Source organism: Rhinolophus sinicus, linkage group LG02 (genome assembly GCF_036562045.2).
Source record: "Rhinolophus sinicus isolate RSC01 linkage group LG02, ASM3656204v1, whole genome shotgun sequence".
Taxonomy (NCBI): domain Eukaryota; kingdom Metazoa; phylum Chordata; class Mammalia; order Chiroptera; family Rhinolophidae; genus Rhinolophus; species Rhinolophus sinicus.
Genome location: NC_133752.1, coordinates 32,310,400 through 32,598,757, shown reverse-complemented (window position 1 = coordinate 32,598,757; position 288,358 = coordinate 32,310,400). Strand labels below are relative to the sequence as shown.

Sequence of the window (288,358 nt, the reverse complement as noted above, 5' to 3'; positions counted from 1 at the left end):
ATGACAAATTTATGTTCTCCAACATCTGCTGGGGCTTCAGTGGTACTGGCTGTCGTTTTATTGCTCCCCAGTCAGGTCAGTTTCAGTTTTCCCTCATAGCTGTTCCAAACGATCAACATGCTTGATGATCCCCTCATCCTAAGTGGATGTCCTTGTTTGTATATCACAGACAATACAGAGGTCCTCTCCTTCCCCTGCACCTGCAGCCTCACCCTGGGGAACACCCACCTTTCCCCTCCCTTTTTCCTGCCAGAGAAGAGTTATCTCCTGCAACCCTCTAGGTTACCACTTCTGGAAAATAATGAACACCATCTTCTCATGCATCTTCTGGGATCTCATTATAGCAGCCATTTCTCCTCACACCTCTGTGTCTTTAATCCATTGCCCTCTGCTCTCTGGTTTCTACCCTTTGCTATCTGCCCTCTGCTCTCTGGCTTCTACACACATATGCATGCACACTTAATTCTTTAATCATTTGAGCCTCTCACTCATGCTGCAAATTACCTTGTATATCAATTATCTGTTTACATGACAGTTTTCAACTGGTCTGGTGGTTTTTAATCATTGTTGTGTCACAGGTTCCTTTGAGAATATGATTAAAGCAATGGACCTTTTCCCTGGAGACATGGAAAAGGTGTACCTATACACATACTCACAAGTTGCACATACAATTCCAGATTGTTCACTGAACCCCACAGGAGTTATCACTGCCCTCCTGAATACTTCCAGTTTTACTCCTCTTCCAGGCTCATGGGATAATTACACTTCCTTACTGACTTAAGATTAGTCAGTGCTTCGGCCAATGAAATGCGAGTGGAAGTGATGTGTGTGGAAGCTTTAAGAGCCTGTACTCTATGTGCTATGCTTTCTCTTTTTCCTCTGCACCAGAACAGCTGGGTGCCAGAGAGAGACGGGTCCATCAGCACAGTCCTGGCATGAGGAGGACCCAGAGCACAGCGCCTAGCCAGTCTGCAATGGACATAGTGAGTGAGAAATAAATCTAGTTGTTTAGAGGGGCTAAGACTGGGGATGGGTGGTTAGTGCAGCATAACCTAGGCTGTCCTGCTCAACAGCAGAGCGCTCTCTATTAGATAGGAAATAATCTAAGTCAGGAAGATCCTTTCTAGGGGAGCTTAAGCTACCCCCCTTCCTGTCCCTAAACAACAAGTTCCTTTCCCCTCAGATTTCTACACTTTCAATTCTACCTACAAGACTCTTTCCCTGCTTCATCCCACGATTCTTCATCCTTCAGAACACAGTTTGTATGTTACCTCCTCAGAGAGATCCTTTTTGGCCTTGTTCCCACCACACTCTGGCCCCCCATTACTGTCATTCACATCACCTATTTCTGTCGCCCACAGAGCGTGTCACAGCCCATAATGATCTAATTTATTTTCTGTCTCTTAAGCTCTGAATTGACCATATCTATATTCTTGCTATCAACAGTGATTCATAAATACCTAACGTCATGCTGCTTTAGCCCCATATGAATTTAAGGGAATACCTCAAAATAAGGCGTGTTCTCATGTGTTTAATATAATGATAAAAATAGAACCATGAACGTTCTGAGCAAGTCACACTATTTAAACCGTTCTAAACTATGTTAATGGAAGAGAAAGCTCTAACTAAAAACGTTGGGCAAGCGTTCCAACATTTCGATGTGCATCAAGAGCAAACCACTGAACATTGGTAGTCACCCAGGAACCATTTAGAGGTCAGCTTGACAATTTGGGTTCTTTTCAGATAGTTGTGGCCAATAGCACTAACAACCTTTGATCCCAACCCAGTAAACAGTAGTTTTTGTAATTCACTGGCATGTGTCTGTTGTTTTTTTGTTCTGCTTGCCTTTTTTTATCTCTTTTACTCAGTATATGCACCAAGCATTCATGCTTCACAATGACAGTAAGAATTAGTCCTTAAGTTCCAGACAGTATGGGGTGGTTAAATCTTTGTTATGCATCCAGGAGTATAGGTATAATACCTTGTCACAAACCAAGTAATTCATATTTGTTCAAAGAATAATGAAAATTGCCAAATATTTGTTTAATTTGCCTTTATTATATACATGGCACATGATACAATGTCTGACAATTAAGTTCGTGGACTTGCCACCATGCGCTTACACTGGCAGCGCCGGACAAACAGCTCAGTAAGGTTTCATAACCTTGGTATATCAGTGTCTCACAGCGTGTTCGTGTCAACGTGTGGCGGTGTCTTGCTGAGTGGCGTTCATTATTGTTGTTGTATGTTTCTGTGTGCCATCACAAGAATGTTTGAGCTTGAATTAGAGCAATGAACAAACATTAATTTTTTTGCTAATCTTGGCAAGACTGGAAGTGAAATCAGGGACATGTTAGTCCAAGTTTATGGGGATAATGCCATGAAGAAAACGGCAGTGTACAAATGGATTAATCATTCTTCTGAGGGGAAAGAACACGGCACTGATGAAGAGAGGTCAGGGCGGCCAATAACAAGCAGAACTGATGAAAATATTGCAAAAACTCGTCAAATTGTGCATCAAAATCATCGGCTGACTGTGGGAAGCATAACAGACCGAGTAAACATAGATAGAGAAACAGTTAGGAAAATCTTAACTGAAAATCTTGGCCTGAGACAGGTGTGTGCAAAAATGGTCCCAAAGGAGCTCACCAATGAACAAAAAGCAAAGGAGAATCGAAGTTTGCCAAGACCTTTTGGAGACGCAAGACAATGGTTTGGGCCATGTTATCACTGGTGATGAAACATGAGTGTACCAATATGACCCTGAAACAAAGCATCAAAGTGCACAATGGAAGTCAGCCAATTCTCCACGATCAAAAACGTTCTGTCAGTCCAAATCAAGACAAAACAATGTTGCTAAACTTTTTTGATATCAGAAGGATTATTCATTATGAATTTGTACCAACTGGACAAATAGTTAACCAAGTTTACTAGTTGGAAATGCTGAAAAGACTGCATGAAAAAGTTAGACGAAAACAACCTGAACTTTTCGCCAACAATTCATGGCTCTTGCATCACAAAAATGCACCACCTCCCTCGGGAGTTTTTCATCAGTAAACAAAGAACTGTATTGGAATACCCTCCCTACTCACCTGATCTGGCCCCCAATGACTTCTTTTTTTACCGGAAGATAAAGGAAATATTGAAAGGAAGACATTTTGATGACATTCAGGACATCAAGGGTAATACGACAACAGCTTTGATGGCCATTCCAGAAAAAGAGTTCCAAAACTGAAGAGTGTCAATGCATAGCTTCCCAAGGGGAGTACTTTGAAGGTGACCATAGTGATATTCAGCAATGAGGTATGTAGCACTTTTCCTAGGATGAGTTCGCAAACTTAATTGTCACAGGTCGTATATTCCATAAAAGACAACTATTCTAATTTTAAAACCAAAGTTTTAGCCTTATTGTTTCACCTTCATGCAAAACTAACATGTTTATTGTTTTAGAATTTCAGAAATGTGTGACTTAAAATCAATATGTAATTTTTCTAATGTCATTGTCTTTAAAAAATCTGTTAAACAGTCTTGATATTTGATAAGAGATTCAGAAGTTGCAATGTTATCATTCCAACATACAATAGATTCTGAAAAATATTCACCTCTTCAGATATTCAATTTCATAAGCAGGAAGTTTGGGGATCTTCTGAACTAATTATTAAAATAAAATAAATTTTAATCTTGATAAATAAAAAAACAAAATGCTTTAAAATTGCTAAGAAGCTTAGTTTGGAAACAAAAATAAGCTTAGTTTAGGTTTTTTTTTTCATAAACTGTTTTTTGTTTGTTTTTGTTTTCTTTAAATTTCTTATGTAGCAGTGTGCATTGCAAAATAGTATCCCTTAAAATGTTGAGCATATCCACAACCCTATCTCTCATGCAATGTGTAATTGGTAGGTGATAGCGACATTTTTTTTTACTTCGATTTTTACAAAAATCCCCATGTGCAACTTAAAAATAACATGGATTTTTCAGGTTGGGTTGGGGTTTTTCTTCTTTCTTTTTAAATTGTTTTCTCTCAATTTACTAATTTTTAAGAGATCATTATCTGCCACTGTTTCAAGAGAATATGGGTAATCACATGGGACTTAATGTCTTTAAAATGGGACATGCTTTAAACATGTGTGTGAAAACATTTGCACATATATAAAGAGATATATTTTTTAATTTTTTTGCACAAAGGCAAGTCATTTCTTAATTTGTCACCACTACAACACAGCCTTCAAAAAAAATGACAAATGCTTCTTTTCTGTTTTACTGAGGCACTTCATCCAAATGCATAAATTCCATAGAAATTGTTGCTATAGAAATGCAAAGGTGATAAATAGTAATGAATTATGCTAGCAAAAACTGCAACTGAAATAGGGCAGTATCAAGGTATATGTTTAATAATGCTGAAATGCTGACTACATTTATTTCTGACTTTATGTATACTCCAAATTGAATGTTCTGAGTCCCAAACTGGAAGGTTCTTTACTACAAAAAATTACACATCTTAATGAAAATATTTCAGCAGGCGTTCCAGATTAGAAAATCAGTACATGCCAAAAAATTTTCCTTTGTACAAAAATAGTAAAATTTAACAAATAATGGATTCAAGTGATGCCAATTGCTTTGTTTTATTTCATGCAAAATTTCTTTATATGAAATAAAAGAAAGTGGGATTTCCTACACAAGATTTGCAGACATCTTGGCTCTCTAGAATAAATGCTTCTTCGAGTTGATTCATGTCTTGTTTATTTTACTAAGGAGCTTATTTTGAAATAGTGCTCCATGACAGAATTTAGAGTTTTTCATGATGTTTATTAAAGAAAAAAAATCATAAGTTAAATCTCCTAAAAAACATTTGGCTTATTTAGGTATTATACTTTAAATACCAAATTATTAACAAGGCATCTGGTAAATGTGAAGATAGCTATTAAACTCTTGTAGCCTTTGATCTTGCTAATTAAGTTTCATAAGACTTTAGAGAGAAAAGAGTTTTCAGTCATCTTACTTAGACCTTAGAGTTTTAGGAAAAAGTTATTTTTGCCCCTTGATACACCCTGCATTCCTTTTTTACTTTTTTTAAATTAAATTTATTGGGGTAACAATGGTTAGTAAAATTACATAGATTTCAAATGTGCATTTCTGTAATACATCATCTATATTATCAGGGCAAAGGGGGTCAAATACACCCTGTGTTCTAAAACTAAAATTACCCTATTTTTTAAAAAAAAATGTAACACTGATACACTCATTCATATTATAAAATTTAACTCCTAGTTGCCAATAAAATCAATACAGTCAGTTTAAGAAAAAGTGGGGAAGGAAAGAATAAGGGGTGGCATGTCTCTCTGAAAATATTTTAGATAATTAGTAACCTCTCTACACCTTTCTCTCCAGAAATGTTACTCTTTATGATTTATATAAGACTTCTAATTTATCCTGCTTTAGCAACACTATAACCAAAATTATTTCAGGTGCAGTTTGGAACTGTGGAGTAGCATGGGTTGTAGTTTCAGATAGGCAAGATTTCAAAGCCAAGTACTCACATTTACTATGGATTTTGGTGAAGATTTAACACCTTCAGTCTCCTTTTTCATCCATAAAATCATAAGGCACTTATCTTACAATGATCTGAATTTTATATCAATGCTCCATTGAAATTATCTTCATGAAGGTCAGCAATATGCTCTTAATTTAAAAATCTAGTAGACATTTAGCTCTCATCATATTCGATCTCTTTGCAATACTTGACTAATCACCATTTCATAATTCTTCAAACTGTTTTCTTACTTGGTTTCTGTGGCCTACCCTTTTCTGCCTTTTTTCTTATTTTCTGACTGTTCATTATCACTCTCTTTTGCAGTTTCTAGTCTCAATGCTATTAATTAAAGGAACTCTGTGCTCTTCTCCCTCTGAATTGTCTTCCCAACAAATTCCATCCACCGCTGCTCCTTTCCATGGCTTCATCCCCCACCTATATACCCTGACAACTGCCCTCTATGTGCCTCCTTTCCAGACCCCTGTCTCCAGCACGTAGTCCCCACACTGCTACTGCATTTGGACAACCTCACTGAATTGTTCTATTAGTACCATTCAAAACTTCCACCCCTTTGACCAAGACAGAAATCTAGAGCTCATCCCAGACTCCTTGCTCTCACATCCCCCTAGTCTATGAAAGCTTATCGAGTCTTCCTCTAAACTATCTCTTCTTATTCTTTCTGCTGCTGCTTTAGTCCAATTCCTTCTGTTTAGATCAATGAAATAGCTTCTACATTATTCAGAGTAGTTGAAATGTTGTAACAGAACATTTGTAACAAATGTGCTAACAAAACTCTCAGTGGTTCAGCACAATAAATATATTTTCCCTGGTCCTGTCACAATCTAGTGCAATTTTGGGGCAGGTTCTGCTCCATTCAGGTAACCAGGCTGCTTCCGTGTAGTGGCCACACCACCTCCTCGTGGCCTGGAGTCCTCTACGACTCCACTGTGTCTAGCAAGCCCGTGAGAGGAGAGAGAGGGTGGAGTTTTGGATATTATTTTGGCTTGGTTTATATACAATGGGAGCAGGGACAGAATAAATGCAATTAAAACTTCCATTCAAAAAGGGGAATGATGGCCGACAAACAGTGTTCACTAGTTCACTGCAATTCTGAAATCCTGCTTGGCAAGTTTTATGAAGTCCCCTACTCTGAGAGAGATTTATTTGATTAAACTTTAATTCTGCTCTCTGGGAATAATTCTGTTGTCCCTTTCCTTGGCCCTTGCTTTTAGGAGTTCTTACTGTCTATTTATTCCCTTTGGGCACAGCTTAAGTGAATGTTACCAAAAGTTTGCCAGTCAAAAGGTGATTTTACAGAGCAAATAGTCAAAAGTATATTTAGTCTGATATTTGGCAATTCTTGACAATACAAGTTCTTCAAAAACTTGGTAGGCTTCTGTTGTTGTATTTGCTTCCATCTATAATTCTCAGGTCTTTTTCCTCTCTCTCCCTCCTTCCTCCCCCTTTCTCGCCTTAACTGTAGCTAAAAGGCTGCATTTATTGGATTATTGTTTGTTATTGAAAGGCCACTGATCTTTGCCATAGAACTAAATCATGTTGTCCAACTAAAAAGTTTTGCTGGCCCTTTGAGGCTCCATGTGGATTCCGGAAGCCGTTGACTCTCCAACCATTTTTCACCCCAAGTCTTTGGACTCTCCCTATAGTTTTTTATCCAGCTTGAAATCTGTCTGGCCAGTTCTTTCTGAGTGCATCTCTTTTTTGAAACACCTTAGCAAAGGAAGCCAATAATAGCTATTACATGCTAACATTCTAATTCTTTTAAAACACTTCCCCCAAAGCAGTGGTTCTCAATGAGTGGTCAGCACAACCCTGGGAACCCCAAAGACCCTTTTAGTGGATCCAAAGGGTCAAAAATACTTCCATAATAGTACTAAGAGGTTATTTGCCTTTTTCACTGTATTGGAACTTGCAACAATGCTACAAAACCCATAGAGGGTAAAACTGTTGGTGTTTTAGCACACATCAAGGCAATGTTACTAAACCATGTAATTGTATCATATCATTGGACCTTGTTTCATATTTGCTGCCATGTACTTAGTTGTTTGTTTGTTTTTTTAAGTCAGTTTGGCTTAAGAATGCCCTTGATGAAACAATAAATATTATCTACTTTATTAAATCTCAACCCTTGAGTACACATCTTTTAAATATTCAGTGAGACCAAAAGAAAAGAACACATAAAGCACTTCTGCATACCAATATACAATGGCTGTCTGAAGGAAAAGCAATATGCGATTGTCTGAGTTGCAAACTCAACTCATCTCTCTTTTATGGAACGCCATTTTTACTTGAGAGAACAAGTGATAAACAAAATATGATTATTCAGACTTTGGTATTTGGCAGTCATTTTTTTTGGAAAATAAATGAAGTGAGACTGTCACTTGAAGGAGAGCAACCTGACAGTATTTTTTGCCAATGACAAAATGTGAGCTTTCAAGTGAAAATTAGAATTATGGAAAATTTGCATCCACCACCATGAGCTTGACAGTTACTGAATTCTTAAAGACTTTTCTGAAGAGTTCAGTGGTGATACTAACAAATATGATTTTTGAAAAATATTATATAATAAAAAGTGTGCTAACAGTATAACTCAATGAAACACTTTTCAAAGTAAACAATATAAGATATTACGCAATCACGCATAGGTAAAAGATCACTTTATAGTGAAAGTAAACCAATGGATTTTAACGTAGTAGTATGTGAAAACTTCACTGACATGATTTCAGATCCCACCTTGCAATCAACTTTTTAAAAAAATTATCACTTGTTGTGTTGTTATGTAGTAGCAAAGAATATCCACAATTCTCTGAAAAGGCTATTCAAATACTTCTTCAAAAGAAAATTGGTCTTCTAACAAGAAATACCTACACATCTGTGTGAGGCCAGATTTTCTTCATGTATTACAATATATCACAACAGAATGAATGAAGAAGCAAATGAGAATCAAGATATCTTCCATTAGGATAGACAGTAAAGAGTTTTGCAAAAATGTGAAACAATGTCACTCTTTTTACTAAATTGTTTTGGAAATACAATTATCATAAAATATGTCAGTTATGTTAACATAATGGATTTATGATTATTTTCAGTTCATTAATATTTTTAACTTAGTTTAATTTTAATATGGTCATTCCTACTCAGTATAACCCATAAACAAAAGCTTTTTGTGACCCTCAAGAATTTTTAAAAGGCTAAAAGGAGCCCTGAGAAGAAAAACCTTTTGAATCATTGTCCTAGGGAAGGGATCAGCTAACTATGGCCCACAGATAATATCCAGCTGCTTGCCTGTTTTGTAAATCAAGTTTCATTGGAACACAGCCACATCCATTTGCTTACAAATTATCATGGCTGCTTTCATGCTATAATAGCAGAATTAAATACTTGCAGCAGTAATGGTATTGCTCCCAAAGCCCAAAATACTTACTATTTGTCCCTTTACAGAAAAGGGGTGATGACCTCTGCCCTAAAATGTTGGTTCTCAAGCCGGGGTGGACATTATAATTACCCAGAAAACTTAAAATAATATTAATGTCCTTCCTCTCCTCCAAAACATGCAAAGAACAATTAAGTCAAAATTTCTGGGAGTGGGATCTGAGCATGAACAGTTTTTAAAATTCTGCAACTGATTCTAATATGTAGCCAGAGTTAAGAGTCACTGTTCCAAAGCTATAAGAATTTGGATATAAATCCTACCTTCCATGTTAATCTAGCAACAGCTTATTCAAGGTGTTTCCCATTCATAACATGGGTCACTGCATTTCAAGCCCCTAAAGTTAGGATCCTCACTGCCTACTGGATAAACACTAAGTCAATGCCACATTTGTTTTTGTTATTTCAACAGCACCCCACTGCTACCTAGGTACAAATTTCAATATTAATCGGGATAGACTATTTCCTGCAGCAAACACTTCTCAAATTTCAGAAGCTAACACAATAAAGGTTTATTTCTTATGCAAATCATGGTGCAATGAGCTTTGGTAGGGGGTCTTTGCTCCACAAAGGAACCCAGCTGCTTCTAGTTAGAGACTTTACCCTCCCTCAGGGTCTCAGAGTACACTGCTAGATCCCTCCACATCAAGCCAGCAGGTGAGAAAAAAAGATCATGAAGATTGGAGTGGAAGATGTTTTCTGGACCAAGAATGGAGACGGCATACAGAAATCCTATTGGCCAGAACTTAGTCATATTGGTCACAACTAAGTGTAAAGGTACAAAATGTAGCCTACGTTTCTGTCTAAAATGAAGAGCAAAAGCGGTTTAGTGAACTAGATTTATCCCTGTCACAATTACCTTCCTTACTAGTGTCATATCGAGCCCTGTGAAGTGCCTCCATGGCCCCTTGTGGTAACTGAATAAGGGCCTGCTATTCCCCAGAACCTGTGACTACATTATCTTACATGGCAAAAGGGACTTTTACAGATGTGATTAAGGCTAGGGACCCTGACAGGGGGAGATTATCTTGGACTAACCAAATGGGCGCAATATAATCACATGAGCCCTAAAAAACAGACAACCTCTCTGGACACAGTCGGCCTCCAGAAGCTGGGAAGAACAAGGAAAATTGATTCTCCTCCAATGCCTCCAGAAGGGAAGAAAGCCCTGCCAACACCTTGGTTTTCATCCAGTGAGAATCACGCTGACCGGACTTCTGACGCAAAGAACTGTAAGACAATAAATCTGGGTAGTTTTTCTCCACTAAGTTTGTGGTAATTCATTATAGCAGCAACAGAAAATAAATACACCCTTCTCTTCTGTGTTCTCACTGCTGTCCATGATATTCCCCAAATTTAAATATTTGCTTGCTCCTTTTCTCAAAAGTCGCCAATGGCTCCTCATTCATTCACTTAACGAATACCTGTTAGGCGACTACAGTGTCAGCACTCACCCTGTCCCAGGATTGCTGCATTGAGTGAGGCAGACGTGCTTCCCACTTCAATGCAGCTTAGGGTACAGTGACTACAGGACACAGTCTAAACTCCTGCATGTCATTCAACGCCTGCCTGAACTAACTCTGAACAACCCACGAACATCATCTCTTGACATTTTCTCTGCTGGAAGAAGAAAAAGTCTTACACACCTCAAGAGTCCGAATATAATGTACTCATTAAACTCCTTCTAAAATGCCATCGTCATCCATGGCCCATTTTAGGAACATCTCTGGCCACCGTATGAAACTGTTCTGCTCTCCTTACTCTTTGTTCACCCGGAAAACACCGACTTTTCCCTTCAAAAGGAGAATATCTCAAATACCAGTCCAGAAAAATAAGGTCACTCCTTGTAGACTCCTTCCCTCTATTACTTATTGCAGAGTTTTTTGTATCCAATTTGGCACTTATTTCACTGAATTGTAACTGCCCCTTTTCCTGCCCTCCTTATGGATTCTAACAGATTCAGAGAGAAGTTCCTAGTACATTTACTTTTAAATAAAGGCTGGAAGTTTTTTCATTCATTCTTTCTCTTCAAATAAGTTCATCAAAACACGTACTTCACCAGAATTTAATTCTGCAGGAATATCAACAGCACCATAAAACCCTCCAAACTGGAAAAACAAACAAGCGTCTAAACCTCTTTTGCAATATCTTTCCCAACATGGATCTCCTACCATGTTTCCCCCAAAATAAGACCTAACCAGAAAATAAGCCCTAGCATGATTTTTCAGGGTGATATCCCCTGAACATAAGCCCTAATGTGTCTTTTGGAACAAAAATTAATATAAGACCCGGTCTTATTTTCAGGGGAACATGGTGTCTATTTCAAAGAGCATCCTTCCTAGAGAAACATGAGATGGAGAGAAACTCTGAGAATCCTACATGATGACAATCAGACTGAATGTGGCTATTACAAAACTAAGATTCTGCTTGTTCTTCTTTTAGTATATTTCTGCAATTTATTTAAAATTTGTGAAGGTGTATAGTGCCTACAATTTCAACACATACCTGCAACAAATAACCCGCCAGTAGATTAAGTTTATATGAATAATTTCATTTGAAAGGATTTAGTCCATCTGCCTATAATAACTGGAGGGGAAAAAAGCAGTCTTTTTATAAACATTTCGAGTGTAGAACATTAAACATGTTGTGGAACTATTTTGGTGCAATTTATTGTTAAGGTTTTCTAGAAAAAGAGAGACACTGGTCTGTTTTATGCATTGACATATTTTTCTAGTACAGTCAACCACTCCACGCAAGAATCACATTCTATTTAATTGAGTGGACAGCACCTCCCTCATCAATTATTAAATGTCCCTGCATCTGGATATTTTCTGCTCACTACAGTGAACGTTAATATATTTTACTCAGTGATATATCTATAATGTATGAATTGTAATCTGTTAAATAATTTATTGTTTAAGGATAATATTTTGATAAATTCTTATTGTCACTACTGCAGAGCCATTCTGCAGTCAAATTTTAATGCATTTTCAACCACTTCTTGAACAACAACTATGTTGCATCTACTATGTGTAAAGTGAAGGGAGAGATAAGAAAAGAAACACCTGTAGAATAATTACAAGTTGGTGAATAGAGTAAAAATGTATTCTGACCATAGGGCCATAATTTCAATATATAAATCCAGCTGTCACTACAAGAAGTTTTCCTGAACGTTTTCACTTATCATATATTAACAACTCTCATCCGGAATCTAGCAGACATTGGATTCCTGCTGGCCCCGTGGGTTAGTTTTTCTGCACACTGAATAATAGTAATTACCTATTGTCCTCATCTGCATCTCCCAACACATCAGTTTTGTCGTGGGCATTGATTCTCTACCTAGGAGTCTAACCTACTAACCACAGGGTACACAGGAACTGAGGAATTATCTATCCCCCAAGAGGTCAGAAGTGCTGTCTACCTCTACGTCAATAAGCATTAAAAACCAACCAATGCATTAAGTCTAACACATCACAATGGCTATAAGGACCTTTTTTTTTTTTTTTTTTTTTTTTTTTTGAGCACAGAAATTGCAATGCTGAAGTCACAATTATCCAGCAATTAGGTTTACAGCTGTAGTTACCCTTTCAATAATCAAGTCTACCAAAATGTGCCCACACTTCTTTCTGCTGAATTTAATCAGGAAGATTTCTAAAGCTTTCATTTTTATGCAGGTTTCTGAAACCAAGGAAGCAATTGCATCTGAATGAAGTAATAATGACCAACCTTATGAAGCAGAAAGAACAATAATTTATCCATCTAACATAAGCCTAATTTTTTTTAAATAGGGTATTGCCATTCTTTATTTCCAAATGCAATATATTCTGAGTCACCATAAAAAAAAAAAAAATGGGCTGCCAGAAGAGTGTGTAGTTTAGTAAATAATGAATGTGAATACCTAATGTTTTAGGAATGCTTTCAGCTACAGGTAAACACCCTAACTAAAGTGGATTTTTGTTTTGTTTGATTAGGGAATATTTTTTGTTCCCATAGTGAGAAATCAGAGTGAGCAGTACTGGACTGGTTCAGCAAATCAGCCACGTCAAAGACTCTGAGATGTCCTTGACCTTTCCTTCATAATTACAAAAAAGGCTACTGCAGCTTCCACAATTTTACCCCTCTCTACTGGGAAGAAGGATGAGATAGTGAGAAAGGTGGTACCAATATCTGAAAATAAATGTTTCGTCAGGAAGATCCCAGAAGATGCTTGTTTGTGTCTCATAGGCCAGAATTTTGTCCCAAAGTCCCTGCTGGCCTAAAGGTGGCAAGAGAGAGGAGAGAAAAGGAAAAGCAGCTTCTGACACTGAGAAACTGCCCTCACACGTAGAGCTAGGCCTCCGTGCCGTCAGGACCTAGCGCAGCACTCCCAGTGGGCCTTGGTGTTCTGCTGCCCATAAACAACCTTCCAAATCCCCACCAGTGTCCATGATGAAGTGAGAAAAAGAAGGCAACTCCATGATCTCCTCTCAGCACAGAAACAAGGTATTATGCAAACCACATATCTCCATATCCTGGCTAATAGGGAGACCTGCTGCTCTTTTCCCAATGATAGCTTTGGACTCACTTTATTTTTTCCATCTTATGCATAAGGTTTCTGAAATATCCAATCCTAGAATTATCCCCAATTCCTGATAATAACCAATCCAGAGCAAAGCCACTTCTTTAAACCCTCCTTCAAAATCCCCTGAGTCCAGATCCTATAACAATCTTTTCAGACACCTTCGATGGAAATGTCCCACATTTTCCATGTGTGTGGTCTCCTTCTTTGTAACCAGTAACAAATCCAACTTGTTCAATCACAGGTGTGTGCCTGATGGTCTTTAGCTGGGAAATATTGACACAGAAGATGGGGTCAACCAAACAATGGTATATGTCACATCTCTGTTTCATTCTAGTCAATTTTTAATTAAAATGAAGTACCTTAATATGTCATGTTTCAAAATCCTTAACTGAAAAAGAAGCCAGCATACACAGAACAGAACATCTGATGAATAATCAAGGGATAATTGCTGTAACTAACTAGTTAAGTGACCCCGGTAAGTCATCAAAGGACAGAAAAGGAACTGACTGTACAAGAGTCTAGTGAACCAGTTAATATTAACTGTGTTTGAGAGATGACAAAATGAAAGCTCCAAGAGATTGAGGACACTTTCTTATTTACATTTGATAAGTAACAGAAGCAGCATTTGAACCCAGGTCCTAACTCTAAAGTCTAAATGTTCCCATTACCCCAAGTTGTCTCACCGAGGTTTAACATCTTCTTCTGTGTGAACTGCCTGGATTGTTGGACTACAATTTTAGAGGCCCATTTCTTAGAGGATGATTCATAATTTTCACATTTACTCTTTTTAAATCCTACCTGATCTCTAGATGAAAGGTGCAGGAATAATGTGAGGTAATGTATGTTTATGGAGTTTGGGATTTGAGCAAGTCCTTTGCTAAACAGCATGAATCATGAATTTGACCTACCATTTGAACTTCCAAGTTGAATTAATTTTCAGTTCCTTGTAATTAAAAATATGACAACTTCACTTAAGGAATGGTAGTTGTTATAGCAGCCCAAACTAAGATAGATATAAATGCATTTCTTTAAGACTCAAATATATCCAGTAATTATCTCTGACTGATGGGATTATGGGTGGTTTTATTTTCTTTTTATTTATCCACATTTTCCAGATTTTCTACCAGAAACATATATAATAATAATTTGAAAAATGTATAAAGTGAAGTTTTGAAACAAATACTAATATACCGCAATAAAAATACACTGTTCAGTATTTCAGGTGCTAAATTCACTTGTCCTTTAAAAAATAAATAAATAACCTAGACAAAAGACAACCTCTCTACATGCCATGAACTAGCTCAGAGATGCCAATCTAAGGGCCATTCTAATTCTAAGAACCGTGAACACCCTTATTCTAAGAGGTTTGTTTTTCAAATAATTGTTTTTGTTTTCTTCTCTGCTTTCAAATTTGGAAATCTAGCTTAAAATAAGTACTTTATGTGTAAACTTAAACATAAATTTTTCAAAAGAAACATTATGAAAATAAGTATTACCTTGTAAATTTTTTCATTGTGCTATTATCCAAATAGACTTCTGAAAGTGAAAAAAAAACAACTTGTTTACTTAGTATATTTGCTTTAACATGTTGCATTTCTATTTAATTTTTAAGCCAATGCAATGTTGCAAACCAACAATTGTGCCATGACATTTGGAAAGAAATGGTAACACCGGAGTTTGTTTTCAGTTCTTCTTTTTCCTTTGGGCATTTTATTTTTAAAACAGGAAGGGCTTTTAAAAGTCATCAAAAAGTGTGTGCCTTATTTAGCTGCTTCATTAATGGCATATATTTAAACCCTGCTGAAATGAGAAGTTGAAGAATTAATTTGCCCACATAGAAAACATTACAACAGCTACCTTGTATTAGTTATCTATTGTTATTTAGATTAGTAAACACTGGCTTATTTCATCTTCATAGCCGTACTTCAAAGCAGGTATGATTAACCCTGTTGTACAGATGAAGAAATTGAGTGAGCAAAGGCAGCCTGCAGAGACGGGCTTGAACTGAGATACCTGCTCTGATCTTTGCCATAACTTCCAACTCAGACTTTGGCCCAGGAAAAGGAGTGACTAACTGTGAGAGAGGATACCCTAGATCAAACCTGGCTTCAACTCCAAAAGTTGCAACTGGATTCACGCACACACCCACTTCCATTCCAAAATAATAGGTTCCAAAAGGCTCTAAGTCAAGCTCCTGGTAGACCAGAACCAATCTTCCCTTGATACATTTTCTTACCCACTAGGTTAACTCAGTCACACCCTCTCGATGTGTTATTTATCAGCCTTTCTTTGCACTTCATTGCATCTGAACTTTGCCAGCCTCATTCTAGGCCATCCTATAAGCTTTAACAACTTTTAAACTAAAAAGGAAAAATAGCTTAAAGGCACTGGTTTCCTCATAGGAAGTACCTCTGTTCCTATATTAGGAAGTCCCTCTGTTCCTGTGTAAGTTCTATGTAAAAAGGCTGCTCAACTTTCCTCTGACGAATCAAAGCTCCATGTACCAACAGATGTGCCAGTGTCTCTGTCTTGGATGCCTGAATCCAAGGCACTTGTATAAAAATGTCCTGTTAACAAAGTCATATATATTTTTAAATGTGCATAGAAAAATAGACTAAAAGGAAATAATTACACGTAAGTAGTGGTCAGAGCCACGAAGGCTATAGTACACATCACAACTCTAAGATAAATCAGTCTCACGGACTCCACGGAGAGGAGCACACCCTGTTGTTGTCTCACTCAGCCTCTCTGACCACGGTTATCCCTCAATGGGATGGATGATATTGGGTGATTTTTATTTGCCTAAGTAGAGAGATGCCACAATAATGATTCCATTTATGTTTTGCTTTTTAATTCCCTTGTGAAACAAATACCAGCGAGTCACCCACGGAGGATGAGTCAACTGAGGAAGTCACATATACTTTGAAGGCTAAGAAGGAAAGACGTCTGACAGCTAAGCAGACTTCCCAGGGTTGAAAAAATGGACGTGGACATAGGCCATACTGGGCAGGCAGCATACCAATCTTATCCCAGGATTTTGGCGGGGCTAGAGTCCTTCCAAAAAAAAAAGTTGATACGGGGGAGTCAACTCACTGGGCAGTAAGAACTGTAAGATTTTAACTTCAAGCGGAGGCAACCTGGATTGAAATTAACACTCAAATACCTCATAGGGCATGCCAGGTTAAAGGCCGTGAGAGCAAGACTCTCCTGCAGAGTCAAAGAGTGGTGATCATCCAAAGAGAGACCATCAGTTTTAAGAGCCACAGGGGTATGGCAGGAAATAATGGCAGCAAGAATAGCCACGGATGGAGTCAACACCAGAGCTCTTCCTGCTTGGGTCTGGAAATCTAATGGACTCCTAGGAGAGGAAGAAACCCACAGGAGAGATAGTAGGTCAACATATGGACGTTTGATCCTCTTTCAATTTAATTTGGAGAAATAAGAGGTTTGAAACTATGTGCAGTCATTGCTTCATCATGCCTTTCTTTATCTCGTGAGTTATCTGCAATGGGTGTACATTACTATTTTAAAAATTAATATTACTAGGTTAAAATTGTTAATAGGACCAATTATATAATCATATATATATGTATGTATATAAACTTACATATGTTAGTTTTGTAACTAAAGAATGTGCTATTGGTTTTAAGAAACACATTAATACTTTCAGGCCACAAATATATCATATAGAAAATATTACTTCAATGTGCTAGAAGAGATGGGATGATACTAGAACATATAGAGAGAAGATAGGCAAAACCCCGCAAGACAAAGGTTGCTTGAGGGTATTTGGGCCCTGATAATGTGGCACATCCCCTCATCTCCTACAGGAAAGTTTTAGACAGGGAGAATGTAAATATTTTCTGTTTATTAAATGACTGGTCCCATTTAAAGCATTTCTGAAGATTTCTTCCTGAAAATATTAATAATAACAACAATGACCTCCTTCCTCTTTCCTTAGGTTACTTTGAAGAGACCTCTCATTTACATTTGTGCCAAAGAGAAGTTCTTCTTTTCTTTAATGAACAAAAAGAATTATGTCCACTTTATACTATATATCCTCTTATCTACGTTTGTCATGACAGAATCTAGATGACACCTGTATGGGTTTTAAATTTCTCTTTACTGTTGCCCCCTGCAGAGAAGCTATATTTTACTCCACTCAAAATATTTATTGCCAAAGACTCTTACTACTCTTATGTAAAACACTCAATGGGAAATTTAAACACACACATATGTGCAAAGTTTGCACTTAGACTGTGTTTCAAATTTTACTTTGATTTCTGTAAAGTCATCCAATGATTTATTTTAACCTCTTTTATGCACAAGACATTCTGGTAACAAAATGTATGAATTACTCCAGAGAAAGAAAACATAATGTGAGGATGATCAAAGAAAAATCTTAATTCTGGAACAAAACATGTTATTAAAATTTACCACTTATAATTTAATTGTGTTGGTTAAAACCTTCTATTTATAAACTAAGACACTAGGAGGAAATAGGGAGGAACAGTATAGCCTTTATTATTATAATGCCTATTTTTAAGAACTGTAGTAAACTGCTAGTCAGGTGCTGAAGCTCAGTGGCTAAATCAATCAATCAATCAAAAAAACCCAAATATTTCAGGTAGACTAAAATCAGAATTGCCTGAAGGACTGGAGGACCCTCATTCCTTTTTTGAGTTAAAACTCTCCTACCTCATCTAACCATCCACTCCCATTGTGTGGTAGAAAACAATAAAGCTGAAATTTAAAGTCAAAATTAATATATTACAATGGATCTGAGAGCAAACCATTGGAACTAGTCAGACAACTTTCTGTGACGGGAACCCACAACTATGAAAAATTAAACTTCCTATAATTTTATAAATTACAGCAGGGATACCTGTAATTACCCACATAAATTATGACAAAATAATTTGCCCTTAAGGTGTTGGATTACATTTGAAGGGAGGCTGCCTTGTTTGCTATACTTAAGAAAGAAGGCATGTTGACACACAGAAGAATAATAGCTAATGCATTTTGGATAGCGCTGAGAAAAAAAGATTTTAAAGAAACCTGATAAACAGTACATAGGTGTTTTCTACAAGGAGATTCAATAAGCCCAACAAAACAAGTTATGTGTGATAGCCAAAACTACCTCTACACACACACACACACACACACACACACACACACACACACACCATCCTTTTCCACTAGCTCCTCCAACACAACATTAGCTGGCACACTGTGATCTAGAGTGAACCAGATCTGGTGTTTATTCCCCTTTTTGGATATGGCTACCACTGTAAATGAAGCCTGGCTCCTTTGAGATAGGAGCAAGTTCTACAGGAACTAAAAGCTACACAATGCCTGCTCCCAGAGAACTGGCAGAGCCTCCAAATGTTAATCCCATCATAAAAAGCAAACATCATTTCAGTCCTGATAAATTAGACACATAAGATGAAGGAAATGGCATGCATTATTCCTGTAACCAGTCATCTAAAGTAAATGGGCTCATTTATACATAGCTTTGCTATTTAAGAAATATTTGAAGGCAGACAAGCTTAAAGTATAAGTTAGAACATGTCACATCAAGCAACTTAGAGAATCCCATAAGTGGTGTGATGTTTTTGTTTCCCTGAGTGCGTAGTTCCCATTCATTATTCCAGGTGGAGGGGCCATTGGTGTCCCTGTAGCCCATTGCAAAATCTTAATGTAAGACTCTTCTATCTATAAGCAAGGTGTTTCTCTTTCTTTGCTTTACACAATACATGGACTCCAGAGAGCAAAGTTCCTCTAACACATTATTCCTAAGAGGGCTCTTGCCACCACCCTTCCCACAGAGTAAGCACTAATTCTTTTCCAGGATTTTGACATTTACCTACTTGAATACAAAGGTGATTTGAAAATTTTCACTGTATTTGTTATTTAATTCTAATGGGCCAACACCCTTCATAAACAATCCAGTGCTGTTCAAAACAGAAGTAGGTTATTCATCCTAGCTAAAAATATGGTGATCTTTTTAATAGGAATTGTCGTTGAATGGAGCTATTCTCTGGCTAGACCCATTAAAACCAGTCACAAGATAAAGAACATATGTAAATGTTCTTTCGTAGACAAAATATTCTTAATTGCCTAGATTACATTCTGTAATTCAGTTAAATAGTTTCTGAAACTACATGTTAGTAAAACAATGATGTATTGTTTCACTGTCACCTAGTACCTTAAAAGAATGTAGTATTGGAAAGTTTACTGGGTCAAAAGTGGGAAGACCTGATTGCTATTTCTAACTCTACAGCAATGTTCAGTTCTCCCTTTTGTCAAATAGTATATAATTCTAGGGGCTTAAGCAGGTCCTTAAAATTTCTCACCCAAAAAGGAATGCAAGCTATCCAGGAAGGAAGGAAGGAAGGAAGGAAGGAAGGAAGGGAGGGAGGGAGGGAGGGAGGGAGGGAGGGAGGGAGGGAGGGAGGGAGGGAGGGAGGAAGGGCAGAGGGAGCAAAGAACCACCCACTTGGGTCCTGCAACACCAAAGGAAAACCCTGTGATTTTATCCTCCACGTGGATCTCTAACAACACAACTATAGCCATCATTATTCACAGAAACTCTTCTGTGTTTAAACCTTTAAACAACCCACTGAATATTGAAGTAGGCAACCTGCAAATTGCTTTACCACTGAAACAACAGGTAAAAAAATGCCTAAGTATAATTGTAAAGAAAAATCTCAAAGTAAGAAATGAAGTTATCATATGTGCAATGCTGAGGTTTTGAGGTGACCTACAGAATTCATCTACAGTTATAATCCTTATAGGTAGATCTTTGTACGATTGCTCCAAAAAATGTACATTCCGGACCTATGCTGCATTAACTAGACTCCATCTACGGCAGCTCCTAGTTTCCAGTGCATATAGCAGAACAACACTCCACGAGCCAGTCACATAACCTATGTGAGAATGGCAATGCAAGAATCCTGAAAAAATGCATTTAGAAGGCATTTCAGGTCCGATGAATATCACCAAATGTTTTTAATTACAATGTCACCAGTATTTATATCTCTGTTTATCTCTCATTGCCTCAAGCCTTGGTTTCTGCTGATTAAATCTGTCTTAGTAACAGTTTCATAATATTGCTTCTAGATATGTAATGGCCATAGAGGCTCTATTTTCTGCTTAACATGTCCTAATGAATCCCCACGTTTTCATATTTTCCCACAGGAAAGCAACATGGTATATTAGAAACAAATTAAGGCATAATGATCTCTCCCCCCTCCTCTATCCTGAATAAGTCTCTGAATCTTCTCTATATAATCCTATATCCTTTCATTTTTAAATAAGTAAACCACTACCATGTTTTCCCCAAAATAAAACCTAGCCAGACAATCATCTCTAATGCATCTTTTGGATTAATATAAGACCCGGTTTTATTTTACTATAAGACCTAGTCTTATCTAATCTAATATCATATCATACCGGGTCTTATATTAATTTTTGCTCCGAAAGATGCATTAGAGCTGATTGTCCAACTAGATCTTATTTTGGGGGAAACATGGTATTTGATTTTAGCTTTTAAAAATGATGCCAATATCGGTCACATGTCTTACAAAGTTCTAGAACTTACTGCAAACTCATTAAAATCAACAATAACAAAAAGGAAACAAACCTCCAAAAGGTCAGAGCTTTAGCTAACTTACATATTCACTAAAAATTAGCACCACGTGATACTGAAAATGTTGGATACAACCTCACCATCAAATCTGTAATTCCAGTACTGCACACATGCACATACGTATTCACCACATAGGAAAAAACCTGGTTAAACTCTCAGAGATTTTCTTTGTAACACTTGCCTTAAAATGAATTTTTTTTCCCCAAAATATTATAAATCATGGTATTTTAGATCACCCAGTATCTGCCATATTTGGTTTAAAATGATTAGTATTTTAAAGGTAAGTTAAATATATTTTAAGAGAGAGTTAATATAATGAACACTTTAACATGGCAACACATAAGCAAATTCTGTGTATACAAGTGATATTCCAAAAATATCCATTGTTATTTCTTGTGTCATAATTAAACCTGAGGCACTCAGTATGTATGTGTTGACTGAGTTTTTGCAAATCCTCTTAAAGGCAGGCCATCCATGGGTTGGAAGACAAACAGCTTTCAGTCACTTGGCACTGCCAGGTTGTGGGGACACTTGCATCTCTCACCCTCAAATTTTCACTGAATTCTGAAGTTATATAGGCTGCTCCAGGATAAATCTGGATTTTGGTGAATAAATAATAGGTCCATCTTTTCTTACATTTTCCTGGTTATTTTGCTAAATAGGTTGCAAAATATGCCTCCCTCTGTAAGGCCTGCTGGGCAAGTATTTTTTCTAGGACATAAAACAGGAATACCAAGAAAATTTCATGATCACAATACAACCTAAAACTCTTGAAGTTTTCCATGGTTTATTACAATCAAGTACCCAATCTGTTAATTAGGGACTCATATTAAATACTGCGTCATTGTATTTAATATGAGTCCCTAATTAACAGATTGGGGACATATATATATATATTTCCATTTGAAGACTCTCCAAAATGTATCTCTTTTATTTTTTTCCCTCTAACTCTCTTTTCCCAGATGTTTTCAATCAGCCTAGAAAAAAACTGCATAAGCCAGTCAGGTAAAGTCTTATACATTTCCAAAAGGGTAGACATTATTAAATCCTTCAACTCCAAATGGAGACATCAGAAAGCTATCTAGACAATTAATGGTATTGTCACATATACTTTTTAATAAAAAATTATATATGTTAAAAACTTCTATATATGAAACATAGACTTATGAAGTTGATAAAATATAGTATAAATTATTCCAATTCTTATCTTACATTAGTCTTATTCCAAGCTCTCCTAGTGCTTGCATAATATAATTCAAGGTGAAAATGACTGTTCGATTTTGGGAACATAGTTTTTTTTTTCTATTAAACTCAGTCCAGACATAGGCAGTTTTAAAGAATGGGGTTACTTTTCATTTTTTATCTAAGACTCAGTTTGTATCAATGTTGACATAGATTATAGTAACAAAAGAGATAGCCATGTCTGTTTTTAAACAGTTACACTAATCTTCTGTGTATTATTCTTTGTACGCCCTTTGCCTGGTGAATACTCTGGAAAGATTTACATATGGTCCTAACTATACATCAGTAAGAACAGAAAATGCTCAGTTTTGATATCATGATCTAAGATAACACACCTTGAAAATTGCAGCATTCTTTTTTTTTATATTTCTGTTAAATCTCACAAAGTGGCTGATTCATTTTGTTATATTAAAAATGAACATATTTCAGAAGTGTGTGAAAGTTCAAATATCCTACAAGTGTATATGAGGCATTTCATTCAGATGCTTTAATTATCAGATTTTTATGTCACTTCTTCTATTGTGAATTTTATCAACAGAAACACATATAATCATAAACACTTGCAATCAGATACTATTAAATACTACTTATTGTACAAAAAAAAAAAATAACTACATCTTTGTTGATAAAACCTAAATTCCTAAACTTGCCTTTTTGAAAGGCCTCAAAGATTTTGCCACCAACTTTATCTTCCTCCTTCTCTGTGAATTACTGTGAGTTGCCCACCAGAGGCCAGTTTGCCTTTTTCTGCAATCAGAACTCCAGTCTATATAGCCCATCCCCAGGGGGTGAATTATGAGCATCCTAAGATGCTATGAGCATCATAATGCCATTCCCTTTGCCAGATAGCCATTTTTCCACCCACCTTTGCAACTAGGAGTGACAGTATTTCCTGATAAAAGAACAGATGTGGCTGGAACCTCCTCTTCCCTCTTATCCTGATATGGATATGAAACTTGTTTAATATGGTTGCGGCAGCCATATTAAAAACCAAAGGGCCTTAGGAGAAGAAGAAAAAGCCAAAAAATGAAGGAGGACAGAATGGAAAGCTAGAAAGCCTATATCCTTGAGCACTGGAGCAATGGAAACAAAGCCAACAATCACCTATCTCCTTACTGCTTGCTCTAAGAGAAAACACTAACCACTATGTATTTAAGCCATATTTTCTGTTACTTGCAGCCAAAAGCAGCCTATCTGATAACTTCTGCTTCACACCTGCAGTACATTCTCACTGGACCATTTCCCTTTGCCCCAAACATCAGACATTTTCCTACCTTCATACCTTTTCTCCACTTTGCATTGCATATAGCAAGTGTTTAATAAATATTATAAAATGAATGATGTGAACCAGTTGACTACATTTTAAGTTTAAATAAATTGTCCATGGCCAGATCAATCCATCCAAAATTATTCACTGACTAACTATGATGTGTAAGACATGGTACCACCATTAATTTAAATTTTGACCTTTCATTTCATCAGAACCATTCTATCCACCCCACATAATTTCTTGTGTTTTGCTTTTATAAAGAAACAAACCAAAGGCCTCAATACTAGTTTGCTATACAGGGTGCTTGTCTAGAGGACAGAACCAGCTCCCCTGCTGTGTGTCTAGCTCACTGCTGGTACTCAATGAATATTAAATTATAATAATACTGCTATGGGTATCATTCAGGTTCTCCAACATTGTTACAAATTTTTACTCTGTTTGTGAAGTGTGTGAGATCCTATAATAAAAATGTTTTATGGAAGTGAATGCAAATTATATACAGTTTGTCAGTCAGCTTAGCCAGGTCACATTAGGAACACATTAGTCTCAGATAAAGATGTATTTTAAAATCTTCTGTTAGTATGACTCAACTGCAGGAGTATAAGGTTCCTAATTTACTATAATAAATTATATCTCAAAAACATTTGCCATCAGACTGCAACTATTCTCAATTCTAGAAAAAAAAAGGAACCATTCTTTCTTACAGGAAAACCAAAATAGGGCAAAAATTATTTTTAAAATAAAAAAGTAAACTTAAGTCATACCTCTACTTAAAAGTATTCCTGGGAGATTTTGTTTTAATCATTTTTTAAACTACTGCATTTAGAGGAGCCATACAACTATTAAAGAAAAAGAAATTTCAAATTTATTCACAGAACTATTACTTCACAGGGTGCTGTCAAAAGTCCTGAGATGGTCCCACTGGCATTTGTTGTATCTCAAAACTTGCAAAGAAGTCTGCTTCATGCAATTTTGCTTGAAATTGCTATAGCTCATCAACCTAGGAATTATTAAAGCACGATAATCCCCACTGACCTTTTATCTGCTTGTTCCTTCACTCTGTTTCTGAAACTCTATCAAACACATTTTCCTTGCTTACTTAACTCTGTCTTCATAATCAGCCCATCAGCTGAAGACAAGAGAGGAACTCCCTGAATAACTCTTTTTTAAAAGTGTGGAGAAGTTCTTTAGGATAGAATAGTCTTCATTTAAAACCACCATTATTTTATTCCTGGGCATTTATCCCAGAGAAATACAACCTTATGTTCTCACAGAAACCTCTATACTGATGTTTCTAACAGCTTGTGTCTAAAATCCCAAAACTGGCAACAACCCAGTAGTCCATCCTTCAACAGGTGACTGGATAAACAGTCTGCAGTGCATCCATATCATGGAATACTACTCAACAAGAAAAAGAACAATACTTATACACACAACAACTTAGATCAATCTCCGGAGAACTATGCTGAGTGAAAAAAAAACAATCCCAATTACAAACTTATGATGCTATTTATAACATTCTTGTAATCACAACATTATAGAAACAGAGAACAGATTAGCAGTTGGCAGGGTTAAAGGTTGGGAAAGAACAGAGAGGAAGTGGGTGTGGCTGTAAAAAGGGCAACAAGAGGGACGCTTGTGATGAAAACATGCCATAGTTTGACTATAAGTATATCAATATCCTGTTTGTGACATTGTACTACAGTTCGCAAGATTTCCAACTGGGGGAAATTGGGTAAAGGAATCTTTACATAGTGTTTCTTACAACTCTATATGAATCTACAATTATCTCAACACGAAAAGTTTAATGTTTACCCAGCATCCATTCCATCTCCTTTTGACAACTCTCAGATGTTTCTTGGAACCACCTTTCCCTATTTTCAGCCCATGTGGTCCAGGTGGTATAATCCAACATTGGGCTTCATGGGTGGATATGTAATTTAGACCTGCTCAATCAGTCTAGTCCATTTCCTTCAGTTCAGTTCAGGAATGGCTATGTGATTCAAATTGGTGCACTGATACTCAGCTGAACTGTGGAGGAAAAGAAGCTCTCTTTACTGAAGTTGCTTAGTTTTATGAGATGAAAACCTTGAACCATCAGGGCCCACCGCATTAAGCCAACCAGAGAATGGAGCCAGTGCAGAGGAAAGCAGGGCCAAAAGATGGAGACCTGAGTCCTAATAAAATCTGTGCCCCTGAATCCACCCATCCTGAAGTGAGTATACCCTCTGGACTTTCCAGTTATATGAACCAATAAACACCATTTTTGCTTAGATTTATTTTTGAAGTTTAATTTAAAAAGAACTTTAGCAAAGGTTAGTATGACATTCAACATATAACACAAGTATTTCTGTAAGCAATTTAGTAAAGTTTGAAATAGTTTGTACCATAACAAAATCGTTATTCTACCAGTGAGAATTCTGAGTTGTACATTTTCTCTCTTAAGTTTAATGCCAGTTTTCCTCCCCTTCTGATCTTGGTCTCCCACTGATTTTCTTGAACAACCGAAGTGTTTTCTGTTGTATGCTGTAGTTTTTGTATTTTGCCCACTTTTCCACTGGGGTGTACATTCTTATTAATTTGTTAGAGATCTTTGCATATTAAGGACAGTAAGACTCAGTCTATCATGTACGTGGAAAATACTTTTTCCTACTGCCCATCTGTCTTTCAGTTTCACTTGGAATGTTTATTTCATACAGACGTATTTAATTATTTATACCTAAATTTATCAGTCTTACTCTTTTATTATTGTCAGCTTTTGTGCCACACTTTAAAAAGGCCTTCTCCAACCCCAATATTATGTTTAAAATCTGCCCATATTTTCTTGTTACATTTCTAATTTCTTTTTTTTTTAACAAGCATAAATAGTGTCAAGAGCACTATAGGAATGACTTTTTTTTTCCCAAAAAAGTTACATGTTGGAGAAACACTTATTTACTAATGCATGTTTTTCTCACTGATTCAAGATTGTAACTTTCACAAGTGCTGAATCCCTCTACATGTTTGGGTCTGAGGATGGACACTGTAGTTTGTTTCTTAACATCTATATCTTAGCTCGTACCACATTGTTTTAGTTCCAGCAACTTTATAATATATTTTAACATCTGGTTAGGCAATGTTCCTTCTTAATATTTTTCTTTTTCAGAATTATTTCATCTGTCCTCACATGTTTATTCTACAAAGTGAAATTTAGAATCATTTTGTCAAGTTCCTTACTACCCTCCCCACAGCAAATTGTGACTTTTACTGATAATACACTGTGTATAGAGAAAATTTAAATCAAATGTTTAAAAAAATTAAGTCTACTTTTTCTAAGGTATATCTCTCCATTTAGTCAAATCTTTTGTCATGTTCTCAGATTTTTTTGCCATACTATATGTTGTAATTTTATTCATATAGGTCCTGCACTTTTCTTAACACTTTTCTAAATATTAATATCATTTAGTTGTAAAGGTAAATGAAATGTTTTCTCCTTATATTTTCTCTGTAAGAAAAGCTACTGATTTTGTTTTGTAGCAAACCACCTTAATGGATATTCTTATTTTCTTTAAAAAAAAAAAAAAAAAAAAAAAGACTCTTTCGTAAATCTGCAAGGTATACCATTTTTTCAGTATATTCCAAAAAGATCAGTTGACTTAAGTCAGTTCAAGAAACAGTTGGGTGATTAGTATAATTTAAAAAGAAAAAAAGTGACTGTTGGTTTAAAATACATACACACACCCCTACACACATATCCACATACAATCGTCTATATTGGGTCATGCTTTTTTCTAGAATTTAAATATTAGCAAAAGCAAAAAATTCAGTAGCTTTATAAAGTGCTCACAGAGAGCTGCCTTCGCACTGCCATTTTGTTTCTCCACTGAGAATACATGTCCCTTAGAGTGATTGCTCCCAGAAACCACTCATTTTCAGTGATTCTCAAACATTAGATATTGCAATATACAAATCAGAAAAGGAAGAACATCTCATCTGATGCTTCAGTTACATTTTCTTTTACCAGGTTCACAACACTCACAACATATGATTAACAATGCACATAAACTTGGCTCTGTGATTTTGTGCTTAGATAATGATTGAAATCCATTAAACTATCCTTTTGTGGGTGATGATCTGTCAGCTGAACATCCAGCAGTTTCTTTTTATAGAAATATGATTTGATCTGCAATGTCCTGGAACATGTTTTTCCAGCTATTTGGCTTCGAGCTTATGCTAATTACCAAGCATTATCTCACAACTTCTGTAGCACACACAAACATTCAATTCACCTCCCTTTAGAAGCTTTCTCTGATGATGAACCAATGGAATTTCTACAGCGTTCACTGCAGGTACTACTTAAGTAATAGTTTTCTTTTTTTTAACCCTTTTGTGGTACTAAATTTTATTTTCCATGTGTCTTAACCTTCCACACCACTGCAAAGTTCCTTGGGAGAAGAGGAATTTATATTTGAGCTCCTACTAAGTGTCAGGCTGGTCTAATTGTTTTAAATATATTTTCTCATATTAAATATTGGTCTTATTGGCTGTTATATCTCCTAAGACACCTATTCCAACACCCAGTAAATAATAGATGCTTGTTACTTATATGACTGAACAGTCATATAAGTGTTTCTCTCTTAAATAATTTCCATTTTAGTAAAACAATAATTTTCTTATTGTCATTAATATTACTTTAAGTTGCCAGTATTAACAATAAAAGTTCATTGTTAATCAAGAAATATAAGGAATTTGGGGTTCTAGTTTTAATTACAAAGAGTCAATTTGTTTTTATTAGTGTTATATTTTCTCAAAGAAAAAACCTGAACTATAGCAGTGCCTTGCTGAAAGTTATAGAACATTCATTTTTCCTTTCGTAACAGCTCTTTTGACTAATAATTACTTAATAACATTAGTTAACTCCTCATTTTTCACTGATTCTGCTAGACATAGTTTGTATCTGAATCCTAAAAGTATAGATCAAACTCTTTCATCTGTACTTGAAACGAGCCTAATAATAGCAACAATTTACTGAGTGATTATAATGTGTCAGATACTGAGCCAGTTTTCTACATGTGTGATCTCATTTAATTATTATGACAACCCATGAGGTTGATGGTATTATTATTCTCATTTTAATGATAAGAAAGCTAAGGCTTAGAACAGTGAAGTGAGATAGAAAGCAAAGTCTGAACGCTTATCCATTTACATACAAAAGAATCTAAGAATTGAGTTCCCATTCGTGGCAGGAGTGAATGATCTCCCCTTCCAGTGAACTCTAGAAGAAATCAGGGGATGTCCATAGGATGGATTGCTACTATGACTTGATACAGAAGCTAGGATTGTGAGCTCTCACTGGAAACACTTTCAAAAACACTATCTCACTGAAACCCCACATCTATCCTATTGCATTACTGTTGTTCCCATTTAGAGATGGAAATGACTCAGTTACCTAGCTAGGAAAAAGGCAGAGAGAGATTTGCACCCAGGTTTTGTAGATCCAAGTCCAACACTCCCACCCACCGTTTAACTCAGGTCACACACACGGTGGCAGAAATGGTAAAACCTGTCCCTCACAGTATCGTACCCACCCTGTCCTAAAGGTTCAAATAATCCTCAGTGCAGACACTGTGGCTGTTTCAAATATGCATCAACCAAAGTAACTGCTAATTTCTATCTTTTTGTAAAAAAGCAAAATACAACCTTTTATCAGTGTATTTCCTTTTATATTCTATTTTTCTTCTTCCTGGATATCAGCAAAATGCCAACTGAAGTTAAAATGTTTACATTTCTGTAAATGACTTTTAGTCCATTTGATGTGCTATTCAATTTGACCTACATTTTATAAAATTAATTAGTTGCTTGAAAATGATAAATTGTTTCAGCTCACTTATTCTGTATTATCCAAATGTGCCATTCGCCATGGACTATTGTTTAAAGCTCTCCAGTTGCTTTCTAAACAGCCCTACATACTCCACAAGGCCTTACTTGTCCTGCGCCGTCTTCTTAGAACAGAGACAGCTATGCTCCCCTCTGTCCCTCCGTCTCCATACAGTTAGACTGGGGACATGAGACCAGTTTGGGTTGGTGGTCTGCATAAGTATGAAGTCATTAAACCTCACCATAAGGGTAGGTATTCTGTGTTTTCTTAAATTCTGCCAGTGTCTACTTGGTATCCAGTGATCATAGGGCCAATTATATATTTTTTTCTGTATTTTTAATGATTTCGCATTTGGGGGCTTCACATACCTGGGGAAAAAGACCCCTCTCCTAGGGCTAGCCAATTCTTAGAGCTAGCAAAAGTCTCAGCCAGGAACACGTCTCTCATACACAAACCAACCAATCCGGCTGTAGCCCCAACTACCTCCTTATCTAACTCTCACACACCAAACCAGTATTTCCCCTGCCCTATGTCACCCCAGGGCCTGACACCAGGCAACAAGACATCAGCTCTATAGCCTGAAGCCCATGGGTATTATTCCAATGGCTATTAAACCCAGGAGTATCAATCCATCCTAAACCGTGTGCCCTGCCCTTCCTTACCTTTCCCATGGAATCCTCCATAAAGGCTCTGGCCTAGACTTGCCCCTCTCCCTCTTGTCTCTGACCAAGACCTGGCCTTCCCCAATGGCCCTGTGTAATATTCGTGGCCCCCTCTCTGGGACGTGTGAGCAAATACATGTTTTCCTTCCAAGCCTCCCTCCTTTGGCTATACTAACTTTACCAGATCACATGTAACATGTACATTCTTGGAACAGAAGGTACAATTTTTAACCTCATTTTAGAGATGATGAAACTGAGGCAAAGAATGTTTCGATGAGTTGCCCAAGATAACGTGATGAGCCAAGATTCTAATCTGGGCAGTCAGGCACCAGCGAGCAATAAATCAGGGCTCTGTCTCCTTCTTGGCTCCCCTTTCCCCCTCTACTGCTCTTGCAATAGCACCTCACTGGATGGTTTTTCTTTGCATTCACTTGATGTGATACAAGGCCACTTGTATAGTTTTACAATGTTCTCAAAAAGGAATAGCCATAGATTTAGTACTCGAATTGGCAGTCTGCTCTGTTTTGGTATTACAAATCCTGGTTTTATTTAAAATTTTACTCAGTTTTCTTATTTTTAGTCATTAGATTTCTAGATACTGTGCTATTCCATTATCTTCTGGCCACAAGTATCCCTCAGTATTCTTGGCCATCTCTGACACAAATTTAGTCCCATTGTTTCTGATACACATAGAGAAAGGAAGGCAGAGTTAAGAAGATTCTCTATGAGTTATATTCACAAAGACATGTAAATTGGCATTTGGGAGGATAAAAGCTGCTCTTTTTTCTAGGCTATATCACATGTAAGTCACTTTTACATCAGTATTTCTACCACCACCATTATCAAAGCTCCCAGGATTTCTGTTATACTCAAGTAAGCTAATCTAACATGATCTGATATAAAACCAAATATTCTAGTGCCAAGCTCTGGTAAAGAAGAGGGCAAAAGTAATTTGTGTATTAGGTTATAATACACTGATTAATAATCAGTGTATTAGGTTAGTTTCCCCCAGAGAACAGATCTCAGACCTGTAAGTGTAACCCTTTAACCTCTATGAGTAAACCTTCTATTAACTCATTCTCCCAAGAATCCTTTGGAAAACCAGAATACTTATATGAAATTCTTAGACAATTCATGTGTTTGCCCTAGATCAAGACCAAGAGTGAGGAAAAAAGGTTTCAGGCTAATGAATGTACAATTGTTTTGCCTTGTGTAGATTCAGCCTTAGTGTTAATAAGAAAAGGTGTATTTCTAATAAGTATCTGCCACCACAAGAAGAAAGGTAAGCGAGCCTGTTATGGAAAACTGCCAATGCCCTAATCTCTTGTTTCCAAGAAGGGGCTTCTAGAGTAGCACTTCCTTCAGCTTCCCCACATGCCCCTCTGTGTTTTCCAAATAAGGAGGAAAGACACAGATGATTAAGGCAATTAGAACAGGAACTGTGTAAGTGTATCTCAGTCCTTGTACACTCATTCTTTCAGATCTATAGAGGATGAAGGGCTTTCAATTTGGGCAACAGAGAACAGTTCAGGTCCAGATGAAAAACATTTGGGGGGGCTCCCAAAGGATAGACTAACACAATCTTTATGGGACTTTGTATTCCAAACCAGCAGGTCCAGTTACTTAAATCACCTTCTACCCCCAACCCCAAACCCCCTCATTGTCACTGGCCTTCTCCCCCATCCTAACCTTCATGTGGTACATACACATGGATCAGGGCCCAGGCTTTCTTCCTGCAGCTCCATCCCCCTCAGGTGTCAGCTACTGGAGTGCAGCAGGGGTGAGTGTATGCTTAGAGGAAAACCATCAGAAACAATCAAATTTTCCAGTACTAAGGGGCCATCTAAGTTCCAAACACAAATCCAGTCTTAATAGTTGATCATTTGATCCTGATCTATCTGGATCTGTGTATTTCTCCATTACTTCCAAACCCAGAGGATTTATGGGGTAGAAGAAACAATCCCCCAGCTCTTCAAACCTCAACAGAACCTCTACAAAGGTAATCTAGAAAGCTGTAAGCTGTAAGCTTTTAACACTTACTTTGTACTAAAGAAAAAAGGAAAAAAAAAGACCAAAACCTCAGCAAAATCGAGTTTCCCTTACATCAGAAATTCATTTCCTGATAATATCAGGTACAGTTTCATGTCTTCATTCTGACTTTTACTTCATTGTTGAATCACAGAATCTCAGAAATTAAAATAATTGTATGGACTACTGAGTATATTGCCCAAGGTCGCAAAGCTAGTTATGGACAGAGCTAAACACAGAGTAATCTTCTCATTCCCCGTTGGGCTTTGTTTCCATTATACTAGACTCCTTTCTAGTGTTCCTTTGGTGAGCTGTTTCTATGTGCGTCTTTGTTCCTTCTTTAACATATGTTTTGTGACGGCAAGAAGATAATGTATTAAGCATAAAACATGAGAACTTGAAGCAGAATTAGAGAAAACAAATACCAGCCCTCTTTTCACTTTACTGATGAGGCACTGGAGGGCCAGAGAGATGGCACAGCTCAGCTGAACTACACCTCTTCTGAGTCTTAGCTCAGTTCTCTTTTCTGCACAGAAACACCCATGCTAACCATTGAAAGCCAAAGCTTCAGTGTTATCTCTTCCTGCTTGCCCAGTAGCAAAGAAAATAGTAGATATTTAACCTCCTAAAAAAAAGAATTGATGGTACGTTATTATAATTGTCACATAACTCTCTACAGAGATCATTTTATTGATTGATTTAAATTAGTTTCTCCTAAAACTTACTGTGTACCTTTTTGGTAATAAGATTTCCCATCCTAGTATAGACAACATTTAGAATACTAACCCCATTTCTGAGGTGGAAAAAAATTCAATGATGAATGCTAATGAAAACCGTTAGTTGTGCAAAACCATATTAAGTTGTTTCATTAATAAGACAGGGAATGTTTAATGAGGCATGTCTCAACAATAAACAACAACGATAATAAAGGGAAATTTACTGTTTCTCTGCTCCACTGAATATTTGTCACACATCCCAGAGCACTGGAAACTGAAATGGGAAATGCTTAATTGTTAGTGTATAACTAAAAAGGTAAAAAAATGTATAAAAGAGGTCAAATTACATTTTGGTCATAATTTGTAAAAAATAGATTCATCTCTAATGCAAATATACTAACTGAATAGTGTCACATGTATTATGCATGCATTTGTTGTCTCTGCTGAATCATAATGTGAATCTTGAGTCTCCTAAAAGGTTGTGACATTTTGGGAGGTATTTACTCAAGGACTGTGGTTTATAATTTTCACAGAAAATGCTGAGATAAATGAAGTGCTGAACTGCCTAAGAAGTGCCACAGTGTGTGCATGTCCTCCTTAAAGGACAGGCCAAAAGCACTGACAATCCACAGGGAGGCCACCACAGAGGAACATGAGTCAGTTCTCAAGGAACGAATCCCAGCTGGGACCAATCAGCGCTTCTTCTCCACTAACATGTGAGCTTCCCACCTAGACTGGGAGCTCCTTCTGAGTAGAGATGGCATGTCATACACCGTTATATACCAGCACAACCTGGATAAAACTGTCACTTGCCAGCTGCCCTTCTGAAATATCCTTTCTCTTCTCCGCTAACCTTGCCCTTTTTTTGAGCAGCTTCCCTGAAAACTCTCCATTCTCCCTCTTCTACTTTCTAGCTCTTCCAAATGTTGCTCTCAATATAAGCTCTGGAAGGGCAAGGACTGTTCCCGTCTTGTTCTTCACGGTACACAGTATCCAACATTAAGAAAGTCTGTAGCATCATCGATGGTTGGTGCTGAGTCTATTTGAGCACTTTTAGAGAAGAAATATTTGAGATGGCCCCATTCCATCCATCTTATAACAATTCTGATTGATAAATTCTTCCTCGGGAAACTCACATGTAGGGGTATTTTATGGGTGGGCAAGGTAGAATTCTGCTTCCTAGAAGCATGTTTTCTCCATGTCATTAAGAGTTGAGCAAAAAATGTGCCTCACCATTTTTCTTCCCTTCAGAACTACACAAGAATAATTATAAGTCTTTTCTTCAATATTCAGTGAATTGAAGATAAATAACATGTCCTCAACTCAATACGGTTCAGATTAAATATGGCCAATTCTCATTGCCCCTCACATTAACTTCTACCCATCACCCTTCCCTTTTCCCTTAATATATACCTCCAAAACTTGAGTAAAACTTTCTTACTTACTAATAACACTGGCAGGTTACTCAACCACTCCAATCATCAGTCTTTTCAGCTATAAAATGGGAATAATGCTACTTAACTCAGATTTGAGATTTAAAATACAGTGAACAGTAAATAACATACAATAAATTATAGTTATTACATAAATTCAGTACATAAAAAATATGCAAATGAAGTGTTTTGATTCCCAGTGAAATTTTTTTAAATGTCTCTAATAGAACAGCCACCAGCTATCATTCTGGAAAGAATATGATTATTAGAGGAAGACTGAAAAACTGACAAATAGTTTGAATCAATGCTAACCTATCTTAAAGAAAAATGAAATATCCACGGGTATTAAATAATGGATATTTCTAAATGAGAAAAAAATAATTAAGAAAATATCAATTTGTAGACCCGTTGAGAAGATTGTTGGAAGAAACTAGCATGGCTGAATAAAGTCCTGTCTGACTATTCTGATCTCTGACAAAGTGAAAGATTAGGTAAAATTAGTGACGACATGCCTTTACATTTTGACCATGGAGAATACTTATCCATAAACTAGAAGGTAAAATTTGCCTATTAAATAAAAATTATAGGGATATAAGCCTGATTGTAAAGCTGCACCAACAGTGTGGTTGATACTTTCTTAACTGGGAAACATATAATCAAGTTCCACAAACTTGAGTCATGTGGGAATCTGACCTGGGCCTAATAAAATTACATGATTGTATCCATGTGAGATTTGCATATGCATTTTCTGAACTATATCTGATTCCACATTGCCTTTTGCAAACTTACATTTTACACACAAGAATGAGAAAAGTGGAGAAAACAAGAAAACACCTATCTTATCTATACACAGAGGATCCAAGTTAAAAATATATGGCACCTATTTCGCTTAGCATAATAATCTCAAGATCCACCCATGTTGTCACAAATGGCACTATTTCATCTTTTCTCCTGGAAGAATAGTATTCCATTGTGTATATATATCACATCTTCTTTATCTAATCATCTATTGAAGGACACTTTTGTTGTAGAAAGAAAAATTCAAGAACCATATGATTTCACTGACGTGTGGGATATAAAACTGAAAGCAACAAAGGAACAAGACAAACAAATAAAGAAACAGAAACTCATAGACATAGACAATAGTTTAGTGGTTACCAGAGAGTAAGGAGGAAGGAAATGGTACATGAGTGTAAACAGGGTCAAATATATGGTGATGGAAGGAGAAGTGACTGGATGATAAACACAAAGTGTGATATATAGATGATGTATTACAAAATTGTACACTTGAAACCTATATAACTTTACTAACCATTGTCACCCCAATAAACTCTGATTTAAAAAATAATATGGCACCTTTCCAAATTAGAAGGAAAAAACAAGGCTTACATTTTTCATAGTCATCAAGCCCTCAAAATCCATTGTGTAAAGGGTGCAAAAAAAACAGTGCAATCAAAGTATACAATAGAAAGTTATTTTGTATGTTAACAAGTAAATCAAAAGTTAAAATTTCAATCTCTAAAACTAAAGTAACAGTCTGACCTAGCAAAGATTTACTTTCTAATTGTCTATCCACAGACAGACCTATTGTTGCTCAAGTGGCAAGTTACTGCTGTTGGTCAGAAACATTCTTGCCTTCGGTGTTGCACTTTTTTCATTCCCGGGGAGAAAAGGAGGGGGAAAACACAGAGCTCCATCAGCAAAGCTCCTGATCTTGTAGCTTTAGAAGGGGAAGCAAATACTCATTGTCAAATCTATAGGAAATATGTTCACCAAAGCAACCTTAGCAAAAAGTTAGCAGATCATGAATGTTAAGTTAGAAGTTATCCATCCCAACACTGTCCCACATCTTGTTTACTTTCTAGACAGAAAAAAAAAAAGTTTCCATTGCTTCTACAAATTGAAGTGGGAGAACAGACTTGGGCTCAAAATAAGAATAAGCTTTCATAACTGAAACAAGATGTGTAAAAGAGCTGATTAACTTCTCAACTGAGAAGAGTATGTACATATGAAGTATTATTAATAATCATTCAAGCAGTCCAAAAACGGAAAGTTTTACCTGAAAAGTTCTGCATGTCCCATCACTAAATGAGTTCAAGTAGTTCCCCCAGGACAGTGTCAGAGGGAATCCCTGCGCCAGATGTTCTGATGAGATTTCAAAAGGTCTTTTCAACACCAGAGAGGGGATCATACTAGAACCTAAATTCTTACTCCAAACCTATCCACTGATTTTATTTTTTAAACCATGGATGCCTGTGGCTTGTTCTAATTGTGTTCTAATTACAAAAAGTTGTTTCTAATGAACACTTGAAAGTAGATTATTTTTGTTCTTTAAACAACTGTAAAATGCTTTATAAATGGGAAAAGGTTAGAATAGTTTTTTAAAAAATCATGTAGTAAAAGAGAGGTATATAAGCTTTGCAATGAGGGAGGCCAGCACGTATTAGCTGTATTACCTTGGGCAGGATGCTTAACTCTCAGAGTCTCAGCTTCACGAGCTGCGTAAGCAACGATTACAATCCTGTGAATTTGCTGGGAGGACCTCATGGTTTAATGTGCCAAACTCCTATGGTTAAATGGCTGCCCTGTAAATGGTATTCAGTGTTATTGCTGCTGTTCTTATGAATAGAGAGTAAAATAAAGATCTTGTGACATGAACTTGTTTTTATACTGAGGAAGCATTAACCACCTTGAAAAGAAGAATTATAGTCTTGGGTTTCTGATAAGATTATTGTTCAGAAGCATTATTCATTAAACAAAATTTTCCTTGGAAATGGATGACGTGATACAGGAGGATGAAACCATTTTTTTTCCTTTCAGCCAGAATGTCAGATAATGTTACTTGTTCTTCAAATGAACTCTTCTGAGTCATGTTCCTGAGAAAAAGATGTGTGGCCTAAGCATCAAAGCAGGAAAAGAACAGCCTGCAGGAAAGAGGTCTGTTAGGAATGGCCATTCTTAGAGCTCTTGCAACTTTCAGGTTCCTGAAGACAAGAATCTATCACGTAGGATCTCACGTCAAGACTGAAATTTTGGGGAAAAAATAAATGGTAACATATTAAAAATCTCATCACATAATTCTAACCTGTCAGGCGCACAAGCAGAATGACCACCCAGTGTAGCCTTTTGTTAAATTCTAAACTTTCTCTGAGAAAGAAAATGGAGAGTTGCAAACTTTTCCCATATCACACACACACACACACACACACACACACACACACACCTTGATTTCACTTGAATTTCTTCCTCTTGTTTGATAAAGAGTGAAATCACTAAAAATTGCTGTGAAAAACTGGTTTTACAGTTGACTGATTTAATTCTAGGAGGAGAGGGAAGGATGCTCCAAAGTCGCTGTGTTTACCAGAATAACATCCAGTCAGACACATCCGTGGGGGATGAGAGCATGCAGGAGATTCCTGAGGGAGAAAGTACGGGGAAAAAAATAATAAACATCCTATGATTTAACTACGGGAAAAGCTTCTATTTATGGAGCAGAAGGAGGGCGAATAACATTAATTACCACTTTGGGCTTCATCCCTAAAGTACTTAGGACTGGCTTTCCAAGGGTACAGGAAGGGCCCAGACAAGCTACAAGAGCACATGGCACATTCTCTCACCTCCCATATCTGTACCTGGCACACTTTTTACCCCAAAGAAGCTCCTGGTCCCTGGTCTCCATTCAGAGAGCACAAACCAGTGCAGGATGCTGGAAGAGGAAGAATTGCTGGTACCACTAGAAGACAGAGGGATGGAAGGACTAGAGTGCTGTATTTCTCTCTCAATCTGTATTTGTCCAACTTGTAGCCTTCTAAACACAGGGAGCTGCCTGCCTGGATGGCAGTTAAGAGCAACCTGTGTGCTCACCTGAGTCAACCTCTTCAGTACTGATCCCAGTGTTCTTTCCCCCTTTACCATTCAAAAAAGCAGCCCATACTGACAGCTGCCACATCAGCATTCATTCTCGGTAGTCAGTAAAACCTTGTATTCACCCATCACCAGTGTCCTGGGTCAAAGCCGATGGCTTCTGTTTTCATTCTTCATTCTCCTATATCACTCCAGCTGATTTGGCATGGTTGACATTATGGAGAAATTTGAAGTTAAATTAGGACTGAAAGGATGAGTAGAATTTGCCCCGCATTATTCCAGGAGGTGACAATAATATAAATCACTCTTTTTACAGATGTCAGCTTCATGTGTCACCTTCACAATTCTTCCATATTACATACTTAATAATTTATTTAAATTGACTTTTAAAAACTTAGATATTTGCTTTAGTCTCAGTCTCAGAAATAAAAATCTGTCAAATCATGGATTTGAAGTACATATGTATTTTTCTAGTTTACATTAAATTTAAATGTATCACTGAACATTATTGAAGTTTATTCATTTACCACCAAAAATCGTCAGTGGGAAGCACTGACTTCAGGAACACTGAATTAATCAAATCAATGTATGCTGTGGAACACAAATGACAGATTTGCCAGAAAAAAAGAAAAAAGAACAAGTATTAAATAATGTTAGGTAGAAAGGCTTGGGCCAAATTATGCAGACCTTTGATATGAAAAACAAAAAAACAAACTAAAAAAAAAAAAAAAAAAAGGAAAGAAAAAAAGAAACCAGAGAGTGGTAAAAGGTGGGTAATGAAGTTAAAGCAATACTTAAAAGAAATTCATCTGCTAGACACAAACAGGATACACTAAAGTTTAGAAGACCTAGATTTGAGAAGGCAAGAAGTCTGTTACAAGTAGTAGCCAGGCCAGACTGTGACAGCCTAGACTAACCGGATGGACTCAAGAAAGGGGGAAGAGGATAGAGAGCTCAGGTATAGTAGAAAAAACAGACAAGAACTTGCAGACAGAGGAGAAGAAAACTGAAGGAAGAGAAGACATCAAAGATGACTGGGTTTTCCCAAGAGTGACAGCTAACGCCATTGGCAGATGACATGGGGAGTTTGAGATAAGACACCCCAGTGAAAACACCCAGTAAGCCATTAGTGATATGGTTCAAGAGATATATGAGAGGACAGGGCTACAGTGATTTGGGAGTCATCTGCAGACATTTGACAGATAAATTCATGGAATGATATGCACCCCAAGATAAAAAGTAAGAGGAGCCAAGTGTATTTCTATTCAGGAGTCCAGAATGAAGGAGCTAAGGAAGAAGTCCTTAATCAACAGCAACAAAAATCTACTCTAGAGCACATTTCTCAACCATGGCAGGACATTAGAAAGGGCGGGTAATGGCAGGGGTAATGCAGGTAACGCTCCCGATAGGTGAATGCAGGATAAGGTGAGGCCAAAAAGCAACAACTGCAGCCATGGATGGGGGTTCATACTACTATATTCTCAATGGCAGTTGCTCAAGACAGAAGAAGCAAACATCTGCCAACACCCCAACAAGGGGTCTTCCTGCACCACAATCTCACTGGCTGCCAGCAGAGACACAGGAAGTAGGATCCACAACACCCTCACCACTGGGCTTGTTAACATAGCCACAGCAGTTATGTAAAAACAATAGTGGCTAATGGCTAACTGGTCACAGCTGATGACCAACTAGTTACATGAGTGTTTGCATGTGTGAGTTATATAACCGAGCTGGCACCTTTCCACATGAGGCCAAGAGCCAGGAAACTACTCTCCTGGCCCTTTCCCAACAGAGGGAAATTTAAAAACAAAACGAGGGTCTGGACTTCAATCCCTAGACCACTTAAATACGCTTCTCTGGGACCATGAAATTAATATTTTTACCAAAATAAGGTTCTGAAAAGTATAAAAATTCTAGACAGATAAAAAACTTTTAAACCACGTCTCTTAACCTGCACTTTGAGAAGCAAACCAATTTTATAGAGCATTTTCTACACAGAGATAATAAATGAAATAAAGTACGTGAATATATTAATAGTGATTTTATCTGTGTAAGACTTCTGGTACTTAATTTTGTTCTGAAATCTCCTTTTTATTTTTTTGACAATCATTTTTCTTTCATTTTATTCACAACTTTAGTTGTTTCAGTTGGGAAGTTCTTTCAGGGTATCTAGTCTAGATAATCATTTTTAATAAAAAGAAAATATATTCAGCTATGCACTTTGCCAAGTTTGCATTTTCTCAACTGTTAATGCTTCTAAAATTTCAGGGCCTAGTAAGAAATTTTTTTCTGTATATATATATTTTTAATATTTTCTTAATACTTATTTGGATATTATCCATACTTAAAGCTTTCAGAGATGCTCTTAGGGAATTTGGTATTTACTCACTATTTAAAAGCTTGTAAGATCAAATATAAAAGAAACCAATGAAAAAATTTAAATAATTTCAGATTGGCCTTTGGTTTGGTTTTGCTGGTGGTGTTTTGATTACTTCACATTGGATAGGAGAGGAATAAACTCTTAAGTGAGGATGCCCATCTTAAATTCAGCTGTGCTCATCAAGGGAAATAACTGCCTCTGTCCCTCCAAGTGTCTTGAGTAACGATACCTGATACTTGTTTAACGTATTTTCTCAGATGTGAATTTGAATAGGTAGAGGCAATCCATTCAAATTGTATGTACTATATGTATAGATAAGGCTGTGTTATTGAAAAATTAACCCCATCATTTAGCCACCTCTTAGAACTTTTTCCACATAGTTAAAAACATCATTTTCTAAAACTCAGTACATCATGGTGAGGATTTAATAACTCTTTTGTGTTTCTGCTAGGAAGTTATAGAAATGTCTCACATTTTCATAGGGCTTACTACGTGGTAAGATGATGAAACTGAGACCAAGAAGAGTGAAATAACCTAAGATTATATAAGTTGTTTTAAAGAAGAAATAGTCCGTTATTAAGTTTTAAGTTAACTAGGAGACAGTTCACTAAGAAATCAACATGTAGAAAAGTGTTGTCAATCCTAGAACAGAATTTTTTTTTTCTTGGAAATCAAAATTTTTATATCATGAATTTGTTTTCTTCTTCTTCTTCACATTCTTTTAAATATACCCCGTATCCACAACCTCTCACTTATTAGTATTTACAGAACAATTTGTGTGCATCTTCTGCAGAAACACCCTTCAAATATTTGAAAATAGTGATTAGGTCCACTGCTAAGCTCTCTTTTGCGCCAAACAGTCCATTCATTTGACCTGTTCCTCACAGAGACCTTCTTCTCCTCCTCCTGGTTACTCTCCCCTGAACAAGGATTTCTAATGTTTTTTTCTGAACTCTGTGCTCTGCAAAAGTAACCATGATGTTTCAAATGAAGTTCAATCAAAACTGAGGGGGAGAGAAGTATGTCCTGCTTCACTTTTGATACTATCTCTCTTCATGCTCATTTCCTATTGGGATTTTTCTTATCCGTTCTAGATTCATTGCTGATGCTCTCCATGAATAACTCCAAGTCTTTCTCGCAGATGCTGTGGACAAGCCACATGACCCACTCTTAAATTTATAAATGGATTGTTTCTTTTTACAGATGCTAGGGAACATTAAAGAACTTTTTAACACATTGTTAGAGTGACCTAAACGTAGCAAAATAAAAACGTATGGAACCAAATGCTACATAGAATTCACTGAAGAAAATATAATACAGTCCGACAGTTAAGCCTTAGTGTTAATCCTACATAAAGATTTCAGAAAGTTTATATGATTATTTTCATACCAAAGGGATAATTTCAAATGATTCTTTGGTCTCCATACAGGATTTCTAAAGTCATCATAGGATAGCGTTCCAAATTTGCAAAACCAGGTCATATTCTCTAGAAATGTGCCCTTTCTTATAAAGGCTCGTTTTCATTTGATTGGGGGAGGGTAATGATATTTTTATCATTTCATCAGGAGGCAAAATTCACACTGCACTTTACATGTAGACAGGGATTTGGCAGGATGAATGGAAGAATGGAAGTTGCTCCAAGCAAGAGCCAAGCCATCAAGATCTCAAACAGCATTTCAAGCTGTTTGAATGAGTGGGCAGAACAAAGCTTGTGAGATTGTGATGGAGCAGTGTTGCTTTAATGGAGAGAGTGAACATGACCAAAGTTGAAAGAGAGACCAAAGATAAAGAAGGAGGGGAAGTAGCAAATTGAGGTGAGAAAAATAATAGACATCAAAATTATAAAGTTACAGAGTCAAGAATTAGGAAGGGATTGGAAGCAAGAAGAATAGAGGATGATTTACTAAAGAGGTAGAACAATTCACAGAAAATTACTAGCCTAGAATAGAACCATCAAGGGCACAGTCGTAGTTAAGAACTCCTGTTTCTTAGGAGAATTTTTAATATGTGAATATTTTCTCATGTTTAATATTGATTTAATATGAAATTAAGAAATATTTTACTTTCAAGAATCCTGGCTAAATGAGCTAAAGAGGGCATCTATCAAGAAGCAAGCAGGATTTCTCAACCTTGGTAACACATTAGAATCATCTGGAGAACATTAAAACAATTTTTTCATTTGATTTATTTTATAGTTGATTTTTTTAACTTTGTAAATGAAATAAAACAACAACAACAAGATAATGCTTTCTTTTTTCTTTCTTTCTTTTTTTCAGTTTAAAGCTTCACTCAATAGGGAGGCCTTACTAACCTGTGGAAAATTACATCTCTAGTTTTTTTACTTTTTTTTTTAACTTTTCTGGAGGATTAGGACTTTAAGACATCTTCCTTCCTTTGCAACTTCCTTATAACTTTCATATTGAATTTTTATGATGTCATGGTGAAATGCTTCTTCAGTGTTTCTGTACTGAATCAACACTGATTTCCTATTCAAATGATGTCCCAATGGAGAAAGACACACTAATTTCAAGATCTACATGGCTAAACAGTCTCAAGTTCAAGTTCCCCAACACTATCAATAGATTGGGGAAGAAAAGAAAAATGCTGATTAAAATACTGAAATGAAATGACTGGTTTCTAGGAAAAGCATGACTTACAGAGAAAAATAAGATACTTTGCATGAAAATATTCCTGCTAAAAATACAATTTTTCAGGAAAAGCATACCTTGTTGCCAGGAAAAGCATACCTTTGTTGCCAAGTGCCTGATAATGCAGAATTCATATTAAGTGTTTTTTCTAAACCACTTAAATTTAAATTAGGTTTTCTATTTGAAATTCTAAGATACAGTTAGTTGCATTTAGAATATTCTTACTTTTAAAAGGGACAAAAAATAACCAGGTATTCTATTTTCTTATATCAAAAATATATTTTTTAATTTCTTGCTCCTTTTTATACTTGTGAAACATTCTCCATCCACGTGTAAAATGGAAGGAATTTATAATTAGTTGATGCTGAATATTAACCTAGAGGTTAAAAATAAATATATTTCAACAATGTAGTACAGTGAAAAGGGGAACTGTTACAGAATTTGGGTATAATAACAGCAAAAGGTTTCAGCCTAATTAACAAATGTGAAACATGTAATTATTTTCTGAATCACTATGTTTTACCATTGAACTGTTCATCCTTCACTTTACACTACATAGATTGGTAGTTCGTGTATCCCCATTGACTTTTCAAAACAGAGCAGATTTGACTAAGTTAGTTTAGTTGAGTATCTTCTTTTCCTTACCAAGGATGGGCTCCCTCTTCTAATAGGAACTATGATGGCACCTCTCTCAGCTCTTGTTCATGTTTTTCTATTTGACCTGGTGATTCCCTACTTCTCTAAACCTAACTGCCCTTCCTTCAAGTATCACATCTTCCGTGAGACCTTTCCAACCATCAAGTTTACTTTTCTTCTCTTTCAATCTTACTGGAATCACAAACCCACAGCCAGTGAGAAAAGAAAGTGGAAAAGAGGCTCCAATGGAATGTCAGATAATTTGTCCTTTGGTGTTCATCATGGCAATCAGATTTAATGACAACACAAATGTTGTCTGGTAGCTAATACCTTGTTGAGAAGGAGAAGGGAATTCATATTTATTGTGTGTTGACTATGTGCAGCAACTTCCTACATGTCTTAATTAATCTACACACCTGCCCACTAGATGCCGCTCCATAAAGGATGTCTTTATGTTATACCTTACTAAGCACTCCTTTACAAATCAGGAGGATTCCGTGATCTGCTGCAGGAAAGAAAGGGTCAGTGTACCCTAAATCATCGCCATGGCAAACTTTCTCAAAATTCAATTGGTCACAATAAGATCACACCGCATAGTAAAGCAGTTACCTAGAAAAACATATTATGGCATCAGCATGCCTCAACAGCCTGATACTTAGAATGATGCTTTCCCAGTCATTCTACAGAGCTATGGTTTTCTATGTCAAAGTGAATAAAAAAAATTGGCTTTAAAATCCTTCCACACTGAAATAACATCTGCCCTACTCCATAGTGACTTCTATCAAAAATCTGAGAGAGTTAACAGATACAGAACAGCTAATGGATACGCTAACCATGCACGCTCTAGAACTCTAATTCATGTTCCTGAATCTTACACCCTAGGAAGCAGTATACAACAGTCCCCCCAACACTTACCTGAAGTTTCAGTTACCCATGGTCAACTGTAGTCCAAAGATATTAAATAAAAATTCCAGAAATAAACAATTCATAAGTTGTAAATTGTATTCCATTCTTAGCAGTGTGATGAAATCTCATGCCATCCTGCTCTGTCCCACCCTGGACATGTATTGTCCCTTCATCCAGGGTATACACACTCTGTACACTACCTGCCTGATATTCAGAAAAACCTCCCACTATCAAGGATCCCCAACCACTGACATTCCCTGCTTGTGACATCCAACCATCAACATCATCATGGCCCCATGATCCAGGATCACCCAAAGCAGATGATCCTCCTTCTGACATACTGTCAAAAAATTAGTAGTAGTTTAATGCTACGTCGCAATGCCTAAGTCATTTGCCTCACTCCGTCTCATCACACAGGCCTTGTATCATCTCGCATCATCACAAGAAGGGTGAGTACAGTACAATAAGATATTTTGAGAGAGAGAGAGACCACATAACTTGTATTACAGCATATTGTTATAATTGTTCTATTTTATTATTGTTATTAATCTCTTAGTTTACCTAATTTATAAATTAAATTTTATCATAAATATGTACGTATAGGAAAAAACGTACAGGGTTTCGTACTATCCACACTTTCAGGCATCCACTGGGAGTCTTGGAACGTATCCCCCGTGGATGAGAGGGGACTGCTATACACAGTCCTTAGAGCTTTAACATTAAATTTACGTCTTGTTTGGTCCTCAACTTCTCACAAACACCCCTAAGAAATCATCTTTGAAATCCATTGACACAATAGCTATAACATGCTAAAGTTGATAGCTATATTACCCAGGGCTCCGGTCAAAAAAAGTTCCTTGCAATTTAAGGCTGGGAAACATTTCTTCTGAGGAAGTAATTTCTTTCTTCCCTTGTATTCCCCTTTCTATTTTGAAAATATGGCAACTCTGAGACAACTCTGAAGTTGTATTAAAGAAACCGTAATAGCACTCATTTTGCAGAGAGATTTTTTCCTTGGCCCTAATTTTATATTTATATTTAGCTAGTTGTTTAAAGTTATCTGTAGCTGTCTCTTGCCCAAGGGCAGCCTCTACTCTGGCTGTGCAGTAGACTACCTCTCAATAAACCGCTTCCCTTTAAAAGATAAAATAAAATTACCATAATTACAAGTTCCTTTATATCCTATTTAGGACAGAATCAGGATACATATAAGTTTAATAAATAAATGTTAAGCACTTACTACATTTATGTAACTAAAGTAATTATTTATTCCCAACAATTCAATGAAAGTAAGCATTCTAAAATACAAACCTATATCACTCCCTGACTAAAACTTCAGAATAAAATCAAGTTCCTAAGTATAATTGGCCACTGGATTCTTAAAAGTGGGCACATTTTCTTTCTGTTTTCCCTGCCCTCTACAGAAAGTTCTGGCAGGCCTGTTTCAGGTCTTTTAAGATGTAGAATCAGGAGTTGAGTTAGACAAAGAAAGGACCAGAGAAGGAGAAGACTCGGAGACATTAAGTAAGTTTATAAAGAGCTAGAAGAGAAGGCGAGGGGAGAGGGAGGCAGAGGGTGGGAAGAGACAGATGAGTTCTGGATGCCAAGAAAATACTAGAGAATGACAGATGCATGAGGTAGTCCTGAGGTGTTAGAAAAATAATAGAAATAGAAAATAGGATTTAGAGTGGCAGGCAAATGAGGATTCATAATGCTCTTTGAGAAATGCAAGTAAAGATCAGAACTACTTAGTGACGTATTGTGACTGGATTCAGTTTCATATAGGCTGCTCCATAAAGATAATGGGGTGTTTGGAACCCTGGGTTCTATTTGGAGTATGTAAGTAAAATGCACAAATCTTTTAAATATTTATTTATTTATTTATTTATTTATTTATTTATTTATTTATTTTTTGCCACTGTGACTTCGCCTTAGTCCTCCACACTCACTGGCTCTCTGAGTTGCCTGTGGTTCACAGAACCCATCATGTTTTTTCTTACAGCTGAATCTTTGCACGTGTCAAACATTGTCTGCCACAGTGCTCACCATCGCCTGCCCCCCACCCCAGACCACACCCTACAGTTTCTTCAAAGTCAGCTGAAATAGTCACCAACAGAAAATCTTCCTTCCCACCTTTCCTACAGTCTCAGGTCTGATAGATGCATATCTGGGTAACAGAGAAAACACACGTCACCTTTATCAATGGCTTTGCTTATGCTTCTCCCACCACACTGGGCTCCATGCGGGCAGGATGGTGAACAGCAAGAAAATAAACATGTCTGAAGTGAAACGAGGAGAAGAGAAATGCATGGAATCAAGAACTCAGAGTGGTTATAAAACTAAACCTCTTTTCATAACATTTAGTGAAATATATTCCAGCAGAAAATGATTCATGAAGGACAAGTGATCTGGTTTATAGTGAAATGACTGGGATTTGTGCTACCAATAAAGTTTTGAACAAGTAGGGTGTATGTGAAATTACCAAAAGCTATTCTCTTACTTCCTAAGCAAATTCCTAAAGATAGGAAGGAGAGGAAAAGCAGAAACAACTTTGATTAAATAACTATCTAAAATTATGTAACTGATCTAAAATATACCATAAACAGACTTTCAGAAAAGAGGGTGGTATGGTAGCAGCAGATATCCAAAGTACTTCCTAGAAATTGAGCCAAACCACAAGGAAAAACTGAATAGGAAAATTTTGCATCAGAGTTCACATTGGTCAAATTTCAATGGCAGATACTAAATCTACTCTAGTTAACTTAGGCAGAAAAAAATTTTTTATGTGATTTTAGATTCTATCAGAATCATTAGAAAACTGAATAAACAAACTCCAAGTTAACTTTTTGGAAATGACTGGGAACGACACTACAGAAAAAAGCTATGAAGAAAATGGCAGCTCTATAATCAGGCATCTACCTGCAAAACTTAGAAGCTGCCACCCCATAATCAGGAAGCCACCACAAAATTGGATACTCCGAGATGTCATTTGCCTGCAAAAGCCAAAAGAGCCTGCACCTCACTTCTCTCCTCCAAAATTTCATGCAAGTGCATCTGAATGCTAAACCTAAATCACATTTAGAACTCCAGCTGAGAAAGAGGATAGGAAATGTAGTGCTTTGTTTTCCAGCTCTTGCATACAGAAAGGCACACTAGAAATAGGTGGAAACAGATATTGAACACCAGCCCAGCAGGTCATCCACAAGCATGTGAGTGCCTCCTCAACAAAACATGATAAAAGCTGCAAGGGTTTTTACTGGATGTAATGAAGAAGAAACTAGCTTGGAGGAATCATCAGGAATATACCCACAATTCCCCTTCCTCAAGAGTAGTAATGAGACATAGGAAAGAACTAAGGAAATCCTAGGGGAAAAGACATAAGTACCTCTAAAGTAGAGGGAGCAGGGCTAGAGGTAAAGTTGGCACTACTCAGCTTGCTTTCACTACTGTAGCAGACTTTTTCCAACTAGAAGTATACTCTCCTAAAGTATAAAAGCACTTCATATTTCGAGCAACAAGGTAGGGCTGGCCCTAATAGCATTATATGCCAGAGTAAAAGAGTATGGCCCTAGCACAGCAGTTTCAAATAACCAAACTATAGACACCATGTTCTCCTGTGGATATATTTACGAGGTTGGACAATTAAGTTCACAAATTCATCCCAGAAAAAGTACTCCATACCTCACTGCTGAATATCACTACAGTCACCTTCGAAGTACTCCCCTTGGGAAGCTATGCATTGACACCAGAGCCTAGTCCACCCTTCAAAGCAATTTTGCAACTCTTTTTCTGGAATGGCCATCAGAGCTGTCATCGTATTACACTTGATGTCCTGAATATCATCAAAATGTCTTCCTTTCAATATTTCCTTTATCTTCAGGTAAAGAAAGAAGCCATCGGAGATCAGATCAGGTGAGTTGGGAAGGTGTTCCAATACAGTTATTTATTTACTGGCTAAAAACTCCCTCATAGACAGTGCCATGTGAGCTGGTGCATTGTCATGATGCAAGAGCCATGAATTGTTGGCAAAAAGTTCTGGTTATCTAATTTTTTCATGGAGCCTTTTCAGTACTTCCAAATAGTAAACATGGTTAACTGTTTGTCCAGTTGGTGCAAATTCATCATGAATAATCCCTCTGATATCAAAACAGGTTAACAACATCCTTGCAACAAGTTCACGAACATAATTGTCACAGCTTCATAGCTTCCTTCCCACTCCCTCAGACTGATAAATGACTGATAATTTAACTAAATCCATTCAGATGAGCACCTGAAGGAAGAGTCGAATCATAGTCAAGTAAATACTAACAATATTAGGGAAACAGGACACTAGGACAGATCTGTTCAGTAATGAGCACATAAGGAGAAGCATACAAAATGGCAAAAAGAAGTCAGCTAGCATCCGCATTATCTTCAGGGAAATTAAAGAAAATTAATGAGACAAGAGATAGGGACAGAGTACAGAAGACTAGATATAAAAAGAACACCAACATTAAGGAAAAAAACAAATAATGGTATGGTAGCATTTTAAATGGCATTAGAAGCAACAAAGATCAATTTCACCTACAGAAACTAAACTCAAAGAATCTTTCAGAATTATATAAAAAGGATAACAACCAATGAAGTAGATAAATATACAAAAAAACACAACAACAACAACAGACCAGATATCTAATATAGTAGTAACGAGTACTCATTTAATCAGTGTTTTTGGACATCTTTTGACCTGGCGTAAAACAAAATATACTAGTATGTAGAAAGGTATTAGAAGAAAACTTTACTAAACTCAGAAAAAATTCAAGCATATAAACAGGGCTCACAATATACTAAGAAAAATAATTTAAAATAACCCCAAACTGTGTTACATTAAGGTGAAATACTGGGGGAGGGAGATAAAAAGAAAAATGTGGCTGGTCCTGGGCATTTTTGTGAGCATATTAGATGACAGGAAACAATGGGACAATTTGTAGGAAAATTTCAAAGGAAAAATTGTGAGCCAAAAATTCTATACTAAAATGACCTTGCTTGCATGTAAAGGCAAAAACATTCTCAGATATATTTTCTTTCAATTTTTGTTCACCACTCTTGCAATCTTCCTGAAAAAAAAAAGGTACTTAAATATTTCAGTCAACCAACCAACACAGCAAGATACAAATTTCAAAACCAAGTAAGTTGTGATCCAAAAGACTATCAGTCAGGAGGCAAGTCACAGAATACTTATCCAAAATTAGCTCTAAAAATTGATCTTTTGTAGCTTCATATAGTAAGCCCAGGGGTACATGATCGTCGATTTGCTTCAGTGGACTGGTGCAACAATTTCCTTAAAGACCAAGGCATTTTCCATCCAACCATTACTTGCTCTGAGCAGGATGGCTTTCAGCCTCAAAATTTCCACTTCCTGAATATATAGCTGATACCAGGACAGACATAATGCCTCACACACTCACAAGAGACAAGAGGGTAAAAAAGAGAGCTTTCTAATATATGCATCTCTTTTAAATTAAACATTCTTCTTTAGGAGTCACCCAACAATATCTGCTTATATCCAGTTGGTCAGAGCTAGGCCACATGGCTATCTCTAATTGGAAGGCAGAAGCTAGGAAAGTATTTGTCACTTTCAGGCTCTATCATACAGAGATGGTCTCAGAGTAGGAAAGAGGAGAAGTGAATGACTATAGACCAAGAGTATAGAGTCCACCATCATGTAAGCATAGTTAGTTATTCTAAAGTTCTGCTAAAGATTTGTATGTTAGTTCTTGAAAAAATATTTTTTTTTCCTAAAAATGTCTTACATCCAGACAAAACTCAGAATATACTGACAAAAATCAAACAGGGGCTTTGCAGTGGGAAGAAGCTTGTGGAGGTCATAGGAAGTACTAAATTTACAAATAAAATAGTCCCTCCCTCCTCCTCTCTTTTCTTTGTTGATAGGGAGATCATTATACACCAAAATATGCAATGCTTGCCCTTGGAAATGGTTAAGGGACAGGACCAGTGATCTAAAAATATACCAAGAACCCTCCTGTTAGTTCAGTATTTCTCTGACTCCCTACCCTCACTCCTTTCTCAGGAAGCACCAAAACTAAATTAGCACTATTTTAACAAATTCAGACATTGACCTCACACTTTTTGCCAGTGTTATTCACAAATACCACACGCAAGTGAGGAAGTTAAGTCTAGGCCTCACCCATCCACTTTGCCAACTCCAGGGAGAGAAAGAATCAGGAAGAACAGTTGGACAAGAACAGAGCCAACCCAGTAAAACCCTCCGATATGGGGAGAGAGAGGGGATTCACTGACAAAAGGAAACAAACATAGAAGTAGTACAAAAAGGCCTTATGTACCGTTTCTAAACCAGAGGAAGAGGGAAGCTCTGTGAATTGGAATGAACGTTCCAGCTTCAATTACAGATTGTGTCCCATGGGGAAAACAAGGAGATAGTCAGCTGAACTTATACAAAAGTGCCCGAGGAAGGTGAAGGAGGGGACCCATTCAAGCTAAGTTGGCTTTCCATTCTCACCTATGGAAAACTTCTGTTACTCACTCCCCACTCCAACCCCCTACTTGATGGATGGTATTGAAGACTCTTAAATCCATGTTTCTAACTCAACTGTCTATGTCCTTCATCCTGTCCCTCTCTCCTCCCCTGCATCCCCACAAGGGTCCCCTATCCACCATGGAACATCAATTATCTCCTCTAAGTTTCAATCAAGAAAGGAGTTAACAAAAGAAGGGGAAGAGGTGTAAAGAGTGGAGTTGTGGACAGACCCCATGAATTTTGTCCATTATTTCTCAGTCTTTGCCCAATGTGAAATATTTCATCCTAGTTTTTGAGGAGAAGAAGACTTCATACTCCTTTTGTTCAAGTCTCTCTCCTTCTCTCAATTGTCTCTCTTCATTCCCAACAGATGTTCTTCATGACTCATACTCCCGTGAAAACCAATACATTCAATCCTTAATGCCCATAACTATGTCAGGAGAAGTCTTATGCTTTATTGAGTCCCAGAACCATTAAAAGAAGAGCACTTTCTCCAACATTGAAACATAAATAAAAGCTAACCTGTTACATCTCCAGTATTTCCACAAGGCACCACAATCCACAGCTATGGTCACCTGAGCTTTTGGGGGAGGGGAAAGTGGTATGGAACAGGAAAGAAAAAGGAAAGTTGGGTGTGCCTCCAATGAGGATCCATCAAACCTGTAGTTTTAGAGAACCCAAGCAGAAGCCTTGTAGAAAGTGGACCACTTCCCAGCTGGCTCCTATTAAACAGGATAAGTTTCTGGATAAAAACCCTCTTCCTCCTCCTCTCATTGAGCACTTGAAAAACATCTATTTATCCATCAGGAGCCTGACCCAAGGGTTGTTCCTCTCCCTTTCCACCACATGAAAACTCACAATGGGACTGTCCCAAGGGCAGTGCAGGAGTTCAGCCACATCACTGACTACTATGGTCAGCTCCTGCATGAGTTCCGCATTTTTCCCTGCAAACTGCTGCCTCCTGCTGCTTCTCGAAGGTTCTCACCAGCACTGATGGAACAACTCTCCCTCTTTTCTACAACATGCAATGGGACTGGTGCAAGAAAAAAAAAAAAGCTCAAAACTCACCCAAGTATTCCACCTCACGTGTTCCAAGCCTTTATGCCCTGACCTGCCCACACACTCCCCTCTCCCTCCTTACCTGCTGTTAGCTTTGCCAGTTTTCTTTGTTGTCTGCTTCCCATCTGACTGTTTCAGGTTGTTGAGGATGTCAATCTCTGGGGAAAGAGAAAGGAGGGTGCATGGGTACCACAGATAGTAAGGGGCTTTCTCCTGGGAACACTTTCCTTCACCTTCAGATTCTTTTGTGGCGATTCCGTGGTTCCCTGGCATTTGCTCTGGCTGCCACTGCTCCTTCTTCCTCTTCAGCTCATAGTCACACTGCACCTTCTGGCTGAACAGCAACTGTTGGAGGTCATCAAGAGGCCATGACCACCAGGTGACCTGTAAGCTGAACCTGGGCCATCAGAGGCTCCTCATCCCATCCTTCCCCTGTCCTTACATTCTGTTCACTACTGTTCCCATAGCAGGAGCTGTTTTCAAGGATGCAGCCCTGAGAGAGTGATGTGTTGTTCAGACCATCTGGATCATATACGTGACTGAACCTCGTTAAGGCCTCTATGTAAACTTTTAATATTCTGGTGGGAGAGGGCAGAGATCCACTGTCTTCCAGCACGCAAAACAAGCCTCTTAGGTAAGCTCCTTTGGTTGTTAAGCTGCCACCTCTGATCTGGTATGGTTTGCCTCTTCAGTCTCTCCCTGCACTCCATGTACAGGGGCCAGTTTTCAAACCAAGGACAACCATTGCAGTCACTTCCTTTGGGGTATAAGGGGGCTATTAAACAGGAAAGGCACACACAGGACCCCAGAACCTCCAGTTGCGGGAAATAAGTCAACCCCTACACAAGTGGAGAAGACTAGGACCTTCCCTGTACAGTCACGCAAGACCACAGTCATGGGAGGCATGCCATCCTCCCCTGTTCCCTGAAGCAGAGACCCGATGCTCTACCTCTTGCCCAGCCTTTTCCAGGTCACAGCAGTCCCTTGTTCTATTCCTCAAGTACCTGTTATGGGGCCTGCACAGCAGCCATTTTCTGCTCACATATCTGCACCTGGATCTGGAGTGGGGCAAGAAAGGCAGGCCATTGTACTAAGATAGTGTTCTCAGACATTAGTGGCCATCAGCGGTCCCCGAAGGACTTGTTCAGACTGATTGATTGCAAAGCCACTCCCAGAGTTTCTGATCAAGTAGGTCTGGGGAGAGGGCCAAGAATTTGCAATGGTAACAAGCTCCCAGAAGGTATGATGTGCTGGTTCAGAGGGCACAGGTTGAGAACCCCTGCTCCAAGCCCTACCCTGAATACTTCTGCCTTCCCACCTTCCTCCTTCCAGATTCTAAGCACCATTCACTGGAAGGAAGTGACTTTGGACACTTTAACTCCTCTCTGTGCCCAATGTCTTATTCTAAAGCTTCAGGGAGTGATAAGACAATTGCTCACCAGAGGCCATTTTGTGGAGTGGTTGAGAATGCACAGGGTCTAAAGACAGAGCTGGATTCAAGTCCTGCTCCTGCCCTTTAGGAACTATGACCTCAGTAAGTTATTAACTTAAGAGCCTCTGCATACCAAGTGCTCTACACAGAGCCCACATAGAGCATGAGTGTAATCATCATCAGTTATTATCCCGGGAAAAAAATCTTTCCAGACAATGTCTGCTTTCATCAGTTTTCTCCTCATTATGCACTTTCATTCAATTTATCTAACACTCCAGGCAACTTATTATTTTGCAAAAACCCCAGGTGTTTCCAATGTTTGAGGTTTTAGAACACTGTCCACCCCAATGCACCTCCTTCAGCTTCGACAAAGTACCAGAACCCTCCATTCCTTGGAGCCAGGGTGAAGCATCTCACTGGGGTAAACTGGACCTAGTTGAGCCCCAGCAATGGAAAGTGTAGGTGTCTGGAAGTGGGAAAGAAAATAGAGAAATGCTAAGTAGACACAGGGGATGGGAGTCACATGGGGGGTGGGGGGAGGTTATCACTGAGATAAAGGGATTCTACCCACACAGCAGTAAAGCTATGTAAGCCAGGACAGAGCCAGGGAGATGGAAACTAAGTAATAGGTAAGGTCCTTGGCTGTACCTGGGATCAGAGACCCTTCCTCGTGATGCTCCATGATGCTTTCTGAAACTAGGAGGAGCAGGAAGGAGCAGGGTGTGGGGACAGAGCCAGGAATGTAGTTTCCAGGCTCTCGGCCTCAAGTGGAAAGGTGCTGGCTCAGGTAGTAAATGGTCATCAACTGTGATGGGATGGCCATCAGCTGTGGCTAGTTGGCCGTCAGCTGTAACCAGTGAGCCATTAGCCACTAATATAACTGCTGTGGCTATGCTAGCAGAAAAAAAATGGGGGCTAGCAAGAAGGTGGTGGCTGGCATGCGCAGATTGCAGTTATGATGGCGGGTTGCGGACAGTGTGGCTCCTGCTTCCTGTGTCTCCAACCCAGCCGCCAGCGAGAGTATAGTGGTATAACTCCCCTACCTATGGTTCCGTGGGTGTTCCTTTTTGGCCTCACCATATCCTGCATTCTTATGTGGGGAGCAGGAGCTGAGAACCCGCGGGCCACCCTGCATGACAAATGGCGCAGTGAGCAGGTCTCCCGCATGACACAGGGTTTCCTCCAGCTTTCTGCAAACCAACACAAGTCAAAGAAGGGCTGGAGCCTTACCCAAGCATTTCTTCCTTAACTTCAATAACATTCCCTCCTCTCATAATAAGAGTTTTTTAAACCAGAAAACACTTCAGGGATCAAATAGCAAATTTTCTTATTCTACCAATAACGGAAAAGACCCAGTCACACACAATAAGCAGCAAAGCCAGAAATGAACCCAAATGTTTTAATTCCAAGCTCATTTTTTCCATACAGTATTTTCTCACTCTCTAATTCATCTTCTGCCATCTCTAATCTATTTGTTTCCCAGCCAGCTAGCCAAGTAAAAGAATGAATTCTTGCCTACTTTAGCCAGTCTCAAAATGCCCAATTTCCCAGAACAAGTCTTTTTTGAGGCCCACTTGCTTTCTCTTTGGACAGTCTTGGGTTCTTCAAAAAAGAAAGGGAGAAGGAGAGAAAAAAGGAGGAGGGGGAGGGGGAGGGGGAGGAGGAGGAGGAGGAGAAATAGAAACTGAAGAAAATATCAGGAAAGTAGCAAAGTGGCTACTTCATGTCTTCCTACCTTATGAATTCTGAAGATTTTCAGCATGGAGACCCAGGCTCCCAGAGCCAACCTCGTTGCTCACGAGCCCTCAGTCTTGGCTCCACATTCGAACTGCTCGGGGAGGTTTTAAAACTCCCCATGCCCAGACCAATTAAATCAGAATCTCTGAATAGGAAACCCAGACAGCAAGATTGTTAAGGTTTTCCAGGTGATTCTAATGTGTAGATTCACTGCTCTAACAAGCCATATGTTAGTTCCTCTCCCAGGCTCTAAGGCCTATTGGCTGGTGGAAAAGCTTTCTGGGTGGGAAACAGCTGTGTGTGCGAGAGGGTCATTCTTGGGCAGCAATGTAAAAAGTACAGTTAAGCAGCCATCCATTAGAGAATAAAATCACACTTTACTTTTCAAATAAATCTTCTAATTGTATTGGATCAACCTTTCCTTCTCGTCTAGATTTTTTTCTCCTTTTCTGTTCTATAAAATTCTAGAGCTAAAACAATAATGCTGCTGGGATCTGTTCATCATTCGAGGTGGATGTCATGCCTTTTCTTAACAGTCTTCATTGAACCCATGGATCTGAAATAAACTATGCTTGCTCCCCTCCTCTGTCTGCTACGCTGGTTTCCTGATCCACTGGTTCTTCCTCTCCACTCCACCAGACTAGCATTTCCTCACCTAAGGGATCGCATGCATAGATGGAATCTGGGAAGGCTTCATAAGAGAAGCATTTGCCTGGCTATTGTTTATCTCTTACCAACTCAATAAAAGTATAGCTTGGGTGTTATCAGCTGGCTAGAACCTGAATAGCAGAAACGAGTTAAGAAGGCAGCTCATAGGGAGGAGAAAACACAGAGGCAGGAAACCATAACATATGTTTGGAAGCCCATGTCATTATACCAGAAGCATTCAAATATATAGCTGAGCAGTTCTCTTTGATTCCAGGTAAGCAAATTGAACTGTGTTGTACATGTATCTTTATAAATAACTTAGGAGAAGCAACATGCTGTAATGAAAGATAGCAGGACTTGAAGTCGGGTTCAAATCTGGTCTCTGCCACTAACTAGCCCTAGCTATGTCCATGGGGGAAGTTTTTCAACCTCCCTGAGCCTGGGCTTACTCACCTATAAAATAGGGATAATGATATCTACTTCACAGGGTTGTTTTAAAGATTAGTGTTCTTATATGTAAGTACCTAGTGTGGTGAGTGGGAATAATAAGAATTCAATAAATAATTATGGCAATAAGAGGAATAATCATAGCAATTGTATTTGTAGCAGCAGTGATTGTTATGGGACTATATCAACAAGAGAAATAGTTCTCACTTTATTTTGTTTAGTTTTTAGGTTGCTACTTTGGGAAAATTGACATGAATAATATCTATTGGCATGTAACTGAAACTTACAGTTATAAACAAAATTCCTTTAAGGAAGTGCTTTTCATTTCCGGTTTTAAAATACTAGAATGATATGAGAAGGTTTAAGACAACGTTTTTCAGTCCTTAAAGGTCAATCAAATGGTCTCTGGTGTTTTAAGCAATGAGAAAGACAGAGATCAAATGCTATAATGAATACAACATGTAGAAGTGGAGAAATTAGTATAAAACGAAAAAATTGGAAATCAAGAGAAACTTCTTGCTAAATATGTGAAGAAATATCCTATTCTTTAGCAGGATGTTTAGTAAAGCAAATAATGACCCAACACAACCTGGCAAAAAGGTGTATGAAAACTTCCTACTACTTGTCAGTGTATCAGGCAAATTACCAACAAATGCATAAATTATTTTCTAAATCAAAGAAAAGTATTAAATAGCTGTATAGCCTTAGAAATGTTTCTTAATCTCTCTGCTCATCTGTTTCCTCATCAGTAAAGTCGGGACAATAATAAATGAGAGGTTATTGTTATGTGTGTGGAAGTGATAACTGGGAGAACACATAAAACACTTAATATAGTGCCTATTATTTTGTTGCTGTGGTCTATCCTTTTTATCTCTGCGGCCAGGATTAAAGCGATTTCGTAGAGGGATCTGAAGACATATCAGAAAATAATAATCTAGCTAATTTCCAATACCTGATCCTGCCACAAGATTAGAGTGGAGTTTCAGGTATGTCACGTGGTCCTGGCATCCTCACTAATTCTCAGATTGTCAAACAGGAATTACTAAACTTAGGGAGGTACTTAACAAGACTTCTAATCAGCCAAGCTAGTTATGTTAAGGAATGAGAGCTCTTATCACCTTTTATGTCTGTTTTTTTTTTTTTCTAAAAGGTTTTGATTAGAATGCTGTGTTACAAAAAGTTTTTAATTTCTAACAATGGGAGATCCTTCCTAATTAGTCACCAAACTAGTCTTGTCATATCTTTGAACAACATTTGATGACTGTAGGAGAAGCTGTTAATGGTAAGAAGCACTCAGAAGAGCCTGCCAGAATGCAGTTTGCCGATGGGGTACTCGTCCTTAGGCAATGACCTCAATAGATTTTGCAAAGGGCGTGGTAACACTTTCTGTTCATTATTTATTTATTCATTGAATATTTCTTAAACACTTAGGAGTGACCAAGTGCTATAACAAGCAACCCTGAAATTCCATTGGTTTTACACTACATGATTTAGGTCTCATAACACAAAGTCGCATCAGACATTTGAATCCCATCAGCAGCTTTCACTCAAGCCATGACAAAATCCCAGATCCTTCCATTCATGACTCTGCCATGTCCTAGGATCTCTTCAGAATCCTCTGCTGGATATTCTACACTCAGCCAGACAACAGCCACAAAGAAGGAAACCTTGGAAAACAGATTGCCTGATCCCTAACAAGCTCAGCTTGGAGTAGATACACATCACTCTGTCCACCATGTGTTGGCAAGAATTAGTTACATGGTCCCAGCTAGACATAAGGGAAGCTGAGGACAGTAGCTAGGTAGCCATTTCCCAGAAAAAAGTGTACCCTGTGGAAGGGGGCCTAAGCTTCTGTGTTGCTCAGCTAACCACCACTGTCCTAAGCACCTAGGTGTTGGGGATAGATTGACTTAAAGAGAAAAAAAACTTTGTTTTATATCACTCTCATCATAGACTTACAGTCTAGTTCATTCTTACTCTAATTAGGAGTTCCCTCCTAATGACGCAGTGTGCTGAATAGTCTTTTATCAACTTTATTCTCATCCCCGTGTAGATTGTGGAACTATATGTCCCAATATCCAGTATCAGTCAGGGTTAGATTCTGCCAGTGAGGCATTCACAAGGATTTGAAGAGAAGCCATTTTTCTCAGCAGCAGCAGCTGCTTGCAGGCAGATGAGATCATGGTTGGCAGCACTGCTTGGCTTTCAGTGCTTCTCCCAGGAATCACCTGCTATATGCAGGCAGCTGAGATAATCAGCAGAAACTTCCAGTGGCTCCAGCCATCCTCCTGAGAATAACCCTCTTCAGTACTCCATGCAACTAGGATCATTCATTGATAGTGGCTCTCCTGCGATCCTGCACTTTCAAATGGGCTGAAGAATAATCTTCCAGACTTTTTCTCCCTCAGCAACTTCAATGCTCTGAATTAATCTTCTTCCTAACCCCAATACTACAGTGATTTCTGTTTTCTGACAAAACTTGAACAAAGTCAGGACTAAAAATTTCAGTACACTTATTCAGTAATTCAAAAACTATTTTTCACTGTCTGATGTATGTCAAGTCTTATGCTAGATGCTAGAGAATACAATTAATGAGCCAAATAAACTTCTGCCTTTATTGTGCTCATTTGTAATAAACTCAGTGAGAAACATATTATGAAACAAAATAAACCAATAAATGTATTTATTCTGAAAAAAATGCTTTAAAGAAAAACTATAGGGTGCTATGAGATAGTCCAACAAGAGGACTTTTTTCAAGAAGGGTAAAATAAGAGTTGGGATGGGTAGACTCCCACCATCGCCATCAAGTTAGAAAGGAAGAAAGGAATAAAGAAAATCAATAGTAATTCAATGCCACGTTGCTAGTCAAAAGAAATTTGACAGAATCCTAGGAAGTATGTGATTAATTAAATGTTGTTAATGCCTCTGAATGTTAATGATACGATGACACATCACAAGAGGTGGGTCACAATTTGTCAAGGTCACAATAAATATCTTTCAGAGAGAAGAAACCCTACTTGTTTTATGTAATAGGACAAAATATTTTATATTAGCTGTATCATTCAAGGATTTGGATCATCAGCAAAATGAAAAAACATTTCACTATAAATACACTTTTTAATACAAGTCAATGTTGGAATTTTAGAGTAAAATTCATTAGAGAAGGAGGATCAAGTAAAGCAGAGGAGATAATTGCTCTGAGTAGTTTTCTTGCCGGGAAAAGATGGTGCTTATATTCTTCCCACACATTAATTCCATTTGTCAGTCAATGGCTAAAATACTTAATTCATTTTATGTTTTATAAACTAATCAAGATTAAAGAAAGACCATCAACATTCACTATTGGGATGAGTATTGATTGTATGAAAATTATAAGATATAATTATCACATTTCCTTCTTTCTGTATTAATGCTAATGTTAACATAGTTCAAAATAATTAGTTAATACTATATTACGTAGTAGCTTGGAAAAAGAAAAAATCATGGATGGGCAACCATTGGGTTCCATATTAACCACAACTAGAACTTATAAAATATAAAAGTCTGCTTGGCTCTTTCTATATCTTTTCTGCTTTCAGGGATAGGTCTCTTAATTTACCTATTTTCATCCTCTGAATATAATCAAGGAGCTCTCTTATAACCTCTGTCTAGTAGTTCAAAACTCAGCATCTGGCCAGAGTCTAGCTGCCTACCCTATGGTGTTACTGCACAGAACCAGAGCTTCTTTATAAACAAGCTTCCAGGATATACTTATCAGTTCAACAAATACCAGGGGTGCCAAAAAAAAATGTATACAAAAAAAGTAGGACTTGTTATTGGTGTATATTGAGTATTATAATTTTAATACAATTTTTTCCTTTATTAAAATCTGTATACATTTTTGGCACCCTCTGTACTTATTGAACACTTTATGTATGTTGGGCCCTGGAGATATAACTGAAGAGGACATATGATCCCTACCCTAACAGAGTTTGTGAGGGGAGAGGAGATACAAGGAGGAGGTGAGACGAATATGAAAAGATATAAGGGACAACTAATCCAAACTTGACAGATTTGAGTTACCCATAACAAATACCTTCTAACCAAGACCCAAAGGAGGCTGAGGAAGTTATCCTGGCACAGAAAAGAGGCAAAATCTTCCAGCAGAAGGAACAGCATTGAGAAACCTGGAAGTAAGAAAGACCACGTCAGGTGTCCCATTGCAGAAACTGGGAAGAGTTCAGTGTGGCTAGATTTTAAATGACAGCACTGAGTGATATAATAATATATGAGATCAGAGAATTAAGAAGGAGTAGATTTTGCAGGACCTGGTAGACCATGTTAGAGAGTTTGAACTCTAAGAGCAATGTAGAGCCACTGAAGGCTATAAATTAGGGAAATGGTAGAATTAGTTTTCCATTTTGGAAATGTCATTTTGGCTACCATGTGGAGAATGAAAAGGAAGAAGAGGAAGACAGGAGGAGGAAGAGCCCCATAGAAGATTATTGCCATAATTCAAGTAAGAAATTTTGGTATTTTCATTTATGGCAGATCCTCTGGATTTACTGGCTACTATTGAGTTTCATCCAGAATTGGGTTCCTGACTTGCCCCTCACAGGCCTTTCTAAATGTTAAAGTCTTACTCAAAATTAGTCTCAATAGCTGATTTTCTACTGCGTAATACCAAATATACTTGAAAGCAATTGCTTGTCTCTCTGCTGATTGCCTTAACTATGTGTTTTCATCCAGGCCAGACTATATTCACTGACTGAGACCTGCATTTCTTGCCTACTGCAGACCTTTTCCTACATAACTCCTAGTAAACTACTTCCTATTTTCTGATGCTGACCTTTCAATTTGCTGTCATTCCTCTGTGAAGGTCCCTGCTCTCCAAGTCCTTACCATGTTGGCTTACTCTCCCTATGACCTAAACTCCAATTAAAACATTAGCAGTAGCATGGACTCAAAGATGCATCGACATTGATCTTAGAATTTTGAACCTGCCCTGACCTATAGTCCTTAGACTGAAATCTGGTGTCATAGAAATTTGCTAAACCTGTATTTAATAGCTATTTTGACCTAAATAGGCAAATTCATCTTTTAAATATGAGGGCAACTGTAAGTTTACAGGTACATTGATTCATTCATTCAGTAGTCATTGAAGGTCAGCCCTATGCTTAGAATTTGCTGCCTCTCAAAAGGATAAAATTGTCAAATGGCACATAATTCTTCCTTCCAAGAAGTTAAGCTGGTTGGGAAGCCAAAGAATATAAACACTGAACATTTAGCTAATAATATAACATAATTATCTCAAGACGATGAATATTGATTTCATCTGAATGCTTACTATGTGCCAAGCTGTGTGCCAAATGAATGATGTGTCATATATTTTTAATTATTATAATCATCCTGCAAAGCTAGTATTATTATATCATTTTTTAAAGGGAAATAAGACTCAGGGAAGTTAGGTGACTTGCCCAAGATTGTGCAGATAGTAAGTAGTAAAAGTAGATTAAATCCCAAGTCTGTTTTACCACAGGGGATTTGCTTTTTACCTGTATGCTATGGATGCTTGCCTTCTGATGCTCATGAACTGTTTTATATCCTAGTCTAAAACCCATTGTGTTCAATATATATATATATATATATATATATATATATATATATATATATATATATATATATATATATATATATATATTCTGAAAGGGAATATGGTGGGCTGAACAAAGACAAGGATGACAGAAAGCTTTCAACTTTCATGGTAATTCCAATTAATTTGTGGTGGCTGTCTTAAGAGGAGTTATATTAGTTGAAATAACTTATAAAAGTATTCTGAGGCTGTATTTGAGCTCAGTGGGAAAGAACACCATCTTCTATTTGTGATATCTGCCCTGATGTCAGAATGGAGAAGTTGTGATACTTGTACCTTGTTAGTAGCTATCCCTGTGAAAGGGAGTCCACAAAACATGAGCCATACGATCACCTAAAAACAAAAAAGACTCAAATGAATTTTGATATCATATACCTGTCCTGAGCTAGTCTTCCTTTTCTCTTCTCTTCTCTTCTCTTCTTCTCTTCTCTTCTCTTTTCTTCTCTTCTTTCTTTCTTCTATGTGTCACCAGGAAAATGACCTCCAAAATCCACTGGCTGATTTTCCTATAATATTCAGGGTAGGTACTTGGTACTTTAAGGAGAATCAATGACAAGGGAGGTATAATCTTCTTTCTTTTTTTATTATTATTATTTTTATTTTATTTTATTAAATTTATTGGGGTGACAATTATTAGTAAAATTACATAGATTTCAGGTGTACAATTCTGTATTACATCATCTATAAATCCCATTGTGTGTTCATCACCCAGAGTCAGTTCTCCTTCCATCACCATGTATTTGATAATCTCCTTTCTCAGAGAGCTTGCGGCATCCAGAGGAGACACATATGCAGTACAACAGAATACAAGGTTGAAAGCTAACAGATTCAGAAATCCAGGATGTATAAATTGCTGTTGCAAATAAGATGACAGAACCCCCAGATGAGAATAATATGGACCTTAATTGAATTAATTGGGCTTTAAGGAAGGAATATAAATTTAGAAAATATGGAAAGGGCATTTCAGGAGGAAAGTAGAATGGAACAGAAGCTGCAAGATCAAGGTGTGCTTGTCAAACTAGAAGTAGTTCACTATGCATGGAAAGTAAAATCCAAAGTACGAGGTAAGGATGAAAAAATAGGAAGAGTCCAGTGCTAGTGTCTTTCAATTCTACATCTTCACCGTGTCTGTATCCAGCAATCCAGCAAAAAGAAAAAAACTGAAAGAGAACTGTAAGGGAATAACATACCAGATCTGCATTTTCTAACATGGTATCCACTAACTATACATGGTTTTTGAGCACTTAAAATATGCCTAGTGTGCTGAGAAACTGAAATTTTTATTTCACTTAATTTTAATTAATTAAAATTAAAATACTATTTTGTGATGGAAGGAGAACTGACTCTGGTGGTGAACACACAATGTGATATATAGATGATGTATTACAGAATTGTACACTTGAAACCTATGTAATTTTACTAACCATTGTTGCCCCAATAAATTTTAATTTAAAAAACCCATATATTGTATTTGGTTATTGAAAATATTTAAGTAATTGTTTAGAATAAATGTTTAGAATAACTTGGGCATGTGATTTCACTTTTAACCATAAATTTCATGAAATATGAAAACAGATCAAGTAATTTCAATGAAAATTAATATTCGAGTTGAAATGTGCTATAAATGTAAAATACATACTGGGTTTTAAAATTTTCACCCACGCACCAAAGAATGTAAGATATTTCATTAATGGTTACATTGGTTGTATGTTTAATATTTTGAACATTTTTGGGTTAAGTCAAATATATTATTTAAATTAATTTCACCTCATTCTTTATACCTCTTTTAATGCAGTTATTAGAAAATTTAAAATTACATATAAGGCTCACCTCATTTCTGTCAAACAAAGTTGGACCAGACACTACAGAAAATCACAGGGACAGGGGAGTGTAGAGTGGAAGTGAAGCCCAAATTGATATAATTGAATATTTCAGGTAAGTTATTGCTCTAATTCAGTTTTTCTCAGGCATATTTTATTTCCATTATCCTTCCCTAAGGTGCCTTTTTAAACAATTTTTTCCTAGTCACTCCCCCCATGAAATTTGAACACCAAAGATATACTGTGTATCTGCTTATGTATCTTGGCCCTTTGGAGGACCACAAAACATTCTAATATCTAAGATATTTTTGCCCCACCTGTATTTAATAACTTGTCCCTTTGGGGTGGTATTGCTGCCACTGAGAATTTCTGTTTTCAGTGAATTGGGAAGTGTTAAGTGATTAGAGGTCCTAGTGAAGTACAATGTGCCTCAGACAGTGGGAGGCAATGACAAATGGGGCTATGAGTTAAGAGGGAAAGGAGTAAATTGAAAACTAGGAGCTAGAGGTAGTATAGTGAGGATCTGATACCGAGTACGAAGAATCACGATTAGTGCCTCACAATTATCCCACACACTTTTTTTGTCTATACCTTTGGATTATACATGTTTCTTGACAGGTATAAAGATGGGGCAGCATCTAACTCATGAACATGTCAATTGTACAATAACTACATATCATCAACATCAGAGGTGTTGTATATATCACTCATTCCTCCCATACGGATAGATGGCAATTCTATATGCGAGATGAAATGAGGAAGTTAAAAAGTATCTATAGCATGTGATAGCCTCATTTCTAGGTTTTTGGATCTGATAAAGTAAGCACTAGACCACCCACCACTGATTTTTGTCTTCCTCTCCTCTCCACTACTCGTGTACCTGTATTGGATGACAAAATGAGGATAACTGACACTAGAAGAAGATGTACCCCAAAATGCAGGGGAAAGATCATTGGTTGCCATTTTCTGTAAATGGAGATTTATGTAAATAAGATTCAAAGATTTTCCAGGGTTTTGCTACTACCGTACAAGGGCAGAGGTATCCCAGCCAACTGACAAAATAGTCAAGCTTTCTGGTCAAATCTATCCTTGTAGTGAAGATGACTATCACACTTCATGACAATGAAGCATCATTTAACTTAATTTATCCCAACTCAAGCAAGTTCCCAATTTAAATTTGGCTTCACAAAAGGGCCCTTCTATCCAAAAAGACTCCTCAACTGATCAACTGTTTTAAGTTTTCCTGTCAGTCGATAGTGATATTTTTCACTGAAAATTTATTAGCTAGCATTCTAGATTTTAAATAAGTCCATTGTATGCACTTGAAATATAGTATGTTGTAAATCTAAACCAATAAATTCCTCCCACTTTCCACCTGCTCCTCTATTTCCTATCAACATAAATAGCTTCACTATCCTCCCCTATCACCTAAATCAAATGCTGGAAAGTTATCTGAGAATTCTCGCTCTCCTTGGTCCTGCATTAAACCAGTCATTGTGGCCTGTCAGTTCTCTCACATATTTTTCAACACCATTGCTACTACCTGAGTGATTCATCAAGTCTGCCCAGTTTCTATAAAGGTCTCTTTACCACTTATTCTTCCTTCAAATCAATTATTGCCTTACACAGAAACTCTTTCAATTCAGACTGACATAACCAAAATAGCTAAAACCAAAAAAAGGGAATTTATTGACTCAAATAACGAAGAATGGTAAGAGTAGTTCTGGCCTCAATTGCAACTGGGTCTATAGACTCAAGCCTACTTTTGCATTTCTTTTTCCATCCTTCAGCTCTGGTTTTGTTAATATATTGGCCCTCTTCTCACCTACAGCAGGCAGGCTTTCTCCACCTGCTGGGTGTGGCAGACATAGAGATGCACCGGCCACATCCCCCTTCCAGACAGGACTTGCTGCCAGCTGCAGGGAATGCAATAAGCCAACAGCCTCCAGCTGTCAGATGCCTCACCTGCAGAAAGCCACCTCACTTGAGGTCACAGCTTTCCCATGGTGGCATGCATCTAGTGACTTACCGAGGCTGAACAGCCACTTGGGGCCCATGCAGGACCTCAGTGGGCTTTATTCACTCTAGAGATCCCTGCCAGGTTGGCTGAGGCTTTGCCAAACCTGCACCGCAATCCACTATGTATCTTTTCCATTCCTCATACAGGGGTTGAACCCTAATACACACCTGCACCCCAAACTCCATTGCTGTTTGCCTCCAGAGAACCAGCCTGAAATAGTGGGTGACCTGGCCTAAGTGATGGGACTTCACAGCATCCCAGCTCCGTGATGCCAGAATCAGGGCTCAGCCTTCCCTCTAGCTCTGATTAGCATAATCCTGAGGATGGATTCTGATTGGCCCTACTTGGTTCACATATCACTCCCTGGAGTAATTCCTAGGGCCATGGAGTTAGGGACTGTAGTTAATTCCCACCAAGACCGCATGGAAAAAGGAAGGAAGCATTATCTAAAGGAAGGAAAACGTGTGATCTTCCACACATCCAACTGAGAACTCTTTCTAAAATAGAGATCTAAATCTTTTTCCTTTATTTAAACACCATCAACTTTCCCCATTGCCTATAGCAGAATATTGGTGAAAAACATTCATCCTAACACAAAACACTCTAAAGGACACAAATTCAGCAAAACACCCCTCATTTTTGTGGGGCATATTACTTAGGAATGCTTTCTGCATCAAATAGGGTTATATTTTGCATAAGTAGGTATCCAGAGGAACGCAGCTGCTGCCTCTGGTTCAGCTGTTCCAAAGTGTCAAGGCCACCCAACATCCTGGCAGTTCCCATGGCTTTTCATTCATGGTTGCAACATGGCTGCCAAGGAGTTACCCATCGTGACCTCATTTAAGGCAGAGCAAAGCAGGCAGGGAGGAGACACAGCGAAGCTTTCCCAAACTCCTCCCCCCCACACACACACACGTACACACAAACTCCACTAGGTTTCTACTAAAGTTTATGGGACAGAAATGAGTCACATGAAAACCCCTAGCTGCAGGAGAAATGACTGAGAAAGTAAGGCTCTGTAGGAGTCAAGGGAGGAGAGGTTGGTATGTAAGCTAGATATAAGTAATGTGAGAACGTGAGAGGGTTAAGAATTGACAATGAAAAGGTTGTAGACTTGTAGGTTCCAATGAGGCAAAGGAATGTTTGGAGTTAGAGTACCAGATGGAGGAAACTAAGATGATAAGAGGTGGTAAGCAGACAGTGGAAAACTTGACATTGAGATTGTGGAGTTACTTGAAGTTACTTGTAATGACAAGGTATAAGGTAGGGGCATAGGAGTCAGGGGCTAAGTGGAAGAGTGAATAGAGAGCAAAATCAATGGAGGAGAGAAGGTCAGAAAGCAAACCAGGAGACAGCTCTGGCTTCACAGCTTTTACAGGCCCAGCGAGTGCCTGCCACAGAACAGACACTGGATAAAGGAATGATAAACTGACTGACTTCCCAGTCAATATTATCTGCAATCTTGATTTCTTTCCTGAGATGGAGACCCTCTTGTCAAAAAGCTGTCACCTGTCCAATGTTTGTTGGTGCCTAATGTCAGCATGCTCAAAGGTCAAATCATAATCCCTCAGTTTTGAGCACCCCATCCCTCTCTCGTGTTCTCTGATTAACTAAATGTACCCACCCTGTTTCCCCAAAAATAAGACCTAGCTGGACAATCAGCTCTAATGCAACTTTTGGAGCAAAAATTAATATAAGACCCAGTATTATATTATATTATTATTATTATTATTATTATTATTATTATTATTATAAAGACCTGGTCCTATGTTATAATAAAATAACACCAGGTCTTATATTAATTTTTGCTCCAAAAGATGCATTAGAGCTGATAGTCTGGCTAGGTCTTATATTCGGGGAAACACAGTAATTATCTCAGCCAGCAATCTAGTTGCCCTTGACTCCTCCTCCCTCTCACTGTCTACCTCTTACCAGTTATAAGGTTCAGTAATTGCTGACTTAGCATTATCTTGTTATTGTTTCTTTTTTTCCTCTGATACTTTGGTCAGACACGCACCATTTCTTAGGAGGAGTTTTGTAGGAATCTTTGAAATAATCTCCCTTATATAGAAATGACTTTTCTTAAAACTTTTTTATATTAAAATTTTCTCAAAAATCTCAAAAGTAACATGTGAACCCCATCTGTGAATCTAGGGAAAGATGTACACGTATGAAGTACCATCTCTTCCTCCTGCCAATGCAATGTGAATAAATTGGTATCCATCTTTCACATATCAATATACATAATTAGTCATTTATAAAATTAATTTTACTGATGTTTGTATTTTACAAAACGGGACAGGTCCGTACACCCTATATCCTAATTTAGAGATTCCTAAAGCCAGTGTCTAACACACTGATGTATCTCAGTAACTTGTGTGTTATGTTTTGATTATTTTGTTACCTTTGCTTATTGTATCCGTTGTTTAATCATATACTTATTTGCCTCTTAGATTCTTTTTTTTTTTTTTTTTTGCCTCTTAGATTCTTAATCATGGCCACTGTCCTCACAGTGCTATATCTTGTTCACTGAATTTCCCCAAAATATACCTTGTCACTCAGTGGCATTTCATTAGAGCTTTTTTTTTTTCAGTTTTCAGTTTTTATTTTTATTGATGTATAATTGACATATAATACTATATTAGTTTCACATTCATGATTCAATATTTGTATATACTGTGAAATGATCACAAGTCTAGTTAACATTTTTCATCATACATAGTTTTTTCTTGTATTGAAAACTCTTAAGATTTACTCTCAAAAACTTTTAAATATTCAATATAGTATTATTAACTAGAGTCACCATGCTGTATGTTACATCATCATGACATTTAGTTTATAAATAAAATTCACCCATTTCACCCACCTCCTGCCCCCTATCTCCAGCAGGATTGTTTTTTTTGGGGGAAAGGGTTTTTTTTTTGTTTTGTTTTGTTTTAGATTTCACATATAAGATCATGCATTATTTGTCTTTCTCTGACTTACTTCGTTTAGCATAATTCCCTCAAGTTTCATCCATATTCTTGCAAATAGCAGGATTTCCTTCCTGTTATGGTTGAATAATACGTCATTGTATACATACACACACATGCATTATTTGTTTTTCTCTGCCTTATTTCACTTAGCATAATTCCCTCAAGGTCCATCCATACTGTTGCAAATAGCAGGATTTCCTTCCTTTTTATGGTTGAATAATATTTCATTGTATATACACACATCACACTTTCTTTATCCATTCATGCATCGAAGAAACGCACATTGTTTCCATGTCTTGGCTATTGTGAGCAATGCTACAATGAACATGGAGGTACAGATATCTTTTTGAGTTAGTGTTTTCATTTTTTTCAGGTAAATACCTAGAAGAGGAATTTCTGGATCATATGGTAGTTCTACTTTTAAATTTTTTGAGGAATTTCCATACTATTTTCCATAGTGGCTGTACTTATTTACATTCCTACCAACAGTAAAAAAGTGTTCCTTTTTTTCCATATCCTCAGCAACACCTGTTATTCTTGGTCTTTTTGATAGCAGGTTTGAGGTGATATTTCACTGTGGTTTTGATTTGCATTTTCCTGATGACTAGTGACATAGAACATTTTTCATGTACCTGTATGTCCTCTTTGGAAAAAAATGTCTATTCGGATCCTCCACCCATTTTTAAATCAGATTCTTTTTGTTATTCAGTTGTATGACTTGTTTATATATTTTGGGTATTAACCCCTTACCAGATATATAATTTCCAAATATTTTTTTTCTCATCCAGTAAGTTACCTTTTAATTTTGTTGATATTAATAGTTTCCTTTGCTGTAAAGAAGCTTTTTAGTTTGACAGTCCCACATTTTTATTTTATTAGAACTTCCATAAGAAGGCATTTTAATTGAACAAAAGGTGGAGTCACAGAGAGCAGCTCAGCATTCTCACTCCTGCAGCTTCTCTGTTCTCTGCTGTGACCTGTGGAGAGTAACCTTTACTATAAACTCCTCATAGTTATGAGAATTATAAATTATCTGTGAATGGTTTCTTTTTTGAGACATAGTTTTAAATAATTGGACAATAGTTTTATGTGGTCAGCAGTTCAAGCAACTAGTGTTAATATTTTTGCTGAGTTTAACTCTATTTTCAGAAATACGTTTATTCTGTTAAGTATATCTTGCTCTAAGGCAGCTAAGACAGGTTTCTTCAATATTTCACAAATAAAGGCCCTTGTTTTCTTCCTTTATCAACTAACATGGAGAATATTTTGTTTTCTTGGCAGGCTGTAATGAGAAATAAAGAGTTTTTGGATCTCCTGGCATCATTCCTTATAAATGATAAATGATCCCTGAACTATTTTCTGAAGAAATAGGGTATGCAGAGTAGGCGTTCCTGGACTAGAGACACTTCTTTTATTGCAAATTAATATAGAACAAAAGATGGGAAATGAGACATTCGGACAGGGATTAAGACTTTTAAAAACAGGGATTCGGTGGAAATTGTATTGTTTCACTATGTGATATATCATATAAATCCCCTATACAGAAAAGAGTTAACACAGTTGACCTGACTTCTATCCTTTGAAAGTCTTACTTACAAGGTTGACCCTTGGATTATGTCTGAGAACTTGGATTTGGGGATGGAGGGTTCCCACTTTTTCTAGAACTGATTAAACTGTTCCCCTGTTCCTAAACTGTGCAAAAGATGTGGTTTATCCTGAATATCTGCTTTCCTTCTGAGAGTCTGGAATTTGGGTGCTAGGCAGAGGGTGCCTCCATGACCAGCCTCCAACAAAAACCCCAGCCACTGAGTTTTCAAGACACTTCCCTGGTTGGGAAAAGCCAGCATTCAGTTGTCACAACTTGTTGTTGGGAGAATTAAGGGCACAATCTGTGAGTCCACTAGGAGAGATGCTTTTTGCTTGCACCTGATTTGCCCCAGACTTAACCCCATGTGCCTTTTCCTTTGGCTGATTTTGCTTTGTGCCTTTTGCTATAATAAATCCTAGCCATGAGTACGACTACCTATTTGGGTCTTATGAGCTCCTCTATCAAATCAACAAACCTGGGAGTGACTGTGGAGCCATTCAACATAGCACCTATTGACTTTTACAAAAAATATTTCGTTTATAACACTTCTATTGGGTTTTCACTCTGTGCCCAAGTATTTTTTAAACATTGGTAACATAATAATGAATAAGATACATTCTGTATTAAGAAGCCTATGTTCCAGTGGTGTGGTTCTCATTCAAGGTTGATTTTTGTCTCCCAGGAATATTTGGCAGTGTCTGGGGATAGTTTTGTTTTGTACTACGGGGACAGTGCTAATGGCATCAAGCTAGGGATTTTGTTAAATATATTACAATATAAACAGAACAGCTCCCCCCCCACAAACACACACACTAAAGAATGTCAATAGTATCAAAGTTAAGAAACCCTGATCTAGTGGGAGAAACACATAAATAGATATTTTTATTAGAATGTAAAAATTGCCTATTGACTTTCTTTCTTCCAGGGGTACTGCCCTCTGTCCCACCTTGGCCACTCATTGTCACAACTAGGGTCCCCTACCTATAGTCTTTTCACTTTCTTTCAACCCTCACAATCTCACATGTCCCCTGATGAAGTTAAATACCATAGTCAATTAAGATAACCATTCCATTTTATATCCCACTATACCCCCATATCTAGCTCTCTTTGTAGACCTCACTTGGCCAATCATAATACTATGAAACCCAAGTCTGTGCCTATTCCAGACCCACAATGCAGCTGACATTGACTGGTTTTACTTTAAATTAGTGATCACTAACCATCAACTGGGTCCTAAATGCTGCCTTGCCATCAAGTCTCTGCAGTCCCTTCATCCTCTCATTTAACAATTTCATAACTTGTCCTTTTTCCTCAAATTTCCTGTATCCCCTATCCTTTGTGTACTCCCTAGTTTCTCAGGCCATTTCATTTCCCTGACAAAATAAAAACATTCAGAAGAGAACACAGGCTATCATGGCCACAGCTACCCATTTACACTAACTGGTGCCAATACTCTGTGTTCTTCCCAATACAAAGGATGAATTCCATTTATCAACCAGTTCTAACCCCTTCCCACACGCTTAAGGACGTCCCTCTAGAAACTCTATCCCTTTTTTCCTTCATTATCATTGTCCCCTCCCATTTTTTTATTAAAGTTTATTGGGGTGACAAGTGTTAGTAAAGTCACATAGGTTTCAGGTGTATAGTTCTGTCATACATCATCTATACCTCACATTGTGTGTTCACCACCCAGAGTCAGTCCTCCTTCCATCACCATATATTTGATCCCTTTTACCCTTTTTTACTGCATCTTTCCTACCAACATATTAATGTTATTTTCACTGTCTTAAAAACTTTTCCTCTGCTGACCCCATGCCTTCCACTACTCACTGCCCCATTTCCCTCCTTTTCTTCATAGCAAAACTGCTCACAGTAGTTGTTTGTATTTGTTACTTTGAGTTTTCATTCTTCTATTCTTTCCTGAGCCAATTCAGGCTTTTACCAGCACTATTCGCCAACACCTGCTCTTGTCATCTTCATATTATGCTGAAATGGGAAGTCATCTTCTCATAAGTCAGACAGAGGAGGGGAGCTTAGGGCCCTCCCTGAGCTCCAGGACTATGCTGACGCTTCTTTGCTAACCTGACTCTGCTCTTTCTTCCATGGAATGCATAGTCCCTCTCAATGCTCTGAATCATGACTTCACTTTTACATCCCCATGCTATGGTAATCGCTTTGTTTTCTTAGTGGCTCTGAGCTCAATTCCAATGAAAAGTAATCCAATTGGCCAGTTCATATTTTCAGGCCAGGATACATCATATAATATCTACCAGGCTATAGCCTATAGCTGATTTGGTTCAGGCCTATAGTGCCAATCCAAACAGTGGCCACACCTAGGGAAAACCAGCCCATCATGGCTTCTTTGAGTTGGCAGTTAAGGGGAGGCAGCTTTATCAAAGAGAGAGCACTGAGCATTGCAGACAATGTGACATAGCCAGTGCTGTGGCACTCAGTAAATTTTCAATTATTTCCTCCCTCTCCAATGGCTTGGATCACATACTGCCTTATAACATAGTAATCCATGTATACCACACGTGGCACCTGTGAAATGTAAGTGCTTCCATTCCAAGACTGTGTTTTACGTATCACCATATCTTTCAGCCCATTGATATCTTCAGCTTGATAAAGTCACCTTCAGGTCATATAAAAGGAAGATTTACACCATGAGGGCCTTTGGGCCTGAAGTGTGTTTTCCCACTTCTGACCACACTTCATTCTGTCCTCAAGACTGACTGTCTCTTCTTCTGATGCTACCTCCTCCTAGCCTCTATACTAGACTGAAAATTAGGGGTTTGGGGGAGAGTTTAGAGACTCTTGTATTTACTGCTCTGTCCCCAGAGCATTGCTCCATAGCCTAGCCCATCGTAGATGATTGGCAAATGTTAAGTGAATGAATAGCAGCTCATCATTGGTCCATCCCTTTGTCTCCATGTTTATTGCTCCCTGGCTAGCCCTTTGTGATACAACATCTTCTACTTATGGTAGCTTTGTCTACTTATTATAGTCTTTCCCACCTTTTTTCCTTACCTTGTCCCCAAATCCATGTTGGAAAGCCTGGCAAGATAAACTGCATTGAAAAAAAGAGGCATGCAATATATTTTTAGCAAATAAATGATCTTCCTGGACATGTAGCCCACGACCGTATAGGCCCAGAGCTATAAATATGGCTATCTGCTTTTCCTAAGCCCCCCATTACCATGCACAGTAGAAAAGAAATAAGTCCATTTAATAATAATGTAAATGTTACTACTAATAAAGAGCTACATTACAGCCAAATTGCATAGCTTTTACAGGATAGGGAAATTTTACTATGGTTCTATGTTCAAGTGTTTATTGTTCAGGTAGAGATTTGGGGCTAATATGGTCTCCAAATCATTTTTTCTTCTTTCTTTTACCTGTTAATACCCATATTTTGGAAACTTCACAGATCATTAGCTTCCTTACTAGAGGAAGAGAAATATTAACAGAAAAGAAACTAAAATTCAAATTGATTAACTGAGTTGTTTGCCCAGAACGCTGATAGTTTTTAAAAAAAATAAAGATGGGGAGAAAAAAATTGGCAGAAGAGGCAGAAGGCTGAAATCAGTTGATTAGAAAGGAAGTGTGAAACCTGACCCATGGAATTCCTTTCTAGTCTTCTCTGTATGGTAGGTCAGTTTTTCTGGCCAAGGGGAATACATATTCTCAGTGTGGAGCATTTCACATGTGTGAGAGAATCAGGACTGGGGGGAGATGGAATGGAAATGAGCCAGAAGAGTGAATTACACACATGTTTTGAGTTGAAGCTGCTCCTGGCAAGCTTTAAATTATGACACAAGTCATTTATAACAGCGAACGTAATTGGTAGAGGAATTTCTGTGTTAATCATCAGGAGACAGATTCAATAAAATACATTAAAAAAAAAATCAGTGCCAGCTTATATAAGATCCTCCCTCCCTTCCCAGATCAATTATTGGCTATTCTCTGTTGATGACTGAGAAATGAAGCAACTTCATTATCTGTTTTTCCATTGAAGAAAATCACGTAGCTTTGATTCAAGCACACCCATACAAGCTATTCAGGAGGTGTGTGGCTGCCACGTAGATTTCCGAGAATCAAATAAAATGACAAGATAAAACATCATTTTAGCTCTTATTTGAGAAGACTAAATCCTGTTTTAATACAAAACACATTTTTTTTGCTGTCCAGTTACTGTATTAAACTGAACATTTATGTCAAAGAAAATCAGTAAATATTTTTTGTGAAGTGTTGTATTTACGTGAAGTGTGGACTTGCATGAATCATACCAATGCAAATCACAAATATCATCCAAATGGAAAGACTAATCATAAATTTTAAAGTACAAATCAGTTGTTACACATGTTAATTTTCTCTTCCTAGTTCAATGAACTATTTTGTGTTATCATTTGCTGTGACTTCAAATCTAATTTGTAAAATAAAATGGTATCTTTTGGTTATTAAGTAGTCCCTCAAAGAACAGAACATGAGATTTTATTTTCTCCAAATATTCACACAGAAAAAGTAAGAAAGCCTAAATATGGCCTTTTTTTTTTTTTTTTTTTCCTATTTGCTACCCGTTCCAACTGCATTACTGAGGTTAGCTATCAGCTTTTCAGTAATTTTACTGAGATTAAGGTAGGCATCACAGAAAAAGATATGTTGGAGCTGAGCTTTAAAGGGTAGGTAGGGGTTATACAATCTGGGATAGGAAAATAGACAGATGGAACTGTATGAGATGACCAATTTAGTAACTGATAACAATTGATATTTCTCCTCTTGTTTCAGGCCTTGGTGATCTCATACTCATTTGGCAAAGCATGGTGTGGCTTATTGTATGAAGCTGATATCCAGCAATGCCTTCAGTGGTGATGGTACGTGCAGAAATGCACTATCAAGAGCAGTTACAGCAATACTGACATAGATACGCATCTCTATCTTCACTGGCTTGTTACATGGGAAAAAAATGATATGCCAATAAATGCAAATAAATGGTCTGCACAACATGACCTCTACTCTTAAAAAAAAAAAAAAGAATGCACTTTTTATTCTATTCACAACAGGCATTGCAAAATGAGGATTTATTCTTTTTCTGTCACAGAAAAATCTTTCAGTCTTTACTTACCTTCTGAGTAGCATGCAATTGTTGCTAGAGACTGTAGTGTTAGAAAGATAAAAAGGAAGGATACACACAAAAGATAGGCTTTTATTAAAATAATTTTAATAATTTTTAAATAATTTTAGATGGCTAATACTTTCTGTCAACTTAATTACCTAAAGCTTTGTAAAATACTCTTACGAATTTTAAAACCAGTTTTTGAGTCCCACTATTCACCAAGATGGTAGTGATGTAGATGAGAATATATCTATAATTCTTTCTAATCATGATATAAAACACAGAAATCCTAAAGAAAAAGACTGGCATATTTGACTACATAAAACCACAGTACTTTTATATGAAAAGATGCTATAACAAAGGTATAACACATATAAATTGGGAGAACATACTCTCAACATGCTTGGCAGAGGGTAAATATCACTTTACATAGAAAGCTCTTGCAAATTACTTTTTAAATAACAGAACCACCATTAAGCATATGAAACTATCCCCATTACTAATAATTCCAATTTAAACAAGAAGAAATTATTTTTACTGATAAAAAGGCCAAAATTAAAAAGAATAATAATGTCCAGTGTTGGTGAATGTAAGGGAAAATTAGCACAATCATGTACTTTAGTTAAAGTATAAATTACTATAACATATCAACAAGCTATTTAGTATCACTTCTCAAAATAAAGGTGCACAATTTCTTTGACCCAGAAATTCTGCTTCTATGAATTTATCCTACATAATACAGACACATATGGAACATATAAGTAGGATCACCTTCACAGTGTTTCTCATTGTAAAAAATTGGATACAACCTGCAAGTTTGTCAATAGGAATTGATTAAATAAATTACCATACATTTGTACAATAAGCATGTATCCATTTTGTAATTGCAACAGAAACTTCCAGTATGTAAGAGTAGGAGAGGGAAAGAAGAGAAAAATTGTTTAAAATGTTAACTTTGAAAATTAACTTTACCATAAATTACAAAAATTTGTGAAGTAAAAGATGAAAGCTTTGCTCATCACCATCCCCACTCCCACAGGTTGCCACTGTTAACCATTTGGTACGTATCCTTTCAGAAATGCATCTGTGTCTATTTTAGAACCATGGCCAACACTGATCTTACTAAAGCAAGATACAGGTAAATATTAGTTTTTAACTCTGATTACAAGGTACAAGAGTAAACAGCACCAAAATAATTACTCTTCTCAAGTGTGCTGCATCCAAAAGAATAAAATCACAGCAGAGGCATTGTCCAGCTATGCCTTCTCCAAAGACAAGCGTACTTTCTACACTTCCTCTGTGGTGTATTAAACGTCACAGACAACACAGGCAGTGCAGCTTCCTGAGCCTTAACACTTTTCTTCCAGATTTCCTAGTTTTCACCTCAGCTATTATAAATAATTTGCTTCCTTATTTTAGGCCAATCATGTTTTCTCATGTCCATCATCACTTCTTGCAGCAGCTCTTTTTTATTCTCGGCAGCCCTACCCTTCCTGTTACTCTTTATAATCCAACAATGTATTTAAATTGTTTTAATTCAACAAACATTTAATGATGGGAACAATTGCTATAATGAGTGGCTGACCCACAATTTCCATTTTAAACCAGCTAGTAACAGGAACTAGTTCAATTTAATATTTTCTTTTGAGTTGACCTGTCTTCCTTCACTGCCTGTGAGCCTCTCCTTACTTCCTTCTACCTCCTCTTAGTTCATTGCTTCCTCCTCCCTTCTCCCGTCTTCTCCCCTTCTCTCCCTCCCGACCATTCCTACCCCTTCTACCACCCCCATCAACCCTACTTCCTCTTTGTGTAATGTTTCAGCTACGCTATGTGTTAAAACAGAACTTGAGTATTGTTCTGGGGATGAAAACACCATACACACACACACACACACACACACACACACACACACACATATCAAGGCTTTAGCAAGAGAAGATCATGAGCACAAATGTTCATTATCACGCTTTCGGCTCCTGCCAACCCAGAGCAAGAAGGGACCACAGTAACTGGAGGGGGAAAAATCTTTCACTTGTAGAATTTAGGCCTGTGTATGCTGCCTTCTGTATAGAGGAACCACTTGCTTTGATCATTATCTTCCATTAAATGTTTTGAAACACACTGTTGCTTTCAGTTATACCATCGTGATCTCAATATCTTTAACTCCTTGTCCCCATGCACATTTCGCCTCTTCAGTCATTTGCATCTGTCCATTGTGACCCCTACCTCACGTCTGCGTTCACCCATTCCATTAGTGCAGTAGCCACATGCACCATCAACTGACTCATCAGTGTGTGGAGAGATGCTTCCAAGTTCTCTTTGAACATTCCTATTAATGAGGTAATGTTTTTATTGCTTTCCAATAACATGTGAAGGGTGAGGTTGAATGGAAATATGACAAACGAAACTAAGACCATGAGAGATAAGAAAGGTTTACTTGTTAGCTCTTAATATTTGGAAGTTGAAAAAGTCAGGTATGCTACTGAGACTTTATATGTGTGAGTTTGCAAAAGAAACATAGGCGGTGTTGTGAAGAGACATGTTGTGTCAGCCCTTTGAATACAAAACTTACAAAGAGAAACACCACAGTCTTAACTGGTTTCTTTATCTCTTGGCTCATTCTCATCTACCCTCTCCTTTTTATGGAGATCTTTCTAATGGCATTCTAATGTCCAAAATTTAAATCCCTTAGTGTGGCATCCATCCTCACACTCAGTCTTCCCTCCTGCCATTCTCCCACCATGTATCTATCCTATTGCCTTAGTGACTTGTTAGTATTCCCTGATGTCATTCTCTGTGATAGAACATGCTATCCCCTCTGTCAGGAATTCCTTCCCTGCTCCCCTCCTCCCCCCCATGGCTACTTTCCTCTGCCAACTATCTCTCCCCAGCTCCAGAGTCACCACTGTGACAGCGCCTGATGCCCTAGGCAACCAAAGGCACTCCTTTTTCTAGTCCTCTCATCCTTGCCCATACCTCCATATATATATATATATATATATATATATATATATATATATATATATATATATCCTATTGTAAATGTTTTGGTTAGCACATCCATGTCCTCACTATATTGCACTTTTCTACGATCAGTAACTTTTTATCTCTTTGACCTCAGCATCTAGAATGGCATTTGGCATTTAAAAGGTGCCTACCATGTTTCCCCAAAAATAAGACCTAGCCAGATAATCACCTCTAACGTGTCTTTTGGAGCAAAAATTAATATAAGACTTGGTATTATATTTATTATATTATATTATATTATATTATATTATATTATATTATATTATATTATATTATATTATAGACCCGGGCTCATATATAATAAAATAAGACTGGGTCTTATATTAATTTTTGCTGCAAAAAACGCATTAGAGCTGATGGTACGGCTAGGTCTTATTTTTGGGGAAACAGTGTATCAGTGAGGGTACTGACTTGCAGTCCACTAAAACCAACTCTAGCTAAGTTATGAGAAGGCTCAGAAAGTGGGCAGGAACCAAAGGATTCAGGGCAGCAGAACCAAAACTAAAGCCGTGTCATAATCATGGTCTAGTTATCTTGTTACCATGGGCCTGTGCCTCTTTCTCTGCTGACATCACTGCTGTGGACACATGGTGCTCACATCACTGGACTCTCAATACTTTTCAATTATCTCTAGTTCCTTGTTTCATTGCCTCCACATTCAAAATTCTGGGTGCAAACATCCAGATGGCTGAGCCTAGTTCATGAACGTATACCTTGACGTAAGAGTAGTGGTGATGGGGAGAGTAAGGAGAATAGAAATTGCACCCCACAGATATATACAATGGATAATTCCCCCAAAACAGGAAGGAATATTATTCACAGAGCAGCTAAAAAAATTTTAAATGCCCATAACAGTCACCAAATATTATCATGTTGTCACCATCAAGGAAAACAATATATTTAAAGTGCATTTAATCATTTTGAGTCCAGTTTTAAGGATAATGGAATAATTTTTATTACCTCTGCTTATTACAGAATGTGTAACAGAAATATAAATTTTGTTAGGCAGATTTATTTAGGCAGCTTTTTAAAATAACCTGGACTATTACAATATTTTTTTAAGAAGGGAGAAAGTGAATAGAAATCTAATTAATGTAATAGGTGAAGCCTGTTAACCCAGTCCATGTGCTAATTACATCAAAGAGAACACAATAGTTGCCTATAAGAGAAATGACCATGTCCTATATAGGGGTAAATATTATCTACTTAAATGTCTACTAATATTTTTTACAGAATGTCTCACATACATAAAAAATTATGAGACATTGGACAAGTCAGGGATGTGACACATAACCAAGAAAAAAAACCAAAACATGTCAATAGAGACATACTTGAGCAAAAACCCTTTCAATCTAGAATTCTTTACACAGTGACACTTTCTTAAAAATGAAGTTAAAGATATTTTCAGACAAACTGAAACTGATAAAATGTGTTGCCAGGAGACCAGCACTGTAAGAAATTCTAAAGGAAGTTATTCAGGCTGAAGAGAAATTATCCTAGATGGAAGACTGAATATGCAAAAAGAAATGAAAAGCACATGAAAAGAGTAAATATGTGAGCTAATATAAAAAGTTATTTGTTAAAATGTACTTAAAAGATGATAGCATGTTTAACGTAAATAATAATGATGATGTATTATTGGCTTTTAAACAGAGAATTAAAACATATGACAAAAAATGCACCAAGAATAGGAGGTGGCATGAAAGGCATTATCCTGTATAACGTTTTTACATGATTGGTGAAATAGTACAATATGAATTCAAGTTTGACAATGAAATATTAATTGACACACTGTAAATGTTTATGCTAACCTCTAAAATTATTGCAAAGAATAATCCAGTTGAAAAGCTACAGTTCAATAATAAAAAACATACTCAATCCAAACTGGGAAGAATAGGACATAAGGACAAAAAAAGAAGAAAAAAAAAAAAGCAGATGGAACAAATAGAAAACAAAATAGCAAGATAATATACTTAAACTAATATTGAGCAATTGTATTAAATATAAGTGGACTAAATATCCCCATTAAAATATTGTCAGACTGCATAAAAAATAAGACCCAATAATATGCTATTTACAAAAGACACAATTTAGATGGAATGTAATAGATAAGGAGAAAATTACAGAGTGGAAAGAGATATGCCATGTAAACACTAATTTAAAAAACTATATAAGCTACTATGGTTATATTAATGTCAAACAAAGTAGGCTTCAAAATGCAGATTCTTAACAGATAAAAGGAGGGATATTTCATAATGATAAAAAGTCAATTTTCATCTTGAATACATAAATATAAGTATTTGTGTATGAATCAATGTGTGTACCTAATAATATACTTTCAAAACTTATGAAGCAAAATTAGAATTTAAAATAATCCTACAATCATAGCTGGAGAGCTTAATACAACCCTTTCAGTAGCTGATAAATTAAGGGAAAAAAATACTAAGAATATAGAAAAGTTACACAACAATATTAATCAACATTTACATCTATGAAACACTATAGTCAACACCCGCAAAATACATAGTGTTTATCTGCACAAGGAACATTTACTAAAATAGAACATATGCTGGTAAAATGAGTCAAAAAATTTGTCAGTGCATTCAAATTATGCAGAATATGCTCTCTTACCACAATGAAATTATACTAATAAATAATAACAAAAAGGAAATTATAAAAATCTCACATTTTTTAGAAAGTAAGCATCTCAATTTATAAGTTAAAGAGGAAGTCATAGGGAAATGGAAAATATGTGAATTGAATAAAAATAAAATATAACATAATTAAATTTCGGAAAGGCAATTAATGCAGTGCCTAATAGGAAACAGAAAATTTGAATTAGAAAATTTAAAGTAAAACTAAGTTTACACCTCAAGAACTAGAAAATGAAGATCAAATTAAATCCAGAGGAAGTAAAAGGAAAACATAATTTTTTTTTAAGTAGAAATAAATAGAAAAGTTACATACAATTGAGAAATCAACAATGCCACAGCAGATCTAGGGATGTAAAGTATAGCATAGTGAATATAGCCAATAGCATTATAATAACTATGTATGAGGTCAGATGGGTACTAAAGTTACCAGCGTGATCACTTCATAAGGTATATAAATGTCCAGTCACTATGTTGGACATCTGAAACTAATATAATATTGTATGTCAACTGCAATTTAAAAATAAATTTTAAAAACTAAAATAAAAATTATGTCATGTTGCACCTGCAGCCCCATATATCTCATGTTTGCCATGTCTCTTGATTGCATCATTTTCTCTTGGGCTTGATTTAATCTCATATTGTTTTGTTCATCATGGCCCCTATGTGTACAAAATCCACTGCTAATGTTGCCAGTAAGAAAATACATCGAGTGATTTTCCTGGACACAAATTTAAAAGCGATTAAGGACTATGAAGGTAGAAAATCAGTGATGGCTATTCCTCCTAAGTCAAGTTTGTCCCATTCTACAATAGCTATGATCTTGAAGAACAAAAACAAAGAAATGGAAGCTGTTAAAACATCTGCTTCATTAAAGGCAATGAGACTAACAAAAATTTGCGAAGGGCCTATATCAGATATGGAGAAATTTCGAGTTACCTGGATTGAAGACCAGACACCGGAGCATATCACTCTCAGCACCATGAGAATCACAGCCAATGGAAAAAGTTTGTGATATTGAAAGCAAAGGCTGGACCCAACTGTGATGTTGAATTTACTGCTAACTCTGGGTGGTTTAATCAATTCAAGAATCGTTATTCATTACACAATATAGAACTGAGTTGTGAGTCTGGGAGTGCTGATGTGAATGCAGCTGAAGAATTTTTTGGAAACTCTAGATATGCTGATTCTGGAGGAAAATTACGTGCCACAGCAAATATTAAATATGGATGAAAACTTCCTATTCAGGAATCAGATGCCTGAGAGGACTGTTATCCATAAAAAAGCCCACAACAATGCCAGGTTAAAGGCTTTTAAAGGCAGGATTACAATTGTTTGAGGGCAATGTTGCAGGCCACCAATTAAAACCCTTTGTGATCTGGCACAGTGAGAACCCCAGGTACTTCAGGCATATCAATAAGCACACACTACAGGAGCAATAAGAAGTCATGGATGACCCAGCTCCTCTTCCAAGGTGCCCTCCTGAATTGCTGTGCCAGCAAAACTGAGAACTGTAGTTTGAAGAATAACATACCTTTCAAGATTTTGCTCATTCTTGATAATGCTCCCAGACATCCTCCTTTTATTGGTGAGCTTCATCCCAATATCAAAGGGGTATTTCTCCCTCCAAACACCACCCCTTTGGATCAGGATTTATAGCAGCTTTTAAGGCCCACAACCTGAGGCGGACCCTTGCCCAGGCTATTGCTATGACTGAGGATGACACTGAGAAGACGCTGATGCAATTCTGAAAGGATTTCATCTATGACGGCATCAAGAACCTTGCTTGGGCTTGGAGTGATGTCACCAACGAGTGTATGAATGGCATCTGGGAGAAGACTCAAAAGATTTGCCACAGAGGAAGTTTCAATCCTGTAAGCTCTATTCATCATGCCCTGTATCGGTGTACTATTTTTTTTTATCTTTTAAACAGTATTTTTACTGTACCTTTTCTATGTCCAAATACATTTAGATACACAAATACTTAACATTGTGTTACAATTGCCTACAGAATTCAGTACAATACCATGCGGTCCAGGTGTGCAGCCGAGGAGCAATAGGCTGCACCGTATAGCTTATGTGTGCAGTAGGCTGTATCACCTAGGTTTGTGTAAGTCTATGCTATGATTGCACAATGATGAAATCACCCAATGATGCATTTCTCAAGATGTGTCTCTACTGGTAAGTGCCATATGACTGCAATCTTACTTTACCACCTATCAGTGGTGTGAGGGAGCCTGTTCCTATCAGTTCTTACAGGCAGAGCCAGCTTCATAATTTGTAGGGCCTTGTGCAAAATCAAAAATACAAACCCTTATGGAGCAGGGAAGTCCATCTCCCCTTCCCAAAGGCCTGCCACCCCAACCCCCGGCAGATGGACAACCCTGAAAGAAACATTCAATACCTCAAAGGGGAGTGGGCAAGGGGTACCAACAGAGTTGCCTGTTGAAAATACTGCAGTACAGTCAGCCTGTGGCTAGGATGGCCAATGCTTTGCCCTGCCCTAAAATGCTACATAGTGAACACCTGACCCCCTCAAGCCATGATGTGGCCAGTTGGTCTCCTCAAGGAACTGTACCATTTCAGAGGTTCAGTGTGGGTATATGTTGCTGACAGATTGGAAATTTGATAATGGTTGTAGTAAGGTTAGTCATACTAAGTGGGAATCCTCCATGCAGAACCTCCATCCCTATCACCATGTCCGCTTTGCTCATATGCATATTGTTCCAGCAATGGGGTAGCTGATGACACTCTGCTGACATCAATCAGCCAAGTTATTTGATCTACTTTGTTTTTTAGTGTTTTTTCTGTAGTAGCTGCCCTCTGGCAAGGGTTAATAAGCAACATGAAGGTCTTTAAATTTTGTGTCTCTTTCTGTGTATCCATCCATATGCCTCTACATATATATTTTGGTCTCTGACCACCTAATCTTTCTCCTTACGAGCCAATGTCCGTAAGTCTATACACTCCTTTATGCAAACTATAGGACCAGACACATCACCCAAAGCTTCACCTACCAGGTGGATTTTTCTCTCACCACTGTCTTTCAGGACCACTGAGTATGGCTATAGTGAAGTTCTGACCATATGGACAGGCCACGATGTACCAAGCTGACCTATCCATAAACCAAGCTTGGGCTTTGTTTTCCTCAATCACCTTATTAAAACTAAATTACAACTAAAACTGTGAGCTAAGTGGTTGCTGGTGTAATAATGGCAGATGAGAGTCATGGAAGTCAGTTTGTTTTTGACCTCTGCTCATTCTCAATTGCAGATGTACTACTTCCATTTTACAATGGATTATTGCTGGGCCCACCAAATTGTACATCTCAAAGAGTCTGACAGACCCCAAATTATGATGGTCAGTTCTAAACACAAAGTCGTGTACTCCATTTCTACCATTCCTCACTAGCCTGCCAACAGTTGTTTTCAAATCACATAATTCTCTGGATGATTTTAATGTTCTTCATTTTTACTATGATGCACCTAGGTGTGAATTTTTTATAATTTCTTGGCTTGGAATGCATTGGATTTGTTGAATGAGTTTGGTATCGTTCATCATTTCTTGAAAATTCTAAGCTGTAATATTTTCAAATATTTTTTCTGCTTCATTCTCTCTCTTCTCAAACAGAAATTTCAACTAACTAACTAACTAACTAACTAACTATACATACATACATACATACATACATACATACATACATACATATATATATACACACACACATAATGTATTTGACTTCTCTGTTTATTCCCCCTATACATTTTTTTAATTTATTGGGGTGACAATTGTTAGTGAAATTACATAGATTTCAGGTGTACAATTCTGTATTACATCATCTATAAATCCCATTGTGTGTTCACCACCCAGAGTCAGTTCTCCTTCCATCACCATATATTTGATCCCCCTTACCCTCATCTCCCACCCCCCACCCCCCTTACCTCTGGTAACCACTAAACTATTGTCTGTGTCTATGAGTTTTTGTTTCTCATTTGTTTGTCTTGTTCTTTTGCTGGTTTTGGTTTATATACCACATATCAGTGAAATCATATGGTTCTCTGCTTTTTCTGTCTGACTTATTTCGCTTAGCATTACACTCTCAAGATCCATCCATGTTGTCACAAATGTTCCTATATCATCTTTTCTTACCACTGAATAGTATTCCATTGTGTATATATACCACAACTTCTTTATCCATTCATCTATCGAAGGACATTTTGGTTGTTTCCATGTCTTGGCCACCGTAAACAAAGCTGCAATGAACATTGGAGCACACGTGTCTTTATATATAAATGTTTTCAGATTTTTTGGGTAGATACCCAGGAGAGGGCTTGCTGGGTCATATGGTAATTCTATTCTTAAGTTTTTGAGGTACCTCCGCACTGCCTTCCATAACGGCTGCACCAGTCTGCATTCCCACCAACAGTGTATGAGGGTTCCTTTTTCTCCACAGTCTCTCCAACACTTGTTACTATTTGTCTTGTTGATGATAGCCATTCTAACTGGGGTGAGGTGATATCTCATTGTGGTTTTTATTTGCATTTCTCTGATGATTAGTGATGTTGAGCATTTTTTCATATGTCTATTTGCCATTTGTATGTACTCTTTGGAGAAATGTCTCTTCAGGTCCTCTGCCCATTTTTCAATTGGGTTGTTTGTTTTGTTGTTGTTGAGTTGCATGAGTTCCTTATATATTCTAGATATTAGCCCCTTATTGGAGGCACTGTTTGCAAAAATCTTCTCCCATTCAGTTGGTTGCCTCTTTACTTTGTCGATGGTTTCTTTTGCTGTGCAGAAGCTTTTAAGTTTCATATAGTCCCATTCGATTATTTTAGCTTTTACTTCCATTACCTTTGGAGTCAAATTCATAAAATGCTCTTTGAACCCAAGCTCCATAAGTTTAGTACCTATGTTTTCTTCTATGCAGTTTATTGTGTCAGGTCTTATGCTTAAGTCTTTGATCCATTTTGAATTAATTTTGGTACTTGGTGACAGATAGCAGTCCAGTTTCATTCTTTTGCAAGTGGCTATGCAATTCTCCCAGCACCATTTATTGAAGAGGCTGTCTTTCCTCCATTGTACGTTTTTAGCTTCTTTGTCAAAAATTATCTGGTCATATTTATGTGGTTTTATTTCTGGGTTCTCAATTCTATTCCATTGGCCTATGTGTCTGTTTTCTGCCAATACCATGCTGTTTTGATTATTGTAGCCCTGTAGTACAAGCTAAAGTCAGGGAGTGTGATACCTCCAGTATTGTTCTTTTTTCTTAAGATTGCTTTGGCTATTCAGGGTCTTTGGTGGTTCCAAAAAAATCTGATGATTTTTTTGTTCTATTTCTTTAAAAAATGCCGTTGGGATTTTGATGGGGATTGCATTAATCTGTATATTGCTTTGGGTAATATGGCCATTTTAACTATGTTGATTCTTCCAATCCATGAGCACGGAATGTCTTTCCATTTCTTTGTATCTTCTTCAATTTCTCTCAAAAATGTCTTATAGTTTTCAGCATATAGGTCCTTCACATCCTTGGTTAAGTTTATTCCTAGGTATTTTATTCTTTTTGCTGCAATTGCAAAAGGAATTGTTTTTGTGTTTGTTTGTTTGCTGTTGTTGTTGTTTATTTTTTAATTTATTGGGGTGACAATTGTTAGTGAAATTACATAGATTTCAGGTGTACAATTCTGTATTACATCATCGATAAATCCCATTGTGTGTTCACCACTCAGAGTCAGTTCTCCTTCCATCACCATATATTTGATCCCCCTTACCCTCATCTCCCACCCCCCACCCCCCTTACCCTCTGGTAACCATTAAACTATTGTCTGTGTCTATGAGATTTTGTTTCTCATTTGTTTGTCTTGTTCTTTTGTTGTTTTTGGTTTATATACCGCATGTCAGTGAAATCATATGGTTCTCTGCTTTTTCTGTCTGACTTATTTCACTTAGCATTATACTCTCAAGATCCATCCATGTTGTCACAAATGAGGAATTGTTTTTTGTATTTCTTTTTCTGAGATTTCATTGTTAGTATATAGGAATGCAATGGACTTTTGCACGTTGATTTTGTAGCCAGCAACTTTACTGTATTCATTGATTGTTTCTAATAGCTTTTTGGTGGAGTCTTTAGGGTTTTCTATATATAACATCATATCATCTGCAAAGAGTGACAATTTAACTTCGTCGTTCCTAATTTTGATGCCTTTTATTTATTTATCTTGCCTGATTGCTCTGGCAAGGACTTCCAACACTATGTTGAAAAGCAGAGGTGATAGGGGACAGCCCTGTCGTGTTCCTGAATGTAGAGCAAAGGGCTTCAGTTTTTCACCATTAATTATGAGATTAGCTGAGGGCTTGTCATATATGGCCTTTATTATGTTAAGGTATTTTCCTTCTATACCTATTTTATTAAGTGTTTTAATCATAAATGGATGTTGTATCTTGTCAAATGCTTTTTCTGCATCAATTGATATAATCATATGATTTTTGTCCTTTATTTTGTTTATGTGATGTATCACATTGATGGATTTGTGGATTTTGAACCATCCTTCTGCCCTGGGGATGAACCCCACTTGGTCGTGATGAATAATCTTTTTAATGCATTGTTGTATTCGAATTGCTAGAATTTTGTTTAGGATTTTTGCATCTGTATTCATCAGAGATATTGGTCTGTAGTTTTCTTTTTTTTGTGTTGTCCTTACCAGGTTTTGGTATCAGGGTAATGATGGCCTCACAAAATGAGTTAAGGAGTACTGTCTCTTCTTCAATTTTTTGGAAGAGTTTTAGCAGGATTGGTATTAGATCCTCTTTGAAGGTTTGGTAGAATTCACTAGTGAAGCCATCTGGTCCCGGACTTTTGCTTTTGGGAAGGTTTTGGATGACTGATTCAATTTCATTACTGATGATCGGTCTGTTTAGATTTTCCACTTCTTCATGGTTCAGACTTGGGAGGCTATATGTTTCTAAGAACTTGTCCATTTCTTCTGGGTTATTGAATTTGGTGGCACATAGTCCTTCATAGTATTCTTGGATGATCCTTTGTATTTCTGTGGTGTCCGTGATAACTTCCCATTTTTCGTTTCTGATTTTGTTAATTAGTGTCTTCTCTCTTTTTATCTTAGTGAGTCTAGCCAAGGGTTTGTCAATTTTGTTAATCTTTTCAAAGAACCAGCTCTTTGTCTCATTAATTTTTTCCATTGTCTTTTTGTTCTCTATTTCATTTAGTTCTGCTCTGATTTTTGTTATTTCCTTTCTTCTGCTGTCCTTGGGTTTCACTTGTTCTTCTTTTTCTAGTTCTTTAAGGTGTAATATGAGGTTACTTACTTGGGATTTTTCTTGTTTCTTGATATAGGCCTGTAATGATATAAATTTCCCTCTTAAAACTGCTTTCGCTGCATCCCAAAAATTTTGGCAGGATGTATTTTCATTGTCATTTGTTTCTATATATTTTTTTATCTCTCCTCTAATTTCTTCTTTGACTCATCTAATTTCTTCTTTGACTCAGTCATTCTTTAAAAGTATGTTATTTAATCTCCATGTATTTGTGTTTTTTCTTGCTTTCTTTTTGCAGTTGATATCCAGTTTCAAAGCCTTGTGATCAGAGCCTTTGTGTTTCAAAGCCTTGGTATGATTTCAATCTTCTTAAATTTGCTGAGGCTGATTTTATGTCCCAATATATGGTCTATCCTTGAGAATGTTCCATGTACACTAGAAAAGAATGTATAGTCTGATGTTTTAGGATGAAGTGCTCTATATATGTCAATTATGTCCATTTCATCTAATGTCTCATTTAGGCCTGCTATTTCATCATTTATTTTCTGTCTGGATGATCTATCCATAGCTGTCAATGATGTATTTAAGTCCCCTAGTATAATTGTATTTTGGCCAATTTCTCCCTTTAGTTCTGTTAGTAGTTGCTTGGTATATTTCAGTGCTCCCTGATTGGGGGCATAAATATTGATGACTGTTATGTCTTCTTGTTGTATAGTCCCCTTTACGATTATGAAATGTTCACCTTTGTCTCTTGTTATCTTTTTCACCCTGAAGTCTGCTTCATCTGATATCATTATGGCTACACCTGATTTTCTCTGGGTACCATTTGCTTGGAGTGTCAATTTCCACCCTTTCACTTTGAGTCTATGCTTGTGCTTGTAACTGAGATTGGAGACAGCATATGGTTGGATTTAGTTTTTTGATCCAATCTGCTACTCTGTGCCTTTTTTTTTGGTGAGTTCAGTCCATTTACATTTAGGGTGATTATTGATATGTGAGGATTTCCTGTCATTCTATCTTTAGTTTTCTGGTAAGACTGTGTCTCCATTTTTTCTTTGCCTTTTTGTTGTTGTCTATTATTTCTGTGTGGTGGTATTCTATGATGTTTCCCTTTGTTTCTTCTTTTATTACAGTATCTATTTCAGTTCTGGATTTTTTTTTAGTGGTTACCCTTAAGTTTATGTAAAAGAAAGTTTGATATTTACAGTATTCCATTTTCTTCAGCACGCTTACTTTCTCCATTCCCATATTCCGGTTCAGGCCTTTACTCTCCCCCTTTTTCTGTTTTGGTTGCCACAAATTGTCCCTGTTGATGGTGGTCGAATAACCTCCTTTAGTATTTCTTGTAGTGCAGGTTGTGTATTAGATATTTCCCTCAGCTTCTGTATGTCTGGAAAGGTCTTTATTCCTCCTTCATATCTAAAGGATATCTTTGCTGGATATATTATTCTTGGCTCATAATTTCTCTCTTTCAATAGTTTGAATATTTGTGGCTACAAATATCAAAGGATAATTTTTTTAAAAAAATTTATATTAAATACCGTTTTGAGACTGCAATTTTTCTTATACTTTCCCAAAGATAAAGAGGAGGTAGATTTATTACTAGTCAATACATACTCTGGGTGTAGAGTCCTTTGTGACCCCAGCTTTATATAAGGGGTTACTTACTAGACTCTCACTTTAGGTGACTTCCAGAATGTTTTTTTCCCTTTCTTGAATTTCACAATCTCACAAAAACCAATACTTGAGTTCTCATGCTGTGGTTAATGACCTCAAACAAACAAACAAACAAACAAATCCTGTTTTGAGTGTTCTCTATGCACTTATTTGAATACTCAGATATATCACAGTCTCTGGCCTGCATATTTCTTCTTCCTTGACATTAATGAATACAATTAAAGATTATATATATATATATATATATATATATATATATATATATATATATATATATATAAAATCTTCAATTGCATATTATATATAATATATATATAATATATAATATATAATATATATATATATATAATGTCTCCCAGCATTTTGTTTTCAGGAGGACAGTCCAGAGATGTAGTCTCACATTTCTCCAGAAATCTTTCTTGACCTTTTGCATACAACTTGTCAGTGTCCCATTGTCCTAACTGCTCAAAATCTAAGTCTGTTATGAATTATTTGGCAGCAAGTAACAAAAAATGATTAAATAGTTGCTACAAATAGTTGCCTTTTTACTTATGAAACAAAAAGTCTGGAGGTAGGTATTCCAGGCCAGTTCAGCTTCTCAATGACAGTAACAAAGACTCAGGCTATTTCTGCTTCTCTGCTCAGTCAAATTTAGTGTTTTGACTTTTATCTTCATTGCTTGTCAACATGGTTACTAGTTATTCAGTTGTTCCTTAAGTAATTAGTTCATTTTATTATATAAGCAAATCAAAGGGGGGGGGGGGAGCCAAAAGGACAAAAAGTTGGGCCTAAGTTTGCCCTTTTTATTAAGAAATAAAGTAAACTTTCTCTATTTCTCATTGGCAGCACTGAATTACATGGCTACCTTGGACCAATCAGTGGCAACGGCGCATAAGAATACCATTTCTAATTTAGATCAATCACAATCCATTCCCTGAAGTGAGGATAAGACCCTACTCCTCTTGAAATCAGGAGTTCTTCATTGTTACTGGAATAAATGTGGGTTCTGTGAGCAGAAAACAGGGAGTTGGAGAATGAACATTGATGAAAGTTTTACATCATGTCTGCCATAACATATAACACTTTCTCAGCATCTAGCCCTTATTACCTGGAGTGCCTCCTCTTCTCCATTTATCTTTTTACACAAGTCTTCATGTCCTTTACATCCATGTCTGGGGTTACCTTTTGTTAAGGCCTTTGGTGTGATCCTCTGTCCATGGAGCTTGCTGTCTTTCCACGTATCAACTGGTTAAAAGCTATCATAGAGTGCATCTTTCTTCTGAGTCTGATCACTTGCTGCCTTATGTTATTCTATCTTTCAACCCAGAGTGTAAGCTCAAGAGCATAAGTCATGTCTTATGTCACTGAGCCTCATACCTTGAACACACTATATGCTCAGTTGTTCCATGTCAATTGTTTACTGAAGAACTAATTGATTGTCTTATTACTTATGTCCTCCATAACCCCTTCTGCTTGGTCACATCATAATCTTTGACACTTATCCTAAACCTTAATCCCATGACCCTATTTTATAGCTTAATCTTATTGATCTCCGCTTTTAAACTCTAATTCACTACTCTTACATAGACATCCTGTCCTTCCTCACCCCTTAACAATGTAATGATTGGTTACAGGCTACCATCTCCAGCGTTGCTTATGTGGTTCTATGCTATTCTAGTTATCTTCCTGTTTCTTTTTCCCACTTCTTTGACTGGTTCCTCTTTTTACCTTATTCCTCTTATCCTTTTACGCTGTCTCCTGAGAGTTCATATTTAGACCTCCTTTCCTCCTCAATCTTTCTTTTGAGCAGATCCATTCTGATTTCGATGACTCCCAAAAGCAACAAGAGTAGTTCTACTAATTTCTGTATCTACTTGTTGCCTTATTGTCATTTTAAGCTCAAAGTTTCCAAAACTAAACTTATTATCTTTAGTCCAAACATACCATTTATTCTAATTTTCTATTTCTTCCAGTGGTACAATCACTTTTTCAGTCTTAGAGCGTTAAATGTTTGAGGTATTGCTACCTATTTCTGTCATGTTGATTTAATCTTTGAAATGACTCTAATGTCTATTGCTTCATTTCTCCTCCTTCTTCAAAATTCAGACATATTTACCTCAATTAATTAAATAATCTCAAACAATTCTTCCTGTCACAGATGCCGTTTTCTTCAAATTTTCCCTAAACTGATTAATCTGTGTTTAAAATTTAGCTTAAATGAAGTCGTAGTTCTGAGCCAGAAACCTTCAGTGAGTCTCCACGACTCATCACATAAAGCCTAGATTTGTGACACTGCCTTTCAGAACCAGCTTTAATCTGATGCCCTTGATGTATCCAAGTTAATTGTCTATTACCCCAAAATGAATAATGCTTATAGTAGAATAAGTTCATTTCACCTCTGTGCTTTTGCTCTGCCACACCACCACTTACCCTTCCCTAGTTTCACAACTTTGCTCCTGCTTCTTCTACGGAGGACTTCTGAAAATTACCTTGAATGAACATCAGAATCTTAGTTCTGATATTCAGGAGCCAAAAAAAAACATTTTCTCTGCTTTCAATAGTTTTGACTCCCTGATGAATGTACAAAAGAATGGATAACAAGAATTATGGGTTCTTTTTAGCAACCATTATTCTCATACTTTTCCTATAGTTTGTTAGGGTTTTTGTGGTTCCTGCCACTGTGACTGTCTCAGGTGCCACCCCCTCTTTTCTAAAGTGATGCATGTTATGAAATTTGAAGATGAAAAGAGCTTACTTGAAACCACTTAAATGACTGGGGATTTGTACATCCTTACATGAATCTAGTTTTGTTTTTAAAAGAGAGCAATTCCATCTGGATATTGGCCATTGAGGGGACTTTATGCAGGTGGCAGGCCACTTAACATGGTAGAGATTTCCTTCTAATTGTGTTCAGGCTGAATGCCTCCCACAAAGTAAGTAATCTGGACTGCTTTCTTCATTGTAAATGAATGTTCACACTGATATTTTTGTCTTTTGAAGATTGTTTATTGGAAAACAGTTTTATTTTTAAGTATCCGTTTCATTTGATCTTAATGTATTTTCTTTCCCAATAGAGCAGAGATATTTCAAAAATGTTTTACTTTAACGGATTGTATTTTTTTATCTAGACTAATCTCTTGTAAAAGTGAAAAGTGTCTACATGCTAAAATAAATGTGCATTTGAATGCACAATTGATTAACCAAGTTTCAAATAATTAACTTTTTAGATTTTGCATATGTATTTGTTGCTCATTTGACCATATAATAATTAATTAGCTTTAATTATAATGGATTGCACCTTCAAATCCTGCATGCATATTCTAATAGAATGACAGCATTTTATATCACTTTTTATATTTTAGTCAAACAGACAAGCACTCACAAGGAAAGGAAGAAAATTTTAAGGTGGGGGACATTTTACATCTGTGGAAGTTGGCATTTTGATTAATGAAGTGTTACAGTTATTTTTAATGTATTTATTTGGTGGTACATTCAGCAAAATTAATCCTGATAGATGAAATGTGTTTAAAGCACTGCTTACAAAATGAATGGTGTCTCCAAGCTAATAAAGTTATAAGTAAACAGGGGGAAAAAATGAAAACTTTAAAAATGAGTCAAGTGAAAATAAATGCCAGATTAAAAAATAATTTACTCTGTGTCTAGAGAGCCAAAGGGAACTCAAGTGCAAAGAATTTGACTTATGGACAAAGTGAGCAGCTGAAATATTTAAATATTAGCCTAATGCTATTCAATCATAATGGTGGGAAAGCTGCATAGAGATGGGTTTCTTACCTTCACTTGTCATATGTAGAGCTGAAGAGCAAAAACCAAACTTATGTCCTGAGTGGTATAGTAATAGTCAAGAAGAAAAGTATAACCAAGGCACTCATCACTAATTACTGGGGCCATGAGAATTAGGGAAAACAAGAGCCAGAAACAATGAGTTGGCTCAGGCATCTAATGAGCAATGTGAATGAGTACTGCAAACCGAGGCCAACTTCTCCACAGGAACTTTGGCCCATCTCACTGTTTGATTTTGAAAGCAGAATAGATCTACTCAAAATGATCATCACAGAACAGACACTTATCTACAAAAACTCTTCATAAAAGAGAGTTTCTATCTCATGAATAATCTGTTGAGTCTATATAGGCAATTCTCCCAAGATTTTAAAAATATATGAATAGCCAAGTTCTCACTTTTGGGAAAGGCCAAATAACTATAAATATTCTGCAGGGACTGGTACAGGGCTTTAGAGAGATCTACATGCTGCAAATGCTGGCATTATCACTTATTAACTATTTGGCTCTGGACAAGTTAAAAAAAATCTCTCTGTGTTTTGGTTTTATCATCTGTAAATGAAGATGGATTATACTTATTGTCTATATTTAATTTACTCACCAGAATTGAAGGTGTATGAGGACAACCATTTTAGTAGTGTTGTTCACTGATGTAGCCCAGATACTTATAAAGTATTGAGCACTTAATAGGTGCTCAGGAAATATTTGTTCAATAAATAAATTATCAAATATATAAAGCATTTTTCACACTTTCTAGCTCTTACATGTTCAATAAATTATATTTGGTAGCACCTCTACTTCTAAGTACAATGGGGTAGCTATAGCAGACTTACCCTTCTGCTGAAAGAAACTAAGAGCCCCAGACAATATCTGATGGCATTATAGGGCTACCAAAGCAACCAAGACTTGAGGGGACAGGATCAGAAAAGGAAATTACAGAGATGTGATCTAACATTCTGCATGTGCCTCTGTCCTATCAGAGCGTGGTACTGGGCAAGAAATGGTGGGGGAGAGGGTTGGTAAAGGACCCCTGCTAAGAGGCAAAGAATCCAGCAGACCTTATAGAAATCTAAAGTGTGAAAAAGAACAAAAATTGAAGTTTGACTTGCCCAGTGCTCAGAGGATTCCCCAAGAAACTAGCAGAAATTCACTGAAATGGGTAGTAAACACATTGGCAATCTCATGGTGCTGAGGATACAAGTATTGGAGTTTAGGACTAACCAAGAAGGAAGATTCCTAGTAACTACTTAGGGCTTTACGATGAAAATGCTACAGGGTTATACCTTAGCAGTGGTGGCAAACCAGAGGTAAGCCAAGCCCTACCCAAACTTCAATCCAGGCTCAAGTCAGCTCACATACTATTTTTATTAAGGTGATAAGCTCTTACGCTAGCTGCCTATAAAAGGATACGGATAGTCTTTTCTAGAAGGATGTGATCAAAAGAATCTATATAATCCCTCATATAAAATCCCATCATTTAATTATAAAATTGCTAGGCATTCCAAGAAACAAGACCAAGAGAGAAAAAAGATAATGAAAAAACAAAACAAAACACAGATATTGGAATTATAAGACATTGCCTTTAAAATACTTGTGATTCATATATAGGATAAAATAGATTATAAGGTGAAAAATTTCATCAGAGAACTGAAATCCAGAAAAAAAAGAATCAAATGGTTATTTAGAACTAAAAATTCAACAACTGAAAGTTAAAACAAAGCAGAAACACTCAATAGAAGATAGTAAAACAAAAATATATCAGTAGGAAATATCCATGCAAAGTATGAAGAGCAAAGGAGATGGGGCAAAAGGGATATAATTGACGCATGGAACACTTTGGCGACTCATAAGGAGATGAGGAGAAATAATGATACAACAATATTTTACGAGATAATGGCTAAAATTGTTCTAAAACTAACAAAAGTATCAGAACATAGATTCAGAAAGTTCTATGAACTAAGCAGGATAAATGCCAATAAAATCATGCCTAAAAAATCAGAGTGAAAAATACTAAAAGCCAAAGATAAGAAGAAAAAAATTCTTAAAAACGGCCAGAGAAAAAAAGATTAATTTCCTTTAAAGAAAGAATAATAAGAATGTTACTAGGTAAATTCTCAAAAGAAACTATGGAAACCAGGAAACAATGCAATGATATTTTCAAAGAGCTGAAAGAAAATAACTGCCAAACTAAAATTCTATATACAGTGAAAATATACTTCAAAAGTGAAAGTGAAATGAATACATTCCAATTGAAAAATTACTGAGAAAAATTTGTTTACCAGCAAACCCATACTATAATAAGTACTGATGAGAATGTCTCAGGAAGAAAGAAAAAAGATCCCAATGAAAACATAAAAATGCAGGAAAAAATAATGAGCTACAGAAAGGGAAAATGTGGATAAATCTAAATGTATATTAATGTACAAAACTATAATAATGTCTTGTGTTTATCCTAAATACATTTAAACTTAAAATGGGACCAATTACACAAAAAGCAGGGAGAGGACAAATGGAATTCAAGTTTTCTATTGTTTGAAAAGTGACAACAGTACCATTGATGTAATCTGTAAGGTAACTATTATAAGACTTATAAAAAAAAAAAAGACAAGTTTAACCTCATTGAGATAAACATAACACTAGACATAACAACTACACAAGGCACAATCTTTCCATATGTACGTGTAACCATTAGAAAAATTGACCTTATTAATCAAGTGTCAGAAATTTCAAATATTGAAGTAATTCAGAACATGTTCTTGGACAAATTGAATTAAACTAAAAATCTATCAGAGAAAGATAATTAGAAAATCCCCAGAAGGTTGGAAAGTAAATAATACTCTTAAAGAACCCATAGTTCAAAGAAAAAAAAAAAATCACAATTAAAATTTTAAACATATTTTAGTGAAATCATAATGAAAATGATATATTAAAACATATAGAATGTTGATTCAAAAATGCATAGAAAAATGTATAGCATTAAGTATACGTATTAGGAAAAATAGGACTAAAAATTAAGTTAATTAAATAAGTAGGCCATTAGACTGAGGTGGTTCTAATACCTTAGCAGCCTATGTAAGCAAACCAAACCTAAGCCTGTATAAGTCCATCAAAGTTAAGAAATAAATAAGACAAACCAATCACAAATAAGGCAAATGCTCAAACTACAGCCAATTAAGCAATTTCCTTCCTTCACTTTTCTGCTTTTTCTCTTCAAGTAAAAGTATTTTCCCTAGCTCCTGTCAGGGGAGCACTCCTAAGCACTTCTGGTTGGCACTGCCCAATTAGAATTGATTTTTTGCTCAAACTCTTAAAAACTTTAAATATGCCTCAGTTTATTTTTTAACACAATGGTGTATCTCAAAAAAAAAATAGAAAAATAATAGTTAAATATAAAGAAAGCAAATGAAAAACATAACACAGATAAGATTTTTAAATTTTTTTAAAAAGTGTAAGATACAGAAAATCAAACTCCCAAAAGATAAAACTGATAAAACGTACCTTCTGGTAATATTGCTGGGGTTTTTTTTGTTTTTTTTTTCTGAATACTGGTTACGTGAGTGTGTTTACTTTGTGACAAACCATCATGCTCTATATTGATTGTTCATCTTTCTGTATGTGTAAAAAGTTTACATAGGAAAAAAAAACACACCTAAGTTTGGCACACGGCCATCTGGCACATTCTGTGGTATCTATCCAGCACATACAAGAGGAGTATAATGAGGTAGGCAAAATCTATCTTTGCAAATCCTCCCCTCTTTTATCATTCTTCCTCCAAACTTCTCTCATCCCCAGTTCTTCATTAGTCAAGGCCAGCTTTCTTGAACCTGTCCTTTAGAGACTCCAACCAGAACTCCAGTATGTCTTTCTCCTCCTGGAGTAAGCGTCTCTAAGATCTTCCCTACTTGGTCTCACCACCGAAATGTACTTATCTCATTACATTAGGACAATACTGCTGGGGAAAAAAAATTTCTGTGATCAAAGAAGTTGAAGGAACACTGCATATTTCCCCTTCTTGACATTTATAATACACATTAGTTTATTGAAATTCTCAATGAGTCCTGCAGTAGATAAATCTGTTTATTTTTGTTTATCCAGTATTTTCAAAATGAATTTGTCTACAGAAGTCTTTTTTCACATCATGACACTCCTTCGTTTATTCAAATATTTATGGAGTATCTAGTATACGCCAAACACTGTTTTTATGTCTACAAAGGCACAAACCAGTCCCTGCCCTCAAGGAGTTTATAATCTTAGTGATGAGGGCAGATAGTAAAAACTAAAAATAATATGTAATAAACAACAGGAAGAAAAATTAAGCAGGGCATGGAGATAAACAATAACAGCTGAGCCTGGAATACGGTGGTACAGGAATCCACAGAATATAATTTGAGAAATTCAGCCTTAGATTTATACCTATGTGTTAACCAAAGTGAAAAAGACCTATAATAGGAGAAGACTTTAGAAAATCCTCAACACTCCCTCTTAACGCCCTCCAATTGATGTGTGCTCTCTACCAAAATACTTAGTCCTTGACTTTGAAGACCAACTCTATTGATGGGAATTACTGGCCAGGTAAAAGGGAAGACAGTGTAATGGGAAGATTTAAGAGACTCTGATTTAGAGCCCCTCAAATTTTACTTTGTAGATGGTACTTACTCGATGTATCCTAAGACAATTTTTCCTTCTTATAAAATTGGAGAAATGTAATGTTTACACATTTTATTGAACTTAAAAATCTCAGCTGTTCAATTTACCCTACATTAGTTCTCATTAGCAGATAATTCACTGGCATAATTTTTCCTCCCTATAGACATAGAAATTGGATTGCCAGGCTCCACGCTGTTCCTCACATTATTAAGTAGATCAATTCGTGCCTTCTTTTATTCACTAATTCACAACACCTATTAGACACCAACTGTATGTGCAGCTCTGTGTTAGGAGCAGGGTAAGCAAAAACAAATTTAACCCAAAGGAACTTTCAAGCACATTGTAGGCAGATGGTTAGGTACTTTCCCTTGTGTTTCCCAGCCTCTGTCTTAGGAAATCAGTAAAAGCTTCACAAAGAAGATATGTAACTCATTTGTTTCTCACTTTCCAAAGCCACAGAGAACACAATAAATAGGGGCAGATGCCTCAGATATATCTTAAATCTTCACTCATGAAGTCTTTGGATGGCTTTTAAATATTTAGGGTAATTAATGATCCATACAACAACGTTTTGTCCATCAATAGAAATAAGAGCTCAAAAAAACAGAACTTGCCCCTCATTCTTCTCACTGGAACGGGTCTGCTTATCAGCATTACCTCTAAATAGTCATCAGACCTAAAAGCAGATACTTGGAACTGGTTAGGACAGAGAGAGCAGCGATTCTAATCCACCACCTGAAGTCATATGACTCATCTGAAGTAGAAGTGATATGAAGCATCTAGCTCAGGAATCTGAAATTATGAGCATCAAAGAAAGTCATAATGATTGTACTGATGAGTCATCTGCCATCTGTTTCTCATTAAGGAAGATAAGTCAAGGTACAGATAACAAAGAGTAAAGCAATACCAAAAAATGTAAAATGGGCTGTTTTTCTAGAATGGTAAAAGAAAAATGACACGTAGAGAAGCTAGCACAAGGAGATTGACTTATTCAGAACCTCGCTGATCGGGCTGGGCAGATATAGGTTCTGTGAGATGTAAAACCTTTAGTAACTGATATAGCAAAGAGAAAGAGACCTATACCTTAGCTAAGCAGCAAATCGGGAGCCAAGAGACTCAATAGGTGGGTTCCAGTTTCCCAATTCAATCCTCTCACTCCACTTGCTGGCTGGACTTGCCATACCAAAGGCAGGAGAAGACCCTAATAAGAAGACTCCATTCCAACATGGGGAGAGAAGCTGATAGTGCAAATCAGGCCTCTTCTTCATGCCTCCACACCTTCAGCTCTCTCCTATGATTGATCTCCTTTGGCTACCTTACTAGGACAGTAGATAAACTATTCTGCGGAATTGCTCTATGTTCAACGAAACTTCTCATTCCACTGCTGTTGGTTTACACTGCTATTTTAGCACTGATCACACTGTACTCTGAGGCATTGTTTGTGCATCTATCTCTCTAACAGATGAGAACAGAAGCAATAGTTGACTCATCTCTGTCTCTCCGGCACCTAACAAAGTTCCTAGGCCAGAAGAGGCATTTTAAAAATCTTAGTGAATTGAATTTACCTGAACTTCCCTTTGATATTTCATGTGTGGCCTGTCATCCTGTGTGAGGATAAGGACTAGGTTACAATTTTTCTACAGAGCCCTTTGAAATTCCAGCTGCGCACTCAAACACTTAGCTAAAGGAGGGGAAGTGGAACATCTGCTATGTGATACACAGAGTTCTTGAGACTTGACATACATTAGTAAACAAAGATCCCCTGCCCTGACAGAGCTTACATTCAAGTGGGAAGCAAGAACAGAAAATAAATATAATAAGTAGACATGCTAGCATGTCAGATGATAAATGCCATAGAAAAGAAAAGAAAAAAAGAGTAAGAAAGATCAGGAGTGCCAGAGCATAGGGCTAGAGGCTGAAGAGTTTGCAGCACTAAATAGAATAGTCAGAGTTGGCCTCCTGGAGAAGGTGAGACTTGACCAGGCTTGAAGGAGGTCATGGAGTTAGACAAGTGGATATTTGAGAAAAGAGTATCACATTTTCTTCTCCCATCTCAGGAGAGGACTTTCAGCCAGTGCTGGCTGCCTTGGGACTCAGGAGATGTGGTAAACTTGCCAAACTGCCAGAGCACTTGCTTTTGGCCCACACAGTGAATTCCATAAGGGTTTAGTCATTTTCTTACTGTTGTATGACGTGGGAGACTGAGAACAGGAACAGAGAAAAGAGAAGTGCAGGACTCAAGAATGGGGTGGTAGTGGAGAGGAGAGGGAGCTCCACTCTAATATGAGATCAGGGAAGGCTCTGGAAATCTTGTGGGTAGTATGAAGTCAAATCTTTCCAATTTCCTAAAAGTTCTTCCCTACAATGAGTTTAAATTATTTACATCTGACATTTAAAACTCACAGTCTCTTTGCTGCCACCAAAGACTTCTCTTAACTGGTTTTATTTCCTTCAATCTATATTTCTTTGGAAACCAACGAAGAGCATCAAAACTACACTTTCTGGCCCAGGAGAGGGAATTCCAGTCTTATCACATTATCTTTCTTTGTTCCTTGGGACTTTTTCAACATAGCTAATAAAAATGTTGTTGAAAATGTATTCATTTAATTAAATATGTGTATTAACTGGTTGACAGGTTCCAGGTCCCATGTACCAAAGACACAAAGATGAGAAGATGTGACTCTACCACTGGTAAGAAGCCATCCTTAATAAACTTCTGAGCTGCTGCTGTGCCACAGGCCAGAACATAATGACTGCACATCACAAGAAAACAATAACATGTTTGTCATACTCTAGAAATAAATCAGTCAAAAGTAATAAACATTTCTTTCAATGTATTCTAAAGGGGTGAAACTTAAGAAAACCTGTGATTACCAATGACTATTTTATTACTGTTATCGTCCTTCACATAAAACTCTGAAACCCCAGCAACATTTAGCCGAGTCTCCTGATTCCTGTTAGTAAGTCTGAGTCTCACTGAAAGGCCTTAATCACCCACGTTTACCATATTATCACCAAAAAGGAAGAGGGTGGAAGCTCCACAAAAATTAATAAAGAAGACCTGGAGACAGTGAGGTGAGGCAGAGCCTTGAGGAAGGCACTAGGGACAACTATCAACACTGAAGATAATATGTGTCAGGGATTCAAAGACCACAGAATTCTTGGAGTGGCTCTTTGGGGAAGCATACAATTGCTGGGGTTGACTCCAGTGAAGTCTGCCCATTTGGTGCCGGTGGTGTGATTTAAGTAAGATGGATCTCAGTGGTCAGAGAAATAAGTTTACTTCAGCACAGATTCTTCAGAACTGAAGAATCTCTCCAAATTTAAATAACACAACATATAAACCATGCACACATGGTGTCTGCTGTCTGAGCAGGTAGTTACTGACTTGAAATGGCATTTCTCTGCTGCAGTGGAAATTGCAGACGTGTGAGAATGGGAGGAGAAAAGAAGTCTATCTGTCACAGACTGCTTTCTTTGTTTCATTCATTCACAAGACACATCTTTCTAAAAAGAATGTTAGGCTGCTTTTGTTTTGTTGCGGGGCCTATCCTGTTTCCATACCCAATAGCAGAAGTCCTAGAATTAAAGGCATCCTTTTTACCAGCCCGACCACAGATTCCACATTGTTTCCTCAGCTCTGCTCTCTCCTTAAATAATAACTCTCCCTGAATATGCAATTCAGTGTCCCAGTCTAAGACCCAGAAAAGAATACTGAGTCCTCTGCCCCTGCATATCTTCAAAAAAGGTAAGACAGCCCAGAGAAGCAGTAAAATGACAGGCCCATTGTTTGAGCCCAATGCTGGGACTTCCCCTTTTGCATAAGCTGAGTCACATTTTTCCTGTTGTCAACTTGAAGCATGTCCGTTGATGTGCGATAGGGCTATCTTGCTGATGTATAAAGCCAGGCAGACAGGTTTCCTTGCATTTGTTTGCCTTACCTTGGACTCTTACCAATTAGAAGCTGTCCACTGGCCAAAGGAGATAAGACATGGTTTATTAAAGCTTAGCTACTATATGGAATGAACTAATTTTTGACCATTTTTTTCTGTTAAAATGCTATCCGAGGTTCCTGCCTTATGCAATCTTACTGATTTTGACACAAGTCTTTTGGGATGTATATGTGCATTGTAGTCTTGATATCTGTTCAGTTGACACATGCTTTAAAACCACAGATATCTTTGATTGGCTGGGAAATTGTGAAAACAGGAAGTCAAAGGATGGAATCAACTGTGAAACAGCCATAACAAGTGGAGCTTTCTGCTTAAGTGCCAAGATGGGAATGCTGTTATGAGAAATGAACAAACAAAAAAATTAAATGATAGTATCAACATAATTCCAGCAGAAAAAGTGAGCATCCAGAATGCTCTAATTACTTTTTCAGGGCCTTATAACAATGAAATGATTTTTGCAGCTCTTTAGTCCACAATATTGTTTCTAGGCATGATAAAAATAAAAAATCTCCAAAATTAGTAGAGGAGTGTGATGACATTAGCTGGTTAGGAAATATTTGAGATAATATTTTTTGTCTGACAAACACCATCTGCATTGAGCTTTAAAAAAAAAACCACGGTATTTAAATTTAATCCCTTCATTTACTCAGCAAATATATATTGACTGCTTACTCTAGGGCAGGTCCTGTTGTATGCGTTAGCGTTGCGCTGGCCATAGCATATTCCCTTCTTGCTTATAACCCTTTGCACCAAGACTTGCCTTGTAATTCCTCAAGGCTGTCAATCATCCATTCTCCTGTGATCTTCTTCAATGGTGAATTCTCAAAGCAAAGGTTATTTGTCACCAATGTAAAGAATTCAAAAAGCCTCAAAGCAGTAGCTAGGAAGAATACAACCGAATATTAGAATGAAGTGAATGGAGCCATTTTTAGACAAATACACCAGAATTACTACTTTATCAACAAGTAATGAATTTAGGCAATATATTGCTTTTTAAATTTCAGAAGTGTAAATGGATTTAAAAAATACTTGGATAAATTTTGAGGCAGAACCACTGTTGGCAGTAGAATGGGGAAAGACAGTATTTACCACATATATGATAAATACTGTTCATCTTTTGAGAATTTCTATATAAAATATGCCATATAAATGATGTCATGTGCCTTCTATTCAGATAATTGACTTTTTTAAAGTATGATCAATATCTCTCAAGGTCTAACTCTGCCAGAAAATAATTAAAAATAACACAATAGGACATTTTAATGTCATCTTGTTGGAGAGAGAATAAAGAATTAATAATGAGGACTTAGCACAATTGATTGTTAGAAGATTAAGTCACAATGCATTTGCTAGTCTATTTGACCTTCACACACCATTATAAGAGACTGTTTAAGGAGAAAGTACTTTGGGGGCAGTTAGACATTCATTTTAGTCAGCCTTAATTTTATTCAAAAATCTGGTTTCTAGAAATTGAAAATCAAAACTGGAAGAAAGTAAATCTACTCTAACCTTCTCATCTTACAGATAAGGAAACTGAAGCACAAACAAATTAAGTGACTTCCAGAGGTCACAGCATTTAAACAGGGAAGAAAGAAGCCAAGCCAAACCAGATCACTGAGATACTAAAGCTTGCTTTACATCTCTACTGACAGGGAGGTGAAATAAAAACTGTACCCTAGAATAATACAGTTATCCTCCATCTCACATTGAGAAATGATTCCATTGGAGAACAGACGGGATCACTAATTGGAAAGCCACTTCATTGATTTTAAACTCATGGATCTGCCTTAAGAGATGTTACAGATGTTCCAGCCTTTCAGATGTTACATAATTGTGTCACATCCATGGAGCATTCCAGAGCTGCTCACCAACCCTACACTAACAAAATAGTCCTTTCTATTGTTTAATAGGAAGGCAAAAAGTGAAAAATTCTAAGTATAAAGACACTTCCAAGGAGAAATCCAGAGGAAATAGCGATAATAATGCAAAATATTCAACTATATAATTTCCAAGACTTTCATTTAACTGTATAGTCAAATAACACTATTATTCATTTCACAGTTATAGATCAATTTGCTCATGTGTGAAACCTATGAAATAACAACCATTTTCTCTTCAGATGAGTGACCTTGGTTTGAGTTACCCATACAATCTGATAAAAATACATTATTCCAGATGGACTCCGGTTGCTGGGCAGATGGAAAATTTTAAGTAAAAGACTAAAAACTTTGTTATCCTAAATTAGGTGGTCAGAGAGAGAAAGTATGCGAATAAAACTGTAACCCACATAATTTGTAAGTTTCCTGAATTTTTAAAAACTCTTTTGGGAGAAAAAAAACTTCAAAAAAGTATATATTTATACATCTTGACGTATATTTAAGTAAAAATGTCTACTTTTACAGTCAAATTTTTATCCATAAGTTGTAGCTATGCTAAACATACTTGTAATACAGTCACTTTCTGTTTTCCCATACTGAGCCTACTCACCTATAAACCAAGTTCACTCTCCTTCTATTATTGTGCAGTATCCCCCTCCCCGCCCCCCCCAACACACACACCTTAGGAATAGATGCAAGCTAAGGGAATATCACTGGTGTAACTGCAGTGAGTGACATGGGGGTCTGGGCTACCTGCCCATGTAGCTTACTTGTGCTTTCTCTTTGTTTGTGACATTTCTGAATATACATTTTAATCTAATGATATACTATAGCTGGGCCCATCCATAGTTATGACTTGGCCAGTATGATAGAAATTAGCTCATAATGGGCAGCTCACTTGGCAACCTATGGTCAAGAGTTCCATTTCTAGTATGACCCAATACCACTCCGGGAGCTGTTTTTCAAAAAGCATGTAATTCTCCACTGCACATAGAATGGCCTTGCTCCAGACTTCTGAAGGGCTGTCTTAAGTGTCTCCCACTAGAGGTTGCCATAAACTCCAAACTACACCTTCTCCCACCACTGACACCTCCAACACCATCGGGTCTGATGGATCACATAGCCCATGGACCTGGACCCCACTGCAGCTTAAACATGATGCAGAGCCCTTTCCAGCTCTGGTGCCCCTCACAGCTGACAGCCTTCTGTGTAAACAAGTGTATGGACTAAAACAACACTCCTAGCCATAGAAGGTGTTATCTCTAGAACCTGAGGAGAGCTACCAGGGGCAGTACCTCCTTCCATGTTTTGGGAATTCAAGATGTAGCACTTTGAGTTTCACACTGGGGAGCATAGTCTACCATGTCCCTGACCACTGCATCTACAGACCTCACTGAAGTGATAGTTCCCTAAATCTTCATCTCCCACACTCAGGGATGCTGACTCTTATTGTAGAGGAGTGGACTATCTCTGTAAACTTTAAACATTTAGGGAGGTCTACAGAGCCAAAATCCACTGGAGGCATCTATCCAGATGTCTTCACCCTATGTTTCAAGATCCCAGGTTTTCCCAATTGGAGCCTAAGAGATGTGCCTTGGATAAGCACCTAAATATCTTTGTAGCTTCTAGAACTCATCTATCAAGTTCTAAGTCTGCTCTTGAGCTGTTCCCTATTCCATTGCAGGAGATAAGCGTCTCTTTACAAGCTACCAAAGAGCCTCTCTGGCTCTCACTTTTAGTACATACCTCGGTTTATTGCGCTTCATTTTAATGTGCTTCACAGTTGTTGCAATTTTTTTGTTAAAGATTTTATTGGGGAAGGGGAACAGGACTTTATTGGGGAACAGTGTGTACTTCCAGGACTTTTTTTCCAAGTCAAGTTGTTGTCCTTTCAATCTTAGTTGTGGAGGGTACCGTTCAGCTTCAAGTTGTTGTCCTTTCAGTCTTAGTTGTGGAGGGCACAGCTCAGCTCCAGGTCCAGTTGCCGTTGCTAGTTGCAGGGGGCGCAGCCCACCATCCCTTGCGGGAGTTGAAACCAGCAACCTTGTGGTTGAGAAGATGCACTCCAACCAACTGAGCCATCCGGGAGCTCAGTGGCAGCTCAGCTCAAGGTGCCGTGTTCAATCTTAGTTGCAGGGGGCGCTGCCCACCATCCCTTGTGGGAGTCGAGGAATTGAACCGGCAACCTTGTGGTTGAGAGCCCACTGGTCCATATGGGAATCAAACCGGCAGCTTTTGGAGTTAGGAGCATGGAGCCCTAACCGCCTGAGCCACCGGTGGGTCCCCCAGTTGTTGCATTTTTTACACATTGAAGGAAAGACTCTCCACCAACAAAAAGATTAGACTTGCTCTATTGTGATACTTTATCGCAGAGGTCTGGAACCAAACCCACAATATCTCCGAGTTATGACTGAAATTTGTTTGTTTGTGAATGGCCCTCAGTTTCTCATGATCCCACAGCAGAGCATCAACAGAGCTTAGTAATAACCAGCCAAGCCTGCTGTCCTTGCATGTCCCATCCCCATATCTTTCAAATCCCTGAATCATCACACTTGCAAGAATGTTCTCCATTGGGAAGTTCCTGGAAGTCACCACTGATGAAATGTTCAGCACTTTGACTGCTATCTTGTGCCAAAGACTGTGTGTGTCCTGCATTCCCCTCAGGATGGGGTCCTCCTTGCTGGCTGGGCCGTGAGTGAGCCAGGCCCCAAACACATCTTACCACCTGATTTATCAGGCCACTTTGGGTATCAACTGAATTAACCCAGGTCAACCCAAAAGGAGACAGTAAGACAGCATTACACATACAAGATACTCATTGAGAGAAACTTTTGTGAACGATAAAGAGAGGAAGCAAGAGTAGGGAGAGCCTTCAAACGACAATGAGGAACTGACACCTGTAAAAAGAGAAACAGAACGCTTGTAATCCTGGCTCAGATGATCATCTGAGCAACTCTGTAACTCTCCCATCTCTTCACCTTTTGCTCACAAAGTTGTTAGAAGAACTGAAGGTAGATGTACATGGAAAGGCTTAGCTCAGCGTCCAGACAGAGAGGATCCTTAACAATTGTTAAGTTATATGGTTACCGCTAAAAATCAGGAATGATAAGTAGAGCTCCTGAGTGTCCTTAAATGAAATATAGTGCCCCTAACGTGTAGACAGAAAGACATGGAGGCCGCCTCTCATTTACAACCCCTATTTCTCACTATAATCGGTGTTAAACTATGTGTTTAAAATAGCACAAGGGATTAAATAGGAGGCACTTATCTCATACAGGCATGACCTCAACGTGTATTTTGTTTTACAATCATTATTACTAACTAAAATTCATCTCTCCTATTGTGTAATCAGAAAGAAGAAAAACAGCGCGGGTGAGACGAGGGTAGGGTAAGGCAAATCTGCACTGAGTGATGGTTGATGCCAGGTACTACTTTAGGGACTTTACAAATGTTTTCTTATGTCATCCTTACAACAGTCCTCTGGAGTTGGAATTATTATCCACATCTTATGTGAAAATTGAGGCTTACTGAAGTTCAGTAACTTACCCATAGTAATTCAGGTAATTATCAGAAATGATCAATCATTGAATCCAGAATCTTGTATGTTTCATTTTTAAAGACTTTATCTGTACAATTCTGTAATATATCATCTATACATCATGTTGTGTGTTTGCCACCCAGAGTCAGTTCTCCTTCCATCACACCAATAAACTTTACTTAAAAAACAAAACAAAACTTTATGTGTAAAATGGACCTTATACATGAATAGTACAAATTTTTTAGTTTAAATAATTATATTTCCAATATAAACAATAATCTTCCTGTTACATATTTGAAAATCTATAATGATTTTTGTCCCTACTCCTGCTAACACCACATTGTTTTAAGTAGTTAGTTGTTCATAGATCTAGTTTTCTCACTTAAATTATAAACTCCTTGAGTGCAGCTATCATGTCTAATTCATCACATCCCTAGTCAGCTAGAACAGCCCCAAATATCATTCATTCTTAACTTACATATGTTGAACCAAATAGGAAACAACTCAGTTAATTTTTCTGCTAATTCTTCAGTTATTCTCATATAACAAATTAGAATATTATAGAAGAAAACACACCCTCTTCTTTGTTCTATGAGACTCACATCATAATGGAAGGACCCCCTCAAAAGCCTAAAAACTCCTATTTGTTGAGAAGCTAAAGTTGTTTAACTAGCTTTTCTTCTTGGCTAAAGATAGATGTGGGTTATGAGACTGGACAAGGATCCTTCATCTCAGGAATTCATCCCCTGAGTGTCCCCACTATGTGGAGAGATGACCGATGGAAAGCATACAAGTAAAGAGTGCATGTCATTTGTGGAACAGATCATGAAGGAGAACTTCAGTAAAGCAGAGCCTTGGCAGTGGCTTTCAGAATTCTCATCGAGCTGAAGAAGAGCACAGGCTTTGGCGACAGACCAACCTTAGTTTGAATCCTGTTTGTGACATCGAGCTGTGTGACCTTGGACAAGTTGCTGAACCTCTCTAACCAGTTTCCTTGTGTGTAAAACAGAGATAATAATAGTGTTGTTGTGAGAATGAAAAGGAAGAGCAAATGTGAAGCCCTTGGCACATGGCCAGCACATGATAAATACTCGTTAAACAGGAATTTATACTCATTATTATTTTTTACTATACATGTAACTAGCTGTTTCATGTACCTGAGCTGAATGATAACCACATTTGGAACTCATAATTTCATAGATCTTTGCATTTCCACAGCACCTTTCATCTCAGAGGACCAAAGCCCTGGAAAATATTACTTCTTGTCTATTTATACTAGTAAAGGCGGGAGCATATACATGGCCTAGTTATTAAAAACAACTATAGGATGGACAGAGAACTAACTACATGCACAAAGTAAAACCAAGTAAACCCTTAGCAGAATCTAGATTTCTCATCTTCTAGGATTCCTCTTTAATTGGACAAGATTATTTGTTTCCGGTGACTAAATATTATTTTTTGGCAGTGTAAGTCAATGCTGCTGATCTATTACTCTTTTGGAGGGTGTTTGTTTTTTGAAAACTGCTCTCAAATTTTCTAAATGTGAATTTAAAAGTCTGTCAGTCTATGTGCTGATAACAGAAAGCAGATTGTAAATGTAACGAGATGCAATCAAGTCAAACAAATCCAATGAGAGTGCCAGAAGGCTTAATATTAGGACCGCTCTGTACACAGGCTTTTGCTAATGACAGAACAATTGTTTGTGCTGATTTGTAGCTGGCATTGATATGCAGACAGCAACACTTTCATCTGAAATCTAGCTCCAAATGTTTGTAATCCTGTCAATGAATTTGCTGCATCTGCAAAGAGCAACTCCAAAGAACCTTCCTAAATAATAAGAAATGGGAATACACAAGCATAGTCTCTAATTCTAAGTCCAGGGGGTTAATTGAAATATACAATGATTTTTCTCTTTGTCATTGTTTTGTCATCTACTGGGATGCCTGCACCTGAACAACTGGCATGCATTTTTAACTAAACACAGCTTTAAAATATTGGAATTGGTCAATGTTGAAGAGAAGTGGGTGCTAAACTGCTGAAGGATATTGCAAGATTCCAAAATCATCTAACATTTCCTTCAGAACATAAAGAAATGTAAATGTGCTCTGACTGCTGTTCACATTTACTGTGGGGACCAGTTTTTTATCAAACAGCACCTGCCTCTCTATTCAGAGATGTCTGCGTGTGAGGATAAGTGCAAACAACAAAGGCTTCGACTGTGGCAGCGGCTGCATCATTTCCTTGGAACTTGCCATTATGTGTCAGGTCAGAGATTGAGGTTTGGTGCAGCGAACAGAGCTTTTAATATCAGGTGAATGGATTTTTATAACAGGTTGGGAAGCTTTGGGTCTTAGAGAGAAAAATGGTGCTTTAAAAATAGTCACATTTCCTTTGTACCGTAATTATCAGTGCATGACGAATCATTTTTTATTCTGTTCCATATGAGCAAAAGGAAATATCCCCTACCCATCTCTGGGGGCTGGCCATTTTAAGAAGTCAAAATGTTCCCATATTTAATCAGTTCCTTGAGAATATGTAATTTACCTTGAAGACTGATCCTGAAACATCACTTTTAAAGGAGGATGAACAAATGGTACAGATTCATCAATTTGTCCAGGAAGTCATTGTTATATGCTGACTATTTAAACAGGTAACGTTGACTAAATTGGTGGCTTTTCCATAATTCCTACTGGAAAAACACTGACAACGTGCAAGTGACCAAACATCGAAAATTAGAATAATCAGCCTTGTTAAAAATAGAAAGAATGATAAAAATATGACGGAGTAGAACAATAGCCTGAGTTAAACCCAGCGCCGACGTTGATGGTGAGAGCCCAGGCAAATCACTTAATGCCTCTGAGCTTCCGTTTCCCCATCTATAGAGTGGAAATGGTCAAATGTTCCCTTACAGGGCTGTTGTGAGCAGGAAATGGTAAAATGTTTGTGAAGAGCTTTGCAAATGGAAAACATTTTAGGAGCATCAGGAAGGAGCAAGCGGAATGATAATAGTAACAACAATAAAATTATAATTGTAATGTTATTAAGTATAACAATGACAATTATTACTATTATTATTATTATTGTTATTATTGAAAATAGTGAGTCTTGCCCAGAATTGCTAAAATTAGTAGATGGTACAGCTCAGACTATGTTGTTTTTATGCTCTGGACAAGAGGAAAAGGAGACCCGCAGGCCCTATAATCCTATATAAAATAGTGAAGTCTATTTTGACTAATGTGGACTCCAGACACATTAACACGTGTTCTTTGAAAGAAACTCTACAGACTTTGAATTAAAGTCACATCTTTCTGAGAGCCTTTTTCAAAAGCAAAGGGTACGCTGGTAGAGGATCCTATTCTCCAAAGAGCTTGCAGGGTTTCAAATGACATTTGCCCATGGAACAGAGTGTGGGGTCACCTTAACTTGTCAAGGTCGTGTTTCTCTCTCAATACATCAATTGACCATATGCTTGTGCATTCTTACATGAAGTCGTCAGTCAGTGGCAATCATTCATTTTTATATCTCTGCTTCCAAATTCACAGCTTTCCATTGTTACAGAAACTGAAGATTTTTAAATAGCCTTCGAAAAATGTGGCAGGGATTATGGATTGAAAATTAGCACATATCTTTGCTTCTGAAACAAACATCTCAGGGAAATAAATGTAATTTTAAAACTGGATGCACTATATGTACAACTTACCACACTCACTTGCAGGTGATAAGTTGTGTGGTAAAAAGGTAAGGCAGCTAGTGGTGGTCACTTATGAAGAGTCTATACACACTACAGTTCCCCTACTCAGGGATGGGAGAAAGATGCAACTGGCCTATATGTTCATTGCCATATGTATGTATTTTTTCCTTTCCATTGGTGGTTGCATACTGTGTCTGCTTAGATAAGCTGGTACTACGTTTTCCAGAATCCCCATCCCTATATAGTCCTGGATAAGTGCTGGCCACAGCAGTTTTTGCATGAGATTTTGGAGGTGAAGTAAAGCAGCAGCCATTATGCTCAGAAGATCATGGTTACTCAGGTCAGGCAGGGACAGACGAAAGGTTCCAGTTTGTCCTGCTCTCCTTGATCTGTGTCCAGCTCCCTACCTGACTGTCTTTTCTGCTGACCAATAACAACACCAGGCTACCACCAACCACTTCATGATAAATTCACAGAGCCATTGGCCACAAAGAACCAGACGCCTTCTGTAGAATTCTAGTCCAGTCCCATTTCTAATTCCACACTAGCAACTGGACATGACTGGCTTCCTGAAAACTCTAATTTATTTACCCACTGGAGAGCTAGTTGAAGGCAGGTTCATACATCAACACAATAAAGTCATTGGACAACATTTGGTATAAGAGAAAAGCATGGGCTTCTAAGTCTTACAAATCTGTGTATTCATGGTAAGTCTTTCCTTTTGTAATTGTATGACCTTAATTTTATTGCTCCATTGTCTACCTTCAAGAGAAATGGTGAGACATCCTGCCTTGGTCCTGTGTGAAGACAACAGTACGTTCTCCCGTGAGAACTCTTAACCACAATCCAGTGTACATGCAGAGTTCAGACTCACACTCTCTGCCTGTGTAAGCCATAAAAATGCCAAGCTGAGAATTTAAAATGGCCCTCGGTTGTTAGCGCCTCTGAGGCACCTGGAAAGAGAAAAATATAGAAACTTCCCAAGGAAAAGCACCTTACACCCAGAACACAAAGTTTCCCAAATAAAGCTCCAAGAAACACGAGGTCACAATAAGGAAAAAGAAATCACAAAGCACCCAAGGAAACAAGCTGTCATTAGTAAGAGTCAGCAGGAACAATAAATAACAGAACCTGACCTGCAAAGATAGCAAATCATGAATTTAAAAACAAATAGTTATAGATTTTCTCCTGTGTGCCAGACTGTCCTCCATCTGGGATCAGGTGCATCCATGAGAAAAACTGAACTTTTGCCATTTTGGTGATATTAATTATCAATGTCTAAAATGTAAAGAATGTCTGTTTAAATGTTTTAAATAAATAAGGAGCATGTCAAAATTATAGGCAGATTTGATAAACAAATAGAACTTGAAAGAATAAAAACTAATAACAATCATGGAAAACAGAAACTCAATGGACAGGATAAGCCACTGGTTAAAAACAACTGAAGAGAGAACTCAGGCTTTTATCCAGAATACAACACAAAGAGACAAAGAGACAAAGGGATGCAGAATATGAACAGAACATAAAGAATAGGTGGAGAAGTTCTAGCATTTAACCACTCAGGGTTACAGAAGGAGAACATGAGGAATGGCGGGGGGGGGGGGGGGGGGGGCACAATAGTCCAAGAAATAATGGCTAAGAGTTTTCCAGAAGTGAAAGGCAGCACACTCTCAAGAAGCCCAACAAATCACACCAGGATTTAAAAAAAAAAAATTAATTTGGCAACAAAATTTAATGGCAACATTTTATAAAATTTGATGTAGGTACCAAATGTATATTAAAAGATGAGACAAAATCTTAACTTCTATTAAATCGTCAAAAAGGGTGAGGTAAGTGAGGTGCTCGAGGCACAAAATTGAAGGAGGGAAAATTTAGGGATGTGAAGGTACCAGGGCTGAGCCTTGCAGAAATCTGGCAGCGAGCTCTACCTTCAATTTTGTACCTCATTAGCCTCACCCCAGACAAATATCTGCTTTTGTTACCTAATATTTGGTATTACCTGATTGAACAAAAAAAATAAACTGAGCTCTTTTTACAAAATTTATATATATTTTTAAATCTGCTATGTTGTGATTTAATTTGCCTTCAGCATAGTTCGCCCTTTACAAATGTATAGTTCAATGATTTAACAACGTAACAACCTTCACAATCAAAATACAGACATTTCCATCATCCCAAAAAGTTATTGGTGCCCACCCCTGGTAGCTAGGAGGCCAATGAACTACTTTCTGTCATTATAGTTTAGATTTCATTTTTCATAATATCATACAAATGGGATCATACAGTATATACATTTTGTTTTTAAATTACAAGACGAGAAAAATATCTATGGCAGCACTTCTTTTAAAATGTCACATTACAGACAGGGTTATCTATAAAGGCAATAAGTAAAAAAGTTAAATTAGATATACTTGTCTCAATTTTGTTTCTCTTTCTACACTGGTTTTGGAAGTACTACAGAGATTTTGGTATGCTATATAAAAATTGTTATTAAATTAATGAAATGTAAGACTCTTCTACAGGACATCTTGAAGCAAATTTTAGACTTACCATTTTTACATCATATGTAACTTATGTTTAACTTTAGTATTAATTTTCTTTTTTGTCTTTATCAAAGTCCCATCATGGATATAAGTTATATTTAAAAGGTGCTTACGAATAAAAAGAATTTTCAGCTCTATAGTAATCAAAATCAATATAGTGGCTAGAGGTATTCATCCGGGTGACCAAATCACAAATATAATCACCTTATATCCAGTGATTGGTGTGTATGTCCACTCTACAAGTAGTGTATACACTCTACAAAACTTGTAAGGTGTTCAATTTTGAAAGAAAATTTCTTTTTTAATAGAGATTTACTACATTTGAAAATCTTTTCTAAACTTACCATCTAAATAAAAATAAAAATAAATTAAAGACACTGGAAACCCAAACAGATGTCATTACCATTTTTAATGATGAATCCCCTAAGACACTTTCATAAACCTTTGAAGATTTTCAAACCACAATTTGGGAGAGAGAAATAATGTTTACTTGGCATTCATGGGCCACTAATTACTGCATGTCACCAAATAAAAGTGCCCCTTTTGCAGGCATTCTTTCTGAAGTTTCTGCATTATTCTCCACCATATATTAGACCTCTCCTTCTTCCTTATACTCCTCTCATTTCTTCAGACCAACATTGTATTCTTTCTTCTCCTATCTAACTGGCTGGCCCATCCCACTTCTTTCTCCCTTCTCCATGGCCACAATAGGACTAAACCCTCTGCTTTTCTACCCAACTTCACGCTTGCTTTCCTTTACTTAATCTATTATGGTGATCCTGGACTTGCTTCCTCAGTTCTACTACATTCACAGATGCATTTCCTGGGGTCTCCTATCAGCTGGCTTCATTTAGTTAGACCAAATGGGGGTGCTGGTGGGAGATAGGGGTACATACAGGAAGCACTGAGGAAGACAGAAGGATAAAGGATGGAAGAAGCCAGGGGATCTCACTCTGTCTTGGATGCCATGTTTGATGTCTTGACTGGAGCTGGATGGTTCAAGATGGCTCACATGTCTGGTGATTTGTTTTGGCTGTTAGCTGGATTCTCCTCCATGTGACCTCTCATCTTTCAGTAGACTAGACTAGGCTTCTTCCCAGCATGGTGGTCAGAAGGTTTTTAAGAGGGCAAGACTGGAACTACAAGTCTTCTCAAGACCTGTACGTTCCAGAATTCACACAATGTCGCATCTACCACATTCTGTTGGTCAAAGCAAGTTACAAAGCTAGCTCTTATCCAAAGGGATAGAAAAATAGGCTTTGCTTCATGACGAGAAGAACAACAATATTATATTGCACAGGGCCTAGCCACAGGAAATGTCATTCACCATTATTGTAACAATTTACCCAACCCCTGAGCTCTGGAAACACACCTCCATCCTAAGCACAGCTTATGAGCTGAGCCACATGCTACTCCTAATATCTGGGTTGTCTCCTGTTTGTGTCCTAAACTCCATCACGCATTTAATCAATCCTTTACATTAGATTCCTTCTGGTTTTTGTGTTCCTGGCCAGACTCTAAAAGCACAGCTACTTTCTTATTTTAACACTGAGTAACTCAAATCTGAATGCAAGTTTGAGCTCTCCTCCAAAATCCAATCCTAAATTTCCATATTTCCACCTAGACTTCCTCTTCACCACCTAAATCCAGCATATCCAACACTTAAGTTATAATCCTGTCCTCTACACAATGATCCTTGTCATTTTCTCTACACTCTAAACCAGGGGTCGAATAACTACAGCCAGTGGGCTAAATCCCCCACTGCCAGTTTTATTGAAACACAGCCCTGCTCATTCATTTTTATACTGTCTATGCCTGCTTTCACTCTACAATAGCAGAACTGAGTAGTTGAAACAGAGATCATGTGACCTTCAAAATCAAAAAATATTTACTGTCTGGCTTTCTACAAAAAAATTCACCAGCCCATTTTCTAAATCTCTGGTTTCTTCTTTTCCTTCATGTACAATCAGGGACTAAGTGTTATCAATCTCAATTCAGGCTCTTTTCATTCATAAGTTATTTATATATTCTCTTAACTCTCCCTGTTTTCAACCTCCTAATCTGTTCTGCATATCTCAACTAAATTGATTGTTGCAAAATACCATTTTAATTGTCACTCACCTACTAAAAATTCTACAGTGACTTCTTTTATGCATCTGATAATTACAAACTCTACATTCTTCCACCAAATTACCTCAAATTATCCAGCAAAATTTAACTTGCACTTTTCCCAAACCATCTTCTTCAGTCTAGTGCATCTTCTCTTACTTGATTTCAGAGTCAATGAATATAGTAATTCTGCCTTACTGCTTCATAGCCCTAGCACCAAGCACAGTGTCTGGCATATGGCAACCAGGGAGTGTGTGTTGAATGAGTGTTCCCCGTGAATACTACTGATTTTATCTCTAGTTCTGTTACTTTATTTATATGCTCCTTCTACCTAGGATGCTCTCTTCATTCTTTTCCATGCAAACTATTTTCTCTAGTCTTAGTTTCTCTCCAAACTGTCCTAAGCTTAATTATGTCTTTCTTCATTCACATTCTGACACTAACAGTCCATATCATCCATTCCACCATCCACCACACACACTTCCATGCACAGGAGGATATGAAATTAGCCGTAATATTGATTCTTTAGATAATAAGAACATGTCATACATTTAAATATACATAACTTGTAACATCGTTTCACATACCTCACAGCTATTCTTTGAGATATTTCTTATCTTTGATTTAGGATTTGCTCAAAATTACAAGGCTATTAACTATTAAAAGCCAGAACAACATTTCAATTTCTAAATATACTCATATAACTTTAAGTCCAAGACTCTAAATTTATAAGGCTTTCTAGGAAATGTCAGATAAGTTATGTAATATAAGATTTTGTTCTATAATCATTTTGTAGCCGACATATGAAAAGATGTTCAACATCACTAATAATCAGGGAAATGCAAATCAAAACCACAATGAGATAAAACCTCACACCTGTCACAATGACTATTATCAAGTGTTGGTGAAGATGTGGAGAAAAGGGAACCTCATACACTGTTGGTACAAATGTAAATTAGTACAGCCACTATGGAAAACAGTACAGAAATTTCTCAGACAATTAAAAATAGAACTACTATACAACCCACAAATTCCACTTCTGGATGTTCATCTGAAGAAACAAAAAATACTAATCCAAAAAGATATATGCACCCCTATGTTTATTGCAGCATTATTTACAATAGCCAAGATACAGAAACAGTCTAGGTGCCCATTGAGAGATGAATAAATAAAGAAGATGTGATATATAAACACATAGATAATAGAATATTACTCAGCCATAAGATAGAATGAAATCTTGCCATTTGTGACAACATAGATGGACGTAGAGGGTATTATGCTAAGTGAAATAAGTCAGACAGAGAAAGAAAAATACCGTATGATTTCACTTATATGTGGATTCTAAAATAACAAAACAAAGAAACAAAACAAAACAGAAAGAGCTACATAGATACAGAGAACAAAAAGATGGTTGCCAGAGAGGAGGGGGGTGGGTGGATGGGTGAAAAAGGTGAAGAGGAAATAAATGATGCAAATTTCCAGTTATTAAAAAAAAGAGTCATGGGGATGCAATGCACAGCACAGGGCATGTAGTCGATAATAGTGTAATAATTTTGTATGTTGACAGATGGTTGCTGGACTTATCATGGTGATCACATCATAAGGTATATAAATGATTAACCACTATGTTGTACACCTGAAACTAATATAATATTTTATGTCAGCTACATTTTAATAAATAAATTTTAAAAATCGAATATCATTTTGTAAATTGAGAGATAAAATTATTTAAATAGAGAAAGAAGGAAGAGTTGGGGAAAAAAAATAGAAAATACTTATCCATAGGTTGTTACTCAGAAGAGAAAAAGTTTCTAAAACACAGAATCTAAAAATTACAATCTGTCCTTTCAATGTTTGTGAACAAAACCCTGGAGACAATACAGACATCCCTGGAAACCAACTCTTACACTTGTGTGCTGGAGCAGCAGTTTTCTACTAGCTTGAGAGGGCAGACTGCTAAACATTCAGCAATTTTGCAAACCAAGTCCAAATCACCCTTTGTACAAGCATTTACATGGAAATTGGCAAATGATGCAAATCAAGACTTTTTTAGAGATTTTTCAGCACATCACCAGGAGAGAGAGGATGATAATAATCAGAATAATAATCAGTAATGTTTGATAAAAAGACACATTAGTTTATAATGCACTGTGTTCCCAGCCATGTGCTAAGCACTATATATATATTCAGTGGAGGGCTAGCTGGTTATGCATAACTCTTCCCAACTCTGCATTCAGTGACCAAGTTTGTAGCTTGAAATCAGATGGGGAGAGTATTTACACCAATGAAATCAGCAAATACTACAAATCAGGACTTTTTACCCAGAGAACCAGTCATTAAACATTTCCCAGCACATCACTGATCTTAAGCCAGTCTTTTATAAGACAAAATACTCACTATTGGTCTCCTAATATATCATTCTGTGTTATTTCATCATCAGAAAACCTATGCTTGGGCAGAGGAAGGGAAAAGAAAAATATAAGACTGCAAAAGAAATTGACTATAGTACAACTGCGACACTCGAAGGTCTAGGAAACAATCACTTACATTACATTTCCTCCACCATTGGAGCTTTTGAGAAAAGTTGGCAGCACATTCTTCTCCTCGCCATACTATCTGCATCACTCTTGCCCTCTCCATGAAATCAGTTCAATCCCTTCACTTTAGCTTCTTGAGAATCAGATTATTTTTGATCAGACAACACTCTTAGCGATCAATAAGTAGGGACTTCTTACACCCAGACAATTAGCTATAAAACTGACCTTGGGCAAGTTCAGAGAAATATGACAGTGGTACTAAAGCAGAGGAAAGGATGGAATAAGGGAGCGAGAGCCAAAATTAAAAAAGAAATTAGAATGATACCTAAGATGGGTGAGTTCTGTAAGAGTTAACTTTCTGTTATATTAATAGGGTTCCCTTGATGATTTGAAATGACAACACAATGCCTCTGTTTGCCACTCCTCCTTCCTTCCCTAACAATTCTCAGTGTAACCCTGCGAGTATTCTGGGCCAGTGCACGAAAGAAAAAATATGGCAAGCTTCTTCTGTCATGTCTCCTCGAAAGGATAAAGCTTCTACATTTCTAGGACTCAGAAGCAAAAGTTAATTTTTAATTCAAGTTTATTCTCCCCTGAGGGGAAGAGCTGTCCATGATTTAGATAGTTTTAAAAATTTGCCAGCATAAATTTAAAAAATCCAAAAACTTGAAGGAGGAAAATGAAAACAGTAAGTGATAAGTTATCTGCCATGAATAACCACTGCTGGGTCTTGAGAGTGGGAGCGGGAGGTGTGCTGCTTAATCAGGCAGCATCCTCCCTGAATAGCAATGACCTCTCAGATGCTCTACTTAGTAGCTTACCAAGGGCCATTGTTTTTTTCTCCATACATTTAAATTAGCATCTGTAGTTCTCTCCTAGAAGGAAAGACTGCAGTTCTATGCTTCATTTTGAACACCCATTGATCTTGAACTAAAATTAAATCATGAATGAAGTATTATTTAAAAGTTGATAATCTTCATGCAACAGCACTCCAGCAATGAAACTAAAACCCCTTGAACAAGATTCTGCTGTATAGCCAAGAGTGCCATGGTTCTATTCCAGCTTCATAAAATTGCCTAGCATTTGTAATTTTAAATGCCTTCAGGCCTTTTTCTCAAGGTGATATTGTAATCCATACAACATTGAATGTGAAGTGATTAAACAATAAAACCTTGAGCTGATTTGGGGGCAGGGGAATAGAGTCCCATGGGAAGTGTCATGTTCCTACCCATATTGGGAGAGAGGGAGAGAGTCTCTTTTCTCTTTTCCTCTCTAACATCAACAAGAAGCAATGCCTATTTAAAGTTACAAATGCTAGACAATTTTATGAAGCTGGAACCGAACCATGGCACTCTTGGCTATACAATGGAATCTTGTTCAAGGGGTTTTAATTTCATTGCTGGAATGATATTGCATGAACATTATCAACCTTCAAACAATACTCCATTCATGATTTATTTTTAGTGGAAGACCAATGGGTGTGTATGAAGCACTAATAGTTTGCTCATTGAATGTTCAGAAATATATGAAAAGTAGTTACTGTACTATGATCTCAGAGACTGAGGAAATCTTCAGGGTACTCTCGTAGCTCTGGACTTCAGGGAAATAGACTAGCCCACTCTGTCACAAACAGGACAGAGGCAGATGTTTTTGTGAGTACACTGAGAATTGTTAAGGAAGGGAGATAAAACCAAGATGGAAGTTTACACAGGACTGTGGCATCAACAAATTAGTAAATAGTTGGAGGAACCTGATGTAATGTGTGACTAATAATCCTAAAAATCTGTGATAAATGATATATAGTAAATATAGATATATAGATATACACACAACGTCTGTTACAGGTAAAATTAAGGCAAAAGTATGATTACTGTTATCAATCAATTAGTTTTAAAAAAATGACAAATCTACTATTCTCTTTCAATTCATGTACAGGGTAAAAGAAAGAAATATTTATGAGTCAATTGCTGTGTTTCCATCAATGATATCACCTTTGATCTTCATTTCCAAATAGCACAGTAGTGGTCATAATCACAAACAATACTATAAGAATTTATGAAATTGAAAATAGTTTCCTACGTGTGATTTAATCTCATAATAACACTGAGAAAAGCAGGCTATTAGGGCAGACACAATAGCACTTAGAAGGAAGAAGAAAAGAAAGAAAGAAAGAAAGAAAGAAAGAAAGAAAGAAAGAAAGAAAGAAAGAAAGAAAGAGGAAAGAGAAAGGAGAGGAGGGGAAGAGGAAAAGCTGCCTATCCAGCTATATCAGTGTTAATCCTAAAAATATCTGATATCTCCTAACAAGTGTTCCAAGGATTAAGAGCCACATAGTTCTTTGAACTCCCCAATATTTTTTTTACAAATTCTAAGTAGTATTATCATCACCAATTTTTCTATAAAATTATTCACCAACTCATATATAGTAAAGTTGGGGAAGTTCAGAAAAAAAAACAACAATAAGAGCACAGTAAAGCACAGAGTCAAGAAAGTTAAGAAAGAAAGCAACAAGCACTAACTTTCCCTATAGTTCTTATAATCTTTCTCCATGAGGAAGTCTAACCAAGCATTAAGCTTACATTAAAAGTGGGGTGTGTGAAAAATGCGTTTTTGGAGACCAGCCTAGGGAAGGGAAAGCCCTCCCATTTTGTCCTTAGTTCAACTCCCAAGATCCCCAGCCACACCGTGTGAATCACACTGCAATTGCCTATGATATGCATCTGCACCGATGCCTTCCTTCGCTTCAGCAGGGAATTTCAAGCCCCTGCCTGCCTATAATAAGGGGGGAAATCAGTGCAACAATGTGACCGGATGCTGAAAAGCTGGCAGCCACGGAAAACAGTAGTGCATTGGGCTAATTTTCTTTTTCAGGGCTTTTTACTGTAAAGAAAATTGGCCTCCGTGGATTCAAAGAAATTCAACATTTGCATCCCTTTCTTGAATTTGATCTCTTTGTTTCCATTTTAGTATGGCCTGGGAAGTTTCCTGTGAATATGTAAACAAGCTTTGTGTTTATTTTAATCACTTTTTCCTCCTGTTTCCAGGCTCTAGATAACCCAGGCCCTCACTTGAATTCTGGTGGTTAGAGCAGAGTGGAACACAACCAAGTTGTAACCCAAGTCTCTTTTTGTTAGAGGAAGTGGTGAGATAAATAAAAGGATGGCATTTCCTAAAGCAGCTGAGACTCCTAGTAACTGGTTAATGAGCTCAATAAAGAATTAGCCAACTGAACAACTTTAAGGACAAAATGTTTGAGGTGACTAATTTACAGTTTCTGTCTGGAACCTAAAGACCCACCTAACAATCTCTTCCTTTCCTGTTAATCCTGACTATTATACCTCTACTTGGCTTTTCAGTGAACCACCTTGACAGTGTTGCCATATTCAGTATCTCTACTGCCTCTCGTCTGATTTATTAACCCACTGTAAGCTGGCTTCCGTCCTTCCTACCTTACTGAAATGTACAAAGACAGTGGTCAAAATGATCTGCTTATTGATAAATACAGGGAATGTTTCTTAAGACTTATTTTATTGAATTTCTACATGATATTTGAAGATAATGACCACTTTCTCCTTGGAGAAATTTCCCTTCTTTTGTTTTCCATGATACCATGCTTTCCTGATTCTCTTACATCTCAAATCCATAGTCTTCTTTCCTGAATACTCTCCCCTCATCCTCTTAAAAATGCATGCTCTTTGTGCTTTCCACTTCTTTTTTTATTATCGCATTTGTTCCTATGTTTTAAATATCACCTCCACATGATTTTCACATCTGCATCTCTGATTTAGGCTTCCTTCCTAAGTCCTTATGTTTTCACCTGCCCCTTCTTGCTGGTAGCCAGCTGTGGTCTTTATAGACAACTCAGCTCCTGCTGTCAAACTTCTATTTCAAGTGCCTGATGCTTCGTGTATTTCCTTGTTCTGTCCCCAGGGCCTTCTATAATGTCATAGGAGCTGGCTTTTCCACTGAAATAAGGGCAACCCACAATGTGGGAGTTGATAGATCAATGCTCCAGACTCCCATTTTTTAGATGGCTAATTCTTGGAGGCATCCTTTGTTCTTATCATAAGTCCCCTGTTGCCCAGAACACAAACCTCAATAAAGTACCTTACACTGGCTCTTCCTCCTTTGCTATCTCACTCTCCTTACTTGGCCACTCATGTTTTGTGGGATCACTCTCCAAATAAGTTAAACTACCTGTACATAATTTCTTGTATAAGGCATTGCTTTCAAGGAAACCCAAAGGTATTTGGTACCAGGAATGGTCCTAGAAAGCAGACCCTCAAAATGAGATTCTATAGCTGAATTACCTTGATTTAAATGATGCAAATAATCCAATTACTGGTGGTAAATAGGATGGTGATAAGACCTAACATGCTATAGCATTCAATTACTAACACTTTCATCCATAGTGAATGTGATAAAATACAGGGGAAAGGAAAAACATTGCACTGAATGAATGGGGCAATGATTACACCTTCCTTACCTGAAGAGCTTGTGAAGACCTCACCTGAGACAGATGCCTAGCAAGATGATATTGCCTACTTAAAACCCACCACAACCTCTCCTGATAGTATACAAACCAATAACTAAGGTCATGACTGTGCATTCACTCAGTAGAGAAATATAGTCCTTGCTCCAGAAGGAAATAGCTTTTTTACAGAAAAATATAGTACTGACTAATATGTACTGCCAGAAATTGGAGGGATATGTGTGAGCAAATTTTGAGAATTAAGATCAGGAGGCAGTATATAAACCTAAATAGGGGAGATTTGCTGACATTGAAGTACTCTTCCATTACTCAGGATTTAGTGTCTAAGAAACAACACCTGGTACCAGTCCTAACTCAGAGTTGGGATGCCTCCTTGAAGCTCAGTCACAATTATGGCCTTTAGTAATAAAGGTGGAGCTCCTGGAACTGTCTTGGCAGAGTATTAGAAAAAGACTTGAAAGGCTTAGGGAAATGGAAGAGAAAACTCATTCTCACTATGATTTGCAGGAGGGCCCAAAGGATACTCCCTTTACTAAGACAATAAGTGATAAAATTTTTATGATATCCCATTATATTTTTGAGAATTTCAATGGTAGCTCTTCTCTATAGGCCAGGGTATATAGTAGAATATGACACCATGGTATAACTCATTTTCATTGTGTCAAAGCAGACTATAGAATTCAAAAAAATCAGAGCAGGTGGTAGCATTTGATAGTCAAAGGCAAGGTGGAAGTGGTTACTGTAATGGGCATCAAATCCAGAATGGCGATCAGAGTATCCTGACCATTGTGTTCCTAAGGGTAAGATAGATGGGCAGTTGACTATAAACAAAAATCTAGGGCTGCAAAGCACAAAGCTGCTGTCAAGCACCAGTGGAAAATCACAATTATTCATTCAACTTTAAGATGGGATCCTATTCTCAGACAATGAGCCAATCATTGAAGAAAAATTGGTCTCCCTTAAAGATCCTTAAAGATCTCCTTAAGGAAAATATATTGTATATACTGCTACAACAAGCATATACAATAAACATCCCCCAGTTTCTGACCAAAAGGACCTGTGGCCATTTACCAGAGTAAACTGTGCACTGGGGAAAGAAGAGCTCTCTAACCTTTCAAGGACCTTTAGATATATTTCTGGGCTGACACAAATACAAGGAGACATGGAAGGTCCTCATGTCCTTTTACCCTAGTTAGAGTGAGGTGTTTAAAGGTCAGATAAAACCTGACCAAACAATGTCTCACAATGGTTCATAGACTCATCCTGTTGTTATTTCCCCTGTCCCTGGGTGTATAATTGGGATGGATATACTCAGCAGCTAACAAACATTCACGTACTTCCCTGAATTGTGGAATAAGAGCCATTAATACATGAAAGGTCAAGGATAAGGCTTTGAAGTACCCTTGTCCAGCCAAGGTAATAGTAAATCAGAAGCAATACCACAATCCATATGAAAATGGAAGGTCAATGCTACAATCAAGATGTAAAGGACACAAGTATCATTGTTCTCATGTCACTGTCTAGTTAACATCCTCATAGATGACAGTTGATTATCATAAATTGAATAAATGAGAGCCACAATTATGAGTCTATATGAGATGTGGTATCTTCACTGGAACTGATCAACACTCCTTATTCATCAAATGGTTTCACTAGGTATGTAGCCATTAATATGGTTCTTTGTAATTCCCATCAATAATGAGGATCAAAGAAATTCACATTTGTGTGCAAAAGATAACAATACACATTCACTGCCTTGTTCCAGGGCTATATTTTCCTGTTTTCTATCAGAATATAATACAAAGGCTGTGGATCATCTTGGCATTCTGCAGAACATTATGCTGGTATATTACGTTGATGACACTATGATGAACAGGAAGTTGTGAGTCGTCACATTGCCATAGCGAGATCATTCATGCCAGAGAGTCAGAGATAAAAGCTACAAAGGTTCAAGGCTTGCCATATATTTTGGAGATTTTTAGGGAGCCAATGATATATATATATTGGGACATGTCCTCACACACTCTAAGATAAAGGACAAGACATTGTACCTTGCAACCCTGCCATTAACAAAGAGTCAAAACATTTGATGGGTAAAACAGATGCTCTCAGAGACTTATACAGGGTACTTTATAATTTTCCATTTCTGTACATATAGACCTGACTTCTAACTGACAGCGCTGCAGGTTTTGCTTGAGGGCTCTTTTTATAGTCACCGGTGTGGGGAAAGCCAACAGTACAAGGTAATTAATGCCTCCCCAAAGCAATCCTCAACTAGTAATTGATGAGAGTTGGTGAACACTCCCTCAGCTGTTAAGTGGGATAAATTCTAAGTATTTTGTAGCACAAAGTCTCCAAGAGTTTCCCCCAGTGGATTAAGCAATCTCAAAGATAACTTGCTTGAAAATTAAACCTTTATGGGATGCAACTCAAACAGTGCTTGGAGAGAAATATATAGCTCTAAACACCAATATTTAAGAAGGAGAAAGATCTCAAATCAATAACCTAAACTCCCACCATAAAAAAAAACAACTAGAAAATAAAAGAGCAAAGTAAATCCAAAGTAAGTGAAAGGAAGGAAATATTAAAAATTAGAATGGAAACACATTAGAGAATAGAAAACAACAGAGAAAATCAATAAAATCAAAAGTTGTTTCTTTGAAAGAGCTATAAAATTGACAAAATCTTAGCTTGAAAAAGGAATTACTAACATTGAAAATAAAAGAGAGGACATAACCACTAACATTAGAGGGGAAAAAAAGGATTTTAAAGGAATTCTATGAACAAATCTAAATCAACAAATTAGATAACTTAACTGAAATCTATAAATTCCTAGAAGGACACAAATTACTGAAAGTACCTCAATAAGAAATAGATTGAACAAAAGGAGGAGGAGGAGGAGGAGGAGGAGGAGGAGAAGAAGAAGAAGAAGAAGAAGAAGAAGAAGAAGAAGAAGAAGAAGAAGAAGAAGAAGGAAAGAAATAGATTGAACAGACCCATAACAAGTAGAGATTAAATTAGTAATTTTAAACCTTCCCACAAAGAAACTCCCAGGTCCTGATGGCTTCACTGGTGAATTCTACCTAATATTTAAATAATTAATATCAATAATTTATATTTTTTTCCAAAATTATTAAAAGAAAAACACTTCCCATCAACAAATACTAACAAACCAAATATGGCAACATTAAAGTAGATTATATAATACAAACAAATGGGATTTATTCCAGGATTGTGAAGTTGTTTTAATATCCAAAAATAAATTAATGTAACAAACATTAATAGAATAAAAGACAAAAAACACATGGTCATCTCAATAGATTCAGAAAATGCATTTGGAAAAAAATATATAACATTCTTTCATAATAAAAATACTCAACAAACTTAAGGAATAGAAGGGCACTTCCACAACCTGGTAAAGAGCATATATAAAAAAAACTACAGCTAACATCATACTTAATGCTAAAAGACCTAATTAATGTTTCTCCTCCACAAGATCAGGAACAAGACAGGTTCCGGTCAAGATGGTGCAATAGATAAATGCTGTGCTTACTTTCTCTCACGACATCAAAATTACAACTAAACTACAAAACAACCATTATTGAGAATTGCCTGAAATCTTGTTGAACTGAAGCCCTATAACTAAGAACATACAGAAGAAGCCACCTTGAGATTGGTAAGAAGACCAGAGACACGAAATGGGCTGGTCGCACACCTGTGTGTGACCATAAAAAATCAGGATGGAAATCTCAGCTGTGGAGGTCCCTCCTGGAGGAGGAAGGGGTCCCAGCTTCTGCCAGCCCATTTCCAGTGCTGGGGACAGAAAGCGCTATAATTTCTGGTTGAAAACCAGTGGAGATTGTGACTGAATAAGAGGGAATGGGGCTGGACTCCCAGCTGTTCCTCTTGAAGGGACTGTGCAAGGAGTTACCCATTGATAGAATCACTGGCTCTGAGCTCCAGCACTGGAGCAGCATCTGGAGCAGTAGCAGGGTCATTTGAGCGGGGGGCAAGGGGGAACTAAGTTGTCTGGCTTGGCACGAGGGCTGGAGGGTCAGCTTTCTCCTGGATGGAAAAGCTAGTGGAGGCCACTGGCTCTTTGTTGAGACCCCCACCTTCCCAGTGAGCAGATGCAGGCAGCCACCATATCTGAGTCTCCATCAAGCTGGCTAACGCTGTCCATTAGCCACTCCCTGGTGATTCAAGACCCTGCCCACCCCGCCCAACTTTCAGGAACACCCAAGCCTCTTCCAGTGGCTTTTTCATACAAACCGCCTGCCTTGGCTCATGCTGCAGACTTTTCTAGGGTCTCTCAAAGATTCAAGGAACACAGACAAGCAGCATCTGGCTTGAGAATGTCTCATACCTCTGGCTGAGCAGCCCTAATTCCAGCAGTAGTGGCAGCTGTAATTCCTTGGTTCATGGCTTGGCCATTTGAAGCACTTCCAAGCAAAGCAAGGGTGGTGGACATCTGTGGATTGCTTTGTGGCTCCTGCTGGATGGCCCCGGGTGGAGCACAGGCTGGGGCTGAACTCGATTTGCAGTGGGTCCCCTCCCAGGTGAACCTGGGCCTAGTGCACCATGTAGCAAGCTTTGAAATAAGCTGGAGCATCACCCAGGCACCTCCAAGGATAACACACCCAAGTGGTGGATTGGGCAGGCACCAGAGCCCTGCTGAGGCAGATTCTGCTCTGTTGGGTCAGCCCCTGCACCACAACTCCTCCATTGTAGTCACGTCCAGTCCTCACAACAAATGAACCTGAGGGTCAATCCCTCCCATTGATGTGCAAATAGCAACCAAAGCTCAATTACAAGAGGGGGGCACACACAACCCATACAAGGAACGCACTTGCAGTGCGTGGATCAGATGACCTGGAAGACTGCACCACTGAGCCCCACTGCACACCTACTACATAAGTCCACTCTACTAAAACCAGGAGACATAATAGCCCTACCTAATACACAGATCCAAACACAGGGAAGAAGCCAAAATGGGGAGACAAGGAAAACTATCCCAAATAAAAGAACAGAACAAAGCTCCACCAAAAGAACTAAACAAAATGTAGAGAAGTAATCTACCAGATGCAGAGTTCCAAACACTGATTATAAGGATGCTCAAAGATCTCAGGGAGAACTTCAACAAAGAGATAGGAAACATAAAAATGGAGATAGAAAACATTGAAAAGAACCAGTCAGAAATAAATAATACAATAACAGAAATAAAGAATACATTACAGGGAATCAACTGTAACTTAGATGAAGCAGAGGACTGAACCAGCAATTTAGAAGATAAGGTAATAGGAAATATTCAATCAGAACAGCAAAAAGAAAAAAAGAATTTTAAAAAATGAGGAAAGTTAAAGGGGCCTCAGGGACAACGTTAAATGTACCAACATTTGCATCATAGGAGTACTAGAAGAAGAGAGATAGCCAGGAATTGAAAACCTATTTGAAGAAATAATGACAGGAAAGTTCCCTAACCTGGGAAAGGAAATAGATATACAAGCCCAGGAAGTGCAGAGAGTCCCAAACAAAATGAACACAAAGAGGCCCACACCAAGACATATCATAATTAAAATGCCAAAGATTAAAGACCAAGAGAATCTTAAAAGCAACAAGAGAAAAGCAGTTAGTTACCTGCAAGGGAGCTCCCAAAGATTGTCAGCTGATTCCACTTATATATGGAATCCAAAAAACAAAATAAACAAACAAAACAGAAAAAAACTCATAGATGCAGGGAACATTTTGATGGTTGCCAGATGGGAGTGGGGTTGAAGTTGGATGAAAAGGGGAAAGGGAATAAGAAGTACAAATTGATTGTTACAAAGTAGTTATTGGGGATGTAGGTATAGAGTAAGGAATATAGTCAATAATATTGTAATAACTATGTATGTTGCCAGAGGGGTGCTAGATATATTGGGATGATAGATGGGAAGGGGTTGCGAGGCAGTGTGAAAAAGGTGAAGGGATTAAGAAGTACAAATTGCAAATTACAAATAGTCATGGGGATGTAAAGTAAAAAATAGGGAATATAACCAATAACATGATAACAACTGTATAGTGCCAGGTGTGTACTGTTGAATAACTGTGATGTACACCTGAAACTAATATATTGTATGTTATCTACATTTTAATAAAAATCTTCGGAAAAAAAAAGATCAGGAACAAGACAAAGATGCCGACTTTTGCCAGTTTTCTCAACATTGTACAGTTGAGTACAACATTGTACTGGAGGTTCAAGCCCGGGCAAATAGGCAAGAAAGAGATATAAAATGTATCCAGACTGACAGGAAGAGGGAAAACTGTCTGTAATTGCAAATGACATGATTTTGTATGTAGCAAATTCTAAGGCATCTACCCTTAAAAAACTATTAGAAATAACAAAATTGAAGGTTGTATGATATAAGATCAATATATAAAAATCTATTGTATTTCTGTACACTACCAATAAACAATCTGAAAATAAAATTTAAAAGGAATTCCATTTACAGCAGCATCAAAATGAACAAAATACTTAGGAATAAATGTAACAAAAGTGCAAGGCGTGTACACTGAAACCTAGAAAACATTGTTGAAAGAAATTAAAGAAGCTTAAAAAAGTTCACTTCAGCTTAAATAATAGTAAGATAGCTCACATTCATAGATCAGAAGTCTTAATATTGTTAAAATGGCAATACTCTCCAAATTTATCTACATATTCAAAACAATACCTATTAAAATCCTAACCAGTTTTTGGTTTTTTTTGCAAAAGTTGACTACTACAATTCATATGAAAATACAAGAGACCTAGAATAGAAAAAATAATCTGTAAAAAGTAGAACAATGTTAAAAGATTCACACTTTCTAATTGAAAACATACCATAAAGCTACAGTGATCAGGAGCGTGGGGTCCTGGCACAAGGATAGATTAAAGGATCAATAGAATAAAACAGAGATTCAAGAAATAAACCCTCTCATATATACTCAACCAATTTTCATCAAGGGTGCTAACAAAATTCCATGGGCAAAGAGCAGTCTTTTCAGCAAATTGTGAAGGGAAAAGTGGATATCCACATGCAAAAAAATAATTTAGACTTTTGCTTCATACCATACACATACATAAAAATTAACTTATGGCTTACCTCTAAAACTCTTAAAAGAAAGCATGAGTAGAACATCATGACCTTGGATTAGGAAATGATTTGTTACCTATGTCACCAAAAGTACAAGTGACAAAAGAAAAATAATGATAAATTGGACTCTATTTTTTTAAAAAGCTTTTGTTCTTCAAATGTCACCATTAAGAAAATGATAAGGCAATTTTATGTGTCAACTTGGCTAGGTGTTCTGTTGTTTAGTCAAACACTTATCTAGATGTTGCTGTGAGAGTATTTTTCAGATGTAATTAATATTTAAATCAATAGACTTTGAGTCAAGCAGATTGTTCTCCATAATGTAGGTGAGCCTTATCCAGTTAGTTGGAGGCCTTAAGAGAAAACACTGAGTTTCCTGGAAAAGGAAGGAATTCTGCCTCCAAGTCGGCCTTCAGACTGAAGACTTCAACATCAACTCCTGACAGAATGTTCAGCCCTCCAGCCTGCTCTACTTGCCAGCCCCTTTAGGCTGCCTGGGCAACACAGAGGTCCTCACCTACAGCCTCAACTGCTTCAACCTGAGTCAGAGCTAGCATTCCTAGCTCATGACGTGCACCGTGATCACAGCCTAGGGCTTCACAGTCAACCATCTTGCTGGGTCTAGTTGCATCCTATGCTATGAAGTCTCAACCCCACACCAGTGGCCTGGCTTTGAAAGCTCTGGGGAGATCATCCACAGCCCACAAAGCAATCACCAGGCCCAGCCGTGGGACTTATGCCCTCATCTCCCCTCACAAGCCCCAGTGCCAGTGGTAGAGGGAGTAGTCAATTGCATAACCAACAGATTTTTTTCAAGAATCTCAATTTCAGTACAATTTAGGTGTTGCAAACTTCTTTTGGTGTTGCACTTTCTCCATCCCCTACTCAGTGGGCATCTATCTATACAGAAACTATCTATCTGTCATCTATCTCTATATATACCTCTCTCTCTGGAGAATGCTGACTAATACAACAACCTACAGATTGGAAGAAAATATTTTCATATCATTTATCTGATGAGACTAATTTTATCTCAAATGTATTTTAAAAATCCTTACCATTTAATTATAAAAAGACAAGCAACCTAATTTTCAAATGAGCAAAATATTTAAATAGCTATTTCTCAATAGAATATATGGACATGAATGGGCAATAAGGGCATGAAAAGATGCACATTATCATTAGTCATTAGAAAAATGCAAACCAAAACCACAATGAGACACTGCCTCCATTCATTACAATGACTAAAATTAAGAATTAGATAATAACAAATGTTAGTATACATTGTAATCCTCATACATTGTTGGTGGGCATGTAAAATGATGCAAACACTTTTGAAAACAAATTTGCAGTTAACTATTTAATGTAAAACAGAGTTATTACCTAACCAGCAATTCCATTCCTAGGTATGGACCCAGGAGAAATGAAAACATATCCATAAAACTTTGATACAAATATTCATAGCAGGATTATTCATGTTAACCAAAAGTGTAGACAACGCAAATGTCCATCAACTAATGAACAGATAAACAATATGTGGTATATCTATACAGTAGACTATTGTTTGTCAATAAAAATGAATAAAATTCTGATACATGCCACAACTTGAAAACAGTGTGCTAAATGAAAGAAGTCAGTGACAGAAGACCAAATATTGCAGGATTCCATTTATGGAATGTCCATAGGCCCATAAAATCAGTGAGTGGTTGCCTACAACTGTGTTGGGCAGTGGAAAGAGGGGTGTGAGGAATGGGGAGTGACTGCTAATGGGAATCAAGTTTCTTTTGGAGGTGTTGAAAACATTCTGAAATTATAATGATATAAGGACGACTCTGTAAATATACTAAAAAAAAACAACAAACATTGAATTATACACTTAAATGGTGAATGTTGTGGTAAGTAAATTCAATAAAGCTGTTTTTTAAAAGAAAATAAGAAAATATACTCTTTATTGGCTTCCTTCCCTATCTTGCCTCACTTTCCCATTCTATTTTCATTGTTTCCAGGGATGACCTACCAAACAAACAACTTGTACGTGAATGCTTTTTTCATTTTATACTTTCTGGGAGAATTAAAATCACTATCATAGGCCTCCTTAGATTTTGGAGGCCCCATATACCACACTTGAGACTACTAGTCTGATTTATATTGGAGTACCTAAGAAGGCTGAAAGTTTTGAGTGAACTCAGAGCAATAAGCCCAGGCTATGATGCAAGCCTCACTGCTACTCATGTCACAAGACCCAGATGGCTCAATGGTAGTAAAGATACCTATCGTGGTAGAAAAGGATGCTTTCTGGGGCCCCTGGCAAACCTCAATAGGAGAATCTCAGCACAGAACCCTCTGGTTTTAAAGCAAGATCATACCTTCTACAGTAGAGACTGAGTCACTCACTATGGCATACCCACTTATGCACCAGGTCTTCCCAACATGGGCTGGATTGTTTGAAAGCCACCAAATTTTGAGATCTGGATGTTGGTTGCATGGCTCCAATCAACCATGTAGTGAAAATATTAATAGTATATGGGGAGTCAGGCCTCAACAGGTCTAGAGGACACAAGTAAATTATGTGAATATGCAACCATGATCTATCAGTTACCCTCTACCATTGTGCCAATGGCTCTCCCTCAACACACAGCTATGTCCTACATCCACCTCTTAGGAAGAGAAATCTTGGGCCTGTTCACAGTCAGCTCAATACATCCATGTGAGATAAAAAGGCCCCACTATAGTTCCACACGTGCTTGTCCCTAAGGGACAATGAAGAAGGACAATGTTGTTTGGCAGAGCTTTGATCAATATGTGCATATATAGCTGCCCACTTTTTATAGAGGGAGAAGTGGTCTGAGGTAGGGGCATATAGAGACTCCTGTGCAGTGGATCACTGTTACCAAGAGGTAATAGAAGAATTGGCCCCTCACCATCACTGCCAATAATGCACTTGCAAAATTTGTACTCTGTTTCCCTGCAGTCTTAGGTTCTGTTGGATTCGTGGTCCTCACTCTGAAGTGGTGGCGAAACTAGGGAATTGTTCCACTGGGGAACATTGTAAGTATTCTTCTAAATCTGAAGCTATCATTCCTCATGCCAATGGACTAACTGGCAAAGAAAGTAGATATTCCACTGATGGCAACATTTGAACCTGATTCTCTTGAGGAATTAGAGGTGATACCAAATAGAGATAAAGAGAACTATACCTGCAACTTGAAACATTTGCCACAGTCTGTTGTGGTGCTTCCATGCCTGGTGATAATAGCTAACTGGCAATTAGAACAATTACAGCCTTGTAAGGGCAAAGTAACCAGACACAGACCCCTCAACTCAACCAGACAAGCAACCTAGACCAGCTCAAGCATTGGCTGAGGGCTATAAAAATCTAGCATTTGGTGGTGAGAAAGGGAAGAGATAAAAATCAATTATAGTCTGAGGAGAAGCTGAAACAACAGAGATTGTGAGTAGCTTGTACTACTAATTAACCTGAGCATCTTCCTGCCTTCTGTCCCAAGGGCTTCTGTAACATAGCAGAAGTGCCCATGCTGACAGAACTGCAGTGTAGCTTACCCCTGTGGATGCATCCTTCATCTCCACCCATCCAATCAATTCCTACATTCAGTTGACTCTACTTCCTATGTATCTGTTGAATCTATCATTTGAACTGTGTCTCTTATCTGGTCTCCATGACTTCAACCTTACTTCTTCCAAAACTTCTTCTCTAATGCCAAGACAGGCTTTTAAAAGTAAGTTATGTCTCTGCTCTTTCTTAAACCTTTCAGTGACTCCATATCACTTATAAGTTAGGGACTAAATTCCTTAGAATGAGCTACAAGGCCCTGGATCGTTTTTCTCTATTTATAACTCCAGCCTCACTTCCTGTAATTTTTTGCATCCTTAAGCCATTTCACACTCTAGAAAGATCAAGTAACTTAAACTGTCAAATACCTTGTAGTAGGCATTTAATACCCATTCTACTTTCTGGAAACCATAGTCTAAGTTCTCCCTGGGGACCACCCTCTCCCCTTGCCCAGCCTAAGTGCTAGCAATTAGTCCATAGTGATTGTCCCATGAATGGGCACTACCCAACCGGAGGCAGTAATTCATGATGAGATTTACTAGATACTGATTACTTCATTTGAGACCCTGTGTGCAGCCAAACCAGAAGCCACGTCTTCACCAGGCTATTTAAGTATATGAACCAAGACCTTCCATTTTTAGTTTCATCTCATTTGATTCAGATTTTCTCATGTTGTTCACCAAATTTTCATAACTAATGCACATACACTGCTTCACGCCTCCATATACTTGTGCATATAATTCCCTCAACCTTAAGTATCTTATTTAAATACCTTGGCTAAAAGTTATCCTCTTAGAAGTCTTCTCTAATTACCCAGAATGTATTTGTCACTTCTTTTGTTTTGTCCTCTCTGTATATGATATGTTGCTGTTGAATTTATCACCACATATAATATTTAGTTAATATATAGATCTCTCCTTCTGGATTATTAGTTCTGTTTGTTTCTTAAAAGAGAATGTGTGTGTTTTTTTCAACTAGCCCAATGACAAGCACATAGCATTCACTTGCAGTTATATATTGCTGCTTAATAAAACCTTCTCAAAGATTCATAATTTCTCTCTCTCTCTCTCTCTCTCTCTCTCTACCTCTTTTTTATTAGATTCTCTTAATTCTGTGGTTTCACTGGATAGTTCTTCTCTTTCATGTAGCATCATCTGGGGTACTAGGACAATTGGAAGGTACAAAATGACTTCACTCACCTGACTGTCAGTTGATAGGCAAGGAGCTCAGCTGGGGTTGTGAGCCAGGGGTCTTGGTTCTTCTTCACATAGGTCTCTTTGGGGAGCTACTTGGGCTTCATCACAGCATGGTGGCTGGGTTCCAAGAAACAAAGGCAGACGTCAGAGATCTTTTAAAGCCCAGTCTCAGAAGTTACACAGCATCACTTTTCCTAATATTGTTGGACAAAATTGTCACGGGCTATTTAAGATTCAGAGGGAAGAGAAACAGACCACCTCTTAATGGATGAGTAGCAAGATTATATTGCAAAAAAGCATGTAAAATGGGAAATATCATTGCAGCCATCTTTGAAAACAAAATAACACAATCAACTGCAGCACTCAAAAATTTCTGAATGAATAAATGAGAAAATGAATGAATGAAGTATTGTCACCTTTTATTCCTGTCACACTTCTCTTCCATCACTTTTCTATTTAGGGTTTCATGCTGTCACTATATCCTCTTGTTGGAATATTCATCTTTTCCTTTAATAAGAGCTACTATAATTTTAAATGAATAAAATCAGCATCTATCGTGTTTCCTGAAAATAAGACCTAGCTGGACCATGAGCTCTAATGTGTCTTTTGGAGCAAAAATTAATATAAGACCCAGTCTTATTTTACTATAAGACCGGGTATAATATAATATAATATAATATATCAGTACCAGGTTTATATTAATTTTTGCTCCAAAAGACGCATTAGAGCTGATGGTCCAGCTAGTTCTTATTTTCGGGGAAACATGGTATGTTATTTCATATAATTTTTCTCTAATATTCTCTTGGTAGAAAAAAAAACAACCCCTCTTATAAGCTTATGTTTCAGGACTGCATTGGTGTGTGTGTGTGTGTGTGTGTGTGTGTGTGTGTGTGTGTGTATGTGTGTGTGTGTTTACTTACTCTGTATCTTCAACAGTCCTAGAATGCTTTACTAGTCTAACTCAAATCAAATTTTAAATTTCTGAGTTTCAAGACCCATGCCTAGTTTTATCACTTTATAAAATACCTAGTACAATAACATTTAATAAATATAAAGAAAATGATAGTTTGGTTTGTAGCCAGATTCTTAAGCCAGGTAAAAAGTTTGTGACCCTGCTTCCAAGTCTCTGATATAAACTCTAGAAGAGTATAGACATGACTACTAAGCATAGATCAGATGTGTATTTTTTTTCATGTATAATAAAACAGACAAAAAGTGAAAACACTCAATTTTTGAGGATATGTGAACATTGTTAAAGTCCCCACAATTCCCTCTATCCAATGAAGTTATTTTAAGAACAGATGTCCCCAGGCAGAGGGCTTTTAGTTTAATTACTCATTTCCTGGTGACACATCTCTATGGTTTGTCCTTTTCAGTATAGTTCCTCTTATTCCTCTTCTTATCTTCTTTGCCTAACTTCTCTTTTGACTGGAGTGTTCCAAGATCTCATCACATCTTGTTTGCTGGATATCTTTGTAAATTGCCCTGCTTGAATTTTTGCCATACTCCCTTCCCACTCCAGCTTCTACCATGAGTCTTCTGTTTGTTTTGTTTCTCCTAGTTTTTCCTCATAAACCAATAAGCACAATAAGAAACTCTCTCCTCCCAATGTCTTTGAATCAGAAGCATTAGCAAATATATCAACCATCACTTGCCCTGGATCCACCAAACCAGGTCTAATTCCTATGGTCAAATCTGTGGATAAAACTATTTGGACATTGGCAAATAAATCTTCACAATATCTATGGTCAGGTTTTGTGAATCAAAGAATTTCTAATTATCCCATGATGTAGCAAAAAACCTACTAAACTGTTGGACAAAATTGCCACAGGCCAGACAAGATTCAAGGGGGAGAAAACCAGACTCTACCTCTTGTTGGATGAGTAGCAAGATTATATTGCAAAGGAGCATGTAAGATGGAAAAGAGTTGAGTTTAAGTCCCAGGTAGGTTTGCATCTTAAGTTACTGAGAACTCCGAAGGTGGGAAACCAGAGGAAGAGCAGCTTTTATAGTAGCCCAGGAAGATGGTTCTCATTGCCAACAGCCATCTGTGTACCATGTGTAGCTGTCCAGGAAGCATGTTCCAAGTGCAAGCTGGAATTTCTTTTCTGAATACCCAGAATGGCACATCTTTCCTTCATTTGCCCTAGGAGGTAAACTCATGTAATCAAGGAAATGGTACTAGTTACCTGCTTCTGAAATTTTGCAAATGCTTCTTATCGAATACAAGAAACAAGGACTTATTTTCTGTCTTAGGCCCCTATTCTACAAGGTAATATATGTAATTTATGTTTCTTAATCCTTGTTTCCTCTTGAGACACCAGAGAGAGTAATAATAGTTGATGCTAAATATGAACATCTTGGTGCTGCCTGAAACCTAGCCAGAGGCTGTCTCTCCCTCCTTCTTGTCATCTGCTGGCCATTGGAAAAGTTATATACATAGTACCTGGTTCTGAGTAGCTAATGGATACAAGGAAGGAGGGACTAGGATACAAACAAAACCTTTAAAAAATTAGGTACACTACAAAATTCACTGAAGTCACTAATGCCATGAAACAAATCCTCTGCTACTTCACCATCAGGGTTCCAGCATAGGATTGATTCCATTCCTGGGAGCACAGTGGGGAAATCAGTGTTGGCCCTAATAGGATGGGATAGTAGTGACAGGAAAAGGTGTGTCTGTGGCGATTTGAATGGCTGAGAGCTATTGGAATTTTCTCTGGGAATTTTTTTTTTTAATTAAAGCAATAAATCTCCTCATTACATTATAAGTAGTTAGAAATTTGCTTTTAGCAAATCCATAAATATGAAATATGTCACACTTAAACGAAAGGGAGATATTAAGTCAAATGCCAAAAGTAAGATATATAATTCCTTTGGTGTTAGCCAGAGGTAAGGAGGGCAGGCCTTGCTTTTAAATACACACCCTTCCATAGGCCCAGAAAACCACAGCATGTACAATCTCCAAAGTATCTATATGTGATAGAAGACAACATATTACATATCTTTCATAAACACACACAGAAGAGTTTTAGAAACACTTAGATTAAAAATAGGATGTGTTCCAAAATGTATTTGTAAATCAGGTGGGGACCAGAGGAAGAGCAGCTTGCACAGTAGCCCAGGAAGATGGTTCCCATGACAACAAACATAATATGAATGTGCCATTTGTAAGTCAAGAATCATCAAGATGTACAGCAAATTGCACATGCTCTCCAAGTCCCAAGGTGACGTGTATCACCTAAGTTTATGCAATTTCATTTATAAATTAAAAAAAAATAAATGCTATTTTAAATAAAACTGCTTCACATTCAGAGTTTTCATTCACTTCTATCTCAACCCAATTTTGTTTTCTAAAACTAAAATATAGAGCTTTCAATCTAATAGTGGTTTTCCCCAGTGTTCCAGAGCCCCCACTGATAAGACTCATGATATAACACATTATCACCATACAAAACCATTAGCTTTTGTTTACCTTTTCCTAACAGAGGTTTTTACTGCTGTCTCTTTTATCACCTTCCCCTTGAGAAACAGTTCCTGACAACTTGAAACCACTGCTTATTCAAATTTAGTGACCTGCCTAATGCTTGTGTTAGGGCATATTCCCAGTCTCTGCTACAAACAACAAACCTACATTTTAATGCTCTTAAACAATAAATCCTCTCAACAGAAATATAGCATCACTTTACATGTTTAGACTCACACATAAGATTTCTTATAGAATTTGTTTTGTGATAGACATGGAATATAAGATTCTGGAATTTTATGTTGTATCTAGAAGACCAAAAATGTTGTATTTGGTGTTTCCCTTTCCTATTACTCTCTTTTCCTCTCTTTATCCAAGTCTTTCCCCTAGAAACTTGCTCAGTCATGCACTCTTCCTGAGTTAGACTTTTGTACTTCATTTTTCAAGCAAGATATGTGATTGAGAGGTCTTGGCCAACTTGCATTCTGGCCTAGCTGTAATTACCTGCTGTGTAGACTACACCCCCAGAACAGCAGGGGGTATTTTATTAAATACACCAGTGCTTTTTGTATAAGTAGTCATTCCAAGGTGTTAGTGACCATTCTCATTTTCAGACTGTCAGGAAAAATTATGTGTTGGTGTCAAACCCACCTCAAGGTAAGCCTTAAGTTTTCAGACCCTAGAGACTCTCAAGGGGTTCTCAGCCTCTTCTCATCTTTATGTATTCTGCACCTGTTAACCAACACATAGCTGAGAAGAAGGCAGACAGAAGCACAACCTCATGAAATTCAACCCAGTTCTTCCAACATTTTAAGTATCATTTCCTATTTGCCTAAAATTTAATGGAAGTTTACTATGGTGTTATACATTACTCATCAAGTTCAATATACTACAGTTCATCTTTCCAGAGGTGTCTGAAACATTCAGGACTTAGGTCATCAGTTCAAAATTTTTCCCATTGTTAGATCAACTCTAATTGACAGTTTAGTTCATGTGTCATGCTCGTGGCCAAAAATTCAGTTTTCTACTATCCAGTTAGTTATTGACCATATGTAAGATATTTCTAGTCTTAGTGACCTTTTTAAAATGTTTCATACTAATAACCATACTAACACTGTTAGCACTTTAATGAAAATGGTTAAATTAATCATAAATGCAGAGTTTAGTGTTTCCTATTTTTAAAAGGAGAGTGGTGATTAGTTATTAATATCAGGACTCTAATAGATACAAGTGACTTAATTCTGTATAGAAAAAAAAAATTCCATAATCAGACATGATGGAACATAAACTACAGACAGCCATCTTGCCAATTCACATTGGCAAGAAAAAAACAATGTGACGAATTAATGTAACTAAATAAAATTCCTGTTGGGAGTCTCACCAGCAGTCCTCTTAGAATTGACAAGATAACACATTTGTGATACTGGGAAAATTGCAATTTGAGGCAAAGGTAGTTTTGGATAGCTATTGGCATCTCATTGTCTGGGTAACAATAAATAGATATTCAAACATACGAATGGTTCAGTTTCTACTTCAGTGAAGAGAATGAGTGGCATTTGTGTTTGAAGCTTTCATGACCAAGAGAGGCCGTATAACATGATGATTAGGTGCGTAATTCTGGAAATATACTGAATGAGTTTGCAACACATCCTCACACAATCAATAAATAACCTTAGACGAGTTACTCAAGCTCTCTGTGCCTCAGTTTTTGCATGTGTAAAATGAGGATGATAATAATATACCAACTTTTAGAGATATTGTAAAGATTAAATGGATGAATACAAAACACCAACAAGAGTGCCCAATACAAAGCAATAATTCAATAAATGTTAGGTCTATAGCTATAGCTTTGAAAGCAAGACTATATTTTAAAGCAATTAGAAGATACAGTTGATGGGGTTGTGATGGGCCTTTGTAACATTTCATTGTCTCACAATTCCAAGTGCTTTGCGATGATTTCTATTATATGCTTACATGTTATTTCTAGGAAAATATTAAATTGAAACACAATGAGAGCAAAAGAAATAATTTTGAACTGAGAATCAAGATATGGTGGCTGTCTCTGCCCCCAAATGATTATGATGTTAAATGATTTGGGCTCTTGGTCTCCTCATCTGAAAACTGAGGGGAGTAAATTCATTATCTCTAAGGTCCCTCCAGGTCTTACATTCTCGCCAGTGAGATTGTATTTGATGGTATTATGTTCAAATCATTGGAATACTATTTTATAATAATCATTTTTCAACAGGTATGTTTGGATAGGTATGTTAAGCTCATTTTCCTTCTTTTAAATTTTAAATTCAATGTTGCTGTTGACCAAAATAGGCAGAATCTCATGAGTGTTGAACCAGAAATATGACAAAATGCATTTTTCTACCAAAGAGTCAAGGATAGCATAATATAGTCTATCTAAATTAACATAATTTTAATGAAAGTAAACTTCTAGTTTAAATAACTTCTGTTAAGACCTACATAAAGGAAAGAGAGCTGGGCAGATGAGAGAAAGCAAGTGTAACTTTAAAAGGACAATTCAAATTACACCTTAGAAAATATGTGTAAAAAAAAAAGCTGCCTTTAAATTACACCTTAGAAAATACTTGTAAAAAAAAAAAAGTAGTCTTGAAGTGGGCTGCTGAAGAGTCACAAGAAGACAAATAATATGAAGCCAATTACAATTTTTAAAAATAGCATTATCTCAAGGAAACAGATGAGTGCATACAGGGAAGGGGAAAAGTTGGTTAAGAAACGGAAAGGGAAAAAAATAAATGTAACACAAAAAAAGTCCCCAAAACTGATGAAAGAGAAGAAAAGAGCTTTCTAGATAAACAAAAGATAATACAAAGAAAGAGTGGAGGGGTGGGGAGAGACATAAAAGACACACAGAAAGAAATTATGTCAAAAGGAGATTGATATGACAGAAAGACATGTTTCATATTCCAAAATGTAGGGTGGGGAGAGCCATAGAATCTTCAAATATATCAATGTCATGAAAGATGAAAGAAGAAAAAAGACTGAGAAACTGTTCCAGATTAAAGGAGAGTAAAGAAAATACATGTCCTTTGATAGATTCGTAGATTTAAAAAAAAAAAAAAGAAAAAAGTTATATAGGTGTTGGAACAACTGGGGAAATTTGGATATGAACTTTGAAAAGGAGACAGTAAATGTGGCAAAATATTGACAATTAGTGAAGCTAGGTGAAGAATCTATAAGTGTTCATTTTATTATTCTCATAATTTGTAGGTTCAAAGTTTTTAAAAATAGAAAACTTTCTCAAAATTTAAAAAAATACAACCATTCACTGATAACTTTTAAATAGATAAAAAGGTGATACTGTGTACCAAAAAAAATGAGTTTTCAGCCATGCTTCACCTTCATCCATCATCCTCTTCCCCTAGAACTTCATCAAAAGGGAAATGTGTGAATCCAAATCAGTACTAGTTGCTGCACACAAGAACACACTAGATTCTTTAGGGGTTAGCGCTTTTCTTATAACTAGAGGCACGAGAATTTTCTACTGCCAGTTACTTTGTGGTATCTATTGGGTAACACTGAGAGAAAGAAAATGGGAACCTCTAAATGCAATTCAGCCTGTGGTGGAAAAAAAGAAAAAGAAAAAAAGCTAGCCCAAGGGAATTTCTTTTCCTGGATTAAGGTAGCAGTGTAAAGTCTTAAGTGGACAAACAAGGATGGATACTTTGACAGCTAGAGCTATCTGTGTCCTACTTCTTGGGCAGACATGGATAGTAGAGAATAGACAGATTTTGGTGATCTATCTCTAAAACGAGAAGGAACTTAAGCACTTTTTAATTATCAAAAGATTAACTTCCCTGACAACATAAAAGATACAAATCTCTAAAAGAAACCCTTCCCAAAAGGTGTAATTTGTGCTAATGAGGAAGCATTCTACCATTTAAAATTATAATGAACAATTCTGGTAAGGATGAAAAAATGGTTCACACATTTCTGATTTCTGGTACAACATTTTTGGTAAATAATTTGGCAAGAAGTTTCAAGACCTGCATAAATACTCTTTTATTTTGATCACTTCTCACAATTGATCCTAAGAAAAGAAAGACAGAAAATAGAGCGGAGGGTGGGGAGAGGAAAGAGGGGGGAAGGAAGAAGGGAGGAAAGGAAGGAAGAATAGTGAGCTATATATAATAAGAGTAAGTTCAGATATTTATACTAAAAGAAAAAGAGGGGAGGAAAGAAAAAGCTCAGTAATGATGAAATGTTTGCATAAAGCACACAGCATTAAGTACATAAAATATTTTGCAAATCATAAGACTGTACAAGAAGAAGGAAAATGCTACTATATAGAGCCAAGTGAAGTATATAGAATTAAATATTGCATCTACATTATGATTTAACTATGTAAAGTCATGAAGCACAAAGAGAAGTTGATCTGTTGGACTAAAATCAGGCTGGGAAGCAGTGTTAATCCTTTTAAAACCCCCATTGCTTTTGTTAGGAGAGTAGACTTACGTTAATTGCTGCCTCAATAGGATAGAGCTGGCAGGCCACACTACTATATATATTGAATATATTTTGGGGGGTGTAAATAAATATAAATTCTCTCTCCACCTCTTCTACAGCCTGACCATACGAAATCATGTTAAATCCCCATTGCTCTTCAGCCTATACTGCTATAAAAACATTGTTTCAAGACATGAAAACAATATTTACAAGATTAAAGAAACTGTGTATGTCAATTTGATGAGCACATTTATTTTAGGTTCTCACCTTTACAGTGTGATTTTAGAACTTGCAACTCTTCAATTTCTATTTGTCATTTAAAGAAGGATCACATAGTATCGTAGGGGTTAGAATGAAGACTCTACAGAGTTAGGTAAATCTGGGTTTGAATCCCTTTTATTCGTACTAGTTGAGTACCCTGGGGCAAATTTCTTAACATCTCTCTGTACCTCTGTTTCCCCATCTGTCAACTGGTATAAAAATTATATCTACTTTATAGGGTCATCATGAAAATTAAATGAGTTCCTAGCACATAAAGTCCTTAGCACACTCCCTGGTGTGCAGAGATGGAAGATGAACATCAGGAATTGCTGTTGGTTCTCTTTAATCTCTTTAATTTACACAACAAGCAGTTGGGTCTAGAGATGGTCAGACTAAGGCACATCTTTTAATATTGTAGGGTTTGCTTCTACATTTACAATCATTTCCATTATAGCCAGAATATTCATGGGTAATAGTCCTTGAAGACATCTTCAGTTCCCTAGTTCTATCACCATATAAGATATTATATTAAGTAACATTATCATAAGGGTGTGGGATATTTTTCAAGAAAAACTTTGCAGAGTTATATCCAGATAGGTTACGTCTTGATTTCCATAGAATATAAGCAATTGAGAGGAAACTGAAGAGAAAATTTTGTTCTTCCTGAAACCGATGCTGATGGAGTCCAATTCTCTAATGCCTCCTTCTGAATTCCCAATACCACCGTTCAGGGTTTGGACTACCCAGAAGATATTCAGGCAGTTTATGTAATCTGCACTTCTTTGTCTTTCTAGAAAAGTCAACTGCGGAATAATGGGAACTCATCCAAACTTCTCTGAGGGTCTAATTTTCTAATCCAGCCATTATCAGGAAGGCAAGACAAGGGCAAAGGAAACCTCTTTGGAATAAGTAGAGAAAATTTAATGCTAACAAGGCAGATAACTATGCAGATTGTGTCCTGTTATATTATTCATCAAGCAGTTCTGAGCACTTATAATGAACAAGCCTATATGGGCACAGTAGAGAAACAGGTGGCACTATTTTTGCTCACAAGTAGCTTACATTTTATGTGATAAAAAGATATTCATGAGTAAATAAATTATAGTGCATATAGTAAATGCATACAAGATACAATCCTGATAGCATATTTGTGAATAAGGTTTAAATTCTAAAGGCTTCATTCCAGCAAGTGGTATTCTTTTGGTTCTTGTTATTTCCACCAATAACTTAGGTCTTGAACTTTCGACATTAACTGAAAGAAGAGGCTGGGGCAATCACTGTTGCAATAATATGACTGTTATATATAAATGTATGCCGGGGGTGCCAAAAACTGTATACACATGACTTATATTCATCTTTTATGATCGGTATATATTGAGTATTACAATTTTAAGACAGTTTTCTCCTTTCTTAAAATGTGTATACATTTTTTGGTACCCTCTGTATATACATATATCTTTGCTCTTGCAGACACCCACCGATAGCTACAAAGCTACACCTCCTAAGGATGTGTTAAGAGAGTTCCAAGTCTCAGCAAAGCTTATCCTCTTGCTTTTGGGGGTACAATTAGACATCTGATGCAACTCTCAGATTAATTTTCAAGTGAGTATCTCATTGGATTAATAAATGCTAAGGTTGCTGCCCTTGCAATGAGGCTAAGGAGTACTGAATAATTCAGCTCCTCCTTTCAGTTTGACATTCATCAATATTATTTATTTGGCAGTCAATGTGCCCTGGGTTATGTCACAAAAGACCATGTCGGGCAGCTGTGGAAGCAAATCAGCGATCCTTAGCATGAAGGTCACTCAAAGCATTCTGTGTACATTTAACAAGTTCCAGTGCCATACAATATAAGCTGTGTTTGCTCTGTGGACTAAAAGTAAAACGTGTCTTTCCACTTGTTTCATTGGTGAAACATTTTATTTTAGAGCAACATTTCACTGAAAGGAGTTTCCAAAAGTGTTTCTAAATTCTAGGAACTCAATCAATATATTGATAGGGTAAAAGACTCTGTTTCTGCTAAAGTTCTTTCAATATATATATAATCTATATTCAAAGTGCATTAGAAAGCAACTTGCTTGGGCATATCAAGAGTGACTTCAAAGTAAGTGCAAATTTGGTGCTTTGTTTTATTATAATAATACCATAGAAATGACAGTAAAAATTTCATCTTTTCTCTAGAACAATGACTAGCACATTGTGAGCTCTTGATAAGTATTTTTTGAATAATATGAATCTTTGGCTATCCTGGGAAAGGAGAATTCATTTGACATTTGTACCTAACATTAATTTCTTAGTGCTTTCCACTGGTATTTTAGGGACATGTTTTGATACCCTAATAAGTATGAATTACTTGCTATTCAAAGTGCGGCCCACAGACAAGCATTATCAACATCACCTGGATCTGGTGAGAACTACAAAAACTCAAACTTAACATTAACATTTGAGAAAACCTGATTTAAAACAGGTGAAATAGTCTTAAACTTATCATCAAGGCCTGACTTCAGAGGAAACACAAGGGAATTAGATCTCATAAATGGTGACAGAACCAAAGGGGATGTTTGCAAGGTCCAAAATATTATTTGCATGTATGGTGTGCTAGATACATAAAGTCAAATGACTGCACCCCAGTGATTATGAAACTTTGGGGAAGTGTCTTAACCTCTCTTAATTTGTATAAATAAGAAACAAACAAACCAGGCTAAGATAGTAGTCTTACAGCCCTAATGTGGCTTTCATCTTCAAGTTCCTTGGGTTTTATTTCCTACAAATTAAAAGGAGCATCTCTTTCACCCTAGATCATTCCAGTTTGGCCACCACATTTGCCTCCTATTCCCCACCCCCACTTTGCCAGTTGCCTGAGACATACACTATATACTGTACGCATTCTGAATATACTTCTAGGACATGAAATGTAAAAACAGCACTTATTCTGAAAAGCCTTCATCATTTCAGATAGATCAGAAAAGAATTTACCCATATGCTTGACATATAAACTCACTTGATTAATGGGGCACAATCAATAAATGTCTAATCCTTGTCCTACCTCCCCTTCAACACATACTCACTTCTATTATACCTCATGCTATCAGGCTGGAGGTCTTTTTTTCTCTCTCTTCTGCACAGATTTTTAAAGAAACCAGTTTTAAAGATCTGTTCTGTATTTTTTAGTTTTATTTTTTTATTGTTCTATTAACTTAATAAGGTGTGTGGTTTTTTTTAGCTCATTTAAGGGGGATTCCATAGAAAATAATTGCTAGCATACCTTAAAGAAAGTTAAAGTCCTTATGTATATCCCTGAACTAGAGAAATATTGTATGTGACATGATTTAAGCAAAACATAAGCATAGTGATTATCAGCAAGTTACAACTTACATGGCACCAAACAACACCCCAGTTTCACCACGACCCCCCATAATCTGTCTTTTGGGACCTTCTGTTTGCATGGCACAAATACTCAAAACTGGAAAGACATATGACTTTGAGATAAGCCTGATATGGTGACTTAAAGATATCATCAAATTCATGCCACACCTCTCACCAAGGAGAGATCTATTTTCCCTCTCCTTTCATCTCGACTGGCCCTACCACATACCTTATCAAATAGAATGCGCAGAAGTGACGGTGTAACTTTCAAGGCTAGGTCTTCAGAAATATGTATATTTTGCTCTAGACCCTCTTGGAATGCTCTCTAAGAAGCCAGCTACAGTGTAAGTACAACTACCCACAAAGCACCATGCTGCAAGGTAGCCCGAGCGAACCCTGTGCAGGGAGACAGTTCGTGGGGAGTACTGAAGTGCCATAGACTGGAGAAAAGCTCTTTGGATCTCCCAGCCCAGCTTAACCGCTACAATTAGGTGAGTGCAAATGAGCCAATGAGAATGAGACAGCTACCGTGTTTCTCCGAAGATAAGATCTAGCCAGATAATCAGCTTTAATGAGTCTTTTGGAGCAAAAATTAATAGAAGACAGGGTCTATAATATAATATAATACAATACAGCATAATACAATATAATACAATATAATATAATATAATATAATATAATATAATATAATATAATATAATATAATATAATATAATACTATAATATAATATAATATCAGTTCTTATTTTCAGGGATACACGGTAATGCCAAGTGGAGCAGAAACTCTACCCCACCAAACTGCCTTAATTCCTGACCCACAGAATTATGAGAAAGTTAAATTGTTATTGAAAGCACTAATTTTGGGGAGGGAGAGAGGGTAATTTATTATACAGCAATAGGTAACCAAAACACTTGGGAACCAATTATTTTCTCTTGTATGACCTGTGGTCTTTCTCCTCTCTGATTTTCCTAACTGGCCTGCTCATTCTGCTCTTGTACGCTTACTGAGAAATTTTTCCCTGAACCTCCAAGACAAAACTCTGGAAGGAGATAGAAGGAGATAGGCTAAGTGTCTTAGTGAATTATCTCACCCTTTTGGGCAGCACCTTTTGTACCAGTCTTATAGGTTATTGTCATTTTTAGTGTGTGGGCATTATTTGCCAAGTTCCCAATTCTGGTCAAATTAATGTCTGATTCTTCGCAAAGAACCTGGTGCTCCTTTCCTGAGTGGGGCAGTTCCTAGGGACATGGAGCATGGTCAGCACTTAATCTGATTGTTCTAAAATTTTCATAATTAAATCCTAGGTCCTTTGAATTAACCAATTAACCCCATGTTAAAATGCAGACACCCTCTGCACACATGAAACTATTCATTAATTGTTTAAACTTTACCATATATGAGAGGTTTCCAATATGATCTAGCTTAATCTGAGCTTTAATGTTGGAAAAGAAAGAGAAGGATTAAGATCTATGGATACTTGATAGAGTAGAGGCACTAAAAAGAAGTCAATGAGGACTTAAAGAAAAGATTAAAGATTTGTGAAAGATATTTCCTATTTTTGCCTAGACTTTGACTTAATGGTAGGGTGTTGATAAAAGATAGTGTGGGGATAGAGTCCCGGGAGCAGTTTCCAGGCTCTTGGCCTCACGTGGAAAGGTGCTGGCTCAGTTATTACATGGCCATCAGCTGTAATCGGATGGCCATCTGTTGTGGCTGGGTGGCCATCACCTGTTACCAGTTAGCCATTAGCCACTAATATAGCTGCCGTGGCTACTCTAGCCAGGTGGGTTGGTTGGCAGAGATGCGGACAGAGGACTGTGGCTAGCAAGTGGGGTTAGCAAGTGTGGATAGCAGATTGCAGATCGTGTGGATCCTATTTCCTGTGTCTAGCCTGGCGGCCAGCGAGACTGGGGTGCAGGAAGACCCCCTTTTGGGGTACTGCCAGATGTTTGCTTTTGTGTCTCGACCAGCCACCATCAAGAATATAGTGGTATGAACCCCCTATCTATGGCTCCATGGGTATTCCTTTTTGGCCTCACCATATCCTGTGTTCTGGTGCAGGGAGCGGGAGCTGAGACCCTGCGTGACAGATAGGACTTTTCTAGATACGTGGGATCACTTGAAAGATAGAGCAAAGGCATAATATGGTGATTAAGACCATGTGACAGTAAAGGAAGAGGAAGATGCAACAAGAAGATACTTGAATGTAAACAAGAGGTTGGCACCAAGAAAAAGAGGAAGAGAGTAGAAATTTTGGGAAGCATAGAAAATATAAGGCTCTACAGAGGTTGTTTACTAGATATGTTTCTCTGGTAATCTCTAATACTTAAAAACTAGCATTTGCATAGTAGCATATGTATATAGCTGTTATTGACTACTAGAATTTGATGGTCTGTATGCTTCCAGAGGCTTTCAGAGTTTTTGAAATTTTACTCTCTTTATAATTTTTTGAGGAATTCCAATTTGAAATGTACATCATCTCAAATATCAGAGCTGTTTATATGCTATGCGGATGATTCAGCATGTTGGATGCAGAAAAGAAAGAGAAAATTACCCAAGTGATTACCCAAAAGTTAAAGAAGCCTCTTGCATCAATGAATTTCAAAATCTAGATAAAGCATATGCATTTGTCATGCAAGAGAAAATTTCATTTGTTCCCTCAAGTTTATATAAGATAAAAGATTTTAAAGAACAATCTTTCTAGTATTAATCAGACTAAACATCTTTATTTTAATCAAAGACTGAACAATCAGGAAACAAAGGACTTTAATTTTCAATGCTCTCTCTATAATATATTTTATCCACTTTATAATACTGTAAGTAGCAGTGTATCATAGCACTCAAAACTATAAAAACAAATTCAATGAAATAACTTTCAATATAAGTCTTACACTTAAGATAAGAACACAAGAATCTGATTTCTGTATAGTAAATCACCAGGAAAAAGTATGGGGACACCTGGAAAGACTCCACATGCCAGAATGTGACCAAGTGTACGTTTTGGTGAGGGTGCTACAAAAAAGAAAAGGTCTTTAGTCGTTTGAAAATGTCCCTCCTTCACTTAAACCAGGGGTGTCCAAACTGCGGCGAGCCATTGTTAATTGGCCCACAGCAAATTCCAAAAATATATTTAGTTTACTTAAATAAACCAGGTGAGGCAATACATACTTCACCTCGAGTGAGTGGCCCGGCTGTTTGTGTATTTTACCGCATATGGCCCTTGGTGAAAAACGTTGAAAAAAGTTTGGACACCCTAGACTTAAACCCTTCAACAGGAGATTCCTATTAGGACAAATTCTAAATTCCTTCCCTTGGTATCAGGTCTGCTTACTTTTCTGACTTCATCTCTATCTACTTTTCCCACCACAAGCTAGTTCTGCTGGTCTCTTTCTATTTTTTGAAAAAGTAAATCTCTGCCTTGCCTCAGGCTTTTGGCTCTTGCTATTCTCTCTGGCAATATAGTGCTTCCCCCCCCTCCCCCAGCCCCACCTCCCCAGATCTTATGGCTGGTTCTTTTTCATCACTCAGGCCTTAGTTCCAGTGGAAACTCCTCAAGAGAGGCTTTTTCTTTTCTAACCATCTGTGGTAGACAGAATTCTAAGATGGCCCCTCAAGATTCCTGACCCTGGTGTATGTGTATCCCTTTTCCCCAGTTATTTAACCAAACACTAATCGGGCTCTTGCTTGTAAAAGAATTTTGGAGATGGAGTCAAAGTCCCAAACCTGTTGACCTTAAAATAGAGATATTAACAGCATAGATCTGACCTAATCATATGAGCTTTTTAAAAATAGATCATTTTCTCTGGCTATTAGGACAAATCAGAGATTCAAAGCATGAGAAGGATTTCACGTGCCATTGCTGACTTGAGACTTGAAGATGAAGGAAGGCAAAGAATGTGGGCAAACTATGGGAGGTGAGAGTAGCCCTGGCCAAGGAATCTGGGACCTCAGTCCTACAGCTGCTAGGAACTGACTTATGCCAATAACCGCAATGTGTTTGGAAGCATGAACAAAACAGAGTCATGAACAAATAGCAGAAATGACAAGCACAAGGGGCTACAGGCAGGCCTGACAAGCTCAGTGACTGAAAGCAACCACATAGGACAGTCTTATCATAAATTCCTAACTGGGCAAGTCATGGTGGTTGGTCACGTCCCAGGCCTATAGCTCCCTTAGCAAAGGTCAGGCTTTACCTTAAGCGAGCCCTGCCCACTGTTCTTATGCATCTAGGATAACATACCTTTGAAATGTCAAAGTAATTTTCTTTTCCAGACCCCTCGAAGGCACAACCTCAGGCACAAGAGCATGAGACCACAAAACTTACTGTTATCTTGTTGCCTGCATACCATCTCTATTTACTGTTAATGTTAAATGTTACCTATCCTGTACCACCAGTAAAAGTATGTGCCTTTCCATTCTGTTTTTTATTCAGTTCTAGAGATTTCCCCACTTTGCTTTCTCCCACCTCCCTAACCTACCCCCAATGGATTTCACATAATCTTCCTTCTCCTTTGATTCTAAATGTATAAAATGAACTGCAAAACTACCATTCTCTGGAGCATTTTCTCAATCATTGAGATCTTACTCCTGGTCATTTCCTCAGTTTTTTGACTCAAATAAACTCATAAAAGTTTTCTAGATTAGGACATTCCTTAATTGACAGAAGTATATTTTCCTGCAGAGCCTTCAGATGAGAATGAATCCCAGCCAAAACCTTGATTTCAGCTTTTGAGACCCTGAGCAGGGAACCCAGTCCCTCTGTGTCAGACTTCTCACCAACAGAGCGGTAAGCTAGTTAATTGGTGATGTTTATAGTAATTTGTTACACAGCAATAGAAAATTAATTCACCATCCTGATATAAAAACAATCTAAAAATGTCAGTCACTGTTTATACATTAGCCTGTTTTTCTCCCTTTATAATATATGAAATTCTATAAAATTCATATATTTTTTTATTACTATCTAAATGTTTCTCTCCTAATATTAGACTATAAGCTCAATAGGTGAATATAAAAGGTGCTCAGACTTAATACTTGCTTAATAAACAGGTAAATGTCTAAAATTAAAGGTTTTTCAACAATATTTTTTATCAAATCATTTTATCAAAAAATTTGAATCAAATATTTTATCAAATGTTTTTTATCAAAACACCATCCTGAAAAAACATTTTAATTGTGCCTTCCACTTATCAGGACTGTTGCAGTTGTTCCTTAAAAACCTACAGATACCTCTATCATATACATTTCAATTTATAATTAGGGTTTAGCAACATGAAACATGCATAGAAATTAAACCTTACAATTCTAAAGGACTGAGCTGATTATTTGGTCCATCCCCAAAGATGTTTTGAAAAAATGCTAGTCTTCATTGTTGTGGAATGTCCTAACAAATATGCTAACAAATACTGTGTTTCCCCGAAAATAAAACCTAGCTGGACCATCAGCTCTAATGCGTCTTTTGGAGCAAAAATTAATATAAGACCCAGTCTTATTTTAATATAAGACCCGGTCTTATATATTATAATATAAGACAGGATTTAATATAATATAATATAATATAATATAATATAATATAATATAATATAATATAATATAATATAATACCGGGTCTTATATAAGACTATGTCTTATATTAATTTTTGCTTCAATAGATGTATTAGAGCTGATGGTCCAGCTAGATCTTATTTTCAGGGAAACACAGTAATTCTGCAGGCCTACAATAGAAATCACCAAGAAAAATGTCCTCATACTAAGAATAAAACTTTTTATGTCAATTTTTTTTATTAACAGCCTAAGCCAGATATCTTTGTTGATCCCTCCAGGTCCATTCCCCTTCCATCCTACTTTCTGCTAGAGGAGGTTGGTCTGTAATTCACTGCATCAACAGACTGCTATAACCTCTAAGTTCTAGTGGGTTTATCTCAGTGCTCTCCAAGATAAATGATGTAATATAGAATAGGATAAAATATTGTATCAATATATTTTTAAATTTTAATAATTTTCTAAATGTTTTAAATTTTCTAGTAGCACATTTTATTTTCATTTTTTTATTTATTAAATTTACTGGGTTGACATTGGTTAGTAAAATTATATAGGTTTCAAGTGTATATTTCTATGATTCATCATCTATATACTGCATTGTGTGTTCACCACCCAGAATCAGTTCTCCTTCCATCACCATATATTTGACCCCCCTTTCCCTTTTGTACTAGCCTGCCTCCCTTCTCCCCTCTGCTAACCACTAAACTATTGTTTGTGTCTTTGAGTTTTTGTTTCTTTGTTGCTTTCAGTTTTGTATCCTACATATGAATGAAATCATATTGTTCTTAACTTTTTCTGTCTGACTTATTTCGCTTAGCATGAAAATCTCAAGAACCATCCATATTGTTGCAAATGGCAGTATTTCATACTTTCTTATGGCTGAGTAATAATCCATTGTATATATGTACTATCTCTTCTTTATCCAATTATCTATCGAAGGACACTTTGGTTGTTTCCATGTCTTGGCCTCCGTGAATAATGCTGCATTGAACATAGGGGTACATATGGGTACATATCTTTATGGATAAATGTTTTCAGATTTTTGGAGTAGATACCCAGGAGAGAGATTGCTGGATCATATGTAATTCTATTCATAACTTGTTGGGGAACCTCTATACTGTTTTCCATAGTGGCTGTACCAATTTACATTCTCACCAGCAGTGTATGAGTGTTCCTTTTTCTCCACAGTCTCTCCAGCACTTGTATTTTTCTTGTTGATGATAGCCATTTTAACAGGTGTGAGGTGATATTTCATTGTGGGTTTGATTTGCATTTCCCTGATAGCTAGTGAAATTGAGCATTTTTTCATATGTCTGTTGACCATTTGTATGTCTTCTTGGGAGAAGTGTCTGTTCAGGTCCTCTGCCCATTTTTTTAATTGGATTGTTTGTTTTTTTGTTGTTGAGTTGTATGAGTTCTTCATATATTTTGGATATTAAACCCTTATCAGAGGTGTTGTTTGCAAATGTCTTCTCCCATTCAGTTGGTTGCTCCTTTGTTTTGTCAATGGTTTCTTTTGCTGTGCAGAAGCTTTTTAGTTTGATATAGCCCCACTCATTTATTTTTGCTTTTAATTCCCTTGCCTTTGAGGTCAAATTCATAAAATCCTCTCTGAACCCAAGGTCCATAAATTTAGTACATATGCTTTCTTATATGTAATTTATTATTTCAGGTTTTATGTTTAGTTCTTTGATCCATTTTGAGTTAATTTTGTTATATGGTGACAGATGGCAGTCTAGTTTCATTCTTTTGCACGTGGCTTTTCAATTTTCCCAGCACCATTTATTGAAGAGGCTGTCTTTTCTTCATTGAATATTTTTGGCTCCTTTGTTGAAAATTATCTGCCAATGTATATGTGGGGTTATTTCTGGGTTTTTCAAGTCTACTTCATTGGTCTGTGTGTCTATTTTTCTGCCAATATCATACCATTTTGATTAATGTTGCTCTGTAGTATAAGTTGAAGTCAGGCAGTATAATACCGCCAACGTTGTTTGTTTGTTTTTGGTGGGTTTTTTTTTTTTTTTTGGATTGCTTTGGTTATTTGGGATCTTTTTGATTCCATACAAATCTGATGATTTTTTGTTCCATTTCTTGAAAAAAATGCCATTGGGATTTTGATGGGAATTTCATTAAATCTGTAGATTGCTTTGGGTATAGTAACATATTTTAAAATTTAAAAAGAAACAGGTAAAATTAGTATTGATAATATATATTATTTACTTACAACCAATTACATGTATGGATAAATATATATTTAATAATATGTAAATATTTAATAATATGTGCCTTGAATTTCGGTGTGTGTTTTACACTTACAACTACATTCCAAGTGCTCAATAGCCATCTGTGACTAGGCTGCCATATTAAGCAGCTCAGCTTAGTCCATGGGAAGACCTAGCATTGGAGCACACAGAGGACGAAGAGTAAATTTGAGATATTTATTCCTTGACTCCTTCTCTGTGGGGCCACCTCAGACTTCCCTTGTCCTTCAGACATAGCTTCCCTCAAGGTGCCCTACTCTCCACATTGCTCCCTTCTGGGTTCTGGTTACCATTCCTTCATCTTGCTCCTTCAAACTTAAGGATGATAATAGTGTTCTCTTTTGTGATTTCCATAAACCTTCTTCAAATACCTATGATATCTCTTTATTAAACCCTTCTCAAATTATCCTTATTGGAGAATGCCCTCTGTTTTCTGCAGGGACCCTTGCTGACTTATAGTGATTCTTCTCAAAGGTTTAAGGGTCATGTTTCCGGAAGTATTATTTCAGGAATAATCGATTCTGAATATGTACCTCTCAAATGATAGGATGGTATACCTAAAACATACACTAACATGCAGAAAAATTAATTCAAATTAGATAAGGTAAAAATTGCTTAGTGTAATTATAAAGGTGACTAAACAGGGTTATACCGTCTGAATTCAATAACTATTGCTCAATAAAAAATTAGCATGATAGAAAAGTTGCTAGGTTTTTAAAAGCTGAAACAATCTAAAAACTTTAAATGTCAGTATTTCCCCATGTTCCAGGACTTCTGTACACAGTATCCCAGCATGAATAAAAATTTTGGAAGACCTGACAGGTCTGACATTTTATGCATCAAAATATCCTCTTTCAGAAGCATGTGGGAAAAAAATTAAAGTATTCACTTATGTAACATAGATATTAACTGTATTAGCTTTATATTGTTGATTTCTAAGATTTAACTTGATTGAGAAGGACTCTTAATAAGTTCCAAGAAGCAAATTATACATAAATATCTTTCTAAGCGGTAAAGTTTTCTTATTATGTATTTTATTATTATTATTATTATTATTATTATTATATAGTTGGAGAAAAAAAATCTTTGGCAGAAATTTTTAATAAGAAAACTTACTCTGTGCCCCTTTATAGAAGAAAAGAAGTTTACCAATTGTGTAGTGTAATCTCTCATGTTAGTTGTTTGTGGACAGTTTCTGAACAGTCTTTTGGACCTATGGAAATGGATGTCTCTTTTATCACAAACTATGATCATAATTTCAAATTTTTATGAAACAGAAAATTCAATTATGTAGTCTTCTCTAGAGAAATCTAGATATTTCAATAAAATATTTGCTTGTAGATGATTTCCTGGCCAAAGAAGTTGTTCTTGGGACAGATGGAACAGTCTATACTGAAATGAAAAGTACTGGGGCTTCATAAATTGACCTTAGTCTAACATGAGGAGAACATTTTCTCCTCTGTCTAAAGAGTAAAGTGCTTATATATTTTCAGAGAACAATATGGTAGTAACCACACTATTGCAAAATGTGTTTGAAAGAAATTCCAGGAGGCATAGTAAAAACAAAAACACGTACAAAATCAGTTTTCAAAGCTAAACTTTCATCTCACTGATGCCAGCCAATACCCTTTATGTTTTAAAACATAAAAGGGTATGTGTCCCTAGCACCATGACACTATTGATGCAGCCAATTTTCTTGGGGCTAAACTTATACTTAGACATTGGTTAAAACAGAACGGGGAGTGGGGGGGTTACCTTCACTGATGCATGTGTGGATTCATCTGAAGAAACTCAGATTTTAAGGACAATGACTTGTAAAACCACAAAAGGGTTACCCCAAACCTCGGCCACTTAGAATTGGCCACAGAAGCCTGGTTTTAAATAACAAACTCTGTCAAACAGTCAATTTGGTTTCATGCTTACCATCTGCTTCTACTCAAAGGGGAAAGATTAGTTTAGAATGTTAAGAGATGAATTTGATGACTAAATAGTCTCAGGAAGAGTATTTTCTTTTCTGGGAATGGGTCCAATGAATTACCCAAGATATTCTGAAAATTGTTAATGCAAATATCTTTTAGTCAATCATTAAGCAAAATTTCATCTGCAAAATTCAGTGATCTAGATTTTTAGGTTACCCTTCCTCAGTAAAATGTGTTGAGAGTTATAGAGGGGAAAGAAATATTGTTATAAAGAAGGAAATTTCAGAAGACTCAGAAGCATTATAGGTTGAAAGGTAAATATATAAGTAGGTTAGTATCTTGATACAGAAAGACTACAATGGGAAGCCAAAGCAGGCATTATAACATCAAAATGTTTTAAAATTTTGTAATGATAATGAGATTTCACAACTAGAAGGTAGTAAGATGGTGGTAGTATTGAATGGGGGGAATGTTACTTACTTTGAAAGTTAGAAAAATTATCAATCACATTTATTTTAAAATCATACAGACAGCCACTGAAAAATCTGGCTCATCTATTTCAAAGTTATCTTTCCTAAAAGTCTTCAATAAGAAACATATTATTGGCATTGTTACACAATTATTCCTCATGGTGGTGTGACACTTTGAATATTTTTGTGTAACTACCTAATTTTCAATCTTTGCTTTGCAATAGAATGTAGGTAATAGCATTTTAGCCAAATTCAGATTGAAACAGGTTGTCAAGAAATTTGATATTGTTGATTGATAGTTATGTTTTAAAATGTATATTTATATGAAATAGGACTTCAGGTTCAAGAAATCTGTTTTTACAAATTCTTGGGCATCTTGGGGACCCGGGTTTATAGTCAGTAATAATGTTAATATCAGAGAGTAAAGTGCATTCTTTCCCTTAGAATGAAAACGTCAAGGCAGAGCTTTTTCTATAAGCAAACTGCTTAACTATTTGGAAAACCCACTGAAAAAATTAATGTGTGAAAGGTGTCACCTCTTTATTTTTGAGTTGCATGGATGTGAAGCCCAGCTTGTTTCCTCCTTTGAGTGCAAGCGTCATTTAAAGCCACCTGTCTGGAAGAGAAATACACTTCTCTGTTGCAGCTAGGCCTCACTGTGTCAGCTGCTTCCCTCCACAAAACGAACATAGTTACCTTGAAGAAAAATTTGGGTTAGGTAATAATTTTCCTCATTTTGTATTTCTCTTGCCTTCTGAGGAAGTGGAATAAGTCCTCAGCTTAAAAATAGGCCCTCTTTTCTTCACAGCTAATATATATTAGAGTTAGAAGACACATATTTCAATGATAATGAAGCAAAGTGTTTAAAAGTATATAGTTTGGGGAATCCCCCCTCACCCCAGTTTGGCTCTTGTTTTCCTCCAAGGCATTAGCAGATAAAAATTTTTCTTGAATCTTTTTTAGACTTGAGGATTTGAAGGGAGAGGAGACCAAGTTTAGTACTTCCTTTCCTTCTTCATATCTGTTTTCTTACCTCTTTCTGCTTCAGAATGTTATGAAAACAACCAAGAAACAAGAACAAAGCTTATCATTCTATCCTTAAATTTGTGTTTGCTTAATTTAAAGTATAGAGGTTCTGGTTCTTCCATACAGAACCGAATATTGCAGCCAAAATTCTATCACTTGCTTTATATCTTTCTGATATAAATTTTAGATTCTCAGTCACTTCCTATAATTCAATCATTATTTATAATTTTAGCATATTTCAAGACCATTTTTAGAACACGCACAATTAAATGCTTCAAGTTCTGTGTATATCTTAGATAGATTTAAATTTGTCTTTTTAAAATAAGATGTTCAGGGAATTCTTATGTATTCTAAAGTCTGATAACAATTGCCATAGAGGTTGTTCCCACCATATTATGAGAATATAGGAAAAGTTGGATTTTTTATTTTTGTTTTTGGTCACCTAATCTGCTACACACACACACACACACACACACACACACACACACACGATTATTTGGAAATAATAATCCATTCTATGTGATGGCTATGTAGTTAGGTTACAGGATAAACTAATACAATAAAGAGCCACCAAAATACAATGCTTTAGATAAAAACAGAGTTTATTTTTCAGGTGTTGTCCTGGGTAAGTAGGTAGGTAACTCCAATCCAGGAGGTCATTTAAGGATCCAAGTTACCTCTACCTTGTTGCTCTGCTTTCTCTAAAGCAGGGGTGTCCAAACTGTGGCCCGCGGGCCAACTGCGGTCTGCAATCCATTGTTAATTGGCTCACAGCAAATTCCAAAAATATATTTAGTTTACTTAAACAAACCAGGCGAGGCAATATGCACTTCACCTCGAGTGAGTGGCCCGGCTGTTTGTGTATTTTACTGCATATGGCCCTTGGTAAAAAACGTTGAAAAAAGTTTGGACACCCCTGCTCTAAAATGTTGGCCTCATCTATATGGCCCATGGTCAACATTGGCTCATAACATCATGTCTAGAATCCAGACCACAGTAAGGGAAAAAGATGAAGTAGAGGACAATAACATTTCTTTAAAAATGTGATCTACGAGTTGTATACTTTACTTTTACCCACTGGCTAAAATTAAAAGAATTTCAACAAACAGAAAACCAGCTTAGTTTATATGATATGACAGAAGACAGCCAGAACACTTCTAATCCCATTAGAAAATTCCTTCCTAATCTTAATCTTTCTTCTTAATCTTAATGTGCATATGCCCATGTGACATAATCAATGCTAATAAATTATTTTTAATCTTTCTATCAATAATTATTACAATTGTGGTCCTATTATCTTCCATCTTTTCATGAAAATGCTTAATATATTCCTATCTTGGAAAAGAAAAAAGGAATTTTTACCAAATGTCTTCTCAAATTTTAATTCACCGCTAGAGAGTGAGCCAGAAATTTAGTCATTTCTTCTATGAAATGCTAACTGGCTCAGTAAATGTATAAAAGTATACGTGGATAGAATTTGCAAAGTGAAATTCAATACTAGACACTAAAGAAGAGTAAATAAAATGATATATACAATAGTCATCCACGTTGTCCCCAATGATGACCCTCTAATCACAGTTACATTTGGTCTCACTACAAACATTGGGTACAAATATAGGTACAACCAGTCACCTGACTGATTTTTCTTCTTTATTACTTTTGGGGAACGAAATGGGAAAGATTTGAGTGGTGTTCAAGAAGAGATAATCAAAACTCTTCAAAATTCTCAAATCTGATCCCATCCTTCCCCTGATTGAATGCATTCCATGACTTCCCATTACTCTTGGGTTCAAGACTCTCAATTGGGAAGGTAATAAACCCAACATAAACCAGATTTCACCCCAGCCCCCAACAAAAATGTGGGAAATCTTTCATTTCACAGAATGAAAAAATTCAAGGATAGCTTATCTTTAGGTTCAGCTAGATGAAGTGGCTCCAGTGATGTGGACAGGACTGGGTCGCATTTTCCATACCTGTCTGCTCTCATTTTGTCTATTTTAGCTCCATTGTCAAGTAGGTTCTTCCTTGATGATAGGTGCTAGAAACTCCGGGCTTATATTCCACATTTGCAGCAATCCCAACAGACAGAAAATGCCTATTCCCCAGCCTGGAACTGTGTCATTGCTTTTGAGTTGACTGGCCTTGAAATGCACGTGTGATTCAAATGTCCAGAATCCATCACTAAAGTCAGAGGTGTTCAGTGTTCTGATTGCCCAGGTCTGTGTGGATGTTGACCTTCTGAAGCTGAGAGCGAAGTCACATGTAGTGAAAGTGGGGAAGAGTATAGTATGAGGAAAAAGGAAAAGTTGGATTTTTCCTTTGGAAAATCAGGGAGTGGACCTAAGAGAAATGGATTCTGGATAGGCCAGATCACACATATTTATTACAATTTACCTCTTGGCTGTACAACGTTCACAGAGCTTTTTCTTATACTTAAAAATTTAACATTTCCCAACCCTACATGAAGCAATAATAGCATATGGAATAAAAAACATATGTACCAGCATCACTCAAGTTTTATCTAATGACCACATCCAACCCGAGTCCAGACTCTCTTGTTAATGTACATTCCTCATGGTTCATAAACCTACTGAAAAATGAAACATTTAACTACTTCCAACAAATATAACATACCTTTATGAGGAGGAAACAAAATAATTACCATAAAAACTACTTGAAAAAGGGGAAATGGGAGGCAGGATGGCATACTGTCTGAATATATGCTACCCGTTGGACAGGAGCAGAGGGGAGGGTGTCTTGTCTTGGCTTTGGAGTGAATTTGTTGGGGAGCCCTTCTGTCTGCTCTTGAATCTAGCTCCTGGGGTGATTTCCCTTGTAGTTTGTCCTGCAAGGCCACAGCTGAGAAAGCCCCTGGGGCCTATGTGCTTTCTGGTTCTCATACTGGTTCTGTTAAAGTGGGTTTTAGGGTTCTGAGCATCGCCTTGGGGGTTGGGCAATCACAGCCCTGAGGTTACGGGCGTCAGAGTTTCTCTGGAAACCATACTTCCTTAAAAACTTACTAAGCTGTACAGTCTGTTTTCAGTAAATTCAGTGAGTTATAATAGCAGCAAAACGCAGTTAGTGGTTTTTGATACCTAAATCCTTGAATCTAGATGCCAAAGGGGTTGTTTCTGTCTTCTAACAATTGACTTTGATGTTCTGTCAGTGGATGGGTGGGGTTCCTGGTTTCAATCTTATTCTCCAATTTCATTCTACCCTCTCCACGTGTGCTAGCACTGGATTTAGATTGGAGCAGAAGGCTTGTCTTTTCAAACTCCAAAGTTAAAACACTTCTGACTCTCAGCTGTCCGAGATTTCAGGATAAGGGCTAAAGGCCGGCTGTGAGTATTTCCCCTGATTCCAGAGGAATCAGGTTTAACTGCAGCTTCTCTTTCATAAAGGAACTTACTAAACCCCACAAGAAGGAACCAATGCATTCCTGATTTTTTTCCAAACACGTCCTCTAATCTCCAGTTTTAGTAGGCGCATGTTTTGAGCCCAAGATACCACAGACAGCAAGTTAATGAACTGTTGTGTTAATTTCTCAGCTAAAGAAAGAGAGGTCCTCATTTCCTCTTCCCTACCGGGATTCAGCTATTTCCACACTTTAGAGTCTGTTACTTACCACACTTCAGTTCTTGTGCCATAAAAAAAAAAAAAAATCAGGACCCTTCCAGATCTAAGTGACTAAAGTATATCTTAAACAGACTTGCTTGGTAAGAGGAATTTACTGGTTCACAAAACTGAAAAGTTATGGAGATCCGTTCAATGACGTCAATTGGACTCCCCTCTTCCTCTCTCAGCCCCACTTCTCTCTGTATTGGCTACACTGGAGGAGAGACACTTCCTTTGAAACTGTAGATGAAAAAAAGGGGTTTTATGGAAAGTAACCTCACAGGGTGATCAAACCATAAATTCCCAGCTGGGTAGGTCATGGTGGGTAGTCACGTCCCAGACTTATAACTTCTTCCGTGAAAAGTTTTAAGCCAGCCCTGTCCATTGTTCCTATGCATCCAGGTTAACACACCTTTGAGATGCCAGAAGTAATACCCCTGGAAGAGGATATTAACCTCCAGAGAGCACATAATCTTGGTAACTATCCTGAAATCCAATCCCCGCCTTGCTTTCTCCAATCTTCCTTAAATTGCCTCCTTCATTTCAAATACATAAAAGAAGCTGCAAAACTATGATTCTCCAGAGCATTGGAGATCTTGCTCCCCAGCATGCGATGTCAGTTTGGCTTAAATATACTCTTAGAAGAATTGTCTGCAAGTTTGGACATTTCTTATGTTGACAAAAGAATCAAGCTTTTCCCCTCTGATTGCCACAGCTTTAGGTTTACATCCCATAGTGCTAGCAATCACAGTAGAAAGAGAATAATTGTCCTCAACACTATTGAGAATAATTGTCCTCAACTCTGAGCAAAAGGTCCAGAGTTAGCTTTATTGGTTCTGATTTGCCTGGCTTGGTTTGTGTTTCCAGCTTAATAATTCCTGTGGAAAGAATCAGAGTTTATTATCTGATTGGCCAAGGAACATGTGCCCACTCCTTAGCGCAAAAGGGGTCTAGCTTTCCCTGAGCCTCATGGTTTGAAGGTTGGTTCCCCAAGGATAAATCATAGTGTCATTACCTGACAAAAGGGAGAATGGTTCCTGAGCAGGTGAAATCAATAGATAATTACAAAACTGACTACGTTCTGGCTCCCGTCTGCCTTAACTGCCTCATTTGATGGCATTCTCCAGCCACACTGGCCTTATGCCACTTCCATTTCTGTTCCTGGATCTGCCGTCTGCTGCAATTCCCGCAGCCTGGAACAAGACTCCTCCTGATGCCCTGTTCGATTGGTTCATTTCTACTCATATTCCAGAGGCTTTTTCAAAGCTCAATTATCACTTCTTCAAGAAAGACTTAAGTTGACTTCTACATTGAGTTTCAGTTTTCCTTTATCTTCCCCCCTCCCCAACTTTCAAACTTCTCGCAGTGTTTGTCACAATTGCAATTCAGTATTTAATTGTGTAATTACTTTTAGCTCTATGGGGATAAAACGTCTCTGTCTATAAGTTTAAAAGTAGTAGTCATTGAATGAAGAAACAAAATGCATGAACAAGTGGGCAAACTGAAGGATTGTGTAGAGCTGAAGATCATTTTTTCCTCCCGTTAACCTCTATATTCCTGAATCTACTTTTCTTTTGACTCTCCCTGATACACCAATATCAATTTTTCCTTATGTTGTGTTCACTATTGTCTTAAAGAGAAGATATAGTTGCATAGCAACACATGACATAGCAAAACCGATTTTTAATTACATATTTCTGGATAATATAGCATGTTGCTCAGTGCAGAGTGCTCGTTCTCTGAAATAGACAAGCCTGAGTTTTAGTGTTAGTTCAGCCATTTACTAGCTCTTTGATTGTAGAAATTTATTTATTCTCTCTGAGCCTTTACTTATCTGTAAGTTGAAAGTAATATCTACTTTATAGGGTTCTTGTAAGAATATAAAAACAATATATTCTTTATGCCCAACACTCAGTAGGCAATCAATATTGGTATATATTCTTATGATTATTCTTGGATCACAGAACTGCCACTATAGTAAGAAGCATGGATTAGAAACAACAGCCATCACTGCACATCACCCAGATGGAGAATCTCTTGCCACCATATAAAACCTCTATGTATGTATTACCTACAGCTTTTAACAATACACCCCTGTATTTTAAAGGAAGCTCTGACTTCTAGAATTTTGTATTATATCATAGTCATCATCTCAGCCTTGTCCAAATCATCAGAATTTTATTCATAATACATTTCACAGACCCCATTCCTCTGTCTCTCCAAAACAATGATAAAACTTGTGAAGATAGTTCACAGGGCCCTCTACAGAGGGAGAGGTGGAGGGAGGGCACAAAGAAATGGCCTCCTTTAGCCTTTGTCACTCACTATCTACGATACCCTACATAAACCATAAAAAATTAAAAGAAAACATGCTCAAGTCTCTTCCACCTTAAAACAATTTTTTCTTCAACCCCACATCCCCATCACTACGTTGCTATCTCCTTCCTCCTCTCTTTTGCTAAAACTTCTTTAAATGGTCCTCTGCACTCCCTATTTCCACATCCTCACTTCCTGTTTATCCTTCAACCCTGGGCAATCTGGCTTCTGTTACCACTATTCTACTGAATCCCCCTTTGCCAAGGATTGCAATCAATGTACCATTGTTATATCCAAGGGACACTTCTCCTTACCTGTCACAGGTGACAGCTCAGTAGTGTGTGGAACTACTAAGCAAGCCAGACCTCCTTGGTGACGCTTGTCCTCAGTTGGCTCCCACACCACCACCCACCTCCAATTTCTTCCTTTCAGGGCTACTCTGCTTTCTCTCACACCTCAAGGGCGCTCCTTCCCTGTTTCTCTCCTGGAGCTCCACTTTCCTTCTCACTCAGAGCCTAAAGTTGTCTTCCTCAACTGCCATCTTTATGCAGATAACTCACAAATGTATAACTCCAGTCTGAATCTCTTTGCTAGGTTTCAGGCTCTGATGTCCCACTGCTGGCTGCACACCTCCACGTGGATGGCCTTCCAGTGCCTCAGACTTCACTTTTTCCTCACTGATTATGTTTTTCTTCCGTAACTCCCAAACTCCTATTTCCAGGTCTTCCTCTCTTCCTGTCATTTCCATCTGTAGTGAAAGTCACCACCAACCGTCTCATTGGCCAGGTCAGAAGTCTGGGTGGCACCATTGAGTCCTGCCTAGCCCTGCATCAGAGCAGTTACTATGCTCCATTTCTTCAACTCTGTGAAACTATGGACCACCCCATTGGTCTCCTTCCTGGTGCCTAATCGCTAATGCAGACACTAATTTTTCCTACCTAAGTGGCTTCCATCTCCTTACTGATGTCCTAGCCTATGCTATTATGTTCTCTCAATCCATTCTCGTCACTACAACTATAGAGCTACTTTCAAAGTCCAAATCTGATCATTTTCTTCTCTTTTAAAACCCATTATTGATTTTGCATTGCACTTTGGCCATGATCCAAACCGCTTGCCATGATTTACATGAATCCTCACGATCTGCACCCCAACCATGCTGCAGCCTGAGTGTTCACACTCTCCCTCTGATGTCCTCCGCAAGTCATTTGGAATGTGTTCGATTTCTTCAAGCATGTCATGTGCTGTTGTGCCCCTGTTCTTCACATACTGTTTTATCTCCACCAAGTACTCTTTTCTGACTTTCCACGTGGCCTGAATAATTCCTACTCATCCTTAAGATTGCAGCTTAAATGGTTGCTTTCATGGGAAGTTTTCTCTGAACCTGCAGCTAGGAGTTAAGCATCCTTTCTACTTTATCCAGAACACTTTTCTTCACACATCTGACATGGATTTATCATCGTCCATTTACATATTTTCCCCCATTTGACTCTAAGCTCTGTAAGGGCAGGGGACACATCTTGTTCACTATTATATCACTGAATAAGAGAATAAAAAAGTATATTGATGTGAGAATAATGTAGTGAGCCATCACAACAAAGTGTAATTTTAACATAGAACAAGGCAGAGAGAGCAGAGCATGGGCAATGCCACCACTAATGTGAAAACAGAATGAATAAACATGTCATTATTATAACACTCTTTTGAGGGATGTTCTATGACCATATTTCCATCCACTTCTGATTCTTCTGTGTTTTGAGGCTTCCCCAAGCAGACCCCATAATGTCACCATTTGACTTAGTTTAGTTATGGTCATGCACTGATTATACTGCCTCTCAAGAATGTGAAAACTAAAACACAAATGACACATATGATAAACTATGATAAATTAGAAATTCAGACTTGAAGAACCATTTATGCAATGGAAAAGGAGACTAACCATCCTTCATTTCTAAAGTTCTTTGAAAACATTTCTGAGAAGGTATCCCGACTAGGTAAGTTTTCATTTATCTCAAATCCTTTGGTAAGCTTCTCCCCAACCTCTGAATTCATAGCACAACATTTTCATGAGCAAAGAACTCAAAAGATCCCAGTGAAAGAGTGGGCCTATAAGTATTTCTCATGTCACCAAAACTATGCTTTTGAATTTTATGCATTGCTACCAAAATCCACACCCTCCATATAGGCTGCCACGCATGAAGTCTCTAAAAATTTTAAAGTAAAAATGTAAGAGATCAAGTAAAATAAATAGTCACCAAGAATTAACAATTCTACAATTAATTTATCTATGTAAGCTTTTCTTCTAAAGACATAGGGTATATGGTAAAGTGTTATTACTTGGCAAGCAGCCCTGTTGGAGAGCACTGTCATTTGCAAAAATTGTATAAAACTTGTCTTTTCATGAAATAGTTTAGGGCAAAAATTTTACTCATTCCAGATTGTGTGCATAAAGTTTCATTCTGAGTTTTGGTTTCATTAGAAAATCTGTGAGTTTGAAACTCTGACTGAACATAAATCTACCAAAACCCACCCTGTCCAGCCCTACTCACTAAAACAAAAATTGTTTCAATTAACTACAGATATTTAAATATATATATTTGCTCTTTATGAAAATGTGAGTCTATGTCTTCTTGTCTAACAATTTTTCTTCTTTAAATTCTCTCTCTCTCTCTCTCTCTCTCTCTCTCTCTCTCTGGCTCTCTCTCTCTCTCTCTCTCTCACACACACACACACACACACACACACTCCTACCCAAACATCTTTTTTTTTTTTTTTTATGGCATGAGAAGGAAGAAATCAAGGAAGAGCTCCAATATTTTATCTTTCAAGACTTTCAGTAACTTGTTATTCTTCCCCTGAGAAATGTTTTTAGGGAATAGATTAACTTTCACCTCACATTTGGAATGAAAGAATTTCTACCACAGTGGCTGGCCTACTTAAAAAAAAAAAGAAAAAGAACAATTTACACACACTTTTTCTAAATGTTTTTGTTACTGTAGCATTCTCCTCTGTGTGAGCACAGGCAAAAAATGAAAAGGTGATCAGCCTAAGATACAATGTCACAAGTTGATCAGAGGTTCTTTTCTGCCCGCAGGAAGGAATTAAAGTTGGTTTATTTGTTTCCCTTTGGTTTGTAAAAAGAACATTAAAGAAGGCTTAAGTCTGAGAATGTATCACCTGCTGTGTGACCCTAGGCAAGTTACTTAATCTCTCTGACATGTCCCCTCATGTGTTAAACACATGTTCTCTGGTGCTAAAAAATGAAATAAGTTGTGTCATAACTATCTTACCTATTTTCAAGAGTACTGTGTATACTAAATGAGATAATGTATACGAAAGTTTTTATTTTGTTGCTTTTTTTTTTTTTTGTAGGTTTTCAGTAGCAGAGTCTAGACTACAATCTGGACTATGCCATTTATTTATATCAGACTGAGTTTAACACTTCCAATAAGTATGTTTTTATTAGTTTCTCTTTTTAATTTTTTAAATATATCTATTTTATGAGTTCATACTACTTTTACCTTTAACATCAGCCCTCACCCATCAAAATTATGATTTTACCCTTTCCTGAGTTTTAAATTTAGAGACTCTTCTAGTTCTTGTTCACGAGAAGGCAGTGGCTATTGATGTTTTATGATTTAAGGAGATTCAGGAAAGCTTCCTTCATTAAAATAAGTATCATCACTTGGGTCACACCCACCTGACAATCCCCACCCCACCCCCACGAAGCTAAACACACCCTTTTCCAGTATGTTTCACTTCCTTCTCTCTCCCTACCTAGTCTTACTAGAGTCAGTGATCATAAGATTTCAGAAAAACAAAAATTAGGAGCCCCCCAATGAAGTGCTCCTTTAGGATTTGTTTTTGATGTTCTGATTTAATGTGTGTGTTTGTGTGTGTGTGTGTGTGTGTGTGTGTGTGTGTGTGTGTTTCGTTTCAACTTCTCCAACTTTTCTTTCAGGAACCCCTATTTTGTGGTCACTGTTTGGCTGTAATTTATTCTCTTGAGGATAAAAGTCATTGTCAAATGCAGAAAAATTGTTTGGCAATCAACCCATGTTCAATTTAGAGGCCTGCTTAATTACTGACCAATCAAGGAGGTTTTCTGCCAAACAATATTAATATTGTGCTCTAAGATATAAAATGCGAAAACAAATTAAACAGAGATTGGTAGAGCAAGTTTTGCAGGAAGCTCCTCGGCCTCTCATGCTCCCACAGGCTCTGAGTTGGCGCTGAGTCAGATCTCATTAGCTTTTCGCACACATCTCTAGAAAGTATGAAAACACAACAGAATACATGAAGAAAACTGGATGTCACATAATGGCTATCCTATTTCCTTTCTTATTGTTCTTTCTTTTCCATGCAGACTATCGATAAAAAAGGGATTAACTTAACTCATGGGGGTCTAAAATTTGTGTATTCCCTATAGCTCTTCCTTTCAGGAAGAATTACACTAATAGTTAATATGATGCTCTATCATATACTCCTAAACAATTACATGGCCATTAGACTGCAAAAAGAAATAAGAATCAATTTGTCTAATTGTCTAAAGAATGGTTTAAAAATTTTAGAAAAATATGACACAACTCATAGTAGCCTCAAGAACAAAAATTCTGAAATATTCTTCACAAATTGAACTCAGGCAACTTTCAATACTTCTTTTTCCCCAACTCATCAGGGTATCAGCCCTATCATTTTATTTTACCCCTAATCTTCCCTTTCACTACTGATAATCTGGGTCATTCTTGGACTGCTAATTATTTACCTCCTTCTCAAGGATATATATATATATATATATATATATATATATATATATATATATATATATATATGTTTTGTTTGTTTTTTTTCCTTACTTGTCAGAAGAGAACTTAGAAGGACTTAATCAACCTGAAACACAGACAGGGAGTCACATACACCTTTGCTAGATCTTTGGAAAGATGTGAAGGCTCCCCCAGCCTAGAGAGATACTAGTATTGCTCCACAAATGACAACACTGTGTGCCTATTAGGTGTAAAACTTAATTGTTTTCATTGTATTTTAACACATTAAGCTATACTCATGATTTTAAAGCAGAGTCATACTTCTGATTGTGAATCTGTTGAAAAATACTGTTACTCCAGCCCCATCCTAGACCTCATTAATCAGTCTCCAAGAGGCTGGTGGGAGAAGAGGAGTGGAACTCAGTTATGCATATTTTCCAAAAGCTCCTCAGATGATTCCGATTCGTTTTCCCAGAGGAAAGATTTCATGCTACCTCATTCTGAGGACTTTATCCCCAAAGATTCACATGTCCTATTAATGCTTTCAGTAGGTGGCGATCTTTCCACCTGCCAGCTTCCCTGTTTGGCAGGAATGAACCCCTAAGTCATTCAAGGAAGTCGGGAGCGGATCAAGGGTGCTGCAATTCCCTTCCACCACACCCATTTGAAAACAGATAGCAGAGTTTATCTTTCTAAACCATTTGTTAGTGGGGTAAGACATATGTTAAAGTAGTTGGGGCAGGGGAGCGGTGGGGGTGTGGTATCACATTTATTACACAAATGTAATCATTGTTCCAAAGAGTTCAAGCATGACAACTTTTTAGCATAAAATTGGAAACTGAAGAGAAGGGTAGAAAGCAAATGATAAGAAAAACCAAGTCGAGATTTAGACAGAAGAGGGTCTTTTGGGTTTTGTTTGTCTGTTTGTTTTTGTGTTATATGAAGAAGAGGTGAAAAACACTGATTTTATTGCTAAAACAAAACACCTAGTTGTATGAAAACTTACCATGATGTACACATAGATATCCATACCTACTAAACGGGGAGATAGTACAGTGTACTTGCAAGGAGGTGAGCTTTAGAATCAGACAAACCTTGATTTAGACTTGGGTTCCAGCTTTTTAATCCCAACCTGGTTCCTCAATCCCTAATTCTCAATAAGATATTACTTACCTTATTTGGTTGCAATAAGCATTAAATTCAAAGAAAAAAGGGGGTAGAGCTATCACCCCAGTGTTTGGGATAGCCAGTATTTAACAGATAATATTACCAATGGAGTACTAAGAATAAGCAAATATAGACGGTGAGTTGTTTTTTTGTTTGTTTGTTTGTTTGGTAACAAAGAATAATGCAGAATTATTCTGAGTTTTGAAGGGAAGATTCCTATATCAGTCAGTACTAATAATCATGAGAAAAACTTAGAGGAAGGTGAGCAGAAAAATATAGGGGGACAGTTTGGGTAAAATGAAAAGGCCTGACCTTGAATTCACAAAACTTGCATTTGAGAGGTGCTCCTCTATTTACAGGCTATATGATCCTGGGACAGTCACTTAACCTCACTTTTCAAATGTATAAGATGGGAATTATTAAGTGCTAATTTGAGTATGGCATATGATTTTGACTATTAAACATAATAGTGTACACTTTATCATAAAAAACCAATAGTATACAAAAACGTTTTAAAAACCATAAAATCCTATATAAATATAAGACGGTGCTAAGGTAATTGCTAATAGTTAAAATTTGTTCTTCACTGACACTCATCATTAAAGTTGAAACATTATTCTCTCAAAAGAAAATGACATAGTGAGTTACCAAATTTGAATAAGAGCAGTTATAGTATTGTGAAGTTAGAATTTATAAGAAGAAAAGATATTCATATTAGCAACATATTTACAATAGCTCTGGAGGCATTTCCATGATGTTTGTCCCACTAATGATCCTAATATTCTTTTTATAATGGCTTTGGCAATATTTTAACAAGATTAAACTTGAGTTTCACCTGACATTTCATTTTTCCCCCATTAAATCAGTACACAGTTTGGACTGCTCTTGATTTAAGTAAGATAGGATTAGAACATTTGTATCTATTTCTTTAAATTTTCCAAATTACAGAAAGAGAAACTAGCAATATGAAGAAAGTTCAGAGAAAAAGTAAGTAGAAATCATAACAATAAAAGAGACTCTGTATCAAGACTGTTATAATATTATGACCCCTGGCTTTAGACAACAATGATTTTATTGATAATAATTTATATCAATAAGTTAAAATGTGTCTAAATGTTTAATCTATTACTGATTTTTAAAATTAGTATTCTGTAATACCTATGTTAAATATGTACCTTCGAACGATGTGCAGTAATGTCACCAGACCAAAGGAAACAAAAAAGCCCCTTCACAGCAATGACTGCTCTGTTGTTTGAAGGTCAATTGTCTTTTAGGCATGCAGAGAATCTTTATCAGGTCTTACTTCAGAAATATGTTTTTAGATATGGGATGATTTGATGCCTTTGTTAAACCACTATAATTACTTCAAAGCAGTATGTATCACAACTATTTCTCTTTGTTAAAGAGAAGATCAGTCCTTAAAACTTCCTGTGCTGCAGGTGGGGAGGAAATTAAGAATTACCTATTATTTTTTTGTTGTTGTTAGTACAAGAAATTTGCATTGTAAAGCAAGCTGCTGTTGTCAGCTCTTTAATGGACAGAGCAGACAGGAAGCTGTCTCCACTCTAAGAGGCTTAGAGACTGAGCAACTGAGTTAGACAGCAGGTGCCCAGGCCAATCAAGTCAATTTTCTAACACAGAATAGCATGTCATGGAACTTGTTCTATTAGTCTTTTTTCCCTGTTAAAGAAGCAAGGATTTCTCTGTGTGGAAGCAGTGCTATTGGTAGTTTGGGGGAGGGGGTGGGAAGACACGGAATTTGATAACAATTGACTGTTGTTTGATAACAATTGACAGTAAGTTATCTTTTAAAAACAGATTATCCACACCTATACGAGGAATCTCAAGAATGCACACAATTGATAAAAGCTAGCTCTGAATTACACATACAAATGTGCACTAACACATTGTTTAATGTCCAGTAAACAACCGATTGTGTACACTATTTCTTTTCTTTCCCAGAAATAGCAACTAAGAGTTTTTTTGTAAATCAACAAAATATCACTAAAATATTTTACATTTGGAAACCTTCAGAATTTTACTTCCTTTTGCTGTTGAAAAGTCATAATAGCCAAGAGGAGTAATGTATTTTCTTTTAAATTAACAAATGTCATGGTGGTTAAGGGTGTGGTGGGGGTGCAGAGAAAGAAGTTGGCAAGGAAAGGTTTAGGGCCTGTTGCAAAACCAACTGCAAGCCAAGAATGATTCCAGATAGACAACAACCACCTGTTACAACACACAGAGAGAGATTTTAAAAATGAAATGAGAAGGAGGTGACCTTAAAGACCATTTTACCAATTACCTTATAAGTAACCAAGGGAATGTACAGATGTTTATATGAGACACGTGACGACAATATTTGCCACGTTATTTGAAGACGTTATATATTTTTAGTCAATTAAGAAAAACTCATAGAAGTAGATGTTTTATGGTTGGTAATAGTGATAACTACCTGGCACTTACCTAGTGTCTTATTTAATCCTCACAACAACCCTGTTGTTTTAGAGGGTGTTTAGTAGATGAGAAAACTTAACGGAGTTAAGTACCATGATTGAAGTCACACATTTAGTAAATGACAGAGTCAAGATTAACTTAGGTCTGTTGGATTCCAAAACCCATGCTTTCAATAATTCTGCTGTACTGTGCACTACATAAATGAATGTCATAGTCTTTGGAAAACTTGACTTTTGGGACTTGAAAAGCAAATCCAAGGAATCTCCCAAACAGTTTAAAGTCCATTAGCAATTGCCAAGACTTTGATGACATACTAGTGTACAATCAGAAAAGATGGGAATTCATTTTCACAAAGCGAAATGCTTAGGGGAAAATGAGCGACTTTGCTTAGCCTATGCAAAATCAGAAACCTGAGTTAACTTTGTCTCAAAATGGAATAAACAATGTTTCATTAGAACAAACTTTAAACATTCTTCTTAGTAACAATGTGACACATAGAGTTCCTTTTAACTTTTTCCTAAGAGAAAATATTCCAATATCATAAAATTAGCGGATGATTTTACTTCTAAAGAAATTACAGACACAGAAAAGTGGGATACACAACATAGCCTCTGTTGACTTAAGAGTATTATGATCACTGTGTAGTGGTCCCATAAAAGATGTGCTCAAAACATCTATTTAAAGTCTGAATGTCAGTAACGTGAGAACTTGTTAAAGATAGACAAATCCCCAAAACGATCAGATATAATGATTCATATGGGCTTTGTTCTTATCTTCAAATTAAAAAAGAAAATAGAAAAAAGGAGCTGTAAAAGGAGGGGAAAAACTAATCGGCGATAGAAAACAAAACAAAACAAAAACCCTCCTGTCAATGGACAGTCGTAGTTATCGAGTCCCAAAAGTCAGGGAAAATCCGGTGTCCGTCATAGGGATTTTGTTCTTTTGGGGTCGATTTCTTCGTTAATTCTACGGGTGGATTTTTTTTTTTTCACAGTAGAGACTCATATGGGAGAAAACTTAAGAATTTGACGGTGCAGGCTTATTTCTTACAACCGAATCTAGCGAGAAGTCGAGTCACTGATGAGAAATTCATCTTGGATTTGTGGGAATCCCTCTCCTTCCCAGTCCACGTGCCCAAAGTAAACAGAAGGTGGGCCAGGGCGGGGAGAAGCGGGCCTGGGTCAGTTTCCTAATCTGTCGAGTCTCTAAAACTACAGACCCCTAATGCACTTAGGGCATGCCCTCAGCGAACTGGGGAGTGCTTTTGCTCCGCAAGATTAAAGTGACAGTAGAGAGAGGATGCCCAAACCGGGGTGGGGCAGGGGGACCCGGGACCTACCAGGGGATGGGAGTGCGGGCCTTTGCAGGAGGAGGTAGGTGTGCGAGGGGCGTGCTCGGGGATGCCTGCAGGGAAGTGGGAACAAGGGCTAGTGTGAGGCGCAGTGGGTGCGCGCGGGGGCGAGGGGTGCGCAGTTACCTAGAAGCGGGTGGTGGAGTGCTGTACCAACAAAAAGTTTAAAAGGTTAACCTGGGGTCTCGCATCCTTGTGCCAGGCACCCAGGCCACCTCGCCTGCGCGCCTTAACCCGGGGTGGAGACCTGTCCGAAAGTCCTGGGGTGGTCCGGGTCGGGCTGGGCGTCTGGGGCTGGACCTTCCCCCGCGCCCGCCCCTGCCCCGCGCTCAGCCAGGCGCGTCGCTCCCCCCGCTTCGCTCGCTCCACGGCGCCAGGGAAGCCCGGCCTGGACCGCGCACCCCAGTGTCCGGCCCCCGGGTGCCTCGGCCTTGGTGCGGGACGCCCCAGAGGGGGGCTGACTCCCTGGGAGCGGGGGCTGAGGGACCCAGGGCGGTGGCGGAGGCCGGGCGGAGGAGGAGGACAGCGGGGTGGAGAAGAAGGAGAGGCGGCAGAGGAGGAGAGCTCGGGCAGCCGCCGCCTCCCCACGAGCGCTGCGCGCCCAGGCCCGGCTCGCATGCGAGTCACGTCCGCCCCCTCGGCGCGGCCGCCCCGAGACGCCGGCCCGCCGAGTGATGAGAACAGACGTCAAACTGCCTTATGAATATTGATGCGGAGGCTAGGCTGCTTTCGTAGAGAAGCAGAAGAAAGCAAGATGGCTGCCCTTTAGGATTTGTTAGAAAGGAGACCTGACTGCAACTGCTGGATTGCTGCAAGGCTGCGGGACGAGAACGAGGTCAGAGCGCTTCTCTTTTGCCGTGAAACTCCCTTTCCTCTCCCCTTCGCTTTCTCTCGGGCTTCCAGGGACAGGGGAGCAAACCCTGCAGTGTCACCCACGAATACCAAGAGGGAAGAGGGAAGCTTCACAAATTACTGGAGCCTCTTCAACATGGCTGACAAATATAGTTTTAATTCTCCCCCCCGCCCTCCTTAAACCTATAGTTCTGTGTTCTTTTCTTTCTCCTGCTATTGCTCGTGTCCTCCTGACCCGGAAAACTTACCTTTGTGACTCCGACCAGCCGGTTTCTCGGCCTTTTATCCTCAGGAAAGTGATTTTTCTTTGCTTCCCTTTCTAAAATAGTTAAGCTTTGGGGGGGCACTACATTTCCCTCTAATCCTCCCACTCCCCTTCCTTCGTGGAAGTCAAACGAGTCTCTGGTCTATCCTAACCCACCCTGGAAAGAACAGTGACGGGAGGTTTTTTGACCCTTTTATGTGCTGTCGGTCTGGGTCTGGGTCTGGGTTTGCGTCCGCCCCTTCTACCCCCGTGTCCCCTTTTTGGGGGGCGTACTGAGCGAATGTCACGCGGAGTGGAACAGGAGTACACTAAGTGAGGTTTTGTTTTTCCCTTAAGTCCGCGCGTTTTGTTAGTGGTGCCGAGTGGGAGAGAAAAGAATAGTTTCTCTGGTCACCCAAACAAGACCAGAACCCACTTTCTGAAGATACATCAGCTCTGCGATGGGCCATGCCTTGCAGCCTGGGGAATGTTGTATAAGTGAATTTGTGGGCAAATCTGTGTCCTGGCTTTGTGCTTCTCCCGAATCCGCTCCTTTGGGTTCCCCGTAAGTGACAGGCAGACACAAAGGCAGGCGCAGGCCTGGGGAGGGGGTGGTCAGGAGGGGGAGCGTGGAGACTTGGAAGACTGCAAGGTCAGGGGCGCCGAAAGAAATGAAACCCAATCCCAGCAGAGAAGTAGAGAGCAAATTTCTAACAGTCCCGTCCAAATTTCTCTTTCTCTCTTGGCTGCTTGGGTCTTTTATCTCTGCCTTTCTCTGTGTCTCCTTTCTCCCCCCCACCCTCAAATTTGATGAATCTTTTCACTGGGGCTGCTTGTCTAGTGTTATTAAGCTAACAGAGTTTCTATGGAGAGTTTTCTACCTATGGCAAAATGAAGTGTGGCCTGGATAGACTCCTGGGAAGGTAGAATATGAAATACAGTGGCTATTGCTTTCATGACACACTTTTAGTTGCGTTGAGTGATTTCCCTCCTTCTTCATCTAGTGCTTAGGAACTGAAAGAAGGGCTATTTTCCAGTTGTTTGCTTAAAATTTAGTTAACTATTTTTATAAAATTTTATATTTGCCTGTCTAGGAAGTAGGATACATCTATGCATTTCAAATCACAAATCACGTATTTTAATTTTCCCTCTCTAATCAGAGATAATCATGGCAAGTCCAAATCCAAAAATATTCATCAAGAAATGATCCCATATAAGAGGAACCTTGTATCTTAGGAGAAATTGGGATGTAGAGAGAAAAGATACTGGTTTTGTTTGGTTTAAGGCTGTGGGTATTGTTGCCTGGCTAATGAAATCATATTTGCATTTTAATGGAAAGTTGAAATACTGGAGGGAAGTTATAGTCTTTTACATGTTTGCAGGTGTGTTTCACAATAGATTTGAAGTAGAATATAAATTTCAACGCAATAAATATTGCTCTTTTTAATGTTACTAAGTAAAGAAGAGTTAGTGAAGGACTGAAAAGTCAAGCTTAAGTTATAAGTCATGTATATGATTAAAAGATGGACAGAAGGAAAAACACAATAATGAACAGTACCCCATAAATCAGATTTCTGTAACCATTTGTCCTCAATAGTTCACTTTGTAACTTTCTATTTTGATCTCTGGAGAAGCAGTTTACTTTAACCATTGATACTGGAGGTTATTTCACATGATTACAAGGGAGAAGTATTACTCATCTCTGTGGAATAGAAACAGCTCATCTGGTTAGTTATTTGTCATAAAATATTAAAGGAAAAAACACTTAGGAATTTAGCATAAATGCTTGGTATTCACTGAGAAAACTATGGTTAATTATTTTAGCCATTCAGAATTAAAAATAAACAAGTCCTGTTGTGAACAGCCTAGTATTTACCTACTTCTTGAGGGACTTTTTCAAATATTGTGGCATATGCTGTCTTCAAGTTATTCAACTAATAATAGATATAATATTTTCCACTTACATTGATAATTAAAAATATGTACATTGGTTAATAATTTTGGTTGTGACCATGAAGCCTTATTCTTGACTATCATCAAGTTTAGACTCTTTTGTTACTTTATGAATCCTATTTGCATGGTGAAAATAGCTGCTAATTAATGTTGTATGAGGGCTCAATGATTATAAGGAGGAGATGTGCAAATTATTCACCAATCTGACTAAAAGTACCACTTTTCCATTTATTAGCAAAGAAAAAGTATTTGAATCAGTATGGAACAAAGAGTTTATAATAAAAGACAAACTCAGTTCTTCACTTACAATATTTGTGAGTCAGTTACCACCTGGATGCTCCAAAAATTTCATAGATAGAATTGTCTTGGTTAACTGAATTTTAGGGGAGTGACAGTGGACAACCACAAGATAGACAGTAGTTTTTCTTGAACTACAATGTTGTTTCACTTATTATTGAACTAATGGTTAATGAGAAATAACTTGAAATGAGGAAAGTCCCCCCCACCTTTTTTTTTAAGTTCACACAACCAATCTCTCTCTCTCTCTCTCTCTCTCTCTCTCTCTCTCTCTCTCTCTCTCTCCCCCCCACCCCTTAATGCTTTAGTTAGATCTGGCATTGTACTGGTCCATGCTAGGAGCCAGGGGGATTGATATGATTTTGATGCAATGGCCCATGGATCTAGACATTGGCAGGTCAATATCACTTCCAGAACTAGTGAAACATACCTGCCGAGGAGCTGTTGTGACAGACCTCCAAAGTCCTATTTGGGTACTGGACTTACATTAGGTAATAAAAACTGCAGTTCATGTTTTGGTTTCACTTGCTGAAGTTAGAATTTCTCTATCAATGCCTCCAAGGCCCCACCCATACACAATGTTGTAAGCCAAATGTCACTATTGAAACGTATTTCCTTACTTGCTGACCTCATTCAAAAGCCCTCTTATGATTCACAGACACACCTAGGCAAAAATTTTATTTTCCATCTTGCCCCGAATCCAAATTGATAAATTCTTAGAAGTTCTTATGAAATTACCTTGAAATAAATGTTTTCAAAAGCTATGGATGTTTGACATTTTAGAATGTCTGATACTGAGAAATATTAGATCTGCTTTCTTATGCTTTACTTGTTTCTACTACAAGTTTAGTTGTTGTTGTTATTGCTTAATAGAATGTCATAGTCTTGCCTAGCCATCTCATATGATTAGAGGGAGTCTTCTTTGTTTTATAAACAATATATAGACTGTTGTACTAAAATTGTGTCTTATGAGGACAGGTTAAAACTTTGGACCAACTCTCAGTGTTGGTTCATCAAAATAACATTTTTTCCCTTAACTGTGATGCCACCATTCTTAAAAGTAGTAACAGCACCAAAGCCAGTAGCAGGAAACTCAGAAGCCAGCTTTACAATTGGAGCCTTAACTGTGGGAGACTCAGGTTGCCAAGTAGAGCTGGTGGTTATCTTGGAACCTGTGCTGAAGAACACAACCACAAGTGATTTTGCCAAATATACAGTATTTGCTTGGTCTAGATCTCCAATTTCTATTTTGACTCACTGCCGAAGCTCAGTGAATTATTTCTGTGACATTATTATACTGTGACATTATTTAAGGAGGTTATCTAGTACATCTGTTGGTTTGGTGTATACTAGGAGAGAAGAGTTCTAGAAGGGATAGGGTAAAATTGAGTGCTTGAATCATTGTGACTGTAAGCCAAAAAGAATTGCATCTGTCTACTTCTTTCCAGCATTATTCTGAATCTGCATTGTACATTGCAGAAAATCACTGACATAATATAATAGATATATAATCTTTTCTCAGTAAAATGGGTTTTGGTTGTCCATTCTTAAATAGTAAAGCCTATCAGCTTTGATTTATGCTTTCTCCGCTTCTCATGAAATGCCGTTACGTGTGCCAGGCTTCAAGAGGTGGAAATACATACTAGGTGGGTTTTCAATGTTTTGTATAAAAATAAATTCAGTGATAATGTCAACCTATCTGCTGTCTTAAAAGTTTAGAACTCAATATTTTATACTTACTAAGGGTTGTTACTCAAATTGACTTGAAATCAAGCTCCAAGTAATCTGATAATTAAATTAAGAGATGCATAAATTGGGATGAAGTGTTCTGGAAGGACACTTTAGGACGTAAAATGAACTGGTGTGTTTCACTGAAAATACTGTGTTTCCTTTAAATTAGACTTATATCTATTGATAGAGTATTAAATTGATTTCTGTGTATTTTTATTCCCTAGTAGAACCTAGTGGTGTCCTACTTAGTCAAGCTTTAATGAGTGGGAGGAGAATGGGGGGGTAAAGTAAAGGAGATCAAAGGCTACAAACTTCCAGTTGTAAGATGAATGAGTTCTGGTATGTAATGTGTAGCACGGTGACTATAGTTAACGATACTGTATTGTATATTTGAAACTTGCTAAGAGAGTAGATATTGAAAGTTCTCACTACTTACACAGATTGTAACTATGTGAGATAATGGATGTATTCATTAACTTTATCATAGTAATTATTTCCCAATATTACACATATCAAATCATTATATCGTGCACCTTAAACTTCCATGACATTATATGTCCATTACATCTCAATAAAAGCTGGAGAAAAGATTTAATGAATGACATAGAACTAGCAAAAACTAATGCCATTTAATGAGAAAATGTGTAATCCATCCTCCCTTATAAGACAAAAAATAATGTAAAAGTTTTCGGTGATGGTGATGATAGTAGTAATGATGGTGCTTTTTCCTTACATGTAACTTCTAAAGGCTACGGCATTTGTCTCACAAAAGTAATCAATTGTGAGCATACAGTTTAATGACTTCTAGTAAATTAATACTGGGATCACATATTTTTAATTAAAAATGTTATTGATGTATTTGCAGATTTATATGCAGTTATATGAAATAATACAAAGTGGCCATGTACATTCTGCCTAATTTCCCCCAGTGGTAACATTGTGCAAAACTGTAACGTAATATCACAACCAGGATACTGAGATTGACACAGTCTGCCTATCTTATTCAGATTTCCCCAGTTTAACTTGCAAATGGGTGGATGTATATATTAGTCCTATACCATTGTATCACATTATCACATGATCAGATATTTTTAAACCTTTTTTCCTGAAAACAGAAAAGTTTAACACAGTTCTACTTAATCGTGTGATTGTGCTACCATGCCTTATTAAAATGTTCATCAGAATATATTTTTGTTTACTTAAATGTTTTTTTCTTTTTTGCATAAAATGACCTTTGTGTTCAAAATACTTTAAGTTGTCTTAATGTTTTATGATTAGGTAAGTTATGTCACTTAATTCTCATCATAACTCTAGAGATAGAGTTATTATCCCCATCTCAGGTGAGGAAACTGAAGCATGGTGAGGTTAAATAACTTACCCGAGTTCGTACTGTCAGAGAGTGGCTTCACTAAGATTTGAATTTAGGCGGCCTGTGTCTATAGCGCAATCTTTTAGCCACTGTGCTATCCTGCCTTACTACAATTAATAACAAATGTATAGCAGTACCATAGGCTACATAGGGAAAATCATAAAAAGAGACTTCAAATGCATACAGTTGTCTGTGCAAGACCTGTATTCAAATATTCATAATAGCATTATTAATAATTGTCAAAAATTGGAATGACCTAAATGTCCATCAACTCATAAATGGATAAACTGTGGTATATTCATACAATGGAATATTATTCAGCAGTAAAACGGAATGAAGTACTGATATATGCTACAACCTAGATGAACCTTGTTAGAGGTTAAGTAAGAAAAGGCCATATATGATATGATTCCACTTAGATGAAATGTCCAAAATAGGCAAATTTAAAGAGATCAAAGGCAGAGTAGTTATTACTAGGGGTTTGGGGTAAGGGAAAGGAGGACTGACTGCTAACTGATATGGAGTTTCTTTTAGGGGTGATGAAAATGTTCTATAATTAGATAGTAATGGTTACACAACTCTAAAATAACACAGAATTATACACTTTAAAACAGTGAATATTATTGCTTGTGAATCATATTTCAATAAAGTTGTAAAAAGTACATACCACTGACAAGATACTTGGCTTTCAGAAAATGATCTCACGTCTCATACAAAGAAATGTAGGTAATGTTTGAATTGAATTATAGGAGGCTAAGCATATCTCCCTAGAAAAATGGCACCAGTGAGTTTTACGTAGTTGCCTTTCTCTCATAGATGAGAAGGATACTTAATTACACAAAAGTACAGCATTGTGTTTAGTGGTGGATAAGAGCCTTTAGGAGTTCTATGAGATGTTTCACTTAACAGGTGATGGGTTAGATGACTTGGTGAACAGGTCTTAATGTATAATTGCAAGAAACTTTCTCTAATGTATTCAATTACGTAGCCATTTTCCGATTTAGTTCAGGAGATGTAACCCAAGTGTTAAAAGGAATGTCTATAAAAATTGCCATTCTTGGTTAAACTGCTGTGAAATGTGTAGTTTAATCTAGAAATATATAGTTTAATAAGGCCAAATCCTAGATGATTTTTTTTGTTTGCATTAAAATTTCTTGTCTACGTGAAAACAAAATGGCACTGGAGGATATATAGAGTAGGCTGTCTTCCAAATTTTAATTTTTAACTTTATATTTCTACTTTATATATCATCTATCAGTTTTTAAAATTAAAATGACAAAGCATCTCATTGGATTAAGCCAAGAATCTGTGTACTGATATTGTAGTACATCATAGATGTAAAATAAGGTTGAGAAAGAAATTGCAGCAGTTTTTGTGATGCCAAGTCAAAGTGAGGAAAAGTAAGGGTCAGAATGTTGATGGCTCTCCATGTTTTGCTGTGCATGGCCACAGTCTTTACAAACACCAATAGAATTTTTACAGATTTATTAATGGTAAAATGAGACCAGATTTTTAGGACTAGTACCAATGAAATTAGGACTAGTTTTGGACACACAGGGTGAATTACTTGGAGTTGGTTTATTTGAATTTCTAACTATGTAATTGTAGATACCAGACATTCTTCTTGTTGAGCAATGCTTATCTTCCTCCTTCTTCTGATGAGAATGTTGGATTGCTGCCAGTTGGATCCCATAGCTTGGGGCCATGACTGATAACTGGGGTGGGGGAGATTCAATGATCTGGAAGCATTCAGCTTTAATAACGTATTCGCGTTCTTGCACTCAATAAGGAAATGTCTTGGCTTTATGTAATTGCTGTGATTATTACTTTTTCAAGGAAGAGCTGTAGAAATGAACCAGAATACTTTTTAAGAGTATGATGATAGCACTGACTTGCAGGTTTGTTGTTTATTTTGTGACAGGCCCAAGTTAGACTCTGTTAGAATCTTTAACCCATCAAGAAGGTGACAATGACTGTTATGGAAGTAATAAGATAGAAAATAGGTCTGGTTCTCCTTATGGGAGAAATTAGTAATTTACTTGTATTTACCCATTTTTGTTTCTCTGAGCACTTTGTAACCCTCCTCAGCTGATAATGGATTTTTATACTAGTATGTGTATCTCCATAATACTCAAAATGTCTACTGGGTTTAAGTGTAGTACGCCATCTTTGCTTTTTTAATGCACTTCCAAACACTGTAATCCTTTTCAAACAAATTAGAAATATAGAAAATGGGATATTTTGATTTGTTGTTTATATTTTTAACTTTGCTTTTTATAAATAATACAGAAGATATACTGTAGTCAAAAGAAAAACATAGGGCTGTGAATTTTTGCTGATGGACGTCTTTCATCAGAGGGCAAGACTTGGCTATAGTCAGGCATAGACAAAACAGACCTCCCATTAAGGTATGCCATACGTGGTGTTGATAGTTCTTCATTTGCTACTTTTCATAGTTTGAGATTTGTCACAGCTGGTTCTGTGGATGCTGCAAAGTAATGATAATTTTAATTGCTATTGTCATGTCTCATTAGCTATTGCTAAAACCTGCCTTATTAAGTCACTTATTTTCTTGATAGAGTATTAAATCTAGTTTCTATGTCCAGATTATACTTTAATGGAAGCTATTCACCCAACTCTCAAGATGGGTTTTTATTATAATCTCTTCAAATTGGTATATATATTTTTGTCTTGCAAAATGGGCTTAAATAATGATAGTGAAACCCAAAGCATATAACATGGTCTATCTCTGAGTTATTCCTCCTATTTTTCTTCCCTGTCTGCATTAAGAAATAAGGGCACCCATTAAAATTACCTTAATTATTAGTTGTGCTGCTTCTAAGTAAAGTACCAGAACCTGAAAATAATACAACGATATCACACCCAGATTCCATCCCTAACATACTGTCTTGTTCCTATTAATTTATTTTTTAATCTGTTTGTTCTTCAGTACTTTTTCCATCTTTGTTTGAAGTCACTTTGAAGTTATAGAATTTTTATATTTGCCATTGGCTATAAAATTCTCTCAGCTGTTTCATAACCTTTCATGATTTTTGCATTAAAAGGATTACTTTTAGACACCCTGTAATTAGTTTGGAAGATTATTAGCTTTTTGTTTGTTTTACTTCATACTTCAGAACAGAACAAGAAATCATTTCTGCAAATAAAGTATCTGATTGTTCATAGAATTAGAGAGAGTATCTTAAGTGAATTCACTTATTAAAACATTCATTTGTGATTTATAGATGATGTATTACAGAATTGTACACCTGAACCCTATGTAACTTTACTAACATTTGTCACCCCAATAAACTTTAATTAAAAAAACAAAACAAAACATTAATTTACTTACATTCATATTTTAATGTACCAAACATAACAGATGAAAGGAAACATAAGTGGATACTTCTCAAACATGAGGGAAGGACAGATCTTTCAAACCAAAAATACTCACCACATAAATTATTTTCATAAAAAGAAAAGCAGGTACATTTTTGCAGGAAAGCACATTTTAAACTTTGTACTGTAGACTTAATCTGTATTCTAATCCAGCCACCTAAATGGTTACTTTTTTCTCCTATGAAGGTATAATATTTATAATTGACGTTAAGAGGAAGTTGTATTTAATTTTGGAATGTTGACCACATTGTTGCTTGGAGAAAAACCTTGTTTTCTACTAGCAGAAAACAAAGCTAGTAGACATTTTGCTAATGACTTACCTTTTTAGTGGCCATGATTTGATTATGTGTTTCTACTGAAAATCATAATTGGAAAAGACATTTGGTTATTAACTTTGGGAACTAAATTTTCAGTATTTTGAAATTTAACCTGTTTACTCTTCAATGTGATTCTTATTTCAAGTAGGAAATTTTATGGACATTTTTATGGAGAAATGTTTAATATATAATTTAAAAAGAGTTCTATCAAGTGTATGAAATATGTAGGACATGGCACTGTAAAATGACTTAAAAGCCATGCTTGAGATTTTGTTGAAGTCAGAGTATTTTTAAAAACAAGCTTAATTTGCTCCTAACAGTTTTGCTTTAATTTTTTTGCATTGTTATAATTTGTCATGCTTTAAATAACCCCGAAGTTTATGAGGAACTTTTCACATTTGGGTGGGAGGGGGAAGCAAACAAGAAACTTAGTTGTTGGCATTACTATTTTTCTCTGTTATTGGTAAAAATTTAGTCTCCTTCAGGAATGGTTTGTTCACAAACCCATTGTAAACTACAAAATGAATGTAGATAAGGGTGAAATTTAAAATAAGACAGGTAGCATACTAAATTGTGTTTCTTTTTACTCACAGTCATTGGATCCTTTTTGCTGAAAGCATCCTGTAATTTTATTTGGCTGTAGATTGTCACTTTGCAAACTATTTGCCTACTTAGTGTAGCTCTAGCGGTGTGCAATCCCACCTGTCGTAGTATTTCAGTTCACACTGAAGTAAATGAGCAAATAAAAATAAGAAGTCTTGGGATGAGCTGAGGTAGAAAGTGCATTCAGAATGCATTGTTGAGATTACAACACTTATCCTGAATTTAATTAAGTAGGCCAGTTAATTTTGATCCTCAGGTCAGGAGCTACTCAAAGAAGGAAAGAAATGCAATGGAGATTGGTCATTTCATCCAGTTCTTCTTCCCACTATTTTTTTTTGGCGGGTGGGTGGGGGAAGATAGGAGAGGGGAAGAAAAGAAAAAAGGGGGGAAAAAAAGAAAGAAAAGAAAAATAAATCACCCTTAGAGATAATTCCTTGACATGCATATGCTCCTTTTTTAGAGCTAAAGAAATGGGAGGTTTCTCTTTGGAGCTTGTGGATGCTTTCTCGCTTTCTGATTAAACGCCATCACATCAACATTTGACACGTGGGTGTGGTGAGCGTGGCAGCGCTACTTACAAACACCATCCTAGGATTCCAGAGACTCTTATGTAACAGCTGAGAGACTACAGGGCTTTGTGTGTCTGTAGGCGGAGGTATCAAACAGTTTAATTCATAGTCTGGGAGCCCTTGTCTGGCTCTGACAGGGTCATGAACCAAAGATCAAGGTGTCTGGGTCAGGATTGACCTGCCCAATAGGCAGTTTTTCTACCAAAGCCTCAAAGGCTGTACCTTAATACCAGGTTAATTTTTTTTTCTCCTCCTGCAGCAAACATAACCAGTGATGCCAATTGTGTGTGTGTGTGTGTGTGTGTGTGTGTGTGTGTGTGTGTGTGTGTGTGATTTTGTAAATGTGGGCAGATTGTACCTTGGTTCTGGTTGCAATTTACAGTGCCACAGGGACTGAAGTGCTCGTCCGGCTGCAGTCTCACAAATGCCTTTTTAAAAAAGTACATTTTCATATTTGTAAGCATCTTCGGATGCAAGAAAAGTCATAATCTGACTTGCTGACTAGACATTCTGACCACAAAACACTCAAGAAAATGGTTGATTTTCTCCGCCTCCAATCCTATACTTATCCCTTCCCCTCCCTTTCTCCGCCCCTTTCAATTCTGTTACCACACCTCTCTCAGTCCTCCTCCATTTTTAATTCTACATCAAGATTTGGGGTTAAAAATATTTTTTTTTTCAGCTTTCTGTACTTAGGGGATGAATTGTTCTTTTTTCCTAGGTTGATTTTAAGAGTTTTTCGTTTATGTTTCTCAATAAAAAGAAAGTCTTGAGTTTTTTAAAAAATAAGAGTTTAAATGTCGAATCCTGTGTATCTGTTATGTTTCCTGGTGCTTTTCATTGTAAATTGTAAGATGACTGGTTGGAATATTTAAAATATGAGTAAATTTTGAATTGTTTTTGTATTGCATGTAAGGATCATTTTAGATGCACACCTTAATTGATTATCCAAAAATAGAAATCTTTTTGCCTAAAAAAAAAATTGAAATTAGATCATCAAAAAATGAATTAAAAAGTTGGCTTATTTGAGCTCGTCTTTCATAGAACATAATTATACTACCTTTCTAAAAAGAGGAAAGATCAGAATCTTTGAAATGTGATACTATAGAGGAAAGAAATTTGTTCAACTTTTAAAAATAAAAGTTCTTTCCCAAGATATAAACCAAGCCACAAATCTATTTTGTTTTAAGTAACACTTGGTATAAGAGAAGTTTGGCTCTGGAATAATTTAGAGATTATCTGTCCAAATATATTATTTATATTTGAGACTTAAAAATCAATTTTACTGTTTAATAGCTGAATCTGTTCTCCATTGAAAGAAATTACCAAAAGAGTGACTCATTTAACCAAGACAATGAAATCTAAGGATGGATATTTTTCATCTCTGTTGCTGAGTAAAACTTCCCACTGGATTTGAAAAGATATAACTTATTTAATGTTTATCAGTTATAAGAAACTGCACATTTCTAATACATTGAATTAAGATATGGTACAAATAGGTTATAGGCTTAAAAAGATTATTTTCATTTCCTTGTTTGCTTGCTTTTCATTGTTTTGGCCTGACGATTATGTATTTATCTTAATCACCGAGGCCCAAATAGTCAAAGTTTGCATGAATTACTTATGAGTATACTTCCCTACTAAGAGCAGTGCCATGTCTGAACACTCTTAGGCTTTCACGAGAATCATCTTATCGTATAATTGGAACATTAATATTTTCTCCTCTTCTTATACCTTTGTTGGACAGTAATTATATATGATTATAAGCTGAAATGATTTAGAATTTGATAAAGGCTATAAGTTAATGCATTTCTTCTAAAGAAAGGGATTTAAATATATCTTTCATTTGACGATAGTTTCCCTTGAAGTGGCAGGCATGCAATAAAAATTGATTTATTCAATGGATGAGCTATCTTCATAAGAACAAAACTTAGTTTTCTGTATTCTCTCTGTATTATAAAATACCAAAATGGTAGATTGAATGTAAAATATGCATACCAAGAAGCAACATGGTATTGTTTATCCCTTTTCAATTACAAAGTTGTTTATCCCTTTTCAGTTATGACTGAGTGTGGGTGTGTGTGAACGAGTGTGCATGCACCCACATGTATGTATTCTCACATGTGTTTTGGACTTTTGATACGTGAGTTAAGTACTCTTGGCAGAAATGGTCAATTAAACAAACCATAGTAAAAGTCTCTGTCTATGACTATGAAATGAAAAGATTCTGATGCCACGCGTTTTCCCAAATATCACGATCTTGCACAAAATCCTTAGGGTCTTTTGTATAAACTGCTTTTATATGGTCCTTTTAGATGCGAGCTGTGGGATCAAATAGGGGCTCACACATGAAAACAAACAGTTGGCTTTATGATGTTAAGTTGGCCCCAGGGAGTTCCCTCTTGCCTGGGAGTTCCAGGTCATCCCGATGCCTTCCCTTGTGGTCCAGCACTCCTGGTTTTAATGTTTACACACACTGTTCTGAATTCTGAACACCAGTGATGTAACAATGGGGGGGAGAAGGAGTGGTCTGTATTTCATAAACTGTTTGATGACCTGGATCATAAATACTGATACAGAATAAGGAAGCACTGATTGTAGTAAAATTTGACTGGTGGGGGTGGGGAGGACATGACAGATGCTTAAAGGCGGGTTTCCCCCAAATCCCACATTGTTTATTTTAAACTAGTCTTACCACCTGAAAGGAGCTTTCTACTTTGAACTTAACATAGTAGTAGTAGCTTTTACCTGGGGACAAGTGAGTGAGTGCTTTACTATCCAAGGACTGGAGGTGAGGAAGCTCTTAGAATGCCACTGTCTTTCATAATCAAGCTGACTCAGACTCTTTTAGAAGTTGTGGCAACGTAACCATCTCTAATAATGTTACCACATACCTGCATGGAAACAGACAGTTGGAGTCAGAGCTGCCATTTTCTCTTATTTTAAAAGTGTTTCTCACCCATTATTATTTCTGTTTTGTTTTTGAAAGTACGTCATTCCTACTGCGTATAGAAATGCTTTCCACAATCATTGAATATGTTTGTGTGGAGCTACTTTGTAATATTAACATTGTAATATGTTTAAGAGTCTATATCTGCAACAATATGGGGGAAGAACCCCTCTTATTTGGTAGAATCGTGATAAAGGGAGAGAAAAGGTAACTGATAATTTTGGAAAATATGTAATAATAAAATGGTGATATTCTACTAAATACAATGAACTATGTTTTACATGGAAAAGTGCCTAAAATAGTAAGGAGAAAACCTGTAAAAAATGAAACTATGAAGAGTTTTCAATGAATAAATGCTCTATCAAAAATTAAGACATTTTAAAGATCTGTTTCAAACTCTTGCCTATTTGTAACAAATTATCAAAAAAATTTTATCCACCTTCCTTTGAACTTTTAAGATTTGTTTTTTTTTAATTAATTTTAGGACTGTGGGTTTAATTCTGTGTGCACGTATGTTTGTGTTTGAGATTAGCTATATAAACTAGAGATTTCCTACCTAATAAGATATTGCCACCGGGAGTCCCACCACCTTTACCTCAACATTTCAATAAATCATTAGTCAGATTTGCAAAAATGTAGTTTATTTTCAAACATAGAATCAGATTGTTATTGGCTTTATAGAGTGTGTTGCTTTTACATATGCGAAAATTGAGGCACAGGAGGGGAAAGACAGTTGCCTTGAATTGCATAATAGGATATTTATCATTCTAATTACAACCAATATTGAATAAATTCTTGCATGGTATTAAGCACCATGCTAGGCACTTTCCATAGATTATCTTATTTAATTCTCACATCACCTCTTTTTTGCTTCCCATTTTATTGAGGAAGAAACTAGGACATAGGGTTAAATAACTTCCCTGTACATTTTGAATTATCTTAGTCATCTCCCCTATTTGCAAATTGATCACTAAACACTATAGAATATCTTACTGTGTTCATTTGCCTTGTGCCTTTCCATTTCTGCTTCCTTCACCCTATCCTTATTTTTTTATTTTTAGTAATACTTATTTAATGATGGCAATATTTGTTTATAACTTAATAAATGCTGGACTCCATCCTCAGTAGACTTTTTTTTAAATTAAAGTTTATTGAGGTGACAATTGTTAGTAAAGTTACATAGGTTTCAGGTGTACAATTCTGTATTACATCATCTACATATCACATTTTGTCTTTACCACCCAGAGTCAGTTCTCCTTCCCACCCTGTTCTTTTTTCACTTCCCTCCATTGTGACTGTAATTTCTTGGTCTCCTTGGTGTTCTCACCTCTATGACCTTTTCTCCCCATCCTCTTCCAATTATTTCTGCTTTTTTCACCATTTTTTTCCTCCAAAGGAATCTACATTGCCTCCTTATTTCTAAAGGATCAAAATCAACTCCTGAGCAGCTGATGCCATCAAACAGTCTGGTCTGTGGGGTTAGGAAGATCTAGTTTTGAATCCTGACTTTATTACAGGCCGTGTATATTCTTACTCAATATGGTAGCTTTAACCTCTCTGAATCTGCTTCCACATCTGTAAAATTGGAACAGCTAGTAAAATTTACCTCATATATTGCTGAGATGGTCAGATGAATTAACATCAATAAAACAACCAGCATATTACTTGGCAAAATTGCAGTGATTAAGTAAATACTTTTTCATTGCTCAAGCATCTGTTGAGCTTCTATCTGTTAGGAAAGAAAAGATCCATCCTTGCCTTTGTGGAGTATATAGACTCAGAGGAAAGAATCAATACTATGATTAAAAATAATAATAATAATAATGAGATAGAAATTGTAGGACTCACAAACTGGCCTTGTGAGGAATTTCCCAGTATGCTTCCAGCCATTTGCTCAAAGATGTGATAGGTACCTCAGTTGCCTGAATGGCCCTAAGTACTAGAGTTGGCATAGCTTTCTCAACACTGGGGCCTGACACAGACTTACACAAGTCTAACAGCATAGTCTCTGAAGAATGCCCCTAGGGGGAAGAGAGGAAAGATTATTTCCATCCCTTTTACCATTTTAATTAAGATACAAACTATGAGTCCATTGTTTTATCTGTTCATAGTCATCTTTTACTGTCTTTATTAGTAGGTATACTGAAAGGATACAAGCTTGTCATAGAAACACAGCATGATAGCATGCATGATTTAAAAACTAAGGATTATAGATATTACACTTTCTTACTGTGTTTCATATCCCATTTTTAGGAACAGGAACAGATACTTTGGCATACCTTGCTTAACGATAGATGATAGTCTTGTTGTCATCCCAGGAGCTTCCCATGAGAATGAAAATTCCTTACATGGTGGTGTCATGGGATTTAGGGCCCATGTTACAGATGTTTTGGAGTGTCTTCCAATTAGTTAACAGTTTAAAATATATCAGCTATTTATGTGTCAGCAACTGTCTTCTTTCATCAAGATTGAAATTTCATTGAGAGCAGGATCACCTCGTGTGTATCTGTGGAATCTCCTACAGTAATTAGCATGCAACCAAGTACATAGCAGACCCTCAACACACATACGTACATCCTTACTGAGACACTGGTTGTCATGGATAGGTTGGAAATATTCTTGAGTACCATCCTAAGTCTGAACTATCATTTTGGGGAAAGAAGGAACACAAAAAGAGGACATGTGATTGATTGGTTAGTTTCTACAGGTGACTTTTCAAAAATGACAAGTACGTGGTAACAAAACCAAACAGTTTTAAATAATACAATCAGAAGTAGGTCTTCTTTTTCTCTTACATTAATACATTTAAATTTCAAAATTACCAATGTCAGACTATAGCTTTCTGACTTTCTACCATATAAGATGTGAAAGTTGTTATTCTTCATTTCTATCTACTTTTCCTCCCCTGCTTTATGCCAGCTTCTGAATTCTATACCATTATTTTATACTGCTCAGTTTATAATATTTATATTCTGTTCTGCATCTATAGTTATTTCTCCTGTGCTTTGTTTGTTGCTCAATGCTAATCAATAAAAAAATAGCATTTAAAATGTTGTGATTATAACAAATAGAGCACTACTATACCTAGTAGTGTGGTTGAACATGTAAGAGAAGGAAAAAAATGATCCCCTGGTACTAAAACTTTGTTTGTTCCAAGGATAATATTTGAAGCTTCAGAGTAAAATGGATTCCATTTTCTTAAGTTTCTTTAATTCCTGAAAATTGTGCCATATTTTAATTTCTTTCATTTTGAACTTAACTTTTCCTGTGAGCTTTTAATCTTTGTTAAAAATTCTAATCTCCTTTGTTCTTTTTGATAGAAGAAACATTTTTATCATATTGCAATGATTTTTCCAAATTTTTAATTACACTACTTGGTGATTGAAATATGCTTTCTTCTTAAAGTCCTTATTCTCTGTGCTCTCTAATTCTTCTAGGCTGAATTAGAGTTTCTTTTTATTATTCTCCTCGTTCAGCTCACTGTTACTTTAGTCTCGTGTCTTCCTTGGTATTTGATATTTTTTTTCTTTTTACTAGCATACCTCCCCAAGTCCCCCCCCCACCCCGAAATGGTGTGTAGGAGGAAAACTGAGTGGTTGCATGTCCAAAATGCCTTAAATCATTCCTCAGAGTTAAGTGATAAATAATTGTGTATATGATCCTGGGTTCAAAATAATTATCTCTCTGAACTCAGGAGACATTGGTACATTGCTGTGTTTCATCTCATTTTGCTTATGAGGTATGTGATACAAATTTGGTTCAATTTTTTAGATAACGTTTTTTTATTTAAATGCTTATAGGATCTTTATCTTTTCAGCTCTGAAATTCCATCAGAAAATTAAAAGCTTCAGGAAAATCTAAGTCCAAATGTGTCTAGGTATAGCTCTTTTAAAATGCATCCTTTCCAGCATTAAATTATCTGGTATAATCTGGAAACAAGTGCCTTTGTTCCACTTTAGGAACTTTTCTTCTATTATACCTTTGATTATTTCTTCCCCTGTATTTTTTCTTTTCTATCTTTGTGGAATTCATGTTAATTGTACAGTAGACCTCCTCAATTTATTTTTCTTGTTTATTTAAATTCCCTCTCTCATCTGTTTTCCCTCTATTTTATTTTCCCCACTCTCTCGATTTTTTTTTTTATGTTAACAATTGAATTTAAAGTTCCAAAAAGTCTTATGTCCCGATTGATTCTTTTTAATGGCAGCCTGTTTGGCAGCTCAAATTCTATGGAACAGATTGAATTTTGTAGAAAAATTAGAGAAGCAAAGAAAGAGTTAAATTTTATCTCAACTGTCTCTGAGAAACAATACAAACCAACCTTGAAAAATGTGTGCACATGCACAATATATATGTACATAGATAATATATGTGTAGTTTCACTGGTACTTTATTTATACTCCTTTTAAAAATAATATATAGCTAAAGTCCATTACTGACTAATCTTTAAACCTTGGTGTATACTGTTTGCTAAGCCCTCACTATCCCCCATCATGCATCAGTGTATAGTCCCTGGGCATAGTCAGTGACTGTGCTATTACTGTGTTTCTCTGAAAATAAGACCCAGCCGGACAATCAACTCTAATGCATCTTTTGGAGCAAAAATTAATGTAGGACCCAGTCTTATATAAGACCGAGTCTTATGTTATAGTAAAATAAGACCGGGTCTTATATTAATTTTTGCTCCAAAAGGCGCAGTAGAGCTGATTGTCCGGCTGGGTCTTATTTTCAGAGAAACATGGTTGTCCCTGTTAGTTCTAACAGTACAAGTTCTTCCTATGCAGAAATTAGATGACTATCTAATTTCTGGACCTTTGATGATACTTTGTGCATCTTCATATTGTTTACCTATTTTGCTGCTCAGTAACAGGTATTAGAAAGTAAGGCTAGGAGTTGAAACTTAAATTTCATTTTGCGCGGCTCAGCTATCTTTAAAAATAAATGCAGAATCCACAAGGACATAATCTTTTCTAAGAGCTTCAATTCTCTATCTTCAGGGAATGAAAGGGAGCCTAGAAACATCAGATAGACATAGAAAAGAAACGTCCAGTCCTTCAACAAAGTTTGTTCTCTAACTTGGAAATATGTCCTGAATCTGATCATTTCCCACCATTCCAGCATTTCCATACCCTTTGAAGCCACCATCATGTGTCACTTCAATATTGCAATATGCCCTAATACTGGGTCTCCCTGCTTCTGGCTTTGCTGTCCCTCCCCTCATGGTCTCTTACCCAAACCCAGAAATTCAAGTCATCATTTAAAAATTAAGTCAGATCATGCCTTTTCTCTGCTTAAAACCATTGATGGATTCCCGTTTAACTCAAGAGTGAAAGCCAAATCCTTTCCATGGCATATAAGGCCTCAGGTGTTCTGGCTAATGTTTACATTTCTGATTCCATTTCTTGCCACTGTTCTCCCTCACTCAAATCTCCATGGCTTTCCTGCTGTCCTTGCTACAAGATGAGCATCCCCTTTCCTCCATGTTTTCTCACTTGCTGTTTGCTCTTTCTGGAACATTCTTTCTTCAGATATCCACATGCATTGCTTTCTTTCCTTCTGATCTCTCCTTGAGTGTTCCAGTTTCAGAGACACATGCCCTAACCATTCTATCTAACAGAACTGAGGTTCTTTACCTTCTTTTGTTTTCTTTTAAAATATATATTATCACCTGACAGAGTATTTGTTTTTTAATGCAAAAAAAAATATTTATTGTCTGTTCTCCCAGTAAATGTGAGATCTGTGAGAACAGGGACATTGTTGGGGCTGCTGCTGACATACAGCCCCTTCTCAGCACAAAGACAATGGTATATAATTTTATTTTTACTGCTTTCTCTTTAAGGTTACCAGTGTTGTTTTCTCTCTTTATTTCTGCCTATCCGAAATTAAAGATAAATATAATAGCCATTGAGCACACATAGGTATAATTAGTCAGTCTTATCCATATGGCACAGCTGAGACAATATCCCCAGCGTTTCTGGGGCCAAGGAAACATTTGTAGCTAAAATATTATACATATTGGCAACTATACTCTTTTCTGATGTTATTATAATTGGATAGTATTTAGTATTTCAGTTACATTGTGTGTTTAAAAGACTTTTGTCTTTTAAGGCTACTTCAAAATATAAACATGACTGGCAAAACTACTTTAAGTTTTAAACAGTGGTTAATAAATAGACTTTTGGACTATAAGCTTCTGGAAGATGAGCACTGCTTGTGTTCTGCTTCCTTTCAGTTGTGTGTCTACCTTTTTCCTCCTAGGCTAGGAGAAAGAAATAGCACCATTTCCAATATCTCAGTAGCTACTATCATGATGAGATAATATCATTCCACTAGTTCCTTAGTTCTGAGTCCGAGTGTCCTTGGCACTTATTTCATAGTGAAAAATAGTTACAGGTAGATAATTCTTCATATGTAAGTTTTCCATTGGTTTTGAAATAACTTCTTTATTCATTTTAAGAGTGGCTAAAATAAATCCGTAGTATTTTGAATGCATTTTTCTTTTGGCTGCTATTATTTTTATTAAAAGCTCAAAATCCAGCAGAATTTGTATTTGATTTGCAAGCTCCATGATTGGAGTTCTATTTCTGTTTTGTTCAAAGTGTTATCCCCAGTGTGTAGCTCAGTACTGAAACATTTGAAGCCCACAATTGATATTTGTTGATTGTAGACCAGAACTTTTAGAGAATTATCATTCAAAAGATTTAGTAGCATAAAAGACCCATAATTATAATGCTCTACTTGGTGCTAGTGAAATGAAGTGAAAATTGATGAGTTCTTTTTCTTTACTTTCCCCCCAAATATAGAGAACTTTCTGAAATCAGAGAATTGATTTATGAGTTTTAATATATTTTATTATATATACAAAAAACCATACAACAAGGTTTAAAAAGCCAGTAGTCCCTCATTGATCTTCTGTTCTTTACAAAAATTGGCAGAAAGATGAGAATTTTTTTAAAAAAATAAGAGGTCAAAAATTTTTTCAAGTAAACAGTATAACTTAGTAAGGCATCTTCTGAAATCCTTAAACTCTATAATGGTGCTACCAACGTGCGACTCTTGAGCTAGAACTGCTTCTTGATAAAAGATGCTGGTTCTTGGTTTTTGCTGCCAGTGTTAGTTATAGCTTCCCATTTACAGTAGAAAGTACAGTGTGGTACCTGGGATGTTGAAAAAGGTAAGGTAACATTCATACCTGAGAATACACCTACAGAAATAGACTAGGCTCTTCCTTCCAGGTTGTGTTGTTCATTTTCATATGCTTATCTTTACCTGTTGTGGAGTCTGTTTTCTAATCTTCCTTATCTCCTTCACATGTACATCGCATGCAATTCTCAGACAAGCCAAATCTGATTAGTAGGTATTTGGTATTGGAAAAAAGAATTGTTGACTTTAAATGAAATCTTTGACTTTCCATGTGATGTTGGGCTGGACACTTACTACATGTTTCCTCATCTATAAAACGAAGGACAAGATAACGTTTTTTTGACATTTCACTGAACTTCAAATCTAGCATAATGATGTATATATATATATTATACATGACTACTTGCAGCATAGAACTAATGTTAAATGAATATTTGTTTCATTGCACATTGTAAGCGACTTTGTTATTTCCTTTTAAGAAAAAAATACTATTACATTCAAATGCCTGTATAAACATTTCAGAACTATGAAGGTTAAATTCAAGATTTCTTATAGTTTGTCTTTATACTTTCTGCAATATTTCTTATAGTGTGAGTATATTAGTGGCTTTAAGAGGTGAAAGTTATTAACTCTTTTCCCACCTTAAAAATAGAATCTTTTAGTGAGGGAAAAAGTGTTCATCAGAACTGTTCTAATAGATGGTATATTTTTGGTAATAAAATTAATAAGGGCAATTAAGTTGTGTGTGTGGTATTTTTTTTTCTGAATTGCCTATGCTACTATATTTTTAATGTAATTATGATGCTTTTCTGACAAAGCAGGAGCAAAGTTACTTTGGTCTTATTTCCATAAGCCATACTTTATTTATTCTTTGAAAGATGCAATCTGCCAAAACTCACACAAGAATAATTAGATAATCTGAATAGGCCTGTATCTTTTAAAGACATTGACTCAATTAATCACCTTCCAAAGCAGAAAGCAACAGGTCCGTATGGGTTCACTGGTGAATTTTACTAAACATTTAAGGAAGAAATTATACCAGTTCTCTATAGTCTCAGAGACTAGAAGCAGGGGGAATACTTCTTAAATTATTATATGAGGCCATTACCCTAATGCCAAAATTACTTACAAGAAAAACTGTACATCAATATCGCTCATGAACATAGATGCAAAAATCCTCAACAAAATAGTCACAAGTCGAATCCCACAATGTATAAAAATAGTTGCATACTATGGCCAAATGGGATTTATGCCAGGTATTCAAGGCTGGCTCAACATTCAAAAATCAATTAATGTAATTGATCACCTTAACAGGCTACAGAAGAAAAAAACACATCATTTTCTCAATAGATATAGAAAAAGCATTCAAAAAAATCCAACAACGTGCATGATAAAAAAACTCAGCAAACTAGGAATAGAGGGGAACTTCCTCAATTTGATAAAGAATGTCTATAAAAAACCTATAGCTAGATCACAGTTAATGGTAAGAAACTCAACATTTTCCCACTAAAATTAGGACAAAGACAAGAATGTTCCCTTTCACTCTTGCTTTTCAACATAGTACTGGAAATCGAAGTAAGAGATTGGGAAGCAATAAATAAAGCTGTCTTTTTTCCTAGATGACATGATCTTCTAGCGAGAAAATCTGAAATAATCAACAAAAACACTCCAATAACTACTAAGCAATTATAGCTAGTTGCAGGGAACAAGTTAATATATAAAAGTCATTCACTCTCCTACGTACAAGCAATGTCAACTGGAATTTGAAATTCAAAACTCATTACCATTTACATTTGTATCCCCCAAAATGAGCTACTTATGTATATACCTCACAAAATGTTCAAGATCTGTATGAGGAATACAGTAATATTCTGATGCAAGATATCAAAGAAGAACTAGGTGGAGTGACTCTGCTAAAGTCAATGTTAAAAGAATGAGAACACAAGCTACAAACTGGGAGAAAATATTTGCAAAAGACAGATATGATAAAGGACTGTTATTCAAAATATACAAAGAACTCTTCAAACTCTTAAAACAATAAAAAATGAACAGTATGATTTAAGAAATGGACACAAGACCTAAACAGACATTTCACCAAAGAAAATGTATAGATTACTAGGCATATGAAAAGATGTTCAACATCATATGTCATTTGGGAATTGCAAATTAAAACAACAGTGAGATTGCACGGCACACTTATTAGAATGGTCAAAACACTGACAACCCCAAGTGATGGTGAGGATGGGGAGCAACAAAAACTTCATTCATTGCTGGTGGGAATGCAAAATGATACAGACACTTTGCAAGATAGTTTGGTGGTTTCTTACAAAATTAAACTTACTTTAACCATGCAATCTAGCAATTGCGCTCTTGGTAGCTGAAGGAGCTGAAAAGTTATGTCCACACAAAAACCTGCATGTGGATGTTTATAGCAGCTTTCTTTACAATTGCCAAAACTTGGTAGCAACTTAGATGCCCTTCAGTAGGTGAATTGATAAATAAACTGGTCCATCCAAACAATGGAATATTGTTCAGCACTAAAAAGAAATAAGCTACCAAGCCATGACAATACACGGAGGAACATTAAATGCATGTTACTAAGTGAAATAAGCCGTTCTGTAAAAGCTACATACTGCTTGATTCCAATTGTATGACATTCTGGAAAAGGAGCAGCTATGGTGACAGTAAAATGAATAGTGGTTTCCAGAGATTAACGGGTAGGAAGCAGTGAATAGGCAGAGTACAGAGGATTTGTAAGGCAGTGAAACTATTCTGTAATATATAACAATGGTGGATACATGTCATTTTACATCTGTCAAAACTCACAGAATGTGCAGCACCAAGAGTGACCCCTGATGTAAAGTGTGGACTTTAGGTGACAGTGATATGTCGGTATAGATTCATCAGCTGTAACAAACGTACCACTCTGGTGGGAGATGCTGACAGTGGGAAAGTGCGCATTTGTGTGGACAGAAGTATATGGCAGCTCTCTGTACTTTGCTAAATTTTAGAGTGAACCTAAATCTGTTCTCAGAAATAGTTTATTAATTTAAAAAAAATAAAACAACCTGAAAAACCATTAAATGTGTAGAAAGAAAATACACTAGGCAATAAAATATGTCTTCTCTTTCTTAATGACAGCTATAGTGTTTCAATTTAAGTCTTCTTTGGACACTTGGCTTTCCAACATGAGGTTAAGGAAAATAACCCGATCTCCTTAAATGACCCACAACTTTATTTGCAATGAACACTTAGTGCCAGTGCTCATAGAAAGGCAGTTGGAGGAGGGGCCAGGGGATTTCCTGAAGGGAGTCAGTCAGTGGGTGCAATTCAGTTGGCTTCATTCAGTCCCGTAGTGCATCAAAGACTGTAAGCCAAATTCTTGTGCATCTACAGACTCCATGCCTTCTCTCAGAGTGTTGAAGATGAAAAAGTCTTGTTTGGTTTCATATGCGGATTTCCCCATCATCATGCCTCCAAAAAATGAAGTGTATATATCCTTCATTTAGGAAATGGCTGCTTATGACTGAAATTTATTTTTAGTTAGCTGTTATACTTACACGATTTGTCCTGCTTTCTGATAAAGCATGACCTCATTCATGGCTCTGGAGATGACCTGTGTACACTAACCTGGCAAAAACCTAGAGTGTTAAGTCTTTTTAGTGGCACTTGAAGGGAAGCGTGACATCCCACTGTAAGACTATCTACGGTGAGATTCTGCACAGCAGCTGTGTTCCTAGCGGGACCCGATTAAGTTTATCCCACTTTTAGGTTCTTTAATTTTACTCATCTTTCTCAAAAGCAAAGAGCTTTTTCTAGCATGCAGAGTATCTGGCTTTTAATGGAGCTGAAATAGCATGCATATTACTAATGGTTATTCATTTGTTTCCCTTCACTTCTTTTACTGGCTCATTCTTGGATAGGTATGCCTTCGAATAGGTATGCCTTTCTGGTCAGCTGACAATTGATCTTTCTTAGAAACAATACTTTCACATCCCCAAATATAAGGAGTTAGATGCTCCAGTTTTTCTTTAGTTTCTCATCCACTCGGAGACAATGAAGAATCAAAACATTTCATATTGATTTCCATGGCCTATGAACCCACATTAACTTGGCACCAAGGGCTTTTTTCCCTAGACATCCTCTCTAAAGGCAGTCATTGGTTCCTTTTTCTTTTTTTTTTTTCCATACTCCACTTTGCTCAATGATGATTTAAAAATGATGATTTTATTCTTTCACTATCTAAAAATACTGCCTCAAATTCCAGAACTTCATTCATTAATGCATAGAGGAAAATACAAATTCTCACATGCCTGCTCTTTTCTGCTCTCATACACACACATAAAATATATGCATACATGTTCTACAATTATTGAGCTCTTTTGTTTTAAAATGTATAGTGTGTTTGTTTTACTAGGGAGCTAAATTATGTTTATTTCAGAGTTTATTTTCTGCAGTCTGTAATATGACCCTCAAAAAAGTTTTTTGAAATATAAATATCCTCTATCATTTACCATTATCACAAAGTATATTGCACATTCTAATTGATATTATCCATCTATCATTCTTTAAAACTCAAATTCTTGTATTTATTCCTCCATGTTAAAGTTACTTTCCCTAAGTACTCCTGTTTAAATTTAATATTCATTCCTTCTTTGCCTCTATAAAAATAAGTTCAAAAATAAAGTCTCTGGTTCTATAACTTATTATGATAATGATGCTCATTTATAGTTCAACCTAGAATATTTCAAAGACCTGACCAAAGTTTCTATTATTCATCCCCCATCTCTAAAATGTGATCTATATGCTCTGTGGTCAAGTCTTATTATTTCCTTTTTTGTACTGTGTGTGTATGTGTCTCTGTCTGTGTGGTTGTGGTTTGTAAACTCTCCATTTAGTTATAATTAATATGTTTTTAGAGGATTTCTTTTTCCCGGAATTTCTTAATGATTTATACTTTGTTATGTGATGAAAAATGAGTATTTTTTCACATTTGACTGTGTGTCAAAGCAGTATAGCACAAATAGTGCTTTTCTCCTTGCATGTACTCTTCTGTTTTAGAAGAACTGGTAGTAGACAACCAACTCTTATTTTGGTTGCTACAACACAGAGGTTGCTAGGTAACTTTAATCCCTTTCAACAAGGGGAGAATCAACAACAACAAATTCCTGTCCTCTTTAGATTTGTATATTTCACCTAGAAGATCTAGTAAATAAAAAATGATTTAAAACATTTTTTAAAAATGTACAGTTCTATATAGACCATCTCCTATATCTCTAACTTGGCATCAAATATTTTAAAAATTATGCTGCTATTTCTTCATCATTATGATATGCTTATTCATAAGAAATCAAATTTTAACTGGCAATAGTTATACAGTATCTCCAGGAAACTTAATATGTGATAACCCAGTGTAATATGAAAATGATAATTTTGTGAAAAATATGTCAAAATTTTATTAAAATGGCTATTTAGATTTCTCATTCATTTATATGACTCTCTAGTCTTAAGTGTGATTGAATTTACAGCTTTTTATACTAAATGTCTTCTTTATTTAGGAAGAAATATATTTAAGTTCTGAAATTCTGGCCATTAATTGAAGATTTAACTACATATTTTTATTTTTAATTTAAAATCGTCATGAAGTATCCTCTATAATTTTCATGTTTAGTTTTGAAAGTAAAAAAATCTTTCGTCTTTAATTTTTTTTTCTCCATCAAATTTTCCCCATAATGTTGCTTTCTACCTACTGCCAAAGTTAATAGTTACATTTTCTCCAGTAACAAGTGGTAGATTTGCAAAGACTTTTGACAATTGCTTACTGCCTTTTTTTTTTTTAATCCCTTATTTAAGAATCATACAAACAACCAGAACTGAAGGGCAGCAGGTGTACATGAGTGTGGCTATGCTGATGGTTACTGAAATATTACCAAGGTAGCTGGAGAATTCTGCTGTCCTCAGCCACTGTGGTTCTCTCCTCATGACTCCCTGGACCTCCCCACAATCCTGTGACATAATAATTACACATGGCCTGTAGGTGGCCTCTAAGACCCTTCTCTAACACTATGACAGCTGTTAATATTTTGATGAGCATTCATGTGTATGGCAAGACAATCATTATGTATTTGCCTTAAAATTGATGTTTACTGAACTGTTTTTAAGAATACCTTATGATAAGATCATCTTAATGACTTCCAATTTTGCAAAATGCATAATTTGTTTTTAACAATCCAGGTAAACATAATTCTATAGTTTCTCTGTGTTCTGAGATCTTTTCAGTGTAATATTCCATTTTAAGGAACAAGATAAAATTAGAATCTTTGGGAAATATGCGGAGTTTTCCTCTATTTATTGGAAATAAGATTTGATGAAACTTCCTTGTTGAAAATTTTTAGAATGCATAATGTAGACAGTATTATAACTGAAGTAATATTGCTTTGAAAAATAGTAATAAATCATATGTTGGCAGTTTTATATATGGCATAAAATTTCATTTTACACACCATTTGCCATCTCATCAAGCGTTAGAATTTTTCTCATTGATCCTTTGGAGTTTGTATTGATGTTATTAATGCAATGGCTTTAAACCTTCACTCATGTAGTAGCACATATGACTTACAGCATCCTTGCATGAAGATATTTTTTGGGCTGTTGAATAATTTATATGTAATTAATTTATTCAAAATGTATTCTTTTACTTCCCATCTGTCTTAAAGAAATGGGAAGGTGGGGTTAATATACACCTAATAATTTTCCTAAAGGGTAGGGAAAATGAACTCATTTTTTAAATATCTAGGTTAATGTTACAGATTTCAAGCAGTTTTTTAAAAAGCACTTACAGTCTACCAAGTTATCGATCCTAAATCTATTGCTGTTATAAATGGATGTAACTAGCGATTCAATCTGAATGAATGATGGTAGTATCCTCATTGCTCTGCAAAACCCTTTGCATCACTTATAGTATGAAATTACCAAATCTAAAAGAATAGAATATACATTATAAAAATTTCTTTGGAATCAATAATGAGCGTTGTGACTGTCAGTTACAGTTACATATTACAATTTAAGGATTATTCATTATAAAGTTTTAATATTATATAAATGTATTTAAATTGGGATAATTCCACCAATATAATTTCGCTCATGTTTTTACATTTTATTTATTTGTGCAGTACCTCATATATATATATATATATATATATATATATATATATATATATATATATATGATAGTATCTAAGTCACAGAATCATAAATCCTTAAACATGGTTTGGAACAGAAATAATACAATTCAACATTTTATAGACTTCTCTAGCCTTCAGTTTTCCTTAAGTGATAGAGTCAAGATCATGAAGTTATGGAGTATCAGTGTCAGAGTTAGAACCTGAGATGGATTTATAATTTGGTCATCTCTCCTACCTGCCTACTGCCTATAGGTTTGCTTATAGGTTTGTGAGAGTTCTGGTAGAGAAGTTTATTCTCAGATTCATCTCAAAATCTAGCTCCCAGTAGAATTATTGTCCTGCAGTGAACCATATAAATACAATTGCCAGTACCTAAAATTCCTTGTGGAGAAGAAGGAAATGACAGATGAACCATTAAAATCAGTGCACACACTTTTCTTTGTCTCTTTCTTCTCCTTTATCCCTTTCCTCTCCATCATTACATGGAATTTGTAGAGACGATCCCCCAAATGCTTGGATGTTAGGAATAGCAATTCTAGAGAATTGTAGAGAATTATGTTTCCTGTTTTAGTGGATGAAAAATAAACCATGTCCTCTACTGGCTCTTCAGAGTGAAGATATTGGTCACAACTCCATTGGTTTATAATAGCCCAGGCTCTGATCAAAGAAGCCCAGTATTAGCAAGTGTCAGTTTGTCATAGAAATATTTGTGTTTCAGGTGCAAGAATTTATATATGCTTTTTCTGCTCATTTTACTCAATGTTTTTTTCTTCCAGTGTGGGTTTTCCATCTTGATTTAAAAAAAACAAAAAAACAATTTCCTCATAACGTTTTGGTTTTTTTGTTTCTGGAATATTGATCTGATAACCTACAAATAATGTTGTGAATCCATATGTGGACCTCTTTGTTTCTATGTCTTGGTTCTTAAATAATTTATTTTTGCAATGGAAATACTATGCCAAGCAGTTTATAACTGCTGCCTGACATTTCAGCTTTGTTTGGCAATTTTAGTTCTATAAAGACTGTTGATTAGAAACAATCTTGTTTAGTGTGTATTTGTTTTTATCTAGTGGAATTTGTTCTGTAAACGCTTACTTAATGTTTCCTTGGAGTCACCCCTTTATGTTAGGAAGTGCAGGGAGTAAATACATATGAGGACTTCCTTTAGTTTTCTTCTTAGAACTTTATCTACTGTAGTGATTTTTTTTTTTAAAAAAAGCATTAATGGAACAGCAACTGCTGCCAAGTAGCTGACATTTGAAATAGTACTTCCCTTTGGGAACCATACAGTTGGGATCATTTGCTTGCAGAAAGAGGTTGTGTGTGTGTGTGTGTGTGTGAGAGAGAGAGAGAGAGAGAGAGAGAGAGAGAGAGAGAGAGAGAGAGAGAGATGGGGGGAGAGAGGAAGAAGGAAGAGGGAGGGAAGGAAAGAGAAGGGGGAGGAAAACTTTTGTGGGCTTATCCTGCTGAGGTCAGTCACCTGCTGTTCAGTGAACTTCACTCTGACCCCATTTGAACTTGGAGGATGATCATACTTGAGTGGGGAAGCAGCCAGACAGCATTACAACAGAAGGAAACACCTATTGCTTGGAAGCTTTGAAGAGACAGGGGAGAGGAAGGACTAGATCCAGCAGGGTAACAGTCCCCTGTTTGTAATGGAAGTATTTAATGACTTTGGGTCATTGATGGGCCCATGTGTTGCAAGGACAATGTATTTAAGGCCGCAAAGATTTCTATACACGATACATAGCTTGTATCAATACATACATGTTTATAGATGGAGTGACTGATTTGCAGAGAAAAGTTGTGTTTATGTTTTGAGAGAAAATATTTGCTTCTTGGGTTTGAAATATAGAATAACTTACCTTTCACCAAAGTGTTTTCTTCATTGAATCTCCTACAAGCCAGTGGAGGCTGTGAGTCATGGTGGATAAGAACACAGGCTCTGGAAGTCTGCCACCTACCAAGTGTGTGCAGAGACGTGACCAACAGTATTTTGAAGATTACATGACTAAGACACAGTCAATAAATCTTACCTATGTTTATTTTTATTATTTAAAAATCTACATCCTGAAAAATACTGCAGAAAGTAGATATTATCATATTAAAACAGTGAATGGTTGATGAAGACAAAATATGCCAGAATAGGTTCCAATTTAGGGAAACAAAGAAAAACCTGTCTTGGAACCACATTATCCTCAGAAAGACTGAAATTTTGATGGTGAAGTTTTTTTTATTCAATTAAAAATGTAGATATGTGTGTGGGAGTAAGAATGTTTAAATGTGCTCATAGGCTTTCATTCGTAGATCGATCCCTCCCTCCCTCCCTCCTTCTTCCCTCCCTCTCTGGCTCTTAACCCGTCTTCAGTAATTACCCTACATGTTTATTCTGTTTTACCTCCTAAGTGATTTATTTTTCTTATAATCTAAGTATATCAGGTCAGAGGGAAAACTCAATGTGTAAGTTGACTGACAGCATTTCTCATCTTCCTTGAGACTATTTCCCATAGCATCCTAAATAGAATCATTAAGCTTCTCTTTCAAAACAGCAGGTACCCAAGCATGTGAGTCATCACTGTATCAATTCCTGAATGTTATCACACTGGACACTTTCCAAAACTGAACAAAGCCAGGCTTGTTGACCACTGAGGAACTGTGTTCTAACAAGAGACCTGTGGTCTCTTACAGGTGTACGTTCTATTTGCTGAGATGGCCTCTTTGTATAAGGGGGTTGTTTGAGACATAGAAAACTGGAATTCCACATTTCTCCTTGATCGTTTGCCAGCTTGGTTCCCAGCCAACCAGATAACTGCTTGTAGTGACACGCATTCCTCTAGGACTCCCGATCCTGTGCCAGCCCTTAGAGGGCAGTCTCACTAAGCTGCTCACACCATCCTGAGCCAAGGGTAGTGCTGTCCTGAGTGTCTCAATGTGTGGATAAGAACCTAACGCCAACTCAAGGGACTGAATAGCTGAAGTTCCAATAAAGCACTGAGTATAAAGAATATTCATTTTACTATTTAAGCTGTTTTACTATTCTAAACAGAAAACAAGAAGGCAAGTGTATGGTACTGTTGCTCCACCTTCCTCAATGTTTATGGTTCATAAGTTGCTAAATCCAGCCTAAGGAATCTAAGCATATACAGACAATGACCTTCTTCTAGTCTTACCAAAGCTTCTTTGACCCTTTCTAAAAACAGGAGATATTTCAGTGTCTCCAAACCCGACCTCCTGAACTTTACCTGCCTGATAATTATTTATTTGGAATGTATAGCTTCCTCAAATATATCACATCAATAATTTATTTTGTCATTTCAGATTCCTTTCTAGAATTACCTATTTCTCTGATTAATACCGTCATCATTCTTCCAAGCTACCAAACTCAAAGCTTTATTACTAAATTGAGTCTTTTTTTCTCCCTACATCTAGAATGTTACTAAAATCCACTCATTTCTCAATCAGTAATATTTCCCTGCTTGATTATTTTATTTCATTTCCTCTGCCATTCTTTCATTCTGACTCATCACTTTACATCTGAACTACTACAATAAGCTAATATCTTGCCTGTAAGAAGTCATAACACCTAAATCTTCACACCCACTAGGATGGCTATAATAAAAAAGACAAACAATATTAAGTGTTGGTGAGGATGTGGAAAAATTAGTGCACTCATACATTACAGATGGGAATGTAAAATAGTACAGCTATTTTGCAAAACAGTTTGGCAATTCCTCAAAAGGAGAAACAGAATTACCATATGACCCAGCAATTCTAGGAATTCCAGTCCCAAGAGAATTGAAAACATATGCTCACACCAAAACTTATAAGTAATGAACACCATGTTCAAAGCATCATTAGTGAGAAGAGCATAAATGTGGAAGCAACTGAAGTGTCCATCAGCAAATGAATGGATAAACAAAATGTCATATACTCTCTTAATGGAATACTATTCAACCTTAAAAAGGAAGGAAATTATGATACATGCTATAGCAGGTATGAGTATTGAAGACATGCTGAATAAAGTAGCCAATCACAAAAGGGCAAATATTGGATCATTCTGCCTATATGAGGTACATAGAATAGTCAAATTCATAGAAAAAGTAGAATTGTGTTCACCAGGTGGAGGGGAAAATGGCAACTTATTGTTTAATGGGTACAGAATTTCAGTTTGAGAAGATGAAAATTTTCTGGAGATAGATGGTGGTGATGGTTGCACAACAATGTGAATGTACTTAATGCCATAGCAATGTATATTTAAAATATGGTTAGAATGGTAAATTTTATGTCATATATATTTTACAACAATAAAAAATATTTGTTAATGATTGTTTATGGCTGCATTATTTGTAATAGCCAAAAAGTAGACGTAACTCAAATATTCATCATAAAGTGTGATATAGCTATATAGTGGAATGTTATTCAGCCATATAAATGAATGAAGAACTAATTCACATTAAAATATAAATGAACCTTGAAAATATTATGTTAAGTAAAAGAAACCAGACACAAAAAGACAAATTTTACATGATTAATTTATTTGAAATCCCCAGTATAGGCAAGACCATAGTGCCAGAAAGTCAGTTAGCTGGAGGAGGTGATGAATGAAAACTGTCTCCTGATGGGTACTGGATTTATTTGGGAGTGATGAAATGGTTCTGGATTTAGATAGTGGTAATAATGGCACACCTTTTTGAATATACTAAAAATGACTGAATTGTGTATTTCAAATGGATGAATTTTATGGTATGTGACTCATATATCAATTTTTTTAAAACCTAAATCTTAACACGTGACTTATATGATGTCATGTTTCTAAAGAAACAGCATGCCGCAGTCTCAACTTACTATTTCTAGCCATATAACTTTGAGAAAATTAAGTGACCTCTTCTTACTCTGTAAAATAGGGGTAAAAATAACTACATTACCAGCTGTTTGTGTTAAATGAGGTAACATATGTAGTGCATTCAGCACAGTGTCTGGCAATTACTAAGACCACAATAAATTTACTAAGACCCCTTGGGATGCCAGCCTTCAACAGCTTCTAATACTATTCCAGATACTATTTCCAGGTATTCAGGAAAATGGCCCAACTCCATTAGCCATTTTACCAATAGTCTTTATGTTTTGGCTCAAATCTGCCTCTCCAAAGTCTTCCAGTGTTCCTTTATAGAAATGCTTTAGTCAGAATGGGCTTTTTAGTCTCCCTTAGTTTGCTGTATATATTCTTGCAGCTCTGTCTGCCTGAAAATAATGCTCTCTTCCTGTTACTGTCTCTTTCTCTCAATTTCACCCTGCTCTTAGAACTCAGCAGACTTTCCTCATGCATTAAACTTTCTCCTTTATTTCGTGGATGGTTATCTCTCCTTTTTGTAGCACCCAAGATTTTCACTACATCTTGGACCAGATGAAGCCTTTCTTTGGTTATATTTTTAAAGTGTGTTTCTTATCAGGTGATCTTTTTAAAGTACCTGCCCAATCTCTTTAGCTAAATTAAAGCCTCTGAAAACAGGGGCCACATGTTAGTTATAATGCTTTACCTTTTGCATAGCGCTTAGCACATTCCCTTGATATGGTACATATAGTGTCACGTGGGGTGTCGGGCAGGTTCTCTGGTCCTGGTCCCCACATAAGAACGCAGGATATGGTGAGGCCAAAAAGGAACACCCTTGGAGCCATAAGTAAGGGAGTCATATCACTATATTCTCGCTGGCGGCATCCGCCTCTGTGCAATCCGCACTTGCTAGCTCAGCCACCATCTTCTTGCTAGCCCCCATTTTCTGCTAGTGTAGCCACATCAGTTATATTAGTGGCTAATGGCTCACTGGTTACAGCTGACGGCCAACTAGCCACAGTTGATGGCCATGCATTCACAGTTGATGGCCATTTACTACCTGAGCCATCACCTTTGTACATGAGGCCAAGAGCCTGGAAACTTCTCTTTGGGGCTCTGTCCCCACATATAGCATTCTGAATAAGTGTTTGTTATTTATGAATTAAATTAGTGCTACATCTCAACAAGTACAAGAGCTTAAATTAATGATTCTCAATCCTGGCTGCACCTTAGAATCACCTGAGGAATAAAGCTTCATGTTAGCTCAACAAGTCAGATTCTCTGAGTGGAGGCCTCAGCTTCACACAGGTGATACAATTACAACAAAGGCTGAGAGCCATTAGCATCACCAGATGAAGGAATATGGGTCCCAAACCTGAATGATTCTCACAATCCAGACGTGAAGAGCACCGATGCAGGCAGAGACGCTCTGGGCATTGCAAAGGGCTCTACAAATACTAGACAATGCATTTGTGAGTTTCACTGCTTTGAGAAAGATCCTTGAACCCTAATTTTTTTTTTTTTTTAATAGTCAATGGTGTAGTGGAAATAGCCATTTACGAGCATCTTAAACATTTTAAACTCTGCCTTCATGCCAGATGCACATGCCTTGTTCTTTTTTGCTAACTTAAAAACATTCAAACTCTGTGTCTTTCCTAGGCTGGCCAACATTCAGCAGCAGACCCTCTCACGATTGTTCACTCGCCCTTGCTCCTTGAGTTACGCTTGGAAGCAGGAGATGGGCTCAGCAGCAGCCAGCAGGCCATGATCCAGGAGGAGCAGTGAGGGACAGAGCTGCTGGTAAGACCATGGGGACAGCTGGTGCTTGGTTTGCGAGAAGTCTTTTTATTACCAATTTAATGGCCAATGTCTCTTCCAACCTTTAACTCTAATTTATTCTCTACTCTCTAAAATGTCTTTGTTATCTATGCTCTGGACACATGGCTTAGATTTTAAGATTTATGAATCCCCTAAAATTATGTACCGACGTTTATGTACATACATTTTTTTTGTAGGAGGGAAAGAGTTTCATCAGATTCTTAATGTCTGTGAATTTAAAAAAGAGAGATATGAGTAAGAACCATTCAAATATAGCATAAGCGAGGAGAAATGTGGTATCTATAACCGCTTGTCGCAGTATTTCTCCCGTCCATTTTACCTCACTTATCGCCATTTTGTCTCAATCTTGTTGAGGACTGAAAAAGTGATTTTTCTGGTTATTTGCTGAACTGAGAAGTGAGCACCTATTGAGCTTAGGCAGCCAGGTTTTATGGTAATTTGGCGCAACAGAGCTAGTGGAGAAGTAAAGTGTAGAATGACAGAACTCAGAAGAACCTGTGTGATTTTTCACATGAGTTTCCTGACAAGACAGACAGAGGTACTCACAGAGAGGAAGACACCAAATCCTTTTTACATCATGTTCTTGTAGTTGATGTTAATAAAATCAGTTTGTTCTGAATGCCCCTGACCTCCTAACGAATGTCCCAACCTAAGGGATATTTACCAGATCATTATTACTTATGTGAATGTATATAAACATGCATTTTTACCCCCAAATATTCAAGACAAAGACTAGAATAAATTCTGTATATAGTTCTGTCTGTAGTATAAGCCAGTGAAACTTATGGGGGCCTTATAAGAAAGGAAGTGGAGGTTAGGTAGAGGAAAGGAAGAATGAGTCTATTTTTTCTATTTGTATAATTCCTTTCGCAGGTAATTCAGTTTTGGTTTCCCTGAATCTTGTTTATGCATCCCGCATTACAAATCTTCTGAAAAGCCTGTGTAGCTGTAATCTCTGCTCTCACTCCAGACGCCTGAGGATATAAGTATGCACTCTGCCACTTGATACTTCTTAGAGACTGACCTGGTGCTGAGAAATCCTTTCCAGTGTGTCCTCAGTTAAACTCCCATGATTCCTGGATGTTGCCATTTTCAAGACATGGGCAAGTGTGTCTGCCTAGATTACCTCTCTGCCCTGAGAATTTTAAGTCCCTCTGTAAGGGAAAGAGAACGCAGCACTGTAGTAGCTCTCAGAATGAAAATTTTCCCCTTCATGTAAATGTTTTTAGAGTAATCATTGTCACTGAAAATAGACTTCCTCTTTCCCCTCTCATGCTGGAAAATCTTAGGTAATTATGAATAAAGCATTCTTTGCTTTCCCCCTCCTCCCTTAGTGGATGCTTTGCCTCTCACGGTTAGGACGGTGGCTACTCATTCTGTGCTTGGCCTTAACATGAGAACCGAGACAAATTTTTTAAATGGAATTTTTATCTCTTTAGTGAACTCATAAGATTTTCTCTTCTTGGAGGTGAAGAGTGGGTAAGTAAGAAAGTGCAAACGTTTAGGGAACAGTGTAAGATAAATTACTAACTAGAAAAGAGGACAGGAAATTAAAGTACTAGCTGTTTGTAAAAAAAGATTTTACAACAACTAGAAGAGTTCTTTCCTCATATCCAAAAGAAAAAAGAAAAGAAAAATGTGATTTTGCATTTATTTTTTTTTACAGTTGGATAAGCTCAGTCTAGGATTTTTTTTCAGTTGTATATAAGCCTAGGGCTTATTTTTAGTAACACTTATTAGCTGTGTGTTCTTAGGAAAATTATTCAACCTCTTTACACCTTTTTTTTTTATTTGGCAAGAAGGAAAATAGTCATAGTTAACAGTAATGGGATCATATATCATATGGATAATCTATGTATGGCCCGGCACATAGTAAGTTCTCAATTTTATATTAGCATTTGCTTGTTGTCAATTACTACTATTAATGTTGCTTTGAGTTTTTTAATAGTGAGTTCAATCAAAAAGTATTTCTTGAGCACCTATTAAATATCAGGGACTCTTTAGGAACTGGGTTACATTAATGAGCAAAATGGACAAAAGTCACTCTCCTTATTTAGCTTACAATCTAGAGTGGGAGACAGACAAACAAAAATAAAAAATGTAGGTTCAATACCAAGAATTGCTAAACTAAAAATTCAAAGTAGAAAAAGGAAATTGAGGGTATGTTGAGCTAGTAACTGAAGATGGAATAGTCAAGAAAGACCTTATGAGATGAGTAAAAATGTGAAAAGGGAATATAAACATAACCATAGAGTTACATGGGGGAAGAGCAGTCCAGGTAAAGAAGAAAAGCCACAAAGCCCTCCCGCAGTGAAAGGTTTTCCATGGTGAGTCAAAGATAATCAGAGCATCTTATGCAACTTAAACATATGCCACCAATAAACATTTACCCATGTACCCAAGTAGGTGATATGGATAAGAACCTTGGAAGTTCAAGGAATGGCAAGGTTCGTCTAGACTAAAACAGTTAGAGGAGAGTCCACAATGGGAAATGGGAAGTGGCAGGTTGTGGCCTAAACCTTAAAGGATAGAAAGAATGTAGACACTTGGTAAAACGGTACAAACTTTGAATTATAAGATGAATAAGGTCCGAGGATCTAATGTATATTGTGGTGACTATAATTAGTAACACTGTATTTTATAATTGAAATTTGCTAAGAGAGTAGAACTTAAATGTTTTCACCATCCTCCCCCTCAAAAATGTGAGGTGATGAATGTGTTAATTAACTTGGGGGAAATTCTATGACTGTGTGTGTGTGTGTGTGTGTGTGTGTGTAATATATATCAAATCATTGTATTGTACACTTTACATATCTTACGTTTTTGTTACTTATATATCAGTGAAGCTGAAAAGAAAACCTCCAACGACAAAGTTCTAATTAAAGTTACTTTTTATACATGTCACAATCACATAGCCCTCACATACTACATTGTAGTTAATGTAGTATATGTGTATAATACTGTCTGCCATAAGACAACTCACACACACACACACACACACACACACACACACACACACACACGAATGACATCCCAGTAGAGAGAGGTGGAGGAGAAATAGCATGAGCTGGAGTGAAATAAAGTTGTTGGCTTTGAGGGCAGGTGCCCACCAGGCCTCGGGTAACGGGGTGGGGGCACAGGCGACTGTGTAGAGTTGGCAAGTAGTGGCAGAGAAGATGGAAAATCAGGGGAGGCCAAATTTTGTAAAATCCTAAGACCAGGCTAAAGATGATTACATGCTATCCTACAAATATTGAGGCACAATTGAAGCAGGTAAGTAACAAGGTGAACTCAGGTCTTTAACAATATTATTATTTTGACAAGTTTAGGAGAGTAGGGAGATGGATGAAGCAGTTGGAGTGATTTAGGAGTGAGATTGAGAACATGGATTTTGATAATAGAGATAAGAATGAAAAGGAAGATAGATTTGATATCTTCTAAGGAAACATCATAAGGATTTAATCACATAGGAGATAAAGGAGAGGAGTCAGAGTTTCTCTTCAGCTTGTAAAATGACCAATTAAGTGATGGCATTAAAGGAAATAGGGAAGTTAGGATACCCAGAGATGAAACATGACTTCCCTAAGGTCATGCCATTAGCTATTGGCAGAAACTGGACAGGGCTCAGGCCTCCATATTGAGAACTCCCTTCCCCCCACTCTCCATGCTCTGTAAGAAGGTTAGTGGTTTGTATTTTTCCAGCTGGCTTGTGTAGAATAGAGTTAGAAGGTTTGCATTTGCCCATCAGCACTGTATTGTAGCTATTCTTCTGATTAATGTGGACATTTTTACCCTCTTTCATGAAACAGATCTAACTTGTGTAGAAAGGGTCAAGCAAGCATTGAAAGACTAGAAGAGGGTCATTGCCTGGGTATACTTAGATTCCCCATCCTATTAGTTGTTGATGTTTCCTGATTAAAATAAGTCATCTTTCCATCTCTTCAGTAGTTTGAGATGGAATGGTGTTTCTATCATGGTCCATTTTTTTCTGTTTATCTTTCAGAAAAAAATGGCTTTGTCTCAAATTTAAATCACCATCTAGACTTGAAAGTTAAGACTTCAAATGACCCCTTCTTCCAGATCAATCTTACAAGCTGAAATCCATGGTCATTGTTCTAACAAGTCTGATCAATGTATCATTTGAGTCTTAGGACTTGAAACAAGAATAGAGCATAGAGATCATCTAATGCCGCTCTCTTCAAACCATACTCTTCAAACTTTCCTACTACCCATCTGTTTGTTATTAAATGTCTCCTGATTTTAATAAAATGTAATTATCTAGAAAGTGAGCAGAAGAGTATGCAAAGGAGACAATGTTTCTTTTTCTGTTTACAATCGCACTATGATTCTTTCTTTATCCATTTCTTTACTCTCTCCATTACACATACTACATTGTGATACAAGTCATGAGTGAAGTGTGTAAAAGCAAAACCTTTGTTCCATGTGGTGTCTTGTGTCTATTTTAAGGCCCAGATTGGTCTCATAGTCTCTATGTCCCAAGAGACTGAATTATGGAAGACCATGACGTGCTCATGGGATTCTGCTGAGAACTTTGGCAATTCCTAAATACCCAAAATAGCACTATAGCATTTTCGGTAGTAATGTCTATCCCCATATGACACGTGCTTTGAGTTTAGAACGAGTCAGTCGTGCTAAAATAGATTGAACCCTATGAAAGTTATTTGCACCATTCTTGTGTTTCAGTTTCCACATCAAAAGGTGAAGCATCAGTTGCCTCCATTGATCTCATAGGATATTTTAAGCAGAAATGAAAGTGTTGGTGAAAGCACTTTGTATTCTGAAAGAAAGTTCCAATGCAAATAAAGGCACTAGAAATGTTTATCCATCTTTACCGAGGTTAATCTGACCTAACCTTTTCCTAAAAATGTGAAATTAGTGTGTTATCTTGGCTTTTTTTTTTATGTTGAGAAGATTAGGAGCACAAGCGGTGGGTTTCTGGGAGAATCTGTGAAGTTATAGTTAATGTACATGTGTATAATACTTTTGTATTTCTCCAACCAAGGCACATGTGGTCCTTGAACCTTGGGGTGGGGAGCTTGGAGGGACTTTACAAAAAACAACTTTGGCCATTTTCTCAAGATCTGGACTCTCCATCCACACCCGCTTGTGTTCAGACACACGTGCACACACAACATCCTCCTACACAGCTTATTCCCTGCGTTGTTGAGACTATTGAACTTGTTGAGCACGAACTTCTACCTTCCTTTCCGTCCCGTACCCCAAATCCAGCTAATCTATACATTACTCATTCATACCACTTTTTCAAATTTCCTTTTTCCATGAATTAATCATGTCCTTATTGTTCTCTCTCTTGTAGTCTTCCTTTTTTTTTTTTTATGTCAATTTAATGTGCCCCAGTGTGCTCGTTCTTAATGCAAATCGAACCATGTACACTCCTTCTTAATACTCTTTGTTGGATACCCATTTTCAAACTTCGTTAAAGCAGTAGCCGCTCCTTTTCCCCACCCCACAAAGTTTTTACAATTAAGGTGGAGTTTATCTGATCATTGCAGAGGTGGATGCATTGTGAGGGTTCATAGGGCCATCTGCCTACCCCTCTTTGCAGCCAGTGTGGCCATGAACAGCTATGTGAATCTGAAGAACTCAGTTTGAAAAACAACTGGCCTACAGGAAGTAGATCAAACTCTGTGCTTGAATCTCCTGATCTGGCTCCTGATTACTCTTCAACCTCCTTGCCATCATGTTGTCCCTCAGATTCTGTGATGTAATTATTCCTAGGTCTCAAACAGAACATATTTCACATATTGAAGCCTTTGTAATGGCTGTTCCTCTCCTGGATAATTGCCCTTTTTCTTTAAAGACCCGGATCAGGTTTCTCATCAGCAAAGCCTCATATTTGTGGCACTATTGTTCCTCAACAACACACTTACTGTAGTCATGGGTGCCTGTCTTCTCTTCAAACTGAAATCCCTGAGATAAAGGCCGTGTCTTCTCTTCGCATATGTACCATCTACACAGAGTCTGGTTACATAATAGGCACTTAATCACACTCTTCAAATGAACAAATTGACTTTCTGATCTTTTTCATATCTTTTATTTTTCTTTGTCCTCTCTGGCCCCTTAAAATTGATACAGCACCTGCCCATGGAGGGGGGCATGTGGAAGAATTGTGGAGATGGGCAATTGGAACTTCAACTGTCTAGACGTGGTCATCTCATATACAAAGTTACATTATTTCAGAGCTTGAACCTCAGAGATGTTCAATTGTAACAAACACCTGTATAAGTAACATTTGATACTTATCATTTTTTCCCCTAAAATAGTCTACCAAATTAAATGTATTACAGTTGCTATTTTAGGAGACTTTAGGGATGCATTCAGTGTTCTAATTCCAGTAGTATTGATAAACCTAAACGTTTCACTATAGGAAGAGAAATTTGAAAGCTGTTGTAGACAGTTGATGTCTGTTGGGTGATACTTTTGATGAATAAACATACTCAAGACCTTGTTTAGTGAGACATGAATGAAGGAAATGAGGAAATGTTTTGAAAATTCCAGAAAATTTAGTTGATGATAGATTTTTATTATCTAGCAGTTCTTTTGTTTTGTTCTGTTTTCACTCTCAGGTAAAAGGAGGAAAGTGGTTGGTGTACTTTAGAATGTAGGGAGGCCATATGTTTTGTATTACTGTCCAGGTGCTTTGTGATGTTATAAGGACATAGCTGAGAATGTGTGCAAGTTTGTGGGGCTAAATCAATATGGTGGATCTCGAGAGAGCATTTTAGGGAAGACTTCTGAGCTCCAGGCTCCCTAACCAAACAGTAAAGCGATTATTATGACCTGTAGCTTTAGAGGAGGGAAAATACACTTCCCACATCAAATGCAGAATTGAATACTTGGGCATTTTAAATGTATTTCATGTAGAACAAAAAATATATACCCTTTTGTTATAGATTTATTAAAAGTATAGAACCAGATGGTCTCAAAAAGATTTTTTCCCCTTATTCAGTTTCATACATTTTTTTTTCTTTTTTTTTACGATAGAAGAGCAGTTTTATTTATTTGTATAATTTGTATTTGTCATTTCTTTCCCCTTTTTTAAAAGTTCTACTTTCTCAAGGGGGATGGGGGTACAGTTTTAGACATTTTAACAATTGGAATTTCTATGATGACAAGATCTGAGTAAGTTTTAATTATAATAAGGAATACACAACTTCTGTGAGGTCATCCCCAGTTCCTTGAGGACAATTTAGCTCCTTTTTTATATTTCCAAAGCATGTTAGAATCTATTAGAAAACGAATCACACTCTTTATGATGTTTTAAGCATCTCTCTTCCTGAGGGACAGGAATCTCGAATCCTTAGTACATACCGGGCACTTAATACATAGTATTCAAATGAATAATGGGCTCCTTGTAGACACCATGTAGCATCAGGCATACAGTTGATAAAATGTTCTCAGTGATTCAGAATAATTTACTCATAGAGGGACCTTTAGTTATTCCTTTTTCTGTGCTCTGTAAAATTCAAATAACATAAGAGTTACAGGTTTCTTGGAAAATTGTACGAGTATGTCTGTGGGAACACTTGAGCTCTGAGTAATTGCAGGATAACAATTTGGGAAGTTTATAGATTATATTCCAAAGGTATAAGTTTATTTCAGCTTTATGCCTTTTTTGAGCTGATTTTAGCAGTATACATTTCCCTCTATCCCGATTCAATCTATCTAGGTTTTCTATTTTATTGGTCTAAAGTATATGCCATTTTGTTATTTTTTCAATAGTTTCTATGTCTATAGATATAGCACGTCTGTCTACACTAGTTTATGTGGGTTTTGTTTGTTTTTTTATTGCCTTAGTGATATATTTTGTCCATATGTTTTGTCCTTTTCAAATAACCTACTCTTGATTTATTTATTAAGCCTATGACATATGTTTTTGTTATTAATTCTTTTCACTTCTTTGCTTAACTTTATTTTGTTTTCCTAAATTATCGGAAATGATTATTTTATTTATTCTTATTCTAGTTTCTGTTGTCAATAAAAGGATTTTAAGACTCTGTTTATAATTTGGCTACAGCTCATGCATTTTGAGATGTGCTGTATTCATTACCATTTACCAGAAATTCTTTTAAAGTTTTCATTTCTACTTTGAGCAAAAAGTTATTTAGAAAAAGAGAGAAAAAAAATCTCTTCTTGACATAATTTTATTATTTGTAGTGTTAATTTTGTTTGGGGGGGGGCTTTGCTTCTTTCAGTTGTTTTATATTTTGCATGAGAAATTGTTACTTGGCTTTATTTTCTTTAACTTCTTAATTTTCTTGTTTATTTCTGTCTGTTTTCTAACTTAGTCATTCATCTGTTGTTTCAAAGAGTACCTATGAAAGTTTTCTTTGGCAGGATAAGGGACATGAGTTTATTTCTAGAACATTAAGCAAATCATTTCTGAAAGCATGCTTTTCTACTGTTGAGTGAGATTTTTCCTCTTTTAGTTGAAGTTTTGTGTGTGTGTTTTTTTGTTTTTTTTTCGATTGTTTGTTTTTTCATTGGTATAGTTCTGGATTTGTTCCCCTTATTTATATCATTGAAGGAAGACTGACTCACCTGCTACCATTAACATGTGATAGAATCTTCTTAGGTTGTTGAAAACATTCCTTTAGTGGTATCTTTAGAACATTATCACTGTAAAACTTCTGTTTGTTGAAAATATTGCATAAGAGATCAGATCCCCATTTGTCCCCACCCTAACAGCCATCATATCTCTCTTTCATTTGTCACAGCCTCTAGGCCAGGTTCATACTTTGATTTTGTCTGATTTTCTTGTTTGGTGTTTCAGCGCGCTTAGTTGGGGAAGAGCTCAATTCCGTATTGGGGGCCCCCTTCCCCAGTGAGCCCTACCAGTTGAGGAAATTGAGCACTCTTGTCAAGGTGAGCCCGCTCTGAATGAGAAGCCCGGTTGGAGAAGAGCCCTGCCGCCCATAGCGTCCTGTTTGGAGAGTTCATGCATGTTTTCTTTTCCCAACACTGCTTCCTTTGACGGCTTCATGGTTAAATAAGACATGCCTGTTCCTCCAATGGCTCCGTCACCTTTAGCTTTTGCTGCTACATTAGGAGGACACATTTTGGTTTGGAAGACAGCTTTTTTAGTTAGGGTGAGCCTGTCACAAGAGTATGTAGCTCAGAGAGAGATACCACAGCACTGCTGGGTTTCTGTTGTGTTTCTAAGAAGTTCCCTCTCGACTGCGGTACAGGTCTGGAGGGCTCAATTACTAATTCTCCCTCTTGCCTGTTAGCCCAGCCCATGCCCTCCAAATAAGGGGTGTTGGGCCCAGCTTTTCTTACTTTCTGCAGCATTCCACAGCTGGCACTGAAAGGGTGCTGTGATTAGACTCTTAGTGATGCCCCTTGCTATGGATTCATCTACATGTTATCCAGAAATTCCTCAAACTTTCTGCCTCTCACTATTCCCTAGTATTTTAGTGCTGATGCGGGATATTTTCCAATTTTTTGTTTTTCACCGATTATTTAAATCATTTGCTGGAAAGAGGGCTTGGATGTCTACTCTTATGTTACCACTTCTCTGCAAGGCCTCCAGCCTAATTTTGTTCATGAACACGATCAAAATTAGCTCCTTAAATGGATTTAATCTTGGATGCTGCTTTCGAGGAAATTCAAAATAGGAAGCAAGCTTTCAAGAAGAGAGAATAAATTATCAGCCAGTCTCACAAGGAAAAAAGAAGCCAAATCTTATACAACAGGTTTTGGAGTATACTTTTTTTACATTTCCAGTTCAAGTTGAACTCTTCAAATGAAACTGAAGAGCTAAAATCTTTAGCTGATAAGGATTCTAAGCATTTATGTATGGGACTCTATAAAGGCACTGGAAATTTTACATAAAATTTGCTAGTAAGAGGGGACCAATTGCTTTCATGAGATTCTTGACAGGATCTTAAAACTAAGGAGCTAATGCTGTGAATGTATAAGAAAATTAAAGCAAAAATTCACCATCTTATGAGTTTCTGGTTTGGATAATAAACTTAATTCCATAAGAGATTGCTTTAGCACAAACATGAAAACTTTAAGCATGGAAATGCTCCTTAAAAGGAGAGTAAAAACTGAAACTTCAGGGCAGAAAACTGGATTTGTGATGATTTGAAGTGTATCCAGAATAACCAACAGATTTTAAGCAAGATCCTGTATTGCATAGTTCCTCTGGTATGCTGCAGGAGAAGGAGGAGGGAGTTTTAAAAGACAAGTGGATAGATAGATATGTATATACTTACAAAAAGCTGAGTACTGCGTTAGGAATAGAGACAGTGGAAATGTAATGGCTCTGTGCGATGTCAGAGGGGTAGTGGATGGGGGACAGGGGTTGACACAGTGTGAGGGATATAAATGATAAACGTCTAAGTATTACTTTGTTTTGTGCACCTGAAACTAATAATGAAAAAAAAGACAAGTGGGAAGCGCGTTCAGTTTGTTTGGGCTATGGCTTCAGCTTCACCGTCTGTATTAAGGGAACATAAGAAGAAAGTGAAGTGATTGGTCATGATGGCAACTCTGGACTTTTGTGGTTTCAGAGGCGAAAAGAGCCCAACTGTTTGTTTCCCTCTTATCTTACTTAGCACAACCTTTTCGGCTGTGTAAGTCACAGTAGATACCTGTGTTATACAGTTAGGCATTAGCAGAATAAATAAAGCTCACTCTTCAGATGTATCAGAATATTTTCATATAGTCTTTTGTTTTGGTGGAAACTGGTAGAACAGTTTTCTACAAAAATTGAAGAAGTTGATTGTTCAATTTGTGAACAATCCACCTGTCCAGTACTGATCAGAACTCTCCAGCATAGTCCCCCAAATTATATTTTGAGTCCTGTAGAATCAGTTTTCCAAACTGGGAAACTCTGGTTTTCTCATTTATTTTTATCATCTAATTATTTTATTTCTTGTCATTAAGTGAAGTATAAGGGACAGAGAAACTGATTTTTTTTTATGTGCAACAATTTTTTAAAAAGTAATTAGGTCATCTTTATTTTACCACCTAACTCTTTCATAGTTCTTGAATCTTTACAAGTCAGAAAAGTTGCTGAGCATGACCAACTTTGTTTACTAGTTTATAGGATAAAAACAGAGTAAAATAGGAGCATAAAAAGGCACAGTGGTAAGAAGATAGTGTTTCCAATTTATCTCAAAGTTTGGGATTAATTTAATATTAATTCTATTCTTTGATGTCTTCCTGTTTTTTTGACATGGTGACCTGCCATAACAAAGAGGAAACAGCAGGAAGCTTGGTACCAATTAAAACCAGTCTCTTTCCACCAAAGAATTGAACTGTCAGCAAATGTAATCTCAAATTCAAATAGTGATAAGTGTTTTAGAAAGAAACAGGAATAAAGGGACAAAGCTATTAAATTTCACCATCTGCTGGAAAATGATTAAAATGCATGCCAGTTTAATTAAGTTTGGAATTTAATAAGTTACAACTTGCACAGCAGAAATACAAATAGCTGCCTCATGCATGGTGTATCTGTTTGGGTGGTGCCTGCATCCAGCAAAACTGAATATGCTGATCAATGTCTGCATGAGCGTTTTTCATGCATTCACCTCTGGTGTTCGTTCCAGTCATGAGTTATTCAATCAGGGTGATTAAGGTTGTAACAATATAACTCCAAGTTTGCATCTAATTGACAGTAGTTGAAGTTTGAATTTCTTCTAGGGTAAGTCAAATGTGATAACAGATTTCTGGAGCAAAGTGTGTCTTCAAGCTTATCTGGGAGGAAATTTGAAATCTCTTATTTGAAATCTCTTCTTACCCTGACTGAGATACTCTGCATGATCCTGGACTCAGAACCCACTGACTTTGGATCTTTACATTAAATTGTCAGCTGAATTGACTTCCAGGGTTAGAGGTCTAAGTACTCAGTGCCCATTGATTCAGGCCCATGGCTGACATGCTGCGCTTCCAACAACGTTCTTTTGGCTAAAATAGTACATAAGCCACGTTGGTTTGTCACAATGGGAACCCAACAGAAATCTAACAACAGGTTTCTCCCATATTTTTTTGTGTTTCTTAATGGAATTAAATATGTCATTTTACCCTTCTACGGTGAAGATATTTTATTAATACCGTATTTCCCTGAAAATAAGACCTAACTGGAAAATAAGCCCTAGCATGATTTTTCAGGATGACATCCCCTGAACATAAGCATCTTTTGGAGCACAACTTCATATAAGACCTGATCTTGTTTTCGGGGAAACATGGTAGTAAATGTCCTCAAGAAAATTCAGAATTCTTAAACTTGTAGCCAGCTATGAAATGACTATTTTAAACAAAAACAGAAAATTCCATTTTATTTCTCATCATCTGGGAACACCAATGCTAAGATTTCCCCCCTGTGGTTGGTATAAAATATTTAGTTACAGACATTTTATAGACATTTCAGGTTGGTTTGTTTGATTATTTACAGTGGAATCTATCAAGGATAATTACATCCATTCCATTTTCAGTCAACAGAAAAAATTTGAGTACCTGCTGCGTACCTTTAGGATAGAGAAGGAAGGTAGATAAGACATGGAATTTTCCCCCAGGTAGTTCAGAAATAACTGAGTCAAAGAACAAACCTTTTTAGTGATAACAAGGGGACTCACCAAGGGAATTTATGGCTCCAAATTCCTATGTGAGGTCTTTGCACTTTTATCCAATATGCTTAAAAAAGAAACTGAATCGTTTATATTGTAGTCAGAGTAGTTTTTTCAGAATTTATTTTTTTGTGGATTGGGACCTGGGTTGAAAATAGACATCTATGGGAAGACTTTAAACTTGTTTTCTCTCAGTTGCTAATTCAATGACAAAGTGTACGTTTTCTAAGTAATATCTATACCTGATAGTATGTAGTTTTGCTCTTTTTTTAGTTAACTCTATTGGGGTCACATTGGTTAATAACACTATGTAAGTTTCAAGTATACAGTATTATAACACATCATCTGTATAATGCATTGTGTGCTCTTCACCCAGTGTTTAGTGTCCTCCTCTCATCATATATTTGACCCTGTATTTTTGCTCTTTATAGAAATTTTGTTCCAGTTTTCAATGTACTTAGCCACTAAAACAAATTTCTGTGTTAAGAGGTATAACTGCTAAATGCAGACCTTAAGATTCCTATAAACCAGTAAAAGAGAGAATATGTATACACATTCATTTATTCAACCAATACTTTCTGCCAGGTACTGAGTTATATATTACGGTTATGACTATGAAACCAGTAGACAGCTCCTACTCTGCAAAAAAAGCCTCGTAGAAGATGCAGATAAGGAAACAGGCAGACACAGCCTAGTGCGTAATGTGCTGTGATGAGGAAGGAAAAATAGAAGGTGTTCTGGGACATCCAGAAGAGCATCTAACCCCCTCTAGGAAAGTCATTTATGATTTCTTGGAGGAAGTATTATGTGTACTAAGACCTGAATAGAATAAGTAAGAGTTAATTTGTCCAGAGTGGGAACAGTAAAAAGGAGAGTTATAGAGAAGATCTACAGTGAGAGGGACCACATGTGCAAAGGCACAGGGGCAAGAGAGAATGGTGTGTTAAGAGAATTATAAGTTGTAAATATATCAATAAGAGGCTGGGGCAAATGAACATAAGAGAAAAAGAGAGAAGGCCTTAGGGTCATATTAAGGGATATGTAAGGCTAAAAGGACCTACTGAAGGGTGGTGTTCTACCGAAGAGAAGAAATGGTGTTCAGTACTGGACCTTAGCATACAGAATAGTTAGAAGATGAACAAGCCTGGAGGCAAGAAGTCCATTTAATGGGCTGTTGTAGTAACCAGGAATGAGATGGTGATAGCAAGAGCCATAATAGTAAGAGTGAGGATGTCTGGATAATTTATGGATTCCAGAGACCGTGATAAGGTAGAACCAATTATACCTGGTATTTGATGGGATGTTTATAGGAGGAAAGAAAGAATTAAACATCCCAGGTTTTTTTCTTAAGTAAGTGGGCAGATGATACTACCACTTCCTCTGTTAGGTAACATACAAGAGAGGACAAGTTTGGAATGAAAGACAAGGAATTCAGTTTTGGATATACAGATAACTGAGAGACTATTACACATTCAAATTGGGAATTCAGCTGAGGGCTAGAAGTAGAGATATGAGATTGAAATGCAATTTGTGTTCATGGGAGTTAGATAGTTATCTCTCTGTCTTCTGGCCATCTGTTGGGTCACCTTGCTGTCTGTAGTTACTCTTTTCAGACCTCTAAATTCTAGAGTTTTCTAGGATCCAATCTTAGGCCATCTTCTCTTTTAGGATGATCCCATCCAGTCCTACGGCTTTCAGTACCATTGATAGGCTAGCATAACTGAAGGTTATCTCCAGCTTAGACCTCGTTCTTAGTTCTTGACTTTTATAACTAACTCCCTGCCTAATATAGCCAGTTAAATGATAATATGCATTTCAGAATCTTTTTTTATTTTATTTTATTGGGGAATATTGGAGAACAGTGTGTTTCTCCAGGGCCCAGTCATTGTCCTTCAATCTAGTTGTGGAGAGCGCAGCTCAGCTCCAAGTCCAGTTGCCATTTTCAATCTTTGGTTGCAGGGGGCATAGCCCACCATCCCATGCGGGAATTGAACCAGCAAACTTGTTGAGCGCCCATGCTCTAACCAACTGAGCCATCCGGCCCCCCCAATATGCATTTCAAACTTAGCTTATTCGAGACAGAACTCATATTTTTCCCATCAATCTTGTTACTCTCATTCACCTCATCTGAGTATATGGCATTATCTTCAACCTTGTGGCTCAAGCCAAAGCTGTAGGCATTTTCCTTGTTTGTTTCATTCACTCCCTCACATCCAATCCATTACCAAGTAGTTCTATTTCTGCCTCCAAACTATACCCTAATCCCAAACTACACCCTAATCCCCTGTATTTTTACTGCTGTCACCCTAATCCAGGATATCACGTTGTTCTTTTTGAATTACTGTGTTCTGCCAACTTGATGTGTCTACCCTTCATGGCTTCAGCTCATTCTCCACAGACCACCAGAGTTACCTTTCAAAAGTCCAGATCAGATCATGTACCTGTTGTACATATAATGCTCTGACGACTTTCCAGTGGATTCAAGTAGTAAGCTAAGTACTTACCTCGACCTGGCCTTTGTATACCTCTAACCTCATCTTAAAAACACTCACTCACCTGGAACCAACCAGACCCATTTCTCTGTTCCTCAGGCCAAGCTCCTTTATGCTTCAGTGACTTTGTACTTTCTGTTCCCTACTGGAACATTCTTTCCCCAGCTCATTCTACCACTGGTTTTTCATTCAGTTCAGATAGATAGATGTCAGGGACTCAGAGAGTCTTCTCTATCTTCTCTAGCTAAAGAGTCCCATCTCATTCCTTCTATCCCATCATTCAGATTTATTTCCTTCTGAATGATGGGATAGAAGGAATGATAGCACTTACCAGTCTATAGTTGTCTGGTCTACTTGTTTCACTGAATAAACTTCATTAAAATTGCTTCATATAAATTCCTTCATTAGAGGAATCCAGACTCTCTTGTTCACCTGTACATCCCTAGAGCTCAGAGCGATAACTTGAATATAGCTCCCTGTTAAATTGAATGAATGAATGAATGAATGAATGAATGCCAAAGAAGCTCTAGACTAGAACCCTGCAAAGGCACAGAGGCTGAAAATACATGCCTCTTTAGGGAACAGAGAGTCGTCCCATTTGTCTTTCACATATTTAATACTTAGAGTAACTCCTTTCGTGTGTTAGTGTTGTCACTAGGTTAAAAACCAGACCCTGTTAAAAATCAGGGTCACACAGTAAGTGGAATAGTGAGAATGTCTTTAGTTACAGATAAGGAAGAAAAATTAGATGAAGGGAAATGCTTGAGATAATTTATAGAAAGAAGGCTTAAAACATAGTCATCTTAAAATAACAAGAAATCTATTTGGTCAAGCATAGGTATATGTAAAACCTTAGAGTGAGAAGGGTACAGATGTGATAGTCTTACACAAGATGGCACCCTAATTACTCTTTGTGATATGCCACAAGCTTTAATGCATAATCACTCAACTTGATTAAAACTGGATAAAAATATTTAGTATACTTCTTTTAGATTTTACCTCTTCTGAATAAATTTGAAAAAGCAGAGAATCTTCCTAAGTTTTGCCTTTCTGATTTTAAAATAATCAAGTAAGCATACTGACAAATTTCTTTAGGTTATGTCAGTAGTTTATAGATACTGAGTTCTACTCCTCAAAAGAGTCACTGTAAGCTATTTCATACTGCAGCTGTACATTTCTATGCCAGAAGAAGGGTTAAGGATTTGAGTCAAGATTTAAACTCAGAACATAATGCAGTTAAAAAGAAAATAGATGAGCAGATGCATTTGTAAAATAAAACTTCCATGGGGCCTCTAGGTGGGGGTGGGGTGGGGTGGGGTAGAGAATGAATGTGTTTTTTGTTTAATGGAAATTAGAAAATTGAGACTAATAACATTCATTCAATTTTTAATGTATTTAAGCTGGAAAGAACAGCACTAAAAGATACAGACAGGCCTTACAATTTCAGTTTCTAAAATTTGGGAAATCCTAACTTTTTGGCTCCAGTGATTTTGCCATCTCTTCATGCTGCATGGTGCCACAAAGAGAACATTTAAATATGAGAAAGATTTGCCTTGAATTGTAGGAAACTGAAAGGGAACCAGAATGCCAACTCAGTTCTGGAATTCTATCCCATAACCTCTTTCAGCAGAGCAGTGTTGAATTTTTATGCAATACCATAATTGGGTGGCCTGAGTAATATTTTAACTGTAAGTCAATACCTTTGAATAGAAATGTCTGACAATTCAGACTTCTGTTTTCTTCATATGTGCCTAAAGCAATTTTCCCACTAGGATACTAACCACCATTTTCTTCTACCCTTTGTTCTTCCCTCAAATAAAATTAATTTAGCTTCAGAGTATTTTATGACCTTAATTGCTAACCATGGGTTTAGAAGATAGTGTAAAACATTTCCACACTATGAATATTGGAGTTAGTGGACTTGGAGTTTGGTTAGAGTTTCTGGGGGACGGAAGAGGACAAGTACAGTAGAAATTAATATTTTTAAAGCTAAAGACTACAACAAATGAATGTTCATGTCTGTTTATTTCACTCCAATTCTTTGAAATAGGTGAGGGGGAGGAGAGTTCAAAGGAACTACTGTTTTGAATTTTAACAGCCTTTTCATGGAAATGTTGGTGTTTCTGGTTACTATAGTTCTGTAACTATTAAGAGTTAACCTGAGAAGTTTTTTCATTGTAATTCAGTGCTTACTTTAACTGGTGGGCTTATCTTATGGTGCCATATTTATAAGATGGCAGTTAAAATCAGAGTTCTTATACCTACTGAGAGAAGGAAACAAGGGAAAGCGACTTTTGGGGGTTGGTGGTGACATTTTAAGTATGCAATGTGTCTGACTTTTATTATGTATTACCATATTCAAATATAACTGAAGTGTAAAATAATGATTTGACACACAAAAAATTATATGATAAACTTAAGGCAGAAAATTTATATGATATTTTCTAATAGATTTTTTCTTTAGAAAATTTTATTTTTTGTTCTATGAAAAATGCCATAAACTTGGATCATTCATTGATCTATTAATTTGAAGCTATTTTCAAACAAAAAAAGTAATTCATTTTTTAACAGATTTTGTTATAGTTATGACACAGATGTATAGCTATGTGTGTTAGGCAAAACCATTCACCACATTAATTTTAAATGCACCATTTGGTGTGACATGTAAATTTCTGACATTTCCTAAATAATGCTGTGGTTATATAGAAATTACTTTGCAGGTAATTAGGTCTTATTTTAAATCCAAATGCTATTTTTAATGCAGACATATATGGAAGTATATTTTTGGTTTTTCTAAATGCTTAGGTTTAGTGAACTTACAATCCTTTTTTTAAAAAATATTCTTTATTTTTCTTCTTGTCCTTCCCGGCATATCCTGTGAGAATATACGTCAGTGCCATGCTACGTTATAAAGGAACAATTACCCGGATTACACCCCAAGAGCAGACTTTTCTCTTAACTTTAAAGACAAAACTTAAATGGTGGTGTATTTAGTTCATACAAAAAAAGAAAAAAAACAACAGCATATTTTTTCTGCATATTTGGGGAAAGTAAAGCATTACATAGGATAGTTTAACATAAAATTTCTGCCTGGAATCGGAATTTTCCTGTTTGTCTTATTTTATTTTTAAAATTATGCTTCAAGGTTTTATATTGCATTCTATGCTAATGCTAAAGACTCTGTTCTAGCTAATACATAGCATATTTGGAAGGATTTAGAAAAAAAATGGGATTTTGTGGTCATGTTATCAAAAGTTTAATTCACTTCAATCCTGATAAAATCTTTGATAGGAGAATTATTTCATTTTAATATATGAGCATAACAGTATTTCTGGTATTTAGAAAATAATTATAGCAAGTTTTCTATTCCTATTTTATTCAATATTACCCTTCATTTAGAGTCTTATATTACTATAGTTTCTCAACTCTAATATGATTTTATTTCTATTATTTGTATTTAGTATATAAAAACTTAGACCTTATGCCAATCCTCATTACATTTTTATAATATGTAATCTGGTATTGAACAATTACTGTGTTTCCCCGAAAATAAGACCAGGTCTTATATTAATTTTTGCTCCAAAAGATGCATTAGGGTGTATTTTCAGGGGATGTCTTATTTTTTCATGTACAACAATCTACATTTATTAAAATACAGTCATGTCATCTTCTGGAACATCGTCATAACATACTAAATGCGTCTGTCTGGCTGATGATCTTAACTGGGGCTTATTTTCGGGGTAGGTCTTATTTTCCGGGAAACATAATAGGAGGGTCTTTCTTGATGTGGCAGGTGGGAATGTAGGGATCACAAAAGCTAGTTCATAAGCTTTAACCTTAAGACTAAGTACTCATTTGTCTCTTAAAATACAGTAAGTCCTCACTTGATATCCTCAGTAGGTTCTGCAGCTTTAAATGAAAGGCTTTTTTTAAATATAAAGAAACCAATTCTACCCAAAGCTGATTGATGTAAATAAGAGTTAAGTTCTTACAGCATCTCATTCAAGTTATAATGTAACGACAATGAGCAAAACTACATTATTCGAAGTCATGCTATATGTATATATGATGAAATTCACTCTTGGCATTACTTAATGACTGCTACTCTTCAAGTCATGAAGAAAACAGGGGTTACTATTAATTACAGAAGTACGAGTGACTGTTTCAAAACTCTGATTTCAGGTTGAGATTTTATAACCATTTCTGAAGATTTTCACCAAGACAGATGAGATTTTGAGCTAAGGGAAAGAACCTTTTCTAAGGAAGAGTTTGAATGATTAGAACAGTTATGTAATTGGAAGAAATAAGACAAGGAAAACAGTTCAGGTTTTACATGTTTAATTGGAAGTTAAAGCAAGACTTGCATATGTACATGTCCTTGGCTCTTGAAGATGATCACAGAGCTCTCCACAGCTAAGCTCTGAGTGGTGATAGGCATTTATATTCTCCCTAGACCACAGGTTCTCATCAGTGCCTCAAGTTCCAGGTGCATATAAAAATGGCATAAAATTATCATAGAGATCTGAATTAGGGTTTTCCAATATATGCTATTCCAAGGGATGCTGGTTTTGCAGGGTACTTTGTAAACAGTGATTCTGAACCCAGGCTATGTCTGACATGCCACATCTCACAGTGCCTTTTTAGAGATCCCATCATCATTTGAAAGGCTTTGAGGACTTTCCTTAGTAAAAGTTTAAAATTGATTTTTAACCTAGTTTTCCTTACTCATTCTCCCTCAGCTTGACCTTTTCTTTTTTAAAATCCGTACTAATATCCACTAGAACTGGTGTTTCATAGATCACATATGATGTGACTCTGTTCCAGTAGTGTGGGTGTGTATTTGTGTGCATGCACCTCTGCATCCAGACTCATTTCTAGTTTATTAGCAATGTGCTTTTAAAGAGACTTGACAATATCAAGAAGATACCACTTTGGGGTAGACACCACTACCTAGGATCTGCTCCTTAATTTGAAAATCCAGAAACCCAATTTTATCTTTCCCTCAGAGTTGATTTGATTGAGGGAAAGTGATTTGTTTTAATCAAACTCACAAGAGGTTGGTATTTAAACAAATTTATACATTTATCAGTTCATAATCAGGAACTCAAATTTCCAGTGATCAAAATATTATTTATGTTCATTGTCCAAAGCACTTGTAAGAAGGGTACCAAATGTTTCTTGGAGGCAGAAGAGTCTGAAGTAACATTCTATTATCTAGACTTCAGTGAAGGAATCTTCTTAGTCATCCATGCCACATAGAAGAATTTGCTTGCCTAGTGACTGCACTCATATGTGCCAGTTCAGTTTCTCTTCCCAGGAGAGTATTGATAAGGAAAGAAACGGCTTCTCTGCCCAGAACTGACCAACCCCCATCTAGTCACACTTGGGCTCAGAAGTTGGATAAGCCTTCACTTCATATCTACCTCTGCCTCCTGTCACCTATGCCAAGCTACTTTACTCTTTTAGCTTCTGTTTACTTATATGTAAATAAGGTGATAATTATATCTCCCCGACCAAAAGTAGCCTTTGTGACGACATTTCTCTGACACCCCAGTAGATATTTACCATTGCAATTTTAGAGAACTGGAGCATTTCAGAACTCATAAAGACCTTAGATGTATTCTTATTCATTTCCCTCATATTATGTTAGAGATCTTTTTTTTTAATTGTGATTTGCAGATTGTAACGTGCTCAAATACTCATATCCAGAACTTTTTTTTTCTGAATTGCTGTTCTCCCACGTATATATCTTATCTTGCCAATTAAATAATTAAAAATCTGTAAAGAGAGAGACTATATTTAATATTAATTCTGGATCCCATAGATTGTGTTCTCAGAAATAAAAACCTTTTCTGAGGAAAGGAAAAAGAAATTATAGTCGTTCTGTTTCTATTTTGATACCATTTAAAATGTGTACTTTTGTGTGATCTAAAGTGTTTATCAGATGTTTTACCAGAACACAGAAGATAGATGATGAGAGTAATCTTCATAATGTATGAGAGAATGTGTTTCTGATGAATATGTGGTGATTTGAAGTCCTTTTAAAATATCTACGTAGTTGATATTTCTCATTTCCTTAATGCTTTACCTACTAGAGAATTTATTTTTTTTTTGTCTTCTGGATGGACTAAAATTATTTTGTTTGTTATGAAATAATGTTGGCAGTTTTATTTAGGACTGGCACATATTAAAATACCTTAAGTTGATAGCTCATTGATGACTAATGGGTTTAATGGCATCTCCGTTATTAATCTTTAAGTGGAATATTGATTTTACTTTCAAGAATAACTTTATAACACCCTGCAAAGTTAACTGAAACAGAAACATAATAATCACTAATTGTTCCAAAATAGGAAGAAGAAAAATGACTAGGTTGTCATGGTAACTGGAGCAAATTAGGACTAGATCAGTATGAAGATGGAGCTGTTCAAGGTTGTACGAAACCTTTAAGAAACACAGATGGCATGTCTCTTTTGAGGCAATGGTAGGGAACAAAACACTTTCCAGAAGGAGATTTCATGAATACAGTATAGTGCATACGTAATTAACAAAATGCCTGTGTTGCAAGGATCCCTCTTATAAAGTTTTTCAATAACATGCTAGGTATGTTAATAGATTGTTTCACATTGATATTGTAGATGCCCCTGGGGATATGACAGTATAGTTGGCATTAACAGAGTTGTCTTCTACATCTTGATAGTTCCTGTTTCCATTCTTGATTTTAGGGATGAAGACATGGGACAGTGTATCCAAAATATAGAATTAACAAATTGATTAAGATCACCTTGGTGAATTGGATATTTATTATATATAATTTGACTCCAAGACTTTGTTCAGATCTCACTTTCTCAATGAGACTTACTCTGATTATAGTATTTATTAGTACAACCTGCAGCCCCTCCCTTGTATTCTTGAGCCCCCATTATTTCTTCATTTTTCCATTAGCACTCAATATCTTCTTACTGTATCATACAGTTTATTCCTTATTATGTTTATTGTTTCTCTCCACACTAGAATATCAGTCCAAGAGGGCAGAGATGTTTCTTTTGTTCAGTGATGTACTGCTTTTGGCTGCCATGGTGCCTAGCACATAGGATGCGTCTAGTAATATTTGTTGAATAAGAGAATGAATACACTGACGGTTATTTTTACAACAACTACTGTCATTATATTAAAAACATTGAATGATTATGAGCCCTGTCAAAAATTATATAAAGTTCTTATATATTACTAGACATAATTTTATTGGATTCATGTAATGGTCTTATTGGAAAAACATCATACTTCAATGTATAAAAATGAAAGCTTTTGTCCTATAATTGCCCCTCAAATACACTATGAGAGTCTCCCCCTACTCCGCTCTCCCTATCGTATCTTCTTGACTAGATTCCATAATTTTTACAGCATCTTTTGGTTATTAGAACAATTTCATTCCAGTCTTTGAAACTCAGTCCTCATTATCTTAAAACTCCCAAGTCAAGACTGATTCAACACTCCTCTCTTTCCCTCAGCCAGGCTTAACCTCTGTTTCCAACACTTGGCCTTGAGAGCAGAAGAGTCTCACTCTGAATATCTGCCCTCACCCTTTAAGCACCGGTCACTGGGAGTTTGGGCAGGACTCAGGAAGAAGGAAAAAGCTTAGGGCTCTATTTTATTTGCCTAACCAAGGCTGCAGAACTTTGGGTGTTTCTGTTTTGGTAGCTGACATGGACTGGCCATTGGATACCCTCCATGGGGCAGGCATCCGGATACTAGCTCTCACTTGGCACACGTGGGTTCTTCAGAGGGGCCTGCAGTGGCTCTTACTGTGCAGCTCCTTGATACGGGATGTCTGTCTCCTGTTTATCTCTTCTATCACCACACCCAATTCAACTTTGCCTAGAGAATCCACTTTTTTATCTGCTGGGGTCTACTTGCCCACTGGACAGATTCTCAGATAGGTTATCAGCAAGATAAGCCCAAACAACTACAGTTTCTGCAGTACATTTTTTTTTCCTTTTAATTGAAAATGTCAAGCTTTGGATAGAGTATGTCCTGATAAGTCCATCCTAGAGAGTAACCTAGTAGGACCAGCCAGCTCACAATTAGCCATTGTAATGAAGCTATGGACTGACAGTGAAAAATCTGAATAATTTTTATAATTTATGAGAAACAAATAATGCTTGTGACAAATTACATTTCTAATTATGTTTGAGGATCTTTTTCCTCAGCACATGTTAGTTTGATGACAGAGAGATCAGGTATAAGCCCAACTTTGAAAAACAATCCTAGGATTAACAGATATGTGGATAATTGAGACCTGATAAATGATCCTGCCCATTTTACCAGCGGGGAAACTGGTTGACTAGAGTTGCAAATTGTAAGCAGATTTATTTCTAAACTGTCAGTTGTTTCCACATCTTAAACTCACACTTCTGTCTATAAACTTTTTCACTAATCTTCAGTGAACATTCCTCCTGATTTTCCTCCCTGAAATAATCTGTATGTTCTTAAATTTTATCTGTACTTTTATTTTAAGATAAGAAATACATTTTAAAACTTAAAGCATTGGAATTAACTACTATCTACTGGGGATTACGAAAAACCTGACGAGGCCTCCCTGCAACACGCCATCATGCTACAATGTACATGCCTGTCGTGTGTGCACGCAGCTGCATGTTTAATCAGTGCACTTCCAGAAATAATAAGAACTTTTTCTGAGACTCTGACATGACCTGGGTATTTGTTGGTTCTTTTCCAAAAGTATGAAATATATCTTCACAGATTTCTTAATATTAAGATTGAAATTTCTTACGAGAAATATGAATGTCAGTTTTGCCATAAAATATTAATTCACTTCATGTTCTCCATACTTCATGCATATATGACACATTATATTCCAGACTTAACATGTAGCTTGGATACACAGTTTTGCTGTTGAAAATAAATGTTTTGGGTTGATCGATTGTTTTCCTTTAAAATTTTAGCTTTAATATCAAATTACTGTTAATATTAAATTAATAAAGAAGTTTTTAATTTCATAAGTAATGCCCTATAAAAAACTCTTTGCTTGCACCAGAGTGGGACTTAACAACCATGCTAATATTATATATTAATTAAAAAGAAAGTCAAACTACATAGAGGGAATTTGATAGATACAGAAGAGAGGGATTGAAACCAACATTTTAGAGCAATATTCATTGGGACATTCAATAGACAATGCTGAGGCCCGTTGCCCATATCTTGACATAAATGTATAATTGACACAAATTAAATCCCATTTTGGTAGGAAGAATCTAAAATAGTTTTTGGAGAATAGTACCATCTACGTAGCAGGTGTTGTCAAATATATCATCTTTATTCAACGTTTTCCATGTCAAGAACTAATTAATTCCTAACACTTGAATCACCAATAGGGGCAAAGCCTGTCAGTGGAGGTGATAAAGACATACATAGTCATTTCCTAAGGTTGATTCTGGAACACATAGTCTTTAGTAGATACAGTAATTAGTCTTAAGAATTTACCCCCAATAATTTGCATAATTCAATGAACAGGAGTCATTTGATGATGGCAGAGTATTTTATATACTTTTTATATTAGAATATGCAGTCGAAGGTTTTTTATAGAAAAAAATGTGTTGCCTTATAATATACAGGTCTATAAACTGACTCTTCTGTCTCCTTGAAAAAAGCTGACATGAGATTTAAATGAAGTGTATTTCTTTTTCTCAGAGCAGTAAGACACACCACCGAAATCAATAAATCAAAAATAAGAGCAAAAACAAATACCCTCTTCACAAGTTTTGAGCATCATCTACAGCTTTGTGTGGTGAGAGATACAGCCCCCATTCTTCAGTGATTCAAAAAGACTCAAATGGTTTTGAGCTAAATTACAACCCTAAATGCATATTGGTGAAATGAGATGCTGATCCATTTGCACACTAATGTGCTATTTTTAAGTCATGCATCATAGCATCTTCAAAGAGGCCTGTCATAATTATGATGGATTAGACTGCAGAGTCAGTCCTAGATGCAGTAATTGTTTCACAGATGCTGCTGATGTGACTTGAATTCATAATAAATGACTGTCAAAGAGGCGGGAGAAGGAGCAAAATCAAATACCAAAGGAAAACTGCTGTGGCTAAAACCTGTTTTGGTCTTAGGCAACCTAAACATTATCTGTACTAGTCAAAAGGCCAGTATTTTCACCTGAGGTAAACATGCTTCATAAATGTGTACTTCTGACATAGAGGTTGAAGGTTGACATACTTGGCATTTTTACTTAACATTCTCAATTTCCGTCTGAGCCTCTCTCCTCTCTCTTCCTTCTCTCCTTTCCTCCTTCCTTCCCCCCTCCTTTCCCCCGACTCATAGCTTATGAAAAATTACTCTGGAGCCTTAGCTGAAATCATAGAGTGGTCATAATGTATTATTGCGTGATCCTATTTATATTACATTACCTGGTTATAATTTGACCTTTAGAATTTCCAAAAATATTGGTGGTATTTAGTGCTGATAGAGCTGCTCTTTTTGGTTCCTTAGATAGCCATACCTTATGGGGAATCTTAAACTATTAGAGTAAAATGATAAACATAAATAATATTACTAGTGGGATCTAAATTATGACATTTTAAATTGTGACTTAATTAACATCTGTCATGTAGGTAAATCATTTCTAAAACTGCTTCTTTAGGCTGTAAAAAAAAAGTGCCAAAGCTGATTTTAGAATTTGAGTATTATATTTTGTCCATTCTTAAAGTTTGTTACTTTGTTGCCTTTTTGGTAAATCTATGAAGAAACCTCATGCTGTACCATTACCATGTAATCAAAAACTGTGTGTGTGTGTGTGTGTGTGTGTGTGTACACAATTTAAATGATCTACTTATATTTTGATTAGCAAAGACAATTGTTAGACTAAAGCAGATAAACATATACCATGACTTTTTCAAGGTTAAGGGTTTAATAATCAGAAAAATTTCCATAAGTCACTTGTTGAATATCATTAGTTTATTGATTTATTTTTAATGCATTCCATTGAGTGTTTTATATAGTCTCCTCTGTACTTGATGACGACTGGTACATATCCTACTTAGGGTACTAGTGTTCTTCTGCCTCAGTGATGCTGATGGAACTGTTAGATCAACGTTCACTGTCATCCTTTTAAAACTAATTTTGACTTAGTGGGACATGGATTTCTCTCTTACTAAGGCAAGTGGGAATGAAAAATTTCATTAGAGAAGTTTGAGTTGATGGTAGGCAGGCCCTGACATCTGGAAGCACTTTTCCCCTCTCCTGTGCCCCTGTGGCACTTGAACAGTCACATTCCCTTGTCTCAACCACAGTCCAGAGCAGTGCAGGGCCTGTACACCTTTAAGTTAGCCCTGCTCCTTAGCACTTGCACTGAGTGGGGATTCAACTAATGCTTGACTGATGAACTATGAACTATGAACTTCACAAATGGCTAATGAGCATTGAACTCCAGTTCTCTAACTGATGTTAGTGGAGATAAATTGTCCTCAAATATTTTAGAGAAAAATCACCAGCAACCCAGCATTGATTGAAAAGGTAATCAAGAAAGGTAGCAAGGAAGGGATCAGAATAACTCTGTGATAACTTCAAATTCCATTTACTAAAGGTTTACATCTTCCTTTTCATTTCCTCTTTCATCCTAAGGCTGAAGAAAAAACCCTTAAATATTGGCTAAGTGTGAATTTATTAACAAAATAAAAGCTACTCCCTGATTTCTGTACTTTTCTTAAAGAAGCAGGAAGAGCTTCTTGGGAGCTGCCACACGAGCCCCTGTGGGAGCAATTATTTTGTTACCTAACCTTGAGCAAATTGCTCAGTTTTTACATCTGTAAAATGAGAGAATAGAATGAGATCCTTTATTATACTCTGAATGTTTTACATGTTAGGACCATCGTCACATACTATCACTCATTTTGAATGTGTTGTTTTAAAATTTCTTAACCATCCGGAAGTTTAAAATATTGTTCAGTAATTCTATGAGCAAGCTCTCTCTTTGTCCAGTACTATTCTGGAAACCATTAGGAAGACTACCAAAATAAGGTGACACGCATTTGATCTCATTCTTTTGGCCAAAAGAAAGAAGGGAAAGGAAGGGGAGGAGAGGGAAATTATTTGTTAATATGTTGGTAGCTGTAACAGTAGTGTGCTTAGAAACAGCTCATAACAGTTTGCAAGAGCAGATTGTGAAAATTTCAGTTATTTCGTGAACTGGAGGTTGAAATCAGCCATGACCCATAAAAGCATGTCACCAGGAATATGTTTAAAGCTAGCTATTCATTTTTAAATTGCAACTAAATGTTATAACCTGATGGATTTACACCATGAAAAGCATCCCTGGTAAACTTAACCAGTCATCTTTTCCAAGTTTGCCAAAGGCTTTTTTGCTGATGCTCTTGCATATAAACTTCGTAACAGTTTTAAGAAAAACTTAGTGCCTTAATTCTGATTGGCCTGTGTCCTCTCAGGTGAGTCATTATCCCTATTTTAAAATTGAGTCTCATTCTAAAATGAAAATTCTCTCTCTGGATTTTTTATAGCTACAATTTAATTTGGCATAAAGTATATGGAATTTTATTCAGCATAAATTACGGAATACAAACCTCCAATAGCTGGTATTACTTTATAAAGCATTTGAATATTCAGTTGTATGAGGGAATAGTATCCTGATTGGTCCTGCACGTTAAATCTTCTGTGACGTAGGAAAAAATAAAGGGTATTTAATCTGTCTCAAAAATAACGAATTATGATAATTCAAAATATTTCTGTTAACAGTCACATACAAGCAGACGTGAATGAATAACAACTCTCTCTCAGTTCCTGATCTCTGAGAAGCAAAAACAATGTTACCCAAAAATCTCTACAGCAAAAATTTACATTCATTTGAAAAATAGTTTAACTTTGGAAGAAGTTTTATTTTTCCCCCTACATTTGTAAAAATAACCTATTCACCCTATTTTCACTGACTAATGATTGGTAGATATCTACAAAGACTATCTTGGAAGATTTGTCTCACACATAAATTATTGACTTTATGTAAGCTTGAAAAAACTTTATATGAATGACAGCATGAAAGCTTTTTAAATATTTCTATAAATGAGCAAAATGAACAGGTCTCATTTCTCTTTTTTTATAAAAAAGAAATAACTTGTCCAAATAAATTCTTGCCAAAAGCACTAGGTGATTAAAAGAGTGCAAGTGGGTTTTAATAGTACTGGATCATGTAATATTCCAGGGTATATACAGAAAAACTATGGTTTAGGACATAGTGAAGTAAAATATTTTTTTCTCCCTCTTAAATGGCACTTTATTGGTTTAAATTTTCTGAATCAGATTCATAGCCTAATAACAAATAATCCTCAAATAACAAATTCTCCTCATCCTAAAATGGAAACATAATATATAATTTTCCTGCCCTCCCTGAAAAAGTTAACCATTTAATGTTCCACATCCGATGGTTGTGCTCAATAAAGGAATTGCTGTCACAGACAGAATAGTTTTGATAATTAGCTTAAATGAATATTTAAAAATGGCTATTGTGTTTAAAACTCCATATTGAAATAAATTTAATTTTAACTCACCTTCATTTCTTCTTAAGAGCTATTATTATGCTCATAAAAGATTTGCAAGCTCCATCTATTGTAATTCTGCCCTTGACACTTTAAAAAATGTCCAAATTATATGGAATAGATCATCATAAAGAATGATGTATTAAATGCTTAAAATATGTGTAGAAAATTAAGTAAGAAAATATATATTGTACATGGAACATGCAAGTTTTATATAATATATAACATAAGTGTACATGTGTGTACATGTAAATACTTTTTGATGTGTATGTGTGAATTGATTTTACAGTTGCAAAAAGAAAACATTTTTGTTGTAGTATTTGGAAAGCTAATTGACTTAGTCTATGAAGGATTTATCTAGGCTTATTTCTATGCTCCTTAATTTTTGAAAAGTAGTAATACCCCTGATTTTAGAGAATTATCTTAAATCAAAGACTACAAATTTCATGATTCTAGAACCTGGAGATTTTTATTAAGGGTTATTGATGTTTTAAAGTATTAGTTTAGCTCAGAGCTATCCAATAGAAATATAACATAAGTCACATATGGAATTTTAAATTTTCTAGTACTCACATTAAAACAAGTAAAAAGAAACAAATGAAATTAATGTAATGATATATTTTCCTTAATATATCCAAAGTGGTATATTTCACATATAATAGTTTTTAAAATTGAATTATTGTATGGTTTTTTTTTGTCCACACTGAAGCCTTGAAAATCCAGTATGTAAATTTTACTGTACTTTCTAGTCTTTTATGTCTTTTATATTTTGTGTCACAGAGAACTTACCAGTTATTAGATTATTTTTTTTAAGTTTTCTCAGACTGTTTTTAATTTTTTTTGGGGGGGAGGGGTGGTTATAGTCTATATTCAAATGTTAAATCCACCTAGAATTCATTTTGGTATAAGATTTAAAGGATAGATTCAACTTTATCATTTTTTGCAGAACACTACCCAGTTGTTCCAATATCATATTTATTTGAAATGTCACCATTACTTCAATCCATATTTCTATTTGTATCTATTTCTGGACATTCTGTTCAATCCCATTGGTCTTTTAACACTCTGTTATCTATTGATGGGCAAGAACGAGCTAAGTACAATAGCTTTTGTTGCTTTTTTTTAATATCTTTTAATTTGGATACTGCCCTGTCCTGGCTACCCTATTTGTTTATTTTTCCACATGAACTTTAGTGTCAGCTTCTTTAATGCCTCAAAACATTCTGTTAGTATTTTTATTGAAAGTATATTAAATGAGTAGATTAACAACTATCAAAGAACATATTATACCTTTCTACTTGTTTTGTCATTGTATATTCTTTAGTATTGTTTTAAAATTTTATTCAACTATATCTTCCACTTTTCTTTTTATGTATATTTCTACTGTTTTAAAAATGTTTTTTTCTATTACAGTATTTTATTCCATTAAAGCTTTTGACTGGTTGTTGTTTTTATATATCAAAGCTATTGATTTTTTCTTTGGCTACTTTACTGAATTCTCATCAGCTGTAACAGTTGTTCCATTGATTGTTTTAGTTGACCAGTATACAATCTTATTACCTGCAAATAATGATAACTTTACTGTTGCTTTTCAGTGTTTATATCTTATTTCTTCCTCTGTTTCATTTGTCTTGGTTAGTAAGCAATGACTATTTTAATAAAGCTCTATTATAGCCCAAAAGCAAAATAGTCTTGATTTTTTCCCTACATACATCCTTAAAATAAATGTAATGAGAAAAACTGTGAAAAAAATAATCATAACTATATCGTGAATGGGGCAGCATTCACTTTATGTAATAGATTATTTGGGTTTTTTTAGTGCCCATTTCTTCCTGCTTTCTCTATCATTGGTACTTTGAGATCTCCATCAGTATTGGTCTCAAAAATGTTTGATGAATGAATGAATGATCACAAGATGAGCAAATTTATATCAATCTAGTGAAACTGCTTGGATGCTGATTTTATATTAAGCACAAACATGAACAGAGTAGAGCATTCTTAAGGAATTCACAGTCCTGTAAGAGAGTAAAAAAAATACAATTGAGTGTGATATGTTATGTTCAGTGTAGACCATATATAAGGTATAGAAGCAGCACAGAAATGGGAGTAATTAATTCTGTTGGAAAATCAAAGGAAGAATCCTAAGGGAGCTGCTATCTGAGACAGTTAGAGAGGGATGCTTAAGAGTCACTGGACAAATAAGGGAACTAAGAAAGCATTCTGGGCAGACAACATCATGGAGGTCTGAAACAGCTTACATGTTTGTGTATTTATGAGCTGATGTAGTTGGAGTATAAACTATGGGAAGAAGTAGGAGGAAAGAAAAGTAGAAAGTGGCATATGAAAAACCATTTCTGTTAGGCAGGAATTCTCAATTGAAGTGGGAAGCCAGCTGCTGCGGAAGAAAATATAGAATCTCCTAGAAAGGAATTTCATAAACTACACTTTTCACCCCTATCCCATTCCCTTGTATGTTAACACTAAAGGGAATGTAGTTTATCTTGCAGGTGTGTTTGGGTGAAAGAGTTTGAGAACTACTAATGCAAGCAATATGGAGCCAGTAAAGTGTGTTAAGGAGAGTATGACATCAGATTTGCCTGTTGGAACCTTCCTTTGATAACAAGTTGAAGGAGCCTTGAGGACTGGGGAGAGAATAGGCTAGGCTGTTCTCTCCCCTTTAAAAAGCTGCTACAATCGGTAATGAAGCAAGATAATGTAGATCTGGCTACCAAGCATCAGTGAAGATAATCCAAGGAATATATAGGAAATGGAATTGGTGGAATTTAGGAAGGGATTTGTGATACAAAGTGCTAACAAAGACAGAAAGGAGATACTCTGTATTGCTTTTAGCATTTTGACACAACAAAATTATTTAGGAAGGAAGTTGATACTATTTACTAATACAGTCTAAACTTCCCACTTTGGCTGGTGATTTTGATCATCTTTGTTCTCCATGACCATACATACTTGAGAGTTGCTGGGAAGACAAGAAAAGTCATTTCCTAAGTGGCTATTGATTGTCACCCTGAAACATAAAAATGAGTATCACCGTGTGCTATGTCTAGGAATTCCAGTACTATTAATGACATGATTATTCTCTAAGATGTATTATTAGTGTTAGATATATATTAATTTAATTTTTATTTCCATGTTCTTTAGATTTCATTGAGAGGGCAGCCTTGTGGATGGCCCCGAAGCAAGCCTGATGGAACAAGATAGAACCAACCATGTTGAGGGCAACAGACTAAGTCCATTCCTGACACCATCTCCTTCTCCCATTTGCCAGACAGAACCTCTGGCTATTAAGCTCCAAAATGGAAGCCCATTAACGGAGAGACCTTACCCAGAAGTAAATGGAGATAACAAGTGGCAGTCTTTAAAAAGTTACCATGGAATACCCCATGTGAAAGGAAGCCAGAATAGCCGTGTGAGTCCGGACTTTATACAAGAAGGTAGAGGGTATTCCAAGTGTCTGCAAAATGGAGGAATAAAACGTACAGTTAGTGAACCTTCTCTCTCTGGGCTCCATCAGAGCAAGAAATTGAAACATGACCAAAAGGCTAATGGAGAAACAAAGAACTTCGGGGAAAGCCAAGAAAGAAATCCAGTCAAAGGCAGCAGTCAACCAAATGTCTCCGATTTGAAGGATAAGAGAGAATCTGTGAGCTCTGCAGCCCCAGAAAATGCAGTTAAAGATTTCACCCATTTTTCAACAAATAACTGCAGTGGGTCTGAGAATACAGAGCTTCAGATTCTGAATGAGCAGGAGGGGAAAAATGCTAATTACCATGAAAAGAACGTTGTATTACTTCTTAAAAATAAGTCCGTGCTAATGCCTAATGGTGCTACAGTTTCTGCCTCTTCCATGGAAAGCACACATGGTGAACTCCTGGAAAAAACACTGTCTCAATATTATCCAGATTGTGTTTCCATTGCGGTGCAGAAAACCACATCTCACATACATGCCATTAATAGTCAGGCTACTAATGAGTTGTCCTGTGAGATCACTCACCCATTGCATACCTCAGGGCAGATCAATTTCCTACAGACCTCGAACTCTGAGCTGCCTCCAGAGCCAGATGCAGTGGTGATTGAGGCCTGTGGTGCTGATAATGTCAGTGAACCAGCTGCAATGCTAGGTACCTGTCCCTTTCAGAAACCAGAACAACAAAAATCAGCTGTTGAGATAAGCCCATCTCCTGAAGAGAACAGTAACATCCAAGGAACCACAAAGCTAGTATCTGGTAAAGAATTCTGTTCAGGTTCCAGCAGCCATTTGCAGGCTCCTGGTGGCAGCTCTGAACGGTATTTAAAACAAAATGAAATGAATGGTGCTCACTTCAAGCAAAGCTCAGTGTTCACTAAGAATTCCTTTCCTGCCACTATCACACCACCAACAACGCAATTGCTTCTTTCTCCCCCTCCTCGTCTTGGGGAGGTTCCTCAGCTTACTTCAGAAGGAAAAAGCACTCTGAATGATGGCGTTTTGGAAGAACACCGTCACTACCCCAACCAAAGTAATTCAACTCTTTTAAGGGAAGTGAAAATTGAGGGTCAAGCCGAGGCACCACCATCCCAGAGTCCTAATCCATCTACAAGTATAGCCAATCCCTCTCTGATGCTTCCAGAAAGGTTTCAGAATAATTGTGCTAACAAGAATGACATACAGACTCCAGGGACAATGACTGTTCCATTGTGTTCTGAGAAAACAAGGCAAATATCAGAACATCTCAAGAATAAGCCACCAATTTTTGGTAGCAGTGGAGTTCCACAGGACCACTGCCAGCAGTTGATGGGACACAAAGATCAAGAGATTCTGCAGGGTCAAGACAAGGAACAAACACGAGATCTTGTGCTCCCAACCCAGCCCTTTCTGATGCCAGGATGGATTGAATTGAAGGCCCCTCACTTCCATCAAGCAGAATCCCATTTAAAATATAATGAGGCATCACTGCGGTCAATTCTTCAGTATCAGTCCAACTCCTCCAATCAAATGACCTCCAAACAATACACTGGAAATTCCAACATGCCTGGGGGGCTCCCAGGGCAAGTCTACATCCCAAAAATAATGCAGCCAGAGCAGAGGCCACAAAGGTACCAAGCTGAGGTGAATCAAGGGCAGTCTCAAGGTACAGTGGACCAACATCTCCAGTTCCAAAAACCCTCACTCCAGGTGCACTTCTCCAAAACAGACCCTTTACCCAAAGCTCAAATGCAGTCACTGTGCGCCCCTAGATTTCATTTTCAACAAAGACCAGATTCCCAAACTGAGAAACCCATGCCCTCAACATTAAAGCAACACTTGAATCAACAGTCTTCAGAGACAAACTCACACGTTTTACAACATAAGCCTCATAAGCAGGCAGCACAAACACAAACATCCCAGAATTCACATCTCCCTCAAAACCAGCAGCAGCAGCAGCAACAACAACAACAACAACAGCAGCAGCAGCAAAAATTACACACGAAGAATAAAGAACAGATGTCCCAGACTTTTTCTTATCCCCAAGGCAACAGTGATCAGCAAAGAGAAGGCTCATTCTTTAGCCAGATTAAAGTGGAAGAATGCTTTCGTGTTGAAAATCAGTATTCAAAACCAACTGAGTTTCACACTCATAATTCTCAAATGGGATCGGAACACATACAGAATATGAATAGTAGAAATTCCCCCTATGGTCAGATCTTGAAATCAAATGGAAGCAAAGCTCAGATTTCTTGTTCAAACAACACACACCAAGTTCAAGAAAATACAGAACAGACTATAAATTCTGAACTTCTTACAGGAAACAAGACCCAAAACTTGCATCACATGCAATATTTTCCGAATAATGTGACCTCAAAGCAAGAGGCTCTTCACAGGTGCTTTCAGGAACAAGAACAGAAGCCTCAACAAGCTTCAGTTCTACAGGGATATAAAAGTAAAAACCAAGATGTGTCTGGTCAACAAGCTGCACAACTCTCTCAGCAAAGGTACCTGGTGCAAAACCAAGCAAATGTTTTCCCTGCACCTGACCAGGGAGGAAGTCACATTCAGACCCCTCCCCAGAAGGACATTCAAAGGCACGCTGCTCTAAGGTGGCATCTCTTACAGAAGCAAGAACAGCAGCAAAACCAACAGCTCCAAACTGAGTCTTGCCATAATCAGATGCACAGGCCAATTAAGGTTGAACCTGGATCGAAGCCCCAGGCCTGTATGCACCCCATGTCAGAAAACAAAACCTGGAAAAAGATAACTAAGCAAGAGATTCCACCTCCAAGCTGTGATAATGTGCAGCAAAGGAGCATCCTTGAGACCATGGAGCAACATCTGAAACAGTTTCAGGTCAAATCGTTATTTGACCATAAGGCTCTTACTCTCAAATCACAGAAACAAGTAAAAGTTGAAATGTCAGGGCCAGTCACGATTTTAACTAGACAAACCACTGCTGCAGAACTTGATAGCTATCCCCCAGCTTTAGAGCAGCAAGCAACTCCTTCAGAAAAGACACCAACCAAAAGAACAGCTGGTTCTGTTCTCAATAATTTTTTAGAGTCACCTTCCAAATTACTAGATACTCCTATAAAAAATTTATTGGATACACCTGTCAAGACTCAATATGATTTCCCATCATGCAGATGTGTAGGTAAGTGCCAGAAATGTCCCGGGACACATGGTGTTTATCCAGAATTAGCCAATTTATCTTCAGATATGGGATTTTTTCTTTTCTTTTTTTCTTTTTTATCTTGAGTCTGGCAGCAATTTGTAGAGGCCCATAAAAATCTGAAGCTTAAACATTTCTTGTCTCTTTAAATTACAAATGCTTGTGCTGTGCAAAAGAGAACTTCACTTATATTCAGGTCTTCGAAAAAAATGAAAACAGTTGTGCATATTCATTTCCCCCTCTATTCGAATCCTTTAAAATATAAAGTTATCTGTTTTAGGCTAATCAATATATTTAACTCTTTATAGATCATCTTCTGAAGAGACAGCCAGGCAGTAAAAATGTCTATTAAAATGAGAAAATAATTGCCATATGCAAGCTAATGTAGGAGCTTTTAATATTTTTTAATTCAGGCTTGAATGCATTAATAGTTTTACAAGATTAATTTCTAGATAAAGGAGAAATTATTAGCTTCAGTCTCAATGAACTGGGAAAAACTACAATGCTGAAGTTTTGAATACTCATGAAGTTGCCCTCTCTCCATTTATACGCTTGAAATATTGTGGTTTATATTCATTTTGATTCTATTTTCTCTTTAAAGTTTCATCTTTTTGATAGAAAATATGGCATTTCCTTTTTAAAAACACTTTTTGTTAAAATTCAAGATACATAATAGATCTGTTGGAATAGGGAAACATTTTGCTGATGAATGCAGATTTTATACATATGTATGTGTGGAGATCTTAATTATAGCTACTCAGCTTGGATACAGTAGAAGACATTGAAAAAAACAAATGTCAAAGTAACGTGGCTAATGGTCCACCCACCCCATGTTGCTCCTCTTACAATGGAACCCCACACATTTTATGGAAGAATGGAGGGAGGATGACTACTGCCCCTTTGTGATTGGTTAGTGTTATTAGGTTGCCTCATTGGGCTCAAGTGCCACACATGTCATAGATACTATTAGGTAAGTTATAATTGCCTTCACTCCCTTCTCCTATCACCCCAACCCCTCCTGCCCTCCCTTTTCATCTCTAATAGTTTGCAAGAGCCTCTTCCTTTTACCTGACCCTCTCTCCAGTATTTTCTCTCATCATAACTTGTTCTAAAGTACATACAAATATTGGTCTAGATTCAATGTTTTTATTTTCAAAACAGAGTAAATAAATGTTGTGGAGAAACAAGAAGAGAAAAAGGTATCTTGACAATAAACCGAGCAATATCCTGGGGGTCAGATAAGACAGGACTTTTATTTTTAACCTTTTAACATCCAAGTAGCGAGCAGGATTCTAGTTAGTTGTAAAAAAATTTTTTTTTTCAGTTTAAAAAATTGGATTGTAGTTGATATTACATATAATATATTATAATTCCCACACTGTTTTCTTGTTTAGTTTCCACTTATTTGCTATAAAATAATTTCTTATCCCATATCTGAAATGTAATTTATTTTTATCCAACAGCCAGCATGTACATATACTTAATTATTTTGCACATTTTCTAATAGATGAGTCCATCAATTTGCTCATTTTAAAGAAAAAAAATGTGTAAAGTCTAAAGTCACATTTAGGGCCCTTAATGTGCAGTTGGGGGATAAGCTTTGTGGATGTAGGCTTTATATTTAGTATAATTGAGGTCTATAATAATAATCTTCTATTATCTCAACAGAGCAAATTATTGAAAAAGATGAAGGTCCTTTTTATACCCATCTAGGAGCAGGTCCTAATGTGGCAGCTATTAGAGAAATCATGGAAGAAAGGTAATTAACGCAAAGGCACAGGGCAGATTAACGTTTATCCTTTTGTATATGTCAGAATTTTTCCAGCTTTCACATACAAAGCAGTCAACAATTGTAAATTGAGTAATTATTAGTAGGCTTAGCTATTCCAGGGTTGCCAACACTACACACTGTGCTATTCACCAGAGAGTCACAATATTTGACAGGACTAATAGTCTGCGAGCTGGCACAGGCTGCCCACTTTGAGATGGATGCCAGAAAACCCAGGCATGAACAAGAACCAGCCAGCCAGCCTGCCAGGCACAAGGGTGCTGGCAAAGAGGGGCCCCACTCTGGCTCCCACTTGGGGATAAAGTGTCAAAGAGGAAGAGAGGGGAAAGGTGGCGTAAGAAAGGAACCGTTGACTTAAATTCATCTAGAGTTGTAAAGGAGTAGCTACCTCGAAGGAAGTTGTTTCTTAGTATGAGCAAAGGGGCAAGTGTAATATACTGACTGGAAATGGAGACAGATTCTATTTACAGCTGCATTTTCTTTTTCACTGTCAGTCACAGGTATGCCAGTATTTACCTGAATCTACACAGTTACTCCTGCATGTAGAAGACTCTTAAGAGCGAGAGATAATCAATGCAGAGAGAGGCTTTCATATAGGTGTCCACAGCGCTTGAGCTGTTACTACGCTAGGGTGCCTTTTCTTTAAGAGGTAGGCAGTGTTATCATTCAAATACATTAGGAGACATTCTGGGCGGCAAGGGCATGTTCCGCATAATTCTTGCCCCATTTCCAAATGATTCATTTCTAAATTAGCATGTAGAAATTCACTAAATAATCATCTAGTGCCTTTTTAAATTATTAGCAAGTAGTAAGTAGTGTCTTGGTAATAAGGGAAAATATAAACCATTTCTAGAACTATTCTGTATTTTTAGAATTGCTGGATACTAGTTAAGTTGCCAGCCATCGTTTTAATAATGTGAGAGATTCTTTGAGGAAGAGTTCTAACTAAAATCTGTTATGATTCCCTAAGTTTTAAAATAGCTAAATTTAGTAAAGGACAAAAATCAAGTAGTGTATATCTTAGAAGACTGAATTTAGCAAACTTAAAAAAGTTTTGTGCTTTGTGAAATCATGTATCAAAAATAAGCTTTCCCATTAATTTCACCCAATGTAGAATTTCAAAATGGTTCATTACAATTATCAGTATATTTTGATACTGAGGTAAAACAAGGCTTAAAGTGTATTATCCAATTTGCTTGGCTTAGACTTGTTTTTATTTTTAAAAAATAAATTAAACTATTCATTTCTCAGGATGTGGTCATAAAATAAAATTATGCTCAAATGTTCAGTGTTTTGGATGCCTCTTAGATTCATTTGCTAATTTTATGTGTGTGTGTTTCTGTGGATTTCTTTAAGGTTTGGACAGAAGGGTAAAGCTATTAGGATTGAAAGAGTCATCTATACTGGTAAAGAAGGCAAAAGTTCTCAGGGATGTCCTATTGCCAAATGGGTAAGTGTGACCTGACAAAGCTTTTGGTCTTCAGTCTTGGGCATTTTGATTCATTAATCTAACCCTGAGAATTGGGTTACCCACATCAAAGAATCACTAATGCCAGTTAAAGGAATATTGCTTATATCTATTTTATCATGTATTATGTCCTAAGAAAAAGGTAGATTAGTTTTAAAATCATTTGCTAACCATATTTAATTGAAAGAATTTAATGGTAAGGAGGAGGTCCATTCAAAGTGCCTGCTAAACATATAATTCTCCCTGGAATGTGAAGAAGTGGTTCTTAATCTTTTACCTACCTTCAGTTAATATTTATATTATCATTTATGATAACCTTGAACTTTATGAAAGAGACCTGCATATCTTCCATCTAGCTCTGGCTTTAATCCCAGGAGCATTGCCCCCACTGTACTGGGTGTATAATAGTCTGCTAAACACTGAGCAATCTTGCATGTCTCTGTTCTGACCCCATGCTGAATCCCAGCTTTGTAGATGGGCAGCAAAAGGCAAGTTGCAGGTGGTGGTAAATGGCACCCTAACTGTGACCCAGACATGAACAGAATATACATACATAAATGAATGCTCTCATCTGCTGCAAGTGACCCTTGTTTTGTTTTGGTTGGGGTGGGGGGCGTTGGGGTGGAATGGTGACCCGCACAGGTGGTGCGCAGAAGCTGCAGTGAGGAGAAGCTACTGTGTTTGGTGCGGGAGCGAGCTGGCCACACCTGTGAGGCTGCAGTGATTGTGATCCTCATCCTGGTGTGGGAAGGAATCCCACTATCTCTGGCTGACAAACTCTACTCGGAGCTCACTGAGACGCTGAGGAAATATGGCACCCTCACCAACCGTCGGTGTGCCTTGAATGAAGAGTAAGTGAAGCCAGGGCCTCTCCGCTCTTTCCACTCATAGGAAAGCCTGATCATGGTTGGAGGGAAGACAGTCGAACCTGCATTTTTATATTTAGAAAATGGGGACCGAAATGTGTGCTTCACGGTGATGAGATAGGAGGTTGTATTTGTGAACATGGACAGTTTGAGGTGATTTTGTTAACGAATGCTTTGTACCTTCAGACAGTAGAGCCGTTAGTTAGGAGCAGCCTGCTGGAAGGCTGAGTGTTTGTACCCACGTGAACTCAGTCATACCATAAACTTGAAAACACGTGTGTGTCCACTCGCAATATGACCACTCTTATGTGTGCCTCGTTGCCACATTAGTAGGTAGTGACGCCACTTCTAAGTTGCAGTATTTGAAACAGAAAGTAAGTTTGGTGAGAAACTTTAGGATTTCCAAGTCAAGGACCTTCATATATGTAGCAAACATAAAAATGCAAGGTCTGTAGAAGTTACATAGAACCAAACTGATTTTTTGCTTTTTTTTAAGAAAAGCTAAACTGATTTTGACTTCAGTTTAATCTAGTTCATTATTTCCACGATTGAAATCAAAATTGCTTCCATTTTTACTACTACTAAATCGAGAATTTAGTGGCTATGCATATGCATTATTTTCTAGGCATATAAATATTTGGAATAGAAGAGCGGGGTTATGCCTTTAAATATATTCAGTGCATCCAAGTGTTAGTATGTTTTTGTTTGTTTGTGGATTTTGTTTGTTTTTAACCCTCTCAATTTATAGGAAGTTTAAGTCTTCACTTGGAGAAAGCTTCGTTGTTTATTATTATTATTACTATTATTCCTCTGCTATGCTATTTCTGTATAACATTCAAACAATATAGGAAAATTCACCATGCTACACTGAAATCCTACAGTACTTATTTTATTCACAGTTGGTTCTAAAATAATTTTAATTTTGCACTTCTTCCTTTCATCTCCTTTCCTCTGTGTACACTAAACTACAAAATAGTTTACTGAGCTTATGGAAATACTATGCTGCTCATTGCAACAACTCATTGTTAACTAAATTTGTTCTTTTGCTGGCTATTACTCTAACTGGCATGGTTTTACTAACTTTATGTTAACATAGGTTCTTCTCTCTGGGTCACAAGGTAGTGTAAATCAACTATAAATCTTTTTAGAAAAGTTACTTTTTTAGGAAGTGTTACTTGGCTTTCTGTAGTAGATGTAATCTAAAAATGTCATGGTATGTACCTCACTTCCATAAATTCACTTTTACAGATGATACAGTGGAAGGCAGAAGTTGCTGATTCATAACACATGACTCATAAACTTATGATGGACCACTATTATAAAATAATATTCAGTTTACCCTAATTTCCCTTGTTCCTCCTTTAAAAATGTTCTCCTTTAACCAGAATGAAAATTAAAGTTAAGGCACGTTGAGCTCATGTTGGTAACAGTCTTTTTCTAAGAAATTCAGTACACTGCTGTGTTGTTTTTGTTTGTTTGTTTTTGTTTTTTAACTATGACTTGTGCCAAGAACAGAGGATAATCTCAAATTGGGACTGCTGACTCAGTTTAATGTTCAAGGCCGTGTGAACCTCATCACTGAGTCCTTACCAATCCCAGTGCCCACACGCACCATAACCACCCACTGTGAGTCTCAGAAAAGAACTCTGAGAGCAGCTTTCAGTGGGAAAGTCAAAAATGGAGTTTTACATTTCCTTTGAGCCAAACCAGCTGTTTCTCCTTTAAAGATTTCCCTTTGAGATTTCCATTTTATGACTAAGCCTAACCAGTATTTTTTTGGCAAGGAAGAGTTGTGGGAGTGTATCTGTCATTATAAGAAAGTCAAAGCCAGAAATGCCTTCTGCCATGCTGGGTGATATTGAAGTTTTAAAGAAAGTTCATATTATAAAAATTTTGAAGCATTACATAAATGGGGAAGTGTAGTATAACGAATCCCCATGGGCCCAACACACAGATTCAGTATTTATAAACATTTTACCAATACTGTTTCACTGATGTTTCCCCATGCTTCGTACCCCACTCCCACCCTCACAGGTACTGTATCATCTCACCTACGGACACTTCAGTGTGTGCACCTAACAGATGAGGACTTTTTTTTTTTTTTTTTTTTTTACAAAAACAGTCGCAGTGTCATTATCATTCATCTTAAAATTGACAATGATTCTTTAATATTGTTTAATGTTCAGACCATGTTCAAATTCCAATTGGATCCTTTCCCAAATAATAAGTGAATGAATGAATGAATGAATGAATGAATGTAAAAAGATATTAAGAAGAGTCCATACCTTGCATTTGATTGAAGTGTTTGAGCAGAGGGGTCCCAGATCATGCCTATTGTCTAGCATAATTGTTACTCGAACTTTCTTTCATTCTCAGAAGTGTCCCAGTTTGGAAGATAAGTTATATGATTCACAAACCTCTTTTTTTTATATATAGTTCCTCCTCTCTTTTTTATGAATGTATTTGCTAAAGAGATTGTATCATTTGCTCTGTAAAATTTCCCACATTCTGAAATTGGCTGATTGCACAGTTGTTTTATTTAATTTGTTCCTCTATCCCCAGTGTCTTCTGTACACTGGTAGAGACTTCAATAAGTTACATATGTATACATGTATGTACATATTGGCAAAAATGCTTCATAAGTGGTGATGAAATAATCCTAGTTCTTACCCATCAATAGGGACATACGTCTGCTTTGTTCCATTTCTATTGATGGTAATAGTGTTCAGTTAGTTTAGGAGTTGTCAGCTTGATTCATCAATCATACAGTTTCCCAGAAAACTTTCACCTAATGGTGAAAACATCCACTGATGATCATTGCTTGTTTCCATTATTTTGTTAGAGTTTACAAATTGATAATCTTGTTTTTGATGTTGTATGAATTTAATTGTTATATACATTTATTTTGCTAGGTTTTCTATATTTACGTAAGTTTGCATAAGTAGTCTAATTCTTAATTTTTTTTCACAAGTCCAATTTTTTCACAAGTTAATTTTTTAAAAATCTGTTATGTACATGAATTTTTTATTACAATTGCTCCACTGATTTGTCCTTTAACCATGAGCCAAATTCTGTGCCATGTTAAAATGAGGCTGCCATTACCAATTCTAACAATATTTGAAAGCCCCCTATAGAAATAAAAAAGCCTGTTGGTAGCCACTTCATGTAGGAAACCACCTTGAAGTCACTCCAACTTGTTTTGTAGATATATTTTTGAGATATAATCCATATACCATAAAATTCGCCCTTTTAAAGTATACAGTGGTTTAGTATATTCACAAAGTTGTACAACATTTTCATCACCCTCAAAAGAAAACCACATACCCATTAGGCAGTCACTTCAAATTCTCCTCTCCCCTAAATGTCAACTACTAATCAACTTTCTGTCTCTATAGATGTGCCTATTCTGGGCATTTCATATTAGTGAAATCATACAGTGTTTGGTCTTTCTGTCTGGTATCTTTCACTGTGCATAATGTTTTAAAGGTTCATTCATATCATAACATTAATCAGTACTTTATTTCTTTTTATGGCTGAATAGAGTCCGTTATATATATAGACCATACTTTCTTTATCCATTTTTCAGTTAATGGACATTTGGGTTTCCACTTTTTGCTCATTATGAATAATTCTGCTATGAAAACCTGTGTAAAAGTTTTTATATGGACATACGTTTTCAGTTCTCTTTGGTACATACATAGGAGTGATATTGGTGGTCATATGGAAATTCTAATGTTTAACTTTTTGAGGAACTAACTGTCTTCCAAAGCAGCTTCACCATTTTTCGTTGCTACCAGCAATATATGGAGGTTCCAGTGTCTTTCCATCCTCACCAAAACTAGTTATCATCTGTCTTTATTATTATAGCCCTCCCAGCAGGTGTGAAGTGTATCTCCTCATGGTTTGGGTTTGCATTTCCCTAATGACTTATGATGGCAAGCATTATTTCATGTGCTTTTCACCATTTATATGTCTTCTTTGGAGAAATACTTACTTAAATCTTTGCTCATTTTTAAACTGTATTTTGAGTTGTAAGAGTTATATATTCTGGATACTAGAACATTATCAGATACATGGTTTGCAGATAGTTTTTCTTACTCTATAGGCTGTCTCTTCAATTTCTTGACAATGTCCTTGAAGCACACAAGTTTTCAGTTTTGATTAAATCAAACTTATCTGTTTGTTAAATTAATTGCTTGTACTTTTAGTGTCATATCTGAGAAACCATTGCCTAATTCAAGGTCTTGAAGATTTACACCAATGTTTTCTTCTGAGTATTATAGTTTTAGCTCTTAACATTTAGGTCTTTTATCACTGTTAATTTTATGATATGACATGAGTCCATTTCATTCTTTAACATGTAGCTATTTAGTTGTGTAAGTACTATCTGTTGAAGAGACTGTTTTTTCCTTCATTGAATGTTTTTTTCACCCTTGTTGAAAATTAATTGACAAAGATGTATGGGTTATTTTGATCTTACTTCTATTTGATTAATATACATATCTAGTCTTAAGCCAGTATTGATTACTGTAGTTTTGTAGTGAGTTTTGAAATTGGGACATGTTAAGTCCTCCAACTGTTTTTGTTTGATAAGACTGTTTTGGCTACTCTGAGTCCTTTCGTGTCCCTATGAATTTTAGGATCAACTTGTCAATTTCCCCATCTGGGATTTTGACAGGGATTCTGTTCAATCAGTAGACCAATTTGGGGAGTATTAACATCTTAAGCTTTTCTTCCAATTTATTAACACAGATGTTTTTACATTTATTTAGGTCTTTAATTTCTTTCAGTGATGTATACTTTTCAATGTACAAGTTCTGTACTTTTTAATTTTCTAAATATTTTATTTTTGATGCTATTTTAAATGAAATTATTTTGGTTTCATTTTTGGATTGTTCATTGCCACTATACATTTATACAGTTGATTTTTATATATTAATATTGTATCCTGCAAACTTCCTGAACCAGTTTATTAGTGCTATTTTTTTGTAGATTCTTTTGAATTTACTGCATATAAGACCATATCATCTACAAATAGAGATAGTTTAATTTCTTCCTTTCCAATCTTTATTTCTCTTGCCTAATTTCCCTGGTTATAACCTACACTAGATACTAAACAGAATTGGCAAGAGCAAACATCTTTGTCTTGTTCCTGATTTTAGGGGGAAAACTTTCAATTTTTCACCATTAAATATGATGTTACCTGTAGTTTTTGTTGTTTTCTGTTGATGCTCTTTATCAGGTGGAGAAAGTTTCTTTCTGATCCTAGTTTGCTCAGTATTTTTATCATGAATGGGTCGTTGGACTTTTCTTAAATGCTTTTTCTGAATCTAATAAGATGATCATGTGGTTCTCATCCTTTTAGTTTATTGATTTCTTTCTTTTTCTTTTCCTTTTTTGTACATTGGATCACAATGCATTTCTAGGATAAATCTTAGTTGGCCATAATATATACTTTTTTATATGCTGGATTCTCTTTGCTGGTATTGTATTGAGGATTTTTACATCTATATTGATGAGGAATATTGATCTATAGTTTTCTTGTGATATTTTTCTTTTTGGTATCAGGGTAATGCTGGCTTTATAGAATGCATTAAGAAGTGTTCCCTCTTCTATTTTTTGTAAGAATTTGTAAAGGATCTGGGCTAATTCTTTAAACATTTGGTGGAATTCACCAGCAAAGTCATGTACTCTTGGGCTTATCTTTGTGACAAGTTTTTGATTACTAATTCAATTTTTTAATTTGTTATAGGTCTAGTCAGATTACCTATTTCTTTTTTGAGGCAGTTTAAGTACTTTATGTCTTTGTAGGAATTTGTCCATTTCGTTTAGGTATCTAATTTGTTGATGTACCATTGCTACAGTATTCTCTTATAATGTTTTTTATAAGGTCAGTAGTATTGTCCTCTTTTTAATTCCTAATTTTAATAATTTGGGTCTTTTCTCTTGTTTTCTTAGTCTAGATAGTTTTGTCACTTTTGTTGATTTTTTTTCAAAGAACTAACCTGATTTCTTTGATTTTCTCTATTGTTTATCCTCTAATCTTTAGTATTTTCTTCATTCTGCTTGCTTTGGGTTTAGTTTGCTCTTTTTCTAAATTTCTTATTTTTTAAAAATTTAGATATTTAAAGCTATAAATTTCCCTCTAAGACTTCTGCATTGCATTAAATTTTGACATGTTAACTTTTCCTTTACATTTCTCAAAAAATATTTTCTACTTTCCCTTATTTTTTCTTTGACTCACTAATTATTTAGGAATGTGTTATTTTATTTCTACATATTGATTACTTACCTAACTCTGCTTCTTGTCATCCATAATTTCATTCCACTGATAACAGAGAACATAGTTTGCATTATTTTGACTTTTAAATTTAGCTGGACTTGTTTTATGATCTGATAAAGTCTATTCTGGAGAATGTTCTATCTACACTTGAGAAGACTGCTGTTCTTTGGTGGAGTGTTCTCTAGATGTCTATTAACTCTATTTGACTTACAGTGTTTTTCATCTCTTCTATTTTCTCCTTGATTTTCTGTATAGTTGTTCTATCTATTATTGAAAGTAGGCTACTGAATTATCTATTTTTCCCTTTAATTCTGTCATTTTTTACTTCACATATTTTGGTGTTCTGTAGGTTCATATGTGTTTACAATTTTTACATCTTCTTGATGGATTGGCCCTTTTATTATTATAAAATATACTTGTTTGTTGTACTTATTATTAAGACAATAATATCTTAAATTCTATTTTGTCTGATATCAGTTTAGCCACTCCAATTTGGTCACCATTTGCACATCTCTTTTTCCATCCTTTTATTTTCAGCCTGTTTGCATCTTTGAAACTAAAGCCTGTGTCTTATAGGCAACATATAATTGGATTGTGTTTTTTAATCCATTTTTCAGTCTCTGCCTTTTAATTTTATTATTTAATCCATATACATAAAATGTCATTACAAATGAAGTTGGATTTATGTCTGTCGATTTACTGTTGTTTTCTATATGTCTATCTTTTTTATTTATCTGTTCTTTGATTACTGCTTTATTTTGTATTCAATAGATATTTTCTAGTGTACCATTACAATTCCCTTATCATTTCACTTTTTTTAAGTTATATTGTTAGTGGTTGCCCTAGAGGTTTCAGTTAACATCTTAACTTATAACAACCTAATTTGGAGTAATACCAATTTAATTACAATAGTATACAGAAACTTTTTTTCCTACATAGCTCCATTCCCTCCTCTTCTGTTGTTCTATTATTGTTATACAAGTTATGTTTTATACATTGTGTATGCATTAACAGATTTATAATTATTGCTTCATGCAGTTGCCTTTAAATTAGATAGGAGGAAAAAGTTAAAAACAAAAAATACATACATAAGGTTTGTTCTGTTTACCTGTGTTTTTACTTTTACTGGTGTTCTTTGTTTTCATGTGGGTTCAAGTTACTGTCTAGCATCCTTCCTTTCATTCTGTAAGACTCCATTTAGTATTTCTTATAGGGCAGGCCTAATAGCAATAAATGCTCTCAAGTTATTTATCAAGGAATTCCTTAACTTATGATTTATGGTTGAAGGATAGTTTTGCTAGATATAGAAATTCATAGTTGACAGTCTTTTTCTTGCAGCACTTTAATATGTCATCCCAGTGCCTTCTAGTCTCCATTGTTTCTGATGAGTTATCAGCTGTTGAAACATCAGCATATTGAATCTGTTGTACATGATGAGTTACTTTTCTTTCTTGCTGCTTTCAAGATTTTATCTTTCTCTTTGGCTTTTAACAACTTGATAATGATGCTTCTAGGTGTAGAGAACTTTGAGTTTGCTGTTTGCAGTTGGTTGAGCTTCTTGAATGTGCGGATTAATGTTATTCATCAAATTTGGGGATTTGGGGTCCATTGTTTATTCAAATAGTCTTTCTGTTCCATACTGTCTTACTCTCCCTCCTTTATTTCAGGAATTCTCAGTGTGCATATGTTGGTATGCATAAATGCGAGCTATTGGTTTTCAAGGCTGTTGGGGACCATAGGAATAGGGCAAATTAAAACACCACAAAACTTACTCTTCTCATGGAAATTCCATTGCTTTTCTTGAATGAGTGCTCCTGGAAAGCTGTGAGCCTTTTGTTAATTTCCAGATTTCTCAAAAATTGATTCTGACAATATTTACCACTATTCTCATTGCTTTTATGGTGGAGAGAACTCTGAGATTCTTATTCTTCCATCTTTGCTGACATATGTAAAATGATAATTTCTAATTGTAACATTCCTTTGTATTTATTAGCTGGAATTCTTTAAAGAACTTCTCCTTACTAACTGTTAGGGTACCATTAAATATAGCAGGTAAACAAATGACAGAATAAATTTCATGGTGTCTTTAGCTATGAAACTTCCAAATAGTGATTTGGTGCCTTAGTAATCATACAAAAATGATTAATTAGTTCTTTCTTTTTGTTATCATTACTAACTCATGGACTTTAACTTATGTTCATTTTCATGAGAAATGATATTTAGAAATCAGAAACTGTGTCCAAATGTGCTCATTGCTACTGAGATATTATTGCGTTTGGGCATTTTTAGTGGGCACACATAGGAAGTAATTATCTTTTAAAAAGAGAAAATTTGAGCTTTTTAGCTCAAATCATGAGTTCATGCCATCATTTCCTAGTCATAGTTAAGATTACAGGATATTTTACTTATCTTTTACACTTTTATCTTGCACTGAAATTCTTGTGCCTTCTTTGACACTACAAGATCTCCTCATGTCACAATATAGAGAGGTAATTTCAAAATAATAATATTACTACTAATAAGACTGTTGATGTTCAATGAGGTCAGAAGAGCAATGCATGAACAAAATGAGAATTTCAACAAAGATAAAATATTAAAAAGTACCAAACAGAAATCACAAAACTGAAGAATAAATAAATAAACTGAAAATTTTACTGTAGGAGTTCCACAGTAGGAAAAAAAAAAAAAAAATCACACAAAAAAAAAACAGGGCAAAGAGCAGTAGAATGTATCCAATCAGAGGAGAAAAGAGAGGGAAAAAATGAAAAAGAGTGAAGACAACTTAAGGGATTTAGTGGACACCATGAGGACCATTATAGGGGTCCTAGAAGGAGAGGAGGGAAAGGGACAGAAATCTATTCAAAAAATAATATGTTGAGACAAACATGCCAAAACTTATGGAATGCAGGAAAAGTAGTTCTAGGAAGAAACTATTATAAACACCTACATTTAGCGAAAAAAAGATCTCAAACAGTTTTACATCTCAAGGAACCTGATGAAGAACAATAAACTAAGCCCAAAGTTAGCAGAAGTAAGGAAATAACAAGGATCAGAGTGAAAAGAAATGAAATAGAGACCAAAAAGACAATAGAAAAAAATGAATGCAACTAAGAGCTTTTTTAAATAATGGGGGGAAAAAGGTCAAACCTTTAGCTACATTTACAGAGAGAGAGAGAGAGAGAGAGAGAGAGAGAGAGAGAGAGAGAGAGAGAGAGAGAACTCAAATATTCACAATGATAAGTGTAAGAGAAGACATTACAACTGATACCACACCAATACAAAGAATCATAGAGAATATTATGAACAGTTATATACCAACAAATTGGAAGAAATGGATACATTTTTAGAAACATAAAACTTGCCCAGACTGAATCATGAAGAAATAGGAATCTTAACAGACCAATTACTAGTAAGGATATTGAATCTATAATCAGAAACCTCATAAGAAAGAAAAGTCCAGAACCAGAGGGTTTGCTTCAATAGTGAATTCTACCAAACATTTAAAGATAATTTAATAGTAGTCCTCCTCAAACTCTTCCAATGAATTGAAGAGCAGTGATGACTTCCAAACTCATTTTACAAGGCCAGCCTTACCCTAATACCAAAATTTGATACCAAAATCACGGACACTACAAGAAAAGAAAATTACCAGCCAATAACCCTGATGAACATAGATGCAAAAGTCCTCAAGAAAATATTAGTGAACCAAGTTCAATAGTATATTGAAAGGATCGTATACTGTGATCGACTGGGATTTATTCCAGGGATGCAAGAATGGTTCAAAATACCCAATCAATCAATGCAATACTCAATATTAACAAAATGAAGAATAAAAATCATATGATCATCTTAATAGATGCAGGAAAAGTGTTTCACAAAGTTTAACATCCTTTCAAGAGAAAAACACAAAAAAAATTATAAAAAAGAATGTACTTCAACATAGTAAATATGAGAATGCCACAGCTAACATCATATTCAATGATCAAAAGCAGAAAGTTTTTCCTCTGAGATCTGGAACAAGACAAAAATGGCTACATTCATCACTTTTATTCAACATACTACTGGAAATCCTAGTCAGAGTAATCAGGCAAGAAAAGGAAATAAAAGGCACACAAATCAGAAAGGAAGAAGTAAAACCATCACTATTGGCAGGTGACATGATATTACACTGGGGGTGCCAAAAAAATGTATATGAGTGGGCACTTTGGTCAGTGTTGCTCAAGCAGTTCACCATAAACAGAAGTTTCTAGATGCTGATGGTAACCATTTTGAGTGCCTCTTATAATTGCAGAAGTCAAATGTGACTTGTATTCATCTTTTGTAATTGGTATATATTGAATATTACCATTTTAATACAGTTTTTCTTTCTTAAAATGTATATACATTTTTTGGCACCATCTATATACAGAAAACCCTAAAAACTACCTTTAAAAAACTTGTAATAAACAAATTCAATGAAGTGTCAGGATACATCAATATACAAAAGTCAGTTGTGTTCCTATAGACTAACAATGAATTAACAGGAGTGATTAAGAAAGCAATCCATTTATAATATCATAAAATGGAATAAAATACCTAGGAATAAATTTAACTAAGGAGGTGAAAGATCTGTGCACTGAAAACTCCTGCAGTGAACACTCTGCACGTGGGTTTCAGACGTAACTGAATGTAGTATTCCCTGGTCACCATATTTAAAGAGTTTCTGCTCTGTTCATGCTGAAAACTTAACTCTTGCAAAAAATGAAAAAAAAAAAGAGAAAAAAATATATTAATGAAAAGGTACCGAAGAAGACACAAATAAATGGAAATATAGTCTGTGTTCATGGCTTGGAAAAATTAATATTCTTAAAATGCCCATACTGTTTAAAGAAATCTATAGATTCAGTGCAATCCCCATTAAGTTTTCAGTGGCATTTTTCACAGTAATACGAAAAAATGATCCTGAAATTTGTGTGGAACTAAAAAGGACCCTGAATAGTCAAAGCAATCTTGAGAAGGAAGAACAAAGCTGGAGTCATCACACTTCCTGAATACAAACTATATTACAAAGCTCTAGTAATCAAACAGTATGGTGCTAGCCTCAAAACAGACACATAGATCAATAGAACATAATACAGAGCCCAGAAATAAGTCCATGCAAATATGGTCAACTACTATTGACAAAGGAGCCAAGACTATACAGTGGGGAAGGATAGTGCCTTCAATAAATGGTGATGGGAAAACTAGATATCACATGCAAAAGAATGAAATTGGACCCGTCTTATACTATACACAAAATTCAACTCAAAATGGATTATGATCTTGAACCTATGACCCAAAACTGTAAAACTCCTAGAAGTAAGCATAGGAGATGTGGGGGTGGGAAGAAACTTTCCTCTATCATTCTAGATTCTTCTATGTTGTTTAATAATTGAATTGACATGAGGCAGATTAACAAGAGAAAATAACCAAGTTGAACCCCACATACATGAGTCAGAGACAGAAAGGAAAAGTGTTAAATCACCTTTGGGCTTCTGAACAGAGGAAGATGATTTGTACAACAGATCATAAGAGCAGATGTTCAGTAATTAAAAGTTTGCCTTGCTCTATATATAAGGCATAAAAGTTATTTCTGCTGATAACTCTTATTATGGGCAAGTCCCCTAATTTAAATTCTTTAAGGGAGAGATAACAGTTTCTTGTGAGCCCACAAGATCTTTATTGCCTTTCAAAATAATTCACATGCCAAAGTTGCACATCTTGAGAAGGCCTGTTTTGAACCCCTTCAGGGATAAGTTTCTTGACATTGGTCTCAACAATGATTTTTGGATTTAACACCAAAAGCTAAGGCAACAAAAGCCAATTAAACAAGTGTGACTACATCAAACTAAAAAGCATCTGCACGGTAAAGGAAACCATCAACAAAATGAAAAGGCAACCTATGGAATGGGAGAAAATGTTTGCTAACCACATTTCCAATAAGAGGTTAATATCCAAAATGTATAAGGATCTCATAGAACTCAATGGCAAAAAAACAAAAAACAATTTGGTCAAAGGACTTGAATAGACATTTTTGTATACAAGGCATACAAATGGCCAATAGGTACATGAAAGGTGCACCTCATCACTAATCATCAGGGAAATGTAAACCAAAACCACAATGAAATATCACTTCATACTTGTTAAGATATCTATTACCAAAGAAAATAACAGATAACAAATGCTGGCAAGAATGTGGAGAAAAGGGAAACTCATATACTGTTGAATGTAAACGTAAACTGGTATAGGCACTATAGAAGAAAACAGTATGGAGATTCCTCTAAAAACTAAAAATAGAACTACCATATAATTCAGCAATCCACTTCTGGGTATATGTCCGAAGGAAATAAAATCATTATCTTAATGAGATACCTGCACTCCACTGTTCATTGCAGCATTATTCAGAAAAACCGAAGTGTGGATACAACCTAAGTGTCCATCAGCCGATAACGGGTAAAAAAGATGTATTTGTGTACGTGCATGTGAGTGTGCACACACACACCATGTACACGCAAATATTATTCAGCCTTAAAAAAGGAATCCTGATGTTTGTGACAACATGGGCAACCTGGAGGGCTTATGCTAACTGAAATAAGCTAGACAGAGAAAAACAAATACTGCATAGTGTCATTTATATGTGGCATCAAAACCAAAACAAATGTTGAACTCATAGAAACAAAGAGTAGAAAACTGGTTCCAAGAGGCTGAGGAGCAGGGGAAATAGGGAGAGGTTGATAAAAGGATACAATCTTTCAGTTATAAAATGAATAAGTTCTAAGGATCTAATGTATAACATGGTGAGTATCATTGATAAACTGTATGATATGTTTGAAATTTCCTGAGAGTAAATCTTAAATGTTCTTTCCATACACACAGAATGTTAAATATATGAAATGATGTATGTGTTAACTCGATGGAGGAATCCTTTCATGATGCATATATATATATATATATATATATATATATATATATATATATATATATATATCAAACCATTACTTTGTACACTTTAAATATCTTACAACTTTATTTATTAATTATACCTCAAAAAAGCTGAAAAAAATACGTGCTGAATATAGTTCTTCTAGTATGTTGTTTTATCATGTTTTGTTTTGCTTTTTGGCTTGTCTGCTATTGCTCTTAGGATATATTTGACTTGGCCTGTAAAGCTTCAATACTATATTTTAGCTAAAAACTAGAAAGCACTCAGATCCCCATCAATAGTAGAATGGTTAATTTGTGGCATGTTTACATGATGGAAAATTGTACTTACTGAATAAAGTACAACACATGCAACAATATGGATGGATATCTCAAACGTAATGTTGAACAAAAGAAGCAAGACACAATTAAGCTTATACTATATAATTCCATATACATATGTGTGCTTGTATGTGTATGTACATACACAGTTTTGCCTATTTTTATACTATATATTTAATACTAGTATTTTAGTACTTTTATACTAATAGGCAAAACTGTATGTATACATATATATGTATACATACACATACACACTATATTATCAGTAGGTATATAGTATCCTATATATAGTATAAAATAGACAAAGCTCGTGTGTGTGTGTGTGTGTGTGTGTGTGTGTGTGTGTGTGTAACAAAATAGGCAAAACTAATCTCTTCTGATAGTTACTGTTAAGGGGACAATGCCTGGAAGGAAGACGTTAAGAGGAGATTCTGGGGTGCAAGTATATGTTTTGTTTCTTTGTTTGGATGCTACTCAGGTATTTCATTTGTGAGTATTTGCAAGCTGTAAAATTATGTGTACTTTTCTATGCATTATATTACAAAAAAGTTGCTTAAATTGTGTTTTAAAGTCAATTGAAATAGTTATTTTCTGATAGTGATTATGGCACAGCTTAATATAGGGTTCGATTAGACGTCATTGAAAACTAATTTGCACTCGTTTTTTTACATGTAGACACCCAGAATATGAGATTGGTGTCCTAGGTAATGCTATTCATAGCTATAAACTTGGTTCTTTGATTTCTTAGGAGAACCTGTGCCTGTCAAGGGCTGGACCCAGACACCTGTGGTGCCTCCTTTTCTTTTGGTTGTTCGTGGAGCATGTATTACAATGGATGTAAGTTTGCCAGAAGCAAGATACCAAGAAAATTTAAGCTGCTTGGGGATGACCCAAAAGAGGTTTGTTTACTTCCTGATGTATAATCTTTTTATTTTCATTGATGAGATCATATGATGAGAATTGATGAGCTCAGATGAAAAATATGACATGCCCCATTAAACACTCATTAACAAAGAATTTCATATTGGAGATGAATCAACAAAATCTTTGCTAAACTGTAGGTACGTTATAATAATTTATTAAGTTAGCATAATAACCATACTATGCCAAAGTAATAGGTCAAATCTGAGCAACATAAACTCTTCTTACCTATGGCCTTTTATATTTATTCCTTATCTTTTATGTTAATTGCAGAGTTTTAAACAGCTGTTATTTCAGTATTAAAACTAAATGTTAATACTTCGGTGTTAAAACTTTCATCCTTTGAACCTGAATAATAGAAGTCATGTTCATGACTGACACTTCAGAAAAGAACATTTCTAGTCACATTTTCACACCATGAGATTGGATAGTTTAAGTTACTATAATGAACGCATTCCAGTAACTAAAACATATTTAGATCTTAAATGCATAATTAAAGTAAATGAACATTAATTTCTCACTGAAGTCACTGTTTTTTGTCTGTTTGCCAAGAATATATATTTCTCAAAATATAACTCACTGGTTGGTATCAAGTTTAACAAGTTTGGGGTGGCATGTATTTTAGAGTATGCTAACCTGAATAATCAGAAAACCTCAGTATATTTGGCATTTAGATGAAACCACATTTTTAGTGACTCTGTGAACCTTATAATTATCTTTCAAATTTTAAGTGCAATTGAAATATAGTCATACTATGGATATTATGATATTGATATGTCCTTCTAAATGAAAAATTTGTAAACTATTATTTGTGACTATAATAAGTAGAAGTTTAATCAAGGGCAAAAACTCTTGAAATCATGATATAAAATTTTTTTCAAAGGATCATATTTTTAATAAACTCTATTACTTAAATATGCTAGATGCCTTTTCATAAGAAAAACACATGAATGTTAATAAGCTTAATAAAGAGTAGCAATTTTGCATGCTGTCAGCCACTTTAATTTTCCATACTGGAGACTTTTTACCACTATTTCATAAATGTTTGTCACTATAGCCAGATTTCATGTAAACCAAATCCGAGGAATGGCTAGTAACATCCTCCCTCAGTAAGGTAGGAGAGCTCTGCTCAGAAGCCTCCTCTCCTAAAATGTGAACAAGTACATCTCTGCCAAGTGGTTACGTCTCCCAAGATTTTTAAAGAAATATCAATGTGAAATGAGAGCTTCTAAGTATGAATAGAACAACTGAATGTTATTATCTACAATTTTAAAAAGTAGATTACTTTGAAAAATCTGTTCTTTGTTGGGGGGGGGGAGGGGAGTAAGGGAACATTTCTCCTTTCAAGTAAACTTTGCGAAGTTCTTCATATATACCACATTCTGGTTCTGAAAACTTGATCCATATTTGAATCTAGTAATTGTTAGTTGTTATATGGAGAGAACATTTCACATTTTGAAATGCTATTTTAATAGATATTTAAAAGTATAAAGATTAGAAATAGACAAATTAAACCAAACAAATCCTTTCAGTAGCTCATCTTGGGCAGCTGTTGCACCTGATGCGTGTAATAATGGGAGAGGGAGTAGAGCGTGTGACCTCTTTAAGACCATATGTCCTCATTCTCCCAACCCTCCTACCACTTCGGCTTATATTTATAAAATACCAAATATCTACATGTAAAGTAGAAAGTTGATTAATCTTATGAAAATGCCAAAGTGCTAGATATTTAATAACACAAAAACTGGTAATGTATGGCCTATATATAGAAATAGTCATGTTAAGACGTTTTAGTTTAGTTTGATAAGACAGTATAGAGTTATTTGGATCCAAGATATGAGGGGGGTGGGGGGACGGAATCTGATAGACTCTCTCATATAAAGAGAGAATGGATTTAGAATTTAATATGTAGAATTATTCATTTTATACAGGAAGAGAAACTGGAGTCTCATTTACAAAACTTGTCTACTCTTATGGCACCAACATACAAGAAACTCGCACCTGATGCATATAATAATCAGGTAAGTTTAAGTAATTATTGACAGTGGAATTATTTACTTACTCATTGATGACCTACCTACCTACTTCCACAAATATTTTTGAAGCAAATATTTTCCTTTATTTTTCTAACTTTTCCTCTTTTTAATTGTTGAAGCCATTGCCGTCTTGTGTTTCTGGTATACAAAAATTACACCATAGAAGGAGCATAGTTTTGGTCTTGTAATACGTAAATATTGTGAGCTTTTAAGGCTCACAATATCTACTAATCTTGCTCTCATACGAATAATTTTGTCTCTGTAATCAGACACTGGTGATTAATTAAAATTATGTGGCCCAAGCTACAGGTTCTAACTACCTCATAACTGTTTTCATAGAAAGTCTACATATATGAAGCTATGGGTGTACTACTTTGTAAATGTACACACATGTGTCCAGGTATGCCATGTTTTGCTAGATCTTTCCTTTTTTTTTTCCTTTTGGCCTTGGCTCCATGAACCAAGCAAAAACATTTTTTCCTACTTTATGAGTGTGTTCTGGACTGTACCTATTTAGAAAGCTATGTGATTTGTTCAGAAATGCTCATTAAGGAGGCAAAAGACTATAAAGTCTTTCCTGTTTCAATAATATCTATCACAAAAGCATTAAAATGAAAATCTGTTATAAACCAGGCACTGTGTTTAGCCACTGTGGACATGAAGATGAGCAATGTAGGCTTTCTGACTTTAAGGAATTTCTTCTTTATAGGAGACACAGACAAGTAAAATACCAATTACAGAATAATATGAAAACAGCTGGGATAAAGGTGTGCACACATTTCTGAAAAAACAAAAAGTTTCTCCCTGAAAGTAGAGTACAGATGTAAGGTCAGAATGTCCTTGTAGTTCCCATAAAGATCTTTGAACTTTATCCTGTAGGTAAGAAAGCTACCATTAGGGTGTGTTAAGTGTGTGTTGAGGGTGGGGGAGGATGAAGTGATGTAATTTTTTTTAAAAGGCCACTCAACTAGCCAAATAAATGCAATACAACTTAGATTAGTGTAAGATTAATTTAGAACCTTACCATCTATGCCCAATGGTTGCAGTAGCTTCTATAATTTGAAGAGCTGGCAGTAGTGATAGAGAAAAGGAAGTATGTGAAATATTTGAGGTGGAACTTATAGAACTTAGTGACCGGTTGGATTTGAGGATGAACACAATAGAATTTGAGGATCCACCAAATTTCTGGTCTGGACAGGTGGTTCTATTAACTAGTATCAAGAGTCAGTGAGGAAACATGTTTGGGGTAGAGAGGCGGAAAATGATAAATTTCATTTTGGACGTGATAGATTTTACATAGGATATTTAGATGGAAAATCAAGAGAACAATCCACTGTAGATTTGGGAGTTATCAAAAATGCAGAAGTAGTTGAAATTAAATACATAGGAGTGAATGCCATTTTTCAGAGTGGAGATGACAAAGAGAAGGGACTAATAATACTGATGAGATTCTGGAACACAGCAACATTTCAGGGGTGAGTCGAGGAAGAGAAACCAGTGAAGTGCTAGGGGTAGGAGCAATGGAGCAGGAGAGGTTAAAGATTTAAGGGAAAGAGGGAGACAGATGGAGAAAAACTGGAGGTGACGAGAAAGTATGGAGCAGAGTAAATAGCAGAAAGGGGTATGGGGAAGTATGAAGGGTAGTACATTGGCACACATTTACTTAGCATTGAAGACTAATGGGATTAGATTAGTTTACATAGCAGGGCCAGATGGGATGGATCCTAATTAATGATTTAGCTACTCTTGTTTCCATTGTGGACTTTAACACTTTCCTAAACCTCAACTCTTTTTTTTTTTTTTAATGGAAGTAAATTCAATAATGATGGCCTGTTTATAAGTTGTTTTGTTTCACAACTTAGGTTTTTAGAAATGTATGTGACTGTCTAGGAGAACTATTTTAAACGCTGTTAATAATAGTGGGATTAAAACTATTATTTTACAAACTTACCTATTTTAGTCAGTACCACAGAAAATAAGTGAGGTTTTGGAACTATTGAGAAATAATTCTGGGTGAGGACACAATAAAAACCAAGCTATAAAAATGGTGTCTATGTTGCTAGATTCCAAGTTTGGCCATTTTTTGTTGAATGAATTGTTTTATAGGTACTAGTAATCAAATGGTTTTAACTGGGGAAGGGGAGAGAGTAGCAAAGAATTAATATTCTTTTTACTTTTTTTGATTGTCATTATAGACTGTCTCATACACACCTGATTTTCTAAGAATTTATATTCTACCCTATCACATTTTCTTTTGCATATTTTATGCATTTCCTCAAATTGGAGCACCCAAAATATGAAGGTAGTCAAAATTTTTAAGTTATAATAAGATGATGAGGCATAACCTGAGATGTGCTTCAATATTTATATATGCATAAATGAGTAGATGTTCTAATCAGTGGGCCTAAAGTTTCAGTTAAACAAGGTGAATAAGCTCTAGAGATCTGAACATTTATACCTATAGTCAACAATACATTCAAAATTTTGTTAAAAGGGTGGATCTCATGTTAAGTGTTCTTATCACAGTAAAATAAAATTTAAATACTACATACATTCATGCATAAAAAAATAGATGTAATATCTATGTAAATTAAATCAATTAAAGGCTGTGAATGGATAAGGTGTTTTTTATTGCATGGCAGATACTATCGATAATGTTCACCTGTATGTCTTAATATATGGTCTAGAGATCAAGAAAATAGCCATGTCATCTTTCCACCTAGTATATGGGAAGAACTTTTGAGGTTATGGATGCTGTGGAAAACTGCCATTTGATTTTTGCCTCCTCCAACTGAATATATGCTCTTTATTTCTCAGATCTGAATGTGTTTCCTTGATTTCTTAGTTAAAGTCTTATTGCTAAAGTTAAGCTTCACTGGGTCTTCAGAGCATTTCTTCTGTCAACTCCACAGAACTAGAACATAGGTTTTCTCAAATAAATATTCTTTTTTTTATATCTACCCAGTAGATTTATATTTATTCTGTCTTTTCTATGGTTGTCTTACCATTACACTTTAGGCCTGAATTAGCAGGTTCAGATCTCAGAATCATATGCTTTCATCATATTATGTAGAAATGACATTTTAACTCCCGTCCAAGTACTAACCAGGCCTGACCCTGCTTAGCTTCCAAGATCAGACAAGATGGAGTGCATTCAGAGTGGTACGGCCATAGACTGTAGAGATGATATTATAGACCAGTGCTATCCAAAGGAACTCTCTATGACAATGGAAATATTCTCTGTCTACACTCTTTAGTACAGTAGCTGCTAGCCACATGTGGTTATTGAACACTTGATATGTGGCTAGTGCAACTGAGTTAATGAATTTTAATTAATTTACATTTAAATAGACACATGTGGCTAGTGGATACCCTATTGAACAGCACAGCTTTACATCATCTGAAAGCCATGCACTTGGATTGTCTTCCAGACATGGAGGTAGATTTTTAGTAATTCATTTCACATTCATATCTGAGAAATAAAGAGCATGGTATTCCTTATGATGTGGCGTAAGTCTGACTAATCACCAACTAGATTTTCCATATATTTTTATTCAAGGAACAGAATGATGCTAACTATGCCACAGCCTATACTAAACAGTCACAAGCCACACACCTTCACTTTCCTTTGGCCAGAGTCTTACAAGTTTCAGTATACAAATATGCTATGTGACCCCACTGGTAAATAATATTCAAGCCATCAAAAACATCATATTGTGAGTTCAGCTTCTAGCTATGATGAATTAACATGAACTGGATTTACACATTAAAAAAAAAGACGCCAAATATATGCAACAATTATTTTTATACATAGAGCAAGAAGCAGCGGGAGAAAAAGGAAGTAAAAAGGTGAACCTATGATTACCCCAGCTTATTTCCTGAAGAGCACATTAGGCTCCAGGGCAGGGAGGAGAAACCTAAACAGACCCCAGGGTTGTCTCTGCATTAAGGAGACAAAGTTCAGAATTTGGGGAAGCAAGGTCATAGAATTCACTAATCAGAGTACCAAGGAGGAGAGAGCATCATTGAAAAGAGCTCAAGAGATCTGTAGAGGATTCTGCTTGAATCTTCAGCTGAGTACTTACTGAACAGTGCATGCATAGGAAGATATTACCAAGGCTGTGGAAAGAACCATCAAAAGGAGCAGGCAGAACATTCTCTTGGTTTCATATATAGGACCTGGAATAGTTTTTGTTAATACCATTCAGAAAGAAAAGACCTCCTACCATACAAGACAGCAAATAATATATTCAGAATTTTATGGCCTTCATAGAAGAAGTAGATTAGGCTATTTTGGTCCCATCTAAAGATGTTTAAAATCAAGACTGGAAAGGAGCAAACTGATTCCAAGTGACTTAACAACATCCCAAAACAAAGACTTAAAACCACAAAACAAGGTAAAAATTTTAATATCTAACATCCCATCATATATTACCAAAGATACAAAGAAACAAGAAAATACAGGCCATAACGAGGAGGATGGGGAAGCAATCAATAGAAATAATTCCGGAAATGACATAAATAAGCATATGTAGATAAGGACATTAAAATAGCTATCATACATATATTCCATTTGCTTTAGACAACAGAGGAAAGCATGAGCATGATAAAGAAACCTAAGAAGATATCAAAAAGACCCACATTAAACTTCTAGAGATGAAAAATATATGATGTCTGGATAAAAAAATTCACTAAATGGAGTCAGCAGCATTTAGTAAAATGGAATACATAGCAGTACAAATGTTCTAATGTGAAATAAAGAGGAAAGACAAAACTGGTAAAAAATGAATAGATTAATGACCTATAATTGATTACACTAATTATTGCACTAATATATGTGTAATTAGACTCCCAGAAGGAGGTAGGGGACAGAAAGATATTTAAAGAAATAACAGCTAATTGTTTTTCAAATTTGTTTTAAACTATAAGCCCATTGATCCCAGAAGCACAGCAAGACCCTAATTTTGGGTAGAGGGAGATGGAAGAGAGAAGCATGAAGAAAACTACATAAAAGATCCATTAAAATCAATTTGCTTGAGGTCAATAATAAAGAGAAAAATGTGAAAAACGGAGAAAAAAACAAATTACATATAATGAGGAAAATTATAAACACAATGAGACTCCATGACACAAAAATGCAAGAAAGAAGATAAAGGAGAAATATCTTTAAAGTACTGAAAGAAAATAAAACTATCAACCTAGAAAACCAGTAAAAACAACTCTCAAAAGTAAAGGAAAAATGAAGATTGTTTTTTCAGACAAAAACCAAAATAATTGGGGATCACTTCATAAATTATATAAATGTCTAACCACTGCACTGCACACTTGAAACTAATATAAAATATTTAATGTCAGCTATAACTATAACCATATAATCATATAATCATATATATCTATATCTCTCTATATATATAGATATATAGATAGATATATAGATATCTATATATAGAGAGAGAGATATAGATATAATTGTGGGATGTAAAGTACAGCATAGGGAGTATGGGATTTTAATAGCTATGTATGGTATCAGATGGGTAGTAGACTTCTTGGGTTATCACTTTGTGATTGTGAGGTGTGTAAATTATCTAATCATTATCTTGTTTTGTATACCTGAAACTAATAATGAAGTGAAACTGTCAAAAAAAAATTTAAATAAAGATATGGGCACACTGAAAAAAAAAAAAAAAAAAAAAGCTGAAATAATAATTTACCACCAGAAGACTAACACTTGAAAAATGTTAAAGAAAGCCCTCTGGTAGAAAGGAAATTATATCAGATATAAATCTGGATTGACAACAAGAAATAAAAAATATAAATAGTAAACATGTGAGTAAAAAGATTTTTTCTTTATTTTCAAATTTTCTTCAAAAGATAATTTGCTAATTAAAAATATATTATCAAGGTATTTTGATGTTTATAACATGTAGAAGTAGCACAGAGGCTTTGGATTTGGAAGTACAATAGTTTCCCCCCACCCTTATTTATGGGAGATTCAGTCTAATACTCTCGTAGGGTACCCGGAACAGTGGATAGTACAAAACCCTATATATACTGTGTTTTTCCTATACGTACATACCTATGATAAAATTTAATTTATAAATTACGCACTGTAAAAAATTAAGAATAGCTAATAAAATAGAACAATTATAAATATATACTATAATAAAAGTTATGTGAATGTGGTCTCTCTTTTTCTCTCAAAATATCTTACTGCTCTATACTCACCTTTTCACTCAAAGAGAGCACTTTACACATCTTCTTTGGCATATCCAAATTACCAACATCACTAGTCTTGTGTTTGGGGGTTGTTTATTAAGTAAAATAAGTATTACTTTAATACAAACACTGGATACTATGACAGTTGATCTGAGAGGAAGACAACTATTAATAGACTGATGGGCAAATAGGGTAGCACATACAGCTGGAGATGCTGGACAAAGGGATGATTTACGTCCCGAGTGAGACTGAGAAGACTGGTGTGAGATTTCATCACACTATTCAGAATGGTGTGCAATTTAAACTTATGAATTGTTTATTTCTGGAATTTTTCAATTAATATTTTTGGACCATGGTCAACTGTGGGTAACTGAAACTGCAGAAAGTGAAACTGTGGATAAGGGAGACTACTATATACTGTTGTAAGGTTCTTGTATATGGAGTGGTATAATATTACTTGAATGTAGATTGTGATAAGTTTAAGAGTGCACTGTAAACCTTAAATCAAGCAGCCACTAAATTAAATTCAAATAAATTAAAAATCTTTACCAAAAAGATACCTACAAAATCCCTAATTATCTATAAACTGAGCAATATATTTCTAAATGATCTATGGAGCAAAGAATAAATTACTAGAGAAACTAGAAAGTATTTCAAACTGAATGAATATTAAGACATGACATTGAAATTTGTGGGATGCAGCAATAAAGCCTTGCTAAGAGAAACAGTTATAGCATTTAACACTTATATTAGAAAATATAAAGTCTCAAATCAATGCTCTATGCTTCTACCCTAAGAAAAGGAGAGCAGTTTTAGCCCTAAAAGTTAACAGGAAGGAAAAAAAAAACCTAAAGAAAAGAACAGCACTCAATGAACTAGAATACAGAGAAGAAGAGAATAAATAAGTAAAACCAAAAGTTGGAGTCAATTCAATTAAAAAAAAAAAAGATGTACAAATTGCCAATATCAAGAATTAGAGATGAGACATCACTACAGATCCTACAGACATTAAAAAGCATAATAAAGACATGTTATTAAAACTTTATGCCAATAAATTCAACAATTTAACTGAAATGAGCAAAGTCCCTTAAAAACAATTACCAAAGCTTAGTAAGAAAAAATCAAATACCATGAATAATCCTTTGTCTATTAAGAAATTGAATTTGTAGTTAAAACTTTCATGAAAAGTAAACTCCAAGCCCAGATAATTTCCCTTCCAAATTTGACCCATTAATTAAGGAAGAAATAATAACAATTCAGTGGAAAGCCTTCTAGAAAATAGGAAAGGAATAAACACATCCCATTTTATGAGGCTAGAAACATTCTGATACTAGAACCGGACAAAGGCATTAAAAAGAAAGAAAACTACAGTCCAACGTTCTTCATAAATATTGATATGAAAGTTCTTAACAAATTTAGCAAGTGTCACCCCAATAAACTTTAATTTAAAAAAAATTAGCAAATTAGATTTGACAATGTTTGAAAATGTTTGATGATATATCACTACCAAATGGAGTTCATTTCAGGAATACTTGGTTCATTTAACTTTCAAAAATTAATTAATATAATTCACCATATTAGCTGACATAACAGGGAAAATATTATCTCAATAGATCTAGAAAAAACATTTGACAAAATTCAACATCCACAGAAGGAAACTTTCTCAGCCTGATAAAAGGCACAGATAAAAAACCTAAAGCTAACATCATATTTAATGGTGAAAGACTGAACACTTTACCACTCAGATTAGAAACAAGGTAAGGACTTCATTTCTTACCACTTCTATTGAACATCTAACTGAAAATTTTAGACAGTGCAATAGTCCAGGAAAAGAAATAAAGAGAATACAGATTGGTTGAGAAGAAATAAAACTGTGCTTATTTGCAGACAACATACTTGTCAACATAGAAATTCCCAAAGAATCTACAAAAAAACCTCCTAGAATTAATAAATGGTTTAGCAAAGTTGCAAAACACAAAAAGCAATTATATTTCTAATACTAGCAATGAACAATTAAAACCGAAATGGAAACCAATAGCAATTAAAATATCATAAAAAATATGAAGTTCTTAGGCATACATTTCACAAAAATGTAAGAACTGTACATTAAAAACTACAAAACATTGCTGAGAGAAATTATAGATCATGTTCATGGATCACAAAGACAATATTAAGATGCCAATTGTCCCCAAATTAATCAATGAATTTAATACATGACCTATCGAAATCTCACCAGGTGTTTTGAAGAAACTGACAAGGTGATTCTAAAATCTATAGAGAGAAATGCAAAGGATCTAGAGTGGCCAAATAATTTTTTAAAATAAGGGCATAATTTGAAGACTTATACTTCCTGATTTCAAGATTTACTAAAAATCTACATTTATGAGTAATCAAGACAGTTAGTATTGGTACACACACACACACACACACACACACACACACAGGCACACACACAAACATACGATTATATACCAAAAATCAGAATAGAGCATGGAGAAATAGATCCAACGTGTATGGTCAATTAATTTTCAGCAAAAGCAATTCAATGGGGGAAAGGATAATCTTTTTACCCATTGGTATTTGAACAGTTGGAGAGGCATATGGAAAAAAAATTAAGCTTGACTCTTAACCTCACACTATAACTAAAAATTAACTCAAAATGGATCCATTTATATAAAATTCTAAAAACTGCAACTAATCAGTAGTGGCAGAAAGCAGATCAGTAGTTACCTGAAAACCAAGGGGAGGCATAAATTACAAAGGGTCATGAGGAAACTTTTGGATGTGAGGGATATGTAGTTTATTTTAATTATGGCAATGTTTTCATGTATAGATGTCGAAATTCAAAAGTATATTCTCAAATATATTCTGCTTAATGTATGTCAGTTATGCCCTTACACTGTAAAATAAAAGCTTTACCATGTCAAGGTATTTGCTCTATTTTGTGTCATTCCATTGTGTTTTTGCATATAAAATATACAACATTTCTAAAAGTTCTTTTAGTCTAAATACTAAGGTGTCTTTTTTACCTGTTCAGTGCATCAGTCTTGGATTTTTTTTTTTTTTGTCAAATGTATGCCTAAGAATTTGAAATGCCTATGTACCTCCCCACTCACACACACACACACACTTTGTTTTTCCAGATTGAATATGAACACAGAGCACCAGAGTGCCGTCTGGGTCTGAAGGAAGGCCGTCCGTTCTCAGGGGTCACTGCATGTTTGGACTTCTGTGCTCATGCACATAGAGACTTGCACAACATGCAGAATGGCAGCACAATGGTAAGTGGGGCTGAGGACAGACTAGCAGCATGGCCTGCCAAAGACTGGAGGGCTGGAAGTTCACATTTTTTAATTGGATTGTTTGGTTGTTTTGTAGTTGAGTTTATGAGTTCTTTATATATATTTTTGGATATTACCCTGTTTTTTAATTGTATTGTTTGGGGTTTTTTTTGTTGTTGTTGTTGTTGAGTTTTATGAGTTCTTTATATATTTTGGATATTGGCCCCTTATTGGAGGCATTATTTGCAAATATCTTCTATTCGGTTGGTTGCCTCTTTGTTTTGTTGATGGTTTCTTTTGCTGTGCAGAAGCTTTTTAGTCTATTTGTTTTAGCTTTTACTTCCCTTAACTTTGAGGTTAAATTCATAAAATCCTCTCTAAGACCAAGATTTTTTGGGCTTTATTTTAATTTTAAAATCCTGTAAAAATGCAAAAAACATTCTTAGTTCACTGGTCATACAAAACAGGCTGTGGGGCAGATTGGCCACAGTTTGCTGATTTCTAATCCAAGAGAACAAATACAAGACTTATCACCCGCAATACCTAAAATCATTACTAATTATGTATTGAGCACCTGCTCATTATTAGGAGGCTCTGCTAGATTCTGGGAAGTACAAGAAAAAGGTGAAGCTATAGTCGGTCCTGAAAATAAGCATGTTTCATTCCAGCAAGGTGATGGAGAGTGAGCAGAGGATGAGGAAGGTGTTTTGAATGAAGGGCAATTTGCCTCTGATGGGTCACAGGTTCTGTGAGGTGAAATGGAAAGAAGCCCTAGATAAAAATTGAATAGGGATAAATATTCATGGGAAAAGGTGACCAGTACTCAGGAGACATGGATTTGGAAGACTTTTATGTGTAGGAAGTGAACATTTTTAATACCATCTTGTGTTAAACTTATTTATAAAGGTAAGTCTGTTATAATCATGACCACATTCCTTTCAAGAGTATCTTCCAATGATTTTATATTATCTTGGGTTTTAAATAACCATGGTCACATTTTCTCCACTAATCAAAAACACTAAATACAAAAAGCTAGTGTTTTAAAACCAACAAATAACATTTCATCAAAATCAACATGATTGTGGCAAATAAAAGGTAAAAAGTACCATTAAATTATCAAAGCAACAGAAGTAGCTTTTTTCCTTTTCAGAGTACCCCCTTGTATGTAGTGATAGCTCAGAAAAGAAATGAGATAGAAGAGAAACAGTAAGTTAGATTTAACAATACAGGGGAGAGAGAAGGAAGATAGAAACACTGTTAAGTTATATGATCAATATATCACTCAAATCTTCAATTTTACATTATTTAGATTTCACTTTGATAACTTGTGGAAATTTCTGAAACACAGTGAAGGAGATTTAGGAGTCAGATGTGAGGAAGGACTTGAAATTTCTTCATGTACAATAGTATGAGATGAGGCAAATGTGATATTACCCAAAACAGAGGGAGTCACTTGGTAGAAACGAAGTTTTAGCCTCTTTCTGAAGAGCCTTCACATCTATCACATCTACTCTTCAAGAGTGAAAATTCAAAGATTGCTTCATTTTGGTAGGAGTGTTGCTTTTTCCCTTAGAGTCAGAAAGTAGGTGAAGAACAGAGTCACCATAGGCAACTCTGATACACACACACACACACACACTTTTCTTTTGGACTGAAACTGAGGCTATACTGTCTTATTTCCTCACCAGGTATGCACCCTCACTAGAGAAGACAATCGAGAAATTGGAGGCAAACCTGAGGACGAGCAGCTCCATGTTCTGCCTCTCTACAAAGTCTCTGATGTGGATGAGTTTGGGAGTGTAGAAGCTCAGGAGGAGAAAACACGAAATGGTGCCATTCAGGTACTGACTTCTTTTCGGCGGAAAGTCAGGATGTTAGCAGAGCCAGTCAAGACATGCCGACAGAGGAAACTAGAAGCCAAGAAAGCTGCAGCTGAAAAGCTTTCCTCTTTGGAGAACAGCGCAAATAAGAATGAAAAGGAAAAGTCAGCTTCATCTCGTACAAAACAGACTGAAAATGCAACCCAAGCTAAACAGTTGGCAGGTAAATTTAATGTGATGCATTGTAGACATATGTGTTATATGATGCTTAGGTTACAAATGAGCATTGTTAATTTTGGAAGGTTACAATTAATTATGGTCTTAGAATCTTCTCTAAAGTAGCAAGGGCCCAGCTTTGCTCTTGAAGATGGTACTGAGATATTGCACCATCAACCCCAGCTTGATGAGAAAGTTGGGATTTTATTCTGTAATAAATGACAGCTTCATGAAAGGTGAGTGATATGGCGAAATTAGTGTTCTAGCAGTGGCAGCTACACCACATTAGAGGAGCTTATAGTTTGGAGACAGATGCAATAAACCAAGAGTGAGGTAATAAGAGCTTGAATTTTGGTGGTAACAATGAAGATATAGCAAAAATGATGAAGGGAATTCTTCCAAAATGAATATCAGTACACTGGTGACAAAACATTGGCATGAAAGTGAAGAAAAATTTAAAGATGACTCCAAAGTTTTAAGCCTAGATAACATATGATTTATTGAAATAAGTTTAGAAACAGGATTAAGTGGGGTGAGGGGCTGGAGACTTAAGATACCTTTCCTTAGCCACACTGAGGTTTAGGACGTGGATCACATGTAGTTCTTATAAAGCTTTTACCCATCAAAATAAATCACGTCTATAGTAGTGGCAATAGAGCATTATTTATCAATACTAAGTTGACGTTTTCTTTCCAAAGCCCCTTGCTTTATGTCTATGGTTAACACTGTGAAAAATCATATAGCAATGTAATGTCCATATCCTAACTTCAGAGATGGTATTGGCCTGGTCATTAACAAAAGAAAAATGTGTATCTTTTTACCATGCTAAGCGAAATAAGTCAGACAGAAAAAGTCGAGCACCATATGACTTCACTCCTATGAAAACTGAAAGTAACAGCTATATAAGCTGTCAGAGGGGTAGTAGATTGGGAGAGGGGGGTTATCACTTTGTGAAGGGTGTAAATGTCTAACTATTATATTGTTTCATATACCTGAAACTAATAAAAAAACTGAAAGCAATAAATAAACAAGACAAACAAAAAATCAGACACAGACAACAGTATAGTGGTTACCAGAGGATAAGGGGGGAGAAGGGTGGCAGAAGAAGGTAAAGGGGGTCAGATATATGGTGATGGAAGGAGAACTGACTCTGGGTGGTGAACATACAATGCAATATATAGATGATACATAAATGTAAACTTGAAACCCTTATAATTTTAGTTACCAATGTCACCCCAATAAATTTAATAAAGATTAAGAAAAAGTATATCTTTTAAATTTAGTGTACCAGTTTGCTTAGAACCAACTATCTTTGGTTCACAGAGTCAAATTTTCCTGCTGATTCATTTCAAATTTTAAAGAAACGAATTTAGAATAATATGCTAAAGATGCTTAATAAATATTTATTGATTGGTTGACTCACACTAAGAGAAGTTAATCCTATTCAGTCGCTGATATATGCTTCCTGTTAGCTATAAAGCATAGTCCAATAGAACTTGGCCTCTAACTGGTTTCTGCAGTAATTGTTTCGATTGTCAGCACTGCCATTGCAGCTCCGCTTGTTCTTATCTCAGATTACTTTTTTACGTGAGGTCATGAACCAGAAGTATGACTTTTAAAAGTTTCACTTGCAAAACTGAAAGTAATGAAACTACAACTGTGTAAATTTCTCGAAAACGTGCTAATGAAACAGGGTTCTTATATAAGATGCTTTGAGTGTTTAAATGGCTATCATTTTTTTTTCTCGTAGTATTGCTGACTCTTCCATAACAAATTTTATACTCCTTTAATTATTTAACCAATTTTATTGCATGGCAGGCAATGGAGAAGTAAAGTAAAATAAGGCACGTTGCCCTCCCACCAGGAACTACTTTGCAGGAGGGTAAAGAGGAGACTAAAATAGATCATTACGATATATTATGATTGCTGCTTTATCTGACTTATGTTTGCAGAGGGTACTGCAAAAGCCCTGGAAGAGGCGGTCATAGGTGGTTTCCTCAAGGAGGGGATGACTCTGCCAAGGAAGGGCAAGGAAATGGGTGGAGGAAGGAAGGCACTTCATGTGGAGAGTGTGACATGGTCAGAAGCACAGAAGCTCCAGAAACCATGGTGCTCTCAATGGAATGGCCTTTGGATGTTTATTGCATCTTTCTTCAATTACCAGATTGTACTGTTATGAAGTCTGCCATTTTATTTCTAATGCTTTAGACACACAAAAATTATGCCAGACAGTGATCAGAACCCTGACTTTGCTCTTGTCCTTGTTTGATTATCGCATAATGCTGTTGGTGGTTCTTACATACATTTAAGCATCCTCGCCAGCATTCATAAAATAATAATCAAGCATACTTGTCACTGCTCTTTCTTATCCTGTCCACAGAACTTCTGCGACATTCAGGACCAGTCATGCAGCAGTCCCAGCAGCCCCAGCCCCAATCACAACCCCAACAACTACAGAAGCAACCTCCACAGCCGCAGCCACCCCAACCACAGCCACCACAGCCGCAGCGACCCCAGCAGCCACCACCACATCATCCCTTGACTAGTAACCCTCAGTCAGAGGCTGTCAACTCTTTCTCTCCTTCTGGGTCCACCCATCCATATACGAGACGGCCTAATCCAGTTAGTCCTTATCCGAGCTCTTCACACACTTCAGATATTTACGGAGGCACCAACCCTGTGAACTTCTATTCCACCTCATCCCAAACTGCAGGTTCATATTTGAATTCTTCTAATGCCATCAACCCCTACCCCAGGCTTTTAAATCAGAATAACCAATATCCATCATATCAATGCAATGGAACTATATCAATGGACAACTGCTCCCCGTATCTAGGCTCCTATTCTCCCCAGTCTCAGCCCATAGAGCTATATAGGTATCCAAACCAAGACCCCCTCTCCAAGCTAAATCTACCACCCATCCATACACTTTACCAGCCAAGGTTTGGAAATAGCCCGAGTTTTACTTCTAAGTACTTAGGTTATGGAAACCAAAATATGCAGGGAGATGCCTTTAGCAGTTGTACTGTTAGGCCAAATGTACACCATGTAGGGACATTTCCTCCGTATTCCACTCATGAGATGGATGGTCACTTCATGGGAGCTGCCTCGAGATTACCACCCAATTTGAGCAATCCAAACATAGACTGTAAAAATGGTGAACATCACCCATCTTCTCATATAATCCATAACTACACTGCAGCTTCAGGCATGTTCAACAGCTCTCTCCATGCCCTGCGCCTCCAAAACAAGGAGAATGACATGCTTTCCCACACAGCTAATGGGTTATCGAAGATGCTTCCAGGTCTTACCCATGAGAGAACTGCTTCTGTCCCAGAAGGCTTACACAAATTACATGATGCTAGCAGTCAGGAGAAGCAGCCATCTGCCGCCGAGGACAATGATGAGGTCTGGTCAGACAGCGAGCAGAGCTTTCTGGATCCTGACATCGGGGGAGTGGCCGTAGCTCCAACTCATGGGTCAATTCTCATTGAGTGTGCAAAGCGTGAGCTTCATGCCACCACCCCTTTAAAGAATCCCAACAGGAATCACCCCACCAGGATCTCACTTGTCTTTTACCAGCACAAGAGCATGAATGAGCCAAAACATGGCTTGGCGCTCTGGGAAGCTAAAATGGCTGAAAAAGCCCGTGAGAAAGAAGAAGAGTGTGAAAAGTATGGCCCGGACTATGTGCCTCAGAAAACCCATGGCAAAAAAGTGAAACGGGAGCCCACTGAGCCACATGAACCTTCCGAGCCCACTTACCTGCGCTTCATCAAGTCCCTTGCTGAAAGGACCATGTCCGTGACCACAGACTCCACAGTAACGACATCTCCATATGCCTTCACTCGGGTCACAGGGCCTTACAACAGATACATATGATATCTCCCCCGTGTTGGTTACCTCATTTGAAAAGACCACAACCAACCTGTCCATAGTGTAGTTCTCATGACATGGGCAGTGGGGAAAGGACACAGTCAGTATTCATGACAAATGTGGTAGGAGGAACCTCAGCTCACCAGCAGAAAAAGAGGTCCCCTTACCATAGCACTTAATGTCCACTGACTCCTAAGTGATCACAGATGGCATCTAGGCAAAAGACCAAAGCATTCTGTGCAAAAAGAAGGTGGGGAAGAAAGTGTTCCACAATTTACATTTTTAAACACTGGTTCTATTATTGGACGAGATGATATGTAAATGTGACGTTTTCTTCCCCTGGCAACTCTACACATCTGTGACCACTTTTAATAATACCAAGTTTGCATAGTCATGGAACACAAATCAACCAAGTACTGTAGTATTACAGTGGCAGGACTCTTAAAATACCATCTGGTGCTGAACATACGTACTGAAATACTGGAATTATGGCTTTTTAACATGCAGTTTTTACTGTAATCTTAATGTTAACTTGTATTTATCAAAATAGCTACAGGAAGAATAAGTGAATAGAAAGCAAAACACTGAATTTGTTTGGATGTTCTAAGAAATGGTGCTAAGAAAATGGTGTCTTTAACAGTTGAAAATTTAATGCCTTTCTACCATCGAGATGCTATCAGTGTACTCCAATGCTGTTGAATAACAGGGGTACCTTTACATTGAAGTTTTTATCTTAATTACTTATTCTTACACAAGCTTAGTTTTTAAAATGTGGACATTTTAAAGGCCTCTGGATTTTGCTCATCCAGTGAAGTCCTTGTGGGACAAAAAAACATACATGTACATACATACACACATATGTATATGTGCACATACATGTATATGTATAAATATGTTAAATGGTGTCTTAGAAGCACTTTGCCTACCTAAGCTTTGACAACTTGAACAATGCTAAGGTACTGAGATGTTTAAAAACAAAGTTTACTTTCATTTTAGAATGCAAAGCTGATTTTTTTAAGGAAAGGAAAGCTTTTAAAATATTTTTGCTTTTAGCCATGCATCTGCTGATGAGCAATGTGTCCATTTTTAATACAGCCAGTTAAATCCAGAAGGGGGCTTGCTGGATTCAAGGTAATACATTAGTATACAAAACATGTTTTCTGGTGCTCATCTCACATGCTATACTGTAAACGTTTTATACAAAATTGTATGACAAGTTCATTGCTCAAATATGTAGAGTTTTAAGAATTTTCTATCAACTGCAGGTAATAATTAACTGCATGCTACAGACTAAACCAAGCTGTTCACTTAAGCGAAGCGATTTTATGTATCTATGTGCTCTTCAGTGAGCTGAATGGCAGTCTGCCTTTGTGTTGATAATTGTACATTGTGACATTGTCATTTCTTAGCTTAAGTGTCCTCTTTACCAGGAAGATTGAGCAGACTGATGCCTCCATAAGATAAACAAACAGGGTTAGTTCCATGTGAATCTGTTAATTAAAAAGAAAACAGGCAGCTGGTTTGCTGTGGTGGTTTTAAATCATTGATTTGTATAAAGAAGAAGTGAAAGAGATGTATAGAAAGTAAATTAAATTGTAAACAAAACTTTTTTAACGCAATGCTTTAGTATTTTAGTACTGTAAAAAACAAAAGGAAAATATATATATGTATATATATACATATATATATATATGGATTTGAAGCAGAATTCACATCATGATGGTGCTACTCAGCCTGCTACAAATATATCATAATGTGAGCTAAGAATTCATTAAAGGTTTGAGTGATGTTCCTACTTGTCATATACCTCAACACTAGTTTGGCAATAGGATATTGAACTGAGAGTGAAAGCTTATAGCATTGTGTACCATCATTTTTTTCCAAGACTTTTTTATTAAAAAAGCATACCTTTTTTCAATACTTGATTTCTTAGCAAGTATAACTTGAACGTCAACCTTTTTGTTCTAAAAAATCAGGGATATTTCAGCTCATGTTCTTCTTATGCCAACATGTCACCTGTGTTTATGTAAAATTGTTATACGTTAATAAATATATTCTTTTTCAGGGATTTAACCCTTTTATTTTGAATCCCTCCTATTTTGCTTGTATATGTCCTTATGTAACTAAAACTAATTTTGTAAATCACTTGGCTCTTTTTAATTGTAAAGAAAAGCATTTTAAAAGTTTGGGGAATATTTTGACTGTTTCAAGCAGGAAAAAAATTACATGAAAATAGAATGCACTGAGTTGACAAAGGGAAAGTTGTAAGGCAGGAGTTTGGCAAGTGGCTGTTGGCTAATGTCTTTCAATTCTCTAAATAAGGATGTTTTGATCCTGTAATCAGTATAGGTACAGATCCATGAGGACTTCTCCAAACAGGCAAAACACTTAGAGATATTGTGTGCAATCAACTGTACAATTACATTTTGGTCTAAGTGCATTTTTGCTTACTAACATTTAAAATACACTCTTAATCATAGGAGGCCTTTGAGTTTTATTGGTCAAATCTTTGTCTTTTAAAAAGTTTTTTTTAGTTTTCGGCTGTGACCAGTTCACAGATATTTCAAAAGCATTTGTTTTGCATATGTCAAACCACATGATTTTAATATTTTGCATATGCCATATATTTACCCAAATGTTTGGTTACTACATGCTCATTTATTGGTTTTGAGTCAGCCATCTCTATATGAATATTTGGTTTCTATATCACCCACGGTCACTTGTCAAACTGCTGGCCAACAAGGGCAGAAAGTATAGTTTGGGGTTTGGGGAGAGGTTAGGTAGGAAGAAGAGGAAATTGAACAGCATATTGTAAATATCAGATCTATAATTGTAAATATCAAACCTGCCTCAGTTAGAATGAATGGAAAGCAGATCTCCAGTTTGCTTATATAGGAATATCAGGTTGACTGTATAGCCATACTTGAAAATGCTTCTGAGTGGTGTCAACTTTACTTGAATGAATTTTTCATCTTGATTGACGCACAGTGGTGTACAGTTCACTTCTAAAGCTAGTGGTCAACTTGTGTAGGGAAACTTTTGCAGTTTGACACTAAGATAATGAACTCTGCATTTTTCAACGCTTTTTTAAAAACTTAGTTTCATTTCATTTTCATGAGATGTTTGGTTTGTCTATAAAATCTGAGGAGGGTTATAAATACTGTAAGTATTGTAATGTTATGAATGCAGGTTATTTGAAAGCGTTTATTATTATATCATTCCTGATAACGCTATGTGAGTGTTTTTAATAAAATTTATATTTATTTAATGCACTCTAAGTATTGTCTCGTTGAAGTTTCTGTTTACAGCCTAAATTACTGCCCTCTCAATGAGGCAAAAGGGAAAAGAATTTGCTTTTTAATGATACTTTTTAGATAGAGATTCTTAATGTTAAACTATATGTAAAGTAATATCCAAAAAACTAAGGCCAAAGTATTTCTTTGGTTGAATAGTCTAGATATTCAACATTTTGTTTTGTTTTGTTTTTTTCCAGCTTACATTTTAGCCTATTCACTTTGCATGTGTAGCCAGGTTAAGTCAGGAATAGACTAATAGCATTTCTGCTGACCTTAAACTGACCGTCCCTTCTGCTGTGTCATCTGTTAGAGCTACCAGTGACAGTAGCTACCCTGGGGGTGAGTTCATATTGCTTTGGTCTAAGGCCAGACTTGTTCTCAGATTTTCGTCTTCCTCTTCATGTCCAGTCTTCTGAAGGAAGACTCCTCTTCCTGCCCATCCAAAAGGCAGACAGTGTTAGGCAAGAGGAGAAGCGAGAGGTGGCCTGGGAGGCCCCAGACCAACGTGCATGCCCTCATCCATCCCACATGGCTTCAGGGAGCGAGAGCGGGAGCGGGAGACTAGACTGTCCTCATCTCTGTCATGTGAATCATCCCTCACACAGTACCAGTGCCCCCTCCCCCCCAGCTGAAATACTTCCTAGAAACACAATTACTAGTTATAGTTTTGTGAGTTTTCCAGTCCCACGCTCACTCCACCGCTTCCCAAATTGTCAGAGAAATAATGTTCATGATGTATAAAGTAAGAGGAGCCACTTTCCCATATTTCCCTCTTTGTTCAGCCTGGGCCAGATTTGACTTCAGTAGTACTATCTGAGCCCAGGAAAGGACTACCGTTTAGTAACCGTGGAACTCATTGGCGGGGTGATTCTTCCAGCACTCTCTTCAAAGCCAGGAATTGAAAGCAGCAGCCACGTAACTGTTATAAAGCAGTGATCCAGTGATTTTTATTTATTTTTTAATCTCAACCCTCTAGGGACATTGTCAACCCTCATTTTACCATCCATCCTCTGACAGAACCTTGGGAACCTCCCACTCTTCTCAGTTGCTAGTCTCCACTGCCCAGGGCAAGGGAATTTAAGATTTCGTGAACTCAAAAGCTTTTCCTGCCAGAGTCCCATTTCAACCCCAACTAGCTGAGGCAGGTGATGCTATAAATGAAGATGCTGCTATGAGCTGCTGGTGGAAGGAAGAGACAGCTGGAAATGACCAGTGAGCCAGCATTCACAAAGCTTTATAGGCCCCTTGCCTTTTGTGGAAATAATTGCCAAGAATGAACCTTTTCATGCTGGCAGACATGCACACAGCTGCCCTGTCACATACACAGTACCACTGTTCCTTTCCTCAGTCTCTCCAGTGGGTTTATCAGAAAAACCCTCCAGCTTTGAGTAATTTGACTCCTGCCTAATTCTGCCCCATACTCGATCAGCTATGTCAGAACCAGACTCAGTGAGAAAAAGACCTTATTCATCAAGGCACCTATTCCTGAAGCTGCTGAGAATTTTAAATTGGTTCTGTTGGTTTAAAAGGCCATCTGGAGGTAAGTATCTAGCAAAACAAGGGAAGTCTAGGGAAGCGTCTTTTTTCTCTCTAAAATCAATGTGAAGGGATTGTGCTTGTTCGATGAAAACACTTACTCTCTAACTTCAGTTACTGGGCTTACCAGTAAGGGGTTGGGACACTTTCTCCCTGCCCCTCCCTCCCCTGAGAAATACACTCTCTAGTTGTTAGAGTGGTGAGAAAACATTCACAAAAAATGCTTGGAAGAGAATTAACTGCAATTACAGATTAGTTCAGTTTTACCAGCACGCTTCCATCTCAAAGAACAAAGGTACTTTTGTTCCATATTTGAGGCCACCTGCCTACATTTCCCTCTCTCACCAGGCAATATTTTACAAATCTCTTTGCTTGTCTAGCCCAACGTTCACTCTTGAAAGGAGCCACTCTTTTCCTTGCATATGTACTTGACAAATATGTTTTCTTTGGGGGCTTCCTTTTATGCTGTTTCAGAAGGAATTTACTCAATTTGATATTTTACTCTCTAATCAATTCTTAATTCAAACTGAAATGAGATTTCTATTTAGGTGTTGAGTAAAATAGTAGTTATATAAAGACACTGCACTTCTTCCCTACTCCCACAAGAATTAATTTAGATTATCTATATTCACAGAATTAAGGATTTACAGGTATATTCTCTGAGCACTTGCTTTTATTTCTTGCACAGAATAGCCACATGAATAGAAATATGGGTGCTGTTGCTTGAAACTTGAGGTGTCCTCGCCCTTCTCACATGGGTAGCTCTTGGTTTAGCTCTAAGGGACTAATAATGATAACAAGAAATAATAAATTTCACTGAGAAGATAACAAAATCATAAGTACATATCCACCTGATGTCACAGCATCTAAATATATTAAACAAATACTAACAGATCTGAAGGAAGTAATAAACAACAATTCAATAATAGTAGAGGACTTCAATACTCCATTTTCAACAATGGATAAGTGATCCAGACAGAAAATCAACAAGGAAACGTTAGACTTGAACCAAACTTTACACCAAATAAGCCTAACAGACATATACAGAACACTGATCCAACAGCAGCAGGAAACACATTCTTCTCAAGTGCACACTGAACTTTCTTTAGGATAGATCACAGGATAGGTCACAAAATAAGTCTTAGCAAATTTAAGAAGATTGAAATCGTAACAAGTATCTTTTCCAGCCACAATGAGATGAAACTAGAAATTTGTAACAAGAGGAAGGCTGGAAAATACTATAAGATGGTATTAAAGCCATTAGATAAACATCACCTAAAGAGGAATGTAGATCAAAGAAAAAAGATGTCCAAGGACTGAGCCCTGGGCCATTCCAATATTCAGACTGAGAAGTAGAAAAGAATCCTGCAAAGAAAACAGAAAGAACAGTTAATGAAGCAGGTGGGAGTGTGAGTGCTGTGGAGGGGTTTTCTAGAAACCAAGTGAGGAAAGAGCTTTAAGAAGAAAGGTCTTATCAATTGTGTTAAATGCTGCTGATCGATCAAAAAAGATCAGGCTTGAGAATGGGCCACTGGATTCAGACACAAGGAGGTCATGATTGACATTCATAGGAGTGGTTTTGATGGAATGGCAAGGGCCAAATCCTGACTGAAGTGAGTTTAAGAAGTGGAGAAGAAGAATGTCAGGCAGGGAGCAGAGGGGTTCTTTCAAGGAGTTTTGCAGTGATGAAAGAAGAGAAATGAGGCTGTATCTGGAGGGTAGGTGGAGATGAGGAAAAGTCCTTTTAAGGTGGAATGTCACATGGTATCTCTGCAGATGGGAACGGTCCAGTAGAGATGGAAAATTGATAATGCAGGAGAAAGAGTGAGGGGCATGATATACTGGAGGAGGGAAGAAGCTTCTATAAGTTAAAAGAAACTGAGGCATAGGGAAGTAAAGTAACTTGGCTGAGGTCACAAGGCAGTATGGGGTAGTCTAGGCCTTCCTCCATTTTCCATAAGACTTTTCCCACCCCATCACAGCTACAGGCCCCATAACAAAAGGTGGAAGAAAGGGCTATGTAAAAGCCCACTGATCTGATAAATTCCATCGCTGAACTAAGTAAATGCTATTTTATTACAATGAAAAATGAATCCCATTTCTAACTAAAGTGGGGTTTTTGCTTAAGCAAAGGCATGGTAGGTCTTTTATATACTCTTATGAAGCTCATTCATAATTCCCATAAAAACCGTGTGTAACGACAGTTCGTGTCCCAAAGGCTAAAAAGATAACTTGTAAATCACATGTCGGCAAATGCATCTCTTACCCCAAATAAGTACATGCTATTTTTAACCAGGGAGCTATGTACCATGTACATATGTATGATGGTACTATGTACATACATAGTACAAAGGCACAAGAGAATACAAAATTAGGTGAATTTTTAATAAAGTTCTTCTATGAAGCAAGATTCAACTGGGAATTCAGTGTAAATGTGATATGGTTGTTTTTTTTCTTAGCCAACCAGCTTATCTAATAATTATTATTAGATATTGTTACTGATGAAATTATCTAAGCTTTTTAAGTTTCATTTCCACATATGATAAATGGGAGAAAATACATTTGCTGCAAAGCTGTTGTGGAGATTAAATAAAAGTATTTACATGAAACAATGTGTAGCAAAATGCCCAGAATGCAGAAGCAGCACTCAATTGCAGCCTGAGCCCACTTCCTTCCTTCTTCATTTCCATTCAGGCAATGGGGCTAGCAGGAGGAAAAGTAGAATTCTGGCCCTGCCTCCTCATCACTATCAATAGCTAAGCAATGATGTGCAAAGTACCATCAAATTACAGAAAAGCCACACAGGCGTCTGCCTTTAATAATCTTAGCATGCAGTCAGGGTGACGGGCTTCCAGAGTGGCCCCCACCCCTGACCAGCTCCCTTCAGGGGCTT

The 288,358-nt window shown here is 36.5% G+C and overlaps 1 protein-coding gene and 2 long non-coding RNA genes across 5 annotated transcripts; all 3 read left to right on the top strand.

The window, feature by feature from the left end:
• Positions 1 to 2,758: 2,758 nt before the first annotated feature.
• Positions 2,759 to 40,519, top strand: LOC141569471 (uncharacterized). 2 transcript variants are annotated; one of them, XR_012493156.1, is made up of 3 exons: positions 2,767 to 3,303; positions 37,215 to 37,331; positions 37,718 to 40,519. It is a non-coding gene; the product is annotated as an uncharacterized LOC141569471 (long non-coding RNA). The 2 variants fall into 2 exon arrangements; XR_012493155.1 differs by lacking the exon at positions 37,718 to 40,519 and having other exon boundaries at positions 2,759 to 3,303; positions 37,215 to 37,459.
• Positions 40,520 to 48,600: 8,081 nt separating this feature from the next.
• LOC109451023 (uncharacterized) lies at positions 48,601 to 75,804 on the top strand. The gene is made up of 4 exons (XR_012493157.1): positions 48,601 to 48,740; positions 52,893 to 53,059; positions 64,117 to 64,256; positions 75,510 to 75,804. It is a non-coding gene; the product is annotated as an uncharacterized LOC109451023 (long non-coding RNA).
• A 98,533-nt stretch (positions 75,805 to 174,337) lies between these two features.
• On the top strand, positions 174,338 to 280,774 carry TET2 (tet methylcytosine dioxygenase 2). 2 transcript variants are annotated; one of them, XM_019738917.2, is made up of 11 exons: positions 174,338 to 174,810; positions 209,077 to 209,217; positions 241,099 to 244,562; positions 246,249 to 246,339; positions 247,726 to 247,819; positions 248,480 to 248,688; positions 263,016 to 263,166; positions 265,120 to 265,209; positions 274,584 to 274,721; positions 276,410 to 276,764; positions 279,138 to 280,774. In XM_019738917.2, exons 3-11 carry the CDS (start codon positions 241,145 to 241,147, stop codon positions 280,637 to 280,639), a joined length of 6,048 nt encoding a protein of 2,015 aa, XP_019594476.2. In that variant the 5' UTR covers positions 174,338 to 174,810; positions 209,077 to 209,217; positions 241,099 to 241,144; the 3' UTR covers positions 280,640 to 280,774. The 2 variants fall into 2 exon arrangements, 1 of the variants encoding a protein (XP_019594476.2); XR_012493154.1 differs by lacking the exons at positions 246,249 to 246,339; positions 265,120 to 265,209; positions 274,584 to 274,721; positions 276,410 to 276,764; positions 279,138 to 280,774 and having other exon boundaries at positions 263,016 to 263,153.
• The last annotated feature ends 7,584 nt before the right edge of the window (positions 280,775 to 288,358 follow it).

What these genes read in the sequence shown, in the direction of transcription:
- TET2 (XM_019738917.2), top strand. Translation starts at nt 241,145, where the DNA reads ATGGAACAAGATAGAACCAACCATGTTGAGGGCAACAGACTAAGTCCA. An exon ending in GATGTCCTATTGCCAAATGG is followed by an intron (nt 247,820 to 248,479) that starts GTAAGTGTGACC and finishes TGACCCGCACAG; the next exon opens with GTGGTGCGCAGAAGCTGCAG. An exon ending in CGGTGTGCCTTGAATGAAGA is followed by an intron (nt 248,689 to 263,015) that starts GTAAGTGAAGCC and finishes TTGATTTCTTAG; the next exon opens with GAGAACCTGTGCCTGTCAAG.